Raw genomic sequence first — 253,298 nt, forward strand, 5'->3', positions numbered from 1 at the left:
CACTGCCAGTGCCACCAACTCCACCATCATCGTTGTCACCGCCACCCTCCACCACCACAGCCGACACTATCACTAATTCACTGTCACTAGGTAACATCAAAGCTCTACCACCACTGCTACTTGTCGCCTTAATTATCATGTCGTCGTTGTCAGCCATTGTCATAAACTCACAAAGTTGATAATTGTTGCGACTAGTAGGGATTTACAAAGTTGAGAACAACCTTCTAAACTGAAAAACTACAAAAAAAAATAAAACTTGATTTATACAACTGAACACTAGTTTTGGTTTTTAAAAATTTCAAAACATAAAACAAAAACCCACCCCGAATGGGACATTATGAACTTGCAAAGTGTGGAGATGATGAATGAGACATGGAGTTGTCTTAATAGGTTTTCCCTACAGTGAGGCGATGAATTAATCTCATGAGCATCGACGGTGAGAATACCTTATTAACACCGAAAATGTAAATTAAAAAAAAACTGATTAGGAATAGGAAGAGGGTGAAAGGCGTGTGGGTGGACTAGTTGGAATGGGCCGAGTCCATGTTTGAGCCCGTGCTCTGTCAGTTGGGGGAAGAAAAAATGCTTAAAAATTAAATAAAATAAAGTAGATCAAAATCGAAGGCTCGGAGAAGAAGAAGAAGAAGAAGAAATCGAATCAAGCGAAATGGTAAGCCTCTGATCTAAGCTTAATCTGTGTTGGTTGAATTTAGCATGTATTTGTATCCTCCTGTGCTGTGTTCGTAATTCGTAGATCTTGTTGTTAGTTTTCGTGATGTAATCGAATCTATGATCTCGACGGACTTGATTCAATGTCTTAATACTGTACTCTGATTCATGTTCAAATTCCGTTTTCTCCTAAAGCTTGCTGCACCCAATAAACTCACAGCAACATTCTGTTTGTAAAAATTGTATGAAAAATTAGACAACACATCCTTATGAATTGTGATGAATGCTAGGAGGAGGATATGTAAACTAATCAGGATGCTCGCCTCTAGTACTTGTTTATGTATTTCTGATTTCCACATGCTTTGCTTTATTCCTCTTCCTTAATGTAGATTAACTTTGTGCTGCTCATTAGTCGTCAAGGGAAGGTCAGGCTCACAAAATGGTATTCACCTTACACTCAGAAGGAAAGAAATAAGGTAAATCCCTTATTCATTTTATCATCATTTTTAATCTTGTATGCATATTTCCATTCAGGGTATTCTTATGATTATTGCATGCTCAGCACATTGCATTATCAAACATATTTTCTTCTCTAGATAATCCGTGAGCTCAGTGGAATGGTTCTTAGCCGTGCACCTAAGCTCTGTAACTTTGTAGAGTGGAGAGGACAGAAAGTTGTTTATAAGAGGTATTCAGAGTACATCACTTTTAAATTTTAATCATATGACACTGCTCCTCTGCCAGGCACTCTTCTGTTACCTTGATGTCTAATTCACTAAATTATAATGAATATCTGCTGCAGGTATGCTAGCCTATATTTCTGCATGTGTATTGATGAAGAGGACAACGAGCTAGAAGTCCTTGAAATGATTCATCATTTTGTGGAGATTCTCGATCGGTACTTTGGCAGTGTGAGTCTATTGAAAGCTTTGAGTTTCGAAAATACTGCTTCATTTACTATAGGAAGGATATCAGGATTCTTGTGTCTGTAACTTGATAATGGTCACTTCTCATTTTACAGGTCTGTGAACTGGACTTGATATTCAACTTCCATAAGGTTTGTTCATATTTCATGATTCCAAAACAAGGGCTACTTATTTTCCTTTAACTTGTTACCATTTTATATGATCCTTCCAAGGTGGTTCCGCCCTGAATGAGCAACAATTAATGATCATGTCAGCTGGCATTTATTTTGGTCAAGTAATGCCCTTTCTGATATGTTCTCTGTTTTTGCATCATTGAAGGCCTACTATATACTAGATGAACTTCTAATTGCTGGTGAGCTTCAGGAATCGAGCAAAAAAACTATTGCCCGGTTGATTGCTGCACAGGTATGCAATGGTCTTTCTCTTTCAGATATGTTTTTACCTCAAAGGTTTTTATTAAACAACTTTCATGTGATAACGGCATTCAGGATTCATTGGTGGAGACTGCTAAGGAGGAGGCCAGTTCATTAAGTAATATAATCGCACAAGCAACTAAGTGAGAGATACAGTGTTACAATTGCTGGCATTTTGTGTAATGAAGAAATGTTTGGCATGATCAAGGTGTGGATCTTTCCTGTTAATATTGGTCATGTCTATCTCCAAATTTTATTGTTTTCAAGTTGAATTTGTACAATAGAAAAGAAAGACAAAAACTAGGTCTCAACAGTAACATTTTATCTTCTTGATTGGAGTTGCAATTCGATCGTTGGATGTTTCAACTTTCAAGTCTGGGTGTGTGAACTGTTTTTACCCATATTGATCTATTTGCTTGAGGAATACTTTTACCTCTGCTTTGAGCTTGGATTTCAGTAGTGCTGATTAATTTTATCTTTTCTGATGTATTATTCTAAAATGATGAGTGCATATTTCTGTCCTCTATTGGTTACTAAGCATAATTTCTAAGTCAAATGCATTTTTATCACACCGGATTTTTACAAATAATTTGCGTCTGTACTTTTTTTGTTAAAGTGCCAATTTTTAGTTCTTATAACGATGTTATTGTGCAAGGGTAATAAGAATTCATCGTGATAATTTTAATCTGAAAGTTGTACATTGCTTTGGAAAGCAAACTCATCATTCTAATTTATTTATTTATTAATTTATATATTTCATCCAATTTTAAAAAAAGTGACACATAGTAAATAGGCAATTTCTCTAGTGGCCAAATGAAAGGGGTCTATGTTGCTCAAACAATACCTATAAATTAAATGAATTAGAATCTTCTTGGTTCTCAAGTGAATTTACAATGTCAATTGTAATATCTATCTCTTATAAATTCAAAGAGTTCACCTATTTAATACATACATATGATGATATAAAGAGAGAGATAGAGAGACATCTATTTAGGCTTCGTTTGTGTGAGCGGTGGTCTATCCCCAACGCGGTTTTTTTTTTCTATGGACTAGAGATAAAATTCTCTCAAAACGCATGTTGGCCTCCTTGGGATGTCAATACAAACGGGCCCTTAATATATATGATGATATGAAGAGAGAGGTACACACAATTTCAACTTGAGAAAACTTGAAAGAGTTTATAATTGAGTTATGATTCTAATATGTAGGTTCTAGGGAATTCACTAATATTGCAGAATTTGGAGGAACTTTAATTTCTACTTTTTACATATTCAATAGATACTTATAGAACTCCTATATTTAACGTTTTTCAATAATACATAGTGAAGTACGTTAATGTATGGTCCACCCTAGAAATCACTCCACATTATAAACCAGAAAGTGGCCTTCACTATCCTTGTGGTCAGTACTTCAAGAGACAAACCATATCATCCAAATGATCTTTCATTTCGGAAGTTGCCAGCAACGCCATGACATCACCTGCAAGATTCATTTTCTCTACGCATGGGTGGACTTCTAGGTTCACTTAGTATTAATCATGTCCCAACCAAGTCTATAGCAAAACAAAGATCGGATACGTAAACCAGTTTAGCATGTTTGGTTTGATTTAGATAGAAAGCATATTCACTTGGAAAAGTAGGATCCCATTTTCCCCGAAAGCAAGAATTTTGATGGGATAAAGTTGAATGTTAAAACAAACATACTCGGAAAAGTAGGATCCCATTTTCCCCGAAAGCAAGAATTTTGATGGGATAAAGTTGAATGTTAAAACAAACATACTCTTTAAATTATTGACCACTCTTGAAACCTCACTTTAGTGGAGGCTTTTGAGTGACCACCATAATAGAAAGTGGAAAAAAAATCCTACCTTTTCACGTTGTGATTGTGAAACTGCCAAGCAATTGGGTGTATGGAGCCGTAAGTATTAGGAGTGCACATGGGTTAGGTTGGATGGATTTTGATCAAAATAAAATTCGAACCGATTAAAATTGTCTGGGTTGGGTTGGGTTGAAATTCACGAATTTCTTCTTCGGACCTGATCCGAACCAACCCGAGGGTTGGATGGATTGATTGGGTCATTATATTAAAATAATAATATATCTGAAATATTAAAAAATGTTGCAAATATTATTATAAATTCAGAAAAAAATTATAAAAAATACTAAATATGTTATAATACTAAATAACATGAAAATGACACAAAAAGTTATACTAAATAGCATGAAATAATATCACATAAATGACATATAACCAAACATCATGAAAACATAAAACTTCATTACCAAATGACATAGAAACAATCTAACATAAATAGTACCTAAAAAGTGAAAAACAACATTAAATGTCATGCCATGACACTTAGAACTTAGATGTCTCCAACATGCCAAATAATATATATAGACATGTAACAAATAACTACAAACAAATACTCTAGGTTCAAATATGACAAATAACTACAAATACTTAAGTCTCAAAGTTTTAAAAAGTCATCACTCCAACACTAGCACTCAAAGTATGAGTAAAATTATATAAAAAAAAATTATTATTATATGTATGGATTCTGAGTTGGGTTAGATGGATTTGAACTGAATTCGAAATCCGATCCGAACTTAATTGGGTTGTAGTAAAATCCATCCGATTAACCGATTACCCGATCCAACCCGCATTTTTTCTGTTGGATCGGATTGGATTGGATGGGTTCATTGGATCTACCCGACCCATGTTCACCCCTAGTAAGGATTGTTCGGTATCAATTGTGCTCCATTCATCCCTTATCGACACAAAATGTTTGGCTCTTAGGAAAACAAAGAAATAAGGGGTCCCCTGTTTGTTTCTGTATAAAAAACACGTATCAGATAACCAAAAGGGGGTATGATAATTTCAAGGCTTGCCTATCTTATATCTAGCTGTGCGGAGTAAGTAAGCAGCATCAGTACTCTTGAATCATTCTTCTTCTCCTTCACTATCATTCATCCTTTCTATCCCAGTCCACCAGTAGTAATATGAAGAAAGCCGTAAGATTAGTGTTCATCCCTTCTCCCGGTGCGGGTCATCTTGTATCTGCACTTGAGTTCGCCAAGCTTCTCCTAAACCGTGATGACCGACTCTGGATCACTCTCTTCATCCTCCAATTCCCATACTCCACCGCAAGCGAATCCGACACATCTTCCCTCTCTTCCTTCTCCGAACGTGTCCAAGTCATCAACCTCCCTCCTCCTCAACTACCACCCACTGATCCTGACTCTAAACCTGATCTAGGAAACTTGATGATCACTCTCCTTGAAAACCAGAAACCCCACGTCAAAGAAGCTGTCATCTCCAACCTCCACTCTGGCGGCCCCCCACTCGCTGCCTTCGTGCTTGACATGTTCTGCACCACCATGATTGACGTCGCTGACCACTTCAACGTTCCTTCCCTTGTCTTTTTCACCTCCGGTGTCGCCTTCCTCAGCTTGATGCTCCACCTCTACACGCTCCGAGAACGACACGACCTGGAAGCCGACGATTTGAAGGAACCGGACACCGAGGTCGCCATCCCGGGTTTCCTGAACCCAGTCCCTTCCAAGTCGCTGCCCAGTGCGGTACTGAACAAGGAATGGGAGCAATTCTTCTTAAGCTATGGCAGAGGGTTGAAGAGAGCCAATGGTTTTATTGTGAATTCCTTTGATGAGCTTGAACCACACGCAATTCGCTCATTCTCAGATCCGGATAACAAACCAGTTCAAGGTATAATACCCATATATCCAGTGGGGCCCATACTGAACCCCAAGGACAATGGTGAGAGTCACGAGATACTTACATGGCTCGATGAACAACCTCCTTTGTCGGTAGTGTTCCTTTGCTTCGGGAGCCGGGGTTCTTTCGATCGGGCTCAGATCACAGAGATTGCACGTGCGGTTGAGAACAGCGGGGTTCGTTTCGTATGGTCCCTTCGAAAGCCCCCACTGAAGGGCTCCATGGTCGGGCCCTCTGATTACTCTGTTGATGATCTAGCATCGGTTTTACCCGAAGGATTCTTGGATCGAACAACAGGGATTGGAAGGGTCATTGGATGGGCTCCTCAGACCCGGGTTTTGACCCACCCCGCCACGGGTGGGTTCGTATCGCACTGCGGTTGGAATTCCACGCTGGAGAGCATATACTTCGGCGTTCCCATTGCCACGTGGCCACTCTATGCCGAACAACAAACGAACGCCTTTGTGCTCGTGCGTGAGCTGAAGATAGCTGTGGAGATTTCATTGGATTATAGGGTGGAGATCAATGGCGGGCCTAACTATCTTCTAACTGCAGACAAGATCGAAGGAGGAATAAGGAGTGTGTTGGACAAAGATGGGGAAGTGAGGAAGAGAGTGAAGGAGATGAGTGAAAAGAGTAGGAAGACACTGTTAGAAGGAGGATGTTCATACTCATATTTAGATCGTTTGATTGATTATTTCATGCATCAGGTTTGAAATCATCTTTCAAACCACACGCATGTTAGTTTCATGGCATCAAATGTAGTAGCTGTTCCCTCTTTAGCCATGTTTGGAACTGATGAATATTATTATGAACTTGCTCACCAACTTCAGTTATTTTTAGTCTTTAATGATGTCGTCAGGGAAATGATTGCAACAAATGTCCATTAGCTGTTTTTGGTAGTACAATATAGCTAATACCAAAAATATTGTACCAAAAAATAGCTATTAGTTAATTCGATATATGGTATTAAATCAAATTTGACTATCTAGTATCTACCAACCACAAAAATGTAACAATACCATTGAAGACAAATTATATAACAATCCCATATCATGCATAATTTTGACGAACCTATTTACATTTTTTCATTTTGATATATTCACATTTGAAGTTAAGCGTCAAAAAGAAAATATCACATTTGAAGTCTCCTTTCTTCACTTTTCCTCTGGCTTCTGGGACTTTCTGCATTCAAAATGATACCACCATTTCAGTCGCAATAGAAAATTATATGTGTGGAGTATGCGAGTGTTAATAGAAAAGACTTCAAATTGACTACATTATAATGAATATCTGATGCAGGTATGCTAGCCTAAATTTCTGCATGTGTATTGATGAAGAGGACAACGAACTAGAAGTCCTTGAAATGATTCATCATTTTGTGGAGATTCTCGATCAGTATTTTGGCAGTGTGAGTTCTATTGAAAGCTTTGAGTTTCGTAAATACTGCTTCATTTACTATAGGAAGGATATCAGGATTCTTGTGTCTGTAACTTGATAGTGGTCACTTCTCATTTTACAGGTCTGTGAACTGGACTTGATATTCAACTTCCATAAGGTGTGTCCATTTTTCATGATTCCAAAACAAGGGCTACTTATTTTCCTTTAACTTATTACCATTTTATATGATCCTTCCAAGGTGGTGCCGCCCTGAATGAGCAACAATTATTGATCATGTAAGCTGGCATTCATTTTGGTCAAGTAATGCCCTTTCTGATTTGTTCTCTGTTTTTGCATCATTGAAGGCCTATTATATACTCGATGAACTTCTAATTGCTGGTGAGCTTCAGGAATCGAGAAAAAAACTATTGCCCGGTTGATTGCTGCACAGGTATGTAATGGCCTTTCTCTTTCGGATATGTTATTTTATTCCTGTTTACGCTGATTTTTGGTAAACAAATATCCTCTTAGTTCGACTAAAGGAAGTTTAGATTCAGGGTCCTTTTGAGAAAACGCTTTGCCAAAGTGTTGTGTGTGCGTGAGTGTTTTTCGACAACAACGAATCGGTTCAAATAGAACTGGATTTCATTAAGCACGGGTCAATTACAAAGAAGTCACATACATCAAAATAACACAAAAGCTACAAGAAATGTGGATTTCGACAGGAAAATGCATAAAGGAACTGGAAATTAACAAGCTTAATACAAGAAAACTAAAGTGTTGGTTCTGCAACATACTCCTCCATCATCACGTTTTGCTCATTGAGTCTCATTGATGCGGACATTTAGAGCTTTTTGGTGAATTTTCAGAGTTTGAGTTGAGAACCCCTTTCCCTGCTGCTGCTTCTTCTATTTATAGTGTTGTTTCTTCCTCCACGTTCTTGGCGGTTTTTCTTCAATGCATGATGGCTTCGTGGGTTTGAATTTTGGCGCTTTACCCCACGTTTAGCCGGTGGCTTTGCGCACGTGACTTTAATTGGTTTGTTTGCGACGTGGGTAGCCTTGAGTCGTGGGTAACCACCGCCATTTGTGGCATCGTGGGTATGCACACGTGCTGATAATCGCCCACTACTTGGTAACTGCCTCCTTCGTCGAGTTTGTCGGTTTGTCGAATTTTCCTCGCCTTCCTTGACTTTGGGGAAGCGTTGCCTAATGCGCCTCGAGCTTCATCATGGTCCTTCCTGTCGAGGAATCATCCTCCTAACACCGGTGTCGATATGTTTAGCGTTGGAAATTTCGGCTCAACAGTTGCCCCCCAAAAATGTTGGTTGTCGACTGCTTTATCTTGAAGACACCAAGCATTTTTGATCGCACCCGTTCAATCTCAACGATTCAAATACTTTGTGCTCTTGACCGTTCGATCCTCAGGTCCAATCAGTAGCCATAACGTCTGATGTCTTTCCACTAGCTGACAATTATAGCCTTTTTAGGGCCATGATTTCATCTATGTCAAAAAGTTGAGAAATGACATGAGTTAGCTAATAAAATAATCACTTGGACCCCAAATTTTATAAATTACTGCACAATGCGGCCTGGGTTCCGTTTGCCCTTCTGCTTATAAATACCCTATTGGCAATTCTTGTTCAAACTTTACTTTTTCCCCAAACCTTCAGCTTCTTCCCCCAAAGTTCTCACTTCATCTTCTTCCGTTTTCTCTGGAATATCTACCGTTTCCTTCAATGGCTTCCGATCCTGAGCAGACCATTCCGTTGGCCACTGAGCTTAAGTTGGATGAATCCAAGCGCGTGGCAATCCCGGAACCTCCCAACGAAGTAGAGAAGAGGGCTATCTGGAAATCTCAGGTACTCATTCCTTTCTCTGTTAATGGTACTTTACGCGCCATTTTGGGTCCTTTGAAAGTAGTGAAGCATGATAGGCCCAATAGTCTTCCTGAAGAACATGAGTCATTTCACCCTAGTGTTAGGGGAGAGGAGCTTATTTTGGCATTCCAACCTTCTTACCGTATGCCATTTCTTACCGACCCAAAAAGAGCTTTTCGTTCAGCTCCTCCTAACCCTTCTGCTAACGACAAAGCCTACCTGAAATGGTTAGATAGGGTTGAGGAAGACAAGAGGCAACACTGGAAGGATGTCGGGATTCTCGACTTGATTCAGCTGTCGAGATCGCAAATTTCGTATAACCCTGCTATGCTATTGAGTTCGCTTTATTTTTGGGAGAGGTCTACTAATTGCCTTCATGTTCCCTTTGGCATGATTACTCCCACCCTCTTGGATGTTGCTGCCATCACTGGATTATGGCCCATTGGTGACGATTATCACTCTGCGCCTGCAGCTGCTAACCCCATTTCGATTCCTACTGACAATATTTCATTTAGTCGATTTATTAAGGACCATTATGTTGAGAGTGGTGAGGTGTCTGATGCTGAACATGTCGCGTTCTTGTTGTATTGGCTGTCTGCTTATGTTTTTTGCACCAAGTCTTTGCGTATACCTGCCAAGCTTTTACCTTTGGCCAATTTGCTCCACGAGGGTCGACAACTCGCTATGGCTAGGCTTGTTCTTGGCAACCTTTATCAAATGCTGAATGAAGCTGTCGAGGATATCCGGAATACCAAAACCTGAATGCGGCTGGACCTCTTTGGCTATTTCAATTTTGGTTGAATGCGGTCTTCGAATCTCTTCTGCCGGTGCAAGATAATCCCCCAGCTGTTTCTAACACCAGGATTGATGCCCACAGGCTCGAGACCCTGACCCCTGCTTATGATGCGTCAAGTTTTGAAACTGATTTCAGAAAGTACTTTCCCATGTTTCTTGAGCTGAAGCATTATCGCTCCAGTTTCTCTCCTTATAGCAAGGCTATTCGTGGCCCTTTCTGGCTGAGGAATTCTTACCCTAATGCTTCTGATTCTGCATTGCCCAAAGAACATCACATTACACTCTGGAGGACCCTCCTTTCTCCTAGGGTTTTAACTGTAGGCTTTGCTAGCAGTGATTACACTTTGTGTGGCTACAACCCTCAATTGGTTTCTCGACAGTTTGGGCTTAGCCAAGCTCTGCCCAACACTTTGTTCGACAAGAGTCTCGTCTTGTACCCCGGGGCTATTAAGAGGGCTTCTGCTTTTGACACGACTGTTCATTTCTATAACAAGAAACTTCTCAACCTGAGCCCCTTCACCTACGCTCCTTCGTATTATGCTACTAATTCTTTCAAAGCCTGGTGGTCTGAGTATTGGGCCCAAATTTCGAAGCCCCTCGTAGATTGTCTGCAATGCATGACAGATGCTTTTCTTTTGCAGAAGCAGGACCTCAAGAAGACCAAAGGTATGCACCTGGCAGAAATTCGATCCTTTCAAGAGTTCTTTGGTGTGGTATATTATCCAACTCTTCGCCTTCGAGATACGGTTGCAAAAGCAGCTCAGGTATTAAGGCAAAAATGGGAATTTAAAGCCAAAAAATCCAAGTTAGTTATTCCTCCTGGTGAGGAAGGTCTATCTTTTGTTATTCGAAAAACTGGCTTTAGGTTCTCATCTTTGCCTACGAGTAGGTTTGCATTGGCCTTTCCACCGGTCTTGCCCAAATGGGTTGACCATGTAAATATAAATGTGTTGGCCAATCAAGCTCTACCTCCTCGAAAGCGAGTGACTTGGACCAAGTACCACTTATGGAACTTTCCGTATCATGTGCCCGTCGAAATCTTCAACCACATATCGCTGAACATGCGTATTGGTCAAGGTAATATTTCGACTTGGCCTAGGTTTTCCTATTTTACCTCTTGATTTCTCTTTCTGTTTACAGCTGAAGTCATTACCCAACCGGCTCCTCAAGTTATTTCTCCGGTGGCTCATTCTTCTAAGGACAAGCCAGTTGTGATTGAGGACGATGATGATGATGATGAGGACGATAATGTCAGCCTTGCTGACAAACTTAAGGTATTTTTCTTTTAGCTTTTCCTTTTCTTTTGGCCTCTTTGGGGTCTCGACTAAAGTTCTTTTCGACAGGGTCGAAAAAGGAAGGCTAAACCTGCTGCTTCGGTTGGCCAAAAGAAAGCCAAAGGGGCTGGTACTTCCACAGCTAGCAAGGCTTCTACACTGGTGTCCGATGCTCAGCCTGAAGGCGATGGCAAAGAAGGTGATGGTGACGCCGCTATTCAGGTAGGTTTCTTATTTTCGAGAATACCTTGTGACATTTTGATCTGTGATTTCCTAGTCTGATCGTGTTTTGTTCTTTTCCTCAGGCTGATGTCCATGAGCATTCCATTTCTAATCCTCCCTCCCATGAAAATTCTCCAGCTCCCAACTGTTAATTGCATATAATTTCGACCTATTGTTGGACATTTCGATTGGAATTTATACTGGGTTCAACCTTCGAAGTCGAAAGTGAAGGGAATCAAGGAAATTTATCAAGTGTTCAATGACTTCGACTGTAAAGTACTGTTTTTCGAGATACGGAGAGTTCCATATGAGAAGCCGGTTTGTCTTTGAAAGATGATTCACGAGGGACACGTATAGAATAGAAAGACACGTGTAGGACGAAGCTATGTTCAGAAGACACTTGTAATAGTTGTATTAATTGACCGTTAGAAGTCAGTTACATTTTAAGTCTATAAATAGCAGGTTTGTAGAAAGAATAGAGGTTCACAATCTTTACTCGAAAACTCTCAAGTGCTTACAATCGATCACAATGATTACAAGCCAAGTTAGAGTGAAAAAGTAGGGATTCGTGTAACACTTTGCATCTTATAGTTCATTATTACTATTCAGATTCAGAAAGTTCATTTATGTTTTTATCATTTAAGTCGAATTTATTCGTTTTGTTTCTAATTTGTTATTAAATTTCTTTAGTTTTGAGTGACTAAATTTAATTCATTTTCACCAAAGAACCCAAGAGGACTCGAATCCAGTCCCAGATTGATCTTTGGATTCTTTATTTGTGTTTACCAAAATTTGGTGTAAACAAATTGGCACACCCGGTGGGACCTCTTTGTGAAAATAGTTGTTGAATTCGGTTATCATTCAAACTTACTTAACCCACGTTTATGCGTTTAAGAAGTGGAAGACTAGTAAGTATGGCGAATGGTAGATCGAGAAGTGGTAATTCCCCTCCCGCGAATACTGGACCTTCGGCAAATCAAACCGGAAATCCCGGTGCTGGAGTGAATGTTGAGGGAAATGCCTTGAACTCTGGAACGGCACAGGCAACAACGACCAATGTGGCTGAAAATGTTATACCTGTGGTGACGCAAGCGGCTACAGTGCCCTCTCCGACGACTCCAGTCGTATCACAAATGGTTGCTGGGGCATCTCGCCCTCAACCGGTGAACATGCCGGTGAATCCGCCATTTGGGATGCCTCCAGGGTTAATGGCTGGAGTAGGGACATTTCCTGCCGTATATTCAGATAACGTAATGTCAGTCGGATCCCCGAGGAATCAACACCAGGCTTCGGCCTCCAATGTCGGGGGTCGAAATAATATTTATCCTCAGGGGATGGCAGGGGCGAGTGTCAACCATTTAGGGACTTCGTTGACAAATACCTCTGTTAACGTATTGAGGCAACAAATGGATGATAGTAACCACGAAATGGTGAATATGTTGGCCCAACAAATAGGAACTGTGTTTAATCCTTTAATCCAAAACATAAATGAGTCGTATCAGCAGTTGACGAGACAAATGGGTCGAATTGCTGACGCTTTTGGAGTCCCTCGAAACGAGGTGGCGAATCCTGTGGGGGCAGCGGCGAATAATGCCGTCGAAATGAATGCGGTTCCTCAGAATGTTCCGCTTCAAGCAAATGCCGAAGTGGCGGCAGTGCAAGGTCGAAATCAATTGGATAACCTTGGTGGCCAAATGCCTCTGAACATTGAAAATCCTATCTTAATAAATCGAAATATGGATGCAGATAGGGTAGTCGAGAGAGTTAGACAAAATAACGTTGGGGGGCATCAAAATATAGCAGGCATAGTCGAACAGTTATTGAACCAACATGGATTCAATGTGGGTTATGCAAATCGACCCCATTTTGCTTCGGCTTTCTCCGAATTCGTCCTTCAAACAGAATTGCCTAGAGGATGGAAAGTCCCTAAGTTCACCAAGTTTTTGGGGGATACTGGAGAGTCGACAGTCGAACATATCGCTAGGTACCAAATAGAAGCAGGGGATATAGCAAATAATGAGAACCTGAAGATGAAATATTTTCCGAGTTCTCTGACTAAAAATGCTTTTACTTGGTTTACTACTTTGTTGCCTAATTCAATCCATAATTGGGCTCAGTTAGAGAGAGTTTTTCACGAACAGTTCTTCAGGGGTGAGTCGAAAGTCAGTCTGAAGGAATTGGCCAGCGTGAAAAGAAAATTCAAAGAAACCATAGATGATTACTTGAATAGGTTCAGACAAATGAAGTCGAAGTGCTTCACTCAGGTCCCAGAACATGAGTTAGTCGAAATGGCGGCTGGCGGCCTAGACTACTCAATTCGTAAGAAGATAGATACCCAACATCTTAGGGACATGGCTCAATTGGCTGACAGGGTCAGACAGATTGAAAATTTGAAACTCGAAAAAGAAAAATTTAATAGAGTTCCCAAGAAGGGTAAAGTCGCGTTCGTCGAAAGTTGCGAATATGAAGTCGATTATGACTCTTATCCAGGCAACTGTGATGATATCGAACAGCAGGAGGTTGATGTGGCCGAATTGGTATCAGGACCTCGTTATGTTTGTAGGATGTTAAAACCCTATGAATCTAAAAATGCGGAAACAAACAAAGGTGTTGGTAAATTTCCTGTGAAAGCGTATAATTTTGATGTTACTAAATGCGACGCGATTTATGATATTCTGTTAAAAGATGGTCAAATTAAAGTATCTCCTGATAAAAAAGAAGTACCTTTCGACCAAAGGAAAGGAAAAAAGTTTTGCAAGTTTCATAATGTATTCAGTCACTGGACTAATAATTGTGTACGTTTCAGGGATCTGGTGCAAACTGCAATCAAAGAAGGACGGCTCAAGTTCGAAGAAAAGGATAAGGCTGCTATGAAGATTGATTCTGACCCAATGCAAATTGGCAACGCCAATTACGTCGAGCCAGCCGGGATAATGATGGTTGAGTTGTCTGACTTGAATCAGGTTGCTACTGGAGGAGATGATATCGAAGCTGTGGGGCCTTCTCCAGGGATGGAGAAGGTCGAATTGTCTGAAGAGGGAATGGATGCTCCTTCCGTGGAAGAAGAGGTCGAAACCGCTAAGAAGGTGGTTTACCCTCGGTCGGAGGAAAGCCTGCTGGAATTCCTGCAGCGTTGCCAAAAGTCTTACTCTGAAGTGATGTTGTGCCCAAGGTGCAGTGTCGTATTTGACAAGGTGGCTGCTCAAGCTATAGAAGATGCTGAAATCAAGAAACGCCGCGCAGTAATACCGGAAAGGCCTCCTAGTTTTGGGTCCAGAGGACGAGCTGATTCTCCCTTCATAAGGGGAAGGGGATCCTTTGGGTTCGGAAGAGGGCGTGGTCGAACTTATATGCCACCAAGTCGAGTTCCGTTCAACAAGTGGATGGCAAGGAGTCAGGCGCCTCACCCTAAGGTTAAGGTGGTCGAATTGGGAAGTGGGTCTGCCTATATGGATAATTCTCGAAATCATAAGAATTATACCTATGTCCCAAGGCCGTATCTAGGTCGAAACCCAATGACAAAAACTCAGTGGAGGCGTCACCAGAGGGAGAAAGCCTTCGAGGCAGGCCAATCCAGTTCTGAGAGGCCAGTCAAGTACCAACTTTTGGGCCAAAGTGGTGGGGCTCCTATGGTTCCTATTCAGGTGATTAAGCAGAGTATGAAGAATGCTGGGAATTGGGTGACTACTAACCAGGCAAAAGGGAAAGAGAAACAGTCTGAAGATGTCGAAATGAAGGACAACTTTGAAATGTTGGAGTCTGAGTTTGAGTCCATGTGCAGCTTAGTCTCGATCCTTCCAGAAGAGTTCGATGTGAAAACTGAAATCACTGATGATGAAGAGGATTACTACGTCGAGGAGGATGATGACAATCCACTGTGCTATTATGTGATGACTAAAGGAGGAATCGAAGATGATTGTGCCGTTTTCAAGAAACCAGATATGGAGATGAAGAAGCATTTGAAACCGCTTTTTGTGTGGGCCCGCATTGAAGGAGTAGGCGTCAATAAAGTCTTGGTTGATGGCGGGGCCGCCATAAATTTGATGCCAAAGTTTCTGCTTAAGAAGATTGGGAAATCTGTCGAGGATTTGCAACCTCATAACATGATGTTGACTGATTACGAGGGAAAAACTTCTAAGTCTTTGGGAATGTTATTGGTGGACACCACAATTGGTACTGTTTCTCGACCTACTCTGTTCGTGGTAGTGCCATCGAAAGCAAACTACAATCTGTTGCTAGGACGAGAATGGATTCATGGGGTAGGGGCTGTGCCGTCCTCCCTTCATCAAAAGCTGTCAATTTGGAGGCCAGATGGGGTGGTCGAAAATGTTGATGCTGACCAGAGTTACTACAAAGCTGAAGTGGAGTTTGTTGACCGAAAGAATTTCGAGAAGCGGATGGCAAACATCGCTCCGTATGAATCAGAAGGAAAAGAACACATGGAAGGTTCCACTAGTTATGCAATGAATCTTCACCCGGAGTACGAATTTCTTTGGAATAAAAACTTTCGTGCTCGGAATGCCACTGGAGAGTGGCAAATCGTCGAATTAGATGATTGAGTCGAGCGTAGCTCGAATATCGGCCTATGCGGCCGAGATGAGAATAAAGACGGCCTTGGAGGCCGAACAATATATAGGAACGGCAAAGGAAGCCGAATATGAAGAAATTTGCAAACCGGAGGAGTGCCTAGACTTGGATCATTTTAATGAAGACAGATCAGAGCCGGTTCTTGATTGTATATATGATGATGAACCCCTTGGATTCGAGCAATCTTTAGATCCCATGTTAAAAATGCAGGCTCAGGATCCTTTGGAGGAGGTTGATTTAGGAGATGGGACCAAGAAAAGGCCGACGTATGTAAGTTCGTTGATCGATTCGGGTTTTAAGAATCGGATTGTTAGTTTGTTGCAGGAATACAAAGATTGCTTCGCATGGGATTATGACGAAATGCCGGGTTTAAGCCGGGAGTTAGTGGAGTTGAAGTTACCAATTCGGCCTGGTAGGAAACCAGTGAAGCAAGCCCCAAGGAGATTCGCCCCAGAGGTGTTCTCAAAGATAAAAGAGGAAGTGGAGCGCTTACTTGGAGCAAAGTTCATACGAACAGCCAGGTATGTCGATTGGTTAGCTAATGTAGTTCCTGTACTTAAGAAAAATGGTAAAATGAGGGTTTGCATAGATTATAGAGATTTAAATTCGGCTACGCCGAAAGATGAATATCCCATGCCTGTGGCCGAAATGATGGTAGATTCTGCCGCAGGAAATGAATATTTAAGTTTACTGGACGGATATTCGGGGTATAACCAAATTTACATTGCAGAGGATGATGTGTCGAAGACTGCATTTCGGTGTCCAGGGGCACTAGGAACATATGAATGGGTGGTGATGCCGTTCGGTCTTAAAAATGCCGGTGCAACTTATCAGAGGGTAATGAACACTATCTTTCATGAATATATTGAGAAATTTATGCAAGTGTATATCGATGATATTGTAGTAAAGTCGAAATCTCAGGATGTTCATATTGAACATCTTAAGTTGTCATTTGAAAAAATGAGAAAGTACGGCTTGAAAATGAACCCACTCAAGTGTGCCTTTGGTGTAATTGCAGGGCAATTTCTGGGATTCATTGTTCATAAGAAGGGCATTGAAATCGACCAGAACAAGGCGAAAGCAATCTTCGATACTCAACCACCGTCGAATAAAAAACAGTTACAATCTTTGTTGGGCAAAGTCAATTTCTTGAGAAGGTTTATCATGGATATAAGCGGGAAAACCAAGGTATTCTCCACATTGCTTCGACTCAAGAAAGAACAAGAGTTTCAATGGATGGAAGAACATCAGAAGGCGTTTGAGGAAATAAAAGCCAGCTTAACAACGGCACCAGTCATGGCTCCTCTCATTCGTGGGAAACCAATGAAACTCTACATTTCGGCATCAGAGGAAACTATTGGCAGTGTGTTGGCTCAAGATGATGAAGATGGAATCGAAAGGGCTATATATTATTTGAGCCGAATCCTTAATGATGCCGAAACTAGATATAGTTTAGTAGAAAAATTGTGTTTATGTTTGTATTTTTCATGTACTAAACTTAAGTACTATATTAAACCTATTGATGTAACTGTTATTTCCCATTATGATATAATAAAGCATATGCTGTTCAAGCCCATTCTTCATAGTCGAATTGGAAAGTGGGCGTTGGCCCTTACTGAGTTTTCTTTAAGTTATCAACATTTAAGGGCTATGAAAGGCCAAGTAATAGCTGATTTTTTGGTTGATCATAGTGGGTCGAAAGAACAGGAGACGGTGGTGACGTTGAAACCTTGGGAAATGTATTTCGATGGTTCGAGGCATAAGAAGGGGACCGGGATAGGTATCTTGATAATTTCACCCCAAGGAATCCCGACAAAAATTAAGTTGGGCATCGAAGGTGAGTGTTCGAATAATGAGGCGGAGTATGAAGCTTTATTGATAGGGCTCGAAACGGCTCTAAACTTGGGGGCTAGAGAGCTCTTAATTCGTGGAGATTCAGAGTTGGTTATTAAGCAACTAACTGGTGAATACCAATGTGTTAGTGAGAATTTAATGAAATATCATTCGAAAGCAGTTAAAATGTTAAGAAGTTTTGATGAAGTCGAATTATGTCATATCCCTAGGATCGAGAATGCTGAAGCGAATGTTTTGGCACAAATTGCGTTAGGGTACCGGCTACCTCGGAAAAAGTTTAAAGAGCTAGTAAAGGTCAAAAGAAAGTTTATTCCTAGTTTTAAGGAAAGGAAAGTGGAGTTCGAGCAGGAGGTATTGGTCATTAGTAATTTGGATGATAGTGATTGGAGGAAACCTGTTGTGAAATACTTGCAAAACCCACATGCACCAACAGATCGAAGAACAAAGTATCGAGCTCTAAGTTACTTGATTTTGGATGACGAATTGTTTAAAAAATGGGTGAATGAAGTTTTACTAAAGTGCCTAAGTGAAGAAGAAGCGTTTCGAGCAGTCAAGGCCGTTCATGATGGTATGTGTGGGGCGCATCAGGCTGGCCATAAGATGAAGTGGACATTGTTTCGACAAGGAGTATATTGGCCAAATATGTTAAAAGATTGCATTGAATATGCCAAATCTTGCGCCGAATGTCAGAAGCATGCTGGCATCCAACATGTACCGGCAAGTGAGTTACATTCGATCGTGAAACCCTGGCCATTTAGGGGGTGGGCGTTGGATTTGATAGGTCAAATACATCCTTCTTCGTCTAAACAACATGACTATATAATAGTGGCTATCGATTATTTCACTAAATGGGTCGAGGCCATTCCGCTGAGAGGTGTCGACCAAGATACGGTTATTAGTTTTATTCAAGAACACATAGTATTTAGATATGGGATCCCTGAGACGTTAACTACTGACCAAGGGTCAGTATTTACTGGAAGGAAAATGGCTCAGTTTGCTGAGGATTTTGGAATAAAACTGTTAACTTCAACGCCATATTATGCTCAGGCGAATGGACAAGTCGAAGCAGCTAATAAAGTTTTAATTAACTTGGTTAAGAAACACATTAGTCAAAAGCCGAGAAGGTGGCATGAAACTTTGAGTCAAGTTTTATGGGCTTATCGAAATTCGCCCAAAGAGGCCACTGGAGTAACTCCTTTTCGACTTACGTACGGGCATGAGTCAGTTTTACCGATCGAAATATGCTTACAGTCCGTTAGAATTCAAAGGCAATTCGAGATTCCGTGTGATGATTATTGGAATATGATGTATGACGAGTTAATTGAATTGGACGAGGAAAGATTAAATGCTTTAGAGGTTATGATTCGACAAAAAGAACGAATTACTAAAAGTTATAATAAAAAAGTCAAGTCTAAGGCATTTAGCGTTGGAGACTTAGTTTGGAAAGTGATCCTTCCAATGGACAAAAAAGATCGAGCATACGGAAAATGGGCCCCTAAATGGGAAGGGCCATTTAAAGTGATCAAGTGTTATTCAAACAACGCGTATTCGATTGAGGAAATTGGAACGATTGCTCGAATATTGACAATAAATGGAAAATACTTAAAAAGGTTTAAGCCAGCGATTCATGAGATAAAAATCGATATAGAAATGTAGTGCATAAGCTGAAAATAAATATGGCGAAAACGCCATTAGAGAGTACCTAGGGAAATAAAGTGGCACAGGCGCCATGTAAAAAAAAAAAAAAAAAAAAAATGATCAACAGAAATAAGAAGACTAAAATGGTGGAGTGGCTTTCATGGGAGCATATCGACCCTTGAGTTTCTTAAGTCGCTTGTCAACCTTCGCCTTCTTGTTTTGAAGCTCAGAAATTTCGCCTTCAAGCCGATTCTTGTCTTTCACGTGAGAAATGGCCTTGGCAGCAACTTCGGTTTTTTGTTTCTTGAACTTGGCCAGATTGGCTTTGAGGGATTTTTCCTGTTGTTGAAGTTCGGCAATCTGTTTCAAAATTTCATTCAGTTGCATTGAGTCAGCTTCTTCGAGTAATTTGATGGAATCCACTTCGGTTTTAGCTTGGTCGAATGATTCAGCTGCTTGTGTGCACTCAGTGAATTTGGAGGCTAAGTCTTGACCGACAAGTTTGGCTTGGTCAAGGGTCGAAAGTGATTCGTCAAGAAACTCTTGAACTTCTTGAATGCCCTTTTCTTGTTGATCAGTAAGGTCCTCATTGCCAAGGTCAGCGATAAGTTGCTTAATTTCTCGGCCTAAGTTAGGATTCGAGTTGAGGGCAGAGAATAAATCTTGCTCGAACGTAAGAGATCGCAGCTTGTTGATCATGGTGGTGGCAGTGTTCAGAGTGCTTGTGCCTTCGTTTTGCATAGATGATTCTTGGCTTCGACTGGTGCTAAGAGAGACTTGACCGCTGATGAGTTGCTCAAGGGCTAATACTGGGTCATCCATGGCAAGAGCGTCAAAGTCTTCGATAGGAATGGACTGAGGAGACTTCCTGCCAGCAACAGGGCTCGAAACCTTAAGGGCTTTTTCTTGGCTCTTCGAAACTTTGGCAATGGGTGAAGGGATAGGCTGACGGTCTTCGTCAGTATCTGACTTTTCGGCCGAAGCACCAAGGTCCTGCGTAAAGGACTCATTGTCAGATGAAACATAACTAACTATTCGACCAGAAGGATATTGAATTCGTAATGGTTGAAAGTTTAAAAAGTCATCAAGACTTTGGCAGTCAGAAGAACTGGAATCAGAAGAGTTCGAAGACAAATGGATTACTTGAGGAGGGGGCTTTGGTTTCGAGGAATTGTCCTGAAGAAGAATGCAAAAGGTAAGTACAAGGATTAAGGGATAACGAAGAAAGGAGTGTTGAACGAAAAATACTTACTTGTTCTTGCTGAGTTTTGGTCGGAGAAGAAGCTCCCGAACTTTCGCTTTGAGAGGAGCCAGAATCTTCTTGGTCAGTTTCTGCTTGTTGCTCCTCTTGATTCGGCTCAGCCCCGGCACGTTTCTTTGCAGAAGAGATCGGTGGATTCTCTTCGTTAATGTCCGAGGCTTTAGAGTTAGCATTGTCTTGTGCAGCTTCATCTGGATCGACAGTCTTGGAAGAAATGTTCTCGTCTTCAGGAATTGGGTCTACCTACAAAATATAAGGGAAGAAGATGAGTAAAAAAAAAAAATATATAGGAAAATGAAATGAGAAGGATAGAAGATAAGATTACCAAATTTCTTTCTGAGTCGTCCTTTTCGGATGAAATTCTTATTTTCTTTCGAGCATCCGAAGTCGAGCTTTGAGAACTTCTCTTTCGAGCCTGGAAAATATATAAGATATGGATTTAGAGTCGAATAAAGGGTAAAACAACGCATTAACGAATATACCTTAGGGACGTTCTTTTGTTGAACTGGAATGCCTGTTGAATTGTCGGAACCTTCGTCTTCCTTGCATGGAACCTTGGGTATTGGTTCGGCTGAAGGAAAAGGGGTATAAGTACGAGAGTAAAGGAAAAAGAACAAAAGTAAGACGAGTCTATCTAACCTTGGTGAATTTGTGTAAGGACTTGGACGTGACATGAGTTAACATGAATGTGTCCGGGGTAGGTGTGCAAGAAATATTTAGTCGAAGTAACCCTTTTCGGAAGTGGTAAAAGACTTTGTATAAAACATTTGTATGTAAAATGGTCGAGCCACTTTGGGTAAATAACAGGTAAAGCCAAAGCCATGTCACTGGTAGGAAAAGCTGGAAATTTTGGACAATAATGTCGAAGAGTATAAACATATTTATCCACAAAAGGGGGAAAAAGTTTAATTTTTAAAACTTTGGCTTTGACCTCTTCTTTTAAAACTTCCGCCGCTTCCGAAAGGGTTAAATTCAATCGACCTGGAAGATAAATAGTTTTGAAGAATCTCTGAAATGACTGGATTTCTTTGATGAGCATACCTCGAGTTTTCTTTGTAGCCTTTTTCTGCACAGATTGAAGAGCTTCAGTCATCTTTCCAATACAAACTCCTAAGGTGGTCTGAATAGACTTGTAGTAGGTCGACCACCAAACTTCAAATTCTTTAGTGCAATAAAAGGATGGTTCGAAAGACAGAGGTTCAAGACGAAGAGCAGACGTCTTCTTGTCATAATAGTTGAGGGCTTCATAAAAAGAGTCGACATCTTTGTCGCAAAACCCTTCATTGCAAATGGCATCCTTTTTTGAGAAAAGAGGGATAGGAACGATTTGACATAGGCCGAATTGTCTAGCCACAAGTTGAGGCTGGTAACCCAACACGTTCACCTCAGATTTTTTGAAACCAAGGGGAAGAACTTGAGGTCGGAAAAATTCCCTCCAGATGCTAATACTTTCAAGCTGTTCGCCCGGAGATTCGCATGGGAAAGGTCGGACAAGCCATTTGGGACCAGTAGTTGGAGCAGCAAATGGAGCAAGGTCGGGAGTAAAAGAGGTCATTTCCATAAAAGCAGTAAAAAACTCACGGAAAGTGGTTTCTGGATCGACTTTATCTTTGGAAGGAGTCAAGCAATTAAGTCGAAAAGCAGCAATAGAAGTCGAGACATTTTGTGGACTTGGAGTTGAGAGTTTGGTCTCAAATATGGCATTTAGCCAAAGTTGAAGAAACCATAGAGGTCCAGCAAAAAGGATGTTTTTCTCGGCTCCAGAGGGCTTCTGAAGAGAAGTGATGGCTTGACTCAAAGAAAGGTAAAGTTCGCCTAATAAAACTTTACCTAAACAGACGTCGGTACCTTCGTGCAAAAGCTGAGCAAGAAGCACAAATTTCTGAGGAACTTGAAGAGACTTGGAACAAAGGAAGAAAGCAGAGAGCCAGAACAACAAGAAAGCTACATGTTCCGAGTCGGAAACATTTGCAGAGGTCTTGTCGTGGTTTCTCAGAATGAAGCTTTTGTAAGTTAGATGGTTATAGTCTAATTTGATTTCTTTCTTAACAGGCCGGTCGAATGTAAAAGAAGAACCTGTAGGTCGAAGACCGGCAATAGCAGCTACATCTAAGAGAGTAGGGGTAATCATTCCCTGAGGAGTATGAAAGGTATTGGTCGAACGCTCCCAAAAGAAGAAAGAACTGGCTAACATTGCTGGATGGTAGACAATTTTCGACCTGGATAATTGGATTATGTCAAAAATCCCTAAAGTTTTCCAGAAATCTCCTTTCACTTTCTCGACTTTGTTTAACCATTCAATGTAGGGATTCGTCTTCACTGGAGGTGAAGAACGGAAAGCTCGAGGGGGGTCACCTAAAAAGGACAGATTGTAGGAATCCCTAAAGGCCAAGATTTTCTCATCCGGTAAAGGTGAAGGAAAGAATGCAGATGCATTTCTTGGGAAAATAGTTTGGTAAGGTCCTAGATATGCATGCAACTTATCACCAATGGAGAAGGGAATAAGTACCTGGGAATTCCAGATCTTAATCTTTTCTTCTTCATTGGGAGGTTCTGGAACAAAGGTCCTCCCTTCAACTTCAATAGGTTTTAAAAGAGAAACCGCAGACGGAACCTGAGAAGAGGATGTGGAAGTCATGGTGGTGGCCGGCGAACTGGAAGATGATGATGATGCAATGATGGTGATGGTGAAAGCCCGTGTAAACCGAAATGGTTCCGGTAGAGCTTTGGAATATCAAAGAGTTGCAGGGTTTGGAAATGGGTTTTTTTTTCAGAGAGAAAAGCTAGAGGTTGAAGAAGAAGTGAAGTGGAAAAGTTTTTTCCATCTATTTATAAGTCTGGAGCTACAACAAGATGGACGGTTGAGATTGAAGCGGATGCCAAACTTTTGTTTAATAGAATTTATTTGTGATCCGTTTGAATTCTGAATGGGGTATGGCAGTTTTCCTTGGAGAACGTGTCTGACATGATTAGACATTTATGATAGTGGAGTGTGGAAGTTACTAAAGGTTAAAAGAGACTTTTACTTGTCAGAAATGAAAAAGGGGAAAACTGACATATAGTATGTGGTCGAAATTAGGTAAGTCGAAAATATCATTTTTCTGATCGAACAAATGATATTTTGGGGGGCATCTGTTAATTGCATATAATTTCGACCTATTGTTGGACATTTCGATTGGAATTTATACTGGGTTCAACCTTCGAAGTCGAAAGTGAAGGGAATCAAGGAAATTTATCAAGTGTTCAATGACTTCGACTGTAAAGTACTGTTTTTCGAGATACGGAGAGTTCCATATGAGAAGCCGGTTTGTCTTTGAAAGATGATTCACGAGGGACACGTATAGAATAGAAAGACACGTGTAGGACGAAGCTATGTTCAGAAGACACTTGTAATAGTTGTATTAATTGACCGTTAGAAGTCAGTTACATTTTAAGTCTATAAATAGCAGGTTTGTAGAAAGAATAGAGGTTCACAATCTTTACTCGAAAACTCTCAAGTGCTTACAATCGATCACAATGATTACAAGCCAAGTTAGAGTGAAAAAGTAGGGATTCGTGTAACACTTTGCATCTTATAGTTCATTATTACTATTCAGATTCAGAAAGTTCATTTATGTTTTTATCATTTAAGTCGAATTTATTCGTTTTGTTTCTAATTTGTTATTAAATTTCTTTAGTTTTGAGTGACTAAATTTAATTCATTTTCACCAAAGAACCCAAGAGGACTCGAATCCAGTCCCAGATTGATCTTTGGATTCTTTATTTGTGTTTACCAAAATTTGGTGTAAACACCAACCCTGCAAAATCCAAAGCTGAGGGTGTCGAGAAGCCTCCCAAGGCCGCATCCTCGGCTAAAAAGACCTCGACATCTGAGGGAAGGAGGAAGGTTAGGAGCAAATCTAGTCACAAATCTCCCCACCGTTCCAAGAGCTCTACCAACTCAAGCCCTTCTAAGGAGTCCACTTTCCAGGTACCCTTACAATTTTCCACGTTCTGTTGGTTCCTTAACTGTGCATTTTATTTTATCGAAGAGGGCATTAAAGAGGTTTTTTTTTTCTTGTAGGAAACTCAAGGGGCAACCTCTCCCATTCGTGAAGCAGAGGTTCTTCCAGGCAAGGACGACAACCCCATGCCTCCTCCAAAGTCGACTGCCCCTGTGCAACCTTCGCCTCAAGCCAAGGGTGGCTCTTCATCTCATGTATCTAGTGAAAAGCTTGATACTTTATTTGAGGAGGACCCGCTGGCAGCTTTGGATGGTTTTCTCGATGGCACCTTGGAATGAGATTCTCCACCCCATCAAGCTGATGCCACTGCTGAGACTGCTCAATCTAGTGGGGTGGCCAACCTTCAACAAATCGAGGAGAGCATGGGTCGGCTGAAGGCTACCGTTTTCGACAGCGGATTTCTCGACCGGATTCAAGTTGACCCTCAAGCGAGTCATGCTGCTAAGGAATTGCTTGTCTTCCTGCTTGGCCAAAAGCTTGATTCTCATCAGGCTGCTGCTATGGCCAACCTTCAATCTTTCTTGGTGGATGCTTTAGCCACTTTTCATCAAGTCAAGGACGTTGGCCAAGCTGTTAGCCTTAAGGAAGCAAAAGTCTCTTCTGGTAAAGCTCAGGTTGCAGCGATGAAAGAAGATTTCAAGAAATTTACTGCTATGAAGGTTTTAATTACAGATGAAATTTCTGATGTCGACACTAAACTTGAGGAGCTGCATCAAGAGATTACCAAGTTGGAGAAGAAGCGAGCTGATTTGGTCGAGGAAGGCCCTGCTGTGAAGGCTCAGTTGGATGCGCTTACTAAGGAATCCAAAGCTCTGATCATCTCGACAAAAGATGTTATCAAGGAGTTGGAGGTTGACCAGGCTGTGAAGAAAGATCTCGATGCTAAGATTGCTACCTTTGCTGATCGCCTGAATTCTTTTAAATTTCTGCTTTAAGACTTTCTCTTATCAGCGTGTAATGATGGCACTATTCTAACCATGGCCTTCGACGCCAATTTGCATGTAATTGTCGACAATGTTTCTGGCATGTAGGCCATATAATTTGACATTTAATTTGCCAAGTCTTTTCAGTTTCCACTATGCATTTATTCTGACGGCTATTTACAATTGTTGCGCCGTTCAAACTCCATCGCACCCTTTACGTAGTCGCTGCTTGGTTTCTGGGAAATGAACCAATTTATTGCCATCCTACACCACGTTTTCTTGATTCAATGAAAGTCTTTGTCCATTAAAAGCCAAAACCATTTACGATGGTAGTGGTAATTTACGTGGCCTGTAACCATAAGATGAAGAGTTGGCAACTGATTGCCACTAATTAATGCACTCCTTTGTTGTTATACTATAAATAGAGCGTTTTTGGTTACTTCTCTTCAGTAACTTCTTCAAACTCTTCCTTACTTCTTTTCCAGAATTCCCTTCATGTTTTTGGCAACCTCCCTTAACCATGGCTAGCCGTCGTATTCTCAATCAGATCCGGAGCTTGGCCTTTGACCAAGACCTATTTTGGGAATTGCATTCCTTCCTTTCTTTGGCTGACGAGCTTACTGGGCTCATCAACCAGCTTCTGCAGAGGAATATCATTGCCTCTGTAAAAACCCCTCTCCTGGAGTTTCTGGGCCTTCTGCATGAAGCGGTGCCCCTGTATGAAGAACACCGGGAACTCACGGCTCGAGTGTTCTTTCCTGAACACCAAATAGATGAGAAGATGGAGGAATTCGAAGCGTTGAGGGCTGCTCTGAATCAAGTGGACCCTGAGGGGAGTGTGGGAGCTCTGAAAGCCTTAGTGGACAAGCTTTCCACCACCGCTCGTGAGGAGCTGGATCTTCGATAGGAGAAATCACGACTGGAATCCCAACAAGAAGATGTCTTAAGGCGCATGGAGCCTCTTAGGGCCAGATACAATAGTTATAGGGCCAATCTTCCCTTTTAGAGCTTTTTTTTTGTCATATTTGTAATGCTTCATTTTAATAAAACATTCGATTTTTGGCAATTTATTTTCTTTTACCTCCTTAGTCGATGTTTATTTCATGCAACGTTGGCTTGTACGCTTTTAAGTATTTGCCATTTATTGTCATCTTTCGATTGCGACCTCCTAATTCCTTAATCGAATAAGCGTTGTTTAGAAGTACTTTCTCGACTGTGAAAGGGCCTTCCCAGTTTGGAGCCCACTTTCCGTAACATTTATCTCTTTTATCGACTGGTAAGACAACCTTCCATACGTAATCGCCGGGCATAAAAGATTTAACTCTAACTTTTTTATTATAAGCTCTAGCGATGCGATCCTTTTGCCTGGTTAGGGTATCTAACGCCAATAGTCTCTCTTCGTCGAGGTCGACTAACTCATCAAGCATCATATTCCAATAGTCTTCACTTGGAATTTCTTCTTGCCTTTGGATTCTACATGACTGCAAATATACTTCTGCTGGTAGCACCGCTTCTTGGCCGTACGCTAGTCGAAATGGTGTTGCTCCGGTAGCTTCCTTAGGTGAATTCCTGTAAGCCCAAAGCACTTGGCCCAACGTTTGATGCTAGCTTTTAGGTTTTCGACCAACATGTTTTTTAATCAAGGAGACTAATGTTTTGTTGGCCGCTTCTACTTGGCCATTCGCTTGAGCATAATACGGAGTCGAGGTTAGGAGTTTTATACCCCAAGACTCTGCGAATGATGCCCACTTTTTGGCCTACAAACACTGTGCCTTGGTCTGTAGTGAGTGACTCAGGTAACCCGAAACGATACACTATGTGATTCTGAATGAAATCGATCACCGTGTCCTGGGTAACATTTTGTAGAGGAATTGTCTCTACCCACTTGGTAAAGTAATCTATAGCCACTATTATGTACTTATGCTGCCTAGAAGAACATGGGTTAATCTCGCCAATTAGGTCTAAAGCTCATCCCCTGAATGGCCACGGTTTAATGATCGAGTGTAACTCACTTGCTGGCACATGTTGTATCCTTGCATGTTTCTGGCAATCTTGGCACCCCTTGGCATACTCCATGCAATCTTTCATGATAGTAGGCCAATACATCCCTTGTCGAAATAGGATCCACTTCATCTTGATTCCTGCCTGGTGGGCACCACATAACCCATCGTGAACAGCCGAGATCGCTATGAACGCGTCATCTTTGCTTAAACACTTCAGTAGTGTTCCGTCGACGTTCTTCTTGAATAGCTCGTTTCCCATGACGACATAGCTCATTGCCCTGTACTTTGTCTTCCTATCTGTAGTGCCCACAGGATTTTGCAAGTAATCGACAATTGGCTTTCTCCAATCATTAGGTGCCATATTGTTAATGACCAGGATGTCGAGGTCAGAGGGGTTTAGTTTTTCTTTGACCTCAATAAGCTCTTTTAGCCTAAATTTATCGACCATGTATCCTGACGCGATTTGTGCCAATTCATTGGCCTCTTGATTATCTATCCTGGGAACATGGCCTATTCCGGCTTCGTCGAATTTGGCCAACAAATTATTCGCTTTTGTGTAGTATCTAGCTAGATTTTCACTAACGCATTTGTATTCCTTGGTAAGTTGCTTTATTACCAACTCAGAATCTCCTTTTACGACAACATTCTTTGCCCCAAGGGCTATCATGATTTCGAGGCCTGATATTAATGCCTCATACTCAGCCTCATTGTTCGAGCAGTTGCTCTTAATCCTAAACCTGAATTTCGTGGGGGTGCCCCCTGGGGATACTATGAACATCCCGATTCCGGTGCCATTTTTTTATGGCTGGAACCGTCGAAGAATAGCTTCCAAGGTTGGATGCCTACGTAAGTTACAATTTCTTTAGGCAAAGTATGATCTGCCAAGAAGTCAGCAATTGTCGGTCCCTTAACTGCCTTTAGTGGGGCATAAGTTAGTGAATATTCGGTTAGGGCCAAAGCCCATTTACCAATTCGACTGTGCAAGATAGGTTTGGATAACATGTGCTTTATTATATCATAATGAGAAAAAACCATTACATCGATTGGCTTTATATAATATTTCAGCTTTATACAAGAGAAGTACAAGCATAAACATAATTTCTCGATCATAGTGTATCGAGTTTCTGCGTCATTTAACACCCTACTTAAGTAAAATATGGCTCTTTCTTTGCCATCCTCATCTTCTTGGGCTAACATACTTCCAATGGTTTCATCTGTGGCAGAGATATACAACTTCATTGGCCTCCCTCCTATGGGTGGTGCCATCACAGGTGGGTTGGACAAGTACTCTTTGAGTTCCTCGAATGCTTTTTGATGTTCTGCTTCCCAGCGGAACACATCTTCTTTTTTAAGTCGAAGAAGTGAGGAGAATGATTTAGTCTTCTCGCTGAGGTTGGCAATGAATCTCCTCAGGAAGTTGATCTTTCCCAGTAACGATTGCAGTTGTTTCTTGCTGGTTGGTGGACTTGTGTCGAGAATGGCTTTAGCCTTGTTTTTGTTGATCTCGATGCCCTTTTTATGCACCACAAAACCCAAAAAATCACCTGCAATAACACCAAAGGCACATTTAAGAGGGTTCATCTTTAAGCCATATTTCCTCATCCTCTCAAAGGACTTCCTTAGATGGGATAAATGGTCATCCCTTGATGGGGATTTCACCACAATATCATCAATGTAAACCTGCATGAAAGTTTCAATAAAATCATGAAAAATGGTATTCATTACCCTTTGGTAGGTCGCACCAGCGGTTTTTCAACCCAAATGGCATGACCACCCACTCATATGTCCCCAAGGCACCAGGACATCGAAAAGCTGTCTTCGACACATCTTCTTCTGCTATGAAGATTTGGTTGTAGCCTGAATAACCATCCAACAAACTTAAGTATTCGTGACCAGCAGCGGAATCCACCATCATCTCAGCAATAGACATGTGATACTCATCTTTTGGAGTGGCAGCATTAAGATCTCGAAACTCAACGCAAACCCTCATCTTTCCATTTTTCTTGATTATTGGGACCACGTTAGCTAACCAATCCACATATCGAGTTGTTCTGATAAATTTGCACTTGAGGAGTCTTTCGATTTCTTCCTTGATTTTTACCAACACATCTGGATGGAACCTCCTAGGTAATTGCTTGACTGGTTTCCTGTCTTCTTTGATAGGTAACTGCAATTCCACCAGTTCTCGACTAAGTCCTGGCATCTCATCATAATCCCAAGCGAAACAGTCTTTGAATTCTTTGAGTAATTTCACCATCCTACCCTTTAACTCTGGATCAATAAGAGCACTGATATATGTTGGCCTTTTTTCTGAGCCATCACCTAAGTCCACTTCTTCCAAAGGGTCCTGAGCTTCCATTTTCTTGGAAATGTCGATCGCTGGCTTCTCGAAACCCAATGGGCTATCATCATAGATGCAATCCAGCCTCAAATTACGGAGATCTTCGAATTCCTCGACACTCTGCTCGTCTTCTTCCAAATGCGTGCTATCCTTATTCGTTGTTGCCTCCTCCTGAGATGTCATTTCGACAGGCATAATTGAGGCATTAGTTTCATCAATAGCCGTTTCTTTGGCCATTCTTTCGGCCTCTAAGGCCGCCCTTATTTTGTTTTCGGTTGCGTAAGCCGAAATTCGAGCTATGCTCGAATTAATCATCCTTACCACTGGTTTGTCACTCAGTAGTGGCATCTTTTTCTTCATCGCTGTCCCATCCACTCATGGCATCAGGTTTGCATGCTTCATTGAGGTTTAGACCCCGGATGAGATCCAATGTCATTGAGTACTCTGAGTAGGGGTTGAAATATTGATTAGCCACTGTGTCCAAAGGAGCTATGGTGGCTAGGCTCTTTTCGAAATTCTTTTTACCAACGTAGCTTGTCTCTGCTAAGTAGTAACTTTGATCTGCTTGTACGTTTTCGACGACCCCATCAGATTTCCAAATGGATATACGTTGGTGCAAAGTCGAGGGCACTGCTCCCACGCCATGAATCCATTCTCTTCCCAGCAGCAAATTGTAATTGGCCTTTGAAGGAACCACAATGAACAATGTGGAGCGGGCCACCGTTCCTACAGTTATATTCAACATGATTGCCCCCAGGGAAGAACCTGTCTTTCCTTCATAATCAGAAAGTACCATATCATGTGGGATTAGGTCTGCTTCAGTTTTACCCAACTTTTTTAGCATAAACCCAGGCATCAGGTTGATTGCGGCTCCTCTGTCGACAAGGACTTTGTTAACTCCTTTTTCCTCGACTTTGGCCCAAACAAATAATGGCTTTAAATGACTCTTCATTTGCTCAGTTGGCCTCTGGAAAATAGCTCTTTCATCCTCGACAGACCCTCTCTGCATCACATAATAACACAAAGGATTGTCATCTGGCTCTTCCTCGACATAGTAATCTTCTTCGCTTTCTGTAACCTCTGAGATTCTGTTGAATTCAGCAGGTAAGATGGACACTATGCAAATGATGTTGAGGTCTTCTCCGTCACTGTCGTCGAAATCTTCGAGCATGTCTTCATCCTCATCTTCAACAGCCTCTTTCCCCTTTTCCTTGGCCGGGTTTGGTGGCACAGTTGTTCCTTGTTTAATGGCGTGGTCTAGCTGGTTGATAATCGACGCCATACTAGGTTCATTACGATGGTTGTCTTCTGGCTTTATGTCCCATAGTGAACGGAACTTGCCACCTCTTTCCCTTTCAGCTTTCCTTTTCCTTAGGAAACGTCTGAACTGAGTTCTGGTCATTTGTTCAGGAGCATAGTAGTTCCCAGAACCATAGGAGTAGCTTCGTGACACACGGGAATTGTTGATGTAAGAAGATCCCTGACCCAGGTCGATTTTCTGCCACTTCTGGTGTTGTTTTGGCCTTGGAGGTGCTGGCCTGAACCATTGGTTTTTTGGCAACCCAGCATCAGGGACGTAAGTCTTGTCTTTATTTCTCGACTTCTGGCCTCTATGGCCATCGAGTTCTTGGCCTCTTTCAACCCACTCCTCATGGGGATATTTCAACCTCCTAGACACAGGCACTTTGTCTTGATAATGCATTTTCATTTCCGAATCTTGGTAGGCCTTGGCTACAGATTTGTCGAACACGGCGCTGCATCGAGGGCACAGCATAACTTCTTTCTCGCCATCTTTGCTCCGAGATAGAAACTCGACAAGAGTTTCTCCAGCCTTGGGGTAAACCTCCTCTAAGCTCACTTCTTTCTCGACCTCCGGCTCGTCGACAACAATGTTTTCTTCCTTTGCCTCTCCGAGTGTCAAGCCCAGACCTAGCTTTTCGGAAATGTCGACCATGCCAATGTAGAAAGGCTCTACATAGTTGGCCTCAGCTATCTGCAATGGGTCAGAGTCGATCTTCAATTGGCCTTTGGCTTTTTCATCATACTTGAGCCTTCCTGAATCCAATGCCCCCTGTATAAGATCCCTGAAACGAACACATTGTGAGGTCCAATGACCAAAAAAGTTGTGGTATTTGCAATACTTCTTCCCTTTCCTTTGCTCAGGAGAAGGAAGTTTTTGGTCTTTAGGGACCACAAGCAAACCATCAGACACAAGTATATCATAAATTGCATCACATTTGGTCACGTCAAAAGTATAAGTTTTTACTGCAGGAATTGTGTTCTTGGGGCTTTCTTCCCCAAGTTTGTTTTCATATGGTTTTAATGCCTTACAAACATAAGGATCGCCTGGCTGGAGTTCAGCCAGATTAACATCATTTATGTCGACGTCTGTAGGGACTTCTCGATAAACACATGGACTTTGACACACCGGGTCAGTGTCTATGTACGCTACTTTTTCCTTCTTTGGCCACTTAGTAGTTTTGGCCCTTTCTTCGGACTTTTCAGTTTTTAGTAATTCGATGTGTCTCACTCTGTCTGCGAGTAGAGACATATCTTGAATATACTGAGTATCGATTTTCTTTCTAATGGAATACTCTAGACCACCAGCGGCTAAAACCACCAACTCGTGTTTAGGGACATGAGTGAAACATCGAGATTTAAGCATTCTAAACCTGTTTAGATAATCATCAATGGACTCTGCTGGCTTTCTTTTGACACTAGCCAGATCTTTCAGACTCACCTTGCACTCTCCCCTAAAGAACTGTTCATGGAAAATTCTTTCCAATTGGGCCCACGTATGGACTGACCTCGGGGCGAGGGTGGTGAACCAGGTGAACGCGTTCTTAGTTAAAGAACTCGGGAAGTACTTCATTTTTAAATTTTCATTAATGGCTAGATCCCCTGCCTCGATTTGGTACCTGGCTATGTGTTCTACAGTGGACTCTCCTGAATCCCCAGAAAACTTAGTGAATTTGGGAACCTTCCAACCTCGAGGAAGTTCTGATTCGAGAACTTCTTCTGTAAAGGCCGACATAAAATGGGGCCTATTCGCGAAACCTACGTTGAAGCCATGCTGGTTCAACAATTGTTCCACTACAGCAGCAACATTTTGTTGCCCCCCAGCGTTCTGGTGTCGAATTCTTTCTAGTACGCCATCAGCGTGCTCTTCCCTGTTTACCATATACACATTTTGCAATGGTGGTTGCACTGCCTCGTTTCCCCTAAACAAAAGGTTTACCCCCATGTCTTGGTGTTGTGGCGTCTGATAGCGCACAGGGGCAGGGACATGGTTAGGCAATGGGATTTGGTTAACCCCTGGTGCTGGCTGAATTTCGACTGGTGACCCCAGGGCCGTAGCCAATCGATCCATCTGACGTGCCAAATGCTGATTGTTGGCATTATTATTTTGGAGCACAGGGTTAATTAGTTCACCTATCTGTCGAGATAGCATGTTAACCATTTCATGGTTACTATCATCTACTTGCTGCCTAATGGCTTGAAGTGAACCAGTGTTCATACCTGTAGACAAATAAATCTGTGAACTGGACCCAGGGATAGGGCCAGGAGGGCTGACTTGACTCCCTAAGTTCAACATTGTTCCATTTGCCCCAAAGGGGGGTATGCTAAATGGAGGAACATTCTTGGGGAATGTCGAATATGTGCCCTGTATGCCTTGCATTACAGACATGGGCATACCATAAGGCATGTCTCCTCTCGTAATAGTTGGAACAATTTGTGCCTGCACTGATGTAGATACAGGCATTTCTGCAACAGCAGAGATTGCTACGTTCTGGGTTGGCATAGTGGTGCCAGGTCCCATCCCAGTAGACACTTCTTCATTATTATTACCACTACTTCCCCCGGGGCTACCCTGATTGCCCACGTTAGACCCTTGGGGGGAAGTTCTTCCTCGATTGCTTGCCATACTTACAGTCTTACCACTTCTCAGGTGCATATAAATCACAATCAAGGCAAGTAACAAATACCAAATAGCATGCAATAAACGAAACACACAAAACGCTTCTGTAAAACTTAGTTTTCACAAAAACGGTCCCACCAGGTGTGCCAATTTGTTTACGCTGATTTTTGGTAAACAAATATCCTCTTAGTTCGACTAAAGGAAGTTTAGATTCAGGGTCCTTTTGAGAAAACGCTTTGCCAAAGTGTTGTGTGTGCGTGAGTGTTTTTCGACAACAACGAATCGGTTCAAATAGAACTGGATTTCATTAAGCACGGGTCAATTACAAAGAAGTCACATACATCAAAATAACACAAAAGCTACAAGAAATGTGGATTTCGACAGGAAAATGCATAAAGGAACTGGAAATTAACAAGCTTAATACAAGAAAACTAAAGTGTTGGTTCTGCAACATACTCCTCCATCATCACGTTTTGCTCCTTGAGTCTCATTGATGCGGACATTTAGAGCTTTTTGGTGAATTTTCAGAGTTTGAGTTGGGAACCCCTTTCCCTGCTGCTGCTTCTTCTATTTATAGTGTTGTTTCTTCCTCCACGTTCTTGGCGGTTTTTCTTCAATGCATGATGGCTTCGTGGGTTTGAATTTTGGCGCTTTACCCCACGTTTAGCCGGTGGCTTTGCGCACGTGACTTTAATTGGTTTGTTTGCGACGTGGGTAGCCTTGAGTCGTGGGTAACCACCGCCATTTGTGGCATTGTGGGTATGCACACGTGCTGATAATCGCCCACTACTTGGTAACTGCCTCCTTCGTCGAGTTTGTCGGTTTGTCGAATTTTCCTCGCCTTCCTTGACTTTGGGGGAGCGTTGCCTAATGCGTCTCGAGCTTCATCATGGTCCTTCCTGTCGAGGAATCATCCTCCTAACACCGGTGTCGATATGCTTAGCGTTGGAAATTTCGGCTCCTCAAAGGTTTTTATTAAATAACTTTCATGTGATAACGGCATTCAGGATTCATTGGTGGAGACTGCTAAGGAGGAAGCCAGTTCATTAAGTAATATAATCGCACAAGCAACTAAGTGAGAGATAAAGTGTTACAATTGTTGGCATTTTGGGTAATGAAGAAATGTTTGGCATGATTAAGGTGTTTTCCTGTTAATTGTGTCTATGTCAAATTTTGTTGTTGTAAGTTGGATTTGTACAATAGAAAAGACAAAAACTAGGTCTCAACAGTAACATTTTATCTTCTTGAGTGGAGTTGCAATTCGATCGTTGGATGTTTCAACTTTCAAGTCTGGGTGCGTGTGAACTGTTTATTACCCATGGCCATAGCCATAGTGGTCTATTTGCTTAAGGACTTTTACCTCTACATTGCTTTGAGCTTGGATTTCAGTAGTGCTGATTAATTTTATCTTTTGTGATATATTATTCCAAAAATGACGAGTGCATAATTTCTACGTCATATGCATTTTGATGACAATGACGAATTGACGATGTTATATATTCGTAACTAAAAGTTGTGCAATGGTAATAAGAATTCATCGTGATAATTTTTTAATATGAAAGTTGTACATTGCTTTTGAAGGCAAACTCATCCTTCTAATTTTTGTTTTGTTTTATATCTCATCTATAATTTGAAAAGTGACACATCATGTCCAATATAAAGTGCTTTATTCTAGCGATGCCACTAAGTCACTAACATTGCAGAGTTTTATATATATTATATATTTCGAAGAACTTTAATTTGTACTTTTACTTAGTCAATAGATACCTTATAAAACTCTTATATTTAACGTCTTTTTCAATAATACATAGAAAACTACGTTAATGTATGATCCACCTCCACCCTAGAAATCACTATCCTTGACAATAAGGGACAAACCATATCGTCCTCATGATCTACCTTTCATTTATGAAGTTGCCAGCAACGCCATGACATCACTTGCAAGATTTAATTTCTCTACGCATGGGTAGACTTCTAGGTTCACTTCGTGTCTATTCAATTTCTCTACCTTGTGGCTGTTTTTGTATATCAAACACGTATGAGATAGCCAGAAGAGGGGGTGATAATTTTAAGGCAGCTTGTCTATCTTATCTAGCGGGGTGGACTGGAGTAAGCAGCATCACTACTCTTCTCCTTTATCATTCATTCATCCTTTCTATCCCAGTCCACCAGTAGTAATATGAAGAAAGCAGCAGCAGCAGCAAGACTAGTGTTCATCCCTTCTCCCGGTGCGGGTCATCTTGTATCTGCACTTGAGTTCGCCAAGCTTCTCCTAAACCGTGATGACCGACTCTGGATCACTCTCTTCATCCTCCAATTCCCATACTCCACCGCAAGCGAATCCGACACATCTTCCCTCTCTTCCTTCTCCGAACGTGTCCAAGTCATCAACCTCCCTCCTCCTCAACTACCACCCACCAATTCTGACACTAAACCTGGCATGGGCAACTTAATGATCACTCTCCTTGAAAACCAGAAACCCCGAGTCAAAGAAGCTGTCATCTCCAACCTCCACTCCGCCCCCCCACTCGCCGCCTTCGTGCTTGACATGTTCTGCACCACCATGATTGACGTCGCCGACCACTTCAATGTCCCTTCCATCGTCTTTTTCACCTCCGGCGTCGCCTTCCTCAGCTCGATGCTCCACCTCTACACGCTTCGGGAACGACACGACCTGGAAGCCAACGATTTGAAGGACCCGGACACCGAGGTGGCCATCCCAGGTTTCCTAAACCCAGTTCCTTCGAAGTCGCTGCCCAGCAAGGTGCTGAACAAGGAATGGGAGCAATGGTTTTTAAACTATGGGAGAGGGTTGAAGAGAGCCAACGGTTTTATCGTGAATTCGTTTGAAGAGCTTGAACCACACGCGGTTCGCTCATTCTCTGACCCGGATAATGGTCTGGTTCAAGGTATAATACCCATATATCCGGTGGGGCCCATATTGAACCCTAAGGACAACGGTGAGACTCATGAGATCCTTACATGGCTCGATGAACAACCTCCCTCCTCAGTAGTGTTTCTCTGCTTCGGGAGTCGGGGTTCTTTCGATGAGGCACAAGTCACGGAGATTGCACATGCGATTGTGAACAGTGGGGCCCGTTTCGTGTGGTCCCTTCGGAAGCCTCCACTAAAGGGCTCCATGGCCGGGCCCTCTGATTACTCTGTTCATGATTTAGCATCGGTTTTACCCGAAGGATTCTTGGATCGGACGACAGAGATTGGAAGGGTCATTGGATGGGCCCCTCAGGCCCGGGTTTTGGCCCACCCAGCCACAGGTGGGTTTGTATCGCACTGTGGTTGGAATTCCACATTGGAGAGCATATACTTCGGTGTGCCTATTGCCACGTGGCCACTCTATGCCGAACAACAGACGAACGCCTTTTTGCTCGTGCGTGAGCTAAAGATAGCTGTGGAGATTTCATTGGATTATAGGGTGGAGGTCTATGTCGGGCCTAACTATCTTCTAACTGCAGATAAGATTGAAGGAGGAATAAGGAGTGTGTTGGACAAAGATGGAGAAGTGAGGAAGAGAGTGAAGGAGATGAGTGAAAGGAGTAGGAAGACATTGTTAGAAGGGGGATGTTCATATTCCTATTTAGATCATTTGATTGATTATTTCATGGATCAGGTATGAAATCATCTTTCAAACCACACGCATGTTAGTTTCATGGCATCAAATGTAGTAGTTGTAAACTCTTCAGCTATGTTTGGAACGGATGAATATTATTATGAACTTGCTCACCAACTTCAGCTATTTTAGTCTTTAATGGATGTTGTCAGGGAAATGATTGCAACAAATGTCCATTAGCTATTTTTGGTACAATATAGCTAATGACAAAAATATTGTGCCAAAAATAGCTAATAGTTAATTCGATTTATGGTATTAAAATCAAGAGATTAATTTTTATGCACCGACGGTGTAAATAAGTTTTACACTATCATTCAGTCGCATCCCTCCATTTTGTTATCTCACAATTAATTTTGAATTTAATAATATCTAAAATATAAAATGGAAGGTTGTGATTGAATGATGGTGTAAAACTTTTTACACCGTCAGTGCATATAAATTAATCTCTTAAATCAAATTTGACTATCTAGTATCTATCAACAACAAAAATGTAAGGTGTACGCGAGTCTTAATTGAAAAGATTTCAAAATCATACACGATCATAGTCAGTGGGAGAGGAGACAACAGTGCTCTCTATTCAGATTCCAATCAATTTTTGGTACAAACTATGTTCAGTTTAAAATTGCATGGGAAACCAAAGCTCAAATTACGCTTTGGCATTCAGATAATTTAGATGCGATTTCAACAAATGCACCCAAAAAATGTTATTTTACACTCTCATATATAGAATGTTGATTTCTGAATCAGTGAATCAATTCATTGATCAATTGTTGATTATATACATCAGCTAAAAGTAAAAGAAAGTAACAAACTCTCTAACTGATTCTAACTAAGTTAACACTAGCTCTAACCAACTCTCTAATTAACACGTGTTTCATAAACTAACACGTGTTAATATAATTACATGTATTACTCCCCCTCAAGATGGAACATAGATGTTACGAATGGCCATCTTGCTTAAGATACTGGTGAAGGAGGGTAACGGGAGTGGCTCGGTAAAAACATCCGCAAGTTGCTGCTGGGTGCGAACGGGAACAAGACGTAACAAGCCTGCCTCAACCTTTTCTCTGAGTGGCAATCAAGCTCGATGTGTTTGGTGCGCTCATGGAATTGTGGGTTAGAAGCTATGTGAATGGCAGCCAAGTTATCACAATAGACAACAGTGGAACCAGTATGCACTTGGAAGTCAGTGAGCAAATACTGATGCCAAGTAAGTTCAGATGCAACAGCTGCCAAGGCACGATATTTAGATTCTGCAGAAGATTTTCTCACGGTACCTTGCTTCTTAGACTTCCAAGACACAAGTGAATTACCAAGGAAAACACAATACCCCGTTGTTGATCATCGTGTGTCAGAACAGGTAGCCCAATCAGCATCAGAAAAGGCATGCAATTTCAACGAGGATTTGGAAGAAAAGAAAACCCCTTGCCCTGCTGTACCCTTAACAGTAAGATCAAATATATTACTTCTCTCTCAACTTTCTCTCTCTAGTCTCACTTCTTTTTCACGCTCTCGCGCAACTGCTAGGGTTGCCGCCGTGCCCCTCCCTCCGGTGCGGCGACAACCTCTCCCTTTTCTTGCTTTTTGACTTCCGTTCTTCTCCATGCCTGAAATAACGAGAGCTTTCTCTCTTCCTTTGTCCCGTCGTCGCCTCTCCTTCCATGTCGATGCCGCTGCCTTTGCTCCGCCACCGCCTCGCGTTCGTCACCGGCGATGTGTCTGCTCGGTGGTGGCGTCAGGCCCTGCTCGGTTTGGTTCTTTGGAGTTCGTTGCGCCTCCCGCCGGAACCTCTTCTCGTTTTCGGCCTGGATCTGCGCTTGCCTGTTGAGGCCAGATCCAGGGGCGCAGTGGCCTTGTAGTGCGGCGGCACCTCCCTCCCTCCCCCTTGGAGTCCAGATCACTGTTGTCTTCATCAGAAGTCGCTTTCCTCTTGCTTGCTGCGTTGCGGATATGGATCTGGTTCGTGTCTCGCCATTGGCGCTCCGTCGCTACTGCGCCTTGCAAACTCGTCGTGATATGGCGACGTCCCTGTTTTTTCCCTTCGCTCCTCAGATCTGTTGATTTCGGCGTCTTTTCTCAGATTTGAACCTTTCAGAGTGTTATTTGATATTCCATCCTTCACCATTTTGCAACTTTGGTGTCGGTGGCAGCTTCTTCTGATCTGCTTTTGAGGTGTTGCGTGGTGGAGTTTTACTGAAAGTTCGATGCAGACAAGGTCGGCAGTCATGGTGCAAGCCTTCGGTGGTGTTTTGGTCTCTTTGGTTTAGGTCTCTCTGGTGCTTTTGGTCGATAGTTCGTGCGCTGTTGTATTTCTACTGCCAAGATGTGACTTCTTTTTTGTTGGGTTGTGTGACTTTTGTCACAATTTGGGTCCCGACGTCTCGTAGGTTTTTGATCTAAGTTTGTTCTCATGATCATCGGGTAGCAGTTTATCTGCTTTGTAGCATTGGATACTTTTGTACTATCGACCTTTTATATATATATATATATATATATATATATATATATATATATAGAATTCCCTGCCTCAACCAAAAGTTCATAATACTCAAGTAAGAGAAGAGGGCATCGGGTTTTTTACCTACCTCTCTCACTCTCTCTATGTTTGTAATCCCTGCAGTTCATCTTTGAATAAAAGCTTTCTTCTGTAAGTACTCTGAGTTTTCATTTTTTTTCATTATTTGCAAAATGTTTTTTAGCTTCCGCAACTTCTGGTATCAGAGCCTATTCCCGTGAGGGAAGGGTTCTGGAATCAGTAGTTAGTTTTTGTTGGATCTAATCTTTTGTTTTTCTGCAACTGTATTTCTTCTTACTGTTTTAATTAATCACCTTGTTCATTTCACTTAGAGTTCTTAAGAATCTAGTGTGAGGTATCCCTGGAGTCTACTGGTCCCGGCCGTAAAACCTGAGAGGTAGTGAGTCTGTTGGTCAGCCAGATTGGGAAGAAACATTACCCTTCTTAAGTCCCTTTAGAAATAACATGGCTAGATTAATCAAAACCCTAAGTGAAATAAGTTTAGGAAAGAACAAACAGATCATGATTCCATCAACATCCAACTCTGGTTCTAGTAACCAAGATCAAGAACTCTCTAGGGTAGCCCAACAAGAGTTAGAAATAGCTTCAATAGAAAGAGCACTTCAAAATTGGTCAATCCCTATAGTTAAAAAGAAAGAAATATATAAACAACACACTTTATTCAATAGAGCAGATGATTCTATTTTTACAATAGAATGTTGTCAACATAGTTCTGATCACACAAGTACTATAAAATTATTAAATGAAGATGTTCTAGATCAACACATTAAAGATGGTTTTAACTTCATTCATGTAGGTTTAATACAAGTAGTTGCAAAACCTAACTTTCGTTTAGGAATCAATTCTCCTATAATAGTAATGTTAAGAGATATGAGGCTATTAAAGCCACAAGATTCGTTAATTGCAGTCTTAGAATCAAACCTTCATGATGGTCCTGTTTTCTTTAACTGCTATCCAAACTATGCTATGAATCTTCAGAATAGTTGGACCAAAAATGCCATACAATTAGATCTATTAGCAAACAATGATATTTTTGAAGAAGAAAGTGATCCTTTCTCAATAATATATAGAGTATATTATAAAGTTTCAAAAATCAATTATAATTTTAAAGCTTTAAGATCTTCACCCAAACAAGAAACCATTATGCTAGAAGCAAACCTTAAAAGATCTTCAGTACAAGTTCCAAAGAAACTTACTCATGAAGAAGTTATGAGTAAAGTTCCTGAGGAATGGGTATTCAAGAATTCCCTGCCTCAACCAAAAGTTCATAATACTCAAGTAAGAGAATTGTTTCAAGAAGGAGCAAATCTCACTTTAAGAATGAATAGATCAAACTCATTTAGTATTAGATCTCCTCAACAGTTATACAGAGTAGATCTCCCAAGATCTTCTGTATCATCAAAGCTTAAAGGATTAGATACAACGTCTAGTCCTAGTATAGCAACACCTATATATCAAGATGAAGAATCTAGTAATTATTCTCCAACCCCTTCGCAAATCAACATGCTAAGTAGGGTAAAACCTAGTTTTGAAATAGACAAAGATTTCATTAGAAAAGATTTTATGGCTGAATACAATAAAGATAAAAGATTATGGTACTTCGAGAATTACAGTAAACAAGAAACTGAAACTCTTAGGGCCTTATATTATGAAGAAATGGAAGTTTCTGAAACAAACATCTATTTTTTTGATTGGTTCGAAAACCATTGTATTAAAAATAATCTTAATTATCCTTTCTGGAAAAACGTCAATCCAATCACAAAAATAAATACCACTTGGAAAACTCCTGATAATAACACTATTACTTCAGAATACCCTCCACAAACTGGAGTGAAAATAGTCATAAAAGATGGTCATGAAATCGAAGCATCTCCTTATAAGGCAGAAGCTAACAAAGTTCATCAACAATTAAATTTTGCAAATACTATGTTAACAGTCATGTCAAAGCAGCTAGAAAGAATAGAGGTTCAAAAACCCTCTATTACAACCAAAGAAGCTTCTTCATCATTTACCTTAGGAAACCCTTTGCAAACTCCTATTTTCAAAATTCCTCAATACACTAAAGAAGAATTTAATTCCTTTAATCTCTCGGGAAGTGTAGAAAAATTAAAAGAAAAATTAAACAAGCTTTCAATAAATCATTTGGATAAAGATTTAAATATCAATAAAATTAGAAAGTTTGGGCCAGATAACAACACAAGAGCCTACTATCCAAGACCTTCCTATTCTGATATGAGGTTTGAAGAAAGAAAAGAATTTATTCAAAATACCTTTAGTGGAACTAGCCTTGATGAATGGAATATCGATGGCTTTAGTGAACAAAATATATTAGATATTACGCATCAAATGATTATGGCTGCCGCAGCCTATAAAGTCCATAATAACACCGATAGAAATGCAGCATTAATGATTACTCATGGCTTCACTGGTCAGTTACGAGGCTGGTGGGACAACATCATGACCCCTGAAGATAAATCAACTATATTAGAAAAGAAAAAAGAAAATGGAGAAGAAGATGTTGTAGCAACATTAATATATACTATTATACTTCATTTCATAGGAGATCCTAGCATATTTAGAGAGAGAGCTTCAAGCCAGTTCGCTAATCTCTATTGTCCTACCATGTCCGATTACAGATGGTATAAGGACACCTTCTTCTCAAAGGTAACCTTAAGAGAAGATGGCAACAGCGCCTTCTGGAAGGAGCGCTTTATTGCAGGATTACCTAGATTAATGCAATCAAAGGTATTAGATAATTTATCACTTTTTAATCAAGGAAATCCAGTAAATTTTGGTTCGCTATCATTTGGACAATTGCATAACACTATAGTACACACAGGAATACAAGTTTGTACTGACTTCAAACTTCAAAACAAAATGCAAAAAGATATGCAAATCTCAAGAAAAGAAGTAGGTAGCTTTTGTGAACAATATGGAGTAGAACCTTTACAAGCTCCTAGTTCAAAAGCTAGAAGGATTAATAGATCCAAAACAAAGCCTTCTCAGGGCTATAAAAAGAGAAAACCATTTCAAAAGAAACCTTATGAACAAAGTCCTACTACTCAAAAACCTATAAACAAAAAAGCTGTAAATCCTAATAAAAAGAAAAATGTCTGCTGGAAATGTGGAAAGCCAGGACATTATGCAAACAAATGCAAAACTCAACAAAAAATTAATGAATTAGATTTAGACCAAAAACTCAAAGATAGTCTAATCAGTGTTCTCATTAATAGTGAAGATCATCACTACTCTTCAGAATATGAAGGAGATGAAGACCAAGATGTAAATCTGGTCGAATACTCATCTGATTCTCATTCCTCTTCAGAAGAAGAAAGAGAATGTGTTAAAGATAGTTCAGGATTCTGTGATTGTGCAGGATGCTTAGGACAAAACGTCAATATGCTAACCCAAGATCAAACTATGAGTTTAATCTCTATAATAGACAAAATGGAGGATTCTCCCTTAAGGGACGAATTTCTACAACAACTAAATCTTTTGGTCAAAAAGGAAGAAACCTTGAAAAAGGAAATTAGTCCTCCAATAAATAGCATGAATGAAATTTTTAATAGATTTCGTCCTAAACCAACCATAACCTTATCAGATCTTCAAGAAGAAGTGAAAATATTAAAAGAAGAAGTTAACCAATTAAAGCAAAATGATCTTAGCTTAGAGTTCAGATTAATGGAAATAGCTGGGATAAAAATTATAGAATCTCAAGAAACCTTAGCCAGTACCTCAGGATTAAAGCAAATACATAATGAAGAAGAAGAAGAACCCAGTGAAAGTTATCTTAATCTCCTCAACTTGGTTATAACCCATAAATGGCACTCTAAAAATAACTTTAGTCATTAATAATGATTTTCGAATCAATATAGTAGCCCTCATTGATAGTGGCGCAGATATCAATTGTATTCAGGAAGGCTTAGTCCCCACTCAATTTTATGAGAAAACCAAAGAAGGAGTCAATAGTGCAAATGGATCCAAAATGAATATTCAATACAAACTATCAAATGCAAAGATTTGCAAAAGCCAAGTTTGTTTTAGATCTTCATTTGTCCTAGTCAAAAACATGACAGAAAAAATCATTTTAGGAACTCCATTCATTTGTCTTCTATACCCTATTGATAAAATAGATGAAAAGGGAATAGTCACAACAGTCTTAGGAAAGACTATTACTTTTCCATTTATAAAACCTCCTCAGGTAAAAGAATTAAATTTATTAAAGGAAATCTCCACCTCCAAAATAAATATGATCTCTAGAAAAAAGAATCATATCAATTCTTTACAAAAAGAAATAAAATATTATAAAATAGAGGAACAGCTCAAGAGATCTAATATTCAAAAGATTATTAAGGATTTTCAAGATCGGATAGAAAAGGATCTATGTGATTTAAATCCCATGGCCTTTCATCATAGAAAAATACATACCATAACATTACTATACATAGACGGGTTTAATGAGAAAGACATCCCTACCAAAGCCCGGCCCATTCAAATGAATGAACAATATTTAAAATATTGTAGAGAAGAAATAGGAGAATATCTCAAAAAGGGCCTGATTCGCCACTCCAAATCTCCTTGGAGTTGCACAGGGTTTTATGTCATGAATGCTTCTGAGTTAGAAAGAGGAGCCCCTAGATTAGTCATTAATTACAAACCCTTAAACAAAGTATTAAAATGGATAAGATATCCATTGCCTAATAAAACAGATCTCATTAAAAGATTACATAAAGCAACAATATTCTCAAAATTTGATATGAAGTCAGGATATTATCAAATTTCGGTCAAGGAGGAGGATCGATATAAAACCGCCTTCGTTGTCCCTTTTGGTCATTATGAATGGAATGTAATGCCACAAGGTTTGAAAAATGCACCTAGTGAATATCAAAACATCATGAATGATATATTCTATCCATACATGGACTTTACCATTGTATATCTAGATGATGTCTTAGTATTCTCAAAAGGCATAGATCAGCATGTTCAACATTTAGAAAAATTTATAGAAATCATTAAGAAAAATGGATTAGTAGTTTCAGCAAAAAAGATGAAAATCTTTGAAACCAAAACCAGATTTTTAGGATATGAAATTCATCAGGGACAAATTACCCCAATACAAAGATCGTTAGAATTCGCCAAAAACTTTCCAAATGAATTAAAAGAGAAAACTCAATTACAAAGATTTCTAGGTTGTGTTAATTATGTAGCAGATTTTATCCCCAACATAAGGATAATTTGTGCCCCTTTGTTCAAAAGACGTAGGAAAAACTCTCCGCCATGGTCTGAAGAAATGAGCCATAGTGTTAGAGAAGTCAAAAGATTAGTTCAAAGTCTACCTTGTTTAGGAATACCAGATCCAGATGCTTCATTAATTATAGAAACCGATGCATCAGAATTAGGATATGGTGGGATACTTAAGCAGGTAAAACCTCAGTCTTCAAAAGAACAAATAGTTAGGTACCATTCAGGTATTTGGCACCCAGCTCAACAGAAATATTCCACAGTCAAAAAAGAAATTCTTTCAATAGTCCTATGTGTTCAAAAATTTCAAGATGATGTTTTTAATAAAAGATTTTTGATAAAAACTGATTGCAAAGCAGCACCTTCAGTTTTACAAAAGGATGTTCAAAACCTAGTTTCAAAACACATTTTTGCCAGATGGCAATCTTTACTTTCTTGCTTTGATTTTGAAATAACTCATATTAAAGGAGATAGTAACTCCCTTCCAGATTTTCTAACAAGAGAATTTTTACAGGGTAAACATGAGTGAAAAGCCCAAGTCAAAAGATCAATATGGACCCCCACTGGGTTCATCTTCAACATCCAAAGACAAAGCACTTGCAATAACTCCCCTCAAAAGTGCTGGAACATCTGCACCAGCCACCCCTTCAAAATCCTCTCAAAGACTTACTACCTCACAAATTGTCAAAACACCTCCTCAAAATCAAAAAGCTCCATTAGTCCCACTGGCTAATAAGTATACCGTATTAACTCAACCTTCTTCAAAACCCTCTGTCAAACCTGAACCAACAGAATATGTGGAAAAGCCGGAAGGCTTGTCATCCCTCATCATAGAAAAAGAATATTTCTCCTTATATCCAAAAGAAATAGCTGCCAAGTTATTGCCTCCCAACTTTCAATATGTTCCAGGACATCCCAAAAAGACCCGACTCTTTTATGAGTTCATCCTGGTGGATTCTGACTCAATAGAGGTTACTCATACCCCTGACAAACAAGGGGAGATAGCCTTTTCAAAAATTAAAATCATCAAAGTTCTTTCGGAAAAAGATTGGATTGTCCCTCTTCATTACTTCAAAAACTTTTCTAGACAGTTTGATCCACCTAGTTACAATTACTATGATTACACAGACGCTTGGTACAACGCCCTGTATCTTAGACCCTTTCAACACTCTTGGTTCATATGGTTTCATAAGGGGATTTCGCTGAACTTCCCACAATGGTTCAAAGTCTGGTTTTACCAAGTAGGTTTGGATGAATCCATTTTCCCTGAAGAAGTCAAGCCTCTATTCAAATACTTTGTCCAAAGGACCGACTTCCTCATGGAAGAAAAACTCCTCATGTTCACTGCCTCCCAAGCCATTTCATGGATATTAACTTGGGACTGGAGATCCGTTCAAGTTTTTGATGATACAGAATTATACCAGCTTTATCGAATCTTTAGGATAAAGTGGTGGGCAAAGTTCAATATTTCATTAATACAGCAAACAAAAATTGAAGCCTGGATAAAAACCTATCATCTTACTCAAAAGAGCAAGAAGCAGTTATCCGCTCCCCAGGCTCCAGGTCTCTCTCAAGAAGCCTCATTCCTTCAAGAGAAGTCAAAAATTATGGCCGAATTAGCTTCAGCTAGCTCACCCAAAGAATTTCAACAAAAAATAGACATGATAAGCCAAAAGTCAGGCTCAGATACATCATCAGTCAACAGTCGACACTACCTCCAAGATAATGAGGATGACTGTGAAGGCATCAATTATCATCCGTATGACTAAAGACAAAAGAGTCATCATCAACACTCTTCATCATGGCAGACAAGGAATCTGCTTTTCATTATCAAAGTTTTCATTATTGTAACTAGGGCTACTTTAAATCAAGTCTAGTTACTTTATCATTAACTATAGTTACCTTTTGTAAACCAGAATTACTTTTCGAAAAGTAATCATGGTTAAGTCTTGTTTAAATAGGTAGCCAAGTTAGAGTAGAGGGCATCGGGTTTTTTACCTACCTCTCTCTCTCTCTCTCTCTCTCTCTCTCTATGTTTGTAATCCCTGCAGTTCATCTTTGAATAAAAGCTTTCTTCTGTAAGTACTCTGAGTTTTCATTTTTTTTCATTATTTGCAAAATGTTTTTTAGCTTCCGCCTCCCAATCTGGCTGACCAACGGACTCACTACCTCTCAGGTTTTACGGCCGGAAGCTAAAAAACATTTTGCAAATAATGAAAAAAAATGAAAACTCAGAGTACTTACAGAAGAAAGCTTTTATTCAAAGATGAACTGCAGGGATTACAAACATAGCTTTGCACAAATTATCCTTATGTTGGGGATAAAATCTGCTACATAATTAACACAACCTAGAAATCTTTGTAATTGAGTTTTCTCTTTTAATTCATTTGGAAAGTTTTTGGCGAATTCTAACGATCTTTGTATTGGGGTAATTTGTCCCTGATGAATTTCATATCCTAAAAATCTGGTTTTGGTTTCAAAGATTTTCATCTTTTTTGCTGAAACTACTAATCCATTTTTCTTAATGATTTCTATAAATTTTTCTAAATGTTGAACATGCTGATCTATGCCTTTTGAGAATACTAAGACATCATCTAGATATACAATGGTAAAGTCCATGTATGGATAGAATATATCATTCATGATGTTTTGATATTCACTAGGTGCATTTTTCAAACCTTGTGGCATTACATTCCATTCATAATGACCAAAAGGGACAACGAAGGCGGTTTTATATCGATCCTCCTCCTTGACCGAAATTTGATAATATCCTGACTTCATATCAAATTTTGAGAATATTGTTGCTTTATGTAATCTTTTAATGAGATCTGTTTTATTAGGCAATGGATATCTTATCCATTTTAATACTTTGTTTAAGGGTTTGTAATTAATGACTAATCTAGGGGCTCCTCTTTCTAACTCAGAAGCATTCATGACATAAAACCCTGTGCAACTCCAAGGAGATTTGGAGTGGCGAATCAGGCCCTTTTTGAGATATTCTCCTATTTCTTCTCTACAATATTTTAAATATTGTTCATTCATTTGAATGGGCCGGGCTTTGGTAGGGATGTCTTTCTCATTAAACCCGTCTATGTATAGTAATGTTATGGTATGTATTTTTCTATGATGAAAGGCCATGGGATTTAAATCACATAGATCCTTTTCTATCCGATCTTGAAAATCCTTAATAATCTTTTGAATATTAGATCTCTTGAGCTGTTCCTCTATTTTATAATATTTTATTTCTTTTTGTAAAGAATTGATATGATTCTTTTTTCTAGAGATCATATTTATTTTGGAGGTGGAGATTTCCTTTAATAAATTTAATTCTTTTACCTGAGGAGGTTTTATAAATGGAAAAGTAATAGTCTTTCCTAAGACTGTTGTGACTATTCCCTTTTCATCTATTTTATCAATAGGGTATAGAAGACAAATGAATGGAGTTCCTAAAATGATTTTTTCTGTCATGTTTTTGACTAGGACAAATGAAGATCTAAAACAAACTTGGCTTTTGCAAATCTTTGCATTTGATAGTTTGTATTGAATATTCATTTTGGATCCATTTGCACTATTGACTCCTTCTTTGGTTTTCTCATAAAATTGAGTGGGGACTAAGCCTTCCTGAATACAATTGATATCTGCGCCACTATCAATGAGGGCTACTATATTGATTCGAAAATCATTATTAATGACTAAAGTTATTTTTAGAGTGCCATTTATGGGTTATAACCAAGTTGAGGAGATTAAGATAACTTTCACTGGGTTCTTCTTCTTCTTCATTATGTATTTGCTTTAATCCTGAGGTACTGGCTAAGGTTTCTTGAGATTCTATAATTTTTATCCCAGCTATTTCCATTAATCTGAACTCTAAGCTAAGATCATTTTGCTTTAATTGGTTAACTTCTTCTTTTAATATTTTCACTTCTTCTTGAAGATCTGATAAGGTTATGGTTGGTTTAGGACGAAATCTATTAAAAATTTCATTCATGCTATTTATTGGAGGACTAATTTCCTTTTTCAAGGTTTCTTCCTTTTTGACCAAAAGATTTAGTTGTTGTAGAAATTCGTCCCTTAAGGGAGAATCCTCCATTTTGTCTATTATAGAGATTAAACTCATAGTTTGATCTTGGGTTAGCATATTGACGTTTTGTCCTAAGCATCCTGCACAATCACAGAATCCTGAACTATCTTTAACACATTCTCTTTCTTCTTCTGAAGAGGAATGAGAATCAGATGAGTATTCGACCAGATTTACATCTTGGTCTTCATCTCCTTCATATTCTGAAGAGTAGTGAGGATCTTCACTATTAATGAGAACACTGATTAGACTATCTTTGAGTTTTTGGTCTAAATCTAATTCATTAATTTTTTGTTGAGTTTTGCATTTGTTTGCATAATGTCCTGGCTTTCCACATTTCCAGCAGACATTTTTCTTTTTATTAGGATTTACAGCTTTTTTGTTTATAGGTTTTTGAGTAGTAGGACTTTGTTCATAAGGTTTCTTTTGAAATGGTTTTCTCTTTTTATAGCCCTGAGAAGGCTTTGTTTTGGATCTATTAATCCTTCTAGCTTTTGAACTAGGAGCTTGTAAAGGTTCTACTCCATATTGTTCACAAAAGCTACCTACTTCTTTTCTTGAGATTTGCATATCTTTTTGCATTTTGTTTTGAAGTTTGAAGTCAGTACAAACTTGTATTCCTGTGTGTACTATAGTGTTATGCAATTGTCCAAATGATAGCGAACCAAAATTTACTGGATTTCCTTGATTAAAAAGTGATAAATTATCTAATACCTTTGATTGCATTAATCTAGGTAATCCTGCAATAAAGCGCTCCTTCCAGAAGGCGCTGTTGCCATCTTCTCTTAAGGTTACCTTTGAGAAGAAGGTGTCCTTATACCATCTGTAATCGGACATGGTAGGACAATAGAGATTAGCGAGCTGGCTTGAAGCTCTCTCTCTAAATATGCTAGGATCTCCTATGAAATGAAGTATAATAGTATATATTAATGTTGCTACAGCATCTTCTTCTCCATTTTCTTTTTTCTTTTCTAATATAGTTGATTTATCTTCAGGGGTCATGATGTTGTCCCACCAGCCTCGTAACTGACCAGTGAAGCCATGAGTAATCATTAATGCTGCATTTCTATCGGTGTTATTATGGACTTTATAGGCTGTGGCAGCCATAATCATTTGATGCGTAATATCTAATATATTTTGTTCACTAAAGCCATCGATATTCCATTCATCAAGGCTAGTTCCACTAAAGGTATTTTGAATAAATTCTTTTCTTTCTTCAAACCTCATATCAGAATAGGAAGGTCTTGGATAGTAGGCTCTTGTGTTGTTATCTGGCCCAAACTTTCTAATTTTATTGATATTTAAATCTTTATCCAAATGATTTATTGAAAGCTTGTTTAATTTTTCTTTTAATTTTTCTACACTTCCCGAGAGATTAAAGGAATTAAATTCTTCTTTAGTGTATTGAGGAATTTTGAAAATAGGAGTTTGCAAAGGGTTTCCTAAGGTAAATGATGAAGAAGCTTCTTTGGTTGTAATAGAGGGTTTTTGAACCTCTATTCTTTCTAGCTGCTTTGACATGACTGTTAACATAGTATTTGCAAAATTTAATTGTTGATGAACTTTGTTAGCTTCTGCCTTATAAGGAGATGCTTCGATTTCATGACCATCTTTTATGACTATTTTCACTCCAGTTTGTGGAGGGTATTCTGAAGTAATAGTGTTATTATCAGGAGTTTTCCAAGTGGTATTTATTTTTGTGATTGGATTGACGTTTTTCCAGAAAGGATAATTAAGATTATTTTTAATACAATGGTTTTCGAACCAATCAAAAAAATAGATGTTTGTTTCAGAAACTTCCATTTCTTCATAATATAAGGCCCTAAGAGTTTCAGTTTCTTGTTTACTGTAATTCTCGAAGTACCATAATCTTTTATCTTTATTGTATTCAGCCATAAAATCTTTTCTAATGAAATCTTTGTCTATTTCAAAACTAGGTTTTACCCTACTTAGCATGTTGATTTGCGAAGGGGTTGGAGAATAATTACTAGATTCTTCATCTTGATATATAGGTGTTGCTATACTAGGACTAGACGTTGTATCTAATCCTTTAAGCTTTGATGATACAGAAGATCTTGGGAGATCTACTCTGTATAACTGTTGAGGAGATCTAATACTAAATGAGTTTGATCTATTCATTCTTAAAGTGAGATTTGCTCCTTCTTGAAACAATTCTCTTACTTGAGTATTATGAACTTTTGGTTGAGGCAGGGAATTCTTGAATACCCATTCCTCAGGAACTTTACTCATAACTTCTTCATGAGTAAGTTTCTTTGGAACTTGTACTGAAGATCTTTTAAGGTTTGCTTCTAGCATAATGGTTTCTTGTTTGGGTGAAGATCTTAAAGCTTTAAAATTATAATTGATTTTTGAAACTTTATAATATACTCTATATATTATTGAGAAAGGATCACTTTCTTCTTCAAAAATATCATTGTTTGCTAATAGATCTAATTGTATGGCATTTTTGGTCCAACTATTCTGAAGATTCATAGCATAGTTTGGATAGCAGTTAAAGAAAACAGGACCATCATGAAGGTTTGATTCTAAGACTGCAATTAACGAATCTTGTGGCTTTAATAGCCTCATATCTCTTAACATTACTATTATAGGAGAATTGATTCCTAAACGAAAGTTAGGTTTTGCAGCTACTTGTATTAAACCTACATGAATGAAGTTAAAACCATCTTTAATGTGTTGATCTAGAACATCTTCATTTAATAATTTTATAGTACTTGTGTGATCAGAACTATGTTGACAACATTCTATTGTAAAAATAGAATCATCTGCTCTATTGAATAAAGTGTGTTGTTTATATATTTTTTTCTTTTTAACTATAGGGATTGACCAATTTTGAAGTGCTCTTTCTATTGAAGCTATTTCTAACTCTTGTTGGGCTACCCTAGAGAGTTCTTGATCTTGGTTACTAGAACCAGAGTTGGATGTTGATGGAATCATGATCTGTTTGTTCTTTCCTAAACTTATTTCACTTAGGGTTTTGATTAATCTAGCCATGTTATTTCTAAAGGGACTTAAGAATGGTAATGTTTCTTCCCAATCTGGCTGACCAACGGACTCACTACCTCTCAGGTTTTACGGCCGGGACCACTAGACTCCAGGGATACCTCACACTAGATTCTTAAGAACTCTAAGTGAAATGAACAAGGTGATTAATTAAAACAGTAAGAAGAAATACAGTTGCAGAAAAACAAAAGATTAGATCCAACAAAAACTAACTACTGATTCCAGAACCCTTCCCTCACGGGAATAGGCTCTGATACCAGAAGTTGCGGAAGCTAAAAAACATTTTGCAAATAATGAAAAAAAATGAAAACTCAGAGTACTTACAGAAGAAAGCAATTATTTGCAAAATGTTTTTTAGCTTCCGCAACTTCTGGTATCAGAGCCTATTCCCGTGAGGGAAGGGTTCTGGAATCAGTAGTTAGTTTTTGTTGGATCTAATCTTTTGTTTTTCTGCAACTGTATTTCTTCTTACTGTTTTAATTAATCACCTTGTTCATTTCACTTAGAGTTCTTAAGAATCTAGTGTGAGGTATCCCTGGAGTCTAGTGGTCCCGGCCGTAAAACCTGAGAGGTAGTGAGTCCGTTGGTCAGCCAGATTGGGAAGAAACATTACCATTCTTAAGTCCCTTTAGAAATAACATGGCTAGATTAATCAAAACCCTAAGTGAAATAAGTTTAGGAAAGAACAAACAGATCATGATTCCATCAACATCCAACTCTGGTTCTAGTAACCAAGATCAAGAACTCTCTAGGGTAGCCCAACAAGAGTTAGAAATAGCTTCAATAGAAAGAACACTTCAAAATTGGTCAATCCCTATAGTTAAAAAGAAAGAAATATATAAACAACACACTTTATTCAATAGAGCAGATGATTCTATTTTTACAATAGAATGTTGTCAACATAGTTCTGATCACACAAGTACTATAAAATTATTAAATGAAGATGTTCTAGATCAACACATTAAAGATGGTTTTAACTTCATTCATGTAGGTTTAATACAAGTAGCTGCAAAACCTAACTTTCGTTTAGGAATCAATTCTCCTATAATAGTAATGTTAAGAGATATGAGGCTATTAAAGCCACAAGATTCGTTAATTGCAGTCTTAGAATCAAACCTTCATGATGGTCCTGTTTTCTTTAACTGCTATCCAAACTATGCTATGAATCTTCAGAATAGTTGGACCAAAAATGCCATACAATTAGATCTATTAGCAAACAATGATATTTTTGAAGAAGAAAGTGATCCTTTCTCAATAATATATAGAGTATATTATAAAGTTTCAAAAATCAATTATAATTTTAAAGCTTTAAGATCTTCACCCAAACAAGAAACCATTATGCTAGAAGCAAACCTTAAAAGATCTTCAGTACAAGTTCCAAAGAAACTTACTCATGAAGAAGTTATGAGTAAAGTTCCTGAGGAATGGGTATTCAAGAATTCCCTGCCTCAACCAAAAGTTCATAATACTCAAGTAAGAGAATTGTTTCAAGAAGGAGCAAATCTCACTTTAAGAATGAATAGATCAAACTCATTTAGTATTAGATATATATATATATATATAACTTTTGTTTTCAAAAAAAAAAAAACAGTAAGATCAAATTGTGTTTTAACAAACTGAAAAAAATGTTTAATAAGCTGTGGTGCCTCTGATTTGTTCTTCATGAGAACAACCCATGTATACCAACTATGATCATCAACAATAGTCAAGAAAAATCTGTGGCCAGTATATGTGACAGTTTTATATGGTCCCCACACATCAATATGCAAAAGATCAAAATTATTCTTTGAAATATGATGATTAGAAGGAAAAGCAAACCGATGATACTTTGCCAATGGACAAATAGGACAAGTTTTTATTTCATGTGAAAGAGAAACAGGTATCTTACAATTTGTAGGTAACAAAGCTTGATACTGAAAAGATAAATGTCCTAATCTATAGTGCCATAGACATTTGGCTACCTTAGGACAAGGTGTAAAAGTAGAAAAGACAGAACTAGTTTCTGGACTAGTTACAGCAGAAGTAAAAGAAGAAACAGAGTTCAAAGTACATGACTTAGCCATTGTCCTAGAATCTAGGTAATACAAGCCAGATTGCGGATTAGCCTTCCCAATCATCCTCAAAGTGAGGCTGTCCTGTATGACAAGAAGGTGTTTTTCCAAAATGATTTTGTAAGTAGAATAAGTATCAAACAAAGCTGTAGCAGATAACAAATTATACTGAAAAGAAGGGACTTGGAAAACATTTTTCAGCACAAGATTTGGTGATAAAAGCACAGTGCCAATGCCTTGAACTGAAATAAGTGCTTTGTTTGGTAAAGTAACAGTGGCTGAATGCACATAATCATATTGGGAAAACAAAGAATAATCATAGCAAATATGATGTGTGGCTCCCGAATCAACTATCCACAAATTTCTGAGCCTATGATGCATCATAGAAGAGGTATTAGTCATGACAATACCTGAGTTTTATCCAGAAGATTCAGGAGCATCATCCGAGGCCTGAGAAGTTGTGAGTTGAGTTGTGAGCAATTGAATCAATTGAGTACATTGATCGGGAGACAGAGTTGTGATAGCATTCTGGCCTTCATGTGTGTGCTGGTGATTGCCAGAGGCTTGACCAGCAACCGCAGTGGTGCGAGGCTTGGATTTTGGTTTCATTCCTGGTGGATAACCATGGAGTTTGAAACACTTTGCAGCAGTGTGGCCAGGAATGCCATAATGAGAACAAATTGGGCGATCTTTCTTGGAGTTCTTTGTCTTGTCAGCAGAGTCGGAAGAACGAGAGCCTCCCTGGGAGCTAGCTTGTGCAGCAAAGGGTTGAGATGAATGATCTGAACTACCATTACCAGTGCTGACCTCTCGCTGCTTCTCCTCTTGGATTACAAGGGAGAAAACCTTGTTGATCGGTGGGATAGGATCCATGAGCAGGAGAGAACCACGGACTTGAGAGAAAGAATCATTCAATCCCATCAAGAAAGACATAACATGCTCTGTTTCAGAATGAACAAGAAGCGGTTGAATTGCTCCACAAACACAATTCACAACAGGCTTGTATGTGAGCAATTCATCCCAAATTGTCTTCAATTTGGTGTAGTAAACACTCACAGAATCGGATCTTTGATGAAGACTCATCAATTCACGACGAAGCTAGAAGACGCGAGGTCCATTCTTCTGTGCAAAGCGCTCACGCAGATCGTTCCAGATTTCCATGGCGGTGCCAGAGTACATGATGCTTGCCACAATTTCTTTGGACACGGAATTGAAAATCCAAGAAATCACAACGTTGTAGCTGCGATTCCATGCGCGATAGTGCGAATCAAAAGCTTCGGGACACGGTAGCGAACCATCGATGAAGGGGATCTTGTTCTTCACCGAGAGAGCAACAAGCATCGATCGACTCCAGGTATTGTAGTTGGATCCCGTCAATGGCTGCGAGACCAAGACCAAACCAGGGCCATCAGAGTGATGCAGATAGTAGGGATCGGAAAAATCCTCCATTGATGAAGAGGAAGCAGCGACTGAATCAGAGAGAACAGGGAAAGTCGATTCCAATCGATCTCAAGATCAATATGGGAACGAAGAAGAGAGAGAGTGCGGAAGAGAAACTCGCTCTGATACCATATAGAATGTTGATTTCTGAATCAGTGAATCAATTCATTGATCAATTGTTGATTATATACATCAGCTAAAAGGAAAAGAAAGTAACAAACTCTCTAACTGATTCTAACTAAGCTAACAAACTCTCTAATTGATTCTAACTAAGTTAACACTAGCTCTAACCAACTCTCTAATTAAAACGTGTTTCATAAACTAACACGTGTTAATATAATTACACGTATTATCATATAAACAATTTAATACAAATAAATGGGGTCCCCAAGTTACCTCAAGTAGATCATCTAGGTATAATAAGTGAGTAAAAAAGCCAGCTGATATCAAGAAAAACAATTGCATCCTTGTAAGGGGCACCTGCAAATAAAGTTTATGATATGAGGAAGCATCCAATAAGCATACTTATCATTGATCACAAGGTCATAAAAACCAACAATAAAGGGAAAGATTGAGAATAAATAGAAACTGAGATTCTCGCTTGCTACTTCCATGTAATGATTTGGAGCCCAAGAATTGCAATCCAAGCAATAACTAAGGAATTAACTGAGCAGAGGTCAGCGAGCAAGAGTGACTCACCATGGAAACAGAATCAAGGTGTCTCTGAGATTCTCGCTTGCTCCTTGCTCTAAAATTAGAGCTAGGTTCAATACCAAATTGAATTTGACATAGCGCCCCCATCAATGTATATAGCAAACGCTGGCAGGAAAGGAAAGGAGCATCTCCTCACCATTGGCATTCAGATCATTAAAAAAGATCCCTCCAAGGCCTTTCCTTTCACCTAAATGCTGAATACAGAACGAATAAAGAAAAACAATCAGCAACAATAAGTGCCATACCATGCAAGTTCAATTGAATGAAATATACACAACGAATCCACTCTAACACCTTAAATATGACACAAGGCATCAATCTAATTACGCTACTCAACTCATATACTCTAAAATGGGAGCACTGTGCATGACAACTGACAAGCAAGAGGCTAGAACAGATATCAGTACTAATAAGGTCACAATTTGTAAACCCAGTATAATTAATGCCTACATTTGCATTTTCAGTTTGGAAATCAAATTAACAATGCAGTTAAGAAAAAAAATTAAATTATTTGATACACCACCTAAGGTGTTAAAACTCCTTAATAATCACAGTTGCAAGTTAGCATCAAGATAGATGTTCCAGAGTTTCTGCCACTTATTGTCATCATACGATATACCACTCCCTCATGTTTCCTGAATGATATGTCAAATTATCAGCTACATAGACTTCTCCATGTGATAATATCTACACTACCATCTAAACACTTCACTGCTGCTTTTGCTGCCCAGCATCACAAATCTTCTTGCCATTCCATCGCCTCACCAACAGCCATCACAGTTAACATTAACAACCATTTGTTTCATGTTTATTATAGCATCCAATTCATCCAATATGGAGTTTACCAAATTTGATGATAACGAACAGAAAGAAAGTGTACATGTTATCAAACAGGCCCTGAGACTACAGCTACATATTGTATCAAAATGCTACATTATGTGAAAAAAGCTGAGCTGAAAAATTATACCTTGACATAAAGTAATCATCACAGCTTTTCCCGAGTCAGGAGTTAAAAGTAAGAACAAACTTGAGTTACCGATTGGACATCATACTGTTCATGAAGCGGTTGTTTTCTTCATCAATGACAAAATGTTTCAAATGAATGGCCAGCCTAATAAGAGTTTCAAACCAGCATTTCTAGACATGTACACCGGATAAGCTCACGCCGGCCATGATGAAACTATTATCAGTAATAATCAATCCTGTGACTATTTTAACAACTAACTTTACTCAATTGTTTGCAACTGCCCACATAAAGCAATCAACAGCTCATTTTGATAAAACCTGTTATGAATTATTCAATTCATTCAACAGTTTCCACAATCTCATTTAAACTTGAATTGTAACGGGTCTTATACCCAGCATCCTTGATGTCCATCGTCAACTTGTCCAAGATATCATATATCTCGCCACTTTGAGGGTGCTTCTCATCTCTAGATACAAAGTAGTTCACAAGCCCACCAATCTCAACCAAACTACATCCCATTTCCTTATGCAAGCCTTTTTCCGTAATCTGATTTCTCACTCTATCAACATTTTCCCACTCTCCTTCCTCTGCGTAGATATTTGAGAGTAAAACATGATATCCTGCCACTCTTTTCTCTGTCTCCATACTAAGCAACTTTTCAGCAACAACTTTTCCCAACTCAAAGTACCCATGATTTTTGCAAGCCCCAAGAATAGATCCCCAGATTTCCATTACATTACCATCCTCACCCAATTGCTTGACAAACTCATAGGCTTCAACAACCCTCCCAACCCTTCCTAACATGTCTGCAACACAACAATAATGTTCAGTTGAGGGCTTAATCTTATGTATTTTCACCATGGACTCAAATATTTCAAGACCTTCATCAACCAAACCAGCATAACTACAAGCAGATAAGATGGCAACAAAAGCTACTGCATCAGGCTTGATGCCAGATCTCAGCATAGAATCATACAAGGTAAGAGCTCTCCTACCCATCCCATGCTGGCCATAACTCATCATCATTGTGGTGTATGTGACCGAATTCTTCTCAGGCATTCTGTTAAATACGTTTTCCGCATAACTGATCGCACCTGATTTAGAATATGTGTCAACTAAAGCAGTTCCCGCATACACATTTTGGTCCATGAAATGGCGTATGGAGAATCCATGAAGTTGGGTAGCAAATGCTATGCTCCCCGTTGAACTACAAGCAGGGAGAATTGATGATAAGGTCACTGCATTAGGTATTACCTTGTGCAACAATGCCTCCCTGAGAGTGAGAATGGCTTTCTCATTGAGCCCGTTCTGAGTATAACCTGCGATCATAGCATTCCACGAGGCCTGATCTCTATCACTCGGGCAGTTCTGCTCAAATAACATTTCAGAAGTCCTGATCAAGCCAGATTTTGCATACATATCAATCAAATAACTCTCCATTCCCTCAGATTGTATCCCATGACGGATTAGAAAAGCATGAGTTTGCCTTCCAACATACGAGTTCCTGAGATTAGAAGCTGCAGAAAGGAGGGCAGTGACAGTGATAGAATCAATTATGAACATTTGCTTCTGCATCTCACACACAAGCAAAAGTGCTTCCTCATCCAAACCATTCTGCACGAATGCAGTGATTATGGTATTCCACGAAACAGCATCCCTTTCAGACATCTTCTCAAAAACCTTAAACGCTGTATCAATAGAATTGCACCTCGAGTACATCGCAATTACAGCATTGACAATAATAACTGGCAAAAGAGGCAAGCTTTTCAGAATAAACCCATGCAGCTGCTCAGCCAAATGGACTTCCTGAAGCTGTGAGACGGCAGTAATAACCGAGAGAAAAGTTACATCATCGCACACGGCTTCCTCGGACTCCAAGGCTCTAATGAAAACATCAATTGCTTGAACAGGAAGATTATTCTGAACATAGGCAGCAATCATGGTGTTCCAGACCTCTGTGTTTTTGCAGGGACATTGATCAAACACCTTGCGCGCATAATCGAGACAACCGAGATCAGCAAACATAAGTATTGCCGAGCTGACAACAAAGACATCATTGACATACTCATGACCAAATTTAAGAAGAAATCCATAAAACAAGTGAGCAATTCTAGGATCACCGAATTTGGAGACAGCAGGGAAGAGATTAACAAAAGTAACAGGAGTTGGAGTAACAGAGAGCTTGACAAACGTAGTGAAAGCGTGAAGTGCTTGGAAGTGGCGGTGGGTCTTGACATACCATGAAATCAAGGTGTTCCAAGCGACGACGTTTCGCTTTCGCATGAGGCGGAAGACTTTGAGGACATAGTCTTGTTGGGGAAGAGTAGCGGAGATGGGAAGGCAGGAGGAGTACATGTTGAGGAGGGAATTGTAGACGACTCTGCTGGGAGCAGGGAGGGAGTTGGATTGGGAGCGGAGGAAGTGGGAGTGGAGAGCTTTACCGGCCATGAGGTCGCCGGTGAGGGCACAGGCTTTGAGAGTGGAAGAGAAGGTGTAGGAATCGAAGTGGGTGGAGGGAGTGGCGGTTCTCATGTGGGCATAGAGGAGGAGAGCGTCGAGGGGCATGTGGTTACAGATGAAGCCGATGATGACGGTGTTCCAGACGGCGGTGGAAGGGCGAGGGAGAGTGTCGAGGAGGTGGCGAGCGAGGTGAGGTTGGCCTTGTTGGCAGAGGTTGCTTAAGCGAGAACGAATGCTGGTACTGATGGCGTTGTTCTTCTCCTTGAGGTTGACGAATGAGTTGGGAAGAAGGGATGAAGGAAGAGGAACTACCGGAGAAGCCATGATGATACTGATACCACTGGATTGGTTCATTCTTCTTCTTTCATTCTATCATGCGGTTCAAGTTATCCCTTCAATCTTAATCCATTTCGATCGCAAAATCCGCCACAAAGTCCTTGTCTTTAAGGCCCCGTCGCTAATTCCACATCAAACATAGGTTTTTGTGACGGATTCATTTCCGTCGCAAGTAACCACATGTTGGCAAAATTGTTTTAAGCTATATTTTTTGCCAAATTTTTCTTACATTATTTAAAATAAAAAAAAACCTAGAAACGGTGACAAAGAAAACATGTGTAAAAAAATATTATTTTTTGACATTGTATGATGTTTTGTTATACTAAGCAATCACTTATTAATCAATTATGAGAGATCAATAATAAAAAAGACATGAAAAAAATTTAAAAGAAAAATCATCATCTTCGAAAAAAATCATCACCTATAGAGAGGATGGATTAAACAAGCATCTAAAGTTTTTTTTTTAAAGACTCTACTTTCAAAAGTTGATTAAAGTAAACAACCAACTCCTCCAAGGTAAAAGGGAGGGGATTGGAAGATATACACCAACAAACATAGAGAAGATAGTGGATATGAAAACAAAGAAAGCAATAGATAGAAAAAAGAATGTATTTATTTAAATATGATAGAGTATATTTTAGGATAAATTTTACAGACAATTTATGTAGATGTGGTTTTTACTATTATCCTTTTTTTTAAATAGTTTTTAATATTACCCTATTACAACAGGACAAGACAAGTGAGTTGAAAAGTGTAAATTGAGAGAATTATCGCATTAAAAAAAAACATATCAAGAAAGTGAGTGATTGAGCTTCTTATTCAGCAGCAACAAAAACAACACACATTGAACAGTATCTAAATTTTATCCTATATTTTATATCATTTAAAAATGATAGAGTATATTCTATTTTGTTGAATATTTATTTTTCTTCTTCATTTATATAAAAAAATATTTTTTGGGTAAAAAATTTAGAAATAATAACTTCCATTCCAATATGTTTCACGGGGCTGTGATAGAGTGAAATTCTCTATCAAGCTAAATTCTTAATTTCTAACATAAAAAGGAAAAAATAAATAAAGAAGAAAAATAATTACATCAATTTTGTGGTTACTTTCATTAACAGCCAAAACAATACAATTTATATTAAGAAAGGAAGTAGTAACCCTAGAACTAAGGTTGACTATACATGAGATTCCATCCAACTTAGTGAAATTATCTAGAAATTAGAAACAAGTATTAAACTATGTAAAATTAACTAGAAAATAGTATTTAACTATGCTAAATAATAGAACCTGGTCGACATTAAAATGTTTCTTACAAAGATAATTCCTTAAGCAACTGGGTTTTGATTATTTTTGTTTTGGGCCTTATAATAGAACCTGGTCGACATTAAAAATGCAATGATGGTCAAAAATGAATAAATATAAATATATATATATAAACAAAAAGAAGATAAAAAGGCATTTTGGATTTGCATCATCAAACTTGGGCTTTGTTACTGTTAGAGACCCTTGAGCGGAGTAAAGTAACTCCTCCTCGGAACCAGAATCAGAGGGAAACAAAATGGAGGAGATGCAACAACTTCTCAGCATGGGCTTCCCGGAGGAGTTAGCCGCTCAAGCTCTAGCTGCCACCGGCGGCAAGTCCACTGTCAAAGCCACCGAATGGATCCTCACTCACCACAAATCCAACAACAACAACAACAACCCTTCACCACCACCACCCTCTTCCTCCTCCTCCTCCTCCTTTCAGCCCAAACTCGACCATTTCTTCCATTCCCATTCCCAATCACAACCCACCCCCGACCCACAACCAGAACAACCAACCAAACGCCTCAAGCTATCAGTATCACCTTCCCAACCCCAACCCCAACCCCAACCCCAACCCAAGCCTTCCTTCTTCTTCAAGCCTCCGAACCACCACAAACCCACCACCCACATTCACGAACCCTTATACGAACGCTTGCGTCCCCGAACCTTAGACGAAGTGGTGGGTCAGGACCATCTCCTCGCACCCACTTCCCTTCTCCGTTCCGCAACCCAACGCAACCGCTTACCTTCCATTCTCCTATGGGGTCCCCCCGGCACCGGTAAGACCACTATCGCCAGAGCTATTGTCAATTCAACTGCTTCCCCTAATTGCTATCGCTTTGTCTCCTTATCTGCTGTTACTAGCGGCGTCAAAGATGTCAGGGACGCTGTTGATGAAGCCAGAAAACTCAGGCTCAAAAACCATAACCAAAACCAAACTACTGTTCTCTTCGTCGATGAGGTTCACAGGTTCAACAAGTCTCAGCAGGACTCTTTCTTACCCGTCATTGAAGATGGCAGCATTGTCTTCGTTGGTGCCACCACTGAGAATCCTTCTTTCCATTTGATCACGCCTCTGTTGTCTCGGTGCCGCGTCCTTACATTAAACCCTCTTAAACCCCACCACCTTGCTCTGCTTCTCAGCAGGGCTGTCAATGATACTGATAAAGGGTTGGTGAAAAGCCTCGGATTTGAAGCTAATGTGAGTGTGGGCGAGGATGCGGTTAGTTTTATAGGAAACAACTGTGATGGGGATGCCCGGGTGGCCTTGAATGTCTTGGAGATTGCTGCAGTTACAGCGGCTGCACGAGCACAGCAATGTAAACAGAAGGAGGAAGAAGAAGGGGTGGAGGAGCTTCAGACAAGTGAGGAAAACAAGGTTGTTGTTGTTGAGGTTACCGTTGATGATGCAAAGGAGGCGCTTCAATGCAAGCACCTTGCTTATGATAAGGCAGGGGAAGAGCACTATAATCTGATCAGCGCGCTGCACAAGTCTATGAGGGGAGGTGATGCAAATGCGGCGATTTACTGGTTAGCGAGAATGTTGCAAGGGGGTGAAGAGCCTCTTTACATTGCACGCAGGCTCATTAGGTTTGCAAGTGAGGATGTTGGTTTGGCCGATCCATTGGCTCTTAATCAGGCTGTTTCCTGCTACCAAGCTTGCCACTTTATAGGAATGCCAGAGTGCAATGTGATCCTTGCACAGTGTGTTGCTTACTTGGCCTTGGCACCGAAATCCATCGCAGTTTATCGAGCAATCGGAGCAGCTCAGAATGTAGTGAAGGAATCAGTTGGACAGAATGAGGGGGTGCCTCTTCATCTCAGGAATGCACCCACCAAATTGATGAAGGATATTGGGTATGGGAAGGGATACATATACACTCCTGATAACCCCTCCGCAACGCAGAGCTATTTACCACCCTCGCTTCAAGGTTACAAGTTCCTCGACTGGCCTGACAGGAAACCCTCTGATAGGTAAAAATGCTCTATCAAGATTAGTGTGTATGCCATTTTGTTCTTTGGCTTTTTTGGGAGAAAGGTAGGGGCACAGACAGTTTTCATGTGCCAATTTTGTTTTGTTTAACTAGGACTCATGGAATTTTTGTTTGATGGTTGATGGAATGAGTACACTACAATTAAATGGATGTAAGAAATTATAGCTGCTCAATCAGCTCAGAACAAATGGACATTTGATTGAAAAAAACTGCTTTTGTTTTGTAATACAAGAAGGTACTTGCGAAATAACGCTTGGCACAGCACATTGCGGACAAACAACAGTCTAGAAATGTCATTCTCCTCATTTCAAGCATTACACAGTTGAAAATTGCAAACTTGTGATTTACAATCCACCTAGTAGAAGCTAACAGTTGTGACTCATCTAAACAATTACTTGATATACACCGAAAAAAATAAACAAGCTCCCTTATTATTAAAAAGCTGGCAAATGCAAATTGGGTGGACACCTGATAAATTAAATCCATTCTTTCGGGTTAATGCACGCATCTAAGAGTTTCCATTCTTCGCTCCCTTCTTCTGGTTTCTGCACTCAAAATGATATCAATATTTCAGTGGAATTTCATAAATGGAAGATTAGATGTATCTAACATTCATCTTGTTTAGAATAAAGAAGAAGATTCACAAAACCGTACATGATCATATTCCCATCGAGAAGTCAGTGGGAGAGAAACAAGAATACTCTCTATTCTCCCTCCAGTTTTTAGTCCAAATGTTGTACCCCTATCATACACCTGTAGCATAAAAACCGTTAGACATCACAAATTTAAACCTGATTTGAAAAATAGGGCAGCAAAACATTGTTGTTCTAAAAGCTAGCTAGGTTGAAGAGTGTACCAAATTGAATTCAACGTATCGTCCCCTTCGCAGTTGCTGCCATGCTTTCTGATGATCTGTGAAGGGTGTATCCTTCCTTTTCTCTATAATAGGTATATAAGAAGGAACAACAGAATTTGCACATTCTGCAAGCAACCATAATATGACAGACATGAAGTTGAAAGAACTAATAAATGTCTTTACGGCGAGAAACTATCAAATTTTACATAGACAAGCCATTACCAGTAGCAAAGGAAAGAAGCATCTCTTGATCATAGTCATTCAAATCATCAAAAAATATTCCTCCAAGCCCTCTCCTTTCACCTCGATGCTGAACACAGAATTAAGGGCAAAGTAAGAAAAAACAAATCAACAATGGCGACCGCTGTATTTAAACATGACAGATGGAACCCATGATCCGTTTAGTTACATGTTTTACTGACTAAACTGGTATGTTCTAAAATGGGAGAAGTGAGAGAACTGAGCATGACAACTGACAAACAAGAGATTACAAACATGTACATTAAGGTCAAATTTGTAAGCCCAGTGTTGTGAATGAGGTCCTGCCCCATATGCCTTCATTTACATTATTTATGGGCTTACAAATCAAATGAACTTTGTACTCTTGCAGGCATAATGCATACAAAAGATCAACCTACGTCAGACACCACCAAGCTATTCATGTTTCATAGTAATGCTCATCAGGTCAGACTTCAAAGTAATCTCAGTTGCAAGTTTGCCTCAAGATATACGTTTCAGACTTTTTATCACTTATTATCCTCCTCACAACACTACTACAAATGTCCTGAATACTAACTATATCATGTTATCAGTCACATATACTAAATGTGATCTCCACCCACCATCACAAACCACTTCATGCTTGCCTCTTGCTGCCCTTGCATCACAAATCTACTCCCCACTCCATCATTTCATACTGACCAACAGTCATCTCCGTTACCCATTTCATACTAAAAAGTTCCATTACATGAAAAAGGATGAAGAAAAATACCTTGATATAAAAGTAATCATCGCACCACTTCTTGAATCGGGGGTAGAAGGTAGGATCAAACTTGTCACAAGCCTGTTTTTGAATCTACAATAGAAGCATGATAGATGTACACTTAGTAAAACACTAACTCTTGAACACATAAAATATCATATCAATATTCTAGAGATAAAATTTAAACTGAATCATTTGCCATAACATCAAGTTCCTTTAATTATAGAATTCTCAAGCAGTTGCAGAAACCTTTTACAGAAACAACATCAAGAGAATGATCTCTGTTTAACATTTCTATGCCTCTCATTTTAAAGGAATCAAGCAACCTAAATTAAATTCAAGAAGACCTACCTGAAACTTCAAAATTATATTAAAAATACTCACATTGACATAAGTACCAAGACAACAAAGTGAGTTGAAATTTTAAAACAAAGAAGATTATTTTTATTCCTTTACAAAAGAAGGCCATTGTTGATTCTAAACCAAAAATGTAAGTGTTTAGCACACATACTGAATGGAAGTGTTTAACATCCTCCTCAAAAATGTAAGCAGGAGTCAAGTCAGTTCCCCCACCAAACCACCACTGCTTAGGTGCTCCAGGAGCATCTGCGGAATGCAACAGCATGATATCAAAAAAGGACTCAACAATTTTATACATTTATGTTGACATACCTCTGCTAATCTTTATTGGAAGATACTTTTCCACATTGTTTTCTGTTTTAAATTTTTACTACTATAGGTATTCACTTAAGTTTATCTAGTACAAGTGCTTTATGATGAATTCGAATTTACTAAATGATGCTTTCCACTCCATATACAAGTAGCACTACGATTCAGTTCCTGCATATACAACTTAGAAACTTGGTGCTTTCATTGAATCAAGCTTTTAGTAAATAAGCTTGAAATCTAATCAACTTAACAGAATGAAGTTGATTAGCCAAGTTGTTGCAGAGGATAGCATGGCATTAGGCATTTGCTTAAAATGATGAAGAGCAAAAGGCATTGATCCATTACCTTTAGGAGCATCAGTTTCAAAATAGCGATAGTTGAAATGCATGGTAGGGGCAAATGGGTTCTTGGGATGCAAAACCTGAACAGAAAGACATTGAAGACAGAGCTATTAGACCCCAAATAACATTGTTGAGGAAGAAAAGAAAAGCACAGAAATGCATTGAACACTGACTGAGCTGATTCCAGCTGCAAAGAAGGGAACAGGACCAGGCTTCTCATCAGGAGATGCAGCAGCACCTTTGGCAGCACGATACGCATCAGGAGGCATGACACCATAAACAACAGAGACATTAACCCCAGCCTTCTCCCAAACAGCACCATCTTGAAGAACCCTGCTAATGCCGCCGCCACCACCTGGCCTCGACCAAACATCCTCCTTGAACTTCGCCCCGCCGTCAGCAGCCTCAATAGCATCACACACGCTGTCCTGAGCTTCCCTTATCATCTTCTCAAAGCGCGCCCTCACCGAGGAAGACGAAGAAAGTGCCTCAGCAGTATCACCACCTCTGAGAAAGGTTTCGGGTCGTTCCGCTTCTGGGGTCTCTTTCTCAATCGAAACGCCAGCTCTGACAGCCCCTTTGCTCCCCAAGCTAGTCATGGTTTTGGTTTGAATTAGAGGGTTCCAGCGCCGTTTGGAGAGCAATTTGGCGGTGGGAGAAGAAGTGGAAGAAGTGGAGGTGAAGAAGGGAATGGCGTAGGAAGGAGGTGAGACAATGGTAGCACAAGACGGCATTATATTATAAAATAGCAGCAGCAGTAGCAGAGAGATTTGATTCGAAAGAAAGAAGCAAGCAATGAGGTGAGTGATTGAAGAGTTACAGAGAGAGAGAGATATATAGAAACAAACAAAGAGGCTTTGGATTGAAATGATAAGGTGTTTGTTTCTTCGCTTCAGTTCAGAATTACTTTTGTCTTTTGGTTTATATGAATCAATGAATCAACATATAGTACTGTTACTGTATCATCCTAATTCTAGCAGCGCCAGCCAAATGGCAGATAGCCTTTCCGATTCCATGCTACGCCCACAGAAACCCAAGTCAAAAGTGCACTAACCATTAGATCAAACCAATATTTATATTTATCAATCAAGGATTCAATCTCAACTACTCGATAAGCAAATGGTTTTATTTTAAGAAATGAATAATAAATTACTTATACAACACATCTTCTTGATTTACATAGATTTTTTATAACTTTTTAGCAGTAAAGAATATTTTATTGAGAGAAGAGAGTACCAACTAAATAGGGAACAAAATCATCTTATATAAAATTCCCGATTTGAAAAGGTCCTCCAGAGTATTACAAGTAATATTAGTTGATTTTAAAGACATGGAATTGACCCCTTTGAAGTATTTTGATGAATTCAAACTTTAAAATAATAAGATCATGTGTAAAAACAAAACTCAGACTAAAATTTGATTAGTCATGTAGGATATCTACTAGGTCGTAGCGGATGCACGATACAAGGGGCAACAAATGCAGTGTTGGTGGGTGGCGGGACACCACAGGCGGCACCGTGGTGGAATTGGTGAGTAAGAAGAATGAGGGGGCAACTGAGGGAGAGGGGTAGAGGCGAGAGTTAGGAAGAGAGTGAATTGATGGTCAAGGGGGCAGTTATGGTAGTAAAAGGGGCGGCGGAAGTGGAGAGTTTGAGAGTTAGGGAATATGAGGGGCAAAAAAAGGGGTGGATTTAGTGCTCAGGGGCGGCAAAGGGGCATATCTTGTGGTGGAGGGGCAATGAGGCAAAACAAGGACTGGGGGTGAAAGGTAGAGGTAATTTGTTACCTCTTTTATCTATTGATGTACCTCTAGTTGTTTTTGTTCGACAAAACTTTATTTAACCTTAAGAACTATCATAAGTAGTATTAGTTGAGTTCTGTTCTGGTGCTCAGTAAACAACTCATTTCTCCCTAATTACCGGCTTTCTTAAAACTTGGGCTCACCTCCACTCTTCTCGTTTAACACCTCATAATAGGCCCTCATCGAGCAAATGGCCTTGTACTGAATCGAACCAACACCATTTATCATAACATTCACCTCGAAGCCCCTCACAATTTCCAAACATGACACAACCATTTGTATGCCGCGGAAACAACAACTTAATCTAGCCAAATTTCTTGTCACTTTAGTGCTTAGTTGGCAAATTTGAGTCACACATTAACAAATTTGACTAAAAAAGTCAAAACATATACATGCAGCTAATAATATTTAAGGATCCAATTGCATTTCAGAGTTTTCATCAAATCGAAGCATGATCTTATATTATGCTAAATCACATATTTAAGTAATGTGGGAAAAAAATCACCTTCAATATCTAAATAAATTCACTCAATTCCTTCTTTTGTGTAATCCTCTTGTTCCATCTTAAAAATATGATGCATCAAATCATAGACATGACATTGCATGTTAAGAAAAAAGTTAGAGTTGAAGTTGTCAAATATATAAAAAAAAAAAACTAAAGTGTTGCTCAACTTTTCATTTGTAGAAATTAATACAAAATTTCTCAAAAGTATGAGCTTGAGGTTATATTATTTACTTTTACTAAGTTACCAAATAAAAGCAAGGCCTGTATTACTATTTTCTCCTACACTTCTGTATTTTTCTCCCATAAACTCAGTTGCATCTTAGAAAATACAGCCTTTTTTTTCTTGGTAGCCTACTTATAAAAGCAAATTGGGCTTGTCTGGGCCAAAATTTCCTTACAGAGTGAGTCCTGACTTCTGGCCCATATCTCACTTAGTGTCTCCCTCTCCCCCTCTTGTCGGTTCATGAGTCATCATAATCATAATTCATAACTAATTTCCATTTCCATCTGCTACGTTCAGTTTCAGTTGAGATCTCATCTCCAATCTCCAATCTCCATTGCCATGCCACATTCCACGGTGAGCTCATCCTTCTCCTTTCTCCATTTTCACAATACAATATTGATTCATTGCACACTTTATTCTCCTTTTTTATACATTGTTCATGATCGCTGTTTTACATTGATTCCCTTTGCCATTCTCATTTGTTTGTTTATCCCATACGCATGTCTTGTGATCTGATCATTCTCGCATATTCTTTAGCCTACATTTAATTTTATATCTTTGGATGCCATCTCATTTTGAAATATTGTTATTCTGTTGTAGATTTGACGTTGAATGCTTCGTTAGACTCATAGCTTAATTTCCCCAAACATCTACTCTGCGCAAATGGAGATCCCTTTGATCTGCTGGGTTTGCATTTCCCTCATTGTCTTTGTTCAATTTAGCAATGCTTTTTATCTTCCTGGAAGTTACATGCACACTTACTCAAATGGAGATCCCATATATGCCAAGGTTAATTCCTTGACTTCCATTGAAACTGAGCTTCCCTTCAGCTACTACAGCCTCCCTTATTGCCAACCCCTTGGCGGGATTAAGAAAAGTGCTGAGAATCTCGGCGAACTCCTTATGGGTGACCAGATTGATAACTCCCCTTACCTTTTCCACATGAATGTCAATCAGTCTGTCTACCTCTGCACTACACCCCCCTTGAACGAGAACGAGGTCAAGCTACTCAAACAGCGAACTCACGATCTCTATCAAGTAAATATGATCCTTGACAATCTGCCTGTCATGAGATTTGCCACTCAAAATGGGGTTAAAATCCAGTGGACCGGCTTCCCCGTCGGGTACACCCCACCTGATGGCAGTGCGGATTACATCATCAACCACCTCAAGTTTACAGTCTTGGTTCATGAGTATGAAGGAAGTGGTGTTGAAATCATCGGGACCGGCGAGGAGGGTATGGGTGTGATTTCTGAAGCTGACAAGAATAAGGCATCTGGATATGAAATTGTTGGCTTTCATGTTGTCCCTTGTAGTGTTAAACGCGATCCCGAAGCCATGACAAAGCTCCACACGTATGATGAAATGTCTAGAACAAGCTGCCCAGCTGAGCTTGACAAGTACCAAGCGGTTAGGGAACAAGAGAGGATATCATTTACATATGAAGTTGAATTTGTTAGAAGTGATATAAGATGGCCGTCGCGTTGGGATGCTTATTTAAAGATGGAGGGTGCACGAGTACATTGGTTCTCAATCCTGAATTCACTTATGGTGATCTTTTTCCTAGCTGGTATTGTTTTTGTCATTTTCTTAAGAACTGTGAGAAGGGACTTGACAAGGTATGAGGAAATGGACAAAGAGACACAGGCTCAGATGAATGAGGAGCTTTCTGGATGGAAGCTTGTTGTGGGTGATGTATTTAGGGAGCCTGATTGCTCAAAGCTTCTCTGTGTGATGGTTGGGGATGGAGTTCAGATTCTTGGAATGGCAGCTGTTACTATTGTTTTCGCCGCCCTTGGTTTCATGTCACCTGCTTCACGGGGAATGCTACTAACGGGGATGATAATTTTATATCTTTTCCTCGGAAGTGCTGCAGGATATGTCAGTGTACGTCTCTGGAGCACCATTAAGGGAACTTCAGAAGGGTGGAGGTCAATTTCCTGGTTTGCCGCATGCTTTTTTCCTGGAATTGCGTTTGTTATTCTAACAGGACTGAATTTTATTCTCTGGAGCAGCAAAAGTACTGGTGCTATTCCTATTTCCTTGTATTTTGAGTTGATCTTCCTGTGGTTCTGCATTTCAGTGCCACTTACCCTCATTGGAGGATTTATGGGGACAAAAGCTCCACAAATTGAATTTCCTGTGCGAACTAATCAGATTCCAAGGGAAATTCCAACACGTAAATACCCATCATGGCTTCTTGTTCTTGGTGCTGGAACTCTTCCGTTTGGAACCCTTTTCATTGAGCTTTTCTTTATCCTTTCCAGTATTTGGCTTGGGAGGTTCTATTATGTCTTTGGCTTCTTGTCGATTGTTCTTCTATTGCTGATTATTGTTTGTGCTGAAGTGTCAGTGGTCCTCACATATATGCATCTTTGTGTGGAAGATTGGCGGTGGTGGTGGAAGGCATTCTTTGCATCAGGCTCCGTTGCTCTTTATGTCTTCTTATACTCCATTAACTACTTGGTTTTCGACCTGCAGAGTTTGAGTGGACCTATCTCTGCTATACTTTATCTTGGCTATTCGCTGCTCATGGCAATTGCAATCATGTTGTCAACCGGGACCATTGGCTTCCTTATGTCATTCTACTTTGTGCATTATTTGTTCTCATCAGTGAAGATAGATTGAGGCTCTCTTTGCTATCTATCAACAAAGCAAAAGGCACTCTGGAAGAGGATTTTTTCTCAATTGGTATAACTTAATTCTTTTTGTAGCTTGATTTCTTTATAGCATATTAAGTGGATAAACAGATACTGATCTGCAGTTTGTTCCCCTTCTATCTGTATTCTGTAAGTGGTTTAAAATTTAAACATTTAACTAGTGTTTGATATCATTTTGTTTCATGTACTTTAGTCTAATCAAGTTGCTTGAGGAAGTTGTAATTGCTCAGACTGTCTCATCCCTTATTCACTTAAACACTGATTAAAAAAAATTAAATGGTTACTTTTAGATTTCTACATGATTTCTATTTTCTACTGTGCTTCTTGGTATTTAAATCTATCTTAATAAGGTTAGTGACATTTTCATTAACGGTATTCTGCTACCTCAATTGCAGACTGCTTGTAACACAGTATATATTCGTCCCGATGTGTAAAATATTGAATAATGCAACAAAAATGAATAGCAGTTTTTGGAAATATATGTTTAAAGAAAACTTGGAAGCTAATCCATCAGTCAGTCTTAGTCTGAGACAAAAATGGATCCTGTAATATAGTATGCCAAACTACACTAAAAAAATTTTGAGTAAATATTTTTCTACTCAAAGTTGGGTGGATTCATGTAACTTTGGTGATGACATGCTAGCTTTTGATGATTAGTAGTCTGCATAATTTGTATAGATAAGGATTACACCAAGAGAAAAGCTACACATGTTTCTCTCAACAAGTTATTCATAAAAGCCTAAAGCTGATAACACATGAGAAAAATATGCCAGCTAGTTATTGTTTAACATCACACATTATATTGGGATGGGAACTCCATTCCAATCTTCAAGACATTCCAGAAGTGGGTCAACAATCCTTGCTTGTCTCACGGCTGTAAATACTTTTTCAAAGTCCTCATCTGGTGAGATAGTCTTATCTCCGGTCAGCAACCCTGTCCCTAATTCTTCCCTTACAAACTTGTACAGCGGGTATGACCTACATTCCTTAATTCTGTTTGGAATTGCTGGATTGCCCTTCTCATAAGCCAACCTTGCACTTTCAACTTCCTTCGGGAAGAGATTCTTCAGTTCATCCTCAAAAGCTCCAATCTTGTCAAAGATTGTCAAGCTCACATTCTTGTCATTAATGGCACTAATGTGTGCTTGCTCATAAAGTACCTGCTTTAGTTTCGGCATCAGTGGGTACATGACGTTGGATGGATCATCAATGTAGGAGAATACATATTCTCTCTCAACCACTTTGAGTAAATCTTTCTCACAAAATCGAAATGGGTTGATTTCTTCTTTGTCTTCTATGGATAATGTCTTCTTTGCAACCGTGCTTATGGTATTCCTGACCGTGTTCTTAAAAATTTCTTCCAAATGCCTCAAGTCAATAGCTTGGCAGAGTGCAACCAAGTATGTGGAAGACATGAGCTTCAATATCTCAACGGCTTCGACGGTTTTCCATGCAGAAATTAAGCCCAAAGAGTTCACATCTTGGTTGTGCTGTTCAGCACTCTGCACGTGGCTCGTTACCGGATTTGCTAAATATTGGAGTTCTGAACAATAAGCAGCCATGGCAACTTCAGATGCCTTAAAACCATAATCCAGACTTGGGTTTCTACCAGCTGAGAGATTTGATGGCAAACCATTATTATACAAGTCATTCACTAGCTCGGTAAATTGGGCAAAGATGAGTTTGCCAATTGAAGCAACAGCTAAACGTACATTATCCATGGCAACTCCAATTGGGGTGCCTTGGAAATTACCCCCATTCAAAACCTTATTCCCAGTGACATCAATCAAAGGATTGTCATTCACTGAATTTATCTCCCTTTCAATCGATTTGGTCGAATAACGGATGACTTCAATCTGTGGACCAAGCCATTGAGGAGAAGTTTGAAGAGCATAGCGATCTTTCCTAGGCTTCTGCGATGGATCTGCTTGCTGCAGTTTAGCATATTTGATATACGAGCTTCCATCTAAAATATGTTCCATAATAGCAGCAGCCTCAATTTGACCTGGATGGTACTTGAGCTTGTGTATAAGATGGTGCGTAAATTCTGGCTTCCCCTGCATGACTTCAGCAAAAACTGCTGATAGAACTACTGACAATAAAGCTAATATGTTTGTCTCAAAAAGTACCACAGCAGCTACGCCAGATCCAACGGCTGTGCCATTTACAAGGGCAACGCCTTCCTTGGGATTCAGCTCAAAGAACCCAGAATTCAGACCTGCTAAATTGAAAGCTTCCTTAGCATTGAGGGACTCTCCAGAGGGTCCAACAGCTTTGGAGTTTCGCCTACCAATTAGCAATGCAACAATGTAGGACAGAGGAATAAGATCACCAGAAGCCGTGACTGTACCACGTAATGGCAAGACAGGGGTGACATTATGGTTGAGGAGTTTGGTGATAGCTTCTAAGATTTCAAATCTAATACCGGAATACCCTTGAAGAAGGGTATTAACCCTCACAAGCATAGCTGCTCTGGTTGCTGACTGGGGCAGTGTATGAGATAACTCAGCTCCAAAGCCAAATATAGCGCAGTTCAAAAACCTTAGGAAGGAAAAATGGTTCAGCCAACATAATATTTAGTATGTAGTCTATGAAATTGCGGATTATGATCCTCTCATGTCATATTACATTGTATCATGAAACTTGATGTGTTTTTTTCTCTTCATAAATGTCTATAAGTTGTCACTCACTCATTTAATAGGTATGAAGAGAGAGTTAACATCAAATTTTAACATGACACTATTATGTAAAATTTTGACATGAAGGATCATGTAGCATATCAAAGCAATATGTTATCTATAATGCAGAGTGGAACCTCACCTAACCATCTCTTTCTGAAGAGCCAAGCCTTGGTTGGTTTGTCTGTTGGAGGCAGCACCAAAGCCAGTGGTGACTCCATAAATGGCAGTACCTTTGTTAACGTTTTCCATAATCCACTCGCAGCTGGCCTCAACTCCTGCCCTTGCTGTCTCTGAGAGGCCAACCTTAACTTGTAAGTTATGGTTAGCAACAGCAGCTACCTGGGATATAGTTAGTGTCTCCCCCCCACCTAGACATATCACTGGCTTCCGGTAATCTGCCACCATGCGTTTCACTTCGTCAAAGTAGCTACCCTTGAGTGAATTTGCCGCAGATTCCCAGTTCAGAGGGTCTGTGTCACTCACACTTTGGTTAGCTTTCTGGGTCGCCATGTTCATACACTATCACCAGATCAGGTTGTAGAGAAACAATGGCTTTTTAAGCTTAAATAGAGGGTGGCGCTTCACTGATTGGTTGGTGAGTAATGGGTAGGAGCAACACAGCACGAGCAGAGGAGAATTTGTGTATGGGTAGGTGCTTGACTTTTGGCCGGGTCAATCTTGGCAGGCTACATTGATCCTAGAATACCGGAAAAAATAATGAGTTAATATAGTATAATCTGACACCTGAAAATGTCATCTTGTGCCTTTCTGTACTTGTCGGGCAAGCATGAATGTTTTAAAACTTCTTAAGACTATCCACAATGGTTTCAATATTCAACACCACTTTTTCTCTTCCCAACACTCCACATCACCTTCTCTTTCCAGTTCAACACTTCATTCAACTTTTACCCACTCCAATGGTTTTTCATTCAACACCCTACCCCCTACCCCACCACTTTTATTTCATATTTTGATTTAATTTTATATTTTTCGTTTTATGATTTCATAAAATTAAAATTTACGATAAAAATTAAATTAAATAAACTATTATCGATTTAATTTAACTTAATTTTTTTTATTTAAATTAAATTAAATTAACGTAATATTTTTTTAACGTAAATTAAATTAAAAACTTAACAATTTAATATTTTTTAAATAAAATATACACAATAATTTATTTTATTTTATTAACTTCAAATGGAAGAAAAGAAACTAAGCACACAATAATACATTTTATTTGCTTAACTTAAAATGCAAGACAACAAACTAAACACACAACACACAAATAACGTAATTAGTACGATACAAAGCATATTTAATCATCATACATTCCAAACTTTGCCCAGATGTGCTTCACTAGATCTGCTTGTAGTTGGTGATGGACATTTGGATCACGGAACTCGGATCTAGCACGCACGTGATCCGCAAAAGCGGGTAACACCTCGGTCGAGTATGGTTGCGGTGTACTAGATTCACTTCCCTCAGCTTGCTCAAAATCGGTCCAGCGTTGAGCATATGTATCTCGTTCATCCTCAACAATCATATTATGTAATATGATGCATGACCTCATGATGATACCCAAATCAGTTATGTCCCAGAAGCGAGCTGGTTCACGGATGATTTTAAAACGAGCTTGAAGCACTCCAAATGCACGTTCGATGTCCTTCCGACATCCCTCCTGATGTTTTGCAAAGCACTTATCGGGTTCAGTTTGAGGAAGTCTAATAGACTTGACAAAAGTTGGATAAGAAGGGTAGATACCATCAGCTAGATAGTATGCCATATTATAGGGACGTTGGTTCACGATGAAATTCACACGTGGAGCGTTTCCCTGTTCCAATTCATCAAACACTGGTGACCGGTCTAGAACGTTTATATCGTTCAAGGTTCCCGGACATCCAAAAAAGGCATGCCAGATCCAAAGATCAGGAGATGCAACTGCTTCAAGAATAACTGTGGTGGTTCCCTTATCCCCTCTAGCAAATTGACCTTCCCATGCTTTAGGACAATTTTTCCACTCCCAGTGCATGCAGTCAATACTCCCGATCATGCCTGGGAACCCCCGCATTTCACTAACCTGTAGTATTCTTTGCAGGTCCTCTTGGGTTGGTGCTCTCATGTACTCTTGCTCATACAATCGTATGATTCCTTTACAGAATCTACGTACACACTCCAATGCTGTAGTCTCTCCTATTTTGATGTACTCGTCGACTGCATCTGCTGCCACACCATTGGCTAACATTCGCATTGCTGTGGTGCATTTTGCTAAGGGCGATATACCTTCTTTCTTCGCTGCATCGACTCGCTGGGTGAAGTAGCTATCACTACTTGAAAGGTCCGCAACGATTCGAAGGAACACATGTTTTTGCATCCGGTACCGGCGACGGAATATTCCATCGTCGTATGTAGGCTCATTGGCAAAGTAGTCGTCAATTAGCCTTTGGTTTGCCCCTGCATGATCTCTACTGAGATATTTTCTACCACGAGGTGCGCTACCCTCCAATATTAGATTTCTACGCTCCCTAAAGTGGTTGAGTACATAAGTGTCTTCTCTCTTGCTTTTTTCAAGGTAAGCTTCGAGATCAAACTCTGGTGGATCCATTTTTTGTGAAATTTGAAGTAGATGGGAAGAGATGGGAAAAGATGGGAAGTAGATGGGAAGAGATGGGAAGTAGATGGGAAGTATATGGGAAGAGATGGGAAGAGATACATTGAATGGTGGATCTATGAGTCCATATATATAGATAACTTGAATGGTGGACATTGACGGATTCGAAATAATATGAACTATAGTTAATTATCGGATAAGGACTAGATTCGAATTGAGTGATGCATATTCAAACTCGGTAACCCATACATTAAAGCCACTGACAACACCGACAAATTATTAAAGTAAACAGTACAGACTTGACAAAACACTGACAAATTATTAAAGCAAACACTACAGACTCGACAACACTGACAAATTATTAAAGCAAACACTACAGACTTGACACCACATGAAAAATAATAAATCAAACACTACAGAAAATTAATTTCCAAAGAGCTCTTGGGACAACCGCTTCAACAGCTCTTTCTTGTGGTCACTGAGATGCTCCTCTTCACTTAACTTTAGAAATAATTCCATTTTCTTAGCTTCAGTCTCCTCTTTCCTCAATCTATTAGTCTCTTGTTGCATCGCCGCCATCTGCTTCAATTGTTCAACCTCTATCTCCTTGACTTGTTTGTATGCAGTCCAATCTTTCTCCATCGCCTCCAAGGCAGCTGTTGTGCTCTTCTTTTTACCCTTTTTTTTAGCTGCATCCCTACCCATTGGACGGGGAATCGATCCTATAGAGTTTGAGCCACATGCATCACTCTCGCGAGATCTCTTAGATCCACTACTTCCTGAGCCAACACTTCCTCCTGCTTGACTACTGTAACGTGGTTGATCGCGGAGAGCCTCCCATTCTGCCATCAAATTAAATTGACCCTTCTTCCCATCTGCGTATAATTCTTGCGCTTGGGTCAAAATATCATTCTCCGACCAACCGCTTCGTTGCATACGCTTAGCGCCTTCATAAGCGCCAATCCATTTATTTATTTGCTTGCTCATATAATTATAACGGTTTCGGCATGCATTTCCATCCCGCGGAGGATTGAATGAGCAATGTTGATTACAATACTCAACAATTTGACCCCAAAATGTTTCTCCTTTTTGGTTTCTCCCGACAACACTGTTTGTTCCATATTTAAGCCACCCACTAATTAACACCTTATTTTGATCAGTGTTTCATGCTGGTAAGTGACTTCTCCTGCTCGTAGGAGTTGAATCCTCTTCATTTGGAGTGGCTTCATTACCAGCTGTCATGCCAGTAAGATTCATTTGTGTTGAAAACTCGGGAAATTCAGGTGCACCATCATTAGACGACGGTGTTGGAGATGGATATCTGAACATAGATCCATGATGGGGATGAGGACGTTGGTTGAGAAATTGAGTTGGATCTTGAAAATTGTTGTGATTTTGGTAGTTGGATTGATTTGGATCTTGATAATTGTTGTGATTTTGGTAGTTGGAAATTTGATTTGGATGTTGATAAATGTTGGGATTTTGGTAGTTGGGAAACTGATTTGGATGTTGATAATTGTTGGAAATTTGGTTGTTGGGAAACTGATTTGGATGTTGATAATTGTTGGAAATTTGGTTGTTGGGAAACTGATTTGGATGTTGATAATTGTTGGGAAACTGATTTGGATGTTGATAATTGTTGGGAATTTGGTTAGAAGAATTCTGGGTGTTGAAATGGTAGTTGTTGGGATCCATTTCAAAGCAAAAGGGATAGTTGAAAGATAATAAGATGAATAAGATGATGGAAAACTTGGTTTTTTTTCTGTGTCCAAATCAAACGAACCAAGTCTCTATTTATAGAGAAAAAAAAATCATGAATTTTGGTAATTTTTTTATATTTTTTAAAATTTTTTTTGAATGAAATAATTGAGTTGGAAAGATTAGGATAAAAGAAAATCGCCCGGACGAATTAAAACGCGACATGCGTCAGCCATCAGAACATATCTCTCTCCTCTGACGCGTGGCACGCACGCGCCTGTCGGTGCCCAACCGACGCGTGCCACGCGTCCCACCACCGCAGTCCCTGGGTCCCACAGCCTGCCATTTCTGCAGGTCACGCGTCTTGTTGGCGCGTGTGTGGCACGCGCCTGGCATTCGCCAACCAGGCGCTGCCACGTGTCACCGCACTCAGGTTTAAGCTGTGTTGAAAATTTTCAACACCTCTCTCCTCCTTTCAACTTTCAACACTGTAACACCCCGATTTCGGTGGCGTCACTTTCGTAACCAAAAGAAATACTTAATGCGGAAAACGTGAATTATTTTTTTTCGATAATAAAATGAAAGACTGAAGGTAAATAAACTTCTCGACAAAAGGTAAAAGAGAACTAATATACATCTACGTAAATATATACATGCCCACACTAGTACCAGCCACATCGCGAGTAACCTCAAGCGACGGGTGACAGAAGAAAGTAACGCCCGAAGGCAAAAGTACAAACCAAAAGAAAAGTCAAGTGTCCGCAACACTATCCCTCAAAATGAGAATGAGTTAGCCCAGATGGCCTAAAACAAGACCTCTTAGTCCAACCAACTCTCTGTGATTTCCGTAAAGAGAACCCCAAGAAAAGCTAAAGGTCGGGGACCTACCCTGCCCAAAACGAAAGACTGAACATCAGAGCCAAGACGCTACTCCTACACTAATCCCAACTATGCATCCCCAAGATCGTCGTCTGAATCTAAATCCAAGACGACTATGTCGATGACTGCATCGGTCTCCACAGTTGGTCGAGCGGGTTCTGCACCCGATCCCAAGTCTATAGCAGCCGCGACAGTGGGTGAACTAGTGCCTGAAGAAGTCCCTCCCACAGGCACCTCCTCCGAGGGGTAGACGTCGTCCGAAGGCGACGGTGGTGGTGGCACTCCCAGTCCAGGTCCGCAGTGTACACCCGGTGGCAAGTTGAAGCTGATAGTGTAGTGCCTCCAAACTCTGTGCGTCAGGCTTGGTATCCGGTCAATGCGATCCTCCATTATTCGCCCCGAATAGATAGCTCGGTGGCCAGCGGGGTCGACCACCCATGAGCCCGGGGTGTCTTGGTCCAACATCTCAAACCTGGTCCCCCCCGAAGGGACGACCGTCTCGTACCAGTCCGCCATACTCAACTGACAATGGCGTAGTCCGCCCAAACACACACAGAAGACGCGAGGGTCAACTCCAAAGAATTATATAAATAATAAAACCAGATATATAGGGTAATAATTATTTAGCCTCTCAGGCTCATACGTCTAGGGATAACATCCTAGGGTTGCATATATCACAATGAATATAAAGATCATAATAACAATTAGCATGCCTCAAGTAGGATAAACAGGTACCAATCACACTCAGCAACTAAGTCAGCATGTATGTTGCATGAAATGCAATGCTGGGTAACAAAATGCATTCCGGAAGAAGGATGGACACCATCGAGTCAGCCCTAACACCGGCCAAAGTGGGACCATTCCGCTCGGGCGTCTCTTACACCACACAAAAGTAGTCAGATCAGCAGTGAACCCGTAGGTCTGCCATTCCGTCTGCTACTGAGGACCACCGTAGTGTCCTAAATATGGAAATCCGGGTCTTATGACCATTTTGGAATCCACCGAGGTCCGGTAATCCGCCGTGTATTAACCTCAAAATGAGTGCATGAATGCAAGTGATTAGCCAAACAACGTCTCCGACCTCACTCGACACGTCGTCACGTGTTCTAGCTAACTTATTGTCTCTAAAAAAACCTACCCTAAGGCAAACGTCGATTCTGCGACAAAATGAATTAATCAAAAAGAAGAAGAATGTACTTTGGAACTCATGGTTCCCGGCTAAACTTTAGATAGCCAATCAATAAACTGCTCATCGAGCGAAAAGGTACCGAAGTACTTGGAAACTTATAGTCTCCGGCTAAACTTTAGATAGCCAAACATTAAACTGCTCATCGAGCGAAAAGAGTATCAACATACTCGAAAACTTGTTAGTTCCTCAAAACTTGGACTCGACGACGCTTCTCGTATTTCCCAAACTAATATTCAGGCTCTAAGCTCTTATCTAAGATTATTATTATTGTTCAAAGTATTTAGAAGTTGATTAATGTCTTATGAGTTTTTCCGTGATGAAATAGTTTTCATTTTAATCTTATAATACTTCCTAAGAGTTTTCAGAGATCCCATAATCTCAAATAATTCCCTGAGAAGGTCTCGATCCATTAAAACATAACAAGGTCCGAACTCCGTTCGTCCTTTAAAACTCTCTCAAAATCTCATAAAAATTCGGCATGACTTGCCCGTAATCCTCACTTTCCAGAAACATAGGCACGAGTGGAATAGCATCAATGAAACAGCTCAACCAATAGGCATAAACAGCATATTCCAACACATCCTAAGTTAACCATGTAGCACATAGCATGTGAATCATTTAGCACACAATATCATGGCATCAAGTACTCAACAAGTTCGGCCGAAGCCTCAGAAATCATTTCAGACATTTAGCAATTAGGTGCATAACACATAAATCAAGTCGAATTTCATCGACACCTAAAGCATTATCTAGTAATTCAGAGAGTAGCCCTCACTTGTAACTCCTCCAGCGTTTTCCTCACAACCTCCTTCACGTTCCTCGCCTTGATCTCCAGGAAACTCCTCAAAAGAACCTTAAGCCAAAATCACAGAAATCAACACATTGAGTCAGAAACTCAGCAAGCAATAAGTCCTAGGGTTACACGGTACATTACAAACTCTGTGGTACGACAATCTAACGCGTTAAGACAAGTTTTCGAAAAAGTCGGATTTCCTCCCCCCTTGGTATAGCTCTCGGCCACTTTCCTTAATTGGGAGGGTCGATTTTTCTTCGATCAAACTTGGTTCCTAGGTTAACATACGCCGTAACTAAGACGGTTCTAAGCTCGGAAAAATTTTCGGATCGAAAACTGATATAGGGGTAGTTTGGTCATTATTTTTAGCTCAAAATTTCAAAATTGGATTTTTGAAAAACAGATTGGATGGAGACGTCCACAACGACGTTTATGACGACAAATCCTACTAGCACTAAGCCAAGTCGATAGATTAGAGCTTAAAGGTTGCGACTTTACCGAAAAATGGGTATTTAAGGTAGAAATTGATCCCGGCGGCATTTCGTCGACATTTGACAAAATCTAATCCGCAGAACACGCTCAGGAGCATGCAGGGAAGAAGTTTAGACACTGAAATCAAGCTATTTGGACAATTTTACAAAAAGCTCCAAACTTTGAGCTCAGAAAAACATAGAAAAAGTCGACAGATCTGACGATCAGAAGTGAGATATAGTTTACCTACCTCAAGGTCTTCGATTAGCAACGATCGGTGAAGAAAACGGGCAAAGATTCGCGAAAATCCGGATCCTCTCTTTCTCTCTAGCTGCTCACGGTTTTTGGGGGAGGGAATGGGTGATTTTTTGCAAAAAATCTAATTTTCAAGCTATTTATAGGTTTTGGAAAAAGCGGAAAAATGATTTTTTTGCGATTCCGATTTTTCCTGCGCGTTCCTCTGCGCATTCTAAGATAGGTTCTGGCGACAGAATTCCAGAACTCAAAACAGGATTCTTGGAATTAAACCAAAAGATCCAAAATCGGCATAAGTCGGTGTAAGTCGGTTTATCCCGAAAAACTACTTTTTGCAGTGATCGTCGGATGAGAAAACTTCCTTCTGAAGAAAGATTAGGAATGACGAGAGAAATAGGGGAACGCGGGTGGAATCTTCATTTGCAGCTCCCAATAGAAAAAGTCTTCATCGTCTGTCGATCTTAGGTTTCTCGAACTATCAGGGATTCTGTTTCGGCAAACTTCCGAGAATTGGAATTTGACGTTCGTACTTTCCAGAATTTCGCATCGAAATAATTGTTTAAGGACGGAAAAGAGAAGTTCTAACATTTCTCTGAGGATTTTTGGAATTAGTTTCCATCGTGTCCCTAAGCGTAAATTAACTATTCACTAATACCTTTGACCTAGGATTAAGCGTATGTTAGTCGTGCTATAACTCTTATCGGTTTTTCGATAAATTCTTGGACTTTTCCTGAACCTTTTTCCTTCCCAAATTTATCTTAATCAAATAAACTCTTTTATTTTATTCACTTATCCAAAGCGTTAAAACTTGGGCCTTACAAACACCACATTTCAACACCATTAATCACCCATTTCAACATTCAACTCCCCCCTTTACACACCATTGCTGATAGTCTAACAAGTTAATTTTATTGCAGTGAAATGCTGGTGCGAAACACTAAATATTTATACAAGTGAGAAAATTTCAAACTTTTATGGTGCGCAAAGTGATGACACTATTAAGGAAATCGTCATGAATAATACGAGACCAATGACTAGCTCATATGTTGTCTTCCCTAAATCACTCACACTTTCGAGTTGGGTTGTCTAAATGACCCAAGAAAAGTTTGGGTTAAATAACTCATCATCCAATCACATTGAAGATAAGTAAGTTGGAATTTCTATATTTTAATTATTAATTTATTTTGAACTCACTTATCTCCAATGTAATTGGATAATGAGTTATTTAACTCAAACTTCCTCCTGATTCATTAAGACAACACTTTGGATATAGTCTAAACATGTTCTTAAAGCTCATAGTCAATTGTTGTTGGGCGATTTCTATCGTGTTTCGTTTTTAAGTACTTTTGGAAAAACTTGGAATAGAGTTTTTTAAAGAAAAAAAAAAGACAAGTTTGAGAGTTATTCAATGTGTATAAAAGAGAGAATAAGACAATTTTTACGATAATCAATCATTTTATTTCTTTTATTCTGAATTTTCAAACTAGAAAGTATATACTTAAAATAAAATTTTTATTCTTCTTTTTCCGTAACACTCCGTTTGCCCTCTCAAGTATAGAAAATATACATGATAGACCGCTTGGGTTTATTCAAATAATACACCAATAGAGCATCTACATCCATCATACTCACTAAAATATCTACACTTTATTTTTTCAATTCCCCTAGTGTCACATCATCTACACCACTTTACTAACTTTTTACTCCAACCCAACAACTCTTAAAAGTTTCTATAGTGGATCTCATCATCAACATCACATTTGTATATTTTATTTTTTATCTCAATTTTAATTAATTGTAAGTGCTTGTAATAAATACAAGCTCACTTTTCAAGTCTAGTATAGAGTATCTATTCTCACATACTCATCTTTGCCATGTTGAAATTGAATATGTATTCCAATGGTAATAGATACTCATATGAGTATGTATTTAACATTAGATACTATCATTAGAGATGCTATTACACATAATGAAATTTATTTGAGTCCCTTCAAAGTAGTTTTGTTCAGCTCATAATCTGTTTGGGCATTCACTCATTATCAATGAAATTGCTCAAAAAAAAAAAAAAAATTTTGCCATATGTTGATTATTTCAAAATGAGCCCAACCTTAAAATTGGGTCCCTGATGTCAAATTTTGAGAACAAATGGATATTTAACCTTTAAATATCCTTACTACAACAACAAGATGATAAAAATAATCATATAAAAATATTCATAACCATTTTTGCTTCCCATCTTTGAACAGAAGCATTTTTCTTTATCTTTCAACAACTAATGTTTGTAATCACAAAAGCTCCTCCAATTTTATGCGACGGAACCATCAACAACTTCACTAGTCAGGTTTGTGGCAATGTCTACGACATTGTCCTTGCCCAAATTCGCTTGCGCATCACCAATCAGTTATTAGTCTGGGTTGGGAAAACATGGTGACGAGGTTGCAGGTATGAGAATGAGAATGAACGATTACATAGTTTGTCACGTGACCAATTTTGATTAGAATTTTAATATGTGCTTTCATTTTGATCTAATGGAGAATATTAGTAGTTTATAATAAGTAGAAGTTCTCAATACAAAAAATTCTCAACTTATATTGCATCAATGTAAATAAAAAATACTTATAATAAATAATTTTTTTTTCCACTCGTGAAATATACATATTAACATTGATTTATTTCTTAAAGATCAATGTTTCTTTCACATTAAGAGGTGAAAGAAGGTATTTTCTGAAGCACAAAAAAAAAGAGGTGAAAGAAGGTGGAAGGAGAAGAGAGACAAGAGTAAAAGTATGAAATGTGATAGATAATATGATAAGTAAGAAGAAATATAGAAATAAAAATATGTGAAATTAAGATGGGTAAAAAATGAAGTGTGCATGTATCAAAGTCTTTTTTTTTTTTACTTTTAAAAAAAAGTCTTTTTTTAAACCCTGAACAATATGAACAAACCACATATATCTTATGAATTTTTCTCAATTTTCCATTTTTATTATGTCTCATTTTATTGCATTTATGAGTTTCATTTTCCTTTAGGCTTAATTGCGATTTGGTCCTCGAGTATCACAATTGTGTGAATTTGGCCATTCTATTTTAAAATGAACTATTTTAAATTCTCTTGTTTGTTTGACATTGCGCTTTTGATCCTTCTGTCACTTCTACATCAAATAATGCTTATGTGTCATTAGGGAGACTCAAATCATTTGTTTTAAAACAAAGGGGTTAAATTTATACAATCACGATGCTATAAGGACCGAAAGTGCAATTGAGTCTTTCCTTTATCACTCAAAATTCGGACATTTTATTTGGGATGTGTAAGAAAATTTAATAATAACAAAAGCATGAAAAAAAAGTATTATAATAAAGGTTGGATGGAAAATAGAGAAATGAAACTAGCCGTTGGGAGCGTGGGTGTTGAGTGTGATTGAGTGCTTAGGAGGCTCTCTTGTTCTCCTCTGCTTTGGTCAATTCTAGTTCATTCTGTGTATAATTTCATTCATCCTTCTCCTGAAGAAGAAGAAGAAGAAGAAGAAGAAGAAGAAGAAGAAGAAAAGTAATGATGTTCACCGAAGGACTCGACGAAACCGCAATCCAATGGATCAATCAGGTTTCTTCCTCTCCTCTCTACTTTCATTTTTGGAATCAAATTCAATTCTGCCTTTCTTTTTCCATATATAAATGCACTTTATCTATCTTGGAATCTCTCTCATGTTTTGTTTCTTTTTCCATTCTGGGCATAACATTATTACTATTAGGGATCCAAATTGCCACTTGAAGAACCTCCGATAAGGTCTCCTCTTACTGTAAAAGACACCACCGACCGTTTTCCAAGATCTCCTCTTCTCAGCACCGCCAACAGTCTCAATTCCCCGGTGTTGCCTCCTCTGAAGTTCCATTCTGCTTTGTTGACACCTCGCAACCTCGCTTTTGGCTTCAATGGGGAACAAGAGGTGGACGACGACTCTGATCAAGAAACTGTGGACATGGATACCAATTTCACTGATGATGATGATGATGATGAAGTGGTGTCACATTCTGCTTCCAACCTTGATTACTTGGATGAGGACCAATTGTTTGGATGTAAACAACCACAACAAAACCCTAAACCTTCAGGGCGTAATAATGGGATTCTCAGAAAAGGTTTGGTCAATGAAAATCTGTCTGTGCAAGTTCCAAACACTGTGAGGAGGTTTACAGATGGAGGTGATTTGGGTTTCAAGAAAAAGATAATGACTCCAGGTGGTGGTGGTGGTGGTGGTGGAGGAATTCAGCTTCAAAAGCATGTTCACCTTCACAATCAGAATCTCAATTGCCTTGATGATCCTGCTGAATTGGCTACTCCAAGTGCCCCTCCAGCTCCTATTACTGATGCTGATTTCTCACTTGAGAATGAACCGGATCACCATGGAATTGGATCTTCTGTGGATTGTGATGGGAGAAGAAGTGAGAGTTCAGTTGAACAAACACCTAGTGCTGTTGCAAAAGACCCTGATATTGTTCAAAGGTATTGCTATTGCTGCTAGTTTGTGTTGTTTTCCATTGGAACTGTCATTCCTTAATCCTAACCACTTTCAGTGTGCTTTTGATTTGAAACTTTGCAGACAGGACACTACTTTTACACAAGACATGGAAAGGCAGCCTCCTCACTTACAATGTTACAACACCAGGTGTTGTTTTGACTTTCTATTCAGCAATTATCAGATGCATGTTAACCTTAACATCATGAATTTTGGTAAAACATAGTATAATGACATATTAAGTTGCCACTCTTGTGAGTTTGAGATTTGAATGACATATTACCTTTGATAATATCTGCTTACTGTTGTTTACAATATCTTTTTTGAAATCCACATTTATATGCTCTTCCTTGTATGGCATGACATGTTATCTCAGCCGTTGCAATAGTCAATATGCCTGGCAAACCCTTATCACTTATGATGCCTGCATACGTTTATGCCTACAATCATGGGCGAAAGGCTGTACTGAGGCACCAGAGTTTCTGAAAGATGAGTGCCTTGCTCTTCGAGCTGCATTTGGGTGGGTTTCATTTTGTTTTAAATAAACACTTTTTTCTCTTTGACTTCCTTTATTGTCCTCAATCATCTCTCTTATTTGTATAGATTGCACGAGTTCTTGTTGCAACCTCGAGGTGTGAAGCCACCTGAAGGCATTAGTACAAGGCCTTCCGAACAAACGATTCCCCTGAAGATGAACAAGGCTGTAGGGAAAATAAGAGTAGAAGGTAACATAACTTCACCACTCAAGTGCTAGGATTGTAAATTATGATAATGTTCAAACATTGGACCCTCTACAGATATCTAATTTGAGGCGCCATATGAAAATTGCAGTGAGGAAACTTCGCATTATACCAAGACGAAAACTTAAGAGCGCAAACTCACAGCAAGGAGGATCAATATACATGCAAGCTGGGATGGATTATGTCCGGCAGGTCTCATCAATTGTAAAAAGCGGTATAAATTCTATGAAGTCATCATCAATCTCATCGGCATCAGAAGGTTAGTGCATGTGACACAAGGTTTCTGCAACTCTTCTTTTAACTTTATCATTTAAAAATATTTTGACCTTGATATGGGATGTGGATACAAGTGAAACTGTTAGAGATTATTAGGGTTGAGGAATGTCAAACTTTACCCTCTACCTATTATATTGATCTTTTAAATTGTTTTTTATATATACTTCAATCCTGTTACTGCATAATGAATGAGTTATATGTATCTGTTTTATTCTTGTAGAGCCATTATATTGTTTGCTCCAACTCAAGAGTGCAACAGAAGAAAATGAATCAGAGTCATGTTCTGCAATTTTTTTACGCCCTGGAAGTGGAGATTACCATGATTTGTAAGTTTCATATTGTGCTTTTATCATTTTACGTTTTAGTGCTTCGAATTGACCTTCTGTTAGAAAACAGTAAAACGTTGCAGTCAGTGAAGGTTTTTCTAATGCATCTTAGCAGGATATAGAATCATAACAATTGATGAAGAAACTTTGTGGGATGAACAAATATTAACAGTTGAAAATCATACATTACTCATTAAGTTCTGATGTTCTACCAGAATACACCCTAGTGTATGTCTTTCTATGCATTCATTACATGGTAGTTTCAGAACACTGTACATTCATTTCCTTGGTATACAACTAAGATATCATGTTATCATGAAAAAAGGATGTTTCTTCACTTTGTAGCAATACAAGAAATGTTGTCATGAACAAGAGGATCTTATACTGTCCTGTGATTTCAGTTTTCCACTGAGCCAAGGGGATGCTTTACTTGTAGAAGTCCAAGATTCTAAGAAGACAGTCCACGGTGAAGCCAGGATTCCAATTTCATCCCTGAGCGATAATCCTGTGAGTTCTTCCCTGCCATGTTGTCCATGGATATTATTCTTTCCCTTAGACTATCCACATTCTCCTAATGAATTAACTTGAATATGCAGAGTGATAGAATCCGGTGGTGGCCAATATATCATGATGAACATGAATGTGTTGGCAAGATCCAGCTCTCCATTGGAAGTACTATGACAAGTGATGAGAACAATCAGATAAAGGTTCCATCTATACCAAAACTAACTTTAGTTCAATATATCTTGTTTTAATGAATAAAACTTTTCAGTTTGTTGATGTAAGAAGTTCATCTTTCTTATTGACAAGTGTACAGAGAAACATTTTATCAAGCATAACTCATAGTAGATGGAAATGTATCAGGAAAATTGTTCCTTAAGAACTGTTTCTTAGATTAATTATTGAGAGAATCATACATATCCATCTATTATCAGGTTATGAATGTATATTTGTTTTAAAAGAGAAATTGGATTTGTTTTTTTATTTTATCATAATGTGTTAACAGTTTTATTGGAGTTTCAACCAGTAATCACCAATATGGTCATTTCAAGCTATTCAGTTCTGAAAATAGACTGCTTTTACATTTTCTGCAGAGTGCGCCTGTCGTGGAAACACAAGCGTATGATTTATTGCTAGAGGGTGCCATGCGTGCAGAATGTTTCCACTCCCGAAACTTGAGGCTAAGTGGGCCATGGAAATGGTTGTTAGATGCATTTGCAGACTACTATGGAGTTTCCAGTTCATATGCTAAATTGAGGTACTTAAATGTCATTTTTGGGGACCAAAAATCATGACAAAAAGAATCACTTTTCTATATTGTCTACATGGCACAAATATGAATATTTTTTTTTTCTCCAAATCTTCACCTAACTGTGGTCTTCTTCTTGTAGATATTTATTACATGTGATGAATGTGGCAACTCCAACCAAGGACTGCCTAGAGCTTGTGAGAGAGTTGCTTGAACCCCTAATAAAGGCCAGAAATGAAAGGAGTCTGACCAGACAGGAGGTAAGCTTTGTATTGCTTCTTTGTAATCATATAATCATATATAATTTGCTTTACTTAATCTTATGTCATTCCCGCATGTCATCGTTATAATATGTTAAGACTTTAGAGTTTAGACAACCGTAGTACTTCTATTCACCAAGAGTTAAGAACATCACAAAAACGAAACAAGATAGGAGTGAAAAACTTGAGCTGAAGTTCTGTGAATGTGCTGTTTGTTGTCTTTAGCTTTTACCTTGAAATTTATAATTTTTCATATTTGACGTGGCCTCTAACTATTTAGACTGTAATTTTCATCACCTATTAATGGAAGGTGAAGGTAGCTAACGATTCCTTATTTCTTTGTTCTTGCAGAGAAGTATACTTTCAGATTGTGAAACTCAAATTGAACGTCTTCTTGCAACTGTTTTTGAGAATTACAAATCGCTAGATGAAAACTCACCAACAGGTTTAACTGATCATTTTGGTCCAGCATCAGACTTGGCAGCACCAGCTCTCGATCCTGCTGTACAAGTCTACAATAGTCTTCATGATATATTATCTCTTGATGCTCAAACTATTCTACGAAACTACCTGCAGGTAATTTCACATAGTCATTGTTACTAATAAATGCTCAATGTAACTTCAATGCTTCAAGCATATATGCTTGAATCAAATTTAGGGATACTTACAAAGAGTGGTTTTTCCTTGAAATTGTAGAATTCAGTCCCACCTTCTCATGGCCTGTGAGGTTGAAAATATAAACATAACGATTAAAGTTGCAGTTCATACAAAATCAACATTACATTTCCTTTTCTGCAATCTGAATGAAATGGTTAATATTGAGTGTTGACAGACTGCAGCAAGAAAAAGGTGTAGAAAACACATGATGGAGACTGATGAATTTGTGTCAAGCACCTCTGAAGGTTACCTGCTGGATCACACTACCATCTCAACAGCATACCTGAAGATGAGAAACCTTTGTGTTACTATAAGAAGTGAAATTATGGCAGACATAAAGATACACAGCCAGCACACGATCCACGGCCAGCATATCTTCCCCAGGTATTTGGGGACAATAACTCTCTTTTGCTAGTTGACAATACAGTTAAACAATGCTTCTCAGTTCTCACACATATTGTTGCTTTCTTGGCTATGTATATACACATCCCTGACCAAGAAAGCAAATGTCGAGCACGATATCTTTGTCAATTTCCCTTTTTCCACAGTAGGAGATGCTGTTTTTCTTTTATTAAATCTCAAAATTTTCAAAGTTTCACTTGGTAGCATTATCCCTATTTTTCTTTATTTTGTTTGGCTTCAATTTTTTATTTTGATTACATGATAGATTTTCTGAGATCTATTATTCAATTTTCAGTTCAATTGACTTGACAAACATCACAGCAGCCGTTTACAGCACGGAGCTGTGTAAAAGGCTTAGAGCTTTCCTTGCTACATGGCCACCTTCGAGTCCGCAGGCACATGTAAATGAGCTTCTAGTTGCTACTGCAGACTTTGAACGGGATCTTGAATCATGGAGTATAAGGTTTGTCCAAGAAACTTCTCCCTTTGCACTTCAAAATAGAATTGCTAAAATCTTTAGATTCCCCAAATACAATCATTTCTAACGCACAATACTCTTCATGTTTCAGTCCTGTGCAGGGAGGTGTAGACTCCAGAAATTTGTTCCACAACTACATCTTGGTTTGGATACAGGATATGCAACTTAGTTTGCTGGATTCATGTAAAGCAGAAAAGGTAGTTGTTATTTTAGTTAAGTACTAAGTCTCTAAATGAAATGACCCTCCTTAATACAAACAATTTGATGGTATAGGTGCCATGGGCTGGAGTAATCACAAACCATTCAACATCACCATTTGCCGAGGAAATGTATGAGAAAATCAAAGACAATCTTATCCAGTATGAAGTAGTAATCAATAGATGGCCTCAATACTCACTTTATCTGGAAAATGTAAGTTCTAAAGTAGTGTTTGTTTTAACGTTATCTCCTCTTTTTCGCGTCATTCGGAGGCAAAAAAAAAACAACGGAGCTGATGTGTTGGATTGGATTGGATAAACGCCAGTTAACGTTATTTCCTCTGCATATAAGATCTCTCTTTTTTACAATTTAACCTCCATTTTTCAAAACATGTGGTAATATTTTGACTTTGCTTTGGATAAACGCCAGTTCACGTTATTTCCTCTTCATATAAGATCTCTTTTTTCTACAATTTAATCTCCATTTTTCAAAACATGTGGTAATACTTTGACTTTGATTTTGATTCCCTTCTTCTTTCTTGGAAGGCTGTTGCAAATATTGAAAGGGCAATCGTGAAATCCCTTGAGAAACAATACAGTGATATCTTGACTCCTTTGAAAGATAGCATACCAAAGAGACTTCACATGCAAGTTCAAAAGCTAGCAAGAAGACAAACAGCTACTGTTCAATTGGTTCCTAATCAAGTAAGTTCACTCAGCATGCCTATTATTTTCTCTAGGTCGTAAAATCCAACTCAGTTCAAGACTTCAAGTACACTAAATTTTATGGTCACTCTCATGTACACTTAGGGATCACAGAAAACATGTTTCTACCTATAATGTGTTTATATTTTGAAATATTTCTCACAATATTTTGTCTTTCCACCCAGTTGGGAATATTCTTGAACACCATGAAGAGGATTCTTGAAGTCCTACATTGTAGAGTGGAAGACATTCTAAATTCATGGGCATCCTATCTACCTGTCATGGGTGATAAGAAGACATTGTTTGGGGAGCAAATGAATGGAATAACCGTGCTCTTGAGAACCAAATACAAAACTTACTTGCAAGCAATCATAGGGAATCTTGTCAACAATGTAAGATCATCTACATTCAGACCTCAGTTTTCTATGTCATCTTAAAGCATAAAACATCGGTTGCTATGAGGTCTTTGTTTGGAATTCTCAATAACTTGTATTTAACATGATTAAGAGTTTTAAATTATTCAGATACAAGCTAATAGGAGCACAAGGCTGAAAAAGATCCTTGAGGAAACAACTGCAGCAGATGGGGAGGTTGAAGTCCGTGAACGGATGCAGTTGCTGAATTCACAACTCATTGACTTCATATCCAACCTGCATGAAGTCTTCACCAGCCAAATTTTTACAGCTATATGTCGTGGATTGTGGGACAGAATGGGACAGGTGACCAACTAAAAGGTTATGTGTTGACATGGTTGGCTCATTTTTTTTCTCTCTGATCTAATTTATTTTAATTTATTGTCACAGATTATTTTAAAATTTCTGGAAGGAAGGAAAGAAAACAGGATATGGTACAATGGGTCTTGTTATGCACTTGGGGTAAGTCAATGTTATTATTAGCTCAAAGCAATTTATGTTTTACACTTGTAGCATTGTTTATGTTCATGGTGAAATGCTCTTGAATCAATTCTGGTTAGAAGCTACAAGTCTTAGTGCGTGTTTGGGGTGAGTGTTGTAAGAATTGATTTTGGATATAATTATTTTGGTAAAAGTGAAGTTATTTATGTTTGAATATAGGAAAGTTGATTTTCATAGAGTAATGTTGTGAAACTCAGTTATGAAATATCACAATTGGCTATGTCCACCCTAGAAGCTACTCTCTCTAACTTCTTTGGAAATTACTCTAAATCAATTGTCAAACATTTATATAACCAATCTCTTTTAGTGATTCTGGTTAATGAGAATTGATCCTAAGATTCACAAACATGAAACTAAGCACACACTTAGAGCATGTTTGAAAATCTTTCTCAAGGATTCTAAATGCAGGATCAATTATGAAGAGAAACTCTCGTGACTAGCTTCTGTATGTTAGAATTGATTCCGTGGGAAGAAAAGTTGATCTAAGCATGCTATTAGTAGTTTTTGAGTAAACATGACTTGGATTTCATGCAATAAATGGTGAAGTCACACATGCTGTTACTAGTAACTGAAATAGTTGAGTGTGTTTCACTCTGCAGATATTGGATGATACATTTGCTTCCCAGATGCAAAGATTAAGAGGGAATGCATTGCAAGAGAAGGATATTGAACCCCCTCGCTCTGTGATCGAAGCCCGATCTATTCTTTGTAAAGACACAACAAACACAGCTGATCCATCTACTTACTTCTACATATAGTTAGCTTTTGAAATGCTCATTTGTTGTACATTGTCATCATAAAAACGTGGTACCAATTTTTTGGGTAAATGATTTTTCATTTCATTCTTTTGGCACATAAATGTAATGATATCTTAGTCAAAGGTTGAATAATGAGATAAGGGAGTTGCTAAACAATTAAAGAGGCATTTTTTTCATTTTTCTTAAATACAATTTATATTAGGTTGATAGTTTTCTCTTTTTTTTTTTAAAGTCATCGTATTCGAAAAAAAAGATATGGCTAAATATTTTATTTAATTAGCTTATAAGCTTATGTGAACAAAATTTAGTTGCTTATTTGGCTAAATATTTTATTTAACTAGCTTATATGTGATTTTAGTTCATTAGCTTTTTTAACGATCGAGCATAATGAAAATGGAGGTGGAGACGTCTAGGCTTTCTCTCTCTGATTGGGGAGGTGTTTGTAAGGCCCGAGTTTTTAAGTTTATGCTAAGTGAATAAACTTCTTATTCACGATTATGGTTGATGTAATGTGAAGGGAAACCTGAACGAAAGTTTATTAAATGAAATATATTTATGAAGGAGAAAGTTCAGGAAAAGTTCAAGGATTGCATTATGATCGATAAAAGTTATAGCACGAACGTTTTACGCTTAAACCTAGGTCAGAAACCCTAGTATATAGCTAATTTTCACTTTTAGGCACGATGGCAGTTAATTCCAAAAATCTTCAGAGAAATGTTAGAACTTCTCTTTTTCCATATATCACAATCGTTTCGAGGCGAAACTCTAGGATCTACGAACGTCCGATTCCAATCATCGGAAGTTTGCCGAAACCGAATCCCTGGTATTTCAAAACCCTAGAATTTCTCGACAATGAAGACTTTATCTATTCAGAGCTTCAAATGAATATTCTACACGCGTACACCCATTTCTCTTGATGATTTCAATCTTTCTTCCGAAGGAAGTTTTCTATTCCGACATTCGATGCAAAAAGCAACTTATCGGGTAAAATAGTTTTATACCGACTATGCATTAGTTGCCAAAAATACAAGGAGACCTCTTTATAGTTTTGGAATTCTTTCGCCAAAACATATCTATTAATTCACGGAGAATGACGCCGGAAAAATCAGATTCGCGAAACTTTCATTTTCCCGCGAATTGCCAACCTCTATATATAGCCAAGAAAGGAAGAAAAACACAAATTTTCCACCATTTTCCCCACCCAAACCCGCGGCCAAGAAGAAGAAGAAGGAGGAAGAGATTTTGTTCAATCCTTGCTTGATCGTCGATCAATCAGTTGCTGCTTCAAGGTTTCGAGGTATAGTCGCTAATCCTTACCTCCGATCGCTTTTTCCATAGCTTTTCTGTAGAGTTTTCTGAGCGGATAGTTTATGGGTTTTTGCAAAACTATCCTGAATCTTTCATTTCTGATTCTAAACCTCTTCTATATGTGCCCAAGATCACTTCTGCCGGATTAGATTTTCCGTTATGTCGCCGGAATTCCGCCGGAATCAATTTGAACCTAAAATACCCATTTTTGGAGTTTTTGGTGTAAAGCTTCAACCTTTAGGCTGAAAACTATCGCCTTAGCTTAGTGCTAGTAGGATTAGTTGTCATAAACGTCGTTGGTGACGTCCCTGCAAAACTTTATTTTTGGGATTTCAGTTTTGAAAATCCTAAGTTAAAAGTCATGACCAAAATACCCCTGCGACAGTTTTTGATCCGATAATTTTTCCGAGTTCAGAATACCCTTAGTTACGGCTTATGAAAGCATAGGAACCAAGTTTGATCGAAGAAAAATCGAGCCCCATAATTACACAAAGTGGCCGAGCCCTATTAGGGGGGAGGAGGAAAATTTCCTTTTCCGAAAACTTGTCTTTCGCGCTAGTTTATCGTACCTTAGGGTATAGATTACTTCGAGTAACCTTAGTAAGTATCGATAGCTTAGATTCCGATAGATTCTGATAGTATTCTGTGATTCTATTGTAAAGGTGCTTTTGAGGATTTCCCCGAGGACCAACACTTTGAGAGCGAGGAAGCACTAGTTGATCATTCTGGAGAACTTTCAGGTGAGGGCTTCTCACTGAATCTCTAGTTAATGCTTAGGGTCGATGTTTCGACATTGTTTACTGTTTATGCACTGGAATTGTGTGTGATTGGAAAATGTTTTCTGAGGCTTCGGCTGACAATGTAGATGATTCATCTACTGAATGTTTTTGAGATTGTCTTACATGCTATGTGCTATGTGGGTAATCTAGGATGTGTGGTGCATGCTTTATATGCTAAGTGCTAAGTGTTTATGATGCGATTTATTGATATATGACATGTTGTTGATTGTGATGATTTAAATATGCTCTGTACTGGAATCTGAGATTCTGAATGGTGAGAATAGCGGGCAGGTCATGCCGATTTTATTTTGAGAGTTTTGAGAAAGTTTGATAGGACGAACGAGGTTCGGGCCTTAATTTTGTTTAGTGGATCGAGACATCCTCTGGAAGCGACTTGGGATTGGGAGATCCTGAAAATGTATAAGACTTGCGATAAGACAAAATGGAATCTATTTTATAAAGAAAATTCATAAGACCTTAAATAACCTCAAAATCTTTAAGTAATGATAACAACCTCGAAGGAAGGCATTGGAAGTCAAATCATAGTTTTGGAAAAACGAGGAGTGTCGTCGGATCCAAGTGTTGAGTTTGTTGTTGTGCTGTTGGAGCAGCGTTTGTTGTTGTGCTGTTGGAGCAGCGTTTATTGTTGTGCTGTTGGAGCAGCGTTTGTTCTTGTGCTGTTGGAGCAGCGTTTGTTGTGGTGCTGTTGGAGCAGCTATGTGTCGTTATGAAGTGTGTCTTTTGGTCGCAGAATCGACTTTACCTTAGGGTAAGCTTTTAGAGACTTTAACTTCCCTAGAACACGTGGCGACGTGTCGAGTGAGGACGGAGACGTTGTTTGACTAATCATTTTGCATACATGCAACATTAATGAGGTATTAACACAGGACGTACTCTGGACCTCGTCGGTTTCCAAAATGGTCATAAGACCCGGAATGCCGTGAAAGAGCGTTTGTAGACGTCTCTTGTAGCAGACCGAAATGGCAGACCTACGGGTAGGGGTGGGAATAGGCCAGGCCGCCGAAAGGGGCCTATGGCCTGGCCTGTTTAAGGCCTGGCCTGGCCCGGCCTATTTAATAAAAAAGGCTAGGTTCAAGCTTTTTAAGAAGCCTATTTAATTAAATAGATCAGGCTTGGGCTTATAAAAAAGCCTTCTAGGCCTATCAGGCCGGCCTGTTTAATATATTAACTCATATAATATAATATTTATTTATTAAAGTATATATCACCTTCCAACTTCCAGTATCCAAGTCCAACGCTTCACCTGATTTATTTCAGCCGTTTTCTTTCTTGAATCATGAGACTTGAGTAACCCTTGACCTTCTATTTGCTTTCAAATTCTTATTAATTGTGAATATAGTTGCCTTTCTAATTCTGACTCTTTCTCTTAGACTCTCACTCTCTCCATTCTCCATCTCCATCTCCATGAGCCGGCCCTAATTTCTCTGCATCGCCCCTTTAGTGGTAATGACAATTGCAAGTTAGAGATTACACTTTTCACAATTTCCTGGGACAGTTCATTGCATATTGTATAACTTGAACTTTTTACTTATGTAACAATTTATTTTCTGTCATATTTTATCAATGAACTCGATTAGATGAATATTGTGTTCTATTCTAGGTACAGAAATAATCAATAATTTTTAAAACAAAAATCCTCATTGTTCTATTTTTGTTACAGATTCACAAATGTCTACTCCACTTGAGAGCAATCCTATTGTTGTTGAGGTGAACGAGCATGTCCAACCAGAGGCAAGTCAACAGCAAGATAACGCACAAGATGGTGAACAAGTCCAAGATCAGGTCGGTGAAGAATTGGTAACCAAGAAAAAGAGGAAGAAAACATCTCCAGTTTGGGCAGATTTTGATGAAATTGAAATTACCGGGGGTGCAAAGAAAGCAGTTTGCAGATATTGCAAAGAGAAATTGTCTACAGGTGGGAAAGGAGCCAGTACTAGCCATCTGAGAAGACATTCGGAAATTTGCTTACAAAGGAGAGTGCATTTGGCTAGTGAAAAGAAGCAAAGTACCATACCATTTCAGCCTTGTAACTCAGGTAACCCGTTTCTGAATTCTGGTGCTAGATACAATAATGAAAAGATGAGGGAAATCATTGCTTCTGCTATTATGGTTCATGAAATGTCGTTTAGTGTGGTTGAGAATGATGTTTGGATGTGGGCTTTCCAGTATGCAAATTCAGATTTTCAAAAGGTAACTCGTAAAACCATAAGAAATGATTGTTTAGCTTTATATGAGATGGAGAAGAGAAACTTGAAGGCATTGCTGAAAAGTGTGAATAAGATTAGTTTGACAACAGATATGTGGAAGTCAAGCCACCAAGTAGCTGAATATATGGTGGTTACAGGTCACTTCATTGATGTCGGGTGGAAGCTTCAGAAGAGAGTTTTGAGTTTTGTGAAAGTGCCAGCTCCTAGGCGTGGGGTTGATGTGGCTGACGCCATTTTCAAGTGTTTAAAAGTTTGGGGGATTGAGAATAAAATTTTTTCCATATCTGTTGATAATGCAGCTTACAATGATAAATGCTTAAAAAATCTCAAGGAGAACTTATCAGGCAATAAGTTATTTCTTGATGGTGCTTTGTTTCATGTTAGGTGCTGTGCTCACATATTAAATTTGTTGGTGCAAGATGGCTTAAGCAAAATCAAGAGTGTCATTGTCAATATTCGTGAAAGTGTGAAATATATCAACTACAATGATGCAAGGTTAAAGGCCTTTTGTGATGTGGTTGAACAGAAATGCTTGAAGGAAAGGAAGCTTGTTATTGATTGTCCAACAAGATGGAATTCAACATTTCAGATGTTGTCTACTTCTTTGAAATTCAAGACCGCCTTTGCTGCATACAAGGAAAGAGAGCCGCATTATGTTTATTCACCTTCACTTGAAGATTGGAGCAAAGTTGAGAAGATTTGCAAACTTCTAGAAGTGTTTGATCTAGCTACTCATGTAATCTCAGGTAGTGAGTATCCAACTGCTAATTTATATCTTGCTGAAGTTTGGAGAGTTAAACAAGTAATTGACAATGCGTCTGAGGATGAAGATGACTTCATGAGAGAAATGGCAGCCCCAATGAAAGAAAAATTTGACAAATACTGGGGTGAGTGCAATTTGCTTATGGCTATTGCGAGTGTTTTAGATCCTAGGTGTAAATTTCACATTGTTGATATATGCTTTCCATTGATATATAAACCTGAAAATGTTGCCATGGAGAATATAAGTAAGGTTAGAACTTCATTGGAAAAGTTATATGATGAGTATGTGTCTATGAGTATTGAGGAGTCATCCTTTGTGGCTGCGAATTCAAATGATGGTGGTAACAATGTAACATCCTCAACTGAATCTGGATCTTCATTTGTCACTGGATTTGACCAAATTATGAATCTTGTGCGTGAAAAGGAAGCGGTTCCCCCAATGAAGTCAGAACTACAAGCTTATTTTGATGAAGGTGTTTATGTTCCCGATGGTAATAATAACTCATTTTGTGCATTGGAATGGTGGAGGAACAACAGCTTAAAGTATAAGGTCTTATCCAAGATGGCCGCTGATATACTGGCTATACCTATCTCCACAGTGGCATCCGAGTCTACATTTAGTGCTGGAGGGCGAGTAATTGATGAATTTCGTTCTAGATTGAATGAAAAATCTATTGAAGCACTCATCTGTGGAGGGGATTGGCTGCGTCATAAGTATAATTTGATGAAGAAGCCAAAGGTATCTACTTTTTATAAGTTTTTTATTATCTCTATAATAATGATTTTGAAAATATTTTCAGACTAAGTGACATTATTTTCTTATTTTGAAGGTGGGTGAAGTGAATGAGGAGATCAACTTGAAGATCTAATGTCATTTTAAGTGTTTTTCCATATCTGTAAGTTTTTTTATCTCTATAATAATTATTTTATATTTTTCAGTCTAGTGACATTATTCTCTTATTTTCAAGGTGTTTTTTGCTGGGACTGTTTATGAAGGACACAAGAAGATGATCTGGTGTTTTTTGATGAGATTTTGGAGGTGCTTTTATCATGAGCTGCTGATTTCTTAAGGAGCATACTGGCAGATTTTTTAAATACTGATATGATGCTTTTTGTTGAGATATTGTCTAATGTTATTTGTGTAGTTGTCTAGTTGAGACTTTTTTTCCTTGAGTACTGTTTATGAATCTAGTATGTTATGGAAGATTTTTGGAGGTTATTTTCCAGATTTATTAAATAGCAAAGTAATGAGTTGCTTAGTACTCAAATCTGATTTTTTGTTGAGATCTTTTCTTATTATTAGTGCATATTATCGTACTCAGATCTTCTAAGAACTCTTGAAGAATTTTTGAATTACCCAGGTCCTATGACATTTTGATTGTTGGTAACAATGCATATGATATCATTTTATGTAGTCAGATCCTTGAAGAGTTGTAAGCATTTGTTATAGTGCACTTTGGCAGCTTTAGAATAATTGAAGTTATTCTTTGGACAACATATTGTATCTTAGACAAATACAGGAATTTTTTCTTTTGTTTTTATCAATATTGTTGCTTAAAAAATTATAGGCCGGCCTATTTACATGTAGGCTTGTTGGCCTATTTAAAGATTATTATAAAATAGGCTTTTAAATAGGCTACCAGGCCAGGCCAGGCTTTTAAAAAGGCCAGGCCAGGCAAAAAAAAAAGCCTCTGATAGATAAAAGGCCAGGCTTAGGCCTAAAATTTTTTAAGTAGGCCAGGCCTATTTACGTAAAGCCTGGCCTGGCCTGGCCTATTCCCACCCCTACCTACGGGTTTACTGCTGATCTGACTACCCCTGTTGGAGTAAGAGGCACGCGGGCCGAATTGGCTCCACCGTGGCTGGTGTTAGGGCTGATCCGTTTGATGTCCATCCCTTTCCGGAATGCATGTGGTTGACTGGGTTAACCTGCATACATATCATGCAACATGCATACTAATTTAGTTGTTGAGTGTGATTGGTAATTGTTAAACCTATTTGGAACATGCTATCTGCTATTATTGTGTTTATGTTATTGTGGAACATGCAACCCTAGGAATGACATCTTTAGCTATAAGCCTAAGTGGCTATCTATTATTTGTACCTATTGGGTTTATTATCTACATAGTTCTGTAGAGTTGACCCTCGCGTATTCTGTGTGTGCTTTGGCGGACAACGCCTTTTGTCAGATGAATATTGCGGACTGGTTCACCATGGTCCACCCTTCGGGGGGGATTAGGTACGAGATGATAGATCAGGACGACCCCGGGTCGTGGGTGGTTGACCCCGCGAGCCACCGAGCGACGTATTCGGGGCGCATCATGGAGGACCACGTGGACAGTGGAGGACTCTTGAGGTCAGGAGTGTTGAGGCGATGCTCTATCAGCTTCAACTTGCCACCGGGCGTTCACTGCGGACCAGGATTCGGAGGAGCACCGCCGCCACCGTCATCTTCAGAGGAGGAGGATCCCTCAGAGGAGATTCCAGTGGGAGTGCCTTCGGCAGGGTCTAGTGCACCCTCTGTTGCGATCATTGATGATCAGGGTTCGGGCCCTAAGCCCGTGAGTCCAGCATCGGAGCGCACTGCGGTTGCGAGGGGAGGACGGATAGGGCTGGTAGACTTGGTCGTTCTGGATTCTGATTCAGACGACGATCATGCTAGCACATAGTTTTGAGTGTTGGTATGAGCTCCTCGAGTTAGGATTAGTGTAGGAGTAGAGTTTTAGCTCTGACAGTCTTGCTTCATTTGTTACTTAGGGGACAGGGTAGATCCGCCTATAGCTTTTTGTGTGGTTTCCTTACGGGAATCACAGAGAGTTGGTTGGACTTAGGAGGTCTTATTTTCAGGCCATTGGGTCAGCTGATTCTCAGTTTTGAGGGATGGTGTTGCGGGCACTTCACCCTTTTCATTTGGTTTGTATATATTGCCTACGGGCGTTGCACTTTTCTTTCCGTCACTGGAGGTTACTCGTGACGAGGTTGTTACTTACAGCGGGGGCTGTTTATATATTGTATATTAGTTCTATTGCTTTTCGCTTTTGAGTTTTATTTAATTCAGTCTTGTCTTAGTTATTATCGAAAAAAAAAATATTTCACGTTTTTCCGCATTAAGTTTACTTTTGGTTACTAAAGTGACGCCACCGAAATCGGGGTGTTACAGTGTTCATGGCTGCAAAAAACAAACGACGAATAAAGAAGAGCAACGCAAAAGCATGTCATCAAGGGATAAGTTAAAGGGAGGGGCCTCGGCTACACCACCAAAGTAATGCGAACACATATTCAAACAAGGAAAGATGAAGGTAGAGTTTGTGAGTGGTAAATATCTACTACCTAAAATGTTGGTATACAAATCTGTGATAATTGAGATGTGTGCCCCCATGGAAGGAGGCCCTAGTGGTGTGTCGGCATGAAAGAAGTTGGGGTTCAGGACTATGAAATCAAAATTGGCAAACATGTAGAAGTTTTATGGAGATTTTGGACATTGATATGACTTTTTTATGGCGAAGTTTGACACTGAGGAAGATTCAAATAAAGAGTTCAAAATAACCTAGCAAATGTTGAGATCATCTTCACCTATCCCATCTCCCTAAGGCGAGTAATTGGCCTATCTTTGATGTCCACATATAGCTTGATCTCTAGGACTTTGCGTGAACATCCATCAAACTATCACCACCCTTACCACCCTTGTTACCGCCACAAATGGCCACATAAATTTCTCTTTTCATAATTTCATTACAAAGCCGCCAACCCTTCCACCTTAGTTGTTTCAACCTTTTTTTTTTGAATGAAAGTTCGCCTTTTCTCATTAATCAGACAAAGCAGCATCTACAAAGAGGGCCTGCTCTATTTCAGGAGGTGGAACATCCCACCACAACTTGGTATTATAAGAGCAGGCCAAAGAAGCAAGAGTATGAGCAGGTACATTTGCATTACGGGATACATGATTGAAGGAAATAGAGGTAAATAGACTAGCTAGATAGATACAATCCTACATAAGGTTTTGGATAGTCCAGAGGCTTGAATTGGTTCTCATTGCTTTGACCACAGAGATAGAGTCCAATTTAAAGATCACACTATCTAAACTCACTTCCAAGGCTGTGTGTAGGCTCCAGCGAAGAGCCATAGCTTCAGCAATAAGGGGATCCAAGCGTTGAGCTTCTAGGCAGGTTCCAGCGAGCATTATGATTCCTCTGTGGTCCCTTGCTACAAAACCGAGCCCTGTAGAGTGTGGTCCCGACCACCCAGCATCTACATTAATTTTAATTCTCCCTTGGCTTGGTGCACTCCATTGTTGTGGCCTTTTCTCTTGTACGCATGGAGCATGGTGTTCTTGAGCTTCTTTCCACTCCGCCAGCAGGTTCTGGGCTTTTTCCATTGCTGTAGCTGGGTGAACTTGGACATTGTTGAACAAGCTTTCGTTTCTTGCTTTCCATATAGCCCAGGTCCCGTGGAACACTTGTGCAACTATCTCATCTTCTTGATTGGCACAAAAGCTTTGGAGCCACTCAAGGAAGCTAGTTTGTACCAAATCCATACGAAGGCCCAAGGAATGGTGGAACCATGCTGCCCTTGCCCAGGAACATTGGAGAAATAAGTGGTCTTGTGTTTCTACCACATCTTGACTGCACAGTGCACACTGTTCCTGAATCTGAATTCCTCTTCTGGCAAGATTGGCACGACAAGGAGTAAGGTTGTTAATAACTCTGTACATGAAGTGTTTTACCTTGTTCTGGATTTTGACACGCCACAAAGTCTTCCATGAGAAAGATGGGCTGTTTGAACCACTTGCAGTAGCAGCAATCTTTTGGCTTTGAATTTGATAATAGGCTGATTTTACTGAGAACATTCCATCCCTGCTCCATCTCCAAATCAACTTATCTTCAGAATCCCTCCAGCTCAAGCGAATGGATTTAATTAATTGAGCTTCTGCTGGATTGAACAATTGGTCTATCTTGGAGATGTTCCAGCTTCCTCCTTCCCAAAGTCTTAAATCTGATACTTTCTCATGAGCAAATTCTGGGACAACTTGGGTTCGAACATAGCCACTATCAGGTCCTGGAAGCCACGGGTCTTTCCATATACTTACTTTCTTTCCATTCCCAATGCTCCATTTACAACCTTCCTCGATGAATTTCAGTGTTCCCCACACACTACGCCAAGCATAGCTTGGTTGATAGCCCACACCAGCTTTTAACAAATCACATTTTGGGAAATATTTTGCTTTCCAAACCTTGTACAGCAGTGATTTTTCTGAGTTTAATAGCCGCCAAGCTTGCTTTGCTAAAAGTGCTCTATTGAAGTCCTCCAAATTTCTAAAGCCCAAGTCGCCTCTGTTTTTTGGTTTACACAGATGTTGCCATGCTGCCCAGTGTATTTTCCTTTCATTTTCCTTCTGTCCCCACCAAAAGTTTGCAAGAAGGCTTTCAATTTTGGAGCATATACCATTTGGTAGCTTAAAACAGCTCATGACATAGCTGGGAATCGCTTGTGCCACCGCCTTGATGAGGATCTCTTTACCTGCTTTGGATAGCGTCTTTTCCTTCCATCCTTTCAATTTTCTCCACACTCTCTCTTGAATCTTTCCAAAAATCGCTTTCTTTGAGTGACCAATGACAGTGGGCAAACCAAGATACTTGTCGTGGACAATCACCGCCTTTACTCCCATCCTATTCCGGATCGTATCCATACTGGTTTGTGGTACATTTCGGCTGAAAGAAATCTCTGATTTGTCCATGTTTACAAGTTGTCCTGAAGCTTGTTCGTACTGCCTGATCACATCTAGTAAGCTTGATGCCTCCTCTTGTGTTGCCCGACTGAAAATTAGACTATCATCTGCGAAGAACAAATGGTTAATGGGGGGGGCTCCTCTCGCTACCTTGATTCCATGGAGGTTTCTCAATCGGATTTGGTTTGAGATTAATCCGGAGAAAGCTTCTACACAGAGTATGAATAGGTAAGGTGAGAGTGGGTCACCCTGTCTGAGGCCTCTCTGAGGGGAGAAGGGAGGGGAGGGCTCTCCATTGACAAGAAGAGAGTAGGATACAGAGGAGACACATATGGAGATGAGCTCAGTGATTTTTGAGGGGAATCCCATAGTAGTGAGAACCTGTTTCAGAAAATCCCACTCTATTCTGTCATAGGCCTTTGACATATCGAGCTTGAGTGCCATGTACCCTTTCTTCCCTTTTCTTTTCTTCTTCATGTAGTGGAAAACTTCAAAGCCGGTTAGAGCATTATCCGTGATTAGTCTTCCGGGAATAAAGGCACTTTGCTGCTCTCCAACTACTTCTCCAAGGACGTCTTTGATTCTATTTGCTATGCACTTTGTCACAAGTTTCATTATGACGTTGCATAAGCTTATAGGTCTGAATTCCATGGGGTTTTCTGGAGCTTTAACCTTCGGAATGAGGCATATGAAAGTCTGATTGAGGCTTGCGGGATCCACTCCTTTGTTCAGAATTTCTAGCACTTGACTTGTGACATCTCCACCCACTAATTTCCAATACTTTTGGTAGAAAAGGGCTGGAAATCCATCCGGTCCAGGAGCTTTCAAAGGGTGCATCTGATTTAAAGCATAGGCTACCTCATCTGCTGTAAATTCCTCTTCGAGATGCTCCCTCATTTCCTGGTTGAGCTTGTTCTGAATTTTCTGGCACACTTCCTCTATGTTATTTGGTTGTGAGCTCTTGAAGATACCCTCAAAGTAGTTGGAGAAGGCTGTAGTGACTTGGTCCTGTTTATAAACCCAATTTCCATGGTCATCTCGAATTCTTGCTATTCTGTTTTGCTTTTGGCGTTGGTTGGCTTTCCCATGGAAGAAGCTGGTGTTTTTATCTCCCTCTTTTAGCCATGTTGCTCTTGACCTCTGCCTCCAGTACAGTTCTTCCCTCCCCATCAGTTCTGCAAACTCATTTTCCATCTCTTTTCTTCTCATTATATTCTCCTCTGTGGGATTCCATTTTTGAGTTGCTTTTAATCTCTGTTCCAGATCATGGAGTTTTTTCCTAATGCTGCCAAATTCTGTTTCAAGTGCCATAATTGTTTCCTTTGCTTGTGCAAGTTTCTGTTCCGCATTGTCCCCTCCGCTTTGCCAGGCTTGTCTCAGGTGGAAAGCTAGCTCATGGTTCAAGGTAAGATGTTGCTCAAATCTGAAAAGTTTTTTCTTCTTTTTCTTTCCTTCTTCAATTGGTTGGCTTGTTACTGTTATGAGGAGTGGAGCATGATCTGAGTTGTACCTCAGAAGATGTTGAACAGAGGAGGCTGGCCAAATTTCCTTGAAAGATTGGGATATTACGCCTCTGTCTAATCTTTCCTGTATGTGAGCCTCATCCTTCCTTCCATTACACCAAGTGAAAGGATCTCCCTGGAATCCCATGTCTTCTAAACCACACTGGTTAAGACAGCGAACAAACTTCTTCATATGCTCTATTGGCCTGTCAATTCCTCCTTTCTTTTCAGCGTTGGAAGTAATTTCATTAAAATCCCCAAAGCACATCCATGGTCCAGAGGTTTCCCCCTTTAGTCTTACCAATAGATCCCATGATTTGATTTTGTTTTGGCTCTCCGGATAGCCATAGAAACCAGTAAGGAAGCATGTAATCTGGTCTGCATTAGTGTGACTAGCTGTGATATGGTGGAGGGAGTAGGAGATTATGTCTATATTGAAATCCTCCTTCCAAAGCAGGGCTAAACCACCCCCACTTGATCTTCCTTCACCTCTACATTCCACCCCTAGATGGTTCTTGAAACCCAATCTAGCTACAATGTTTTTCAGTTCTCCGTTCTTCTTATGCGTCTCCATTAGGAAGACTATATCGGGGTCTTCAGCTTTAATAATACGCTGAAGTACTTTAACTGTCCGGGGACTCCCAACCCCCCGGCAGTTCCAGCTAATTGTTTTCATTGCTCCCGGCAATGCTGGTCGTCCAGCACCGCCGATCCTTCATCAATAACCATATCAGTTCTGTGTTTTTTCTCCCCTCCTTGCTCTCCATCCTCTTCTCCATCAATTTCCATCTCGGTCCTTTTCCCTCCTACACAATTTCCTATTGTTATTGTGGGGGAACCTTTGTTTTCTCTAATAAGCTTCTTCCAGTTTTTCAGTCCACTTGGCTTCTTGATTTCAGTTGGGCTTGGGGAGTCTTCATTGGACTGTGTCTCTCTTTCAGCTTGCTTGTCAGGACCCTCTGTTGTGTGTTGCTGGCTGGCTATTGGGGAGAGCTTGATTTGTTGTAAAACTTCAGCTACACATTCCAGACTCTGAGCTGTTATATGTTCATCACAACTATTAGAGTTACCTTTCTCTGCTTGTTCTGTAGGTTCTGGTTGATTTTCCTGTTCAGCTTGGTTGTTCCCTTCCCCTTTGTTTCCTTCATTTTCATTTTCATTGAACAACGTCTTCTTCAACAGTTTTCCAGTTTCTGCATACCCATATTTTCTCACCCTTGTGATATTTTTTGGGGATGCTCTCATCCATTTACCAAAAGGCCAGGTTTGGTTTTCCTCCTCCTCTTGGTTGTCATCATTATCTGGGCAGGATTTGATGGTATGACCTAACATTCCACACACATAGCAAAAATCAGGCTATCTCTCATATTTGAAGAAGATCTTACCATTCCTGTTCTGTGCAACTTTGATGTTAGTGCCCCTCTTAAGTGGTTTCTGTAAGTCCACCATGACTCTTGCTCGTGCATATTTCCCCATTAGACATTCCTCTGATTTGTCATAGTCCAGAAATTTCCCCAAGCAGCTTCCGATTCTAAGGACTGATTGTTCATCTCTCAGATTTAGGGGTAGGTTATAGATTCTGACCCATATTGGGCAGAGATGGGGGTTCAGTTCTGATGGTTGCTCTTCCCCTGTTATGGCTTGGAGAGCGATGACATGGCCATTGAAGTTCCATGGTTGGCCATTCAGGATCTGGTCTCTATCTCTCGCTGTCATGAACTTGAAGGAGAACAAGTTTTATGCAAGATCTGTTATTTCTACAGCTCCCCTTGTCTTTCAGATGCTGAGGATAGTGTTTTTGAAGGCTCGAACATTGTATGTTTCCACCGTCCAGACTTTCCCAACCACCGTGTTTTGGATCACGTTCCGATATCCGCTGCTAGCTCCCAGATCAAGAGCTTCACTTTCTTCTGCAGAGAACTCAAGGTTATCCCATTCCTCCATACCGTATCAAACGAACCAGAACTCCACGATGAGGGAGACAAAAACCAATACAGAGATTGGAGGCTGCAATAACTCCACTGAGTCAAAGTGAGTCAAAACCCCAAGGGGTCAAAACCCTAACAGAGACAAAGGGAGACAGAGGTATCTTAAGATAAAGTTATTAGTTAGTTGTTTCAACCTTGAAACACCTCTATGCAGTGAGAAACAAAACAAGGAAACTTTATGTGAGGGTAACACAAATAATGTGAATACCAAGAGAAATAGACATGACACCAAAAGTTCAAATTTTCATTTTATTTTTTAATCCTCTTGGTTTTCACAATGAAATATTTGTTATTTCTATTATCATATTTTTTTATCAAATGTTGATTTCATTAAATTGTGAGTCTTTTTTCCTCTTTGTTTTCAAGTGCTGTGACGGAGATGACAAATTTTAGTGGAGGGAAAATGACGATTTTAGTAGATAGAAAGGATGAATATCACCAAATGAGTTTGAAAGGAAAATTTTAGAGTTATTTTTTGTGAAGGTGGTAAAACAGGTTAACCTGCAATTCCGTTGTCATTAACTCGTTAAAAGTGGCAAACTAATTAGTATTCCTTTTTGGAAACCATAATTTATCGTGTAGTGAGTTGCAGGTTGTGTTGAAAAAAAAATGAAACAAATGTTGAAAAAAGGCCAAAGATAGGTGAAACATCATCTAAAACGACTTTGTTGCAGAAAAGTCCAAGTATGGAAAAATAAGGGGGATGACGTGTCAGCTCACTCTGCCCCCACTCATGGCCTATCGAGTCAGAGGTTTATTCAGGGGCGAGTTGGTGAGTAAGAGACTCCAACAAAATTGTTTAAATTTCCATATTGAATTGACTAACTATGTAAGGGTATTATGAATCTTGAGATATGTGAATGATGAGTAGGATGGGGAGGTTATAATTAGTGTCAGGAACCATGGAGAAAAGGAATATAAATCGATTCACAGGTGAAAGTTTAGTGGCTCAAAACTCTTTTTTTTTTCTTAGAGACATGATTTGTATCATCTCTCTCCTCCCTCTTAATTCTATTTCTAACAAATATAAAAACTTAGTAGCATCTTAGAGAAACTCATTAGACTAGTTTGTTTTCGGATATGCTTTATAAGTGAATTATGTAGATATTTGACATCTTCGACTACCTGCATGGAGTCGTATTGGCCAAAGTCGATGTTTTCAATAGAGAGGGAGAAAATGAGAGAAAGTAAGCGATGTACCTTAATTTTGTAAACCACTAAAACTTAAAAATATTGTATAAACGGTTATTGTCGGTCAATTTTTTCTCTTTCCCATCATGATCCCGATGAATCAATTTTCACCATAACTTTCACCTCTTTATAAAACCACTAAATTTACCATGTATTTACCTTGTCTATATTAAGAGGCTATAATTACTTTTTCCTTTGCTCACATAAGTCTTTAAACCTAGTTGTTTTCGCCGCCCGTGACTACTCAATGTGTGCTTGATTATAAGTTGTTCATCATTTACATACGACCTAAGATGCGCCATGCGATATGGATGCAATTGTTACTCTTGGCTGAATGAACTTCTGAATGCTGTCAACAATCAAACAAGCCATCAGCTTCATATTTGAGCAAGGGCGTCTACACGGTTAGCATTTTATTATTCACGCCTAGCATTTGTCTTTCTTTCGCATTATGCAATTTTCTTTCTTCTTGTTTGTTTTCCATGCTTCCATGGTCTTATGTGGATGATAGAATTAAATCATATGTGATTAGAAAAACTTATTCCAAAAGATAAAAAATTCTCAGCATCATATGCGACAATCAATCGCAACTCAGGGGTTTCATAAGGAATTAAAAAAAAAAAAATATTGTGATGGGTTATCAACAACCAATATTTATCTAAGAAGCATATCGTGTCATGTATTGGATTATGGCGGTGGGTTGAGTTGATTTCAATCCTCGAACCGAACAACCAACATTATATCCTATTTTACAACCAATCGCCGCCAACACGTAATTACCATAAACCATTTGCATTAGTTCTTTTTTCTTACATCTTCAAAATACATATCAATCTCCTCCAAGTAGTTGGAGGAGGAGGGTAACAAACACGACTAGAGCGGATAAGAGAGAAAGAGGGAGTGAAGGAGAGAGAATACAAAGTGTGGTCCAACAACTATGCCAATGACCGAGAAACTAGGGACGTTCGTTCGAGAGAGGAATAGATTCGAAGAGGTGAGAGAACGATAAATAAGAAATTTATTGGTTTTCAAACTATATGAGATTTGTTTTAAAAGTGACTTAAATATAATTTCAACAACATTTTACCTAGCAAAAATCACCAAACTATATATTTTTTGCAAACCATAATTTGTCTTGTTTATCGCGTAGCGAGTTGCGGGTTGTGTTGAAAAAAGACCAAAGCGAGGTGAAACATCACCTAAAACTCCATTGTTGCAGAAAAGTCAACAAAGTATAGAAAAATAAGGGGGATGACGTGTCAGCTCACTCTGCCCCCACTCATGGCCTATCGAGTCAGAGTTTTATTAAAGGGCGAGTTGGTGAGTAAGAAAATCCAACGAAATTGTTTAAGTTTCCATATTAAATTGACTAATTATATAGTGGTATTATGAATCTTGAGATATGTGAATGCGTTTGTGAATGATGAGTGGGATGGGGTGGTTTTAACTGATATCAAGAACCATGGAGAAAAGGAATATGAATCGATTCGCAGGTGAAAGTTTCGTGGCTCAAAACTCTTTTTTTTCATACAGACATGATTTGTATCATCTCTTTATCCCCCCTCTTAGTTCTATTTCTAACATATAAAAAATTAGTAGCATCTTATCGCAACTCATTAGACTAGTTTGTTTTCTGATATGCTTTATAAATGAATTGTGTAGATATTTGACATCTTCAACTACCTGCATGGCGTTGTATTGGCCAAAGTCGATGTTTTCAATAGAGAGGGAGAAAATGAGAGAAAGTAAGTGATATACCTTAATTTTATAAACCACTAAAAACTTAAAAATATTGTATAAACGGTTATTGTCGGTCAATTTTTTCTCTTTACCATCATGATCCCGATGAATCAAATTTTCACCATAACCTTCACCTCTTTATAAAGCCGCTAAATTTTACCATGCATTTACCTTGTCTATATTAAGGGCCATAATTACTTTTTCCTCTGCTCACATAAGCCTTTAAACCTAGTTGTTTTCGCCGCCCGTGATTACTCAATGTGTGCTTGTCTATAAGTTGTTCATCATTTGCATACGACCTAAGATGCGCTATGCGATATGGATGCAATTGTTACTCTTGGCTGAATGAACTTCCGAACATTGTCAACAAGTGATCAAATAGGCCATCAGCTTCATATTTGAGCAAGGGCGTCTACAAGGTTAGCATTTTATTATTTCTTTATTATTTAAGCCTAGCATTGGTCTTTCTTTCGCATTATGCAATTTTCTTTCTTCTTGTTTGTTTTCCATGCTTCCATAGTCTTATGTGGATGATAGAATTAAATCATATGCGGTTAGAAAAACTTATTCCAAAAGATAAAAAAATTCTCAGCATCATATGCGACAATCAATCGCAACTGAGGGGTTTCATAAGGAATTATATAAAAAATCTTGTGATGGGTTATCAACAACCAATATTTATCTAAGAAGCATATCGCGTCATGTATTGGATTATGGATGTGGGTTGAGTTGATTGCAATTCTCGAACCGAACAATCAACATCATATCCTATTCTACAACCAATCGCAGCCAACACCTAATTACCATATACCATTTGCATTAGTTCTTTCTTCTTACATCTTCACAATACATATCAATCTCCTCCAAGTTGGAGGGGGAACAGACACGAGTAGAGCGGATATGAGAGAAAGAGGGAGTGAAGGAGAGAGAATACAAGGTGGGGTCCAACAACTAAGCCAATGACCGAGAAACCAGGGACGTTCGTTCGAGAGAGGAAGAATAGATCCGGAGAGGTGAAAGAACGATAAAAAAGAAATTTATTGATTTTCAAACTATATGAGATTTGTTTTAAAAATGACTTAAATATAATTTCAATAACACTTTACCTAGCAAAGCTCACAACCACCTCAGATGAGACCCATTGTTTTATAATATACATTTATTGTTGATTTTTTTTATTACATGGCTAAGAAAAGACATTTTTTTACACCATTAACGCATGTATATTATTCTCTCTTTTTCTAAAATTCATAAAATAACAATTTAAACATTACTCTCGTACAATTTAGTGAATCGTGCACATATTGTGCACATATTTTAGCCAATTAAAATATTACTCTTCGAATGATAGCTCAAGTGGTAAGAGTTAAAGAACATAAAAGTTGGTTAGGTAGGTTTATGGTTCAATCCCTGGAGAATATAATTTATTTTTCCGATGTAAAAAAAAAATCCAAACTATGTGATACTTATCATCAATAGTTTTGAAGCGGGATAATAAACAGAGAAAATACCTATATGATAAAAAAAAAAACAAATCTATAAAATTAGTTAAAATTATTTACTAAAATTTCAATTAAAAATATTCAGATCTCCTTTGCATAATTGCATGTATAAGACAATATGATTGAAGTAAATAAAAATTTTCTAAAAGCAAAAGTTAAGGCAATAGGGTTACCCCACTTTTTTATTTATTTAGGCCTTATAGAAACATTTCTAAACCTACCTACTTGAGTACTTACATAGTACTTTTATTATTTTCTATAATACTAGGTAAAGTAAGATGTCGCCACTCGTAGAGTCTTCCTGGTTTCAAGAAATGTTGGTATAACAATAAATTGTAATTGGTTATATGAAAATAGAATCCAACAAAAAATTGAGTTGTCGCTCTGCATATATATATATATATATATATATTTTTCTTTGTCTTTTTTGCTTAGTTCATAAATTATCTTACTTGATGTTACATTTCAAAAAAAAAATCTTAATTGATATCACATTGCCGGTTACAAAAATGTGGTTACATTAGGCGGTTCAAAAAATTATTACCAACTCAAATTCAATGTATCCGATAAAATTGAATTCGAACAACCTGTAGCAATTAATCAGTCGGTGGCAGGTCTTAATGTTTTGATGTTTTTCACCCGACAAAACTGATTATTTTGACATCTCTTCCGATTGAAACCGGCTGATTAACATCTCTTCCCTCAAACCCATTTAAATGATTCATACCTTCAATTACCCCCACCACAAACTTTGTTGTTTGACTTTCTAAAGATACAACATTTTCTTATTACAATTATCCACTTCCCACAATTTTACATTAAATGTTAGTATTCATTTTTAGAGCTAGTTGTTGATATTATTAATGGCATAGTTGAAATAGTTTTTTTTTTCTATGAATATTATAAAAAATACAATGTTAAATCGTGTGAAAAATAAATGGTTAAATAATTATTTAATTACTTATGTAGAGAAATGTCGGATAGTGTAAAAATAAAAAAACCAAGTGTTATAAAAAAAATGAAAACACATATTATAAACTCTTTTGCAATTTTCATTCTTTGGTTTGATTTTTTTTTGCGTTCTTGCTTTTTTGTATTGTTTGAGTTTGACTTTGTATTGCATCATTTGTCAAAAAGACTTGTTCTTAACTCCCTTTAATTCAATAAACTTTTGCATAACAGAATACACATTCAAACGGTAATACATTTTTTTTTTGGTACATGAAAAAGCTAAAAACAAAGACAAAAGAAAACACCAGAACAAAACTAGACACACTCTAACAGAGGAGCAATCTCTGGAGGAGGTGTGGACCACATAGAGAAATCTAAACTAAGGCTTAAACCCATCCTTTGAGGATGACGATGGAGAGATACTTCCCGCTCTTGATGCATCAAAGTGCTTGCTTTCGCCAAATATGCATCACAAGAATATAGATTATGTGATCAGTGAGAGCTTTTACAACCTCCAAATAGGGGTGAGAATAAGTTGGGCCTAGGTAGACTTTGCGTAAATAGGTATATCCTGTTTAAAAATCTTAAAGCTTGAGCCTGACTTGTGACCTGTCAAATGTTTTTTTTCGAGCCTGATCTGACATTTCTAAAAGCTTGATTTGACTTGTTTAAAGGCTCGTTTCAAAATAAGAGTTTTACGTTTGTTAACAAACTTATCTGGAAAGAAACTATCAAACTTATAAGCCTACAAACAGTCTAGCCTATTCCCACCCCTATCTCCAAACAATCAGAGAGACATATAAGCTTCAAATAGGTTTTTAAAAAAGTTTATAAATAGCCGATTTATATATGATATTAAAATTACCTATTGATATTTAATTTATTGCATTTGAATAGAAACAGATAATAGTTGTTCGGTTGTTCCATCCATTAATGATAGAGAGTCAAATAGGCAAGGCCATAGTAGAAAATGAAAAGAAACAGAAGTAGAAGTGGTGGGAAAGTAAAAAGGAATTAGGAGGAGGAGGAGGAGGGAAACTGAAAAGATGGCGAAATTGAAGGGAGGGAAAATTGTGAAAAAGTTCAAAACCATGATCCCCCATTTCCCTCCCCTCAATAGATTTAGAAATAAAATATAGTATTTAATATCTAGTTTGTTTTCTTCATATTTAAAAACCTTTCAGATTTCATTCATTCTGATTCAACTCTTTCTCTTCCCCCAAAAAGTTGAAACCCCAACGACCCACTCTCAACTCTCCAGATGGCTCACCACCTTCCATGCGACGCCGACGGCACATGCATGCTCTGCAAACTCAAACCTCCTCCTTCCGAAACTCTGCAGTGCCACACCTGCATTACCCCGTGGCATCTTCCCTGCCTCCCAACCCCTCCCGCCTCTTTTGTCAACTGGGACTGCCCTGACTGCTCCTCCTCCATCTCCGATTTCCATGCTCCCGCTCCTGCTCCCTCCGCCGGCGCCGATCTCGTCTCCGCCATCCGCGCCATCGACTCCGATGCCTCCCTCACTGACCAACAGAAGGCCAAGAAGAAACAGGAACTCGTCGGCGGCCCGTCATCAGGTGAAAAACCCCCCGCCGCCGGTGGAATCCTCGACGGCAGCATCAATTGCTCCTTCTGCATGCAGTTACCAGATAGACCCGTCACGGTTCGTTTCAACCCTTTCTTGCTTTTCTTTCAACTGAACCGTTTGATTTTGATTTTCCGGCGTGTTTCAGACTCCTTGCGGCCACAATTTCTGCTTGAAATGCTTTGAGAAATGGATTGGTCAAGGGAAACGGACATGCGCTAACTGCCGGCGAGATATTCCGGCGAAGATAGCTTCACAGCCGCGTATCAACTCTCAGTTAGCCATTGCGATTCGGTTGGCGAAGCTTGCGAAATCGGAAGGGAAGGTGTCTGGTGAGCCGAAGATTTACCATTTTATGAGGAACCAGGACCGGCCAGACAAGGCGTTTACCACTGATAGGGCTAAGAAGACTGGGAAGGCGAATGCCTGCAGTGGGAAGATTTTTGTGACTGTTCCTCCTGACCATTTTGGACCTATTCCTGCTGAGAATGACCCGACCCGGAACCAGGGTGTTTTGGTGGGGGAGACTTGGGAGGACAGGATGGAGTGTAGGCAGTGGGGTGCTCATCTTCCTCATGTTGCTGGTATTGCTGGCCAGAGCACGTATGGTGCTCAGTCTGTGGCGCTTTCTGGTGGTTACATTGACGATGAGGATCATGGGGAGTGGTTCCTTTACACTGGTAGTGGTGGGAGGGATCTAAGTGGAAACAAGCGGACTAATAAGCTTCAGTCATTTGACCAGAAGTTTGAGAATATGAACGAGGCATTGAGACTGAGTTGTCGCAAAGGATACCCTGTTCGTGTTGTCAGGTTATTTGTTTCCTCCTCCTCTACTTTTTATTTAGTTTTGTTTTGTTGTGATGCATATAAGGTAGTAATATATTTGGAGACCATGTTGTGTAGTGTAATTGTATATGTGCTCTATAAGGAAACTAGTTCATATACACTAATACATTTTGAAGTTAATAGAGAAAAGTGATACACATGATGTGTAATATGATATCAAGTGATACCAAGAGAGGGATGAAAAGATGTAATGTATGTGTTGTGAAGAATTGAAGATTGATCTTATAATTTGTGTATACCTGTGATATATAATATGATTGAAGTTGCTAGAGATAGAGATAAGATGGAGTGCATGTGTATTGTCTAAAACATGAGAATGACTTTATAATTTGTGTATAAATAATGTATGATATGATATGGTGTGGTATAAAGCCAGAAGAGATAGATTAAAGTGGAGTTTACATAGATTGTCTAAAACATGAAATTGACTTAATAATTTGCATATACATGTAATATGTGATATGATATGATGGGAAGCTAGGGGAAATTGTGATAAAGATAGAGTGTTTGTGGATTGTCTAAACTGAGATTGATTTTGTAATGTGTTCATCTGATCTGACATATCTTTTTTCTCATTCCTTGGAGTCAGGTCCCACAAGGAGAAGCGATCTTCCTATGCACCAGAGTCTGGAGTGCGATATGATGGTGTTTACAGAATTGAGAAATGCTGGCGTAAAAATGGAATACAAGTAAGATTGGTTCTAGAAATAGTCGTAGTGTTTATTAATTAAAGTACATGCTAGATTCTGAACTAGGTGCTTTCTGTTTTTGTGACAGGGTTGCAAGGTTTGCAGATATTTGTTTGTCAGATGTGACAATGAGCCAGCTCCGTGGACAACGTTAGTTGCTTTTTATACATGATGTGTCCGTGTTTGTGTGTCCATATACACAACTCTGAGATTATGTTTGATAATTTCAATGCATTTTGGTGATATGCAGCGATGATGTTGGAGACCGTCCCCGCCCTCTGCCTAAAATTGATGAATTGAAGGGCGCTGTTGATATAACTGAAAGGAAGGGTGATCCTTCATGGGATTTTGATGTATGTTATATTATCTACTGACTCTACAAGTTTTTCCAACAATATTTTCTTCATTGCTTTCTAGATCATGGTTCTATTGCTTAGTTAGATAAGATATTCATGTTTTTATACCCTTGATTTTGGCTAAATTTTAAACTAGTTGGATATATTTGTAATGTTGTCCTACGTACCATTGCTGTTCTTTAGATTCGAGATGTCTCACTCAGCATTTGATTAAATTTCAGGAGGAAAAGGGTTCCTGGTTGTGGAAGAAGCCTCCCCCAGCAAGCAAGAAATCCATAGATGTAATCAACCCTAAAGATGGCACAAGAGTAAGAGTTAAAAAAACCAAAAATGTATCTCTCAAAGAAAAGCTGTTGAAAGGTATGTGTTCTGTTCCTTAGTATCTCCTGCATAGGCAACTCCTAACTTTTCTTCCTTTGTTAAATCTGTGTTATCTGAAGCTGTTGATGTTATTAATATAGTAGCATTGAACATGTTTGATTACTTATTATGATTTGGCCTCTGGTGTCATTAATTTTGCAGAGTTTGGTTGCAATATCTGCCACAAGGTTTTGTCTTCCCCTCTCACAACTCCTTGTGCTCACAACTTCTGCAAGGTCTGCCTGGAGGGTGCCTTTTCTGGCAAAAGTTTCATCAGGAAGAGGGCATGTGAAGGTGGACGCTCTTTACGAGCTCAGAAGAACGTTATGAAATGCCCATCATGTTCAAATGACATAGCTGATTTTCTTCAGAATCCACAGGTACAGCAGTATGATTATTGAATAAATGTTTGATTTGGTTGGATTTAGTATATAATATCTGTGTTCTTAGTTGCTGGATTGCATTAATTATTTGTAGCTAGATCAATAATTATTTTGTCATCAGATTTTATGTTTGCACCAACCATGTATGGATTGATTAATATCTCATCCTTATTTGGATTCCTTTTAATTGTGTTCCTATTTTACTGTGAAATGCTGAAGAAAATGAGCAGAAGGTTGACCTTGTAAATACTGGAAAACATTTTAAACTATGATGGTTTAGCTTATAGATAATCTTTTATTGCATTAAGCCCTTATGTGATAAGGTCATAAACTATTTAATTAAGCTTAGTCTGTAATATTAAAATCTATCACTTGTTTTTCTACAGGTTAACAGAGAAATGATGGGTGTTGTAGAATCACTCCAGAGCCAGATTGCACAAGACGAGAATTCTGAACAGGTGGAGAACTCAGAAGAGTTGAGTGACAAAAGTGATGAAATTGTCAAGAATGTGCCTGATGAGGTAGAAGTTTCAAAACCCTGTGATGATTCAACTGAAAGTGATGAAAATGTGAAGAATGTGACTGATGAGGTAGAAGTTTTAAAATCCTGTGATTCAACTGAAAAAGTATTGGAGGAGATTAATGACAATGATCTGAATCGGCCGCACAAGCGAAGGAAAGGTGCTGGGGTGATTGATGAGGCACCGGAACTAGAAGATACCATAAAGGCTTGCAATTAAAAGGTGATGGTAATGTATTGCGGCGAGCTATTTTGGTTATTTTGATTTGCATTATTAGTATTGGTGGTGCAAAGTGAATTTTTAAGGGCTATAGCTCTTAGCCATGACTTTATATGGCATTTTGGAACTTTTTTCTTTAATTTGGTGGTTAAATGGGATTGAGAATTGGAGACTCCTTCTATCCGTAGGTTTCATATGGTAAATGAGATCAAGAATGAATATATCTTACATTGTTGCATATTTGATGGTTGCCTTATGTTCTAAACGTCAATTACAATCAAACAACTGGTAAACTAGTTACAAGTATATAGCGTATATTAGTTAAAATCTAAACTAAACTCGTTAAAATTAGTTTAATTTTTGGATTTGTTTTTTTAATTCATTTCAACTTTGTCATGTAATTCCATTAAGATTGGATGAAAAATGTGATAATCGGACAAAGTTTGTCTATTTTTTTTTTATACATCGGAAAATTGTTTTAAGTTTATTTTAAACATGTTACTTTTCCAATCTTTTTGAAATGTTTGTATGTAATTTTTTACATTTTTCTTGATTTTTATTTTAGTTTAGGAAATGCGTGTTTAAAAGTAATGAATAATACTTTTTTCCAATCTGCAGTCGACAAAGCTGTTTGTAGTTTTGTACAACAAAAAGCCAACACGGAGGTTGAAAATTTATATATCGGCCATTTTGTTGCTATCAAGGAATTATCATGTTTTTGGTTGAAAGCAAAGACTTACGAAGAAAACGTGGAATCCAGATTGTATATATTGAAAAACTATCAAATAAGAAAATCAAAATTTACACTAAAATTGTTTTAAGGAATTAATAACAGTGTAAACAAAATTTACACCAATATCAATTCATACTACTGTCAGCATACCATTTTAAAATTCATGTTTCAATATTATCTTGAAATTTTAATTAATCTATGTCCATGTAATCTACTCAGAATTTTCCTTGAATTTAAATTAGCGAAATATTAGGTTACCCTCATTGAAATGAAATGCTTTTGTTAGTTTTCTTAATATAAAATTGGTTCACATCACATCAACCCCCTTTCCCTCTGTTTTTACTCGGCATATGATATTTGTATGATTAAAATTGCTGGTTGACCGACTTGGAGTCTTCCCTCCAAAGTCACCCAATTAATGAACATACTATTATACATTTATAATAATAAAATTAAAAGGAAAAGGTTGCAAAAAATGCCTACACAAATAATAATGAAAGAAAATGGAAGAGAAAAATTAAGTGATACAATATATAATTTAATGTGATAAAAAAAGAGAAAAATAAAAATAAAGACAAACTGGACGTGAGATAAGTGAGGATTAAAAAATAAAAAACAAAAAATAAAAATCCCAAAAAAGAAACTGATACTAGACTTTCTTTCAGCATGATAATATAAACATTAAATGGACAAAATTATGTGTATATAGTATGAGGGGGAACTTTCAACGTAATTACCCCTCCATGTTTCATTGTTCAGTATATATATATCCCTCTATTCATACCTCCCTTTCATCATAACTTGAGTTGTGAGTTGTGAGTTGTGACTTGTTAGTTGTTATCAAGGTCCAAACAGACATGGGTTATTTCAAGTTTCTTCTTTCATTTTCTGTGTTGTCTGTTTTGTTTTCTGTCCTTCCCTTACTAAACCTTCATTCCTTGAAGCCATTATTCCCCATGCAATTCTTTGGCTACACCGTTGACAAGAGCTACATCTTCCTTCTATGTAACAGCCTTCTAGTTTTTATAGCCATCAACTCTGCTCCAATCAATCAATCTGATCAAAACAGCAACGAGAATATAAGCCACTCAGAATTCAACGTATCATACACTGCAGCACCAATTGCTGATGAACATCCTGTGGAAACTGAATCCCCAGAAGAAGAACAAGAACAAGAACAAGAACAACAAGAAGCAGAAGAACAAGAAGAAGAAGAGAGCTTGGTTACATTAGAAGCTGAAAATGTGCTTCCAGATACAAATGAAGATGATGAAGAGGAAAATGCCCTTATGTTCATTGTTGAAGATGAGCATGAGGAATGTGGAGATGAGACGGAGGAGTTAAATAAGAAATGTGAAGATTTTATTAAAAAGATGAAAGCTGCGTTCTGTTCAGAATCAGAGCCAATAGCTGATGGCAGTTTTTATTTTGGTTATCAGAAATCATTGGTGGTTGTGAATTAAGTAGCAATGTTCCTTTTACATGAACATCTCTTGATCCTTTTTAGTTTACTTTAGCTCAGGGTTCCTTATTAAGTTTTTTATTGTAGGAATTAAATCCAGGCCTACATGGTTCTGTAGTCTGTACTAGCTTCTGTTCTCTGTTTTATGTACAATGTGTTCTATTCTAGTGGAAATTTTATGCAAATCGTGTTAAGTGTTAACCTTCTCTATATGTCAAACTTGATTTATTTATTTATCCAAAAATTCATATTTCTTCTCACAAAAACACACCTCTTCTTAATGTGACACATCTTCCCTGAGTGAGGCAGGAATTGACCTATAGCAGCATAATTAAGAAGGGGCCTAGCTGTCTAAGTAAGCTTCCTTTATTGAATAAATAAGTTGAAACGTTTGTCTTCTTCACCTTCCTTTCACACTGTCCTTTTTGTTTGTAGAGAACACACCTAGCAATTGCTTAGTTGACCTGAGTCAATGTCTTTCTGAGAAAACCATTGAAATCTAAGGCATAACATTTTAGCCATTTGTCTTCAATAGGACACAGAAATAGTCTTCCTGGACCGTCAATTAAGTTTTAAGAATGTGGACCTACAGTTTGTCCTTATTTGATTCTTATCCTATCACTGACATTTTTGTTTCTAATTATACATCAACTGTCTTAAGGTTAGATTTTCAGTTTAGACTTATAGTTTGCTGAATAAAATATCAAAGCTCAACGAGGATATTTTAAGCATATTAACATAAGGAACCACTTAGAAGAATCCTAGACAGTATTTCCATATTGTAACACCAAAGAAAATCCATAACTATTCAGCATTAGTCAATGGTCACCAATAATCTCCACAAGAACATATGCCACCATCAAAATGGTGAAATCTATTGGAATCTCGTAAAATTATCTGTCGACTAACAATATTTGATATGTATTTGAAAGCAGTGTGACAGTCACCACAAACCCGAAGGTTCTTCATTATTCTAATTGGCAGTTCAGATTTGCGAGTGAGAACAAAAGCAATTGCTAACTTTTCACTATGATAGCTGAGTAGTTCTTCTTTGTTTTCAAGTTCAAGATCATAGAGTGCATATTTGGTTTCAGGCACATATCCAGCATCCCTAATTTTGCTCATTAGCTCCTTGAGTTTTCCATAGATTTTTTCTCTTTCTGGGTGTGTTTGATCTCCAGCCACAAACACATGAACTCCATCCTTCATGTTCACCCAACTACGCCCAGCTTCCTTCCTCACTGAAGCCTTCTTCATTGCCAACCTCGCCTCCGCTACATCTTCCCATTTCCCACCAGCAGCATGCATGTTAGAAAGAAGCACATAGTTCACAGCATTCTGTGGCTCTAATTCAATAAGCATCTTTGCAGCCCTCTGTCCTAGCTCTGTATTGCGGCCATTAGCACGGCGACCACATGCCCCTAAAACTGTTCTCCAAATGAGGACATTAGGTTCCATCGGCATTGTTTTGATAAAATCCTCTATTCTCTTAACATCACCGGCACGCCCGAGGAGATCTACCATACAAGAGTAGTGCTCTATCCGCGGAGCCAGTTCATACACTGCACTCATTGATTTGAAATTCTTAAATCCTTCATCAACTAATCCTACATGACTACAAGCTGATAAGACCCCAACAAACGTGACATGATCTGGCAGTTGGCCAAGCTGTTTCATTTTTGTGAAAAGCTTTAGAGCTTTTTGTCCATGTCCATGCCGTGCATAACCTGAAATCATTGAATTCCAAGAATATATGTTTCTCACAGGCATCAATTCAAAGAATCTTGAAGCATAATCTATCTTCCCACATTTTGCATACATGTCAACTAGTGCACTTCCGACAACAACATCAGATTCTAAACAAGCTCTTATTGCACATGCATGAACTTCCATACCGCGCTCTAGTGTTGCAACTGAAGCACAAGCACTAAGAACAGTCGCAAATGTGAAACCATCCAGTCTTTGCCCCCTTTGCATCATAAACCATACAAAATCCATGGCCTTGTCCAGGATTCCATTGTGTATATATCCATAAATCATTGAGTTCCAACTGACTTCATCTCTCCGCTCAGACATTCTAGAGAAAATAATCTCACAGTCCTCCATCTGCATACACTTTCCATAGAAAGCTAGAAGCAAATTCTCAATAGGATTGTCTTCAGAAACAGAATATTTTAAGATTAAAGCATGAATTTGACGGCCCAGTTCAAGAAATGAAAGAGAAGAAACTGCTGCTAAAATATTTATAAACGTCACTCTATTAAGTCTCCATCCAGCTCGCATCATCTCCTGGAAATATTCTATAGCTTGTAAGACTGATGCCTCTGAATTTGCTAGTGCACTAATAAAAGCATTCCAAGAAACTTGATCATACTCTGGCATGAGAAAGAAAACTTTCTGACATTCACTGATATAATCAGTTTCAGCATATAATGTTAGAAGAGCATTTGAAACTGAAACATCCAAATCAAGCCCCCATTTGATCCCTTCACCATGTATCTGTCGTCCTAGTATGATCCAACCCAAGCTTGAACATGAACTCAAAGCACTAATGATTGAAAATTTTGAGGGTACCATTCCATTTCTCCTCATTTTATGGAAACAAGCAACTGCCTCCTCAAATCGCTCATTGTGGTCAAGGCCAGAGATCATGGAGTTCCATGAGACAATATCTTTGCTAGGCATGAGATGAAAAACTGACCGAGCATCATCAATGACATCACATTTTGCATACATATTGACAAGTGCATTTCCAATCAAAATGGCATCAACCAAGGCATTGCGAATCAGGTAAGCATGAACCTCTTTACCCTTTCTCTTCCCTTCCTCTACATTTGAAAATTCAGTAAAAGCGCTTAAAAGAACCACATGAGATTCTGCATTTATTTCAACTAAATCTTTCATTCCCTTGAATATCTTAGCTGCTTCTTCACCCTGGTGCTGCTTCGTCAATCCAACCATGAACCCATTCATAGTTACTGCATTACGACCCCCCATTTGCTCGAAAAGCTTTTTAGCATAATCTATTAGACCATACCTTGCAAACCCATTGACCAATGCACTACCAACATATAGATCATGCAAGAATCCAGATTTCTCAATCCAGGTCAGCATCTGCTCAAGCAAACTCAGCCCAAAGTCAACTAGAGAGCAAGCAGCAGTTACCAAGCTACCAAAGGTATACTCATTAGGCCTGAACGTAAGCTCTGTAGCGTCCCTTTGCATGCTTGAGAATAGCTTAAAAGAAGAAATTGCATCTCCCTTACGACAATAAACCGATATGATAGAATTCCAGGAGGCAGAATTTTTAATTTTCATTTCATCAAAAACACGATAAGCATCATCAGCGGAAGCTGAGCAACCTGAATACATGGACATAAGCACATTAGACAAAATCATGTCTGACGAATATGGAGATTTGGACATCAAGCCATGAATCTCCATCCCGAGTTTAAGCCTAGTTGGACCACTCTCTTGGCAAGCTCTAAGAGCACTACCAATGGCATAGTTGTTTGGTAAGAGGCCAGCACAAATGATCCCTTTGAACAAAATACATGCCTCATCAGGCATGCCATGTTGTGTATAGCCAGAAATTAAACAAGACCAAGAAACGAGGTTCTTCTGCGGCATTTCATCAAACAGTTTCTGTGCAGAAACCAAACTGCCAAATCTGATATATGCATTAATAAGAGTATTACACAAGAAGACATCATTGGTAAATCCAGTTTTGTATATCTGCAAATGAAGCTGATGGGCATCTTCCAAGCAAGTAGCACTTTTGTATTGATCACATTCCAAATGCAAAGGTGGAAACTTGAAGTGGTGTGGGGAATGAGATAAGCTGCAGTGAGAAAGCGTGGAAAGAGCACGAGTTGAACTGCTGCATAACAATCGGCTGTAGCAGAGTATCATGCTATTGCTTTGTGTAAGTTTGTTTGGCAACCAGAAAATGAAAAGTCTAAGCCTTTTTGTTTGTTTTATCACCAGTCACTTAATAGGAAAAGTGAAAAATAAACTTTCATCTTTTTTAATAATAAAAATGTTATAGCTCTTACAGGCACATGCAGTCTACCTCTGATAGAATGTTAATGACATATTAAGGATCTCCGGCAGGGAGGATTGTCTCCTCCTTAACTTGCAGAGGCAAGCTAATGACATGTTGTAACGTCAGAGGATATCCCGAAGAATGTCCACCAACTTGGGATTTTTGTAGGCATGGTGTCCTAAGTCATGTGATGTTGGCAATAAACGTTCATTTTAATTCCTAACTTAGAATTTTTTTTTATATGTTAATATTTGTACTGAACAGTAAACATGAAAAAATATGCTTGTAAATTTCAGCTCTAATTTTGTCCACTATGTGGACGCCATGTCATTGATGTGTAAGATAAGGGTAGGAGGATCTATAAAGATTTCCAAACAGATAGGACATATGTGATAGATAGACAGAGAATGGTTCATAGCATCACAGAAGAAACATTGAAGGAATGGCTACCAGAGTGACTCTATCTTCTCCTCTAGCCTTCAAAACTTCACTTCTGCCCAAATCACCATCACTTTCTCCAGTTTCATTCAGCCTTGGTTCTCCCAAAACAAATGCTGTTGTTGGTGTCAGAGTTCATGCTAAAATAGGTATCATATTATGCAATCACTCACCTCTCCTTGTTTCAGTTTTTTGTAATTATCCTGTTTGTTTCTCATGCTGCTTTGCTAAATGAGGTTGAAATGATAAACTTAGTCATGTGGCTCTGGTGCTATTGTTAGGTGGTTCAGATGAAGACACCAAGAAAGGAGAGAAGAAGAAATTCATCACCAGAGATGAAGAACCACAACAGTAACAATTCCTGCTTTTCTTTTCATAAAAAGTTTCCCGTTTTCTTACAGCATGATTGGTTCTGCTGTGTGAATGAAGCCACATAAAGAATAATGTTAAGAAGTGTAGCTTCTGGAGTTACGTGGTTTGGATTGTTGACAATCCAAACGCGCTATTAATATTATACAAAATTGGCTTTAGAAGTTTAGCTTTAGCACATGTGTTTTGAACCAAAAGAGGTTTTTGTGTGGTGCAGATATTGGCAGACAGCAGGGGAAAGGGAAGGAGAGAACCCCATGAAAACCCCTCTTCCTTACATCATCATATTTGGTATGTCAACTCCTTTTGTAATCTTGGCCATTGCTTTTGCAAATGGTTGGATTAAGGTACCTGTGCGATGAGATACAAGCATAGACAATGCTTCATTGTCTACTCGTGTTCAGATGTTAATTCTCTTGAATCTTAAGCACTTTAGCTCTCAAACATGAGCAGAGAATTTCTTTACCTTTTTTTATCACATTTGTATGGACATAATATAATCCACCATTTTAATGAATGAGAATGTCAGATTGACAATGCTATTTCAGAGTTGATTATGAGGAAAAAGAATTTAATCCGAACATGTTATTAGCTACCGTGAGGGTGTGAGAGGAGTGACCATTTCATTTCTGTATAACTGTCCCTGATTTGAATAGATTTAAATTATGGCTTTGATTATATTGTTAACCATTTGAATTGCCCAAGATTGAACAAGGACATTGGCCATTGGAGCAAATGTCTGTTTCAAAGGATGATGAAATTGTCAAGAAGTGCAATAGAGATTAGAGAAAAGGAGAAGTAGGGTCATATTTCATAGTTCAGCCATTATATGCTATAACTAAACATTGAATCTGCATCACAACATGTGCAGTTAGCATATTCAATTCCAAAACATCAGACCTTAAAAGCATGACAACTGAACTGAATATGTATTATATATATATTGACCGCCAGAATAAATAATGTTCCCTTAAGTTGTTTACATGAAAAGCAATTCTTCATTTAACTATTCCAAAATTTCAATCAACTTCCTACATATCAAACAAGTGATCTTGACAAATGTCCTAAAAAAGACCACTTAAACGAGACAAGTTCAATAGCATATAGTAAACAAAATGCTTCATCATCTTTCCCAGCGCTGGGTAATAGCATATTTGTCTTGGAACAAATGAGTAGATCGTAGTTCCTCAGATTGATCCTCAACATTTTTGTAAGTGTATATATGATTCAGCTCCAAATGTGTGATTGATGAAGGCTTATCACTTACTGTCACCGGTAGTTGAGGTGGAAGTTCTGGGGGAGGAACCTTGAACTCATCTTCATCCAAGAATTTGTTATCGTAACTTGATGGTGGTGATGGTGGATCTTCAGTCTCAGATGTTCGTCGGATATAATATTCCTGCAAAAATGGTTAATCATGGAGCTAGGCCAAACTTAGAGAAACAAACAATGCCCAAATGGTGTATCGTATGCACACAGGAAAGAGTACAAAGGTGGAAGATATTGAGTTATCAACAGATGGTATCAGTAGCCTATTTTTGTACATCCATGGTGCAATAGTTCCTTCAGCAGACAGAAAAAATGAACATATTTGGTTCCACAATCAAACATTTTAGAATCAATTCTAATTATAACACTTCGGTTTTGGATTATACTCCGTGTCTTGGATTCAGAGTAAATTGTGAAACCAAACAAGCTATTAGTTCTGATTCTCCTTAAGCAGAAGCAAACAAAGCCAAGCTTTCAAATGGATTGATGATCATGTTAATGGTTATAGTAAATGATAACACTTGGAAGAAGTAACTGGCAAGATCATCTTTAAGCATGTCATTGTTCGGATTCGTGCTGGCATACAATACAAATAATCGTCACTCCAGAAACTACACTTTATAACTTCTCCCCATAAGTGATTATGGGGCTTCTAACTGACCAAACACGCTATCCATAGAATGTTAACCATGAAAGATCATCTATGTAAAGCATGAAATTACCTGCACTTTCAATATATTGTAGACATAACCTGAGTCATGAAGAACTGATACGAACTCTGGAGCATGTGTTGAATAGCCATCTACAATGAAATGGTAATGATAGATACCAAGGGGAAGTTTTTTAACAATGGCAAAGCTTTGACCTACTCTATGCAAGGGCTCGCTGGCAGAACAAAGGTAAAATGTCATGATATCAGATGAAACATTATGTTGCGAAAGCAAGAACTGACCACATTTGGAATTTAAAAGCATAGATGGTTACTACTTGCCTGCTCTTCCAATTGTCCCATGATCCTACAACAGCAACATCCGCACCAGCATGGTTCCATGTAATCCTCGCACTTTTCAACTTCTTATAAAACCTAGATCCCACATATCCATTTTGCACTAATGCATGTTGCTGGGGTTGTGCTACCACTCCTGGTCTTTGCATTGCAACCGCAGGGACCTTGAAAACAGGCATTTCAAATTTGGTATTTTCAACAGGCATTAGCATTGCTAAGAGGTGAAAAAATTTGGTATGGTGGGTGAAAATTTAACACATTAAGCCAAATAAAAATTGCATAATTGTTAAGAAGTGCAGAAATTTAACACATTAACACTTTCAAAAAAACTTTAACATGACCCCCATCCATTTATTATTGTGAATTGTTTATTTTGGACTCACCTTTGGGGTAATATCTTCATACTAAATAGCATTGCTGCAAACCTCTATAGCACATACGGTTTTTACTTTTTACCCAATGAGTGAACATGAGTCAAGTAGTAAATTCACCTAAAATTTCTATCAATTGAAATATGTCCTACAAGCCAATATCAGATTTTGATCTCACTATTCTATACAACACTATCAAACATTATAGCAGACCAAAAAAACCATCCCACTTCTATAGATGCTAATTGTCACTGCTTTCAACAGTTTTGTTCCCCTAAACTATATAAGCATGGGATATTATAGCCTACTATATAGTATCTAACATACTGCAAGGCCAAGGAGTTTCCAAATTAAATTTTCCTTGAACTTAAAAGTGGCATATTCAGAGGAAATTACTTGTCATAACATTAAACACAAAAAGATACAAGTAAAATCCATGTTTGGAAATTCTCCTAGTATTGATTATATAACCTACATCGATTCCAGGGAGGAACTACTGGGACTGAAGTAGCCTCTGAGCCACAAAATTTATTCTGAGACAAAATAAGCTGATTCAAACATGCTTAACCAACTGACTCTGACCTGTTGTATGAGAAAAGGAGATGGTGGCTCATATGCTCTGGGGCCATATGGAGGAAACTGAGCCCACTGATCTAAAAGACCATCAGGATTCAAGTTAGCAGGTAGGAATCTCATCTCTTGTTCATATTCATAGTTATCCACAATCATATTATCTCCAGAAGTGCCTTCAAGATCCTTTCCTCTGCTGTTACTCCCCATTAGTGAGAGTGGAAAAAATCCAGAGAAGGGGAAGCTGCAAGACAGCAAGAAGCCATTATTAGACAGAGAAGAAAGAATCAGAAAGCAACATGGCGTACCCATTTCTGCAGTACATAAATACAGCAAACCCACCGTTGAAACTAAACCAGGAATCAACTCTAGGTAGTAGAGGGACATAGTTATTATAGAAAAGTTTGTTTTATTTCCTTATTCTAGTCTCAAGTCTCACCCTCACACAAACTGTCTCTGAGGAAGGATGGCACTTTTCTCTGGCTTAAAGCAGATACAAGGTTTTATTCTCCAATGAGTTTGGAAGATTCTGCTGTGTGCTAATTATTATGACTCTGGTTTAAAGGACTGTGTTGCCCTGCAATCAGGAACAACCAAACAATGTCTAATGATATGTATTCTGTGCATCGTGTCCTTGTGTAATTGCTCTATGAAATTTATTAAAATAATCTTTCTTATAAAGAAATCAAACACTACGATTAACATGTTTGTATCAGTTTCTCTATTCTCAAATCAACCCTGATACCTAGAAGCTATTTACGGAAACACCTTCCCAAAATTAGTTGTAAGAAAAATTCTAAACATGCACAATATTGGTTTTGTACATGATGGATTATTACACAAGCTAAATCAACTTGCTTTAATTGTAATGGAATCGAAGTCAAAAAAAGGCTTTGGATGAAAGTGAAAGAATAATATATGAAATGAAAAGGTCCCAAATTGCTAGTTGTTATTTAACTTTAACTCAGAAAAATAGCATTGTGCTTACAGTCGACACAGGAAAGCATGAGTTGTTAACTAGACTTGACATGTTAACTTTGTCTTTTTCTATCTTGTTTTTGAGTTGCTTGGATTGCATGATAAAGTTTAATCATTTAAGTACTAGTGCACTTCTTTTGCCAACAAGAGGAGTGTAAATCAACAACCCCATGAAATGAACTTGGATGGTTTAGTGATATATACTCGGATGCGAAAATTTCAAGACCCACTTTTGTTAATAAGAATATGTTATTGGTACAAGGTTACCTTCCGGACGGAGATGAATACCTGCAAGATACTAAGTGGGCAGCGGAGATGAATACCTGCAAGATACTTCAATATTCAAGCAAAATTAAGAAAGAAATGAGGATTAGGATTAGAACTTAGAAGGTAGTGTGTGTCTTCTAATGTGTATTTATGTATTTAAGATGTAATAATATTAGAAGGAGTATTCATGATAAGATGTGATAGAAATATGTTAAGAATTAATAGATACTTCATACTAGTAAGATATCACATTGAAAACATTGTCTGTATTGAGTCACAATAGGTGGATGTATCATTTTATTCCGTAACCATTACTATTCTTATACAATATACAGACAAGAATGAAGATAAAAGTCAAATGCAATGTAATGAAGAGAAGTTGGGAGGTACTCTTTGCCGAGCATTGAGTGGGTGCTATGTCTAACCAAGACCACATCACATTTCTCCTAAATCATTTTAAACATTCATTCACTAAAAACCTAAAATATCACCAAATACCAAAATTTCACTCTATTCAGACCCTAATTGCACATCCTACAAAACCCTTCATATCTTATCAAATTTTCGTTAAAGTTATGGTTTGTAAATCTTTAAATTGGTTTCATATCCTAAACTTCTAAATATTTGAACAGAATTGAGAGCTTTATATAGGTATGTTTACTTTTCATTTTGTATTTCTATTTTTGTTGTTGTTATCGCCATCAAATCCTTAATTTGCTGCCAAATTGCTGATTTGCTTTTATTTCATGTAATTAATAGGATTTGACTGACTCATATTTATTTCTTTTTAGTTACCTTTACTCTAGGATTAATTTAATCAATTATAATCCTAGCTATTTAACATCATTTTCTATATTTTCCGATGTATAAAAAAAAACATTATTTTCTATAGGCTATAACAAACATTAATATAAAGAAAACAATTCCTTCTTTACCATATTTTGGTTCCAATTATAAAATACATCTTATTTCAGTTTGTTTGGTGTTTTGTATGGGACACATAAAATATTAATATTTACAGAAACACTAAATTTGTTTAATTTTAAAAACAGGGGATATTAATTTCCTGAAGAAAAAAAAAAACTTGAAAACAGGGGATTTTTTTGGGGTACAAAAACAGGGGATGGGAAGGGTGATGCATGAAAGGGATCGATGACCAAACAGCAAAGATGCACACACTAGCTATATTTCATATTTTGGATGTTGTGATTGTTTTCTATCACAACTGATATAATAATCTGTTCTATAAAATATGATATCATGAAAATATAGCTTCCTTGTAGACACAAGGTTCGTGGTATCGAATTCAACGATGATTTTATCTTTTTGATGATTTTATCTTTTTGTGATCGATCTCCTTGCCTTGTGCTGCTCCCTTGAAACCAACAAGAAGTTGCTCCATCCGGCGGTGACAATACCCTTGTTGGAAGATTATTATGGCTTTGCCTTCTTTGACTACTCTTTTTGCTTGCAATAAAGCAATACATTTATTTAATTGTAGTTGGGAAAATAAATGGCCCTTCATCAACTAGTTTTACCATCTAGAATTCCGAAGCTGTACCAAATAATATACTCCCTCCGTTCCTATATATAAATCACAAATAACTAATTCTCTTAGATTAAGAAAAGTAGTTACTAGTAATAAATTTATAAAAAAAATGATTTATTTTTCTAGATTACCCTTATTTACTTTCTTATGATTTTCTCTCTCCAAATTAATACTTCTAAAGTTTATCATCTCTTTCATATTAAATATGAGGGTGAACTTGGAAAAAATTATTTAATGTTTCATAGATATTAGAAAGTGACTTATATTTTGTAACAAAATTTTTTCAAAATATGTGACTTATAATAGGGAACGGAGGGAGTAATATAATTAGAGTCACTTGATCCCTCAAATAGAATATACTACTATATTTTATACATAACTACCTTTAATTAAATTATTTTGCAGGTCAAAATCATGGTGTATTTTATTTTATTAATTAAATTAAGGATATATAAATGCACACCTACTGTCCAAAAAACTACTCGTAATACAATAAAAAAAACTACTTTAATGAAACATTTATTTAAAAAAAAATTAATGCAATAAAAAGCCATTTAAAAACCTAGGCTTTTTTCCCCATTTGTCTCTCCTATTTTCCTAATCTTCTTTGAGGTCATTAACGCTGATGCATTCTGCTCATAAAAAAAAAACCTTAGAGCACTAGCAAGTAGCAAGTTGATCAAACAAAAATGCACTAGAATTCTTAAGCAGTAATGAACATGCATTTACATTGGGGAATTACTCCTTTGTATAATCAAGAGAAACCTAATCAATTACAATTATGTGGGGAGTTTTTGTTTTTTAATATGAAAATATGGGGAAGTGAATTATACAATTACAATTATTTGGGAAGAAGGTATTGAGCAATCAAACCTAAGTGGGAATGGAGGCCATGCAACCACATTAATATTGTCAGCGAGATATTCGAGAGGCCTACTAATAAAATGAGGGGAGGAAGAACTCGTGGGCCTCTATAGAATTAATAGGTCAACCGACTCAAAGTGCTAACGATCCACATCCTATCTTATAAAGTATATGCGCACACTCAATTGTTGCCGAGTCCAAATAAATTCTCCCACAATCAAAAGCTTAGAAATATTATGATCTTTACCAGCATATATATCCTTTTGCTAATTTAAGATGCAACAATAGCATCCCATGATTCCAAAGTTCAAACAACCATGTGAAAAAAGCTAAGTTAAAGCATGGATATATTCTTGTTTAATAGGCCTTTTGAAGTTGTACAAGTAGCTAGCTAGTTTCCACCCTTCATTAATTCCACACAACTTTACTAGGGCCTCTCATAACAATAGTCCCTGGAGTATCTTTCTTACCATGTGGTTTGTTTAATACTTCTAGAAGGACTCAAGTGGAGACAAGCAAATTGTGGAGGAAGTGTCTAACTAAAAAAATAGAGACTAAATTTCGACATAAATGTGAAGATAATAAAAAGTAGACATAAAATTTCATAATTTGAGAACATGAGCATGTCTTAATCCACTATAGTTTGAGAGAGCAAATTCTGGAGGAAGTGCGCATCTGCTTTAAGAACATTCAATCAATGACAACAATTAAGCTCATTTTAGGTGCCTACCAACATTGCTAGACGAATCTTAAAAATGAGCATTATTTCTTCTGTACAAGGTTACTTATATGGCATTGCTAGGTGATGCATATTCCGATATATATTCAATAATAAAAGAAAAATAATTATCAAGTGCGTGGATTAACTGATACAAAATTGTTATAAATAGCTTAAACAAAATTAAAAGTTTTGAGTTTGAGTCTATATCAATGTGACTATGTTAACACTTGGTACATAATTACCGTCATCGATCGTGATCACATGCACCCGACTCAAAATCGTGAGAGCAATTCAACAAACTAAAAAATGATAAAGGAAAAATATGCCACGCCATCACTATCATGATGCCTTATGGAATAAGCACCTTAACTTGCTGTCAGCTTCCTGGCATAGTCATCAAAGTTTATTTTAGTTTATATTCCCATTCATGGGTTTTTGATAAAGTCTTCAAGGGGCATTTGCACAGCTAAGAAAAATGTCAGGAGTCTAACTTTAAATAAAATATGTTTTGCACGATGAGAAGGGTCAAATACAAGAAAAATTAAACCCTATGATATACTGTGATTGCCATGACAAATATGAACTAACCATATACATACATCACCGTAAAAAAAACTAATCATATGATCTTGAACAAGCATAATGTTGACAAAAAAAAAATAACAAGCATAATAATTGTCTACCAAAGAATTATTATTATGATTAACCTGTTATATTATCATTGGCTAAATAAATTCATTGTGTTTTGGATGATTCTTATTAAAAAGATGAATTAGGAACCTCTATCCAATGTTGAGGAGGTTAATTACTAGAAATCATGAACTATTTCATGATGATTTAGTGACTGGAAATATCCACTCACTAACTATGACCTATATTTTAGTCACTACTTTTGTCATCTAAACTAAAAAAAAGTAAAATTGAGTATTATTATAGATTTATAGTGAACGTGCTTATTTAGGAATTGATTTTTTAGCGATGGAACGGTTGGTCGCTATAAGTAGTGAAAATAAAATATAAAGGAATTTTAGCATTAGAGAAATTGAACACTAGACTTAAGGATGAAATGCGAACTAACAGCTTTAGCTAAATGTGCAATGTAATAATGTTGGAATGAAAACGATATTATACATTGAATGAAATTGGAGTCAATGTTAGGTGTGGCAAAACATTCTGCTATTCGTCCGTCTAAAATAGGTAAACTTGCCCCACTTCGCGTTAAGAAGTGGGCTGGATAATGCACCCGCCCTATTTTATAGTACGATAGTTATTTGGCTGGCCGACTAGCCAGAAAAGTAATAAATAAATAAATATTAATGAAACGAGATGGCTTAGCAAATTGACGGGTTGGTCGACCAAAATATATTATTAAAAAATTTTAATGTATCTTAGGCATAATTTTTTTAAAAAATGATGTTGTTAGCTTTATCGGTCAATTGTTGATAAACATTACTCTGTTTTTTATCCTTGATTTTTTTTAGCAAGCAATTTTTTATCCTTGATAAAAGCAATATTTGTGAATCACCTTCTTGGCATGTACAAAATAGACAACATCTATAAAAGTAGCAGTCTAGACAAATTAGCCGCAATACAAAGATTAGTCTTTGGTATGTTAGCTGATACGCAGAATTAGTCGTTAACAAGAAGTAGTGCTGGGTACGTGGGTGGCCCGCCCCGCACAAGCCCGCATTTTAGCGGTTCTCTATTTTCCGGGCTATAACCTGCACTAGTCCGCAGTTTCGCGGGTCGGTCCGCGGACTTTGGCCTCTCTTACCATTTTTTGCCCTTGTAGGCCCGCCCCGCATTGACCCGTCCCACGCTGGCTCGCTCCGCGTAGGCCCGCATTTTAGCGGTTCTATATTTTCCGTGCTGTAGCCCACACTAGTCTGCGGTCTCGCGGGCCGGCCCACGGACTTCGACCCGCTTACCCAAGGAACAAGAAAGGTGAATATGAAGAATCATGCATCTAGAGGAGACATGTGGACATAAACATTAACCTGCTAGGTCGGGAAGGAAGCATATGTTTAGAAAATATACTCATAATCTAAGGTTTATCACATGAGGTATTGGATATGACCTGCAAAGTAGGAGTAGTTGTTACCAGGAGCTAGGGTGTCAAAGCGGGCGCGGCCCGCGTGCTCAACCCGCAAGCCCGTAAAAAAGGGGCGGGGTGGGGCGGACCATGGAAAAGGAGCCGCAAATCATGCAACCCGTCCCGCAAACATGACGGGCCAACTCGCAGCTGGGCAGGTCAACTCGTGTTTCTCTATTTTTTTCCCATATTATTATGTGGGTTGCTACTCACTTTTTTTTTTCTCAATTTTTTCATGTTCTATATTTAGGCGCTTTTCAATTTGGTATGTGGTATGTGTTGTGTTTTGTCATAATGGAAGTGCTCAAAGCAAAAAGCAAACGTTTGATCGAGATAAATATTGTTCCATATTGTTTAACAAAAAAATAATATTCTTCAACATATAGTTTTCTAAAGCTATATATGTACCAGTATCACATATATGGTCAAAATATGTTTTCCCTAAAATGTGTGACTTGTTTTTAATTGATCTTGATCAGTTTTTTTTTCCAGCCTCAAATACAATGCTATTAAATTTTCCCTTACAAATCAAGTTATTTCTACTGACATGAAGACATTAGCCTAGAGTTATGGTATAATACTAGAACCAAGTAAAAGCACAATTGATGATTTTTCTTTGATGAATAAGTGAAATTAATTGTGAGATATTCACATATTGTGTGATATGTTTTTGTATTTATAATTCATTTATATTAATTAGTATTAAGAACTGCAGTGCGACTCTTAATATTAGGCCAATATCACTATTTTTAGAGGCTAAAATAAGTTTTTTTAACGCAAAAATCACCATTTTATAGATTAAAAAATTGATTTTTTATTTTGTATGCGCTAGCCCACGAGCCCGCAAACCTACCATTATGCGGAGCGGGCAGACTTTTTCAACCCGCGTCTCATGCGGGCTCCCGCCCGACCCACCCCGCTTCTGTGCGGGTGGGTTGCCTGCTTTGACACCCCTGTTAGGAGTCATCCGATATATAGGTGATTAGTCTTACAAGTTGACTAGATGCGAGAAGGCATTAACACTCACAATGATAGTGGTCCATGTGAGACTCAAAACGTGAGTTAGTGGTTGTGAGTGGCAGTTATAGTTAGTCGAAGTCGATCCGTGTAAATATAGAGATGATTATTTTACATACACACAATCAAATTATCGATACAACATACAATTAATTCCCTTACTTTTTCAGCCTTTATTTATTTGTTTCATTCTTTCACTTTCATTTGTCTTTATTTCTAACCGTTTAGGTCTTTATTCATCCGTTTTTCGGCATTACCTTACGTGCATTCAACTACCTGATTTTCAACCTCAATAGCAATTTAGAAAATTGTTACATTGATTTCTCACCTTACTCACACGACAATTTATATCTAAATTTATATGAACCAACACACCTCAAACAACCTTTATTGCCAGCTTAAAATTTTGCCAGCTTCATGAATTGAACTGCCAGTTTTCATAGTACAAGTAAAGAAGATATTGAATGTGCAAGCTCTGGATTCAAAGCAAGGAATTGTATAGCTACGATGATATATATTGATCAATAGTTCAATACTACTACATAGTATGGTCCCCTCAAACCTTTAATTGAAATTCACGATCAGTATAGCAAAACATTCCCTAGTTGCCCGGCATTAGCAATTGGATTTTCTTTCTAAGTTCCTTTTTCGAAGAATTGATAAAGATTTACATGTACTCAAACCTCGAAAACAATTCAAATTAATTAACTAGAGTGTGTAAGCGCGAGCATTTTCATAATGCTTTATAAAAAAATCGTTTTCTTTACGCAATTAGCAATTTGCAAATGGTTTGCGAGGAGCATCATTAGATTGTTGCTTTTCTCACTGGAAAAGAGTTGTTTTATTAATCATATAGTATGGATTTTTATTCATTATTTATATGAGTGTAATACTTTGTCTTATAAGTTTTTTTTTTTTTTTTGAACATACTTTGTCTTATAAGTTAAAAGGCAAATTCTGTGGTACGTACCTTGAAATTTTAGTTAAAATTGTAGTTATAAATGTTTGATGCAATGCAACAAAACAGAGTTAAGATTCCAGTATTCCACCTCGCTCTAATTAAGGATGGTTCTTGCTGCTTGAATGTCCAATAATTTTTTCAAAGGATATGGAGAGATGTTCTGTTAGGGTTAATTTTTTTTTTCTAGTTATATATATGGATGACACATGTTCTGCCTTCCCATGGGAATATCAGACTTGTCATAAAAATAGAAAAAATTAATGATATAAAATCATTATTCTTTTTTTTTTTGGAAAGGAGGGATTAAACCCAAGAACATGAACTACACACGAGTAGAGCCGGAAAGGTAACTCCCGAGACATCATACAAAAGTAAATGCGAAATCCTCGGAGGTGGACTCTCCAACAAATGATGACCCAGCTCCAAATCATGGCCATATTGGCCAACTCATCCGCTACCTGGTTGGCTTCCCGCCGAACATGCACACACCGAAACTCCCAATCACGCCCTATCCAAGCACGAATCTGGCTTACCAAGCCACTATACGGGTGAAGAGCATCACAACCATCATTAACGAGCCGAACTGCCACGCTAGAGTCGCTTTTCGACCAAGAGCTTAGACACTCCCGGCTCCCAAGCAAGAGGAAGAATTGTGAAAGTCCCCCAAAGCTCTGCCCAAAGCACATTAGAGGTGCGTAAGTTTTTGCAAAAACCGAACAACCACCTCCCATGATCATCACGTCAAACACCCCTGCAAGCTGCAAGGTTTAAATAATAGAGTGATTGAGATTTCCTACGATTGATATTTGAATAACCAAATTATTTGTTTCCTAAATTTCTTATAATAGTATTTATTTCCTGAATTTATGTGCAAAATATTTCCTAAATTTATGTGCGAAATATTTTCTGAGAGGCAATATTGTTGAAAATTCTTCAATGGTGATTTGTGAATAAGAAAAAAGAAGTTCAATGTTGGATAAAAAAGAAAGTAATGAATAGTTTATAAGTGAAATGACTCATTACCTTAAGATTTTGAATAAAAGTCTTGTGTCATTCACTAATGTATTTTTTTTTTTGGAAAAGATTCACTAATGTATTTTTTTTGGTACAACGACGAAAAGAAAACAAAAACTAAGGTCTCACAAAGGAGACACCCGCCGCATTCACTAATGTATTTTACTCCTTTGTCCAATGTAGTTATAGAAAATATATATTCATGCTTCCCCTTATGCTATAAGTGTGAGGTATACCTCATCACACCATAACAACAAATCCCTGTGGGATATTTTAAGAATACTTAGTAGGAACTCAATGGAGAATATTTATGATTTTAAAACGGATGGAAATGATTTATGAACCAAGGTTCTAGTGGTAAAAAATGTCAGTAACGTGTAAGATTAAAAAAACCACCATCGATGACTAATTTTAAGAATGTAATTCTTAAATTATATTTCTTTGTTTTTGTCGTCAGAATGTATTTTTTCAAAAATTAGTTCTTTGACACTTATTTTTTTGGCAATGCACACTATTGGCAGTCGTCTCCAAAGTTTAGCTCATGTGGTAAGAGCTAGGGGCGTAAGGGTTGAGAGGAATTAAAGGGTGAAGGGACCAAGATTCAAACCCGGTAAAGAAATTAATTTCCTAACATTATTAACAACTAACATTGACCTATTAAAAAAAACACTATTAGCGGTCTAAAAACCCTTATGTTCATTTAATGTCAAACTCACCAGGGTTCAAATATGGGGGACATAGTCAGCAACCAAAACCCTAAGCAAACGAGTAAAGTGAAGTGCTGGTAACCCTTCTGGTAAGGATCTGGTGTTTGTAGTTGGGTTGTAGAGAAAATGGGGAAAACTGTCCTTTTCTCTTTTTATTCGAAGTAATGGGCATTGAAGAAGTAGAGAAAATGCCATGTGTTGAGCTCAGGTGACAGCACATGGCTTCTCTCATTCCAACCTATTAAACAAATACAGGGAACCCGGGATTCAAGTTAGGGTGGGGAAAGAAGCCACCAAATTGGTGTATAATAAGGAAAGAAAGAAGGTCCCTTTTCAGTCCAATACCGGACTTGGAAACTGTGATCATTCAAACTCCTGTTATTTTAGGTACCTCCCCTTCACCAAATCTCTTCACTTTCATATCTATTAATTCCTCCTGTTCTTACAAATGGGAACAGCTACCATATTCAGTTGCATTGCATATCCTAGCAAAACAATCTCTAACCACTTAATTTGAGTAAGAAAAGAAACAACAAGTCTAAGGAAACTGGATTTATATACCCTAACCCCATGTTTTACTATAGTCTCCTAAACTCATCCCACCAGAGTTATTTTCTTTCACTGATTCTCTTCATCTGATCTATGCTAAAGTTCTTTTGTTATTATTATATCATTATTACTTTTTACTAATTATTTTCGTTTGTTTTCCTCTAGACAACTTCAATTCATACTTTTTGATTGTCCATGTCACAAATATAATTGCCTTTTTGCTGATAAGAAGCTTGATAAAATGCTTTCTTGTTTGTGCTTGTTCAAGAATATATGGATGCTTCTTCTTGCTCTCTTGCTTCCTTTTTCCAGGTACCTACTAGGGTTTGGGTTTTTTTCTGTCATCTGCACAGCTATTGTAGTGATCTTTTTGTCTACTAGTGTTCTTCTCTATTCTGTTTCAAAGCATAGAGCATTGCAACATGTTCATAAATTAGTTGAAGAAAAGGTTTTGATCAGTTCTCAAGGTTCAGATAAAAGGGAAAACAAAATTGCACCAACAACCCCATTGGAATTGGAAGTTGTTAATGTTGATGGTGTTCCTAGTAATTACTCAACAACAACATCAGCACCAGATTTGCTATCAGAGAGTAAATGCCAAGACCAGTTATGGAGTTCAGAGAACTCTGAAGTGGATTATCACTGCCTTGACTTCTCAGATGGGTCAATTTCTGATGAGGAAAGCCTCATAGAAATTGAACTTCCCGGTGGACACTATGTGGATCATGATCACCAGAAAGATCATGAGTCAAAGAACAACTACTGCAGTTTGCAGCAGAAGAAGAAGGAGTTATCAGCTGAGGCCCTTTTCAACCAACAATGTCTAATGGAGTTCTTTTCAGAATTTAATGAAGTGATTGAGGAAGAAAACTTCATAGAGATTGACATATCCATGGGTTCCATCAAGTACTCAAGGTTTGGAATAAAAGCATGAGTTTAATTATAACACTACTGTTTTAAAAGCTCAGTTAACTGTTACCTTTTATTTTAATTTTTCCCACTTGGATACATGTGGTTGGATTTGGAATGTAATACTTACTATTAAGCTTAATGTTGTGCAGTAGTGTGAGCTTCTGCTTCTTGCAAACTTTGGATACCCCCTGCATTATGTATGGCCTCTTTTTGACTTCTTAATGATTAAGGTAGTAAAATTAAAGATGAAAAAAGACTGTATCCACTTGATGGAAATTTAACTTTCTAGCATTTCTTTCTATTTAAGTGCATATTTGATAATCGCTGTACAATTGATTCTAAAGTTAAGATTGGGAGAAGCCTTGTGAGTAATTTTTATGTGTAATATTTGATTATGACTTTTAAGGGAAAAGAAGCTAATTGAAACATATTATAATTCTTACTTTAGTTCTCTTCCTGAGTTACATTTTTTTTTTAAAACAAAAGATATATATATATATATATATATATTTTACCATATATATATATATATATATATATATATATATATATATATATATATATATGGCTTAAAGGGTCAAATGACCCCTGAGATTACAAAGGGAATCAGTTCCAGGACCTAGAAATTTTTTTCATCAAATTGGGTCCCTAAATTTTTTTTTTTAATTCAATTAAGGCCAAATGTTGCCACATCTCAATTTTGTCCTAATCACTGTTACATGTGGCTTTTTTATTTTATTTTTAATAGAAAAATTATAAAACTTTATTTTTTTATTTCCAACTCATATATTAAAGCATAAATAAAAAAATAAAAACCTTAATAAAATCTCTAATCAAAATAAAAACCTAATCTAATCAATTTAGCCCCAAATCTAACCTAATCTAAAAAAAAAATTCAACCCAGATTTTTTTTTAAAAACACCTCAACCCAGATTAACATTAACAAAAGGTAAAAAAAACATTCACCATGAACATTCATCTTCTCCCAACCCAGAGAAACCAGAGATCTAGCATCTACTCACATACAACAACAACCCCTACTCACATACAACAACATCACCATGAACATTCATCTTCTATCTCTCTCCCTTTCTCTTTCTGAAACTCTGGAGAAGGTTCTCTTTATCCTTCAACAAAGCCACCAGATCTTGCCTCCTCGCGGTAGCTCTCTTCACGACGGCGAGAGCATACCTTCACCGCAGCGCGCCACCATCTCCATCACCACTTTCTTCATCATCTGAAACCCGAGCCTCGCTCCTGATCCAAATCACGGCCGCCGCCACCTCTTCGAAGTCGTGCGCCGCCGTCATCATCTCATCTTCCTCTGAAACCCACTGCAACCACCATTCTTTACCCGATCTAAGACCTCCAACCACAAATTCGAAGCCTCCTTTCCTTCTCCCCTTCCTCTGGAACCTACAACCACCCCCTTTTCTTTACCAGATCTGTGCTTCCTTGTTATTGATAAAGTGGAATAAATAATTGGGTGATGGTGGTGTGTGGGTTGGAGATGGCATGAAAAGGTTGGTGATGGTTGTGGGTGGGTTGAAGGTGGGTTCTGGGTGATGGGTTCTGAGTTGGGGGTGTCGTGGAGAGGTTGGTGATGGTGGTGGGTGGGTTGGAGTGGGTTCTGTGTTCTAGGTGGTGGTGGTGGGTTCTGAATTGGTGGTGGCTTGGAGAGTGGTTGGTGATGGTGGTGGGTTCTATGTTGGTGATGAATTTAGGGTTTTTCAATTTCATTCATATGAATCTAATAATCTTGAGTTTGTTGTTTTGCAAATCTGATCTATTGTAAAATTTTGTTGTTATATAAAAGTAAGGTTTGGTTACTGATCAATTATTTCATACAATAGCCTTACATCAACACTGTCATCTGCTTTCAAGTTCTGCTTTTCTCATGGAGAAAAATGAATTGAGTGGTTGTTGCGTATCACTTATGTGTCTGATCTCATGGATAGGGTATAATTTGAGGCTGAATTGATATTATTAGATTAGGGATTTGATTTTGTTTAGTTTAGGTTATTGTTTAGATTAGGGATTTATATTTAGATTAGGATTTTATTAAGTTTTTTTTTCTACTTATATAACTGACTTGGAATTTAAATTTAAATTTAAATTAATTTTTATAATTAAAAAATAAATAAATAAGCCACGTGGTAACGGTGACTAGGATAAAATTGAGCTGTGGCAACATTTGGCCTTAATTGAATTAAAAAAAAAAAAATTAGGGACCCAATTTGATGAAATAATTTTCTAGGTCCTGGAACTGATTCCCTTTGTAATCTCAGGGGCATTTGGATCCTTTAAGCCATAAGCCTATATATATATAGTCGATAGTACAAATAGTCATCCAATGCTACAAAGCAGATATTAAAACTGCTACCTAGTGATCATGAGAACAAACTCAGATCAAAAACCTACGAGACGGACATCCGTCGGGGACCCAATTTGTGACAAAAGTCACACAATCCAACAAAAACAAAGCCACATCTCGGCACTAGACCTTGTCTGCATTTCTTAATTAGTTCCTGGACCAAGAACAACTCTTAGTTGATAAGATCATTAATCAAAGTATGAATTGAATGATTAGTAATTATGTTGTCAATATATCTTCTTGTTAGAAAATAGAAAATAGATTGGGTTGTGAACTTAGCCGTGTGGCTTTCATACATTATATAGAGCAAGTACACATGGTGGTGAAGATGGATTAGTGATTCTCCACACACTCAATTGCAATGCTTTGATCCCATATATATAGGTAGTGTTCTACCGACTTAGACATGTCGGTTTACATTTTTTTATTTTTGGTTGTTTCTAGTTGTTTAAACAACATTCTAGACTAGGTAGCAATCTAGATTTCTCTAGAAAATTGCAGCAGCACTTTCTAACACTCCTCCTTGATGCAATTTTCTTGTGACTCCAAACATAACTCGTAGCTCTTCAAATCTTGCTCTGGGCAATGTCTCTGTGAATATATCTGCTAGCTGATCTTCAGCTTTGCAATAGTTGAGCTTGATCTCTTTAGTTGTCTTTGCTTCCACCGTTGATGGTGCAATTTTAGTTGGCTTCACTTTTGAACCATTCTTCTTGCCTCCAACCCATTGATGTGAGACTTGTTGTTGACTATTTCATCACTCTCATCAAATCCAACTAGAGTCATTTTATTGGACTTGGATTGATTGGGCATGTACTCAAGTGGAGCCTCAGAGGTCGTCGTCATAGTCAGTCTTGTGCTCCTTCTAGATGAACTTGAGTCTTAGAGGCATGTGGCTAGTTTTTTTAGACGATAGATTTCACCAAAAATAGAGATGGTGATAGATGAAGGTCGAGTGATATTAGTCAAAGCTTAGAAAAAGTATAGAGATGGGTTAAGAGTGCAAGAGTAGTTTTTAAAATAGTAGGTGAGTAGTATCACTACGCCCAGTGTATGACCGAACGCAGCTCTGATACCACTGTTAGAAAATAGAAATTAGATTGGATTGTGAACTTAGCCGTGTGGCTTTCATCCATTATATAGAGCAAGTACACATGGTGGTGGAGATGGATTAGTGATTCTCCACTTTTTCTTCATCCCAATTCCAAGAAGCATTCTCGTTGACTTCAACATCTCGACTGATGGTAAGCTTCTTTGTTTGTAAGTTGTAGACACGGTAGCCTTTAGACTTTGTGCTATACCCGAGGAACATACCTCGTACAATCTTGTCTTCTAGTTTGTGCCTCTTCACATCTGGCACATGAATGTAGCATATAGATCCGAAGACCCTTAGGTGCTTTGCTGACCTCCCTACTATTTCAAAACTATCCCACCTACTCCTAAAAATTTCTCTTGCACTTATACCCCACTTCCATAATTTCTCTAAGCTATGGCTAATGCCTCCCAACCTTCATCTATCATTGTCCCTATTTTCAATGGGGAAACTATGATTATTGGAGTGCAAAAATGAAGACATATTTTTGCTTCCAAGACTGTTGGGATGTTGTAGAAGAAGGATATACTACTCCTGCAAATACTTCAGCTCTCACTGCAGCACAAAAGAAAGAGCTGAAGGAGAATAAGCTCAAAGATTCAAAGGCGCTATTCACTTTGCAACAGGCAGTGACCGACGCAATTTTTCCAAGAATATTGGGTGCTAAAAGTGCAAAAGAGGCTTGAGATACGTTAAAGGAGGAGTTCAAAGGTAGCGACAAGGTACGTGCCATCAAACTACAGACTCTAAGACGAGATTTTGAATTGTTAAAGATGAAAGAGTCTGAAAATGTTAAAGACTACTACTCTAGAATTAAAGAAATTGTAAATCAAATGAGAGCATTTGGGGAAGATATTCTTGACAAGAAAATTGTCGAGAAAATTATAATTACTCTTCCCCGAAAATATGACTCAATCGTGACAACGATTGAACAAACCAAAGATCTGTCTACTCTATCAGTGATAGAACTAATGAGCTCTCTTGAAGCATATGAGCAAAGATTGTGTAGGCATTGTGAAGATACACTTAAAAATACCTTCCAATCAAAGCTTATATTTCGACAATAGAATAAAGGATATGGAGAGAAGAGGAATTATGGAGAAACTTCTAGAAGAAGAGAAAGTTCTAGAAATTTCTCCAAGTACAGTCAAGATAAAAATCCTCCATGCAACAAATGCAAAAGGCTAGGTCACGCCGAGGCAGATTGTCGGTATCGTGATAAGCCACAATGCAACTACTGCAAGATGTTTGGGCACGTGGAGAAATATTGTTACAGTAAAAATAGACATCAAGCTAACCTTGCAGAAGAGCAAGAGCAAGATCAATATCTTCTCTATGTCACCCAAGACTCAGCCGGAGAAACTGGAGGAAGCTGGTACTTGGATAGTGGTTGTAGCAATTATATGGCCAAGGATGAGAGTATCTTCAAAAACATTGATGACTCTGTCAAAGTGAAAGTTCGTCTAGGAAATGGCGTTGTGGTGGAGTCAAAAGGTAAAGGCACTGTCATGGTGGAGACAAAGAAAGGTACGAGACTCATTAGTGATGTCTTATTAGTTCCCAACCTAAAAGAGAATCTCTTAAGCATTGACCAAATGATAGAAAGAGGCTACGCTCTTCACTTTGAAGGAGATGTATGCCGAATCTATGACAAGCATGACAAAAGGGTTGAGATAGCCCCAGTTAAGATGCAGAAGAGCAACATAAGCTTCCCTCTAAATTTCAAATATGTAGCTAACATTGCCATGAAAGCGCAAGTTGATGATTCATGGCTTTAGCATCGAAGATTTGGCCACTTCAACACACATGCCTTGAAGCTTCTATATCAGAAGAATATGATGAGAGACCTTCCATCCTTAAAGGAGAGTAATGAAGCCTGCGAAGGATGTCTCCTCGGAAAGCAACACAGAGTGTCGTTCTCAACAGGCAAAGCATGGAGAGCGAAAGACGTGCTGGAGTTGATCCATACAGACGTCTGTGGACCGATGAGGACGCCATCACATGATAACAACAGGTATTTCATTCTCTTCACCGATGACTTCTCTAGAATGACATGTGTCTATTTCCTAAAATAAAAATCAAAAGTTTTTAGAGTATTCAAAAAGTTCAAGGCCCTTGTCGAGAAACAAAGTGGAAAACATATAAAAGTACTTAGAAGTGATCGTGGCAAAGAGTACACATCCCGCGAGTTTGACAAGTTCTGCGAGGATGAAGGCATAGAGCGACAACTTACAGTCGCATACACTCCACAACAAAATGGAGTGTCCGAAAGAAAGAATCGCACGGTTACGGAGATGGCCAGATCGATGCTCAAGGAGAAGGGAATGTCAAACACCTTTTGGGCATAAGCAATCTACACTGCTGTCTATATACTCAACAGATGTCCAACAAATGCAGTACAAAATAAGACTCCAATTGAAACTTGGTGCGGCAAGAAGCCATCAGCAAAGCACCTAAGGGTCTTCGGATCTATATGCTACATTCATGTGCCAGATGTGAAGAGGCACAAACTATAAGACAAGACTGTACGAGGTATCTTCCTCGGGTATAGCACAAAGTCTAAAGGCTACCGTGTCTACAACTTACAGACAAAGAAGCTTACCATCAGTCGAGATGTTGAAGTCGACGAGAATGCTTCTTGGAATTGGGATGAAGAAAAAGTGGAGAATCACTAATCCATCTCCACCACCATGTGTACTTGCTCTATATAATGGATGAAAGCCACACGGCTAAGTTCACAATCCAATCTATTTTCTATTTTCTAACACTTCTGATTGAGTATTTGGCTTGAAGTATATAATTTGCTGATCATAGCTAGGGAGCAGTAGGCCACATTGTAAGATATCAGGGAGGATAATATGCAAGCTACTTTATCTTTCTCATCACTTGTTTCCTAGCTTAGTTCTCTAGCTTAATTAAGAATTTGGTTATGCTTTATCATCTTTTTCTCATCAATTCATGATTAATTAAGTCAAATATATGATATATTTATAGGCATATTAGCATGAGTCCCGTTTCATGTTTCATACATGGATGTCATAATAAAATATAGGGACATACTTACCAGTTTCACGTAGAAATATATTCAAAAAAGATCTCAGACAAAATGTGATGTCAACAAAATATCAGTTTTGCAGTAGCAATTGCCAATTGGTATGAAAAAGGACTACCTATATCTCTGAATATCCGGAACTTTAAAGTTTTTAACAAACAACAAAATCTCAAAAGGATTGAATGAGCCTTCCAAGCTGGGATTATTGGGAGTGGTTGAGAAGGTGGGAATTGAAGTGGCCTACATGTACTGGATTAGCACCTTCTCACCTTTCTATTTTTTTAATTAGCTAAGTAATTTTTTGTTCAAATGCTTTTGAGAAAGTTTTTGTCTCCCATTAACTGGTTTGAACCATATATCAAAATAAGCTATAAATTATGGCAACATGTCCAGAGGAAAATCTCAACTGTTTGTGGAACCTTTAGCCGCCAAATCCATCTCTTAAGGTGGCCATGTGGGCTTTCGGCCCTTTCTATCCTTTCCTTTACTCTATCCTTCTTTTCTATGACATTCAAAGGCCTAGTTTATCATGGATCATTTTTTTTGGTCAAAATAACATTGGATCTATAGTTGCAAAAATGCATCCTATTATTGAGTGAAACAGAATGCTAGTTGGATGGATACCTGCTTAATTACTGTACCAAACCAACATTGCTTCTTTGACACAAAAAAGAAAAAACCTTTGCTTTTACTTGCATGATAGAACTATGTCGTGCAAGACATCAAAATGGAGCTAGATCTGCACCTATGTTAAATGTACATTTAGATGTAGCTAGCTGGCTTGTTTGAGTCTTCAAACTTTATCTCTTTTGGCTGACATTGTTGCAGGCAGCTAATTTATCCAACTTACCTTAATTTATCCCAAAACCAATTACAAAGAAACGAATCAAGTGTCTTTTATTAACTTCCTTTGGTGTAAGACACTGTCTTACTCTAGTATTCTCAATTCATCACCAACCTTCCTTACTCTTGAATAATATTGACCCGGTCCATGTAATTGCTGTCCCACACCACTGCTATATAGTAGTATTTGGTGTTTTTTATTCCAAATTTGGTGACTCAGCCTTTAATATTCCAATTGTAAAGATGAGGATGACAACTATGTAGCAACCAATTCAAAACATATTTTATTTCTCTTTCAATAATTATCATGGATGGATGCCCTTTCACATGGAAAAATGGCTTCACTCACCTATTCAGCCAAAATTGTCATAACCGCCAGAGGATTTCCGTCTTTATAAAATGAATTTGCCACCAATAACAATCTTAACGTGTTCCCATGAACACTCAAATCAATAGCATTATATGTATCAAAAAGAAAATCAATAACATTACCCAACAGATGGTGAATTTCTGTATTCTTCATCACTACTCACTCAAAAGAAACAGAAAATAAATATCCTTAAGCCCCAACATATGCTGTACCATGCACACACACCACAGCAATGTGAGTGGGGCCTAAGAGCGTCGGTGGGATGCCCATCCAGCACCTTGGTCTGGTCTACATTAAAAATGCCATATTCTCTTCTAATTGAAATCTTATGTCCTCAAATTATATCTCATTTGCTATTCATATTAGTCGATAAATGTGAGACTATTCTCTCATTATCCTGTTGTTAGTGGTAAAACATTAACTAATGAATTTTTTCATTTATAATAGTCTAGAACTAAATCCTTAATAATTTACCTAAAGAATGATGTGCTGAATCACTACGGTATCTAAAATGATTACATGATAAGTAAGAAAAGATGTTGATCCAGTTAATTTTCTCTAAGAGTATCTTCAATAGGGGTTGCTTAATTTAGTTGGAGCACATAAGCAACTTACTTATTTTGAAGTACCATTAGAGCAACATGACATATTAAATTTAAGCAACAGTTACTTATTTAAACAACGGTTGCTTAAGGTTGCTTAAATCATATGTAGCAGTTTGAAGCCACCAGAATAGTGTCTAAGCAGCTCAACTAGCAAACATTGTTGATGCTCTAATTATGCAATATCATATCAAGTAGGCTCCACCTACCACCTAATACCAACCTGGCACCATTTGTCAGCACACACAAACACACTCACACAATGGCTAATATGACAATTGACCGACACAATATAACGGTAAGTCTGTAATGTTATAGCCATAAACAAATTATGCAACATTAAGATAGTAACTACTAGTACTATATACATACATATAACCCTTCCACTCTCCTCTCATTTGCCAATTGACATTGCCATTGCCATTCTAAAATCCTCCAAAATGAAGCAATTCCCACTACTTGCCACTTACTCTCTTGTCTTCTTCTTCCTCATAGCAACCATGTCACTTCCTTCCTCCACCACCGCAGCCGCCGCCGCCAATGGCAGCCACAACATTACCCGCATTCTCGCCAAACACCCCGACTTCTCCACCTTCAACCACTACCTCACCCTCACCCACCTCGCCGGCGAGATCAACCACCGCCAAACCATCACCATCCTCGCCATCGACAACGCCGCCATGTCCTCCCTCCTCGACAAGCACCTCACCCTCTCCACCCTAAAAAACGTCCTCTCCCTCCACGTCCTCGTCGACTACTTTGGCGCCAAAAAGCTCCACCAGATAACCAACGGAACCACCCTCGTCTCCTCCATGTTCCAGGCCACCGGCTCCGCCGCCGGAACCGCCGGCTACGTCAACATCACCAACCTCAAAGGAGGCAAAGTAGGCTTCGCCGCTGAGGACAACGACGGCCTCCACTCATTCTACGTCAAATCAGTGGAAGAGCTTCCATACGTCATCTCTGTTCTCGAAATCTCTCAACCCCTGAGCTCCGCCGACGCCGAAGCACCGACCGCAGCTCCGAGCGATATCGACGTCATCTCCATCATGTCCAAACAAGGCTGCAAAGCCTTCGCAGATTTACTCAGAACCTCGAAAGCTCTTCCCACATTCAAGGAAAACGTTAATGGCGGTTTAACCGTGTTCTGCCCCACCGACAGCGCCGTCAACGGATTCCTCCCCAAGTACAAGAACCTCACCGATTCCCAAAAGGTTTCTCTCTTGCTGTACCACGGTGTTCCTGTTTACCAATCGTTGCAGATGCTCAAGTCCAACAACGGAATCATGAACACTCTGGCTACAGAGGGTGCTAACAAGTACGATTTTACAGTGCAGAACGATGGGGAAGATGTGAATTTGGAAACCAAGGTTAACACTGCTGGGATTATTGGGACATTGATTGATCAAGACCCTTTTGTGGTGTACAAGATTAGCAAGGTGTTGATGCCTAGAGAGTTGTTTAAAGGTGTTACTGAGAAAACTGTGTCTCCTGCAGAGTCACCTAAGCCAGCAAAGAAGAAGAGTAAGAGCACTAAGAAGGGGAATGCTGATGATGATGCTGCAGATTCACCTGCAGATGGACCTGCAGATGATGACTCAGATAATCAGACAGCTGCTGATGACAACAGTGGTGTTACTGGATTGAATCAAGGGTTCAGATTCACCATGGTTTTCTTCAGTTTGGTTATTGGATTTTTGGTTCTATAATGGAGTGTCGGTGACACTGCTAGCTATGGTCAATGCCCCATGTCATGTGAGAGATTCTTTTTCTTTACTTTTCTTTTCTTCTTTTGATATTATTATTATCATATTTGTGAAGGAAATAAAACAGTGACAACCACATGTTGGGGGCACTGTGTTTTTTCTTTTTTAAATATACAATCTTTGCTGTTTTGTATTTATTGATTGTTTGCTTCACGATCATTTAATTTGCCCTTTTGTTTTTTATTTTATACTTTTAGTGTCGGTACTGGGTGGTAGGTCCAGTTTGTGTTTGCTGCTAGCTGGAATGTGTCATGTTTCATGTATGAATGAAAATATAAACAAAAAAATTAAATTTGTTAGATTCTAATGACTTTTTTCCCCTGATGCACTCAACGACTATGATAACAATTACTACCTAATGATTATTTTATTTTATCATTCTACTAGTTTAAATTAATTCAGTCCGTTGCAACATTAGAATTAGAATCTTCAACCAACTAAATAGTTATTTGACAGAAACATGGTGGATGGCTAAAAAGTACAAATGGATACAAATCACATTGTGGGCCACATGTGTTCTTGTAATTTTGTAAATATATATTTACAAAATATATAATCATAGTTTTATAAATATTTTTGGTAAAATGCTCATAGTTTTTAACTGCATTTACCTATGATTGAAGGATAGAATCAAAAAATTTGGCCAACCTTGGGTAAAATATAAATTTAATGAGTTATTGAAAAATCCTTCAATAACTTATTTTACAAGAGTAACATTCTGAATAAAAAAATAGAAAGAATAGAAGAAACAAGACCCATAAGGTTGAGTACTGAGACTTCACTATTGGTGTATCTAAGAAAAGAACTAGTAAATCGACTGGACTCTACATAAGGGGTGGCATTATAAAATGAAGAAACAGTAAAGCCACACTAGATTCATACACTAAAACAAGTTTCAGGATCGGTTGGAAGTAATTAGAGTAATGGAGACTGGTTTACAGAGTTTATGCACAGTAATTAACTTGCAAGTGCAAGTTAGGTTAAGCTTGCTCATGTTTGGAGGCTAACAAGTGGCTAGCATCACGGTTGTTGAGGTACAGATATGTTTTCTTGCCAGAAGATGTAGTGGTAAGAACGTTAGAAAAGCCAGTGTAGTTGCTATCCAACTTCGATAAGCATATTTTTGCAATCAAGTCAAAGAGCTCATTTTCTTGCACAAAAGCCTGGGCTGCATAATCTTCAACTGGCATCCACTGAATAGAATAACAAGCCATATTAGATTAATGTTCGCCCCTGGTTAGAAAATCACTCAAGTTACAAGTTCTCTGATACAAATGAAAGATGAAAGCTACATAATAGAAACTGTGTTTTTCTTTAGTTGAGAATTTGAGATGTTTTTATCAATGATTACACAAGTACCATTTTCTTTTGTTTCATGTGCAAAGGATACGGTGAAAATAACAAAAGTCTTGTTTACATTCAATTTCAATTGACCTTTAGAATATATACCTGAGCTGCCTCAATTTCTGAAGCCTGGCTTTGAATGTCAAAGGATTTAGGTTGCAACATGCAAACAAAGAACACATCTGATTTCTGGTAGAAAGACTTATGACTTTGCCTGATATGCCAAAAGACAAACAACAACAAACAAGAAGGCCACAAATTAAACATTATTAATAAAGATTTCAGAGAGCGCAAAGAGTGCAAATTATAAGAATAGCAATAAGCTGGTCACTGGGTAAAATGCATCTGCTGTTTTTTCATAACACCAAACATAACATTAATGCCAATAATCACTCTTACCTGAATGCTAAAACTTCACCAAATGTAGTCTCTATCTGAAAGAAGAATAAGAATAATAGTAATGGCATTAGACTCTAAAGTAAATAACACTGTATTAGCATGAAGTCTGTCAAAACATGAGTAAACCAAATACTCACCCCTGTCTCTTCTTTGACCTCTCTGATTGCAGCATCACAAATATCCTCACCCTGCAAATGGAATTAAAATCTATCAAAACAGAGAACTCTAGAAATTGAATAGTTTGATGAATGAATAAGAATTTGGATATACCTCACCTCATTAACAGATCCTGTAGGCATCTTCCATACACCTGTGCCTCTAAATCTGCCATTGGCTTCCCGAACCACAAGCACCTCCCCTTTGTTGTTGGTGACAAAAGCGCCAACACCGACACGATGTGAAGCATTAGCAGGAAGTGTATCAGGGGTATCAGGGATCCAGCACACGAGCATCAAGTAATCAGGCTCAGCATGGTGGTACCTAAATCCAGCCTGGACCGCAGAATGAACAAGATTGGAATGTTGGATGGGCAAGTTAAGCCAGATTCCCTTCTTTCCGTGGTGCCTCCAATTGGACATGGAAGCTTCCAATAAAGAAGGGAAGAGCATAGAATCTATAGGGTCCTTGACGTTGATGACAACACCTCCAAATTTATCCTCAACAGCGTTAAGCATTTCAATGTTTTGGCCTTCCATTTAGGATCAGTTAGCTTTTATAATTGTAACCTAAAAGGGATTGTAGCTGAAATTGTAATTGTTTGCGGTTGATCGAGCTTGAGATGAGAGGAGAGGAGCAATTTATACTAGGTTAGAATAATGGAAATGGGGGGTGGATTATCATTATCTTATCTTGATACGCGGGTTAATGAATGAATGAATGAATATTCAAAAGGTCATGTCATGCTTTTCTCTGAAATTTCGTATAAATCATCCTTTACTCGGTTTCGCAGTTTCGAATGATATTACAATTTAGTTTCCGACTCTATGACGGAGCCATAAGTTGCGTTGCGGCAACCAACCGCTTCATATTTAAAATACAAAAGAAAACTAAAAATACATTTTCTTTGCTTCATAATTTAAAATGTTTTCTCACACCTCTCTAACACATCCAAAAGATATGTCAATTTTTATCTCCTTATTTTTTATGCTCATTTTTTTTTATAAATTCTATCATTTGAATTCAATTTCTTTTGAGCTAGTTAGGAAAACCTTACTTGTGAATTTCGATTAAAACATATGATAACAACTTTTTGCACAAATTGATAAATTATATGAGGATCATATAGCCTAAGTTACAAACTAACTTACAAATAGAGCGTGGCATGGGGCCTAAATACTTAACTACTAGCTTGATCATTTTCCATGTGTCTTATTATCACTTCAATAGTTCAATGTCTTCAATGTGCATTTTCATCAACTACTTTAAAGTAAATGTCTTTCTCGCGGATTCAAGTCTCTTGAACAATTACTTATATTTTTTCTACCTAATCTTTTCATTCTCATACACTTTAAGAAACTCAACTTCTTTCTTTAAAACCTTATTTTGGAGGAAGAGTACACAGGCCTCGTACCCATAAACGAGATGTTTTTCAAGGAGTTCTAGAAGGCATACACATGCAGAAAATCACCCAGCGATTCATCCCTTGAAGATAAGGAAAGTAGTAAAAGCTTGAAGAACCAGCTGAAGCAAGAAGTTCGGCTTAACCAAAAGCTTCTAGGCTGATCAGAGGAAATGTCTTCCAACAACCTCAGAAAATGTAATTATCTCAAAAAATGCGGGTAGGGGCGGGAGTTATTAACCGTTGTAGGTTAACCGAATTTACCTCTGTAAATAGAGGAAGAGTCATTTGTGAAAAACACACAACTCATCAATCAATCAAATTGTCTCAGAGGGTTAGCTTAAGTTGTAAAAGCTATGAGGCATAAGGGTTGGAGGAATGAAAGGTGAATGGGTTAGGGTTCAATCATTGATTAAAGAACTAAGTTTGCACATTACTAACAACTAACATTTTCATATAAATAAAAAAACCAATCAATCAAACTAAAATTTCTCACATTTACATATCCTTTACTTTTCAATGCCTTTACATTTCGTCCTTTAAGTTTTATTTACAGTTTTACAACCATTTACCTTTCGAGCAATTTATTTATTTAGCTTTATGTCCTTTATTTTCAGCCGATTAAGCCTTTTCTTTATCCATTTTCGTCTAGTCTTAGTTAGTAGCCACCCAGTTGATACAAATTCTTCAATAACGAACTCTAAGAATTTTTTGAAGCTAGTATCTTATGTACCTTCATTGAGGAACGTAGTCCATACCTCAAGCACCTTAATTAGGAAATTGTTATGGACTTGGGTTAATCCATACCAGTTCACCATTGTCTCTAATACTAGTTTATTTAAAATTGCGGCATTATTAAAATTTATAGGGTATTTTTGCGCGGCGAGAGTAGATGTGAGGCAACCTCTTTAGCCCATTAAAATAGATTATTGGCTGTGTGGGCTCGGAATTGGTTACGGGTCGAGTCACCCAACTTTCACCAATATTTTTGTTTTTGTTTGAGTAATTAAGTTTCATCAACTAATAAAACAGGCATGAGCCCAAACTCAATAACTCAAAGGCTATGGTAGGTGAGTCTAATAATAAATCCCGTATGTCCAATAACCTACCTATGTACAAACTACAAACACAAATTATTACCTTTTATTTTGCTTTAACATATGTTGTTATCATCCGTTTAGAAAATTGTTACTATATTTTTTCTGAAATTCGAACTTATATTCTTAATCTTAAGGAGTCTAACTTACTTATTTTTACTAGATTAACACTTTATGGATATTACCTTTTTTTTCCAACACAAAATGATACTAATAAATGATAAAAAATATTGCCAATTTAATAAATTAATTTATAATGGCCTCGTTCACGGGCAAGAAATAAGCAAAACAGTTCCCTTGTATATAAAAGACAAAAAAGTTGATGATCAGGATTCAGGATTGTTTAGAGTATAGACAATTGAAAAATAATTAAATGTGTTGTAACGTGAATGCATTTTTGTTCAATTTCCATAGTCTGAGAGTCAAGTTGTGGTTTGTAGAGTTGTAGGAACAGGGTTCAATTCATGAGTAGGTAGCGCATAGGCAGCACATGTAGGTTTCTGTGAAAAATAAAAAAATAATTAACGTGCATCGCATGCAATGATCCTATACTTTCTTTTAGTTGCCCAAAATTCCACCAATTGGTTAACTCCAGGCGAACAAAAAAAAGTGCAATTAAGGAAAAAATAACTCAGGAAATCAAAATAATGAAAGGTTTTGAGGTAAAAAACACAATAAAAGTAAAATAATAGTAATTAAAAGAATAACTGGAAGTTGGTGTTTGAATATGTGGGCCGTTGTTGGATAGGTGGCCCATTAGAAAGGCATAGCCTTTTACATCCAAAGTATGAGAGAAATAAATAAATCACAGACTGAAATTGAAAATAATAGTTCCAAGTTCGAATGGGGGTGCGTGTGCCTCGTGGCTGGTCCCACCTGGCAGTTTATATAAACACACAGATGAGACGGACACTTATGCTTCCTCAATCTCACACTTCCCTCCTCCTTCTTCTCGTTGATCTTCACGTCAACAACGTCTCTCTCTCTCAACACACCTGAACCTGAATCCAATCGTAAGTATCATAGCTCCAAATTCATCTCAGATCTGTGTTTCTCTCAACACCATAATTCATCTATATGCTTATACTTCATGCATTCATCAATTCTTCTCATCTATTTCTCTGCTAGATCTTTTAATTTTTTTTTTTAATTTCTGAATGCTGAAATATTCAAAGGTGAATTTGCGCTATCATTTTATATTGTGCTCCATAGGTTTTGCCTTTAGTTGAGGTGGCTGGAATATGTAGTTAATTCATGGAAAATAGCTGATAGCCATAATTTTTAGTTGAAATTGTTATTGAATTCTTGAATGTTAAATGTATTGTGAGGCCAAAATTACTATTCATGTTTCATACAATCAATCATATACAAATTTAGTTCTTCAAACTATGTATGTTAATGTTATGTTAGCTTGTTAATTAATCTATGTTTGTTCACCCATGTTTTATGTTGTTTTCGATTGCAGATTCCGTTTTCTTCTATCAATGGCTCCCGTAGCAGCAGCGTCTTCAGATTCTATCAAGCCTAGAGGTCATTCATCAAACTTTTTGGCTTAGATATATACAGCATATCAACTACATTCAACTTTGTTTCATTCATTTAACATTTACATTATTCTCTATATTTCTTCATTTCATCCATCATGCACAATTATAAACAAAAAATGAAACATTCAGTTTGTTTCTGCAGATGTTTGCATTGTCGGTGTTGCTCGCACACCCATGGGTGCGTTTCTTGGTACTCTGTCATCTGTACCTGCCACCAAGCTAGGCTCTGTAGCTATTGAAGGTAACTGTAAAAACCTGTGCTAGTGCTTGTTGAATTGCATTGATACGTATTGAAGATATCTTCACATCTTATGTTGATATATGTAGCTGCTCTTAAAAGGGCCAATGTTGATCCATCACTTGTGGAAGAAGTATATTTTGGGAATGTTCTTAGTGCAAATTTGGGGCAAGCTCCTGCCAGACAAGCTGCTCTTGGAGCAGGACTGCCCAAATCAGTAGTCTGCACTACTGTTAACAAAGTTTGTGCATCAGGAATGAAAGGTGTTCAGTTTTTTATGAAAGGATTTTTATTTGTTTCTTTGTATTTTTTTCAATCAAGAATGTGTACATTATACTTGTTCTGGTTATTTCAGCTACAATGCTTGCTGCTCAGAGTATTCAATTAGGTATTAATGATGTTGTTGTGGCTGGTGGTATGGAGAACATGTCGAGTGCACCTAAATACCTGGCTGAAGCAAGGTTAATTTTGTCTTTTATTTGACATTTTTCTTAGGGTTAGTTCTTGTGTTGAAATAAACTGATTCTATGCTTAAAGTTCAGGAAAGGATCCCGTCTTGGACACGATTCACTTGTTGATGGGATGTTGAAAGATGGTTTGTGGGATGCCTATAAGGATGTTGGCATGGGAGTGTGTGCTGAACTGTGTGCAGATAACCATTCAATAACAAGAGAACAGCAGGTATTTTAGGATTAGTGTTTCTGTTCAGAAAGGTTTTGGCACGATCATAACAATAGATTTTTGCTGATGTCTCTGTCTTTCCCACAGGATGACCATGCGATTCAGAGTTTTGAACGTGGAATTGCTGCCCAAGATAGTAGTGCCTTTACGTGGGAAATTGCTCCAGTTGAAGTCTCTGGTGGAAGGGGAAGACCATCAACAATCGTTGATAAAGATGAAGGTCTAGGAAAGGTGATCCCCAAAATAACTTGAACCATGATAATACTTGTTGTGTGCTTGTGGTAAGCCTACAAAATACATGACTATAAACTTTTCGTCCCCATTGAGTAATCTTAGTTTCCTGAGTATTATAAACTTTTTTAAAGAATATAGGTATTTTAAGCATGAGAATATAGATATTACATGGTATCCTTTGTAAACACTTCTATGTCAGCAAATATAAGCAATCAATCAGGTGTGGGGATTGAAATTTGTTTTTCTATTCCCCCTTTCACACAAAGAATATTTACATGTACGGTACTTGATGCAAATTGTATTCTGTCTATATGTGCATTTGAATGTAAACCAACATATTGTTGTATTTTTCATTTTTCTATGCCAGTTTGATGCTGCCAAGTTACGCAAACTCCGACCAAGTTTCAAGGAGAGTGGGGGTTCTGTCACTGCTGGCAATGCTTCCAGCATAAGGTTTATATACTGTCATGATTTGCTCAAGTTTTTCCTGTTTGTCTTTTTCTACTTAACTTTTTTGTATTTGGACGTTCTTGTCAATTATTTTCTTTTTATGAAGTTCATGGTTTTCGACATGATTTATTTGACTAGTTTAGTGTTAACTTATCATTGAGGCTTGAGTGATTTAATGTGGGGAGCGAATCTGATCTGAAATCGTTATAGTGAACTGTGACATGTATTTGATCAATTTGAGTGAATGGTCAATCATACAGTTTGCAAGCAATGCTTAGACATACATACCAGGGAGTATAGGAAGGGAACACTGCTTGTACATCTGCTGTCCATGCTTGCTAGCATAATAGCAGAGAATATCATCTGGCACTGGCAGTCGATTTTTTTGCCTATACCATCTTTTAGCCCCAAGTGATTCAGTGACATTACTGTTTGAACCTTGAAGTCAGTTTCGAGTTGTATTTATGACTTATTTAATAAATTCTATGCTTCCTTGACTATTCACTATGCTAAATCTGAATTTTCATTAGTTTAAGTGCTCAAATGCTCACAATTGGCCATGTATTTCTAGTATGTTTGTGCATGGCAAGAGCCCTTGATTTTAGTGAAAATTAAAATGCTTTTGCTTACAGTGATGGTGCTGCTGCCCTAGTTTTGGTGAGTGGAGAGAAAGCATTGAAGCTTGGGCTTCAAGTTATTGCGAAAATTACTGGATATGCTGATGCTGCTCAGGTACATAAAACATCTAAGTATGACCATACCTTCAGGTCATAATAGAAACATGAAATGTAAAAAAAACTTATTGTTATTCACATTACGTGTAGTGTGGTATGTTAATAGTATAACTTCATGCTCATATGGGTTTGATTTGATCTCTACAGGAGCCAGAGTTATTTACAACAGCTCCAGCCATTGCCATCCCTAAAGCTATTGCCAATGCGGGGTTGGAGACTTCACAAATTGATTTCTATGAAATTAATGAAGCCTTCTCGGTAGGATTTCATGCCCAACTTTTAATTCTATTAGTTTCTCATTTTTATGACACCATGAATTTTAATTCTTCTTATTGCTGTCTATAGGTTGTGGCTCTTGCAAATCAGAAACTCCTTGGGCTTAATTCGGTGAGTTTTATCCCTTGTCATCTTGTGAAAGTTGTAATCCATGGATATCTGTGTTGTAAGCTATTTCTGATTGAGTGGGTGGTAGATTTCATGCTGTTATAGGCGCCCTCTACCCCTCTTTGTACTGTAGAACATGTAAAATTTGTCTGTGGTCCATAATTGGTCTTTATCTTGGCCATTAATGGCTCAATACTTCCATTTATTCCTTTTACTCAAGTAACTAATTTGCAGGAAAAAGTAAATGTACATGGCGGAGCTGTATCATTGGGTCATCCTCTTGGTTGCAGTGGTGCTCGTATCCTAGTGACGCTTTTGGGGGTATGTTCAGTTGATAACTTTGATTACTTTACGGTATTAACATACACTCACAAGAAATGAAAAGTTGCTATTGGAAAGGAAAGTGCTTATTTTATTCTTTTAAATTTATCTGGTATAAGAAATCTTTTTGTTTCCAAATAATTTTTTATTCTTATAATACATTAAACCCTAATCAAGTATGGAGAGTAATTTCTTATGAGAGTAACAAGAGAAAATATTGAGCATTAAATCTTACATGTATTAGAGTCATGTGATTTATTATGTTATATTTAAATAGCATATTAGCCTGATTTCCGTTTATCATATCTTCTGTAATATGGTATGTTCCTCTTGATTCAGCTAGTCTAATAGTCACTTCATGCAGGTACTGAAGCAGAAAAATGGGAAATACGGTGTTGGTGGCGTTTGTAATGGAGGAGGTGGTGCATCTGCCCTTGTTGTGGAACTTCTGTAAGCGTTCAGTAGATGTCATTCTAGATCCAGCATTCGTGCAAAGTTCCAAGAACCCTGCCTCCCTCTTTAGCAAGTCTACATGCAAGTTTCAAATTTACTACAAGGACAAAAAAGAGTGGAGAGAAATTTGGCGACATAATTTTTAGATTTAAGTATCAGATTTTGCAAAAGTTAAATTTCTTAGAATCGAAGTAGAACATGGGGCAATATTATTTGAATTTCCTTAACTATGCAATAAGTTACTGGTGTACTTTGCTTTGGGATCAATTATTCTTCAAACCTCTTAATATTTCTCTTCAATAAGTTCCTGTTCTTGATAAGAATGTGAGTGACTGAAGCAAAAGTGGAAACTGGATGATGTGGTTTGCCTTGTTTTCACTTGAGCTTATTTACACATTTGGTCCCCTAGTGTAATGCTTGGGTGATTATGGTTTGTCCAGTTCTTATTCGTTCACATTAAATCGAAGCATTTTTTTAAGTTGAGCAATATGGTTTCACCAAATTGATGATGTGACTAACACTAATATGATGTGAAATTGCAGATCCATCGGCAAGTTAAATTGAAAAAGGACTTGTTTTGATATTTTTGAACAAATTAGGTGTAACATTGTCTTCTTAATTATGAACCTTTAATTCTTATTTCATTAGTCAATTGTTCGGTTGAAAAATTGAATTTAAATGATTTTAGTTAAGTCCTAATCAATCAAAGAAAAACTTATGTTGCTGTCAAAAAAAAAACTGATGATTAACATAATAAGCAATTCCTTATTACTAGTATTAGTTAGAACCTTTGATCATATCTTCACTGCTGCTTTTATCTTCATTATCTACGATGATAGAATTTGCGATGGAATAAATCCCTCTCTACTATTCTGCTGCTAATTGAACACAGCAAGAAAGGAAAAATAAATATAAATAAACTAATAAAGGATTGATTCCTAGACAAAAACAAAAGTGACCTGAAAGTCAGAGGAACGTTTGTAATAAAGGACACAGGTCACAGCTATACATGATGTTGTGTGGGACAGAGAAAGAGAAAGTGACCGTTAGAAACTTGAACGTTAAGCACTTCTAGACAGAATCTGGGACCTCTTAGAAGAAATCAATTAGCTTCAATTCCATGACCATGTATATATATGAACACTCTCCTAAAGTAACACAACCATCTCATTTCTCCATTGATTTCTTCCTTTCAGTTTCATAGTCTATACACACAACACAAGAAGCAAACAGAAAAGATGGGAATGGTGGTGGTGATTTCTCTCCCTTTCATATTGTTCTGCTTAATTCTGGGTTTTGGATGTTTCTTCTTTGGAAAAGCTAGAGGAAGACGCGAAGTGCAGACTAACCCCCAAGTTTATGGTATGCCAACTCCACCACCAGGTGCTCCAGATGCCTTCACTTGCTCACCTCCTCCACCTCATTCCAAGCCACACTTTGCTTCCAACGTTTAAAAGAGAGTTGTGTTGTATCGGGTTTGGTGTAAATTGGCTATATATATGTTGTACTTAGAGTCCAGTATCTCATTTTATTCATTTGTATACCTCTTCTAGCTCTTTCTATTCCCTGTTTTGTGAGGTTGAAAGTTCAATCAACTTTGATTAATTTGTAACATCTAATGAGTGAATTTGATTTTGCTCAAGTGAGTGTTGAAGTTATGCTAGAGGAACAGCAATCAATTCACAGGGTAAGAAAAGGGTCATATCCGCATAACAAATGAAATTTAACAACATTTTACTACCATATTAGATAAGTTTGAATGTTTAAATATAGCAAAAATTATGAAAGATTTCTTTAATGCTAAGAAGAATAAGAAAAAAGCCGATTAGAAAGGATTACAAATTAACCGGGATAAAACTCTCAACTGAATTGGATTAGGTCTACCTGGCCTAGCTACATCAATATCTCTTATAGGATTCGTCCCAATTTCTCTAATTGAGTTTGTACCTTAACTTTTTAAATTTAATTTGTATCAAACCGTTTCAATTTCTCTAATTGGATCCATTGCAATACTATTTTAACCAATGGGGCATTGCTTTGGCATTTTAACCTAATTTTTCATTACCAACTTATATTGTCTTTACCTTCTTATCATACCAAACAATAAAACCACATTTTTTATTTATAGTATTTCTTACACAGAAATACCCTTATATGATGCAAAATGATCAAATAAAGTGATTTCCCACTTCAAACATTCGTTTTTTTTACATGGATCCACACATTCCATATTTGAATTATTTTCCATGGACAATAATAGTACAAAGAGAAAATGTAATTAAAGTAAGAAATTGAATTGAAAAAGGAAATAAATGAATGATTATTATGGTTGGTAAAAAGAAAAGGTGGATGGATGCGATGGTTGAGCTGTGTGTGAGTTGGCTGGAAATAGCGTAAAGTCGTTCCTTCAATTTGTAAGGAATTCATTCCACCATTGTTTATCTTTCTTTCTTTCTTTCTTTCTTCCATTCCACCGATTCTCCTTCTGAAGCAACAACCAACCAACCAACCATGGCGGTACGGTATTCATTTCCTCTTTCTTCATCATCACAATTCTCCATGATCTCGATTTCATTAACCTATAACTCAACTCTCTTGATTCCATTTCTGACTCAATCTCAATCCATACCTCTGTTGTGTTGCGTTGCTCTATATTGCATTTGAATCATATGATATGCTTATGATTATTGTGAATGAATTCCTTCCACAGGACAATGGTAGACCGTTGCCGAAGTTTGGGGAATGGGATGTGAATGACCCTGCATCTGCTGAGGGATTCACAGTTATCTTCAACAAAGCCAGGAATGAGAGGAAGACTGGTACACCTAAGGCTGCTCATTCACCACCCAATGATAATCAAAATCCCAAATACAGCAGCAAGAAGAAGAATCAAGTCGTTCTTGGAAAACCCCAATCTGTACGCTACTCTTTGATTTACTCCCAGAATCACTAGTTTCTGCATTCAACACTTGATTTCACAACATTACCTTATAAAAACTACTTTTTTTCATAAATGTATGCAAACATAAATCACTTCACATTCAACTCACTTTTACTATAATCAATTGTGACAACAATGTTGATCCAAACTCGCTTTTATCTTCGGACAATTTAAGAAATAATTAACTACACTTCATTTTTAAGGATTTTTTTTTTACTTTGACAATGTTAGATGCATGAATGATTCAAGTCAATGTGCAAACTGTATGTGTTGTTCTGTTTCCTTCTAGTTTTCTACATAATCCTCTTTTATGGCCATTTAGTTGGGACCTCTTCCGTGCCTTTATTAGTTTATGTGTGATGGAACTTCAATCTTATTAGATGAAGGGCTTTGAGTGATCGTCATCCATTGCAAAAGCCATTGCTGTTGTTGCTGCTACAGCTTGAGGGCAGTTGGATAGTTCAATTGTTTTATTCAAACTCTTATCTTTTATAAAGAATCTAGTAAATTACAGCCTTCAACAGTTTCCTATTGCACGCCTACCACCCATTGTTTATCTTTCACCTACTCTTCTTTAAGATTTGGATTGTGAAATTGAAAAGGGGGGGAAGTGAGTCTCAGTTACATGTTTGATGAAAAACTATTAGGACATGTTTGATTCCAGAAAAATGCTTTCTCTTTTTGTTTCTGGTTTTCAGTTTTAATTATAAAAGCATCACCTTATTTTAAGTTTGCTTCTTTGCTACTGTCATTGTTTTTTTCCAAGCTTAGCCTAGAATTTACTTGGTCTTTGATAGAGCGGCAGTTATTAAGTCAAGTAGCTTGCTTTGGTAGAAATGTTACAATTTATGCCCACTTTCTTGGCCCAATAATCCCCCTTCTTCATTATTAATGGGTTCAGGTACCCTATCAGGGCACTTTTGTGAAGAGGATTCATGCTTCATGCTCAAACTCTCTTAATATAATATGTTGATGTCTTTTAACAATAATAGTCTTTATGTATGTAAGTTCTTGTTTAAACCCATAAAATGTAGATCCCTAACTTTTGGTTTTTGATAGAGCCCTATTGTGTTACTGACCCATGTAACGAACCCATCCCTATAGCAATAAGGATGGGATATTGTTATGCATATACATCTGTGTGTGTGTGTGTGTGTCCTGTTTGTTTATATTCTTTAAACAAGAATGTATATGTTGGCCTTTTCACTATTCTTGTTCTAGTTCCACCCATGGTTTCACTGGTTTGGTTTGCAGCAGACACAGTTGATTGTGCATCACTGTATGTGTGGTCGACAGTCAGTGCTCTTTTCATGCACAATAAAGGGAAAACTTTTGAGCTGGTCAAATAGAGACCAGGCCTCACATACTAATTACCTATTTATTGCTTAGAAATGTCCATAACCCAATGACATTTTGAAGAATCAACGAAGCGATAGCAATTTTATCTATTCCTGTAAAAAAGAAAAATATAAGTTTTTGTCTGTAACTCTATATATAACAATGCTAGGATATGCTGAATAGCAATTTTAGAATTTGGATCTAAAGTGAAGTGAGAGATCCACTTTGAAGGAAAAAGTGAGGAGTTGTAGCCATTATATGGAGTATCAAATTGTGATCATCAACATATATAAGAAGTTGTTTAAATTTCAATCATTTTAATAACAGTCTAACTTCTCACTTTTCTTTTTATCATAACTCCCCACTTTAGTGGAGACAAATTCTAAATTCAAGTGCTTTATGTAGTTAGTGGTCTAGTTTGCTTCAATGTAATTTTATTCATGTCATTATCTTGAACTCATGTAATCATGCTTGGCTTACAGTCCTTTATATTTGACCCCCTACTTAATGTCATGCTAACTTGCTGTTTTGTGTTTCAGTTTATAATAAAGCATTATTTTTATTCTTGCAGAAAAAATGGTTTTGCTGCATACACACATCTGCAGAATCATGAGGAGGCTATTCAACTCATGATAGTTCTGAAAGTGTAATATAGCTTATCATCCACCTGGCCACAACATAATTCCGGAAGTCTGGAGCTTCATTAGCTATGATGGGTCCTGCTGGAATCTTTTGTCATATATGCAACTTGGGGTGAAAAATTATTAGGAAAAAATTATCGCGTGATATTTATCTTCTGTGGAGAATAATTACCGGGATTTTCTTTTGTTAAGTACTTGATCGAGTCACTTCATTCACTCACAACTTTTTGGATTCAAGCTTTCTACTGATGCGTATTCTCTGTTTTGTTTTGATATTTTGGGGTGTAACGATATACTTATTCATTCAACCATTCTATTTATATCTTATATTGGGTTGTTTTGTCTAATGGAGGTTGCCCATGAACTGATACCTCTTGTGCTCACCAAGATCACTTTCATTTTTTACCATCTCTTGCGAGATTCTCACCATAAACAGAATCATAAACACACAAAATTGATTGCAATCTTTCTCATTAGGCACCAGAATCACTCCCACAGAATAATACGCTTAGCATACAGTATTTTGTTTGGATATGTCAAAACTCAATCCTAATTTTCATTCCTTATATTCAAGCCATGTGAAATTCGTAAGTGCTGTTTGATTTGAGCAAGATAACCATGAAATGAAGCAGCTCGAGAATGTAGGTTACGTTCCTCACATTTAACAATTTTTCTGACCCATTACACCTTAAGCAGGGGAAATAAAGTGAATAACAAGTGTACAACAAAAGAGGAATAGAGGAAATGGAGAGGAGAAAGATGATCATTGACCTACAAAATCAGTCAATTGTAACCCTTTTTACTCCAAATGAAACCGTAATTTAACAATAAATAACATCTTTCCACAGGTATCATGAGTAAAGCGAAATAGTAATCAAATAAATATCCACGTAATGATAACCAAAAAAGTAAAAGAAACAAAAGTTTATAAATAACTTTCTGATTTCTACTGTTACAGGTTCCCAGTACATTTTCTAACTCTAAACTCTAGAGGTTCCCAGCTTGCGCTCAAACAAGCGCTGCAGAAGGTAAACTTGAAGTGCACTAGCGCCAATTAATGCTGCTGATTCAAAAAGTGCCTTATGTATTGCTCTTCGGCTCATTGCATCATTCACTGCAATCCACACAAAAATAAGGAACATGAAATTACATTAACACTCAAGAGTTAATAGAGAAAACAAGTGTCTTTAGTCAACTAAGCTCGGTTCCTAGTCCTCCAATCCATAGCTCATTCACTTAAGCAGTAAAATATGACTGCCCATTAGTCTGACTTGTGCGTGCACGTTTAAGCGTGAGATGCAGTAGTATCAAACTTCAACTTCTTTAGAATAAGACCTTGTTTGGAAGAGGTTATTTAGGCTTATCTTATAATATAAGTGTTTCTGCAAGTATTTGAGAAAACTTACGTAAATAGTTCATCACCAACCTAAAAGTTATTTTGAGATTATTTTCAGAAGTTGTTTAGATTATCTTATGAATAAGCGCCTATACTTTACCTATAACATACTTTGAGCCTATTTCGATAAGCTTCTCAAATTAGTTAACGATTTAGAGCTTTTTCTTATTGACATAAGTGTTAAATTAAACTGTTTATAACTAAGGAAGCCCTAAGTTCAATCAACTTTGACCTCAAAGTAAAGCAAGTGAACACTATCAAGAGTCAGGAAACGATGTTATCAACAGGGGGACACTTTTCTGGCATGGTAGCTGAAAGGAATTAGGATAATTGCAAATTGGAACAAGAGGTAGAAAAACAGACCGTGTACATAAAGTAGGGCTTTATTTTTAACATGTGTACATATATAACTGATAGGTATGAAGGATTTTATGCATAGAAAATTTTAAAATGAACATCAAAGTGAAAATTAAACAGTACCTATTGCTTGGCGGTCAGTTTGAGCCTCTAACCAATGTTGTTCAAACTGAATGTTGTAAAGAGCTTCCTCCAACTTTGCTATCTGCTCCAGCAAAGGTGTGAAATGCTCTGCAGACAGACACAGTTTTGATGATAATTCTCTCATTTTTAAGATTTTCATGAAACTTAAAGAGACTGGTTCTACACTGACATGTAAAAAGAAACAAGAAAACACAAGTGGATTTAATAGAAGAGGCATTACCATCTTTTGCATGCTGCTCGTAGTAAGAGAAGTGACCCACATGTACATCAAAATCAATAGTTTCATGATATGGAGACTTGTTTGTGAAGCAGAATTTGTGAACTCCTGATTTGTGAGCCACAAATTCAAACTTTTCACTGGTCTTGTCACGAAAATCGTGAATTTGTTCACCAGCAGGTCCTTTTACCTGAAATTATTACATAGTTGTGTAAAGACATGATTGGGCAGGGTATTAAACAAAAAAAGAAAGTATAGATAAATCCAACGAAAGGTTATTCCTATACTCCAATTACTAGTTGATGTAGATATGGATTTCCATAGAGGCTTGAGATATAAATGTCAAAAGATTGGGGAAGTAGCACACTAATAGTTATACAGATACCTGAATGTGGACTAATTATATTTAATTGTAAAGGCAATACCACACAAAAAATATATTCCTAGACATAATGCATGAAATCTCTATAAACATGAACTTTTTCCTAATTGTTTTAAACCATGACTTTATCTCCTAACTATTGAAACAACTCTTGTTTCAGTATTTGGTTGCATTTTTGCTATAATGTCCTCCAAATAATTCAGCATGGTCAATGAATTAAAATTTTGAAAATGGGATCAAGTTTGACAATGAATCCCGAAATCTAGAATGAAAGATCAATTCCACAATTATGGTTCAGAAAAGCACAAAAAGCTTCTTCAGTCCCCCTCAGGTATGAAGAAAGGCAAGGTACATTATATTATAGCTTTAACCTAATAATGTAAAACCCCAACCCAATAGCCAACAGGTATGTATGTATGTAAGAGAAAGCATTTAGTTTTCCCTTTGTATCCATGGTGCCATGGTTTTACTCCCATAGAATTTTGAAACAGGTTCCTATCAACACCAAACAGCATAATTCAAACAATTACAATTAAGAGAAACCCTAACTAATAGTCAATTGTAATTCTCCATCCGAATTGTTGCAGGCAAAAATAAAAATTAACAACAAGTGGGATTTGAATTTTGATGATATAAAAGCGATTACAATTACAATGAATGGAATCAAGCAAAGTAAATGAATTATCGATGTGAGAAACGAAGTAAATTAACATACCACGAGATCGACACCTTCATCACCGTAATGCCATGGAGAATCAGCCTTAATAACAACGAAGGAAATATGGACAGTGTCACCCTCGTACTTGACATCGTGGGAGAAACACTCGTCTCTATCGATGACGAATCTGATACCCTCAGAGGCTTTCAAGTTCCAGAAGACCCCAATTAACGCAAACAACAATACATGAATCAACGACAATCCCATCTGCAAACAAACAAACCCCAACAAAAATTCAATTGAATACGTCATTGATTCACACGGAGTTTAATTCAGAATAGAAAAAAAAAGGGATCGAGAAAATGAAAGGAGATAGATACCTTTCTTTTTTCTTCTCGGAAATTCGGAGATGAAGAACAAGAAGAGGACGACGAAGCTGAATAAATAACGCTGTTGGGGACAAACGCAGTTGACGATTTTTAATTTCAACGAACCAAGTGTGTTGTGTTGTGTTGTGTTGTGTTGTGTTCAAGTGATCAGGGAAGCTGGAAACGATGTCGTGTTACTTTTGTCATGTGTCGGTTTCTGATTGGACCGTGCAGCTCACCTGTCCAATCACAAGTGTACACGTCGGATGTGTTTCAAAGACATGCTTCCTCGTATCAAACTGCAAACAAAAAATAACACGAGTTCAATTTTGCTAACCTAATTTTTTTTATGAATAGAAGTTTGGGTGAGTTCTCCTCACATCATTACCACCGATAAGAGAATGTCTTTGGAACCACATGTCCCTTTTAAATGTACTTAATAATTTATTCACCAACACAACTTTTACATCGATAAATAAACTTCTACGAAGAAGTGATATCCTTACAAGCACAAACAATTTAATTCGGATTAAACAACCTCATAAATCAGAAAAAAAAAAATATGTTTTATATCTTATGTAATTCCATAATTCGAGATTGTTTGGACTTGGGACTTAACTTCATCTTTTAATTTTGTGGTTTTTCTTTGGTTTGTCGTTATGATAATTAACTTTGTAGAGGTGGTTTGACCAAACTTACATTTTCACATGACTTTTTTTAGATTGAGGAAGTTCCGACAAAACTTGTTTCCTTTGTCCAAAGTGATGCTCGAGCCTTTATACATGTATTATTACTTAATATAATTTGCTCACCTTAAAAAAATATTTGATGTAATTGCTAATACGGTTAAATTCAGGAATGAGAAGTTTGCAATTTTTTTTTCTTTTGACAGTCAATAAGAACTTTCATTCAAATAAGCAGGGCGATAAATCCGACCGAATACAAGCATTTAGACAAATCTGGAGATTATTAGTCCACACTCCAATTGAGTTACTCACAGAGAATTTTGCCAAAGACGGAAGGGGATAGATGATGGGCTTTCGGAGTTTTAAGGCCTTTAATGATGCGGCTGACTCAATGGTCAGAGTCTTTAGTGGCTAGATGTTTGAAAGCGCATTATTACCCTAGAGGTCGTTTCATGATGCTGGTTTGGGTAACTTGTCTAGCTAGCTATACTTGACGCAGTATTCAGCAAGCTAGTTGGGTGGTGAAGAGGGAGAGTTCTTGGCGGGTTGGGGGTGGTTTTGATATCAAAGTGTGGGAGGACAATTGGTTCCCTATGCAGGCGGGTTACAAGGTCTGGTCTTCGTGACCTCCGGGATGTGAACTCTTCCATGTTTGTGAGTTTATTAACAGGGAGGGAGTCTTTGGACTGGAGTAAGAGATGATTTTATTCATAAGCAAAAATAAGTCATTTGTGTAGATTGCAGAAAGAGATGATTTTATTCATAAGAAGTCACAAATAAAGAACCCATATATAATTTCAAGACTTAAAAATGAATACATAACAGAAAAGAGTAAATCCCCATGAAGTTTATCAATTACAAGTAACTTATTCATTAATTAACTATTATAAATCAAGACAACAACATATCATAGGGAACCTTTTGTGACTTTAATGCAACATGCAGAAGAAAAAAGAAGCTAAGGCTTCTTCAGAAATTCCATGACATACATGTTGAAAGCACAACATGCTACACGAAAACCTTGAAATCCAGCACCCTTAGCCAAGGCCTCATACTCTTTCGCTGTTCTTTCTCTTCCTCCTGAGCTATGACACAACATGATCACATCCATTTCGAACACACACCTTGAAGCCAACTTAGAATCAGGGACTTGTGGAATATTGCATTCAGTCAAAATCACCTTCCCGGTATCCGGAAGGGATTCATAGCAGTTCTTCAACAATTTCAAGCATTGCTCGTCATTCCAATCGTGACATATCCACTGCATTAATTTATACATGGTGTTTTTGTCATTGCCATAAACAAATAGAAAAATGTGGGTTGTCAAAATGTGTTTGGATGTACTATATATTTACACAAGGTGCATTCTCTCAATGTGAAATCAAACATACCATTTGAGAAAATTGATGCATGGTAGAAATCTAATTATGAATGAAGCCCTATAACAAATTGTAGAATTATATATCCTCAATAATTAATTATTTCAACTTGGTTTTACTCTTTTGAAATGTTCTCAAAATAAAATCTCCAAACCTGAATGGGTATATAAGAGCTCTTGGGCATAATCTTTTATACTATAAGTGTTTTCAATAAACGCTTAATTAAGAACATGTTTGGAACCACAATTATTTCTATAGAATTAACTTTACCTAGTCAAAATCAATTCTAACCCTTTTAAATGATGTTTGGGTGCACTACTACGACAAAATCAATTATATAGAATCAATTGTACTTGCCAAAATAATTGCTTTGCGTTAAATATAATCAATTCTGAAATTTTACAACTGAATTCCATAATATTACGCTGTAAAATCTACTTTTTTCATAAAGCTATGCAAATATAAATCACATCATTTTAATTTACATTTACCACGCGCAACTTTAGTATCAATTTTGTTTATAAACAATTCTGCTAACGTTGATCTAAAACACACAATATTAATTAAGTTATGATTTATTCGCATCTCACTTTTTAATTCATTTCATTTCTCCTTAATTTATCTTCATATCTCTTATTTTTTTCCCTATCACATTCAGTAGGGGTGTACAAGACCCGGCCCTACCCGCCAACCCGTCCCGGCCCAAGCCTTTAGGACCGGGTTGAACCCGGCCCGATCATTAAAAGAGACCGGGTTCGGGTTGATCTTCGAGTTACCCGACTTCGGGTAGGGTCGGATTCGGGTTGACACTCAGGTCACCCGGCCCGTCCCACATATATATTTTATAAAATTTTAATTTGTTATAAAGATTAAAATGTGATACATGGTGCTCAAATTTATCTTACCAAGTAGATGAGATTAAAATGTTTAACATCTACCTTATGAATTAAATAAACGTTGGTCAAACAATGGACACTTTCATGCTCTAACAAGAGAAAATCATGTGTGTGTATTATGCATATGTGAGACAAGTGAAGAAATGATCAAACAAAATGTAAACATCTCAAGTGCAATAGATTATGAAAGAATTGGATCATTTCAAGTTATTTTTTCTAAAAAATAGTTCCAACTTATAACTCTTTTAGTATGTTATTATCTTTAAATTTTACAATTAGTATCAAATAGTCTTAAACTTATTGTCCCTCGGGCCAACCCGGTCCCATCCTACATAGACCCGTCCTAAATTGGACCCGCATAATGTCGGGTTGCTTCGGGTCTAGGGACATGTTAGGGTCTGTGAATTGACCCGATCAACATTTAGGGCCGGGTTAGGGTTAACCAAAACCCGTCCCAACCCGTCTCTTGTACACCCCTAACATTCAGCAGCTTATCTTTTATTTTTCATTTTTCTTCCTATGGGAGTGTTTTTCAATGGTCAATGAAACTTTAATTTATTCCAAAATATTAGCTCACCTTCATGAAAATGGCATCAGCTTTTGGAACACTGACAAACATGTCTCCACCAATATGCTCCACACCTGCACCAAATTAGGATCAAGCTAAGTAATAGAAATTATAATTAATTGACTCATTTGTCAGTCAAAATAAAAAAGGACCTGGATAAGATGGAGCTTCTTTAATGACATGGGGCAAGTCAAAATTAACGCCCTTAATGGTGGGATACTTAGAGACAATCATGTTAATAACAGCTCCAGTCCCACCACCAACATCAACAACAGATCCTAAACCCTCAAAACCTGTATAGGTCTCAAGAACTTTCTTCATTATGATGGTAGAATAATCAGACATCCCCTTGTTGAAAATATTGTTGAACCTTGGATTTTTGCCATGGAATTCAAAGGAAGTCATTCCATAAGCATTGTCAAATGGAAGCCCACCCTCCTGAATTGAATCTGTCAAATGGTACCTACAACAACACAATCTAGTTTAAACATATGTATATGTCTAAGCATAATTTCAAACGCTTCAATTGAAGTAAAAGAAATAAGAGTTATGAAATAATGAAGTTAAATAGAATCTAATCACCAACTATGTGTAAGTCTAGTGAATGTGAGTCTTAATGGCAGGCAAACTAGACCTCTTGTAAGGGTAATGACACGAATTCAGATCATTAAATGGGGGGAACTGCCACAGTTTAAAAAAAAAAAAACAGAATCTAATGAATCTATTATCTATACCACATGTCTTTGAGGACTTTGTCATGTTGCATGAGAAAGGAAGAAATCATGGAGACACCATCTTGATTGTTGACAAAGTATTTGGCATAAGGACTAAGACCATAGTGCCTTTCAGGTTCAGAACCTTGGAAGGTGAGGATGTTGTAGCTAGCCAAGAGCCTCAACAAACGGTTCAACATAGAAGGTGCATCCGGGTTCTTTATTGATGGAATCTGAGAAGCTATCTCAGAAGGTGAAAGGTAAGCTCCAGGACCAGCCTTGGCTATGGTTTCTATCACACCAAGGTCCAAGGCTGATTTCAGAACCATGGGAACAGAGGAGGCCCCTGCTAACTCCATGGCAAAAAGCAAAGCTTCTTCATCAGATACTACTAATTGCTTTGCATTATTTACTTCCCCCATGTTTAATGGCTATGCTCTCAACAGATCAAAAGATGTGCAATGTATTTATACTTAGCTTGTATGCAAAAATTAAATGATATATTATATATGTTTGAACTTTCAACCACCAAATCTTAATAAATTTCAACTTTTTGACACATTCAGAACGTAGAAGAGTCAAAAGTACTTAACAATTTATAATTTTTATAATAATCTGACCTTTATCCTAATTATTATGCTTGTTCTTTATAGTGTTTAATTGGGTTGAAATGGATGTTAATGCATGATTTCACACTTGCTTTGATGCGTTAATTCATTTTTGAAGTTGCTTCGGGTTTCAGTCATTATGTAAATAGTGTTCTCAATTTGATGGTTTATTTATTGTGATGAGATAACACACCGTTTGACTATTTGTTGAAGGCTAATGTAATGAAATCAACTGAAGAATCATATTAAAAATATTTAAGGGTCTGATAAAAAAAACCAAAGCGTTGTATACAAGGGTGTAGTTAAAGAACCAATTATCCATGTGTATGAAATTATGATTACTATTAATTTAATAATCCAAGTGACGTTGTAATCAATTATCATACACGTAGACATGATCCAGAAAAGGGTTGTCTAAATTACTCATGATAAAGTTTGGGTTAAATAACTCACCATCTAATCACATTGGAGATAAGTGAGTTGAAATTTTTATTTATTAATTTATTTCCAACTCATTTATCTCTAATGTAATTGGATGGTAGGTTATTTAACTCAAACTTTATCATGAGTCATTTAGACAACCCCTCAAGAAATATGTAGACATGATTAACCTCCACATAAGTAATGTCTGTAATGGGAAGTCACCTAAAAAAATGTTAAATATTTATTTTTCAAGATATCTCACAATTGAAAGTCATGAGATTAATCTCTAAAATTCTGAAATCACATTAAGCAAATATATGTCTCCCAACAAATCATTATATATATGTATGCACCGCTATTAAACATTAGACTAAATATTTAAAAAGTGTAATTATCGATCATTTGTGTTATATTTTATATTGGTTTAAGAGTTTGTAGTTTATCCATATTTGATAAGAGATTAATATATATGCGTCGTCGGTGTAAGAAGGGTTTACACTGTCGTCCAATCAAATTATGTCATATAAGACTAAGTGGTTACGAATCTTTTTAATTTTAATTAGTAAATTAATAAATTACTGACGTGGCGGAAATCAATTGGATGCATGTGTAAAATAAGTTTATACTGTCAGTGCACCTCCTATTTTCTCATTTGATAACGAGGACAAAGTTTTCAAAAATACGAGGATAAAAATCATGGAATCATTAAATTAGATTACTATAAAAATTGTGAAAATAAATAAAAAAATGTAATCAGCAAAATTGTAAAAGAAATACACTAATAAAGTAAAAGTATAATTTTTTGGGAATTGTTATTCAGACCCCCCGACCCCTATTCAGACCCCTCAAAATTGGCGAATTGTCCAAAATGCCCCTGTTAAAAAAAGAAACTTCCCACTTTCCCCACTATCTCCCCCCCCCCCCACTTCTCCCACTTTTTCAAACTTCTGAAACCCCCCACCCCCCAAACCCCTCCCCCAAACACATTTCTCTCCCTCCCTCTCTCACGCATATCCTCCGCTGCCTCCGCTGGCCGCCGCCATCGCCAGCTACACCGCAACCGTGTGGAGTTGCCGCCACCCCCATCGCCACCTTCTGCTACCAACAGCCCAACATTCTTCCCGGAACCCAAGTTCGTTACGCGACCCGACCCATTCTGTTATGGTTTTGATCGCACCTTGTAGACGCTTATGTGTCGCACCTTGAAGGTGCGTGTATTCGTGTCGCACCTTGAAGGTGCATGTTCAGAATACACGCACCTTAAGGGTGCGTATCAAGCACACCCTTAAGGAGCGACACAGAAGCACCCTGAGAGTGCGTCATAGACCCTTATCTGTCAAAGCTTCAATGCTATGTTTTTGTTCTTTTTTGAGTTTTATGTTTCCAATGTTGGTTCAGATATGACAAGAACAAAGAATTTGAGTGTGCCACCGGCCAACGAAGGGAGAATTCCCCACACTCTCAAAGTGCGTCACAATCGCACCCTCAGTGTGCGTTAGTGTCGCACTTTGAAAATGAGGTTCAAACTGCGACCATCACGCTAGTTAAAGGTGCGTTCGAAAGGGGTAATTTCGGGTTTTAGAAATTTCCTTCAGTCTAAATAGGGGTGGGGGTCTGAATAACAATTCTCTAATTTTTTTTTTGAAACAATGTATAATTAAGCCTTATTTTTTATTGTAAAAAAAAAGCCTTCATTTTTTTAAATGCGCAATAGAAAAAAGAATCAAGATTCCTTCAAATCACACAATCTAGTACGAAAGACATTACTAGCTAGACAAAACAAAGGAAAATAATAGGATTAGTTTAATAATACAAGAGGCGAACGAATTCCAATTACTACAGCTTATGTTTCAAAACACGGAGGTTGACACTATTAAAAGTCAAATTTATATCCATGAACCGTTGTACACTTGTACAGACTTTAATTGCTTTTAAAAAAAAACTTTAATTGAATATTTTAATAATTTTTCTTTTGCTAAGGTATTAATAGTCGTGAGATTAATCATATGTACCATAGTAAGCATATTAAGCGGTGTGAGCTGAACAATGAGGTTTTTTGTCTTGCGTCCTTTCTCTTATTTGTCTCTTGAAAGTACCACATTTCTCCCTTTTTCTCTCTTTCTTTCTCTCTTGGTAGGTGCTCCCAACAACGATGTTAGGGTTTCACTAGCCAATTGTTTATTAACAACGATAATGTGAAAGACACCAACAAGGACCCCCTCACATTCATTAGGATAAGAAAGAGTATTTCAATTACACTATGAGACATAAGGGTTGGGTGGGATGAATGGTGAAGGTTCCAGAGTTTGAACCCTGAGGAGAGACTAATTTACCTACATTACTAACAACTAACATTACACCGATGAGGACCCCCTCGCATTCTTCAGGATAAGAAATTTGTGTCTTATCTTCTGTCTCGCGTCCTCTCTCTTGAAAGTACCACATTTCTCCCCTTTTCTCTCTTTATTTCTCTCTCAGTGGCTGCTCCCAACAACAATATTAGGGTTTCACTGGCCAAATTGTTTATTAACAGTAAACCGCTCAACTTTTTCCATATAATGTGAAAGACACCAACAAGGACCCTCTCACATTCATTAGATAAGAAAGAGTATATTTCAATTACGTACACTATGAGACATAAGGGTTGGGTGAGATGAAGGGTGAAGAGTCTACGGTTTGAACCTTGTTGAGAGACTAATTTACTAACATTACTAACAATTAACATTAGTCTATAAAAAAAAAACCTCACATTCATTAGGATAAGAAATGTGTTTCGCCTCTTCTCCCTCGCGTCCTCTTGCATTTGTCTCTTGCAAGTACCACATTTCTCTATCTATCTTTTTCTCTCAATAACCTCTACCAACAGGAGCGTTAGGGTTTTACAAGCCTTATTGTTTATTAACAGCGATGGCTCAACTTTTTGCAGATAATATGAAAGACACCAATGAAACCCCTCAAATTCTTCCTCCACTATACTGTTTCTCCCGCCCAAGAAATCCTCCTCCCCAAGCTCTCATAAGCATTATGTTTAAGAACATGTATGGTACACTATGAGGTATAATGCTACATGTATCATTTTATCTTCTTTTCATAAAAGCTTTGAATTGTGAGTTTTCATCGTGGCCTAACTTAACTTTTTAAACAAATTTTATGGCATACCATGTGAACGGTCAATATCTTTGTACCAAAGAAATTTTGATCGATATGATTAATTGGCTAAGTATTGTATTATAGGCTTTGTGATATGATATGAAATATCAAATGAAGACGGCTTAATTCGGTCGACTAAAAAACGAGCATATATTAACGATGTGGGGCCCACGTAAGGTTCTGGTTCAGCCAAATGTAACGAAGCCGGCCCATGTCACAACAATCAAGGACAGCTGCTGGGAAAAGATCTAGTGCCTTGCTTTCCAATAATAATAATAATCATACATTTATTTGTAAGTGATTCCTAATCCTAAATCAACATGTCGATACTCAATTTTCAAAGAAGAAAATTCTCTTATTTTTTATTAAATTACTCTTACGATTTCAATTTCGACTCGACTATGATAAAAATTAAAGATTTTCTAAAAAACGTGGTTTATAAAAACCAAACTTTTGACATAAAGATTCCAACAATTATTTTTTACAATTGTAACAGACGTTTATTGGGTAAGAAAATCTCCTTATAAATGAATTATTTGAGACGCTAGAAAATTCAGAAGATTATTTTCAATATGCAAATCTAACAAATGCTCTTATGACAGGTTGGTTGAGTACTTGAGTCATAACATGCATCAAGTATAGCTCTATATATAAAAGTTTAAAACTATTTCGAATAAGGATCTTATGCATCTTTGTATTATGGTTCACCCAAGACTACTGCTCTAAAAATCTTCTCAGAACAACTATAATGAAATTATATAAAACAGTTTCAATACAAAATAAAGTCAATCAATTTTTGAGGCAGGTTGGTTGAATGTTTACGATCCTTGTGAATATCTCAGTCATTCATTCCCATCCAAAAATCATATGATCTATCCCTTGTGCTTGTTTGATGTTTCTTTGAGAATGAATACATTACTGATTACTCACACTCACAACACCAACACACGTGATTTCTTGCGTTTGGCATCAGTGAAAGGTTGGGCCTACCAAACGGTCCCCACATTTCAAAACCATCATTTTGTGGGTCACAATTTTACATTATTGCATATAATATATACATATTTCAACATAAGGACGCGTCCTTCCCTTTTTCCTTTCCTGATATTGCCTTTTACTTTTTAGCAATTTACTACAAAATAGTTATCATGGTTTGCCAAAGAGAATTAAAGGAATCATGTCTTTTTCTTCTCAAAACAATAAAACCATCATGAAAAGAAACCATGTATAAGTGTTAGCAAAATGAAAAGGGGAAAATGTACCAGCATATAAAGGAAAATTTAGACAAATTGTTTCATAATGTAACTGTTTGACAAGGCTTTATATTCAATATAATGAGAAATGAATTTTGATAAATCCATTCAAACATAAAATAATACATTTTTCAGTGTTTGTTATATACATTTTTTTAATATAATGAGAAATGAAAATATTAAAGTTTTTTTATCTCAACATTAATAAAATATATGAAATTAGTACATTTCGTTCATTTTGTGGCGGTTTTTGTGCTTTGTGACGACACTTAATAACCAATAAATGAGTTAGTTGCGGTTTTAACCACCACAAAATAATGCACCACATTCCACGTACACCTATTTCATTAGTATTATCCAAAGACTAAAATCATATTTATCCCTAACTTATTTATATTTTTAATGTGATAAAAAATTCTTAATATTATATTACTATATTATCATAATTTTTTTGATGATTTTTATTGTCTTAACCAAACCAAGGTATTCTCATATCGGATAGTAGAAACTAATCTCGCGTTCCATAATTAACGCATTAAGCAGTATATGGTTAAACATTCTATACAGAAGAGTTGTGAATCAATTTTGTGATGAGGTTATTGAATTACTCTAATTTATTCTGTTAGCTAGGTATGAAAATAATTATTTCTAATTTATTTATTTTAAAAAAAATTGACTATCAACACTAGGTGACTTCTCTTTCAAAAAGAACAAAACACTTGGTGACTTCACAATCCATTAACATATTATTTATTGATTGAAGAGCTTGTCTTAACTCTTAACCCTAGACACGTTCTAGGAACTTGGATACAACTATCACCATTTTTATAAAAAAAATATTTAGAACTATTTTATTACTCACTATTTTATTTTGACCTTGTAATGTCAAGTACCTATAAATATTTTCTTCTTACAAACTAACTTCGTATATTTGCAAAATTTCATTCGTGACAATCATTTTATACCTTAGTACGTGTATAGTGCTATATAACCTATGAATAATAATTTGAATCACATTTTAATGTATTCTAGAAAGTATAGGGGTTCAAGTAATTTTAATGAAATGCTAAAAAAATGTTTAGCTAGTATCACAGTTGATAGCAATGATTTTGCCGCTGATTTCACCTAAAGGCTACATGACCGACTATAATATTTATAGTATGTTTCATTCTCATAAGCGTGGATCAACATTTAGTAAGATTATTAATTATTAATTATTAATACACATTACATTTTCTAATAAATTAGAAAATTAAATAGTGCATTTGAAATGATGTGTCTCTCTAACGTTCAATGAGTTTTTATTTTTCAATATATTGAAAGGTGAAATTTAAATTACTACACAAAAACGAACAAAACCAAACCAGAGATTAGAGAAACGTTCATTGATGATGATGGTGATGATGAGATGATATTGTAGCAGCAGAGCGAAAGGCACATCACCAGTTCATCACCACCACCTATTTCCTCGTTCTGTTTTTACACTCTTTCTTTCTATTCTTCTTTCTCTCCCTATATTTCAGCCTTCTATTCTCTTCCATCTCTTCTTTTGTTAGACAGATAGATCACTCTCATTAACCATTTCTGGACTTCACTTTTTTCTATCTGTATCTTACAAGATCTGTTGTTCTTTTCTGGGTTTTTCTTTTCTTATCTTTTTTCCATTTTTTTATGGGTTTTACCTGAATATTCAACCCCCTTTTTCTCTGTTCTCAATTCATATTTGTTTATTTGTTTTTCAATAGACAAGCTCAGTCATACAACAGATTTCAGCTCAATCTACCAATTTTCCAAGCTTTTGATGATAAAGAAAGGGTCTTTCATTTCTTCCCCAGATATAAAGTTTTCATTTTTATTTTCTCCTGAATTTTGAATCTCACCTCTCTTTTGATCCAATCTTGTTGCACCCCATTTTGTTTTTGACAAATTTTCAGCCTCTTTTTACCTAATCTCAAGCCCCCAGGTCCTCAAAATGGACCCTTTCATGGTTTCAGACTAGTGGGTTGTTTTCTGATTTGACAAGGTCCTTCCTTTGCAATTCAAAACACAATTTTTGTTGTTGTCTCAATCCCTTTGTGCCCTCATCTTTCTTGATCCAATACAAAAATGTATGGAACCAAGAGCAAAATTGATCTTGCCTGTGAATACCAATCTCAAGTGGCAGTTTTGAGGCCTAGCATCCATTCCAGAAGGGCAAATCTGACTGTGAAATTCCAAGACCTTTATGGTTTCACGGTGGAAGGGAATGTGGATGATGTGAATGTGTTGAATGAGGTGAGGGAGAAGGTGAGGCAACAGGGTCGAGTTTGGTGGGCATTGGAGGCCAGCAAAGGTGCAAATTGGTATTTGCATACCACCATTGGCCAAGGGAGTGCCCTCACATCATCATTGAAATTCTCAGCTTTGGCTAATGCTATCACTTTGAAGAAGCTCATCAGGAAGGGGATTCCACCTGTTCTTAGGCCTAAGGTTTGGTTTTCATTGTCAGGGGCTGCTAAGAAAAAGTCCACGGTTCCTGAGAGTTATTATGATGATTTGACAAAAGCAGTGGATGGGAAGGTCACCCCTGCTACAAGACAGATAGATCATGTGAGTTCTTCACGTTTTTCTTAATGATCATCACGGAATTGGGTTTGATTTTTATTACAAGTTTATTAGTTTCAGCTGTGAGCAAAGCATCACCCTTCTTTCTTGTTTCACATGTAGTTGCTTGCATATGTGTTGATCATTTGAGAATTGTAAATTGATGGAGGAATTGACTCCTAGCCAGAACCAGAAAAATTGAATATGGGGGGGAGGGGGGTTGAATATTTAACATATATTAAACAAAATAAACAATGGCTAATTGAAGTATGTAGTATAAGAATTTTGAGGGGGTAAAATACATTATTTGTATTAGGATATTTTTCTCTAGGGAGCAACCGACCGCCCCATTTTTGTTACACCTAGTTCCGTCATTGTGTGTTTTTTGAAAAGGTTTTCAGACAAACCTTGCTGCAGATTTTGATGGATGATTGTGTGTGAGGATTTCATTCATTTTTTCTCCATTGAGCATATCATTATTTATGGATGATCATGACTCATGAGGGTTAAGAATGACTCATAGGAGTTGAAGCATTTGTTAGCCCTATATTTATGGAAACTGTTAGCTTTAGCTCATGTAAATATTTTAAATGTATTTGAGTATATGAATTTTATAGCTTTGAGTGCATGCTGATCTGAGAGATATTCATCAGTACAGTTTAAAGATTTTGGGTTCAACATGTTTAGGCTTTCATATCTTGACTGTTTGGAATGTGAGTGTTATATGTCAACAATGTAAAATTTACCGGTTAGGAAAACCAACTGCTATCAGAATGTTTTTTTGGAAATAGTATAATGGCTATTCCATATCCATGTTTTTTGAGAATAATTTGAACTTGTCCACATGTTACAAAGCCCGTCATGTTTATTCTGTTACTAATTCTTTCATAAGAATATTTACAGGACCTACCGCGAACCTTCCCTGGTCACCCGTGGTTGGACACTACTGAGGGGCATTCTGCTCTTAGGCGAGTTCTTGTTGCTTATTCTTTCCGCGATTCTGATGTTGGGTATTGTCAGGTGTGTTCGCTCTGTTCGCCTTCATTTCTGAAGTCTTTTTCCTCTGCTACGTACATAAAAGACAATGCTTAACATATTAGTTATTTGAAAAGAAAGTATATTTTCTGGGATTTCCTCTTGGTTCAATTGGTGCTTCTTCTGTTAATAAATCTATACCTGAGATTGAGAACATATTTTCTTAATGGATAATACTAAATGTAACTATACTAATGAGTACATATCATCCACTACCTCCATGATTTCTGCAAAATAACATAGTTAGCTTGCCACATCAGCATTTCTTGCAACTTTCCTTCGTAACATATAGCATTATTGACTCAAATCATTTTTCCCCAGGGATTAAATTACGTTGCAGCATTGTTGTTGCTAGTCATGAAGACTGAAGAAGATGCATTTTGGATGCTTTCTGTCTTGTTGGAAAATGTCCTGGTTAGCGATTGTTACACAAACAACTTATCAGGATGCCATGTTGAACAAAGAGTGTTTAAAGACTTACTTGTTAAAAAGTGCCCAAGGTATTTTAATTTGATGTGTTAATTGTGTATCACGTGCTTGTTTCGTAGTATCTTCTTAAAATTGGAGAAATGGAAATGCAGGGTTGCAAGTCACTTGGAAGCTTTGGAATTTGATGTTTCTCTTGTGACCACTGAGTGGTTCCTTTGCCTCTTTTCAAAGAGCCTGCCTTCCGAGGTTAGAATAATGCTGCAACAAATTATACATTGAAATGTTAAATTGTTCCCCATATTAACACTTCTTCCATGAATCAGACAACTCTACGAGTGTGGGATGTTATTTTCTATGAGGGGGCTAAGGTTATATTTAACGTAGCGTTGGCAATCTTTAAGGTACTATTATGTTCTTTCTTGGTTTTTTATCAATACATAGTTACATACACTCAAAAACATAGAAGAGTATGGTATGGAAAGGATGTTTTAACTATTGTCACCTAAATTGCAGATGAAGGAAAATGAATTACTTCTAACCCATCATGTTGGCGAAGTAATCAATGTTCTGCACATGACCACTCATCACCTATTTGATCCAGATGATTTACTGACAGTAAGACAAATTTCACTGCTTCCTATCTCAATCAGTTAGATATCTTGTTATCACCATTTCATGTTATTTTCAAGATACTAAAATAGTTTTAGTTCCTGTTACGACAAGAAGAAAGATTATAAATAAGTTTCCCATGTTTTTGGATAAACTTATTTTTCCTCACAAATTTAATTCTGACACCAAGGAGCTACTCATACAAGCTTCTCCGATAATTGACTTTGGTTTTAGAATCAATTGTATTAGCATTTCCAGCTGAAGTGGTTTAGAGGTTTGCTGAAGTGTCCTTTTGTTTGCAGGTGGCATTTGATCAGATAGGATCCATGACAACCAACACCATATCAAAGCAAAGGAAGAAACAGGAACCTGAAGTCCAGAAGGAGCTTGATCAGAGGATCAGGAAGCTAAATTCCCTTAAAGGGGATGACAAATAGCATTTGATTTGTCAATTTTTTTTTTTTGTTTTTGAGGGGGGAACATTGCACTGTCTAATTTAATCTGAAATGTGGTGAATTTATGTATTCCTTTAAATTCTCCTCTGGGCATGACATGAGCCCTGTTGTTTTTCAGAATGTTTGTAGGTGGTAAAGTGTAAATTTGAACATGGACACAGTTATAAATTATTATTAACTAATTTTATAGTGCGCAGCAACATCTAATTTGATCTCTGTTATTTCTTTTCCCTGGATTTACTTTCTTAAGCACGGTCCATGCATGCCTTGCTATTCTAATGCAGTTGAGCCTGTTCAGTTACACCCCATTGGTAAAACATAGCTACTTATACACCCAAGTTCCTTATATACATTTTATCAAGTTCTCCTTTAAACATATAATGTGCACGAGATAACGACTGTTCATGATAAATAGCAATGGACATGATAACTACTTTTCATCTCAAGATAAGGCTCATAACGGTTAATTGATTACAATGAAAGGGAATGAGTTTAGATGAGGACATTCATTTCTAAGTGCAGTTTGACAGACCAATGTCTATTTGTTCATTTTTCTACTTTTAGAATGTGGAAGTTGTGTTTGCGTTTGGTTCAACATTGGTCTAATTCTTGTGCTCAATAATTAGAGTCATTAAAAATCAGTAAAGATTAACAAAGTTGTAGATTGTAAATGGTCAATTGGAACTCCACGCAATCGTCATATGTTAATATCTTTTTGAAGTAACTAGAAAAGAGATAACTAAATAAGACAACAAAGGTTACTAGCTAGCAAGACCAGAAGAAATAAAAGCAAAGTTATATTATGATAGATAGATGACGTAAATTACTGAATATATATGTTTTTCCGTCTGTGCTATTTCCACACAGCATCCTTAACTAATTAAGCCTTTATTTTTAAATAAAAGTGTGTAAAAGCAAGTACTGAGAGAAATAAAACACACAAGGAAAAAAAGAGAGGAAGAATGAAAACAGCCTGAAGCTACTGTGTTTGGATTTCCAATTCAACACAGATTTACCTTGAAGCTAACATGACAAAATCTTACATCTCTGAATCTCTGATTCACATTAAATTCAATGAGGCAATTTATAACTTTGTCGTAAGTACCTTGAGATATGTGAAATCATGTTTGTGTTTGTCCAAACCCCAAACCATACATGCACGCAACATATCCATATCATATTACAATGGTGAGTTATTTCGACAATTATGGAAACAAGAAATTTAACCCCTCGTCTAGAGGAGCCTGAAGACCTTCTAATAATAAATATGTAAAGTAAAATGATTGCATGAAATTTACGTTGAAATTGATTTAAGTAATACTACATGGACACTGGACAGAAGTTTTTTTAAGTGTTGGTAGCACTCCAATTGTATATAATATTCTTTTAGTTTCAAACGACTAAAATTTTTACTATTCCTTTAGCAAAATTGAGAACCTGTTTAAGAAAAGAAACAGAACAAATTTGCAATTGGAGGAAGGGAGAACCTAATATGCACCATTTTTAAGTGGTGTAATTTTACACCACCTACTTTTACTAAGTATAGCTGGTCGACACATTATCTTTTTTAAGAAAAAATATCATTATGTAAAGTAAAATGATTGCATGAAATTTACGTTGAAATTGATTTAAGTAATACTACATGGACACTGGACAGAAGTTTTTTTAAGTGTTGGTAGCACTCCAATTGTATATAATATTCTTTTAGTTTCAAACGACTAAAATTTTTACTATTCCTTTAGCAAAATTGAGAACCTGTTTAAGAAAAGAAACATAACAAATTTGCAATTGGAGGAAGGGAGAACCTAATATGCACCATTTTTAAGTGGTGTAATTTTACACCACCTACTTTTACTAAGTATAGCTGGTCGACACATTATCTTTTTTAAGAAAAAATATCATTATGTAAAGTAAAATGATTGCATGAAATTTACGTTGAAATTGATTTAAGTAATACTACATGGACACTGGACAGAAGTTTTTTTAAGTGTTGGTAGCACTCCAATTGTATATAATATTCTTTTAGTTTCAAACGACTAAAATTTTTACTATTCCTTTAGCAAAATTGAGAACCTGTTTAAGAAAAGAAACAGAACAAATTTGCAATTGGAGGAAGGGAGAACCTAATATGCACCATTTTTAAGTGGTTTAATTTTACACCACCTACTTTTACTAAGTATAGCTGGTCGACACATTATCTTTTTTAAGAAAAAATATCATTATGTAAAGTAAAATGATTGCATGAAATTTACGTTGAAATTGATTTAAGTAATACTACATGGACACTGGACAGAAGTTTTTTTAAGTGTTGGTAGCACTCCAATTGTATATAATATTCTTTTAGTTTCAAACGACTAAAATTTTTACTATTCCTTTAGCAAAATTGAGAACCTGTTTAAGAAAAGAAACAGAACAAATTTGCAATTGGAGGAAGGGAGAACCTAATATGCACCATTTTTAAGTGGTGTAATTTTACACCACCTACTTTTACTAAGTATAGCTGGTCGACACATTATCTTTTTTAAGAAAAAATATCATTATGTAAAGTAAAATGATTGCATGAAATTTACGTTGAAATTGATTTAAGTAATACTACATGGACACTGGACAGAAGTTTTTTTAAGTGTTGGTAGCACTCCAATTGTATATAATATTCTTTTAGTTTCAAACGACTAAAATTTTTACTATTCCTTTAGCAAAATTGTGAACCTGTTTAAGAAAAGAAACAGAACAAATTTGCAATTGGAGGAAGGGAGAACCTAATATGCACCATTTTTAAGTGGTGTAATTTTACACCACCTACTTTTACTAAGTATAGCTGGTCGACACATTATCTTTTTTAAGAAAAAATATCATTATGTAAAGTAAAATGATTGCATGAAATTTACGTTGAAATTGATTTAAGTAATACTACATGGACACTGGACAGAAGTATTTTTAAGTGTTGGTAGCACTCCAATTGTATATAATATTCTTTTAGTTTCAAACGACTAAAATTTTTACTATTCCTTTAGCAAAATTGAGAACCTGTTTAAGAAAAGAAACAGAACAAATTTGCAATTGGAGGAAGGGAGAACCTAATATGCACCATTTTTAAGTGGTGTAATTTTACACCACCTACTTTTACTAAGTATAGCTGGTCGACACATTATCTTTTTTAAGAAAAAATATCATTATGTAAAGTAAAATGATTGCATGAAATTTACGTTGAAATTGATTTAAGTAATACTACATGGACACTGGACAGAAGTTTTTTTAAGTGTTGGTAGCACTCCAATTGTATATAATATTCTTTTAGTTTCAAACGACTAAAATTTTTACTATTCCTTTAGCAAAATTGAGAACCTGTTTAAGAAAAGAAACAGAACAAATTTGCAATTGGAGGAAGGGAGAACCTAATATGCACCATTTTTAAGTGGTGTAATTTTACACCACCTATTTTTACTAAGTATAGCTGGTCGACACATTATCTTTTTTAAGAAAAAATATCATTAAAAATTTGTCATATATTAAATTTCTTTAAAAAAAGATGTGTTGACCTGTTATAACAAGTTAAAAAAAAGTGGTCTAAAATTAGACCACTTTAAAAGTGGTCCACATTAGGGGTCACCTTGGAGGAATACATCATCCATCATCCCCAATATCAATGTAAGAAACTAAGACTAACTCTATACTTGAATCCCAGACCTGAAATAGAATAAACCACTCACTAAGATGAAGTCCATGCAAAAATTGCATGCGATTTTCACCAAAGAATATGCCTAAGTACAAAACCATTCAAAAAGAAAAATTTACAAAATCCTTCTATAATCTGTGGACTGTGGTTTTCCATAATAAACCATAAGCTCATTTACTAGGCACCAAGAGGTTGGCATCTTGCTTTTGTTTCTTAAACAAAAATGAATTCCCCAACACATTCTGTGGTTCCATCAACTGTTTAACAGGCTTCTTTGTTTTTAATGAGATTTCTTCATTTCCAACTTAGGAGCTGGCATTTTCTGAATCATTGTCATCAATGGCTAAATTGGAAACCTCACTGCTTATTAAATCAGTATCATTTTCACCATCTGCTGAGGCTACAGGTGATGCTTCTGGGGTGCTGTTTTCCTCAGAATGCTGCAGGCTCCAGTACATGATGCTAGCAGTTAAAGTGAGAATCATCTTCTGGTTGACCTGTTAAGGTCAAATACAAAAAGATTAACAACAAACTGAACAAAATAATGAAAATTGAATTTTCATAGAACACTGGTATAGTTGCTATTAAAATTAATCTTACCTCTATTATGTCCTCAGGTAACAGGAATATGGAGCATCCAAGTTTTCGGGCAACGCTGATAATATATGTTGAATTCAACTTCTTATCTTCATCTGCAATTCACACAACAGATTAACTTGAAGATTTCAATTGTTGCTTTCAAGATGATATTTTCACATCCCAACAATGTTAAATATATTGCATGATAAGAAATTAGAGTTGCAAGCTGAATTCCAGTTAGCTTCAATTTCTTGATGGTGTGGAAAAGTTGACTTACCAGTCTCCCCTTTAGTAACAAGACTCCAATTGACCACCCTCGGCTCCACAGCACTCAAAAGCTCAAGGAAGAAAATACCATTGGAAAGACTCTTATCCTGATGAAATAAAATAAATAAATATCATAAATCTGAGTCCTAGTCCGAACAACAAAGTGACTATTATCTACATTATCCTTACATCAAACTAACCATTATGTACACTGTCCTTTTCAGCAAAGTAGAAAACACCTTTTTTCATTCTAAAGCTTTAACAATAAAAATATTTACTATTTCTCCCAAATCAGCAGCACAAATGTCTAAGACTAAAAATTGTTTTGGATGAATGTAAGATTAAGAGTAGCAAGAGTGGTATATTCAAACACACACAGACATCGTTCAAAATAGTCAGTTAATAATTTCAAAAAATATTTGGAGCCACCTAAAGATCATTTACATGCATGGTAAGATATTGATACTCATAAGTCATAACTGGTTAGCTTCTGCTTAATTACCTTAAAACTATCCATTTCAGAAGTTCTTCCTGCTTTCTTCACTTTATTGTTTGCCCAGTTTAATATATCAGCATCAGTGATCTCTTTGCCTTGGGAGTGTGATCTCAAGTTTTTCAGAAGTTGAAGCATAGTAAATCTCATCAGCTGCCACAAAAATGCTGTGGGGCAAAACAAAGATGAATATTCCAAACATATACAAAAGCAGATCTGAACAAAATAATGACAAATTGACAGGACTATCAACACAACAGCCCAGACATCCATCATAACATATCTATACTGCTATCAGTGTATTGTCAAATACCAGCCATAAAATAAAAAACTGGAACTCACCTAGTAAGAGCTTCTTATTCCCTTGTACAATATCATTACCAGCAACATTTACTAAGGAAAAGTTTAGGTCCTTCCCAATCTTTATAACTTGGTTGCAATTCTCAACTTTACGAAACGGCATCTTTATAGGAGGCTTTGTCGCCAGCTTCCAATTGACAGATCCAGGTGAAACCTTATCAAGAACTTCTAATAGAACCCATCTGCGGAAAAAGAAATAAGGAAAACAATAAACAGTAGGTAAACAGAATATTTAAAAGAAGACGCAAGTAGAGGAAAGAAGTGAAAAAGAATAAGGAAGAAGCAGATGGTGAACTAACTGAATGAATAGTGGAAAGCTTACCCATTTCTAACATCCTCAAAAACATTATTGACATAAGTAGCAATTCCAAGACTGTTAATCCAGAGTCTGAAGCATCTTTCTTCCCGAGATGTCTGTGCATCATCAGTCATCATCTCAGCAAAGGACACTTTCGAGCTGTCAACTGTAAGGCCATTCCTACAAAAGTATAAGTACCAGAGTTATTTGTATTTAAAAAAATTGAACTAACAAGATTGTAACTTTATGACTTTCACTAATTCTATACTGGTTCCCAAAAAATGAATCAACTAGAGAGATCCATTCAGTACCATGATGTACATGACCACTCCACAATCTGTTACTTCACTTCCCTCTAAAGGGAAAGCTCTAGTGCTAAGAATCAAAAGAAAGAAAAATCCGAATATATTCATAAGATATAAAGAACCTGATAGTCAAAGGCCTATCAAAATATCAGAGCCACTCGCATGAGTGCATCCCACAAAAAAAGGGTTTTTGGAAGCATAACTTCAATTTTTCTTACTATATCATTTATCAATTCACAATGAAAATATTTGCATATTCGCAACCTGTTAAAACTAACCATACCTATGCTGGAATATTTGAGCAACAAATGCAAGGTTAAGATTAGGAGACCCCTCCACTATGTCTTTTGGAGTGAGGTATCTCTTGCAATCTAATTTCTCTGCCTGCTCCAGAACCATACTTGCCCTTTCTGTGGGATCACTGATGGCCAAGGAAGATGGACCTGCAACTTCTGGAGCAAGAGCATTAAGCAAGTAAGCATAAGCCTCGCCATCCTGCAAAAGAAAGTATTTCAGATAAACTCGACTTGTGCAAATTAGAGCCATATTACATCTCTTAATGTTGATCAAAACATCTGCTATGAGCAGCAAATGCTCCAAACAAAAATTCATCAATTAGCAGGGAGCAAGACAATATAGTGAATCTTTTCCAACTACGAGGAGCCCGTTTGTATTGAAGTTATGTTGCGTTTAACATTAACCGAACAAAATACTTCATCTCACACAGTGAAAATGTATTCTCCATTGGTTTTTGTCTTGCAAAGTTACAGAACGGAAAACTAATTGTTTTCTAAACAGTCTAGATGGCTGTAAAGGGCAATAGAACAAAAAAAGAAGGTCCACTGTTTCTTCACTGATTTTATAATTTAAGTAGGGCACAAGAATGAAGCCCGTAGTGGGTCAAAAGACTCAAACCAAAAGGTGTAAATAAGGATTGCTATATTGTTATTTCATTCGCATGCACCTAATGTTTTTCTGTTACAAGGTGTAGGATCCACACAGGAGTAAGTGAGGATTTGGCTACTCTAATAGGTTGTAACAACCTAAATTTTCAATCAATGCGTTCCTTCTAAAGTTAATCCCTCATTTTAGAGGAGCAAAATCCCAAAAGTAATTGCTTCTATTAGAGTAAGTCAACGTACAAAATAATTATAATTTCCCTGACCTTCACATCGGAAGAGAAGTTTGTAACTTCTTTCTGATATCCAGATTTCTTCAAGTGGAAATTCATCCATTTCAGTAAAACCTTGTCAGGTGGTAAACTGATAAGCTCCTCCACATCCTGCAAGTAAGTCGTGATATAAAAGGTGAATTTCAGTTGTAGTTCTGACATATGTAGATGAAATAAAACCATGGCACTTGCAAGCTACAGATAAGAGGAAAAAGTTTATCCATTATCACCTTGTCATCTTCCACCAATTCCACAAGTTGAGGAGTTTTCTTCAGATTGAGATCAGCTAACAATTGAATCTGTCAATGCCACCACAATGCAAAGTTAAACAACCGGAAAAGACCGTGTAAGTTTCCAAGTCTTCCGATGAATAATTGAACTCATAATCCTGTCAATCTCCTCGTCTGAGCCCCATAATAATATGCAAGCAAAAAGGGACTAAGTTTCAGTAGTCTACCTTGATTATTTGTGAAATCACACCAAGTACCAGATGTGGCTGCAAATAACCACACAGGAAATTTTTCATTAAAAAAAAGTTGAAGTCCGTCAAATCAGAATAACAAATTGGGAAGAGGAAGAGAGGGAATAAAAAGATTGAACCTACTCTTCCTTCAACAAAGTCCTGTGTTCCAATATTAACCACTGTGCACCCGATAGCCTTTGCTGAGTTTAGACCCAGGGTGTGGTTCTCATTCCTCTCCCAAGGATTAAGAACCCGTTTTGTGTTAATAGCTCGCTCATCAATGGTCCCAGGAACAGCAACATTAATAAGCTTGCTGTAGCAGACAAATAAAAGGTTACAATTTCCTCTTAAAAAAATTGAACTCATGAAGTGGTATGCTGAAATTTTACCAGAGAAGGACTCCATCTTTTGCAAGATCAAACAATGCATCGGTCGAAGGATCAATAGGAAGAAACTGCTTCATGAATTTATCTTCAGCTAAGTAGCTATTAATATGCGCAACATAAGAAGCTTTCTCAGATTCATTAATAGCATGATGAATAGTAGTTGTAGCCGCCTTCAAGAATGAAGAAGTACTTTTTGAACCACCATCTTTGGCTGTGGCTCGAGTTTGCAAATTTAAATGTGCCTGCCATTCATTGTCACCCAATATAAATAAAACACCTACTACCAATATGATTCTAAGTAGTACATTGATTGAAGAATTATTATGTAAGAAAAAGAGTGAGTGAGTGACTGACCCTAAGGAAGGATTCAAAGTCAATTTCTTCATCCATGTTGTGATATGAGTCTGCCAAGATAGCTTTAATCTCATCCTCGGTGAAAACTTGAGTGAAAGTCTTCAATTTCTTAAAAATAGGTGGTAAATTTCCGACAGTAACACGTCCTGATTGAGTTCTTTCGGAGACATACTAGAAAGGGAGGAAAAATAACAGATTCTAAGTTTCATTTCATCATGTCGAAACAAACAACAGAGAAAGAAAAAACAAGTGACCTTGGATTTGAGGGTTCTCAGTTCGACTTGGGTGAACTGGCTCTGAAGCCACTGATCAGAAACAAGGACACCCACGAAACCAGACATGTTGTTTCGATGAAAATGGTAAACAACTGTGCGATCAAATTTACAGAAGCGAAATCAATCAACGATGCGAGAATGTGTAATTAATTACGATCGCTATAACAAAAATCGATCTAGAAAACGAAGAACACGTGCGTACCTTGAAGAATCAGAAAAGATGAGAAGGTTTTCTCATCATGATTGCGCAAATGCTAGAGAGAGAGAGAGAGAGAGAGAGAGAGAGAGAGAGAGAGAGGTGTTTGTGTGTTTGTACGAAGAAATGGGGAAATGGAGAGAAAAAAACGTTTTGGCGATAGGACCCGCGAAGTCCAAGGGAATGGGAATTGGAATCAGAAGAAAGGGAAAAGGGAATTAACAATGTTTGTGCATTTTCCTTTTTGCAATCAATCAAATCCCTAATACTCAATCACACTGACACCTGTCATCAAATCGAATTACAACTCTTCTCTTTTGCATTTTCCTTATTTTGTTTTCATGTTTCTCTCTTACCAAATTTCATTTTGTGTCCTTTCTCTTTTGTTGCTATTTTACAGCCCAAAAAATATCTCATCACTGTAGAATTTGATTTTTGTTGGAAATAATAATGAAGGAGTGACTTTTATCTGGGTAGGTCCAAATGGCCACAAGGCTCAATCTTGATATGAACAGTTCAAATGCTTCACAATTAAGTGAATATTATGTTGGTCAATTAGGACGATTAAAGAGTGAATCATCACATTCTAAAGTTAGTTGAGTAGAACCAAACTGACACATTTTACTGAATAATTACAAGGTTATTCAAGTGTAATCATCATCTCATAAGTCGTTCACGAATGTTTCATTAAGGCATAGTGTCTTAATAACGTGTTTTATTATGTCTATAAATACAGGTTTGGTATTTCATGTACATAAGCATTAATATTATTGTGCTACTTGAATATTTATCTTAGACTTTTAAGTTTTCTCTATGATTTAAAAGCAAATTTAAACATCAAAGCGTCTTTTGCAAGTATATCCTATCATAACTTCCCTAACGATGTTGTGGACGTTGCCACCGCTACTAGAACATTGAGTTCACGACCAACACATGCGATCAAAAGTGCATATGTCTTTATAAAACATTCATAAACTCATGACAACATTTATTTCCACTTTCCTCCATATAAACCACACCTAGAAATTCCGTGTTAATCTTCATAAAAAATATCTTCAAATATTAGTAATTCATCACATACATTTTTTTTATAAGCAGTAATTCATTATATACATGAAAATTAATTTATAAGCCTTATTTTTTAACTATGACTAGTCTTAAATGAGGAGGAGGCAAAACGCAAAACACAAGACTACATTGAAGTTTTCTCGAAAGCATGACTACATTAAAGTTGAGGTGAACTCTAGCCGCCCTCGTGAAATGATATATCTATATGTATTATTTTCATAAAGCATAGATAAAAAAATTGGTGGTTCCACAAAATTTTGAACAGGGCAGTCGGCAGAGGGATACACACTTCAAAGTTAAGTCACAAAATCTAGATTAGCAGTGAAGCTTCATATTGTAGCTCATGGTTTAAAGCGATATTGAGATCTAAGGCGAATTCAAAACATGAAATGTGCAATGATGTTATTAGCAATGTACCAACTTGAAATGAATCTGGCACTGTACTACTACTTCTAATAAAGCTGATTTGCAATTATATTTGTTATTCATAACATAGCCAAAATTATCTTTGTAAATAAATCAACTTTCTGATTGAACTAGTGACGGAATTAAAACTATTAAGAAAGGAAGATCGAGATACAACTGTTGCTGCATAATGTAACTTGACAATCACATGGTATTAGATTCAAAATAAAAACACAACAAAAAGTGGTGTAATAGAAATCACTTTCTCATACATATATTGAATAACACTTTATGTTCAGAAAAAATGGATTCAGATCAAAGCAAATAGCACCAAATGTAGTAGATACATCACCATAAATCTAAATTAAATATTCAATAGATCATTCATTCCCCATTACAACATAGCCAGCACACCAAAAGTTGCAAGGACAAGGTTGCCCCAGATTCCATAGCTGAGGATCTTGTAAGAAGATGAACCATCAGGTGATGATGGAGAAGATGCTTTGCTGTCAGCACTTTTTTCAATTGGAGAATCTGCAGCTGGTGCAATTTCAGGAGCTGGTGCAGGAGCAGGTGTTGGAGGAATATCAGTGCCAAAAACGGCCTCAGGAAGGAGAACCTTACCAACCTCATATATTGCAACAGGATCTGTGGAATGAACAGCACTAGTAACCTTGGTCTTTGACCATCCTGAATTGATATGCACAGTTCCAGAATCATCAGTGAAATTCAAGGAGTAACTTCCACCAGCAAATGTGGGAGTGGAACCAGTTTGGCTAAGGTTTTTGAAGTCAGCAAGAGAGTAGTATTTTGGCAAGGCATGGAAGAGGATCACTTGCTTTAACTGGTCACTGGTGAGTTTGGACAGGGAAGGTTTCTTCAGAGCTGAGAAGGAACTATCTTTTGGCACAAAGATGGTGATTCCTTCTTCAGTGTTGTTGGCTTGGTTTTGGAAAGTGTCAATCACTTTTGTGGACTCGAGGTATTCAAGGAAGGTGTGGAAGGGACCAGCAACCGCGAGTAACTCAGTGAGGTTAACGAAATCCGGTGCTGGGGCGGGAGCCGGAGTCGGGCTCAGAGGGGGAGAGGGAGGGCTAACAGTTTTGGCAAATGCTGATGAACTGAGAAGCAGCAGAGTGTTGCTGAGAATGAAAATCATGGAAAACTCCATATTTTCTTCCTTGTCCAAAAGTTTTTTATCTTACCTTGCAGTATCACAAGTGATCTCTCCAAATTCCTACAAGAAATTAACTCCAAAATGTTAGATCTCAACAAACTGTATGAAATGTTTAGAAATTCTTTTACATTTGATTCTAAATCCAAAATTAATTATGAGAAGAAGGCTTCTAAACGTCATAATTAATTCCGGGGAAAAAAATAAGTTGATCCAAACATGCTGGTACCATATAGGTTGTAGTAAGTTTGATAATGCACAACGATAAAGAAAAGAGCAGAAATAATCTCCAGCGCACGTTCAGTTTCATGATTTGCTTAGAATCCTAATGCACAGTTACTCAAAAGCTAAAACTTGTAGCTTCTAATCAATAGTGATTCTAGAGCATTTGATAGTCAAATCAAACATGCTAATTATCTCAAGTAATAGTTAAATACACAAATAATTATCCCTTCTTTACATATACACTGGAGATTTGTCTACAAATAATCATGGACATACATCTACAGCAACTAACAAAATGGCTGAAATCAGATCTTACAACAGTTAACATGAACTAAGAAAAGAGGAAGAAAAAATTGAACAGTATTTGTAATGCATAATGTAAGATCTAGGAATGTGAATTGAACCAAAGTAAGCTGAAGCAATTGCAGATCGGAGCATCATATGAACACATTGTCAGTTTTATGGAAGCAAAGAACACTTGAAATGTACTAACTTTGAAGCAAGAGTAAGAGAGAGTGAAAGATAATAAATTTATAGTAACAATTTGCAGAGTTCCAGAAGACCAGACCCAAATTCCAAAATGCTAAACTCGAGATCAGACAGTGTGGTGAATGTTTAAAAATTTGATTTTTTTTTTAAATCACCACTCACAATGCCAATTGAATCAGTTACTAGTTCACATTCCCTATAAAGTTTTCATGTTCTCCATAAACTCAAGTCAAATGTAGACCAGTCAAGTACACAATGACACACTCCACATCAACCCCAGAATGAAATGACTCAGATCTAGACAAGCTGATCTAAACAAAAATGACATTCAGATGTGAAAAAGCAAGAACGAACAACTACAACTTTTCACTAAAACCATAATGGGGTGACATCCACATTCCACAACAAAAGTAGCTAAACAAGAAAGCAAAGAGATGCATGAGAATGAGGTTGAAGAGAACAAACCTGAACAGAAGGAATTCAGAGAGAGAGAGAGAGAGAAGAGGAGAATGTGAAGAATGAGAATGGAAGGAGAGAAAGTGAGAGAGAGGGTATATAAAGATGAAATATGGTATGGAGGTAAAAGGTACCAGCTGGAAGTGGAAGAAGGATTGATGGCTACAGCACAGAGATGCTTCTAACTTTAGATTTGTTCTTTCGTGAAGACATATAATACTTTAATGGAAACAATGTTTCTCGATCTGATTCTATTGAATTGAATTGTATGGTGGCATTTCCACTTCAACTAATAATAATCACTTATTTAACTCATCATGTTCATTCACAGACCAACCTTGCACTCTACCCCACCATTTTTTCCTTCATCTCTTTCTTTCTTCCCAATTTATCATCTACTATCCCTACATATTATCAGCTGGTTTTTTTAGGTTATTTCTTTAATTATTTTGATCAAGAAAAATGAACGTTGTCCCAACAACTAGTGCACTGATAGGGCAATGTGTACCATTGATTTCATTTTGATAATCAAAAAATTGAGAAGAGGGAAAGAAATAAATTCTATTCTTGTAATGCGGTTTATTGAGTAAGTATATGGCTATATGCATTGTGGTCCCAATATGGTGTGCTCATGGGTTGGTTCATGAAAAAAGGAAATAACTTCATATAAAATGTCAATCTAGTTAGTCTCTTAGTCTCTAAACATCAATTAAACTTAATAGATGCGTTGTTGTAGTCAGCTAATTGACATTTGGACACCAACTTGACATCCTACTTGCCTAATAATCACTTCCCTATAATGTTTTACCCATCAGTTTGAATTGTAAAATTGTAGTTGACCTTAAACACGCTCATACTTCATGCCTTGTATCTTTGTCCTTCCACTATTTAATGAAATTTTTTCATAGGTGCATAACACAATACCTATGGGCAACTCTGGACATTACTTTATGTATATCCGAGATCAATCCTATAAATGAAATAAATGATGTCTCAAATTAGTCATTAGTAGATAACTTATTTCAATTTGGTCCATTCAAAGAGTTTATAAACACAATAAAAATATCCTTTAACTATTCGAATTAAACCAAATTAGATATTTTATACCTTCTGCATGTTTGAGATGAAGTTCAAACCATGTTGTTTGTAATCTCCAAAATCCTTGTCGAGAAGTGTGAAAACCACTTCCAGCTATCCATATTCTCCACATCTACAATGACATAAGCAACCACATAGATATGATTATTTGCATCTTGTGTTGTTGCATACAACAACTGCCCACCAAAGTACCCTTTTAAGGAAGCAGGCATGAAGACCCATCAATAGTCGACAACCAGCCTTGAATCATCTTTTGCAACCATCCAAGCAGACATATATTATCTAGAACCGTGATGTTGCATTAGGGATTGGAATAACATCCATTTTCGCAATTGATTATGGATTATTATCCATTAGTTGATGAGAATAGTCCCACAATTTTCACTTACTTCGAGACTGGTTTGATAGAGAACTTGGATGCATTCATCACTTTTGTGTCCTTCATGGGAGCTTATGATGCTTCGATATGATGGACATTTCCATCGACTTTGAGGAAAACAATTCTTCAATGGTTCAATCGCCCCCTCATAATTCCATCAGAGGATGGGATGAACTTTCAACTCAGTTGATCATACACTAGATTGAACTTTCAACAATTCCATCACTTCATGACACCAAAGAATTGCTAAAAACTTATCATACACTAGGAAGATTGAAACAAAAAATGAGTCATTGCGTGATTTGCTAACAAAATTTTACAAAAGAAGATTATGTGTGTGTTTGGAAAACCCATTCAGGATCCACGTTTGGTCCCGATCCACGTTTACAGAAGCAAGAAATAGTTGCTTTTGGATTTCTGGATCCACGTTTGGCCTCTCTAGATTTGAAACCAAACACACACATACTTAGTTCCAAACTTGGATCCCAAAGTCAAACTCCATCCGGTGTGTGGAGCTATCAGTGTGAGAATTCCATTGTTAAAAAGTACTCTTACCAGTCATACTTGAGTGGGGTAACAACTTTAAATCTCATCCACATACCCTTTGGATACTTATATGTTCGTACGTATAACCACTACCCACAATTTAGTTAACCAAAATATTACTTTTACTATTTAGATTTTTTTCTAGAAAATCAAAATGTATCTTCTATAATAAAAAGAACTAATTAAAAATACAAAAAAAACTATTCAAATACTTAACAAGTTAAAATCATTCAACTAATATAATTTTTTTAAAAAGTATCAAGCGAGAAAGTTATAACTTAATTTTTTTTTATAAATCTATGATTTTAGACTTATTAATGTACTCATAAAATTGTAGGTCATTAACTAATTATTTAACTTGTAAATAAATTGAGAGATATTCCGGAATTTATACTCAAAGTATTATTTTATGTTTCACAAATTAACAAGGTAAGTTTTCCTTTCTGCTTCAAATGGAGAATGAAAAAAAAGTGATAATATATAGAATAGCAAGTTTCTCTAATCATATCTCATATCTGGCTTGGTTAGTGAAATATGGAAAACAATGTCAAAAAATCAAGTTAATGGGGGACAGTAATTCAAAGTTCAAACAATGACAAGTGGTAAAAATGACAAGTTTGTTCGGACATATGCGGTCAAATCAAGCAGAAATGGTTAGGCTAATTATAGATTAGTGACAAAAGCAAATTAATTGTTTGCACCAACAACGCTTAATTATGTTTAACCAACGGTTTAATAGCCTTTGTCTTGTTCCATGATTAGGTGCAACGGCAGTGTCAATGGCTTAATCTGTCAGATCAATGCACACATTAATCTCGTTAAACAAGTTTTCTTTTTAAATTATTCCATTCCAACGCACATGACAACATCAAAATGCCAAAATAAACAAAAGGAAGTAGTTCCTCCGTGAAATTAAAGCAAAAGTTATCCAATTCAAAGATAAGCAGAGATGGGAAGTAAGAAAAGGGTAAAAATAAAATATTCAACTTATTGAAGGGGAAGCCATAGAACTTCACTGTATATCTAATGGGTACAAATACAGAACTCTTCTTGGCTGGGCTTGAGAGATAAAAGTTTATTCACATTGCAATTAAATGGTACCCAAATACAGTCTTCAAGCCAATGTGGAATGGTACAAGAGGCTGAGGTCACAATCTTTAATGAACATTTTGTTGTGACATGGTTCAAGTTTTTCCATAGTTTATTTTAGTTCAACACTAGTATAAATTGGCGTTAGTACTCACTTTCGGTAAAGAATAAACATAGCTAGTCTTTTTATTGTTGTCTTATATACCAATAAAAAATAAACAATTGAAGTCATGTTTGTTTGTGGCTAGGAAGACTAGCACAGTAATTCTAGAAATGAGAAGATGAGGGATTACTTTCAATGTGACTGGCAGCTAGGATAGCACTATCAGGCTGATTCTACAACAGGTTTGATTTCGTGGGTCTTCCAATCTTTTACGCGTCCTTTCCAGGTAGGTGAATGCACATTACTGTAATGAGTGTGTTTGAATTCATGTAAAAAATCACATTGTATTGTAGCTAAAATTACCATGAATAAAAACAAATTTTCTTAATTTTTAAGAGGCTTAATCCAGTTTTTGGTCCCAACCTTTGTCATAAATATGACTTTAGTCCCTCGCCGGAGTAAAGGTGGGGATTGGTCCCTAATTTTTGGTAAAATGATGGTTTTGGTCCTTCCGGTCGGTTGGGTCAACGCCGGAGCTCCGCCAGCTGATGTGGCCCTTGCCACGTCAATTAATGAGTCTCGCTGGATTTTTTTCTTTTTTCCATTAAAAAATAAAAATATTAAGACACGCTAATTAAACACCCTAAATTAATAAAAAAATAATTAAAAAACAAAACTCCAGAAAATGATGAATATTTATCTTCTTCAAAGAATCTTTGGCTATGTTTGGCATGTCATTTCAGCTAGCTTATACCTTATTTGACTAGATTAAAGCTTATTTAACTAGCTTAAAAGCTCTTTAAAAGTGTTTGGTGAAAAAGCTTATTTCAGTAGCTTAAAGCTTTAAGCTATAAGCTATCTCAGGTAGCTTATAGCTTAAAGCTTATAGCTTATTAAATTTATTCTCATTTTTATCCTTACTAATTTATTAAAATTCTACCAATACCCTTATATATTTATAAAAACACTAAACCTATTTTTCATCACACTTACGTATGTAGTTCCCGCCACACCGTTGCGCACCACAAGTATTAAAAATATTATATTAAGATGATAAATAACTTGAGTTAATAAAAATATTTAAAGTGATATTAATTTTAATATTAATATCATATAGATATTAATGTGAAAATAAAGTAATGTTAAATATAAAAATAATTATACAAGTATGTCCTTTTATGTCATTTTACAATTTCAGCTTGTTTAACAGCTAGTTTTTCCAAACACTTTTGTTTTAATCATGTAGCTTTTCAGCTTTCAGCTATCAGCTTTCAGCTAGCTTATCAGCTATCAGCTTTCAGCTATCAGCTAGCTTATAAGCTTTCAGCTAGCTTTTCAGCTTTCAGCTAGCTTATCAGCTAAACATGCCAAACATAGCCTTTATCATCATCTTCATCCTTTCACCCACAAAACCCAGATTAATCAGGTTCTTCATTTTCCTAAACATCCTGCCACCATCTTCAAATGAATGATTTCGTGAACGTCGCTCACTCACCTGATTCACTCTAACTTGGAAAACCCCCATCCTCTATCAACCTCTCTCACACCCTTCAGAGTCAAACACATCCTCCTTAACCTCAAAAACGACCACGTTCTCTCCCTCGAGTTCTTCAACTGGGTTAACAACCGCAACCCTTCTACCCACACTCTCGATACCCCACTTCATCCTCCTCCACACGCTCGCCAAGAAGGGCCATGTCAGGGAAACCTTAAAGTGAGAAAACGTCACCAAATCAGGATCGACCGTCCAAGCCATCAATTCCTCGCCGAAGCAAATGTTCGTCAGCTTCGAGTCCAGCCGCAGAAACTCCAACTCCATCGTCGTCTACGACCTCCTTACCTTAACCCCCGCCACAGAGATTTGCCACAACAAGATCTTCGGCGCCGACAACGATTCCGCTCTGAGATCTGTTTCTCGAGCTCGCGTTTTCGCGACCGAGAAATCTAGATCCACTCTCTCTCTCTCTCTGAATCTTGCTGCTGGGGTAGGGGATTGGGTTTGTGCGCCACTCCTTTCTCTTCTCGGGTTCCTTTCATGATGCTCTTGGTTTGGAGATCAGGGCATGTTATTTGTTGAGTATTATTATGTGTTGCTCAGTTAATTTCTGAGTGTTTTACAGTTTAGAATTTTTTTTTTAGGAAGAAGATCAAGAATTTATGATTTAAATATAGAAGATTTATTGATTTTTTTTGAAATTAGATTTAGGGTGTTTAATTAGGGTGTCTTAAGTTTCAAAAAAAAAAAATAGTGTGTAATATTTTTATTTTTTAATGAAAAAAGAAAAAAATTCCAGCGAGCCCATTAATTGACGTGGCAAGGGCCACGTCAGCTGGCGGAGCTCCGGATCGCGGTGGTTTTTTTTTACTGTGCATCCCAACATGCGCGGAGACGGAGTGATATTGCCTTTCAACTTTCAAGCCATCAAGGATTTCATCATAATTTCCCAAGGAAAATGGAAAAGAAAACTAAATACAGCAATTCAGGGAAGCTATGTTGCACTGAGTGGAAGCATCTTACAACCGCTATTCAGCATGCTGAAGCCAACAACAATTCACATTGATTTGAAGTTGTTTTTATTCTACCTTACAAAATAAAATGCAATTTTCAAACTCATTTTTAAAATATTATTCTTATACATAAAAATTATTTGAAAATAGCTTATGTAAAATTAATTCCATCAAAATTTAAAACAAGTACACCCAAAATTGTTTCTATAATATTGTAATAAGAGGTGCATTTTTTTAATCAAGCTATTCTCACATTCTGAAGCTGTGAGACTAATTACCCGCCCTGCGGTCAGCGCATGTTGTAGGGAGCGGCCAAAGAATTTTTTTCATTCACAATAGTTGAGAATCAAACCCCTAACTACCTGTTTAAAAGATGAAGTGTCGAACCACCATGTCAGCTCACTTAGTTATAAGAGGTGTGTTAAAAAGAGCTTATGTGAATTTATCTTATACTATAAATACTATAAATAATGTGTTTTGGTTAAGCTCATGAAATAGCTTATAATCTACCTATAGAAATTTTCAAGCTCATTTTCATAACCTTATCAAATTAGCTTAAAACTATTGCTTATGGTTCAGTTCATTACTCATCATTTCAATCAGCCATCTAAGTACAATAACTAGAATCAGCTTTTGGAAAAATCATCTTAAAAACTCTTTTGAAAGGTTGATGTCCATCAAGTTTAGATATAAACAGTTAGATGCCAATTGGCAATTACAATAAAGCAGCCAAGGTGGAGGAGACTGAGATGAGAGTCATCAAGCTAGGGCACGTTCAAGACTCACATGGGCCTAGTGGTCAAGCTTCACTAAATTGAGTAGGCTTATGCAACTATCCAAATCTAACACATTGGGCCAGGTTTTCCAAGTTTAGATGTGTTTTCTACACAATGGGACTAAAATAAAGTTAGAAAGAAAAGGTGATATATTCAATTTTAATAAGTAAGTTCAACAAAAATTATTAGAAAATATTAACTACTAATGGCATTAGAAGGAAATTTTTATCTCAACTTTTTCTAGAAAAAAAGCATCTGAAAAAGTAACTACTAATGGTAATTTTATGGATAAAAGTACTAAATAAATAGTCCTGTGTGAGTTTGTCTCTTCTAGTAAAAAAATAAAATAAAATGGTACAAGCAGGATTTTTTTTTTGACGGTACAAGCAGGAATTTAGTATCAAGGACATTTGGATTTCTTAAATCATCAAATAGAAATTAACATGTATTTGACTAAATGAAGGAGAGTTACTACAGCAATTGCAGGTTGGGAAGAGAAGATTGCAATCAATGTTCAAGCCCAATCCTTCCTGATATCAAAAGTATAGTTGATCTCCAAGTAGCATTTGTTGTCATCATCAAGAAACTGCAAAAGAAAAAAGAAAAAATATATGGTTTATTGTATCATTAATTCAGTATCATATAAGGAAAAAAAAAACAGAACAGAAATGTTATTCTCAAATCTCACCAACATGTCTTTACATAATAAACAAAGATGCATGTGTTTATAATTCATGATCTAAATGGTAATATTACCTACCTTTGATCTTGCAGAGTATGCTCCTCTTGCAAATATCCCAGAGGGCGTGGTTTCTTCTGCCATCTCATGTGTGTAAGGCTCTGTCTGAGGGCTGAAAGTTCCAAGCATCTCTTTTGAGCTGTCCACTGAAATTACGAGACTTGTTGTAAGAGAATGTTTCAAGGCGTTTGCAATCTTGCATATTAAGTGTTTGGATGGTTAGCCGGAATTAATTCTAAGGAGAAGTTTCTGTAAATAACTTCTGACTTACATAATTGATTCTAATAAAGAGAAGCTGATTTAAACATGCTATAATTAGAATATTGGTGGAGAAGTAAGGCATAAAAAGCTTACCCTTAACACCGGTCTTCCAAACAGTATTGGTGTATTTCAAGCCTGAGACAATATTATTACTCACTACAAAGGTGAATTTCAAACAGTAATGGCTGCCTTCTTTAAGAGTGAACCATAAACCCTTTGGGTTTCCACTTTCAGGAACAGGAAGAACAATGTCACCTCTATCAGGAGAGATGATAGATAAGCTAGTAATTTTCACTTCAGGATCTAGCGTTTCTGGAAATTAAGAAACACTAACATAAGTTAACTGATACATTAACCGAAAAGAGAACATGCATTAAATATATATATATATATATATATATATATATATATATATATATATATATATATAAGCAGCATGGGAGCATCAAAACCTTCTATTCTTTGGAAATAAATAATAATGCAAATTTACATGTGTTTGGCATAAATCAATTTCATGACCATAATCAATTATATATAACTTTTGAGTAGTTAGTAGTTATATATTGGTTAGGCAAATGATTTGGAGCATTTATTTTAGTCCCAAAATCAATTCTGTGGAGAAGCTAGAGAGTAGCTTTTGAGCTTGACATAATCAAATGTGACATTTCATAACTCGATTTAGCAACATTACCATATAGAAATCACTTTTATCATAATGTATGCGAACATAAATAACAACACTTTCATGTGACTTTTATCAAAATCAACATTACTAAAATAAATTATATCCAAAATTAATCATGACAACGCTAATCTGAACACGCAAATACATAGTTGATTCATAGCATGTTTAGTTTTACACACTTATTCAAAAGCTAAAACTTATAGCTTCTAACCAGAACCAGAAGTGATTTTAGAGTTTTTCCTGGTAGAACCAAACATGTTACCCTGTAAGAAAATGATTTAAGGATGTGTGTATTTACCTGCAACATTGTTTACATCCACACTCCCAAGGAGTTGTTCTTTCCATCTCCTTAAACTCTCATCATCCTTCAATCCCAGAATCCAACATATAAAAAAACAGAACAGAACAGAGAATTAATAAGGAAGAATGTAAGAAACATGACATCATTAATTCCATACGACATGTACAAACCTTATCTTTCTCAAGGTGTTCTTTAAGGGTGCACTGAGGACCCAGTTGTATTCTAGATGCAACTTCATCATCATCATCCTCAGTTGCATAGATTGAAGACTCACTCGCATGCCTGCTCAAAGGTGGCTCAGATTCACTTCTACGATGATGATGTTCTTCATTTTCTTCCCCTGCCTTCTTTTCATCATCAAACCCCATCTTCTTGGAACTTGAAACAGCTCCAATTGACAGACAAGGTGTTTAACTCATGTAATTAACACTCACAGGGAATAATAACAACAATGGTGATCAAATGCACCAAAAGAAAGAAACCCCCCAACAGAAAGACAACAATGCAAAAACCTTTTGAAGGGTTATTAGTGAAACCTAAAAAAGCAATAACAGATTGTGTCTCACAAAACCCAACAATGATGAATAACCAGAAGCAAAAAAAAAGACAGGAAAAAATTGCTTGTTTGTCTCCTAGGATGTTTTTTTATGGGGGGTTACTCAATATTTCAGGAGGATAGAGAAAAGTGTGTAATTTGGGGAAATAGTCTTGTGGTGATCCGAATTGTTTGTCAGGTGAGAAACAAAGGTCAATAACTTACTAATATTGACTTAGGTGAGATGACAAATACGAATGCATTCTAAATTTTCATTTTGATTTGGAGTAATCTTTAGGTATAACCAATACAATTATCTTGTTATTATCCACTAATAAACTATTACCACATTAAAAATAAGTTAAAGTTAAAAAATATAACCCTTATAATACGTATCTTATAATTTAAAATTGAATAAGAGGCCTCATTTATGATATAAGTTGCATGGAAAGCAACATATATGAATTTGTACTTTGTATCAAATTGGTTTTTAGCCATAGCAATAAATTACCAAAGAATAAATTTGCACCTTAGACATGAATTTCAGCCGATTGCAGTCCACACATATCTACTGTAATTATCCGAAAAAAGTGAGGAACGAAACAAGCTTGTAAATTGAAGAAGATTCTATGCCGCGGCTTAAACAACCTCCTCATGCTTAGTTTGAGAAGTTCTCTATTGTGATTGAATCCTCTAACTTCCACTCAAGCCCCCATGACTCTACCTTATTGATCAGGTGCTTTAGTTAGGGTCTTACTTTGTTCTCTCTATATGTTAATGACGCGATTATTACCGAGAATAATGTTGATGCGATTACAAAGCTGAAACTTCAGTTAACTATAAATTTTAGAAATTTTTTTGGGTACATTAAGTACTTTTTGGGGATTGGAACACTACTAAAAAAAAAGCTATTTAGCGACGGGCAAAATCCGTCGCTAAATAAGCAAAAATCCGTCGCTAATCATTTAGCGACGGACCTGCATCCGCCGTGTAAAAGGACGTAGCTAAACAATTAACTACGGAATATGATATCCGTCGCTATTAGCGACGGAAATATACCGTCGCAAACGTATCACTTTTCCGTCGCTAATGTGTTTACATGATTAACGCATGTTTCCGTCGCTTTTAGCGACGGATAGTTCCGTCGCTATTTACGACGGAATATATATGACGTCGCTATTTACGACGGAATATATATGACGTCGCTATTTGCGACGGATTGTTCCGTCGCTATTTAAGACGGAACGTAGCTTTCCGTCGCTAACGTCCTGTAAAGTCCCCTCTCTAATTTATAAATGTTAGAGAGGGACAAAATCCGTCGCTAATTTCCCACTGTGTAAATGACAAATTTTTTTTTTTAGCAGTTTTTTTTCCCTGTGCAATAACAATTCAATTTGAATATTTTCCCCAAATAGAAGTAATTCAAAATATACTATTGATTTGAAGTTTCATATTTAAGATGATGTTCATCAACCTACATAACCATAGTAGTTAATCCATACATAGTCATGGTAAAATGTCAAGTATAATTAAAAACATAGTATCAAATACATATATTCATCTAAATCAAATGCCATCCAAATCATCCTCTAATTCTTCATCATCTATGTTATGCTGATTTGTAGGTGATTGTTCAACAGAGCGTGAAGCCATGCTTTGAGGAAAGCTCTCCAAGAATCTGTCCAAGTTTGCAAATTTTTCATCATATGTCTCCATTTTTCCCTTTAGCTTCTTGTTCTCCTCTGTTAAAGTAGAAACAAGATTTCTCATTGTCTCATACTCTGAGGGTGAGACGCCATGAGATGACGTGGCCTTATAACGTTTGAACTTTACAGCCTCTGCACCTAATCCATAAATCCGCCCCTTCTTGTTCGCACCCCCAACAACCTCCAAGTAGATTTCATCATTTGATTTTTTGTGGGCACCATCTTCATTCTCCTGTGAGTCTCTTGCAGCAATTTGTGTTTCAAAATCAACCTTCACATAAGATTTAGATATTAGACATCATGAAAACTGAAAACTACAGCAGTAGGACAACTAGAAAAATCTCAGCCATGTTTAGATATTAACATCTCAGCCATGTTTTGGATGACAAACAATTTTCCTGTCAAATACATGCAGCTATTTTTGCACCTATAAAGGGCTGTGCAAAACTAACAGTAGCTAGACCAAAAACAGGCAGGGAACACAAAAATTGCAGCAACTTATAACATATAATTGCAGCCCACAAAATGTTAGATAAAGATGGCTAATTAAAGAACAAAGATATAGTAACTTACCGCAATCTTCTCTGCTACTGGGGAAACCCATTTTGTGGGATCATTTTTGAGTTTGTGAGTGATTTCAAATAATTCCCAATTATCAGGTTTCTTTTCACTCGATTTTTCCTGCATAAAAAATGTAAACTTGTAACTTATCGCACATATCCAAGAGACACTATTTGTCTCAAAAAAAAAATTAAGGTAAGAGTTACTTACTAATCTCCTAAAGTGCTCAGATGAAGGAATGGATCCTCCTGTATGTAGGGGACCACTAGATGACTTTCTATTATTAGAATTTATTGCTGCCTTTCTCTTCCATTCGGCGTCTTCCTTCCATTTTTGTTCCATCACCTTACGGTTTTGCTCGGGAATCCAGGTTCCACTATCTCTCTTAATACGCACCCTATACAGTGAGTCCCCTAGCCCAGTAGATGCTTTGTGGTCAAAAGACTTCCGGATTTGGATGTCATGCTCAGGTAGCCATCTAAACTTCCTCTGCATAACAAATATTCCAAGAAGGAAGTTTGGTAAAACAAATATGAAGGCAGATTGTGATCAAAATCCCTACTATGATATATTCATACCTTAAATTCATTAAACCACATGTTAGTCAAGTCTGGATCAAACTTATTTGTTGTTGCATAACTTGTCCAATTTCCTACAAACTTGCTTTTTATAATCGTCATGATCTCGCGGACAATACCGGACGGCTCAAACCTATGAAACAAAGTTAAACAACTTGTCAAATCTTAAACATAAAGATTATTACTAAAAATAAGGACAAAATTGTAACAACTTACTCGTTTGATGGAGCTGGACGGATCAACATTCTTCCATCACCGCTAAGATTACCAATATCCTCAGATGGAACATGACTAGCCGCTGAATGGGTAGTGGAAGGTGGTGTGGATTGCCCAACAAGTGGATCATGACTAGATGTGGAATCTGCGGTGGGTTGACAATGGGGAGGCGTTGCATGGGTAGTGGAAGGTAGTGTGGATTCCCCAATAGAAGGTGGTGCTGCCATAGTACTATTCCTTTTACCTCTCCCTCTTCCCCTACCTTTGCCAAGACTTCTATTAGTATTTCTTCCTCTACCAAAACCTCTACCACCACTGTCTTCCATCTACATACATATCAAATTATAACCAACTAGGAAAAATATCAGAAAATACACAAGATGTCACAACATATCACATTGTTCATAAAAATATACATAAGGGAAAACACACAAAAGAGAACATAAAGTTCATAAAAAAAATCACATAAAAGAGAAGACATAAAAGATGACATTGTTCATTAGAAATACATAAAAGAGAAGCCATGAAAGACATAAAAACTTGGGACTACTCCATGTCAGAGTCGGAATTCCCATCTTCTTCTATAAGTTCTTCCTCTTCTTCACTACTTGTTGAGTATTCAATTTCTTCTTCATCTTCTTCTAAATCTTCCAAATCCATTTGGTTCCATGGTAATTCTTCTCCTTCATCAGCTATGTCAACAAGAATTTCCTCAAGATCGTCATTTGCAACCATTGTGGGCATTTCTTGTACATCATCATCTTGATAAGCATCATCAGGTTTATTTTTCCCCAAAAATTGAATGGCATTACGCGCCTTGGTTTTTATAACAGCTAGCCAGATTTGTTGCCCTTCAGGATAGGATGAAAAGTACACTTGCTCTGCTTGTTGAGCTAGTATGAATGGATCATAACTTGGGTATCTCCTAGATTTTTTAATCTCAACATTTCCATAAGCATCAATCCTTGTTCCTTGAGGGCTAGGATCAAACCAATCACACTGAAATAAAACCACCTTCTTAGTAGGGCTACCAGTGTACTCCAACTCAACAATGTCAATTAACATCCCATAATAATCATTGCCCACTGAATCATTTTCCCCACATCTAACACATACACCATAATTTGTCGTACTCATTCCTTCATTTTGTGATTTTGTGACAAACTTGTATCCATTAATAATATAATTACGCCACTTCTTGACATTTCTAAGAGGACCCCATGCCAAACTCTTCAAAAGCACATCATCAATTTTATTTCTTGATTCAAGCACCTAAAACATATATCATTTTGTTAATACAACCTAAGATATGCTAGACTAAACTTTTGAAGAGATTAGTAATAGTTTCACATACATATGATTTCAACCAAGTAGGAAACCTCATGGAAATTTGTTTGTCCAAGTCTTCATCATTTATCTCTGGATCTAGTTCTCGTAGAAGATCTGAGTATATGCTACATAAGCAACACACCAGTTAAACACAACTTGACATAAAAGTGATGTATCATAGTGTGTTTTAGAATGACTTACTTGATGTAAGGTACCACCTCAGGACAATTCAACAAAATATACAAATGTCCAGCTTCCATTTCATTATCATTCAAGGTAGAGGTGATACATTTTCCATAACTACGACCTGGATGATTAAAAATAGACAATGGCGGATTCTCAGATGAGCCTTCTCCATCATTCCGTGGCACCCTTGTTCTCCTTGATGGAACATCAGAAGGATAATAATATGAAGCAAATGTAGACATCTCTTCCAGCAAATACGCTTTGGCAATTGAGCCTTCTACACGAGCCTTGTTTGTTACCTTTTGTTTTAATGTTCGTATAAACCTATTAAGAAAATTGAAGATCGATCTTAGAGAAAAAGAAATAATGACTTTCAAAGAGATAAGATATGATTATGCACTAACCTCTCAAACGGATACATCCATCTGTACTGGACAGGACCTCCGACTCTTGCTTCATATGCCAAATGAATTGGGAGGTGTTCCATTGAGTCAAAGAAACTTGGGGGAAATATTTGCTCTAATTTGCACAGAATTATTGGAATGTTTTCCTCCATAATGTGCAATTTACTTTCCATCAACAATGATGAAGTAATTTCTCTCCAAAATTGGGAAAATTCAGTAAGTGTGTTCCAAATAGGCTTCGGTAAAGCTTTGAATGCTATTGGAAGCAACCGCTGCATGAATACATGGCAATCGTGACTCTTCATGCCAGACAACTTTGCTTCACTCCTATCAACACATCTGGCCAAATTGGAAACATAACCATCTGGAAGCTTAAGATCTGAAACCCATTTTCAAACACTTAGTCTTTGCTGTTTGGTTAATGCATATTGTGCCTTTGGTTTCAAAAAGTTGCCATTCTCAGTTTGTTGTACTTCTAAACCTCCACGCATACAATATTCTTCCAAGTCCTTCCTAGACTTGAAGGTATCCTTTGTTTTCCCTTTGGTGTCCATTACAGTGTACAAAATATTGAGAAAAACATTTCTTTCAGTGTGCATTACATCAATATTATGTGGGAGTAGAAGAGTTTTCCAATATGGCAATTCCCAAAATATACTTCGTTTAGTCCAATGATGCTCTACCCCATATCCTTGTGAATGATCTTCCTTTGATTCCTCCACACTCGGTAAATGTCTAACTCTTTCCCACACTTCTTCACCCGTCAACCTTCGTGGAGTAGTTGAGGTCTCACCTTTACCTTTTGTAAATTTCTTCTTACATGTCCTGTATTCATGATCTTCTGGTAAAAATTGGCGATGACAGTCAAACCAAGAGACCTTCCGACTATATGCAAGAGAAAATGCCTTAGAGCGCTCCATACAAACCGGGCAAGCAAGTTTTCCCATTGTCATCCAACCACTTAACATACCATACGCAGGAAAGTCATTGATTGTCCACATCACAGCCGCCTTCATCAAAAAGTTTTGCTTCAAGGAGACATCATAAGTCATAACTCCATCCTCCCACAACATTTTCAGTTCATCTATAAGGGGGCGCAAATACACATCAATACTTTTTTTTGGAGCAGAAGGCCCAGGAATTATAATGGTTAGGAACATGAACTCTCTTTTCATACACATCCATGGTGGCAAATTATATGGAGTAATAATCACAGGCCAAGAAGAATATTTATTTCCCGATATGTCAAATGGAGTAAAGCCATCAGAACATAAGCCTAATCTTACGTTTCGAGGTTCCTTAGCATAAGAAAGGTTCTCCTTGACTTTATCAAAGTGAATCCAAGCTTCTGCATCTGATGGATGAGACAAGATATCTGGCTCCCTATGATGCTCATGATGCCATCTCATTTGACTAGCTGTTTGTGTTGAAGAATACAATCGTTGTAGCCTTGGAACAAGCGGGAAGTACCACATATTTTTCAGTGGCACCAACTTTACCTTACCTTGTTTCTTTACCTCTTTATATCGCTTCTCCTTACAAAACTTACAACTTTGCAGCATCTCATCTTCTTTATAATACAACATACAACCCCCCGGACAACATTCAATCTTCACACATGCTAGCCCTAGTTCAGCAACTGATTTCTTCGTATGGTATAAATTTTTAGGCATACAATTACCATCGGGCATTGCATCACCCATAAATTGCACCCATTCATTAAAGCACCCCTCAGATAAACCATAGTCTGCCTTCAAACTTAGGGCTTTTAGAGAAGCTGACAGCACAGAATATTTATCACAACCATCCCACAGAGAAGAATTTGCGGCGTTCAGCAAATTAAAGAATTGAGATGCTTCAGGGTTAGGATCTTCGGTCATCATGTCCTCTTGCTCAAGATAGTTACCAACTACTGGTCCAGCAGCATCCATCACCAACTGCTCATAAGTATTATACATTTCCCTTGGCCCACTATTACCGTAGTAAGAGTGATCATCAACCATTGGGGGCATTTGAGGAATAGGTTCTCCATGATTTGTCCAATGGTAATAATTAGTCATGAAACCTTTCATACATAGATGGACTTTCACCAAGTCTGTTTCTTGAAATCTCATGCACTTGCATTTCTTACAAGGGCACCTGATTTTCTGACCTCCGGCAACAAATTGATCTTGTTCACAAGCATACTTAATAAAATCATTAATTCCTATAATGAATTCTGCAGTCACATGCCTATCACAATCCAACCTATTATCCATCCATCTCCTATTTTCAGGCACATCCATGCTTCTAACACACAAACAAAATAATCAATCAATACGTATTAATTCAGTCAATGAAACTCTATACTTTCTTTACTCAATGCAACACATCCTAACAATATGACAACAAGTTCATATTCTGAAAACAGCATAGGCTTACACTTCTGTACTCTAATAATTATACAGCATAGGCTTAATAACTATATTATAACAATACAGCATACTGAATTGAGAATAACCTCATCACAGTTTTCACCATATTATACAGCATAGTTAAAACATATTATAACAATTGAGAATAACTATAATACAGCATAGTTAAAACATATTATAACAATAACCTCATCACAGTTTTCACCATACTGAATTGAGAAGAAGACAGTTAGTGACAAATTGAGTAAAAAAACCTTGATATTAAAAGCTGTACTGGTTCCTCTTGGCTTGGTGTTCTGGTTATGGCAACAACAGCATCTACAAGAAGAACTAACCGGTAAGCCTTCACATCAATAAACTTAAGTGAAAAAATGAAAGCTAAAAGTTTATATGCCAATTCATAAGAGAACATTTGCAATTGAAAACTATTTCTTTGGTTAGCCAATCCATAGCTGCTAAATGTTATTGCTTTTCGTAAGCCAAACCATTGAATGATTTTTGCTAATTGATTTACTAAGAGAACAAATTTGATTGTTTGCTTTGACATAACTGAAGTAATTCAATTTTGATTTGTCCCTTGAAACTGAGCCGTTGTTTCATAGCACATAAGGTTCTAGACAGGTTCAGAATGGCATGCTCTTGAATCAGAATGGCAAGATAAGAAGAGCAATACCATATGTTAACTTCTAAGCAAGCTATCTTGATTTAATGATCATATCATGCTTCTTTTTTAACCTTGTATAGCAATACCATATGTTAACTTCTATACATAATTTTTCTGATACCAAGTCATACATAATTTGTTAACCATAAAAGATTACCCAAGTTGCTGTAAGATTGAAGATCTATTCATAAATCAACTGGTTATATTATGCAGCTAAAAATAATAGTCTCTTGAATCATAAATATAAGTCATGCTTATGAAGGGACCAGGTTCAGAAAACAGATAAATGATTAGCAGTTCTTCACAGTGAAGCAATTTTGCAAGAACGTTCAGAAATGGTGGATGATTTATAAGGTGAACTTTTCATAAATTCCAAATCATTCATACCTCTGTTCCTACTGCAAACTTATCAAACTAAAACACACCCATTGGTCCATTCCAAATGACGGTCTGAGTCTTGTCCAATGCTTCACCAAATGTTTTGATGGAATCAGGTCCAATATCCAACCCCATCCATCCGTCAGGGATGCTTGATGCTGGCACAGTCTGCAGAAAAATAAAAAAATCTTAAAGTACATATCAACATTCTAAACACTAATATATGCGTATGGGATCATAAAGTTATGGAAATAACCAGTTCAAGCAACATTTCCTTAGTTTAAAAATGTAGAGAAGTTGTCATTGCACCATAGAATTCCTAATTGTCATTTATAATTGTACTGTATCCTCAATCCCCAGTTGACCATTTGTTTCAAAAAGAAGAGTCCTCACAAGTGGTACGTGGTAGTGAACCAGTGCAAATAATCTTGAAAGTGAAGACTTACGCAAGGAGTGCTTGTTCCAGGTTATATAACAGAAGGGTAACCACCATACATCTAAATAGTGAGAGAGGTCAGAGGTTCAAGGTTTAATAAAATGAAGTGAAAGCATGACTGTGCAATTGATTATTCCAGTTATCACTAATTGAAGAAAAAATGCATAACCAATGAAATTCATAGCCTGATACAAAATAAAATAGCATTACAGCATGAGTACACATCCAAAAGGAGAAAAAATTTATCCTGCACTTGCTAATCAAGAATCAACTCTAATGAGGAACATCTAAGCCATGTATGTATGAAAGCCAGGACAATGAAATGGGACAAAATCAAGAATGCAGCAAGGCAGCCAGCCAGAGCTGTCTAGTTCATTGACATGTGAGGACTAAAGACTACCTTTAAACAGCTATGTGCAGAGCACCATAGACAAGCCATAAATATCATTACAAATTTATAATCCCATAACAGATGTTGTTAACAATTGTAGCACTGTGCTTAACCATCCCAATTCCCACAAAATCAAGTGATTGCCCAGGACAAGGAGTTAAAGTAATACTCATCCGGTATGTACAAGAATTTCGAACGTGACACTGGTTGCAAACAAATGATAATAATCATCAGGCATTGAACCAAGGTGTCTATCTAGCTATCATCAACCCAATATTGCTCAAGAGTTATCTTAGTCATTCATCAACCCAATTCAAGTGCTCCACTTGTAATAGGCTAAAACAGAACGAGCATAATAAAACATCAAGCAAACAAAGCAAAGCACACTCTCAGAAACCAAATGTAAAGCATTTTCCAATGCAAGATTCAAGTATAAGAGAGTGGCAAAAACCTGGTTCACCCAAATAAAAACTCTTAGAAACCCTATCACTCCCTAGTACTCAGTAGAAACTAAAGTGAAAAACCCTAAAAAATCGATCATACCTTTTGTTGCTCCTTAAGCTCTGGTGATGGAGGATGACGGTTCAGACTTTTCCCTTAAGCTTGTTAACTGGCGATGGAGGATGACGGTTTGCGAGCGACGAGCGGCGGACACGCTAAGGGAAACCCATTCACCATCGCATACTGTGGATTCGACCACTGACTCCGGCGGAGGATCTAGCGAGCGTGAGGAACGGTGGTTATGGTGAAAGGGAACGACAATGGTGGAGCTAGCGAGCGTGAGGAACGGTGGTTTCAGTTGAGAGGTTTCCATCGATTGCTTCAGTTGTCTGTGCTAGCGAGAATGAGATTGGTAAAGTGTCTTTTAACCTATTAGTCTTTATCAAGTCAAATATATTTATTTCAAAGCATAACAAACAAAATATCAAGTAGTTCAAATGGCTAAGTAATTCCCTTTGACAAGCAAGACCCAGGTTCGAATCCTGGAGAAAACAATTTATTTTTAAAAACAATATATTTAGCGACGGAAATTATGTTATTATTCCGTCGCTAACTTCTTACAAACTTTACCGAGGGAAATAGCGACGGGAGGTAAACAGCGACGGTACAAAACCGTCGCTAATTTACAATATAAAATAATAAAATGAAATTAGCGAGGGAATTTGCGACGGAAAACCAGCGAGGGAAAACATCCGTCGCTAAAACCGTCGCTAAATTTTAAAATTGAATATTTATTTTCAAAACGTCTATCCGTCGCTAATTGCGACAGATTTTTTTCCGTCGCTAAAATTTGTCGGTAATTCGCGTTTTTTTAGTAGTGGAAGCATACTCTCATCGAGGTTATCTTCTTTCGCAATCTAATATATAGACATTATTCTTGTACAAGCTCGTCTCTCTTATACTCTAACAAAACACCCCCACTTGATATGAATGCTTGATATATATCATATGATATAGTGTCTCTTAACAAGCCCGCCCTACTTTATATGGTACTCTTTTTGGTAGCTTGATGTATCTTACTATTAGTAGACATGATATTGCTTGTGCAGTGCATGTTTTTAGTTTGTTTGTTTCTTCTCCTACTACAATTCATTGGGCGGATGTTCTTCTCATTCTATGTTATCTTTTGGACACTCACTTTCAGAGCCTCCTATTTCCTTGATCTTCTTCATTGAAGTTGTGTGCTTACTCAAATGTTGATTCTCTTATATTTTGGAAGATAAAGAAGTAAACAAATGTTTCTCGACCTTCTATGAAAGCTGAATGTCTTGCCATGACACCAATTACTGCGTAAATCGTTTTGGCTTCTTCACTCTATTGGTGTCTCCCTCTCTACTCTTATTCCTATTTATTGTGATAATATGAGTGTAATACAAATCACTCGTAACTCAATCTTTCATGAGCACACCAAACAGATTGAGATTGATTGTCATTCGCTACACATCATTTTCGGTAGGAACCATCACTTTATCATTTGAATCTTTCTTCATATAATTTACTGACTTGTTTATAAAGTCAAATTCCACTATGTGTTTTCATTTCACAATTAGCAAACTTAATTTTGATGCTTCCTTTTGCTGAAAAAAAAATTAATTATTTATGTTAGCTCATTTATTTTCTTTTTTTGGTACATCAGAAAGATAAATTGCACCTGTCAGGAATTGATCCCTAGACCTCCCATACCCAACCCATATGTCCCCCAACTCCTACCACTTGATCTATCCTACAAGGATTTATTTTCTACTATAACATAGACTTATTTTATTTTTAAAGAAATTCTAACATATTTATTCTTCTTTTTTCTCCCTCCATCGTCTACCCTGCGCTATTATTGCTTCTCTTAACATTATTGACATATTTACTGCTATAGTATAGTATTATGGTTTTGTTTTTTTGAAACAATAGTAGTATGGTTACTTATATGTGTGTTGGTTTGGTAAATAATTCCAACGTAGCTGATGATGTGATGCATGAATTCTTATTCTTATGTTTCATCATTCTATTGGGGGCAAAGGAATCCTCCTCAGCTATTTAACGTCTCTTTAGCCATAGCCATAGCCTAGGTAGCACACACAACCTAGGGGTGTACAAGATTCGGCTCTACCCGCCAACTCATCCCGGCCCAAGTTTTTAGGGTCGGGTTGAACCCGACCCGATCATTAAAAGAGACCGGGTTCGGGTTGATCTTTGAGTTACCCGACTTCGGGTAGGGTCGGGTCCGGATTGACACTCGGGTCACCCAGACCCGTCCCACATATATATATTATAAAATTTTAATTTGTTATAATGATTAAAATGTGTTAGATGGTCCTCAAATTTATCTTACCATGTGAATGAGATTAAAATGTTTAACATCTACCTTATGAATTAAATAAACGTTGGTCAAACTATGGACAATTTCATGCTCTAACAAGAGAAAATCATGTGTGTGTATTATGCACATGTGAGACAAGTGAAGAATGATCAAACAAAATGAGTGACATGTGTATATAGATCAAACAAAATGTAAACCTCTCAAGTGCAATAGATTATGAAATAATTGGTTCATTTCAAGTTCTTTCTTCTAAAAAATAGTTCCAACTTATAACTCTTTTAGTATGTTATTATCTTTAAATTTTACAATTAGTATCAAATAGTCTTAGACTTATTGTCCCTCTGGCCAACCCGGTCCCGTCCTACATAGACCCGTCCAAAATTGGACCCGCATAATGTCTGGTTGATTCCGGTTTAGGGACAGGTTAGGGTTAACCAAAACCCGTCCCAATCCGTCTCTTGTACACCCCTATCACAACCTGTCCATCAACACATGATTCACCTATTATATTATTTAGTTATTGACTCGGATATCACTGCTTATTCAAAAAACTAAACTCGTCCCTTCTATCAATCAACTTTTCTGCGATTCAAACTTGTGATTTCATTCTTACATAACTCTAATTTGTTTTTTTTTTCTGGTCAATTAACTCTAACTTCAGCAACTTGTTCGTTACTACACAATTTTCTTAAGGATTATTATTCACCTATTTTTCATTTCAAGTTATAATATTATTAATTGTACTATTATCTTATTTATCTTATCACATCAAAATCAAAGTCATAAAAAGAAAGGCAGAGTAGCTAGCCAGCTACAAAACTACAACAAGGTCGGTGATGTATTTCCACGCGTCGTGCACCTATTGGCTAGTGTTACGGCAGTTTTTTTGTTCACTCCTTCTTGGGCCCATTTAATAGGGCCATTGGCCCACCACTAAAGCCTATATAGGAACCCAAAACAAGTGATGCAAAACATACACCGGTTAATTACCGCTCAATTTAATTAGTACTACAAACTATTTATTTTGTGCTTTAACCTTCACAAATTGTCATTTTAATCCTATTTAATTAGCACTCAATCATGATTAATTTGGTAATTCCCCTATAGAACCGACTGCACAAAGCACAGAAGCTTAGAACCAAAAGAAGATGATGGCATCGATGAAAAATCATGCTCCATTATTCACCTCCCAATAGAGAGATCCAAAACAAACATTATTAAATAATAGTGTAACCTCATCTCCAAGCTTTTGCCACCATTATTGCCAAACATGCTTGTTGAAATTCAGTGAATGAATGAGGCGTCAAATCCCAAGATTCTTGAACTGTATGCCCCCACCTCTTCTTTTATTTCATCAACTTGAGCTCTCTACTGCTATATAAACCAATCTCATTGCTCATTTCTTCTCATCAAAAGCTAGCATTGTTTCCTATACCACCCTTAACCTTTCTCTTTTAGAATCATTTGCATATACTCTTTGTATTTCAATGGCCACTGCTCAGGTAATTCTATTAAGTGCTTAGTACTATATTTCAGATGGTTTATCAGAACTATGGATCTCCTCTCATGTTTAAACTTCACATGAGATCATCACATTTACATTGTCTTTATATCTCTCTACGACTCTACATACATATTAAAATAGGTGAAACTCTGAATATTTATGAATTATGAAGAAACATATAGATATGAAGTTTCACATAAGTCATAAGTGCATATGCACTACCTTATCATTTTTCTTGCAACATGAGAGAGGATTCTGATCCAACAAATATGTGTCCTTCCTAATGTTCTTTCAGCATTATTTTCTTTATTTAAGCTGCATGTGCACTACCTAATTATTTTTCTTGCGAAAGTGTCTAATAGCATGTTTGATGAATTTCTCTTTCCTTAAAATTAATTCTGGCACCGAGAGGCTACTCACATAAAATTCTCTTCATTATTGATTTTGACTTCAGAATCAATTGTAGAAGAATTTTCCAAATATGCACTAAACGAGTGCTCAAATAAACAATATTTAACATTTGGACATGTCTTTGCCTTGGATTTTGATTTTGTAGGTTGCATCAGCAAACTCTGCCCTCCATGATGACACAACTAAGGCTTCATTGAAGGATCATGAGGAGAAAACCACAGAACAAGTTGTTGAAACTCAAACACCAGAACCAGAACCTGTCTCTGAGAAAACCAAAGAAGAAGATTCTGCAGTTACTGAGGCCTCAGAACCAGAACCCACAGAAGACAATCCTTCAATTGAAGCTGAGACAACAGAGGTGGTAGAAGAAGTTGTGACTGTGACAGTCACAGATGAGCCAAAAGTTGAGGAGAAGACAGATGGGGAAGCAAAAAAAGAAGCAACTGAGACAAAGGAAACCAAAGAAAGTGCTGATCCTGTTGAAGTTCAGGCACCAGAAGCTGGAGAAGAACCTGAGACAGTGACTCTTAAAGAGGATGCTTCGAAAGAAGAGGAGAAGGTAGCTGAGCCTGAAGCTAAGGAAGAGGTTGTTAATACAGAAGCCCCGGATGAGAAGAAAGAGGAGGAAAAGTTGGACACAGAAGGCTCAGATGAGAAGAAAGAGGAGGAGGAAGTGATCAAAGTGGCACCAGCTGAGAAGACTGAGTGAAGAAGATGAAGGGAAAATGTGCTGTTTAGAGGGTTACTTTTCAGTTGCATGTCTTGTTGCTTTGCTCCATGTCTTTTTCTTTGTTTAGTGGTCTAATAAAATAGCTGGTAGCTAAAATGAGCGGTGACCTATTTGAAAATGTACCAATGCAAAAGCTACTCAGTACTCAACCAAATGGTATGTATGTGGGTCTCCAAGGTAGTATGAATGAAGTCTGTTATGGTCCTTGTGATTCTGCAGAAATGCAGGATATGCTTTGTTTGTTCAAATAAATTCCTAGATTTCCAGTTATCTAATGATTTGTTTTACAATATTTTGGCATTTATTTGATATTTTGAGTGAGAATTTGAGTGAAGAGATATTTTGTTCCTTATTTTGACCTCTTGAGGAGCCAACCGGTACTAATTATTAAACATTTAAAAGATTCATTGTTCATTACATTGCAGCATGACTTAAAAATGAGTAGACCTAGTTGGTAATTCTGAATCATGTTATGAAGCTATACATCCAATATGCGAAGTTGTTTAATGATTCCACCACTTATCTTAAATATCATTAGTCTACTTAGAATTAGGGTGATTTAACTCAAACTTTTTTATGATCATTTAAACAAACCCGCAATAATATGACAAGGCAGATTTCATGATGCTTTAGTTTAATGAGAGAATTATGGCCAACAGAGATTGGCACATCTAGTCATTGGAACCGGAGTTGAGTCTCACCTTCTCAAGGGTGTAGGTTCAATTTCTCTTGTGGTCTTTAAAATTTCAAGTTGGTGAACACCCTCTATTTAGAGATTTTCTGACCCTCCATGGCTAGTGTAATTGGGTTCAGTGAACCCTGAATGTGATTGTGATAAGAAAGAAATAGAGAAATTTCACCTAAATTTCTTTAATTGATAATTTATTTACATTTATTGAATTTATCATATCAATATTTCATATTAAAATTTAAAGTTAAATAATGAAAATTACATACGAAACCATATCAATCAATATTCCTTGCTTAAGAACTTCAAAATTAAATAAATATGTAGGTTCTTTTTTAAAATATGTAAAAAAGAAAACAATTTACCGAAAAAATGTTCAAAATTAATTTACCACCATGAGGTTACTTGCGACGGAAAGCTAATCCGTCACAACAATGGATGTGCAAGAAAGAAAATTTTCTAATAAATGATGGAATTTGCGACGAACTAAATCCCTGTTAATATACCGTCGCTAAATATACCTCACATACATGAATTTGTGACGGATATGTTTTCCGTCGCAATATAGTGACAGGTTTTTAACCGTCGCAAAATCAGTGACAATAAACTTGCGACGGACAGATTTCCGTCGCCAAATCACTGAAAGGAATTTGTGACGGATATGTTCTCCGTCGCAATATGTCGTACCAGATTTAGTTTTCCGCCGCAATAATCAATTTCTCTCTGCTTCACTCAAAACTGCCCCATATAGGATATCATCAGCTCCACATATATAAGATGCAATTTGAACCAGTAATATCATCTTCAATAGGTTTTATCTTCCCCTGTAGATAGAAATTGGTGCATTTGAGTCATTATTCTGACAGAGAAATGGCATCAGTAGTATCACTGTTGTCAAACTCGGCAATGGTAAGTGGCAGAGACCAAGTGTATGTAGCAGCAATGCCTCTAAGGGCTGCAAAGGGACCACCCCAGTTGCTCATGTCTGCTGCTTACACCCTCAATATCTGGGATTTGCAGCATTTCATGGTCATCATCAAACCCTGCAGCTCACCTTCTCAGGTTAATAGAATCCAAATAGAAATGATTTCTATCAAATGGAGAAAATTTGTATATAGTTACTAGTTTCCCTGCCAATTCATGGATAAGGGTGCTATGCACAATTTCATTTTTTTTTTCTTAATGAGTCTGATATTTGAAGTGATTTGATATGACCTATGCTGCTGTTGAGTTCATCTCATAAGGGTGCCTATTTCAAGCTTGAGTTCTAGTTTGATTACAGTGGAAGTGCTTTTTCAGGTTCTGGTTTATGATTTTCAACCAATAGATCCTGAAGATATATATGTGGCACTAGCAGTTCTAAGTGGTAGGGCAGTGCCAGGTGAGAATATGAGAATGCTAGTCTGCTTCTGAATGGTTGAAATTTTAATTACCAAGATAATGCATGTTTTTTCTAGACTATGAAAAAGTGTAGAATGCTATGCATAGTTTACAAAAACTTGAAATAAAAACTGATGACTTATCTACCAAGATTAATGTTATTTATCTTCTGTTACATGCTCATACCATCATGTGTTAAGGCTACAAGATTTTAATTACCGTCGGACATAAACTATATCAAAAATCACAATGTGGGTGTATTTATGCTGAAAGATGTTCCTTGTTATTATGATCAATAATTTGCTTCATCATATGAGCTTTTGTGTTATTTGTGTAGTTTCCTTCTGGCCCTCAGTTTTTATCAGTGAAAGGGTGTGATGTGATGTATTTTGTTCTCAGAATTTAGCAGAGGAATTTTTTTTCGGTGCTTGTATAATTGGAGCAATAGTAGTTTTATGAATTTGATTTCTGGAGCATTATGTTCTTCAGAGATGAAATTATAAAGCCAACCAAGTTACAATTCATTTGACAAACATGGACTCTTCTTAGCTTTCTTAAGCTTTCTGATTGGATTTCAACTTATTCAAATCATGACCTCTGTTAATATTCTTAGGAGCTGTTCTCGTGAGGAAGTTAAAAAAGTTGCCACGACGAAAATGCTGGCTAGTTGGATATGCAAACTCAAATGCTGTGGAAATTGCAAGTGAATACAACAAGATATGGGAAACAAATTTGAGGATTGGTCTTAATGATTGTCGCAATTACACCAATGGTAATAATTTAGTTCAACAATGGACTATATCTTATGTTAAAATGTTGCGTCTCTCTTCATGATAGGTACTCACGGTTAGCAGGTTAGTTAAGTAGCTTAGTTAAGAAGTGTTAGTAGTTTGTTAGTTAGTTAGAAGAGTTTAGTTAGTTGTGAAAGGGAGTATTATAAATAAGAGAGTTAGAGAGATCTTTTGTATCTTTTGGATATCATTTGGGATTTTGGATTAGGGAGAGGAGCTCTCTCTTGTATCTGTCTCTAATTCCCTAATTTGGGTGGGGGGGGGGGGGGCTTCTACCATTGAAGAATATCAGTTCTTGGCTGGGTTCTATCATCATACCTATTAAACAGGTGGTACCCTATGAATATTCATCTCTTAAATATCCATGAAGAGAGAGAGATAGACACAAAATTTTACATGACATCCTCATATGCCATGAAAGGATACTATGTTTTTTGTGGAAAAAATTCGGAGGATCCTTGCGTTTTGTGTGTTATTACTATATAAATTACATAATTGGGAAATCATGAACTCCATATGTCTAGGATCATAATTCAACCTGCCCTGCACAATTGGATTGTGATATTGCGTTCTTGTGTTAGTCAAGTAGCTCATTGGGAAACTTGAATGGTTAATTTACAAGTTCTATTGAACATAATTTGACTTCAGCTACACTTCATTCAATTGGTTTAAATGTTTAATCATGTTTGGCCATGCGGTATTGAATTTTTCTGGTGAATTTAAAGGTTTGGTCAGGCAACTCACAGGCGAAAGTGATGTGCTGAAGCGTTTGAGAAACCTCGGTAGTTAGAGGTAATCCATTGACTTGCTCGATGATCATGTTATTGAATTACTTTCCCTTGTATCATGCTTTGTTTTTATGGCCTCTGAAAGTATTTTCTGTTGCTGTGTTATGCACCATTAAAGGTGATATAGAACTGTTATGAAAGATTTGTTTCTCTTGTTAGGCCTCAATATGACATATGAGCCTTAGTAATATATTTCTTTTATTTGTTGGGAACATCCCTTAATTGAATGATTAAATTATACCAATCACTAGAATAACAACTTGTGTAAAATAACTGTGGCAAAAGAAACTTGTGTAACATCATTTATTTAAACCCAAAAGGAAAAGACAGCTCATTCAAAGCTCTACATTTCAGGATAAGAAACAAAGATTAAAAAAAGGAATTAATTCAAGGCAAACATCAATAACTTATGCTTAGTCATCATAGAGATCATTGAGCTGGGGCTTGGTTGGTCCAGGAATCAGACGGTTCTGCTTGATTTGATCTATTTTCTCAAGATCCTCCTTTGTGAGTGCCCAATCAAAGATTTGCAGATTTTGGTTCATCCTGTCCTTATCATAGCTCTTTGCCGCAAATGTGACTCCTTGTTCATACAACCACCTCAGACTGACCTGAGCTATAGTCTTTCCATGAGCCTCTGCAATCTCTTTCAACATATCATTCTCCATAACTTCATTTGGTCCCCTGCTGCCACCTTTCCTCAAAGGTGAGAAGGCGGTGAGGACTATTCCATTTGCATTGCAGAACTCTCTTAGTTCCTTTTGTTGCCATGCAAGGTTCATCTCCACCTATATAATATATATCAATTGATTAATTTTAGTTAGTCAACATTAATCAATCTCATAATCATTCATATGAACAACACACACAATCAAGACTCAGGAAGATAATAAATGAATTCAAACAGCACAATTGTGAGAGAGTTGGGTTGGTTAATTAATTACTTGATTCACAGCAGGAAGGATATTGGCAACAGAGAGCAGATTTTGAAGTTTCTTAACAGAGAAGTTGCTGACACCAATAGCTTTGGTGAGGCCAAGTTTGAGGCACTCTTCCATGGATTCCCAGACACCCTTCACATCAAATGGCAAGAGATCCTCCATAGCAATTGGAAATGAGAACTTTCCTGGTGTAGAACTGAGGGGCCAGTGGATCAGATAAAGGTCCAAGTACTCCAGTTGAAGAGTTCTGCACAAAAGAAGTACACGAGCTTCATCAAACCACTGATTGAACCAACCAATATTGAAAGAAGTGTGTATATACTTGATGTTACTTACTTGAGTGATTTCTGCAAAGCAGGAACAACAAGATGAGGGTGGTTTTCAGTGACCCAAAGCTTGGAAGTGACAAAGAGCTCTTCACGAGAGACAAGTCCAAGGTCAAGTGCTTCCTTCAAAGCTTCACCAAGAGCTTGTTCAGAGCCATATGCAGCAGCAGTGTCAAAGTGTCTGTAACCTTGTTTGATGGCTTCAATGATTGCATCTCTTGTGTCTTTCTTACATGTGAAGTCAGGGGCTGATCCCATTCCAATCACTGGAATCTTCAGTTGGTCAGAGGTGTTGGTAAGCACCCTTGTTGGGATTTCAATAGCAGCAGCCATTTTGAGAAAAGCTTCAAATTTGTTTAGTGTAGAGAGAGTTTAGAGTAGTACTGTAGTAGTATTACACTTTGAGATTTGGTTGTTGATGATGGATTGAGCTGGGGTTGCAACCTTTTTTATACCTGAAAATGGGTACATGCATATTCCTATGGTCAAACTTGGAAGGCTTTAATATATTACACTTTTGTTTTTATGTTTCTGCTTCCATTTTTAGCTTATTTTGTTGCAAGTGAAGTTGGTGAGTTGGTGGTTAGCTAGCCTCCATCCCTATCTCATTATCAATTCTTTTCTGTTTTCTTGCTACAGGAACAAATATATAATAATTGAATAGCTAAAGTTTCTCTATTATGATAGGTTGAATCTTTTATTCAATCTAGTTGGGCGGCAAGGTGATAGGCGTCCCTTATAAAATTTATATATGACTATAATTGTGTACTACATTAGGTGCCCACTAGGGTGGGGAATTAACATTTTGGTCCACCGGTGCACCAGGGGGATAATTTAGACTTTTCCCCAACCTTTCCTTCTCCCTTCCACTTTACCCTGGTACCCTCCCTCAACAATCCCAGGTTTCTCTACCATGAAGATTGTGTTTCAGATCTGGGTTTTTAGGTGTCGGAGATGTCATCGGCGATAGATATGCGGCGGTGGTTGCTAGTGTTTGCAGATCTGGGATTTTTCCATTGATGTTCATGAATGTTTTTCAAACTCATGAGCCTTACAAATATGTATTTGCTCCAGAATGATTTTTTGATTTTCTTTCTCACCTGGTTAATTGTTGATCATCTTGTGAAGAATAGTGACTGAGCTTGCAAATCTGGGATTTTTCCATTGATTTGAGATTTATTTTATTTTCTGCAGTGGCAACCCAAACCCTCTTTTTTCTACATCCGCTCAACCACCACAGTTGGTGTAGCATTCGATCCATTGACTCTTCCATCGTTTTTCAATCTCATTTCTCTGAAATTCCTGATTTCAATTGAATGGCTTCTTCTTCTTCTCTCGCCACTGACCCCTTCCTCACCGCTTCCAGAACCGATTTCGCTTTCTCCGCCTTCCCTCCCCTCAGTCCCACTCCTCTGTCTACCTCCGCCCTCGCTTCCCCAAGAAACTCTGTCAGTTCTCTCTCCCTCCCTCTGTTAATCGCTTGTTTTTCTTTTAAACTATTGCTTTGCATTATCTTTATGTGTTCTCTGATTATTACTATTATGGAATTTGTCGCAATATGAGCGTTTTCTGCTACTAGGATTTGAATTTGTAACTTAAAATCATGAATGCATTGTTCTGAGTTCTGAAATTGCTGGTGTTGTGTGATCATGATGTATGAAATTGGATGCTCACTGTTTCTCAAACCAGGAAGAAAGTAAAGATGCTTCTGAATGAATGGGTAGAGAAGACACCAGGAACAGGGAACGGAGAAAGAGGAGGGGTTGTCAATTTTCATTTTTGCCCTTTTAATCATCATCGAATCCTAACCGTTCAATTAAAGAATATTCCAAGATTCTTAGATCTTATGGTGTTTAACCCTGGTGCACCGGTGGACCAAAAAAAAAGGTTGCCCACCCTAGTGGGCACCCTAGATTTAATTGTATAAGATGATAAAATTTGAATGCTTTCATACGCATTTCTCAAAATTTTCAAGCCTCGTAAGCTTAAATGGACACTATTAGTGAGGAGTGACGTGAGAGACAATTCTTTTTAAACAAAAATGATTTAATTTGTACTTATCTACGTTCAAAGTTGTACATGTAGGTGTGAACCTATGAGGTTAAAGAAACCATGAAAATGTGAATTTAAAGAGAAGGAAATTAGAGACCGATAAAAAATTAGAATGTCATAATATATAAAAATAATTATTTAGTGAAGCCTTCGTACACAGTTTCAAAGGACTCTTTCTGTAAAATTTCTCTCTTTTGCCAGGAGCTGAAAGTGCATCTAAATTCCAAAAGCGCATTTGAATTTCTCCCTTTTCTTCCTTTTGCCGAGAGCTGAAAGTACATCTAAATTAAAAACTGACAGATTAATTTTCAGAAGAAATCTCATTTCGAAAGACTACAAATCGGTAAAATGTCATGTTAAAATAGTAGCCCGTGCGGAGTATTTTTCTTTTTAATTTTTTAATAAGTATTTTAAATATTATGTAGTAATTTTATATTTTGAAACTCTTCGTGAAAAACTCAATGTGATTGAGAAATTACTTTCTCCCCCACCTTGAGTTTGAGGGGGCCTATTAGAGTAATATAGTTACTGCTATTTTAGTGTTACTGTTAAGTATCATTAGGTGAATGTTGCCTGTGTTCTGTTCAGTTAGTTAGTGTCTAGCTGGCAAGTTTGTTAGAGAGTTAGTTACATGCTTAGCTGTCATAGTTAGTAAGAGTTACCTTCCTCTGCAAGCTAACAAATCTCATAGTATAAATACTGAAATCTCTCTTGTATTCATTATCTTTCAAATCAATGAAATTCAGTTGAAGAAAACCAAGAGAGCAAAGTTAGTAAGTAACCTGTAAACACTGCTATGAACCCTCATTGATACTTGTGGTGCATTTGTCTATGCACCACCACCCCCCCCCCCCCCCCCCCCCCTTTCGCTTGCGTCTTCCATCATTAATTACACCCAAATTTCCATCACTAGTTTGCATTGCAGCAGTCTCATTATCACCTTCTTCGGCCATTGTCTCCTCAATGGCCTTTAGATAACGTATTGCTTTATCATATTGTTTGGTGTAGTCAGTGACATTCTTCGAGACAAGTGTAGACATCAACCAAGGATACATATCTAGCAATTAATTGAGAGCCCCAAAAATAATAATGTTCGCCCTCCCTGGCACGAAGTCCATCCTTCGCACCCTTACTCCATCTAGATATAACCAAACTTTTTGGATGGTTGTGATGATTTACTCCGGACAATACAACTACAGATCGTCGATGCTTGTTCCTGCGACAAGTACAATCAAGAGCCAACACAGAATGGAAAATAAAGAAAATAAATAAAAGTAATGGATATAATATATATTGATAGAAAAAAAATGAAGCATTTATTAAATGTCTGAAATGATTCTATGTATGAGGAGTGTTATTATCTTTTGAACGATAGAGTTTAGAGTTTATTATCTTATATGAATTACTAACATTTATATATGAATAAACAGAGGATGTATCATATGAGAAAAATGTTTTTATACGAGAAAATCAGAATAAATCATAATCATTAGATTTAATCATGAATGATCAAGATTAAAACAATTTAATGTTCACATGATCACTTAAAAATGTCATGTGACTTTTTTAAAATGTCACACGACTTCATGTTTTAACCTTCACAATTAATAATTAGATCTAAAGATTATGATTTATTCTTATTTTCTCACATAACAACATTTTTCTCATATGATACATCTCATATAGGGGTATGTATATATATTTTGTTTTCTGATATGGTAAATAAACTGAAATCCATAAACGATCTGAGCACTAAAGTCAAGTCCTGTAGAGTTCTTTTTTTCTTTCTTTCGAACTACTGTAGAGTTCTTTTTATCAAAAATGTTTAATAAGTGTCACGGTGAATTTTTTTTATGTTTCATTGCATTTCAAGTGGGCCTAGCCCAAAAGGATACAAACATAGTGAAGCTGGTCTCAACATGGTCAAATGAGGGTGTTAAATCGACCAAAAAAAAGAGGGTGTTAAATGGGCATTAAATTTTCCACCCCATCAACCAATTTCTCATCCCACTTTAAAGTGGGGATTGTCCATAATGCCCCCGTTTTTCATACATTACAAGATATGTAATCCCGAAACCCATGTTGAGTAGCATTTGGAGAATTTAAAACCCGGAATGCTACCCATGTTGAGTAAATAAACCTATTTTTGTGTTTCAGGATTTATTTTCCAGAAGCGAGACTAAAATTCAACATTCAACTTCTTTGTGTTCCGAAAAATGGAGGGTATTTTGGGGTTTTAGGAAATTAGTTGAGTGAGAAATTTAATGGGTGGGGTGGCACCCCAAGCAACCAATTTAACATCCCACTTTAAAGTGGGGATTGTCTAGAATACCCTGATATTTAGTACATTCCGAGATTTGTAATCTCATAACCTCTGTCGAGCTGCATTCCAGAAATTTAATCATGGGTACCATCCATTGACGCTTCCGAGTTTTAATTCCTGGAAACTCCCGGGAATTTAAAACTAGGAACACAATAAATATGGATTCCAATATTTTAAAACTGGAATAATGCATTATTTAACTTACGAAACGTTTCGGGATCTAATTACCGAACTTAATTTTTGTCTTTCAGGTTCTAAAATCTGGAATACTATCCCAAAACTTATTTTATGTCTTCCGGGTTTTAAATTCCGGAAAAAAAGTGGAAAGGTAAAGGAAAGGGTGTGAGTTTAAAATGAAAGGGTATTTTGGGGTTTCAATTTATTGGGTAGGGCGGGAATTTGGTTGAGTTCGGCGGAAAATTTAACACCCCTCCAATGAATACAAATGATAAAAACATGACCAGCAAAAGGGACCAAATACAAACAAGGGAAATTAAAGTTCACGTGGGGATCTCAAAGTAAAAAGGAAGAGAATGGGGTCTGCTAGGGCAAAAAATAGGTTTTGGTGCGCCGCCGTCTTTGACTAACTCCACCGACTCAGTTTTCTGCAGACGCTGACCACAGGGAGATCCTCCTCTCTTTCTGTGCTATTTTACCTTATTGGGTATTGCTATTTCCTTGTGGAGTTTTTGCTATAGTTGCTATCTATAGCATTCTCGTGCTTTGTGTGGCCATTCTACCATCACAGTCCAATCTTCTTCGTCTCTGTCATGATGAACAAAAATATGAACATCAAACTGAGCGGCGCGGAAAGCACTGTGTTGCGTATTGGTGCTGTGGAGGTGGACCGGGATCTCGCCGCTGATGTGTGGGCTGTGGGCAAGCTCCTCACTCGGGACGTCACGGGCTACATCTTCTGTGTTTTCAAAAGCGTGATGCAACGGCTTTGGGGTGATTCCAACTATGTGGACATCCGAGAAGTGTCTCCAAACTTATTTGTATTCCGTTTTGCAAATACCAGGGAACGAAATTTTGCGGTGAGGGGGGGACCTTGGCTCTTTGACAGACAGAGTGTAGTGCTGGAGGTATTTCGCCCCAATGGAATTCCCTCTCAGGTCCCTTTGGTGCGGGTACCGTATTGGGTCCAAGTTCATGGCCTTGAGGTCTGGCTTCGGAAGGAAAAGACTGCTGCGGCTCTTGGTGCAGCGTTCGCCGGCTATCTGGGATGGGACAGGTCCGATGCGAGCCGCTTTGGGGATTGTTTCAGAATCCGTGTTTGGGTAGATGTCACAATACCACTACTTAGAGGACAAATGCTTGAAACTGATGGTGGACAGCCCTTCCAAGTTCTTTTCAAATATGAGAAGCTGGGAAACTTGTGCTTCCGGTGTGGTATGATGGACCATATAACCAGAAATTGTGATCGTGAAGCTGGACCAAATGAAAACCGTTCCAACCTACCCTATGGCTCTTGGATGAAGGCTGCAGAGTTCTCTCAACCCTATGCTCGCCAGAGGGACCGCGAGAGTGAGGCCCGACGTACCTCCAGCAAGCAGCGGTCCCAAGCTCATGACCATAGTGGGGCTAGTAGCTCCGCACGGAGCCACCCGCCGCCGGAGGGACACCGTGCTCAGGATAAAGATGATGAATCAGTGGATGGAAACGACATGGATGGCCTGGATGTTGATGAGGAACTACGGAAGCTGGAGAATGAAAACACTGTAAAACCTCCTGTTGTGAACAAGCCAGAGGTCTCTATGGGGAGCGATAGCAAGGAGCTGTATCGGGGCAAAGGACCAGCTTTGGTTTCCAGCCACGGCGAGCATGGGGATCCTCCTACCCCAGCAGCGGAGTTCTCCTTTGGTTCGACGGATCTTGGGCCACCTAATAGGAAGAGAGGTGGGGTGTCTTCGGTCCCTCACGCGTTGGGAAGCACGGGGGTGTCTCCCCCCTTCAAAAAACAAAATAACTCTGATGGATTGGGATTGGCGGAGTCTGCTTTGCAGGCCCGCCCTCCTCAATGAAACTCATATCTTGGAACTGTCGTGGGCTTGGGAACCCACGTGCAGTTCGAGCCTTGCGAAGGCTCATCCGTTCAGAAGTGCCCGATATGGTCTTCAGTATGGAGACGCGGAGGTTTTCCCATGAGATGGCTTCTTTGAGGAATATTGGTGGGCTTGGCAACCTCTTTCCCGTTGGTTGCTCGGGCTCAGGTCGATCTAGAGCGGGTGGTCTTTGTCTTTTTTGGCGAGAGGGGTTGGAGGTGGAATTTATTAGCTCTTCACTCAATCACATTCTACGTATGGTGACAGACCCAGATACTAGCTCCAGTGTTCAGGTTCTTGCAATTTATGGGTGGCCAGAGGAGCATAACAAATGGCGCACGTGGGATTTAGTGAGGAGATACAAACCAGATGATTCGGTTCCGTGGTTATGCATTGGCGATTTTAATGAGGTACTGAGTCCCAATGATAAATTGGGGGGAGGCCCAGTTGATGTGGCGCGCTTGCAGGATTGTGCTAGAACTATAGCGGATTGTGGTTTGAGAGATGTTGGATACTCCGGTTACCGTTTTACTTGGTCTAATAAACGCAAGGCTCCGGGTACTGTGGAGGAGCGGTTGGATTACGCCTTAGTAAATGACAAGTGGCTTGAACAATGGCCGGTGTCTCATGTTTCTCACCTTCCGAGATACAGATCGGACCATAACCCCATTCGCATGTGGTTTGGTGTTCGACGTAAGCAGGAGGAGACTAGACGTGAGAGAATGTTTCGCTTTGAGGAGGTTTGGCTCCAAAAAATGAGGAGTGCATGGAGGTTGTCGCGGAGGCTTGGAGCTCTGGGGGAGGGAGCTGTATTGATCGGCTTGCTTCGGTAGGCCAACACTTGGGCTCGTGGGGACGGGAGGCCTTTGGGGATGTCTCAGGGAAAGTGGCTGATTTACGGGTAAAGCTCCAAGCCTTACAGAGACGTGTACAATCTGAGCAAGTGGTAGAAGAAACAACAACGGTGGAGGGGCAACTAGACGCTTTGTTGGAACAGGAAGAGATTGTTTGGTGTCAAAGGTCCAGGGCAACTTGGCTTAGACATGGTGATAGAAACACGGGTTTCTTCCACAGGAAAGCTTCCCAACGCAGGAAGCGCAATTCAATTGAAGAAATCGAAACTGAGGATGGCAGAACAGTGGACGAGGTCAAGGACATTTACCGTGTTTTAGCTGACTATTTTATGTCTCTCTTTTCCTCTGCAGGTCCTATTGATATTGACTCAGTGACCTCCCTAGTCGCAGGACGACTAACAGCTCACCATCTGGAGATCCTCACTAGGCCTTTCACAAAAGAGGATGTTGAGGAGGCTTTATTCCAAATGCACCCAAATAAGGCCCCAGGCGCTGATGGATTGCCAACTTTGTTTTATCATAAGTTTTGGCATATTATTGGTGAGGACATATCTCAGTTCTGTCTTCATGTCTTACATGGCTCTATATCACCAGGTATTATAAATCGAACTTTGTTAGTGCTTATTCCTAAGGTTAAAAAACCTTTGCATGCTAACCAGTTCAGGCCCATTAGTCTTTGTAATGTTATCTTTAAGATTATCACTAAGACTATGGCGAACAGATTAAAATTAATCTTGCCGGATATTATTTGTGAGGCCCAGAGTGCTTTTGTCCCTGGTCGTTTGATCACGGATAACGCTCTCGTGGCGTTTGAATGTTTTCACTTTATGAAAAAGAAAACAAGTGGCCGTAATGGCGTTCTGGCTCTAAAGCTTGATATGTCCAAAGCTTATGATAGAGTTGAGTGGCCTTTTTTGGCGAGTGTTTTAACACAGATGGGATTCCCTCTCTCTTGGGTCAACCTCATTATGAGTTGTGTAACCACAATGAATTTCTCTATTTTACTAAACGGAGCGCCCCAAACCCCCTTTGCCCCGGGGAGAGGGTTGCGACAGGGTGACCCCTTGTCCCCTTATCTATTCATCCTTTGTGGTGAGGTTTTCTCTGCGCTTATTAATAAAGCAGTAATGTCCTCTTCTTTACATGGTGTTAAGGTAGCTCGATCAGCACCTGTGATTTCTCACTTACTTTTTGCAGATGATAGTGTAATCTTTGCAAAAGCTACGCCAGAGGAGGTGGAGAGTGTGAAGGAAATTCTTTCAACTTACGAGCGAGTTTCAGGACAAGTCATTAACCTTGACAAGTCAACGCTCACATGTAGCCGAAACGTGCCAGATAATTGTTTTAATCACCTTAAAGGGTTAATGAATGTAAAGGTTGTTGAGCATTTTGACAAGTATTTGGGTCTACCAACCATTATTGGTAAGTCAAAGACCCAAATTTTTAACTTTGTTAAGGAGCGGGTTTGGAAGAAACTCAAAGGTTGGAAAGAAAGAGTTTTATCCAGGGCTGGACGAGAGGTGCTAGTGAAGGCGGTTGCACAGGCGATTCCATCTTATGTGATGTCATGTTTCCTCCTTCCGGATGGTTTATGTTCTCAAATTGAATCCATGATAAGCAGGTTCTATTGGGGTGTAATGTTGACAATCGATGTGTTCATTGGCTCAAATGGGATTCTCTTTGCCAACCCAAATGCAAGGGTGGCTTGGGTTTCCGAGATTTTAAAGCGTTTAACATCGCTTTGGTGGGGAAGAACTGGTGGCGAATCATGTCGAAGCCAAATACTATGCTGGCACGGGTTTACAAGTCTGTATATTTCCCACGACAAACAATGTTTGGAGCTAAGAAGGGTTATAGACCAAGCTATGCATGGTCTAGCTTGTTGGGATCAGCTTGGGTCTTTGAGCAAGGAGGTCTTTGGAGAGTTGGGGATGGCAAAACGATTAGAGCTTGGGACGATAAATGGATCCCTTCCTCAACCCCAATGGTGTACCGCGAGGATGTGGCAGCGGAACTTCATGTCACTCATGTGTCGGATTTAATGCTTCCAAATGGAGGGGGGTGGGACCGTGACAAGGTTGAGTTCCTGTGCTGGCCACCTACTGCAACAGCTATCCTTTCTGTCCCCTTGCCCATGTATCATCAGGAGGATAGCTTTTTCTGGCCAGCTACTGTTGATGGATGCTACTCCTCCAAAACAGGTTATCAATTCATCCGAAATCAGCATCATGCGCGTGTGGCATCGGGCTCTTCAGCTCCAGCTATGAGGCCAGCTCTTTGGTTGAAACTTTGGAAGGCAGAGGTAGCACCGAGGTGCTGCGAAACGGCATGGCGAGCATGCCTCAACTTGCTACCTGTTCGTGCGTTATTACACAGTCGAGGAGTGGCAACGGATCCATTGTGCCCTCGGTGTTTAGCGGCTCTGGAAACACATGAGCATGCTCTCTTTTTTTGTCCGTTTATCAAATAGGTCTGGTTTGCCTCTCCGCTGGGGTTTCGTCTTCATGAGGAGTGCTCGGTGCAAGAATTTTTTACTGAATTTCTGGGTGCAGCTGATTGTAATGGCATTGGTATGTTTTTCTCCATCTTATATTCAGTGTGGCAGGCACGTAATGATCTTCTCTTCAGCGCGAAGCAAAGCTCTGTTGATCAGATCCTGTTGCGAGCGTCTAGCCTTCGCCCGTCGAGCAACCAGTTAACTGCTCCTCACCGCCATGGCCGCGAGCATGTTTCTTCATGGCGTCGACCAGCTGCAGGAATTTTTAAAGTGAACTTTGATGCTTCATTGCTGCAATCTCATGAGGCTGGGTTCGGGTTTATAGCAAGGAACAAGGAGGGGGAGGTCTTGGCTGCTGCTACATCGACCATGGGCCCGGTTCTTTCATCGGTTTTGGCAGAAGCACTTGCTTTGCGCTGGGCCTTGGGGTTGGCAAAGGAATTGGGGTTTCGCCGCATCTGGGTTGAGACGGATTGCTTGGTGCTATACAACTATTGGGAACGTAGAGAGGGTGGCTTCTCCCATTTGGAAACAGTTGTTAAGGATTGTCGTTTACTGCTTTGTAGTTTTGATGTTTTTACTTTTACTTTCGTTCGTAGGACCGGCAATTCTGTTGCCGACGCGTTGGCAAAACTTGCTTTTCGTTTAGGCTGTTTGGTCTGGATTGAAGAGGCTCCGTTGGAGGTTTCCTCTCTCATCCAGGATGATGTTTTTGCCTCTGTGGCTTCTTCTCTTTAAATGAAACCCAATTTCAAAAAAAAAAAAAAGTTCACGTGGGAACAAAACAGAGTAGGGCACAAAGCAATAAAGGAACTCTAACAATAAAAAACAATGAAGAAAAATCCTTTGAAGCTATGTATAATTCCAAAGAACAAGCGTTTGGAAAGATCAAAGAAATGAATAATTAAAAGAGAAAAGGTAATTTCACAACATTTGTTTCTCACACTTTTATGTATATTAATTGTCTCTTTGGGCGATTAATGTATTCTTCACGTCATGTTATCAATTTATGTATGTTTTGACCCGAATTAACTTGGGTCTATACCTTAGGGAAATTAAAATTAGGGTTAGACCCTTATTCCTATAAAAGGGAAATGTTCCTCTTGTAATAGGCATGTTAACTATCATAATGAAAATAAGCTAGGTTTAGAATTCTTTTCATGAGAGCTCTGGACATGGCAGGTTCATCGACGTAAATATTAACGTTAAGCATGTGCTCCTAACTATTCTTTGACTTCCATGTATCTTCTGGTTTCATCTTTAATCTCCACATGTCTTTGAAACGCTTTTTCTTGAGATCTTATCTTTCCGCTGCTATGAAACACTTCAAATTCAAGCGTCTTTGACTCATTTTAAAAATAAACAATTGTCACTTTTTAATTCAATAACTTAGACTTTTTCTACTTTAATCTTATTATTCATATACTTTTGTGAATTGATTGTTAACTTAGCTAAATTCAAGTAACATGAGGTTTGCGACTTCTTCTAGACCTTCCCTACTTATCGTACTTTTAACTTAACCAAATTTAAATGAACATGAAGTTTTCAACATTTATTGAACCTCTATGGGGTCTCCCTATTCTTTCCAATTTAGGTTAAAATTATGCTCTAGCATTTCCCCAAATTTAGGTAAAAAAAAGTGGTCCCTTAACTTAAAACATTTTTTTGACTGTATGTATCATTTTCATATAAAGATATAGATTTTAACGGGTTCATTTAGTGTACACAAGAAAATCCTTGTGTAACGTTGCACCACCCTAGATTTACCTGTTGTAGTAGGTTACTTTTCAGGTTAATATTTTTTTAATTTTTTTTAACTAATTATCTAACCCTGGTTTAACCCACCACCACTGTTCACCAGAAAAAAAAAAAAAAAAAACCACCACCACCACCTCAACCTCAACCTCAACGCCATCTACCACCACCAGATTTTCTCATCCTTCCTCAACAATCACCACCACCTTCCACCGAAACCCCACCCAACAGCACCACCATAACCACTTCTTCCTCTGGTTGATCTAGGGTGGTGAAAGATTCGAACTCAATTTTTTTAACTAATTATCTAATCTGGAAAGACAGAACAATCAGAATCATTCATCAATAGCAAAAACCTGGAATATGGAAGAGAGAAGAACAGAGAGAGAGAGAGAGAGAGAGAGACGGAGAAAGAATTGAACAAACCCAACGGAAGGGGAAGAAGTGAAAATCGAAACCCTAACCCCTAAATCATGAGACCCAAAACAAATCGCGACCCTCAAGTCTCGATTCAATCTCGTTCTGTTGATTGTGATATCTGAGAGCCACCAAAACCTGAGATTTGGAAGGAAATGAAGATGCAGAGATGTCGTCGTCGTCGCTGCTGGCATCGAGGAGCAGAAGGACCGCCATCGTCGAAGGAAGGGGAAGAATGTCTCGTCCTCTTACTAGAACCTCGGTCCAACCGCCACCGCCACCTCTCGTCCCACTGCCGGCCTCGCCGCTTTCTTCTTCTCCTCCTCTCCACTCTCTTCAGCCATAAACGATAAGAAGGTGGTGGTGGATATTTTTTTTTGTGAACAGTGGTGTGGGTTAAACCAGATTAGATAATTAGTTAAAAAAAAATTAACCTAAAAAGTAAGTAAGTAACCTACTACAACAGGTAAATCTAGGGTGGTGTAACTTTACACAAGGATTTTCTTGTGTACACTAAATGAACCCGATTTTAACTTAGCTAATTTTTAGGAGATCTTGCTAAAAACTGTTTGAACTTTTTCTGACCCTTTAAATGTTTCCCCATTCTCTATTTTTTATATTTAAATTATGGTCTTAATCTTTCCAGAATTTGAGTTAAATTCAACGTTCTTAAAACCAGACTAGTCATTAAACTGGATGAGTAATCAATTTGAGGTTTAATGAAAATTAAACATAATATATAGGTTTTAAACCTTCAACAGACGTTGGAATCAATTTTTCAACCTTCAATAATTTTTTAACATTTAACGTTAGGAATATGCCAATAGGGTATATAATGGTAAGATGATTCTTCCAACTTGGAATCATAACTAAGAAAATTATAAAAAAATAAAAAAGAAATGATCAAACCGGTTCAGACTGATTTTTGTCCTGGCCGGCTATTAGTTTTGGACTGATTATGACCTTGACTTTGACTCCCCCTTCTCCCTCTCCCTCTCCCTCGTCATGTAAATTTTGACTGCATCTTAGCTACCGTAGTTCTTTTATTGAATCTGCAGTTGGGTCCAAATAGATGGCTCATGCCTCATGAGGTCAAGTAGTATTATATTATTGGATTTGAGTTGACGAGAGGATACTATAATGCCCCAATTTCTCGAGTGTCACACAGTAACTAATTACGTGTATTTTCGTAAAGAATTTTCGTCGTTTAATTAATCAATCCTCATTAGTGACAAATATTCTTTTTAATTGAAACCTCTTAACTTCGAACCACAATGTAAAAATACCAATAGTCGAACTGCGGAATAAAACGAATAACCAATTTGTCCAAAATAAAACATTGTAATTAAAGCATAGTACGATGGCCACACCCATGTGTGAAAAACCACATTTTAAAATCCCTAACTGGTTTACAACCAAAATAAAAGTATTTTAAACATAATGTTAAAGTTCAACAAAAGAAAGTAAATAAGCTCGACATCTCTTCCCGGAGACTCAAATGTAACACTCCCGACTAGTCTTCCTCATCGCTTGAGATCTCCACGAGGTTGCCCTGTTTGTCTTTTCCGGTAAGTTTGATGTCGCCGACGTACACACGGCGACGTCCAGGCCTGGTCCTGCTTCTCATTGTAGAGCTTCATCTCCCAGGAATGCGTCGTCGCTGATATTCTCACGACCATCTACCCCCCACAAATAACAAATAAACAAGTAGCGCAAGGTCAGGTTGCAAACAACATAAACATAATCCATATCATAATACACATTTAATCATTTGTTTATGGAATTAATTTTTATAACAGTTAGTCAGTTAAACTAACGCATCCTCACAACACACAGCCCACCAAAACTCATTGGTCAATCACATACATCCGCAGATGTATAAATCACGTGGAGCCGCAATGATCCACAAAAATCTCTTGGTGACCGCAGTCAACCAAATCACGTGGAGTCGCAATGATCCACAAAATCTCTCTCGCGTGCAAGTTACCGTTTGTCTCTAACGGCACCATCGTTCTCATGGTATATAGTCTCACCTAGACCTATGTTCCATTAATTCTCATTTCACTTGCAAGCGATTAATCTCATTCTCTTTGTTAAAGGCTCTAAAGTCAACCTAGAGTCTTAACAGTTCAACGTCAGATAAAACATAAACGACAAGAAATATAATCAACGGTAGAAGGAATTACAGCTGGATGAGCGACCTTCTCAGAATATTCAAGCAAGTAACAAATCACATCAAAAACAATACCAGTAAGTTAGATATTCAAAATTCAGAAGAACACCCAACTAAGTAACAGATAGACACAAGATTTCTGATATCAAGGGTCACATTCGTTTTCTGAAAAAAAAAAAGCAGATACAGCGATCGCTAAAAACGATCTCCAGAACTCATTTCTCAACCAAAATTTACGTTCTACACATGTCTGGAAAGCTAATTTAAAATCCTACAACTTTCTAGTTTAACACGTTTTCATTTGATGTTAGAAGTCCCACATTGGCTAGAGATAGAGCCAAGATAAGCTTTATAAAGGTAGTGCAAACCTCAACTCTTGAGCTAGCTTTTGTGGTTGAGTATAGGCATCCCAATTTCTAACATGGTATCAGAGCCTATCCTAGATCCATTTGTTGTTTGTTGTGGAGACCTCCCACTATTGGGCCACCCGTTGTTGTTGATCCCACGTTCCAGATTGTTCAGTTCTGGACGTGAGGGGGTGTGTTAGAAGTCCCACATTGGCTAGAGATAGAGCCAAGATAAGCTTTATAAAGGTAGTGCAAACCTCAACTCTTGAGCTAGCTTTTGTGGTTGAGTATAGGCATCCCAATTTCTAACATTTGAAGACCAGAACTGGGTGATAATGGGCCACGAAGTTTGCTGTCCAGTACAGAAAACTGGCAGGGTCACTTCGGCCTCAAATTTAAATTCTAAAAATTCAAGTTCAGGTCTCTTAAACCATTTTCCAGTAACATACATCATATATTCATCATCAAAATTCCAGATCTCATCACATCTCAACCATCATATTATGGCAAGTTATTCGCATGACAAATTTAGCAAGTATACATGTAATTTTTGCATATCATCAAGATTTATGGCAAGTAGGGCTGGCCCTGGGCCTGTGCAAGCAGGCCCACAACCCAGGGCCTACAAAAAGAAGGGGCTCCAAAAAAAATCTCATTAAACTTTCCCCTAAAATAAAATTTAGTTATAATAATTAATGTTCAAGATGTTATTAATGACTTGAGCTTATCTAGTGGTTAGTAACTGTGTATGTTACTTTTATGTACCGGGTTCGAATCCCACTTTTTGGCTTTTGACATGTTATTTGTTAATTAATTTGAATTGAAAGAATTCAAAAATTAAAGCAAAAGGTCGCGTTACTTGGATTCGAACACGCAACCCCTGAGCGGGTTGCAAGAGGCCAGTTGCCAAACGAACCAACATAATGGTTCTAATGAAATTTCGAACGTTAAAATTATTAGGGTCCATTTTTATTATTTGCCCAGGACCTCCAAAATGCCAGGACCGGCCCTGATGGCAAGTATAGCAATTAGTGAATAGTAGGGCATGGTATCTCATAGCCAAACTCCAGCAAGCATCATGAACACAAACTCATGCCAACACCATCAAGATCACGTTTCTTTTCATGAAAAATCAAGACAATTACCCTAGGCAACTACCCAACCTAGACCAGCCCTTACCTTGATGATTCTTGATGAAAGGGAAAAGTTTTGGTGTTGAAAAAGGTCCAAGCAAGCTGCTGTCCACGTCTCTCCTCTTCTCTCCCACTCGATCACTCTCTTTCTCTCTCGCTATCTCTCACTCTTTCTCTCTCGGTTTCTCTCTTTCTTTCTCTCTTCTTTCTTCACTTTTCCTTGCTGAGCTTTCACGTGAAAGTGTTTTGGTGAGACTTCTAATTCAGTTTGTGAGAAAAACACAAGGTTTCCCCCCTCTCCATGCACCAAAACCGGCGGCACACATCAAATGGGCTAGGATTTTTGTTTTGTTTTTCCTTTTTCCTTCCTAGCTAGCCCAAGCCCAAAAACACATTGTCAACTTAATTAATCATCCATTAATTAGCCATAATCAGCCTTAAAACAAATAAAACTCCCCCCATTCAACATATGTGGCCGGCGGCCACAAGGGTTATTAGGGTTTCAAACCCTAATTTCCCTCCTTCCTCAAGCCCATGACACTCCAAGCCCAATTAGGATCTTCTCCCATTAATCCTAAGCCCACAACTTCTACCTTTAGTCAAATAATTAATAAAAAAATAATTAATCACTTAATCAAAGAGTTAATACAAAATAAAAATTCCCTTTTATTTAGCAAAACCGCAAGGACTGTACCGCCAGACCTTTCGTCACTAAAACATGATTATCTCGGGCTACAGAAGTCGGAATGACCTGAAACCAACGAGAGAATTTAGCTAACTCAGAGAGCTACAACTCTCATGAAGGAAGCTTCTCCAGATAAGGTCGTTAAGACCTCTCAAAAATTCACACAAGATCACCGACATATTAGCAATTAAATCAACCTTCACTAGAAACTTCACTTTTCTTCAATAAATCACTTAAGCAATACATAAGCAAGGCTAGGGTCTTACAGATACAAAATCAAATTTTAGATGATCCCATCAAGATTTATCATTTAATAGAAAAGCTTTAGTATTTAGTTTTTTTTACAACAGAAAGATAAATTGCTCTCTTTATGATTGATTCTTGGACCTTCCCACCCAAACCTGTATGTTTGCTAGCTCTTATCACTTGAGCTATCATTCCCGGAAAACTTCAGTATTTAGTTGATTTCAAATACTAAAAGTGATAAAATCAATTTTTTTAATGTCTTGGTTGAAAACTAAGGTTCTTAGAGCATCTCCAACGCTGGTTTCTTAGACCAGGTGGAGATGCTAAGAAACCGTTTCTTATTTTTTGCAGCATTGGAACATGCCTTGTTGGCACTTTTGATATCTTAGCAACAGTGCAGAGTTCCTTGCAGCTTTTTGGTTTCTTAGATTAAAAAATGATATTTTATCTCACTTGCTTCAACAGATTGCTTCAGATTTCAGAGGGAAAGAAACAGAATGAAGGAAGATGGAAGAAGATGAACAACAGAACACCAAAACAACAAACAAAATTCAAACTTTAAAATAAAAATTATTACTTTACAATAAAAATTAAAACTTTACACTCAATCTCCTGATATTTACATGAAAAAAATAAAATAAAGGAGAGGGAGCAAAGTGAGCAGCAAAAATTAAAGCTTGGACCACCGATCAAGCACCTTGCATGTCTGATCCAGATGCTTGAGGGGCGATCTGGGTCTTGATTGAAGCTTTGGTGGCGGCTGGGGTAGGTTTTGTTGCGGTGGTGGGTGTTTGGTGGTGGTGAGGTGGGTTTCGATGGCTGTGAGGTGGGTTTTGGTGGCGGTGGATGTTGCATCGTGGCCGGTGGTGGGTGTTTGTTGGCGGTGGAGGTTGTTTGTTGGCGGTGGTGGGTGTTTGTTGGCGGTGGAGGTTGTATGTTGCGGTGGTGGGTGTTTGTTGGCGGTGGAGGTTGTTTGGAGGGGCTTTGGAGGCGTGGAAGGGGGGCTGCGGCTAGGGTTGGAGGCGTGGAAGGGAGAGAGCTTGAGGAAGAAGAAGAAGGTGAAGGAGAGAGCTTGAGGGTTAGGAGGAAGGAGAAGGGTGAGGAGCGGCTAGGGTTAGTTTCTGAAGAATGGGAGGAAAAAAATGTATTTATAGTGGGTGACCGGCTGAGCCGGTCATCCCACCGTTGTGGACCGGTCCAGACCGATTTAGACCGGCTGGAGCCGGTTTTCTGCCCGTTTGGGCTTTTTTTTGAATTTTTTTAAATTGTTTTAAATATTAAGTAAAATTAAATTAAAATTAAATTCATATTAATTTTAATTAAATTATTTTTAAGTTGAAGTATTGATTTAGTATTAAATGTTAAATCTAAATTAGGTGAAAATAAATATTATTAATTTATGTTGTATAGTGGGACACGGGTGGGACCCTTCAAATAGTAATTTAAGAAACCATGGGTTGGAGCAAAATCTGCTCTAGTTTCTTAGGAGTTTCTTAAGTCTGATGTGGCAGTACGGGCCCACAGAAATAGTGCTGAATAGTGTATTAAAAAACCAAATAAGAATTTTAGGGTTGGAGTTGCTCTTATGAAAAAATAGACCATATGAACATGCATAGGAAGATTCATCTACCTTTTCTTGGAATATAAAAAGGTTGCAACCTCAGCTCAATCCATCATCACTTCATCATTATCACTATCAAGAACAAACTCTGACATAGAATCCGGACACGACATAAATACCACGATACAATTAACATTCAAAAAGTAGGACACGAAGACATTGTGTGTTAGAACAGCAATACGTATACAGATCAAGAGTAGAGAGAAACACACGAAAGATTTGTTTACGCAGTTCGGCCAAATTGCCTACCTCTGCGACTATAGAGCAGTTATAATTCTGTTTATTGATTCTCTTCTGAATACAATAATTAGGGTCACAGTGTTACAAACTTATATAGGGATACTAACGATCCAGTTTACAATAATACCCCACATGGGTCTGCTACGCAGAACCCGACCCATTGCCCCAATGACACTGCCTATGAGCCATACTCAACAGAATGATATGAAAAAAACTAAGAGAAATGAAAGAGTGAAAATAGAGTGAAAGACAAAATGAGATGTGAATAAATTATTATAAGACAAAGTTTTGATTTGTTCACAGTCAACTTTCTCATATATTTAATTTTCACTCACTTTATCTTTCTTGAAAAAATATTGATGTATCAAGGAATAATATACCCTAGTCCCTCAATTCAAAATAACTTGCCTTTTAGAGAGAATTTTTTTAAAAAAATGTAAGTATCACCGCTTTGTAAACACCATTTTTTACTTGAATTTGATAATTTCCCTTCATGCCGCACAATTTAGCGAAGGCTGTGTGAGTGAGTGTGTGCAATATATTCAAAGAAAAAATAGTCAAAGCACCACGGAATTGAGCAAATAAGAGAGCTACCTAGCCGCCGCTAACTCACTAACTTTACTTGCAATAAAGTATGATACAAAAATGAGCTTCTAAATTAGACCATACCAGGTTACCAACCAATTTTGGGTTATAAAAGGGTGTCACCCCCACCTCATTTCATCAACCAATACTACACTACTACTCTCAACTCTCTCTACATGCACTAAACAAACTTCAATTTTTTCAATACTATCCAAACGCAATTCATCCAATATGGCTGCTATTATTGAAATCCCAACAAAGGTGCTTACTAACTCCTCTGGCCAACAGAGGATTCCAGTGATTGGAATGGGATCAGCTCCTGACTTTACATGTAAGAAAGACACTAGAGATGCAATCATTGAAGCCATCAAACAAGGTTACATGCACTTTGACACTGCTGCAGCATATGGCTCTGAACAAGCTCTTGGTGAAGCTTTGAAGGAAGCACTTGACCTTGGACTTTGTGAAAATACTAGAGATCAAGGACCAGTATAGCATAGAAGCAAACGTGCAAGGACTCATTTGTAATAGTTAGTAGTTAGTTCATTCCAGCTGTCAAAGTTTGTTAGGATAGTTATAACTACTGTTAGTTAAGAGTTTACTATATAAATAGAGTTTAACACTTTGTATTCTGAATATTCATTTTCAATACAATTTCAGCTTCTTCTTCTTCCTTGAGCTTCCTCTGAAAGCTAGGTTGAGATTTCTGTTATGGTATCAGAGCATAATCATCACAAAGCTTCCGCAATCTGCAACAATGGTGAATCGTCAGAATCAGAATCAAAACGTTGTTCCTCATGTGGTGCTTGATCCAACGCAGAATCCAGCATCACCGTACTACATCCATTCGAGCGATAATCCTTCTGCAACAATGGTGAATCCACCGTTGAATGGCAAGAACTACAACGCTTGGGCGAGGTCGATGAAGCGCGCGTTGGTTGCAAAGAACAAGTTTCATTTCGTTAGCGGTGAAATTCTAGTTCCTACTGCTACAAATGCAAATTTTGATGCCTGGGATCGCTGCAACAGCCTAATCCACTCATGGATTCTCAATTCGGTAACAACTTCTATAGCAAATAACATTGTTTTTGTTGAAAATGCTTGTGATGCTTGGAGAGATTTGAGAGATCGGTTTTCGCAAGGAGATCTTGTTAGGATTGCTGAACTGCATAATGAAATCAGTAATTTGAAACAAAATTCAAAGTCTGTGAATGAGTACTATACTGAATTGAAGATACTCTTAGAGGAATTGGAGCATTATCGCCCAATTCCACAATGCAAATGCACTGTTCCTTGTAGATGTGATGCAATTGAGAGTGTGAAACTGTTTAGAGAACAGGATAATGCTATCAGGTTCCTTTTAGGGTTGAATGATAGTTATGGAGTGGTAAAATCGCAGATTTTGATGAGCCATCATTTGCCACCATTAGCTAAAGTTGTGTCTTTAGCTACACAGCATGAGACGCAAACTGACATAGAGGAGAAAGGAGATTCACTAGCTATAGTGAAAACTGCAGCTTGTGAAGGGGATACTTCAGGGCATGGTAATCCTCTTGCTTTATCTTGTTACCAACAATATGATAGTAGAGATTGGATTATAGATTCTGGTGCTAGTGACCATATATGCTTTAACAAAATGTGTTTTGATACACTCACTAAGATCAAGCCAATTAGTGTGAAGTTTCCTAATGGTACTGCAATCAGAACTAGTCATGCAGGCACAGTCAGAATCACAAAATCAATCTTGTTAACACATGTTTTGTTTGTGCCTGAATTTAATTATAACTTAGTTTCAGTGCACAAGCTAGCCAAAGGACATAATCTTGATGTTGTTTTTGGTGCATTTCATTGTTTTGTCCAGGAAGTGGAAACCAAGAGGAAGATTGGTTTGGGTAGTTTACAAGCTGATGAACTTTACCATCTAGTAGTTACCACCCCTTCTAGTACCTGCTTTTCTATTCAGCATAGTTCAAATCCTGAAATAAATGGCATTAGCCATGTCATTCCACCTGGTGCATTATGGCACTTCAGGTTAGGACATTTATCTCATAATAGAGTATTAGCTTGTAACATCCCGATATGACGACTGGCCTCACGGTAACAACACGAGTCTTTTCAGTGCGCTTTGTCCTCACTCGCGCACTTCCCGGGAAAACTTCCCAGGAGGTCACCCATCACGATATTGCTCCAAGGCAAGCACACTTAACCATGGAGTTCTTATCAGTTGGGCTCCCGAAAAGAAGTTGCAACTTGTTGTTATGAGTAGTACCAATCAAATCTCTTATGCCCTCCTCAACTGTATAGTCCATCCCTATACAGTCTCGGAATACCTCTTTTTCGGGTGTGAGATCGGTTCATTCATGTGCCCCTCCGCCTAGAAGCCTGCCAGGAGCCGCTCCTTGTCCGTGTCTCACTGCACCGGCGATCACTCCCCGCCCTCGTCGGCCCCGGGCGTCACAGGCCCACCAGCTTCCGCTTGGTTCGTCCCCAAACCACACCGTACTGGGAGACGTCGGCTCTGATACCACTTGTAACATCCCGATCTGACGACTGACCTCACGGTAACAACACGAGTCTTTTCAGTACGCTTTGTCCTCACTCACGCACTTCCCGGGAAAACTTCCCAGGAGGTCACCCATCACGATATTGCTCCAAGGAAAGCACACTTAACCATGGAGTTCTTATCAGTTGGGCTCCCGAAAAGAAGTTGCAACTTGTTGTTATGAGTAGCACCAATCAAATCTCTTATGCCCTCCTCAACTGTATAGTCCATCCCTATACAGTCTCGGAATACCTCTTTTTCGGGTGTGAGATCGGTTCATTCATGTGCCCCTCCGCCTAGAAGCCTGCCAGGAGCCGCTCCTTGTCCGTGCCTCACTGCACCGGCGATCACTCCCCGCCCTCGTCGGCCCCGGGCGTCACATAGCTTTACAGTCTATGCATAGTTCTATTAGTATTAGCAAATCTCTTGTTTGTGATATATGCCATCTGGCAAAACAGAAAAGGAAAATGTTTCCTATTAGCCTTAATAATGCTCATAAGTGCTTTGATTTAGTTCACATGGACATTTGGGGTCCTCTTGCTCAAGCTTCTGTTCATGGTCATAAGTACTTTCTTACTGTCTTGGATGATTATAGTCGGTTGGTTTGGATTGTGTTGCTCAAGCACAAAGGAGAAGTCCAACAACAGGTTAAGAATTTTGTAGCATTGATAAAGACTCAGTTTGGACATGCTATTAAAACAATCCGCAGTGATAATGGTCCAGAATTTTCACTTCCTCTTTTCTATTCTGCTAATGGTATCATTCATCACACTTATTGTGTCTATACCCCTCAGCAGAAGAATAGGAGGGTTGAGAGGAAACATCAGCATATCTTGAATATAACCAGAGGACTATTATTTCAATCCAAGTTACCTAAAAGGATGTGGTGTTATGCAGTTCTTCATGCTGTCGTTCTCATGAACAGAATACCAAGCAAATTACTGAAAGACAAGTCACCTTATGAACTGTTATATCAAGAGAGAGCAGACCTGGAAATGCTAAAAGTTTTTGGCTCTCTTTGTTTTGCTAATAATTTAGCTACTAACAGATCTAAATTAGATCCTAGAGCCAGGAGGTGCATTTTTCTGGGTTACAAGCAAGGTGTCAAAGGCTATGTGGTAATGGATCTCACATCTCATGACGTCTTTCTCTCCAGGGATGTAGTATTTCATGAGCACATTTTACCTTATAAAGGTGCAGGAGTGATCTCATGGAATTGTCTGGATCTACAATCACAGGGTGATACAGTTGATAATGCAGAGACACCATTAGTTCTTAGAGATGAAGACAAGGGTGCATCTGATTCTATTGAAGATCAGAGAGATGAACTAATTGCTGACAATGAGGTCACAGTTTTGCCAAGTGTCTCACCTAGTGATCCTACTGGACTCCAAAGAAGAGAATTAGCTGGCAATACACAAGTATCAGATTCAACACCACATCATCCAAGATCTCTTGATCTATCAATAGATGACACCACCACAACAATAAGAAGGTCCACCAGGCCACTTAAAAGACCTAGTTATCTGGAGAATTTTCAGTGCAATGCTTTGCCTACAAGGAGTAGTACTGCACATAGCATTACTCACTGCTACTCTCATGACAAACTGTCCTCAGCACACAGTTCTTATGCTTTCAACATTTCTGAAGATCAAGAACCAACTAGCTTTGCAGAGGCAAATAAACACTCACATTGGCAGCAGGCTATGCAAAAAGAAATAAAAGCACTAGAGAAGAATGAAACCTGGCAACTAGTAGACTTACCTGCTGGAATAAAGCCAATAGGCAGTAAGTGGGTTTACAAAATAAAGAGGAATGCATATGGTACTCTAGCAAGATACAAAGCTCGATTAGTAGCAAAAGGGTACAATCAGATTGAAGGTTTGGACTATTTTGATACATTCTCTCCAGTGGCAAAGTTAACAACAGTGAGAGTAATCTTGGCTTTGGCTGCTGCACAAAATTGGCCTCTACATCAACTTGATGTAGACAATGTTTTCTTACATGACACTCTTGATGAAGATGTATACATGAGCATACCTGCTGGAGTTCACTCAGGAAAACCAAATCAAGTTTGTAAATTGTTGAAGTCCCTTTATGGACTTAAACAAGCTAGCAGAAAATGGTATGAAAAGTTGTCTTCTCATCTGCAAGGTCTTGGTTTTACTCAAACTGCATCAGATCACTCTCTTTTTGTCAAGTTTCAAAACAGAAATTTCACAGGCTTATTAGTATATGTAGATGATGTGATTCTGTTTGGTAACACCATGAGAGAATTTCAGTCAGTCAGCCTGATATTTCTCATGCCACACAACAACTTAGTCAATTCATGAGCAATCCTATGGCTGGACATTTCAAAGCTGCAAAAAGGGTTCTTAGATATTTGAAGGTTTCACCAGGATTGGGTTTATTGTTTCCCAGAAATTCCAATATTAATATTCAAGGGTATTCAGATGCTGATTGGGCAGGCTGTCCAGATACAAGGAGATCTATCTCAGGCTATTCTTTCTACATTGGAAGGTCTTTAGTTTCTTGGAAAGCCAAGAAGCAAGCTATTGTATCTAGATCCTCTAGTGAAGCAGAATATAGAGCACTAGCTTATGCTACCTGTGAGCTTCAGTGGTTGTTATATCTTCTGCAGGATCTCAAAATCACTTGTGCTCAAAACCCAGTTTTATTTTGTGATAATCAAAGTGCCCTTCACATTGCAGCCAATCCTGTTTTTCATGAGAGAACAAAGCATCTGGACATTGATTGCCATGTGGTTCGAGAGAAATTACAAGCTGAAGTTCTCAAGTTACTGCCTATTCCTACAGCTTTGCAAGTAGCAGATGTTTTTACAAAGGCACTCCAGCCACGGGTTTTTCAAGGGTTTGTAGCCAAACTTGCTATGGTGGATATCTTTCGACCTCCAGCTTGTGGGAGGGTGTGAAAATACTAGAGATCAAGGACCAGTATAGCATAGAAGTAAAAGTGCAAGGACTCATTTGTAATAGTTAGAGTTAGTTCATTCCAGCTGTCAAAGTTTGTTAGGATGGTTATAACTACTGTTAGTTAAGAGTTTACTATATAAATAGAGTTTAGCACTTTGTATTCTGAATATTCATTTTCAATAGATTCAATACAATTTCAGCTTCTTCTTCTTCCTTGAGCTTCCTCTGAAAGCTAGGTTGAGATTTCTGTTAGACTTGTCTCTCGTGAAGAGCTCTTTGTCACTTCCAAGCTTTGGGTTACTGAAAACCAACCTCATCTTGTTGTTTCTGCTTTGCAAAAATCACTCAAGTAAGTATCATCAAGTATATATACTTCTTTCAATATTGTTTGGTTCAATTTCAATCAGTGGTTTCATGAAGCTCATCATGGGCTTATGCTGTGCAGAACTCTTCAATTGGAGTATTTGGACCTGTACTTGATCCACTGGCCTCTCACTTCTCAGCCAGGAAAGTTTTCATTTCCAATTGTTGTGGAGGATCTCTTGCCATTTGATGTCAAGGGTGTGTGGGAATCCATGGAAGAGTGCCTAAAACTTCGCCTCACAAGAGCTATTGCAGTCAGCAACTTCTCTGTTAAGAAACTTCAAAATCTGCTCTCTGTTGCCAATATCCTTCCTGCTGTGAATCAAGTAATTAACTAACTCTCTCCCTCTCTCTCTCACACACAATTGTGATGTTTGAATTCCTTTGTTCTCTTCCTGAATCTTTATTGTGTGTGTTGTACTGTTGTTCATATGAATGATCATGAGATTGATTAGTTTTGACTAACTCAAATTAATTAACTGATATAGGTGGAGATGAACCTTGCATGGCAACAAAAGGAACTAAGAGCGTTCTGCAATGCAAATGGAATAGTCCTGACTGCCTTTTCACCTCTAAGGAAAGGAGCCAGCAGGGGACCAAATGAAGTTATGGAGAATGATATGCTCAAAGAGATTGCTGAGGCTCATGGCAAGTCTATAGCTCAAGTTAGTCTAAGGTGGTTGTATGAACAAGGAGTCACATTTGTGGCAAAGAGCTATGATAAGGAGAGGATGAGCCAAAATCTGCAAATCTTTGATTGGGCATTGACAAAGGAGGAGGTTGAGAAAATAGATCAAATCAAGCAAAACCGTTTGATTCCTGGACCAACCAAGCCCCAACTCAATGATCTCTTTGAATGAGCTTTGTCATTCTGTTTTGGGTTTAAAATTTTAAATAATTGATGTCGCATCCTATTTTACACAAATTTATTCTGAATAATAATATTTATTATTTTCTTTCTCGAGATCCTTGTATTGATACTTTATATTTTCTTTCGTCCAATTTAGAACATGAAACCACATTAAAGGAAATAGCACACCGATAATGATTAAACAACCATGAAAATAAAGCAAATGAAAATATGAATTAACTTCCTCCCAAACTTCGTGGTCCACTAGCTGACAACCCGTGTGCAGTACAAGAAGTGATGAAACACCACGAGGACTACCAATGAATGTTCAATGATTTGCGCCTGTTTGTTTTTATGTTTTTGTTGACACAAAATGGAAAATACATATCCGAACTCAAGGAGAGGTAACATTTTGATATGTTGACGCAAAAGGGAAAACACACATCCCAACTCAAGAACAAGTAAGATTTTGACATGTTGACTCAAACGTACATCAACACAAAATTCAACAAAAATCTTGGTATGCACTCTAGTGTTTAGTGCTTCATGATTAAGTTGGCAAACAAACAAAATTAATTACTTATGTGACTATAGCCATATTTAGAGTAGGCATCTCAGGCTTATCCACTATAAAAAACAAATTTTTTCGGATCACACGTAGATCAAAATCATGCCTTGCAAACATAGTGAAGTAGTATTCGGATTTTACTTAAACACATTGAAGACCACTATAAATGGAAATAGAGTGTATTTCATCGTTAGTCATTTATCGCTTGGTGCGAACACGCGCGATAAGAGGATTAATCATTGTTGTCATGGTGGATACACTAATTTAAAAAATGTTAATAATAGATTTCAATAAAAATAGAGTAGAAGTGAGAAAAAGGTCAACCTGCCCTCATGTTAACTCGCAAAAAATAGGTGAAATGTGCTAGGAAGTTGGTGGGAGGGAGGGAAGCTCCTCTCCTCCCCCGACTCGACGGTCCGATGCTAGAGTTTCAAGTGCTTCTCCATAAAAACTCATTTATCGATTGCAATGACCGCCCGTAAGTGGCAGAAAGATTTGACATGAAAGATTACCAACAACTAAAACTATAAGTAGATGGTAAGAAAAGTAGAAAGAGAGAACGTACCGACGGTCATAACCATAACTAATGTCACCGATTATACCCTTAACCAAACTGTCTTTACTCCGACAGAAACAACTGTTGGTAAGCCCTCAATTGCTTTAATAATTCCATCGTCCATTTTACGGACAATTTAAATCATCAGTATGTAGAATTTTTATACGTTACCAACATTATTAGTGACCTATATAAATGAATGCATGCATGCAGCACGTCATTTTCACCACTTTTTTCTTCTATTCAATTTTCTTTTTGATTCTTTAATATTTAGGCTTAATATATCAGAAGACCCTTGAAATTGTAAAGGGAATCAGTTCCAGGGCCTGTAAATTTTTCGCATCAAATTGGGTCCCTAAGATTTTTTTTTAATTCAATTAAGAACAAATGCTGCCAGACTTCAATTTTGTCCTAGTCGTCAATTACACGTGGCTTTTATAATTTTTTTTAATTAAAAAATTAAAAAAAAATAATTTCTAATTCCAACTCAATTATTTAATCAGAAAAAAAAATTATCCCTAATCCCTAATTAATAAAATCCCTAATTTAAATAAAATCCCTAATCTAATAATCCCTTAACTAATTATAACCTAATTATCTCTCTAAATCCATTTCTTCTTCTTCCAAGTCCAGATCCAAGATCTTGTATCATCATCTTCAACCTTTCACAAGCTCATCGTCCACTCATTCCAGATCACCATCACTTTTGCACTTAGGAAATTTGATATCTTCCTACGAAATAATTAGAAGCAACAAGATCGAAGCTTGTCCAATCTTTATGTTTACAAGAGCAAATTATTTTGTAGAAACATCAAAGATGGGAGTAGCCATGAATGTTTTTTTTGTCTAATCTCTCAATTAGCTTCAACCGGAGGCAGGAACAAAAACCCTAAATCGAGTACAAGGAGATGGCAAAGGCATGATTGAGGTGTATGTCACCCCCTCTGGCTACCTCTCACACCACTACCGCACCGTGACACCACCTCCATGCCACCCAGAACCTACCACCACTATCAACCAGAAACCCAGAACCGACCCACCTCCACGCCACCCAAAACCTACCACCACCATCAACCAAAAACCACCCACAACCATCACTAACCTCTTCACGCCACCCCAGAACCCATCACCCAGAACCCACCACCCGTCCACCCCTCAGATCCATCAAATCCAGAAAAATCAGAACAAGAATAAGAACCTCCTCAATCACCAAACCACCAACACGTTTGCAAATCGATTAGATGTGCAAAGCACCACCAGTATTGGAGATGCAGAGGAGATGAGAGAGGAAAGACCCTCATTTTTAAAAAAAAAAGCTCCCCGGAGTTTTGGCCGGAAATCTTCGCCGAGCGGCGGAGCACGGCAGAGATGGAGATGCCTCCATTCAAGGTTGAAGGTGGGGTGGGGGTTGGGGTTTCGTTTGGGTTGGGTTGGGGTTGGGGTGAGGTTGAGGGTGGGTATAGTGGGAGAGGAGGGAGGAAGATGAGAAGTTCAATGAGATCTAGGGTTAGTCAGGCTAATCAGAACGATGAATAATTAATTAAAGATTTTTTTTTGTTACAATAATTAAAAAATGAGTTGGAATTAAAAAATTATGTTTTAGAATTTTTTTAATTAAAAAATAATTCCAAATGCCATGTGGAAAAGCTGAGTAGGCTAAAATTGAAGCCACTTCAGCATCAGACACACTTTGTCCTTAATTGAATTAAAAAAAAATTCTTAGGGACCCAATTTGATGCGAAAATTTTACAGGCCCTGAAACTGATTCCCTTTACAATTTCAAGGGTCTTCTTATATATTAAGCCTGATATTTATTAGCTTCTTACTTTTACTTAATTTTCCCATTTTATTTTATAGTATAAGCATTTGTGATTTTGAATGGGCATATTTAAAAAGCCTTGTACATAGGGGTGGAAATAGGCCAGGCGGCTCGTCACGTAGGGCTGTCCAACGGGCGGGATCGGGCAAACATTGTCGGTTTCGATCAGTTTAAACCACCAAACAAGTAGAACCGCCACCACCCGGCCAGTATGATCGAATTTTTCGGGTTTGGCCTTGTCGGGTTTTGGGTGTATTCGGTCGGTAATCGGTTGAGAGAACATTAAAAAAACATAGCATAGAACAGAGGGCATAGAGAAGAAACAGATGAATTTTTCATTAATATTTTGCATTGCAATACAATAGAAGCAAAATAAAGACAAAAGCAACCTCAAACAACAAATAGAAGA

The 253,298-nt window shown here is 37.7% G+C and overlaps 36 protein-coding genes and 1 pseudogene across 41 annotated transcripts; 22 read left to right on the forward strand and 15 right to left on the reverse strand.

Annotated features, from left to right (window-relative positions):
* The first annotated feature begins 515 nt into the window (after nt 1-515).
* LOC130732858 (AP-1 complex subunit sigma-1) lies at nt 516-2,483 on the forward strand. Its single transcript, XM_057584860.1, has 7 exons — nt 516-670; nt 1,059-1,145; nt 1,266-1,357; nt 1,472-1,580; nt 1,691-1,726; nt 1,914-2,000; nt 2,084-2,483. The coding sequence occupies exons 1-7, from the start codon at nt 668-670 to the stop codon at nt 2,153-2,155; spliced, it is 486 nt and encodes a 161-aa protein (XP_057440843.1). The 5' UTR covers nt 516-667; the 3' UTR covers nt 2,156-2,483.
* Nucleotides 2,484-4,821: 2,338 nt separating this feature from the next.
* Nucleotides 4,822-6,579, forward strand: LOC130732857 (UDP-glycosyltransferase 71A15-like). Its single transcript, XM_057584859.1, has one exon. The coding sequence runs from the start codon at nt 5,011-5,013 to the stop codon at nt 6,457-6,459; it is 1,449 nt and encodes a 482-aa protein (XP_057440842.1). The 5' UTR covers nt 4,822-5,010; the 3' UTR covers nt 6,460-6,579.
* A 466-nt stretch (nt 6,580-7,045) lies between these two features.
* LOC130732859 (AP-1 complex subunit sigma-1-like) lies at nt 7,046-35,505 on the forward strand (annotated as a pseudogene).
* LOC130732855 (uncharacterized) lies at nt 16,608-25,713 on the forward strand. Its single transcript, XM_057584857.1, has 3 exons — nt 16,608-16,717; nt 16,899-24,603; nt 24,697-25,713. Exon 2 carries the CDS (start codon nt 17,045-17,047, stop codon nt 19,388-19,390), a length of 2,346 nt encoding a protein of 781 aa, XP_057440840.1. The 5' UTR covers nt 16,608-16,717; nt 16,899-17,044; the 3' UTR covers nt 19,391-24,603; nt 24,697-25,713.
* A 179-nt stretch (nt 35,506-35,684) lies between the features above and the next one.
* Nucleotides 35,685-37,564, forward strand: LOC130732856 (anthocyanidin 3-O-glucosyltransferase 2-like). Its single transcript, XM_057584858.1, has one exon. The coding sequence runs from the start codon at nt 36,003-36,005 to the stop codon at nt 37,455-37,457; it is 1,455 nt and encodes a 484-aa protein (XP_057440841.1). The 5' UTR covers nt 35,685-36,002; the 3' UTR covers nt 37,458-37,564.
* A 4,743-nt stretch (nt 37,565-42,307) lies between these two features.
* Nucleotides 42,308-60,369, reverse strand: LOC130732854 (pentatricopeptide repeat-containing protein At3g22150, chloroplastic). Of its 4 annotated transcripts, none has more exons than XM_057584854.1 (5): nt 57,503-60,369; nt 56,521-56,729; nt 56,218-56,301; nt 54,792-55,968; nt 42,308-42,451 (listed from the first exon to the last, which is right to left on the reverse strand). In XM_057584854.1, the coding sequence occupies exon 1, from the start codon at nt 60,314-60,316 to the stop codon at nt 57,839-57,841; it is 2,478 nt and encodes an 825-aa protein (XP_057440837.1). In that variant the 5' UTR covers nt 60,317-60,369; the 3' UTR covers nt 42,308-42,451; nt 54,792-55,968; nt 56,218-56,301; nt 56,521-56,729; nt 57,503-57,838. The 4 variants fall into 4 exon arrangements, with proteins under 4 accessions (XP_057440837.1, XP_057440839.1, XP_057440838.1 ...); XM_057584855.1 differs by lacking the exon at nt 42,308-42,451 and adding an exon at nt 54,166-54,465 and having other exon boundaries at nt 54,792-55,943; XM_057584852.1 differs by lacking the exon at nt 42,308-42,451 and adding an exon at nt 54,166-54,465.
* Nucleotides 60,370-61,758: 1,389 nt separating this feature from the next.
* Nucleotides 61,759-63,791, forward strand: LOC130732861 (uncharacterized). The gene has a single exon (XM_057584861.1). It carries the CDS (start codon nt 61,863-61,865, stop codon nt 63,585-63,587), a length of 1,725 nt encoding a protein of 574 aa, XP_057440844.1. The 5' UTR covers nt 61,759-61,862; the 3' UTR covers nt 63,588-63,791.
* On the reverse strand, nt 63,782-67,453 carry LOC130732862 (oxygen-dependent coproporphyrinogen-III oxidase, chloroplastic). Its single transcript, XM_057584862.1, has 8 exons — nt 66,625-67,453; nt 66,456-66,531; nt 65,953-66,047; nt 65,451-65,534; nt 64,682-64,769; nt 64,460-64,584; nt 64,258-64,356; nt 63,782-64,148 (listed from the first exon to the last, which is right to left on the reverse strand). Exons 1-8 carry the CDS (start codon nt 67,183-67,185, stop codon nt 64,080-64,082), a joined length of 1,197 nt encoding a protein of 398 aa, XP_057440845.1. The 5' UTR covers nt 67,186-67,453; the 3' UTR covers nt 63,782-64,079.
* A 1,751-nt stretch (nt 67,454-69,204) lies between these two features.
* Nucleotides 69,205-71,869, forward strand: LOC130732863 (transmembrane 9 superfamily member 12-like). Its single transcript, XM_057584863.1, has 2 exons — nt 69,205-69,334; nt 69,581-71,869. The coding sequence occupies exon 2, from the start codon at nt 69,644-69,646 to the stop codon at nt 71,606-71,608; it is 1,965 nt and encodes a 654-aa protein (XP_057440846.1). The 5' UTR covers nt 69,205-69,334; nt 69,581-69,643; the 3' UTR covers nt 71,609-71,869.
* A 415-nt stretch (nt 71,870-72,284) lies between these two features.
* Nucleotides 72,285-75,004, reverse strand: LOC130732864 (phenylalanine ammonia-lyase class 3-like). The gene is made up of 2 exons (XM_057584865.1): nt 74,461-75,004; nt 72,285-74,181 (listed from the first exon to the last, which is right to left on the reverse strand). Exons 1-2 carry the CDS (start codon nt 74,835-74,837, stop codon nt 72,438-72,440), a joined length of 2,121 nt encoding a protein of 706 aa, XP_057440848.1. The 5' UTR covers nt 74,838-75,004; the 3' UTR covers nt 72,285-72,437.
* Nucleotides 75,005-85,620: 10,616 nt separating this feature from the next.
* On the forward strand, nt 85,621-93,840 carry LOC130732865 (uncharacterized). Its single transcript, XM_057584866.1, has 21 exons — nt 85,621-85,815; nt 85,964-86,712; nt 86,810-86,875; nt 87,102-87,245; nt 87,329-87,450; nt 87,557-87,724; nt 87,962-88,067; nt 88,469-88,574; nt 88,664-88,774; nt 89,162-89,325; nt 89,459-89,576; nt 89,928-90,152; nt 90,409-90,617; nt 90,931-91,098; nt 91,205-91,310; nt 91,387-91,524; nt 91,857-92,015; nt 92,201-92,407; nt 92,540-92,734; nt 92,819-92,890; nt 93,529-93,840. Exons 1-21 carry the CDS (start codon nt 85,765-85,767, stop codon nt 93,685-93,687), a joined length of 3,543 nt encoding a protein of 1,180 aa, XP_057440849.1. The 5' UTR covers nt 85,621-85,764; the 3' UTR covers nt 93,688-93,840.
* Nucleotides 93,841-97,463: 3,623 nt separating this feature from the next.
* LOC130732100 (zinc finger BED domain-containing protein RICESLEEPER 2-like) lies at nt 97,464-99,633 on the forward strand. Its single transcript, XM_057584217.1, has 2 exons — nt 97,464-99,503; nt 99,595-99,633. The coding sequence occupies exons 1-2, from the start codon at nt 97,464-97,466 to the stop codon at nt 99,631-99,633; spliced, it is 2,079 nt and encodes a 692-aa protein (XP_057440200.1).
* A 7,030-nt stretch (nt 99,634-106,663) lies between these two features.
* On the reverse strand, nt 106,664-107,707 carry LOC130732119 (uncharacterized). The gene is made up of 2 exons (XM_057584231.1): nt 107,377-107,707; nt 106,664-107,316 (listed from the first exon to the last, which is right to left on the reverse strand). Exons 1-2 carry the CDS (start codon nt 107,705-107,707, stop codon nt 106,664-106,666), a joined length of 984 nt encoding a protein of 327 aa, XP_057440214.1.
* Nucleotides 107,708-114,539: 6,832 nt separating this feature from the next.
* LOC130732866 (E3 ubiquitin-protein ligase ORTHRUS 2) lies at nt 114,540-118,563 on the forward strand. The gene is made up of 8 exons (XM_057584867.1): nt 114,540-115,029; nt 115,100-115,761; nt 116,387-116,486; nt 116,575-116,636; nt 116,737-116,839; nt 117,064-117,202; nt 117,365-117,582; nt 117,972-118,563. Exons 1-8 carry the CDS (start codon nt 114,625-114,627, stop codon nt 118,323-118,325), a joined length of 2,043 nt encoding a protein of 680 aa, XP_057440850.1. The 5' UTR covers nt 114,540-114,624; the 3' UTR covers nt 118,326-118,563.
* A 1,277-nt stretch (nt 118,564-119,840) lies between these two features.
* On the forward strand, nt 119,841-120,721 carry LOC130732868 (uncharacterized). The gene has a single exon (XM_057584868.1). It carries the CDS (start codon nt 119,916-119,918, stop codon nt 120,519-120,521), a length of 606 nt encoding a protein of 201 aa, XP_057440851.1. The 5' UTR covers nt 119,841-119,915; the 3' UTR covers nt 120,522-120,721.
* Nucleotides 120,722-121,291: 570 nt separating this feature from the next.
* Nucleotides 121,292-124,755, reverse strand: LOC130732869 (putative pentatricopeptide repeat-containing protein At5g09950). Its single transcript, XM_057584869.1, has one exon. It carries the CDS (start codon nt 124,430-124,432, stop codon nt 121,346-121,348), a length of 3,087 nt encoding a protein of 1,028 aa, XP_057440852.1. The 5' UTR covers nt 124,433-124,755; the 3' UTR covers nt 121,292-121,345.
* Nucleotides 124,756-124,939: 184 nt separating this feature from the next.
* LOC130732872 (uncharacterized) lies at nt 124,940-125,912 on the forward strand. The gene is made up of 3 exons (XM_057584872.1): nt 124,940-125,152; nt 125,285-125,354; nt 125,590-125,912. The coding sequence occupies exons 1-3, from the start codon at nt 125,008-125,010 to the stop codon at nt 125,732-125,734; spliced, it is 360 nt and encodes a 119-aa protein (XP_057440855.1). The 5' UTR covers nt 124,940-125,007; the 3' UTR covers nt 125,735-125,912.
* Nucleotides 125,913-126,289: 377 nt separating this feature from the next.
* LOC130732870 (SNF1-related protein kinase regulatory subunit beta-2-like) lies at nt 126,290-129,218 on the reverse strand. 2 transcript variants are annotated; one of them, XM_057584871.1, is made up of 5 exons: nt 129,028-129,218; nt 128,601-128,832; nt 127,633-127,811; nt 127,364-127,526; nt 126,290-126,771 (listed from the first exon to the last, which is right to left on the reverse strand). In XM_057584871.1, exons 2-5 carry the CDS (start codon nt 128,796-128,798, stop codon nt 126,496-126,498), a joined length of 816 nt encoding a protein of 271 aa, XP_057440854.1. In that variant the 5' UTR covers nt 128,799-128,832; nt 129,028-129,218; the 3' UTR covers nt 126,290-126,495. The 2 variants fall into 2 exon arrangements, with proteins under 2 accessions (XP_057440854.1, XP_057440853.1); XM_057584870.1 differs by having other exon boundaries at nt 128,931-129,217.
* A 9,566-nt stretch (nt 129,219-138,784) lies between these two features.
* LOC130731480 (uncharacterized) lies at nt 138,785-140,394 on the forward strand. Its single transcript, XM_057583796.1, has one exon. It carries the CDS (start codon nt 139,549-139,551, stop codon nt 140,239-140,241), a length of 693 nt encoding a protein of 230 aa, XP_057439779.1. The 5' UTR covers nt 138,785-139,548; the 3' UTR covers nt 140,242-140,394.
* An 8,464-nt stretch (nt 140,395-148,858) lies between these two features.
* On the forward strand, nt 148,859-150,618 carry LOC130732873 (fasciclin-like arabinogalactan protein 2). Its single transcript, XM_057584873.1, has one exon. The coding sequence runs from the start codon at nt 148,994-148,996 to the stop codon at nt 150,260-150,262; it is 1,269 nt and encodes a 422-aa protein (XP_057440856.1). The 5' UTR covers nt 148,859-148,993; the 3' UTR covers nt 150,263-150,618.
* Nucleotides 150,619-150,957: 339 nt separating this feature from the next.
* Nucleotides 150,958-152,923, reverse strand: LOC130732874 (nudix hydrolase 2-like). Its single transcript, XM_057584874.1, has 5 exons — nt 152,338-152,923; nt 152,200-152,250; nt 152,063-152,097; nt 151,769-151,877; nt 150,958-151,512 (listed from the first exon to the last, which is right to left on the reverse strand). Exons 1-5 carry the CDS (start codon nt 152,755-152,757, stop codon nt 151,300-151,302), a joined length of 828 nt encoding a protein of 275 aa, XP_057440857.1. The 5' UTR covers nt 152,758-152,923; the 3' UTR covers nt 150,958-151,299.
* Nucleotides 152,924-155,577: 2,654 nt separating this feature from the next.
* On the forward strand, nt 155,578-160,198 carry LOC130732875 (acetyl-CoA acetyltransferase 2). The gene is made up of 13 exons (XM_057584876.1): nt 155,578-155,730; nt 156,183-156,247; nt 156,407-156,505; nt 156,592-156,765; nt 156,858-156,963; nt 157,045-157,183; nt 157,271-157,414; nt 157,785-157,870; nt 158,500-158,599; nt 158,749-158,859; nt 158,947-158,988; nt 159,220-159,306; nt 159,671-160,198. The coding sequence occupies exons 2-13, from the start codon at nt 156,202-156,204 to the stop codon at nt 159,758-159,760; spliced, it is 1,224 nt and encodes a 407-aa protein (XP_057440859.1). The 5' UTR covers nt 155,578-155,730; nt 156,183-156,201; the 3' UTR covers nt 159,761-160,198.
* Nucleotides 160,199-160,904: 706 nt separating this feature from the next.
* LOC130732878 (uncharacterized) lies at nt 160,905-161,401 on the forward strand. The gene has a single exon (XM_057584880.1). The coding sequence runs from the start codon at nt 160,998-161,000 to the stop codon at nt 161,211-161,213; it is 216 nt and encodes a 71-aa protein (XP_057440863.1). The 5' UTR covers nt 160,905-160,997; the 3' UTR covers nt 161,214-161,401.
* Nucleotides 161,402-162,101: 700 nt separating this feature from the next.
* LOC130732877 (protein NOI4-like) lies at nt 162,102-165,006 on the forward strand. Of its 2 annotated transcripts, XM_057584879.1 has the most exons (3): nt 162,102-162,276; nt 162,470-162,676; nt 164,610-165,006. In XM_057584879.1, the coding sequence occupies exons 1-3, from the start codon at nt 162,271-162,273 to the stop codon at nt 164,649-164,651; spliced, it is 255 nt and encodes an 84-aa protein (XP_057440862.1). In that variant the 5' UTR covers nt 162,102-162,270; the 3' UTR covers nt 164,652-165,006. The 2 variants fall into 2 exon arrangements, with proteins under 2 accessions (XP_057440862.1, XP_057440861.1); XM_057584878.1 differs by lacking the exon at nt 162,102-162,276 and having other exon boundaries at nt 162,419-162,676.
* A 439-nt stretch (nt 165,007-165,445) lies between these two features.
* On the reverse strand, nt 165,446-168,372 carry LOC130732876 (transmembrane emp24 domain-containing protein p24beta2). Its single transcript, XM_057584877.1, has 5 exons — nt 168,214-168,372; nt 167,891-168,100; nt 166,797-166,983; nt 166,556-166,663; nt 165,446-165,793 (listed from the first exon to the last, which is right to left on the reverse strand). Exons 2-5 carry the CDS (start codon nt 168,098-168,100, stop codon nt 165,660-165,662), a joined length of 639 nt encoding a protein of 212 aa, XP_057440860.1. The 5' UTR covers nt 168,214-168,372; the 3' UTR covers nt 165,446-165,659.
* A 1,253-nt stretch (nt 168,373-169,625) lies between these two features.
* On the reverse strand, nt 169,626-172,898 carry LOC130732879 (caffeic acid 3-O-methyltransferase-like). Its single transcript, XM_057584881.1, has 4 exons — nt 172,465-172,898; nt 171,883-172,193; nt 171,740-171,804; nt 169,626-170,148 (listed from the first exon to the last, which is right to left on the reverse strand). Exons 1-4 carry the CDS (start codon nt 172,863-172,865, stop codon nt 169,846-169,848), a joined length of 1,080 nt encoding a protein of 359 aa, XP_057440864.1. The 5' UTR covers nt 172,866-172,898; the 3' UTR covers nt 169,626-169,845.
* A 6,316-nt stretch (nt 172,899-179,214) lies between these two features.
* LOC130732880 (uncharacterized) lies at nt 179,215-183,170 on the forward strand. The gene is made up of 7 exons (XM_057584882.1): nt 179,215-180,466; nt 181,364-181,480; nt 181,817-181,995; nt 182,077-182,170; nt 182,248-182,325; nt 182,438-182,539; nt 182,836-183,170. Exons 1-7 carry the CDS (start codon nt 179,984-179,986, stop codon nt 182,968-182,970), a joined length of 1,188 nt encoding a protein of 395 aa, XP_057440865.1. The 5' UTR covers nt 179,215-179,983; the 3' UTR covers nt 182,971-183,170.
* Nucleotides 183,171-186,676: 3,506 nt separating this feature from the next.
* Nucleotides 186,677-192,036, reverse strand: LOC130732882 (fimbrin-5-like). Its single transcript, XM_057584883.1, has 15 exons — nt 191,818-192,036; nt 191,595-191,707; nt 191,341-191,511; nt 190,990-191,228; nt 190,742-190,913; nt 190,595-190,633; nt 190,368-190,436; nt 190,132-190,248; nt 189,250-189,461; nt 188,686-188,841; nt 188,346-188,545; nt 188,013-188,170; nt 187,521-187,617; nt 187,265-187,356; nt 186,677-187,161 (listed from the first exon to the last, which is right to left on the reverse strand). Exons 2-15 carry the CDS (start codon nt 191,679-191,681, stop codon nt 186,970-186,972), a joined length of 2,001 nt encoding a protein of 666 aa, XP_057440866.1. The 5' UTR covers nt 191,682-191,707; nt 191,818-192,036; the 3' UTR covers nt 186,677-186,969.
* A 1,497-nt stretch (nt 192,037-193,533) lies between these two features.
* On the reverse strand, nt 193,534-195,796 carry LOC130732883 (fasciclin-like arabinogalactan protein 7). The gene is made up of 2 exons (XM_057584884.1): nt 195,638-195,796; nt 193,534-194,521 (listed from the first exon to the last, which is right to left on the reverse strand). The coding sequence occupies exon 2, from the start codon at nt 194,453-194,455 to the stop codon at nt 193,679-193,681; it is 777 nt and encodes a 258-aa protein (XP_057440867.1). The 5' UTR covers nt 194,456-194,521; nt 195,638-195,796; the 3' UTR covers nt 193,534-193,678.
* A 6,579-nt stretch (nt 195,797-202,375) lies between these two features.
* On the reverse strand, nt 202,376-204,725 carry LOC130731481 (rho GDP-dissociation inhibitor 1). The gene is made up of 5 exons (XM_057583797.1): nt 204,284-204,725; nt 204,111-204,177; nt 203,221-203,439; nt 202,888-203,012; nt 202,376-202,713 (listed from the first exon to the last, which is right to left on the reverse strand). Exons 1-5 carry the CDS (start codon nt 204,479-204,481, stop codon nt 202,642-202,644), a joined length of 681 nt encoding a protein of 226 aa, XP_057439780.1. The 5' UTR covers nt 204,482-204,725; the 3' UTR covers nt 202,376-202,641.
* Nucleotides 204,726-206,214: 1,489 nt separating this feature from the next.
* LOC130732151 (uncharacterized) lies at nt 206,215-208,035 on the reverse strand. The gene is made up of 5 exons (XM_057584263.1): nt 207,710-208,035; nt 207,494-207,626; nt 207,126-207,404; nt 206,928-207,035; nt 206,215-206,625 (listed from the first exon to the last, which is right to left on the reverse strand). The coding sequence occupies exons 1-5, from the start codon at nt 208,033-208,035 to the stop codon at nt 206,215-206,217; spliced, it is 1,257 nt and encodes a 418-aa protein (XP_057440246.1).
* Nucleotides 208,036-208,255: 220 nt separating this feature from the next.
* Nucleotides 208,256-213,355, reverse strand: LOC130732168 (uncharacterized). The gene is made up of 8 exons (XM_057584275.1): nt 213,341-213,355; nt 213,132-213,252; nt 212,297-212,420; nt 210,122-211,917; nt 209,629-210,007; nt 209,240-209,548; nt 209,064-209,163; nt 208,256-208,981 (listed from the first exon to the last, which is right to left on the reverse strand). The coding sequence occupies exons 1-8, from the start codon at nt 213,353-213,355 to the stop codon at nt 208,256-208,258; spliced, it is 3,570 nt and encodes a 1,189-aa protein (XP_057440258.1).
* Nucleotides 213,356-218,033: 4,678 nt separating this feature from the next.
* LOC130732884 (uncharacterized) lies at nt 218,034-219,641 on the forward strand. The gene is made up of 2 exons (XM_057584885.1): nt 218,034-218,228; nt 218,787-219,641. The coding sequence occupies exons 1-2, from the start codon at nt 218,214-218,216 to the stop codon at nt 219,348-219,350; spliced, it is 579 nt and encodes a 192-aa protein (XP_057440868.1). The 5' UTR covers nt 218,034-218,213; the 3' UTR covers nt 219,351-219,641.
* Nucleotides 219,642-220,819: 1,178 nt separating this feature from the next.
* LOC130732886 (uncharacterized) lies at nt 220,820-223,177 on the forward strand. The gene is made up of 4 exons (XM_057584888.1): nt 220,820-221,121; nt 221,359-221,440; nt 222,053-222,211; nt 222,956-223,177. The coding sequence occupies exons 1-4, from the start codon at nt 220,930-220,932 to the stop codon at nt 223,018-223,020; spliced, it is 498 nt and encodes a 165-aa protein (XP_057440871.1). The 5' UTR covers nt 220,820-220,929; the 3' UTR covers nt 223,021-223,177.
* A 130-nt stretch (nt 223,178-223,307) lies between these two features.
* Nucleotides 223,308-224,718, reverse strand: LOC130732885 (NAD(P)H-dependent 6'-deoxychalcone synthase-like). Its single transcript, XM_057584887.1, has 3 exons — nt 224,296-224,718; nt 223,963-224,206; nt 223,308-223,806 (listed from the first exon to the last, which is right to left on the reverse strand). Exons 1-3 carry the CDS (start codon nt 224,616-224,618, stop codon nt 223,432-223,434), a joined length of 942 nt encoding a protein of 313 aa, XP_057440870.1. The 5' UTR covers nt 224,619-224,718; the 3' UTR covers nt 223,308-223,431.
* A 6,052-nt stretch (nt 224,719-230,770) lies between these two features.
* LOC130732189 (uncharacterized) lies at nt 230,771-234,794 on the forward strand. Its single transcript, XM_057584294.1, has 4 exons — nt 230,771-231,514; nt 231,628-233,079; nt 233,181-233,861; nt 234,030-234,794. The coding sequence occupies exons 1-4, from the start codon at nt 230,771-230,773 to the stop codon at nt 234,792-234,794; spliced, it is 3,642 nt and encodes a 1,213-aa protein (XP_057440277.1).
* An 8,621-nt stretch (nt 234,795-243,415) lies between these two features.
* Nucleotides 243,416-249,977, forward strand: LOC130731482 (NAD(P)H-dependent 6'-deoxychalcone synthase-like). The gene is made up of 4 exons (XM_057583798.1): nt 243,416-243,719; nt 248,987-249,082; nt 249,179-249,422; nt 249,585-249,977. Exons 1-4 carry the CDS (start codon nt 243,490-243,492, stop codon nt 249,954-249,956), a joined length of 942 nt encoding a protein of 313 aa, XP_057439781.1. The 5' UTR covers nt 243,416-243,489; the 3' UTR covers nt 249,957-249,977.
* The last annotated feature ends 3,321 nt before the right edge of the window (nt 249,978-253,298 follow it).

Source organism: Lotus japonicus, chromosome 1 (genome assembly GCF_012489685.1).
Source record: "Lotus japonicus ecotype B-129 chromosome 1, LjGifu_v1.2".
Taxonomy (NCBI): Eukaryota; Viridiplantae; Streptophyta; class Magnoliopsida; order Fabales; family Fabaceae; genus Lotus; species Lotus japonicus.

Coding starts and splice junctions, on each gene's coding strand:
- LOC130732863 (XM_057584863.1), top strand. CDS start 69,644: ATGGAGATCCCTTTGATCTGCTGGGTTTGCATTTCCCTCATTGTCTTT.
- LOC130731480 (XM_057583796.1), top strand. CDS start 139,549: ATGCTTTCTTGTTTGTGCTTGTTCAAGAATATATGGATGCTTCTTCTT.
- LOC130732119 (XM_057584231.1), bottom strand. CDS start 107,707: ATGACAGCGAGAGATAGAGACCAGATCCTGAATGGCCAACCATGGAAC. Junction 107,317..107,376: donor AGTTGCACAGAACAGGAATG/GTAAGATCTTCT, acceptor GTGGAATGTTAG/GTCATACCATCAAATCCTGC.
- LOC130732151 (XM_057584263.1), bottom strand. CDS start 208,035: ATGGAAGACAGTGGTGGTAGAGGTTTTGGTAGAGGAAGAAATACTAAT. Junction 207,405..207,493: donor TGTGGTTTAATGAATTTAAG/GTATGAATATAT, acceptor TTTGTTATGCAG/AGGAAGTTTAGATGGCTACC. Junction 207,036..207,125: donor CTGAGCACTTTAGGAGATTA/GTAAGTAACTCT, acceptor TTTTTTATGCAG/GAAAAATCGAGTGAAAAGAA.
- LOC130732876 (XM_057584877.1), bottom strand. CDS start 168,100: ATGGGATTGTCGTTGATTCATGTATTGTTGTTTGCGTTAATTGGGGTC. Junction 166,984..167,890: donor ATGAAGGTGTCGATCTCGTG/GTATGTTAATTT, acceptor TAATAATTTCAG/GTAAAAGGACCTGCTGGTGA. Junction 166,664..166,796: donor CGAGCAGCATGCAAAAGATG/GTAATGCCTCTT, acceptor GTCTGTCTGCAG/AGCATTTCACACCTTTGCTG.
- LOC130732879 (XM_057584881.1), bottom strand. CDS start 172,865: ATGGGGGAAGTAAATAATGCAAAGCAATTAGTAGTATCTGATGAAGAA. Junction 172,194..172,464: donor AAAGTCCTCAAAGACATGTG/GTATAGATAATA, acceptor GTGTTGTTGTAG/GTACCATTTGACAGATTCAA. Junction 171,805..171,882: donor AGAAGCTCCATCTTATCCAG/GTCCTTTTTTAT, acceptor AATTTGGTGCAG/GTGTGGAGCATATTGGTGGA.
- LOC130732862 (XM_057584862.1), bottom strand. CDS start 67,185: ATGCCGTCTTGTGCTACCATTGTCTCACCTCCTTCCTACGCCATTCCC. Junction 64,770..65,450: donor ATGATTACTTTTATATCAAG/GTATTTTTCTTC, acceptor TTCTGTGTTCAG/CATCGAGGTGAAAGGAGAGG. Junction 64,149..64,257: donor CTCGATGGGAATATGATCAT/GTACGGTTTTGT, acceptor TTTTGAGTGCAG/AAACCAGAAGAAGGGAGCGA.
- LOC130732882 (XM_057584883.1), bottom strand. CDS start 191,681: ATGTCTGGTTTCGTGGGTGTCCTTGTTTCTGATCAGTGGCTTCAGAGC. Junction 188,171..188,345: donor GAATAAGAAGCTCTTACTAG/GTGAGTTCCAGT, acceptor TTTGCCCCACAG/CATTTTTGTGGCAGCTGATG. Junction 187,357..187,520: donor TGTTACTAAAGGGGAGACTG/GTAAGTCAACTT, acceptor TGTGAATTGCAG/ATGAAGATAAGAAGTTGAAT.
- LOC130732855 (XM_057584857.1), top strand. CDS start 17,045: ATGGATATAAGCGGGAAAACCAAGGTATTCTCCACATTGCTTCGACTC.
- LOC130732886 (XM_057584888.1), top strand. CDS start 220,930: ATGGCATCAGTAGTATCACTGTTGTCAAACTCGGCAATGGTAAGTGGC. Junction 221,441..222,052: donor AAGTGGTAGGGCAGTGCCAG/GTGAGAATATGA, acceptor TAATATTCTTAG/GAGCTGTTCTCGTGAGGAAG. Junction 222,212..222,955: donor TTGTCGCAATTACACCAATG/GTAATAATTTAG, acceptor GTGAATTTAAAG/GTTTGGTCAGGCAACTCACA.
- LOC130731481 (XM_057583797.1), bottom strand. CDS start 204,481: ATGGGGTTTGATGATGAAAAGAAGGCAGGGGAAGAAAATGAAGAACAT. Junction 204,178..204,283: donor AACACCTTGAGAAAGATAAG/GTTTGTACATGT, acceptor CTGGGATTGAAG/GATGATGAGAGTTTAAGGAG. Junction 203,440..204,110: donor GGATGTAAACAATGTTGCAG/GTAAATACACAC, acceptor CTTAATTTCCAG/AAACGCTAGATCCTGAAGTG.
- LOC130732877 (XM_057584878.1), top strand. CDS start 162,434: ATGCTTATGATTATTGTGAATGAATTCCTTCCACAGGACAATGGTAGA. Junction 162,677..164,609: donor TTCTTGGAAAACCCCAATCT/GTACGCTACTCT, acceptor TTATTCTTGCAG/AAAAAATGGTTTTGCTGCAT.
- LOC130732868 (XM_057584868.1), top strand. CDS start 119,916: ATGGGTTATTTCAAGTTTCTTCTTTCATTTTCTGTGTTGTCTGTTTTG.
- LOC130732872 (XM_057584872.1), top strand. CDS start 125,008: ATGGCTACCAGAGTGACTCTATCTTCTCCTCTAGCCTTCAAAACTTCA. Junction 125,153..125,284: donor CAGAGTTCATGCTAAAATAG/GTATCATATTAT, acceptor TGCTATTGTTAG/GTGGTTCAGATGAAGACACC. Junction 125,355..125,589: donor AGAGATGAAGAACCACAACA/GTAACAATTCCT, acceptor TGTGTGGTGCAG/ATATTGGCAGACAGCAGGGG.
- LOC130732189 (XM_057584294.1), top strand. CDS start 230,771: ATGGTCTTCAGTATGGAGACGCGGAGGTTTTCCCATGAGATGGCTTCT. Junction 231,515..231,627: donor GAGCTCTGGGGGAGGGAGCT/GTATTGATCGGC, acceptor CAAGCCTTACAG/AGACGTGTACAATCTGAGCA. Junction 233,862..234,029: donor TGAAACTTTGGAAGGCAGAG/GTAGCACCGAGG, acceptor TTTATCAAATAG/GTCTGGTTTGCCTCTCCGCT.
- LOC130732856 (XM_057584858.1), top strand. CDS start 36,003: ATGAAGAAAGCAGCAGCAGCAGCAAGACTAGTGTTCATCCCTTCTCCC.
- LOC130732861 (XM_057584861.1), top strand. CDS start 61,863: ATGGAGGAGATGCAACAACTTCTCAGCATGGGCTTCCCGGAGGAGTTA.
- LOC130732857 (XM_057584859.1), top strand. CDS start 5,011: ATGAAGAAAGCCGTAAGATTAGTGTTCATCCCTTCTCCCGGTGCGGGT.
- LOC130732866 (XM_057584867.1), top strand. CDS start 114,625: ATGGCTCACCACCTTCCATGCGACGCCGACGGCACATGCATGCTCTGC. Junction 115,030..115,099: donor TACCAGATAGACCCGTCACG/GTTCGTTTCAAC, acceptor GGCGTGTTTCAG/ACTCCTTGCGGCCACAATTT. Junction 116,840..117,063: donor ATCCTTCATGGGATTTTGAT/GTATGTTATATT, acceptor ATTAAATTTCAG/GAGGAAAAGGGTTCCTGGTT.
- LOC130732880 (XM_057584882.1), top strand. CDS start 179,984: ATGTATGGAACCAAGAGCAAAATTGATCTTGCCTGTGAATACCAATCT. Junction 180,467..181,363: donor CTACAAGACAGATAGATCAT/GTGAGTTCTTCA, acceptor GAATATTTACAG/GACCTACCGCGAACCTTCCC. Junction 182,540..182,835: donor ATCCAGATGATTTACTGACA/GTAAGACAAATT, acceptor TTTTGTTTGCAG/GTGGCATTTGATCAGATAGG.
- LOC130732854 (XM_057584856.1), bottom strand. CDS start 60,316: ATGAACCAATCCAGTGGTATCAGTATCATCATGGCTTCTCCGGTAGTT.
- LOC130732875 (XM_057584876.1), top strand. CDS start 156,202: ATGGCTCCCGTAGCAGCAGCGTCTTCAGATTCTATCAAGCCTAGAG. Junction 157,415..157,784: donor AAGATGAAGGTCTAGGAAAG/GTGATCCCCAAA, acceptor TTTCTATGCCAG/TTTGATGCTGCCAAGTTACG. Junction 158,989..159,219: donor AACTCCTTGGGCTTAATTCG/GTGAGTTTTATC, acceptor ACTAATTTGCAG/GAAAAAGTAAATGTACATGG.
- LOC130732883 (XM_057584884.1), bottom strand. CDS start 194,455: ATGGAGTTTTCCATGATTTTCATTCTCAGCAACACTCTGCTGCTTCTC.
- LOC130732874 (XM_057584874.1), bottom strand. CDS start 152,757: ATGGAAGGCCAAAACATTGAAATGCTTAACGCTGTTGAGGATAAATTT. Junction 152,251..152,337: donor CTACAGGATCTGTTAATGAG/GTGAGGTATATC, acceptor TTCCATTTGCAG/GGTGAGGATATTTGTGATGC. Junction 151,513..151,768: donor CAGAAATTGAGGCAGCTCAG/GTATATATTCTA, acceptor TATTCTATTCAG/TGGATGCCAGTTGAAGATTA.
- LOC130732885 (XM_057584887.1), bottom strand. CDS start 224,618: ATGGCTGCTGCTATTGAAATCCCAACAAGGGTGCTTACCAACACCTCT. Junction 224,207..224,295: donor GCTTTGCAGAAATCACTCAA/GTAAGTAACATC, acceptor TCTTTTGTGCAG/AACTCTTCAACTGGAGTACT. Junction 223,807..223,962: donor TCCTTCCTGCTGTGAATCAA/GTAATTAATTAA, acceptor TATATTATATAG/GTGGAGATGAACCTTGCATG.
- LOC130732873 (XM_057584873.1), top strand. CDS start 148,994: ATGAAGCAATTCCCACTACTTGCCACTTACTCTCTTGTCTTCTTCTTC.
- LOC130731482 (XM_057583798.1), top strand. CDS start 243,490: ATGGCTGCTATTATTGAAATCCCAACAAAGGTGCTTACTAACTCCTCT. Junction 249,083..249,178: donor GCTTTGCAAAAATCACTCAA/GTAAGTATCATC, acceptor TATGCTGTGCAG/AACTCTTCAATTGGAGTATT. Junction 249,423..249,584: donor TCCTTCCTGCTGTGAATCAA/GTAATTAACTAA, acceptor TAACTGATATAG/GTGGAGATGAACCTTGCATG.
- LOC130732100 (XM_057584217.1), top strand. CDS start 97,464: ATGTCTACTCCACTTGAGAGCAATCCTATTGTTGTTGAGGTGAACGAG. Junction 99,504..99,594: donor ATTTGATGAAGAAGCCAAAG/GTATCTACTTTT, acceptor CTTATTTTGAAG/GTGGGTGAAGTGAATGAGGA.
- LOC130732870 (XM_057584871.1), bottom strand. CDS start 128,798: ATGGGGAGTAACAGCAGAGGAAAGGATCTTGAAGGCACTTCTGGAGAT. Junction 127,812..128,600: donor CTCCTTTTCTCATACAACAG/GTCAGAGTCAGT, acceptor CCTGTTTTCAAG/GTCCCTGCGGTTGCAATGCA. Junction 126,772..127,363: donor ACAATATATTGAAAGTGCAG/GTAATTTCATGC, acceptor CCATTTTTGCAG/GAATATTATATCCGACGAAC.
- LOC130732865 (XM_057584866.1), top strand. CDS start 85,765: ATGATGTTCACCGAAGGACTCGACGAAACCGCAATCCAATGGATCAAT. Junction 90,153..90,408: donor TTCTACGAAACTACCTGCAG/GTAATTTCACAT, acceptor GAGTGTTGACAG/ACTGCAGCAAGAAAAAGGTG. Junction 91,311..91,386: donor ATTCATGTAAAGCAGAAAAG/GTAGTTGTTATT, acceptor TTGATGGTATAG/GTGCCATGGGCTGGAGTAAT.
- LOC130732168 (XM_057584275.1), bottom strand. Junction 211,918..212,296: donor GTACAGCTTTTAATATCAAG/GTTTTTTTACTC, acceptor TTTGTGTGTTAG/AAGCATGGATGTGCCTGAAA. Junction 209,549..209,628: donor TGGATGTATCCGTTTGAGAG/GTTAGTGCATAA, acceptor TTTTCTTAATAG/GTTTATACGAACATTAAAAC.
- LOC130732878 (XM_057584880.1), top strand. CDS start 160,998: ATGGGAATGGTGGTGGTGATTTCTCTCCCTTTCATATTGTTCTGCTTA.
- LOC130732869 (XM_057584869.1), bottom strand. CDS start 124,432: ATGATACTCTGCTACAGCCGATTGTTATGCAGCAGTTCAACTCGTGCT.
- LOC130732858 (XM_057584860.1), top strand. Junction 1,146..1,265: donor CTCAGAAGGAAAGAAATAAG/GTAAATCCCTTA, acceptor TTTCTTCTCTAG/ATAATCCGTGAGCTCAGTGG. Junction 2,001..2,083: donor CCCGGTTGATTGCTGCACAG/GTATGCAATGGT, acceptor AACGGCATTCAG/GATTCATTGGTGGAGACTGC.
- LOC130732864 (XM_057584865.1), bottom strand. CDS start 74,837: ATGAACATGGCGACCCAGAAAGCTAACCAAAGTGTGAGTGACACAGAC. Junction 74,182..74,460: donor CTTCAGAAAGAGATGGTTAG/GTGAGGTTCCAC, acceptor TTCCTTCCTAAG/GTTTTTGAACTGCGCTATAT.